General features: G+C 39.8%; 2 protein-coding genes, 1 long non-coding RNA gene and 1 pseudogene across 4 annotated transcripts; 2 read left to right on the forward strand and 2 right to left on the reverse strand.

The window, feature by feature from the left end:
- Nucleotides 1-91918: 91918 nt before the first annotated feature.
- LOC145514435 (transmembrane and coiled-coil domain-containing protein 5B-like) lies at nt 91919-199723 on the reverse strand. The gene is made up of 5 exons (XM_081512226.1): nt 199624-199723; nt 182442-182557; nt 161362-161493; nt 126162-126210; nt 91919-95147 (listed from the first exon to the last, which is right to left on the reverse strand). The coding sequence occupies exons 2-5, from the start codon at nt 182513-182515 to the stop codon at nt 95136-95138; spliced, it is 267 nt and encodes an 88-aa protein (XP_081368352.1). The 5' UTR covers nt 182516-182557; nt 199624-199723; the 3' UTR covers nt 91919-95135.
- On the reverse strand, nt 100423-107363 carry LOC145514449 (uncharacterized). Its single transcript, XR_014060162.1, has 2 exons — nt 107210-107363; nt 100423-104913 (listed from the first exon to the last, which is right to left on the reverse strand). It is a non-coding gene; the product is annotated as an uncharacterized LOC145514449 (long non-coding RNA).
- LOC145514425 (glutaredoxin-1 pseudogene) lies at nt 188433-188853 on the forward strand (annotated as a pseudogene).
- Nucleotides 199724-201688: 1965 nt separating the features above from the next.
- Nucleotides 201689-243470, forward strand: NR4A3 (nuclear receptor subfamily 4 group A member 3). Of its 2 annotated transcripts, XM_081512280.1 has the most exons (9): nt 201692-202245; nt 205489-205662; nt 206744-206815; nt 208538-209520; nt 213122-213251; nt 213711-213883; nt 224305-224504; nt 227136-227314; nt 240205-243470. In XM_081512280.1, the coding sequence occupies exons 3-9, from the start codon at nt 206785-206787 to the stop codon at nt 240450-240452; spliced, it is 1944 nt and encodes a 647-aa protein (XP_081368406.1). In that variant the 5' UTR covers nt 201692-202245; nt 205489-205662; nt 206744-206784; the 3' UTR covers nt 240453-243470. The 2 variants fall into 2 exon arrangements, with proteins under 2 accessions (XP_081368416.1, XP_081368406.1); XM_081512290.1 differs by lacking the exon at nt 206744-206815 and having other exon boundaries at nt 201689-202245.
- The last annotated feature ends 28791 nt before the right edge of the window (nt 243471-272261 follow it).

Here is a 272261-nt window from a genome sequence, read left to right on the forward strand (position 1 = left end):
TCTAGGCCATGCTTGTAGGTAATTTTGACTGGTTCATGAAAAGGAAGAATGATCCTCTGTCTTGGTGAGGTTATAAATACAGAATCTCTTAATTATCAGATGAAAAGGTCATGGTGCTGCTTCCTTGCTGCTATAAAGAACATCTTGCCTTCTAGACCCCACTAAAGAGCCTCAATTATTAGCTCTGCAAGCTAGTGTTCTCACCAAAATCCAAGCAGAAAGGTAAGAGCATGGATCTCTGGGGCAGCACCAGAAATATGCATTTCTAATAAGCCATCCCTAAGTAGTTCCCTAACTTGGTTGATTACCAGAAGCATCTGGGAGCAGTTTCAAAGTGTAGATTCTCAAAACACACCCCAGACCCCCCCGAATGGAATCTCCAACAGTTTGTAAACTGCGACTGAAATCATGGATCATTCTGCTGTTCAGTATTGTTTATATAATGATGAAAGAGAGATTCCAGTTGGTGTAGGTGTCACTTCTCTCTAATTGTTTGTTTCCTTTTACAAGAAAAGGAGAGTTTGGTAACCCACTGAGTTTCCACTCTTGCCTTGGACACCAGGAAACTGAAAACTGACAGCAACTCTTCCTGGTTTAGATTTCTAGGTACAATTGTTTCCCTTTCTATTATTAGGTTCTTGAAGTATTCTTTTCAAATGTAACTTTGAATTAAGTCACATAGAAACAGTCAAAGCATAATTACAAATTAGTGAGATAAAAATAATTCCAATTCAAATTTACCTTAAATTTCAGAAAGTCACCCTCTCTATTCTCTATTCACCTTCTCTATAAATGTGGGTGGATCTTACATTTTACAACTTTGTACCAGTGATGGGGCCCCCATCAACTTACTCATTGGACAAATGACAGAGGATAAAAGGCCCAGTTCAGTTCAGTCGCTCAGTCGTGTCCAACTCTTTGTGACCCCATGAACCGCAGCACGCCAGGCCTCCCTGTCCATCACCAACTCCCGGAGTCCACCCAAACCCGTGTCCATTGAGTTAGTGATGCCATCCAACCATCTCATCCTCTGTCATCCCCTTCTCCTCCTGCCCTCAATCTTTCCCAGCATCAGGGTCTTTTCCAATGAGTCAGCTCTTCGCATCAGGTGGCCAAAGTATTGGAGCTTCAGCTTCAACATCAGTCCTACCAATGAACACCCAGAACTGATCTCCTTTAGGATGGACTGGTAGGATCTCCTTGCAGTCCAAGGGACTCTCAAGAGTCTTCTCCAACACTACAGTTCAAAAGCATCAACTCTTCGGCGCTCAGCTTTCTTTATAGTCCAACTCTCACATCCATACATGACTACTGGAAAAACCATAGCCTTGACTAGATGGACCTTTATTGGCAAAGTAACGTCTCTGCTTTTAAATATGCTATCTAGGTTGGTCAACACTTTCCTTCCAAGGAGTAAGCGTCTTTTAATTTCATGGCTGCTATCACCATCTGGAGTGATTTTGGAGCCCAGAAAAATAAAGTCAGCCACTGTTTCCACTGTTTCCCCATCTATTTGTAATGGATGGCTAAACTTGACAGAGTGGAGGAACCAGGGCCATGTTCAGTTGCTTTATGAACTCACTTGTTCCCTTTCACCCCAATTATTTGCTATAGAGAACAAGCTGTGATGTAGTGACAACAGATGTGAATCTACAGTCAGAGGACTTAGGTTGGACTCTCAACTCTTTAGGGCATTTCACAAGTCATTACCTCTGTGAGTCTAGTTTCCTCATTTATGAAATGGGGGTAACCATCTTGACTTTGCCTGTCTCCTGGGGTTATTGTGAAAGTTCTCTGTAAAATGAAATGTTTTATAAAATGTAAGTTATTTAACAACTAATGGGACTAGCTCAGAAATACTAAATAAAATATACTCAACTGTGATAACTGACTCATCAAACAGAGGTTTCCCATTTCTAGGAAGGAACGGTTGGTTATAAAAAGAAATCTAGTGTATTCTAATGTGCTCCCCAAACAGATGAAAACTTGCAAGAAAACAGTGTACAGCATGAGGTTCCAGTGAGGAGGATAGCCTTTGGCTGTCAGGGGTTCCGGTTTCCATTGACAGATAATGCTTACAACTGATCAGATAAAGCCTGGAGTACTTTTTCAATCCCTGACAGCTCACTGTAGGAGGCCCTCACCACCTATAGCATGTCTGAAGGAAACCAACCAGAGTATAAGAGGCCTGGAAATAATGTCCCATTAAAAATAGTTAAAGGAACTTGGTAAACATAGACTGGAGCGGGTTCACAGGACAGGCCCTGGTCTTCAGATGTATATTGTGACAGACGTGTCATGTAAAAGAGAAGTTCATTTCTTTCAGTGTGGATTCCTCAATGTGTGAAAGCTGCTGGAGACAAGATGTCAATTAGGGGAAGACAAATTTCAGAGTAGAGTACGTTAACAAGTGATATGCTGAGCTTCTGCAACATCAATTGCCAGATATTTCAAAAGCAATTCTTGCCCTTAGTGAGAAGCTGCAATAGATATTCTTTTAAATGTTCTGACCATAAGATGCTACAAGCCAGTCTCTTCATCACTGGCAGACATAAAGTTTCTCATTCTTAGAGACAGACAAATTTTTCTGCTAAAGAACCTAAACTTGACTTAAGTTCATAGACCTTGGGAGTTACCACTGAGAAAGCCTTGACTTTGGGACTTGAAGCCCATTCCATGCCCAAATTGGTGCTCTTCAACATCTCTGTACTTACTGTTTCACTGTGATTGCTACACTTCTCAGATCAAAGCTTCATGCAGCACCATCCCCCAAAGCAGCCTCTCTTGGAACCAAGCCAGAAATCCACTGCTGCCATTTGTGTTTTCATTTAGTAAATAAAGATCAGAAATGGCTGCTGCTTTAATAGATTGAAATAGATTATTTGGTCTGCAAATAAATATCTTGGGGGAATTAGAGAAGATTTGGAGAACAACAGTCAATCTCAATATAATTAAAAATAAGCTCTCACCTGCTACTAATTTCCTTCTTGTTTCTTTGCTAACAGAAATCTTTGTTTGAGCAAAGAGGTAAAAGGCACAGTTAGAAGCTGTTTACATAGTGCAAATGAGAGTGCTAATTGTAGGGAGCCTGCATGTTAATGAGAAAGAGGTTATTTATCAGTGTGAAATTCTGAGTGCAATAAATTGCAGGTGATATTTCAGGAAACATTCATTTTCTAATGATTTCTTTTCACCTCCAACAGTGGTCCCAAATCAAAGTGCAGTATGTTGTAATGAAATAAGAACTGGTCTGAAAGCCAAGAGATCTGGTTGTGGTCTCTCTTGAACTAGGTGCTTTTCCCTCTCGGAGTTTCAGGCTCAATCTCTGTGCAAATTAGACATGTCTAAGTTTCCTTCCAGCTCTGACCATCATGGTATAAGAAGTCTGAGGAGTATACCTACTTCTACTAAGAAATCAGTTTCTCTTTCTTGGGATAACCTTTGTTGTTCTGAAACCAACTTAACAAAAAAACATTCTTGGAAAAGGCCTGGCTTCCTAGCTCCCAGGTTTTCCCCTACTCTGGCTGCTATGGTTCTGGCCCAGCTCTTTTTGAGGAACTCACTGCAGATCTCTGGAAGAAAGCCTTTTGGCAGGACCACAATATCATGTGCCTCCCAGCTGCCCCCAGACCCACCCAGCAGCTCTGAAGATGCTCCAGGCCCCCAATCCCCTGTGACTCATTTATTTGGCACATATTCTTTGAATATCCACTGTATGTTCAAGGCATCATGCTGAACACTAGGAACCCAGCATTGTGCAAGGCAAACACAGGCTATGCCTGCATAGAAATGACTATCTAAAGGGGAAGTCAGATGTCAAACAAATAAGTATCCAAATAACAATAAGTGCCAAGTGACAAAAATAGGGCATGTCATGATGGGGTGGGGATGGGGGGCTCACTTATCCTGGAGGGTCAAGAAAGGCCATCCTGAGTGACATTTTCATTAAGGGCTAAAGTAGAAGAAAGCTGGCCATGGGGGGAGGAGAGTACAAGCTGAGGAAACAATACACGAGATGCTGGGGTAAGGAGGCCAGCACATCCAAAGACTAGAAAGAAGGTCAATGTGTCAGAAGACTCTGAATAAGCAGAGAATGGACAAACAGAGACTGGAGATGTAGGTAGGGCCTGATTAGAATTTTTGGACTCTGACTCAAGACAATTGGAAGCCATCCATAGACTTTAAATGGAGAAGAGATGTGATCAGACAGAAGGGTTCTATCAGTTGTTGAGTCTAAATTCAGGTTTCTGAGGGGCTTAGCAGAACCCCTGTAGCTCTCTTCCATTTCCTGCCACAGCCAGGTATGTGTACCATGCCCCAAGGGAAAAGGGTATCCCAAGTTACCAAAGAAAACAAATGTTTCAAGTGTCCAAGGAAAATGAATCCACAAATAATGCTTTGGTAACCATCCTCACTATGGAAAGAGAGTCCAACATAGACCTTAGGGAAACCCCCACCCTCCCTCCTTCCTGCTCTCTCCCCTCAGGTGTATCAGGTAAACGGGATAGGTAAATAGGAAGGATCCTCCTCCAAGGGAAATAGCAGGACAGGAAGTGATAAGCAGGGAACCGCCAAGATAATAGCACAAAATGAAGTGAAGACAGAGGAAAGGGTGTAGAAAGAAAAGACACCTGCAGGCTCTGGCCACAAACAAATGGAGTTTCAGCTCCTGCTCCCAGAAGCCTCTGTATGAACTCTTGTCAAGCACTGGTGGGCACAAATGCTTGTTAAGTGGGAGGCAGCAGTAGAGATGGGTCATGGGATGCCAGCTCCCTGAGCGCAATGGGGATGCTAGAGGCTGAGGCTGAGGGAGACAGGTTAACAGCCTTCACAGTGTTTCTTAAAGCACTATCCACAGACCATGTTTCTGAATAAAAAGGGTGTGGTGACAAATATAGATCTCCCAGCCCTAGAATCAGTCCTTGTAAGTAGTACAAAGGTAGAGGACAGGACCCGGGCCCTAAGTCAGACTAATGGTTTCAAATCCTGATTCCAAACTTACTAGTGATGTGAACTCAGGCAAATTGCCACATCTGTTTTAGTCTGAGTTTCCTGGCATGTAAACTGAATATTGTAATAGTACCTACTTCATATGGTTGTTGTGAAGAGGAAATGAGATAACTCACACAAAGTATTTAGAATGGGACCTTCCTGTGACACAATGCTGCTGCTGCTGCTGCTGCTGCTGCTGCTAAGTCGCTTCAGTCGTGTCCGACTCTGTGCGACCCCATAGACGGCAGCCCATCAGGCTCCGCTGTCCCTGGGATTCTCCAGGCAAGAATACTGGAGTGGGTTGCCATTTCCTTCTCCAGTGCATGAAAGGGAAAAGTGAAAGTGAAGTCACTCAGTCGTGTCCGACTCTTAGCGACCCCATGGACTGTGGCCTACCAGGCTCCTCCGTCCATGGGATTTTCCAGGCAAGAGTACTGGAGTGGGGTGCCATTGCCTTCTCCGTGTGACACAATGAGACACTGATAATTGTTAACTATTAGTATAACTATGTCAGAATCACTAACAGTGGGACTGGGGAACCTGCATCTTAAGCTTTCCCCTGGCGATTCTTGGGACCACTCATTAATGCTCTATTTTCAGTTAGTAGAGCATCTATATGCCAGCCTCTGAGCTAAGCTTTTTATATATCTTATCTCATTTAGTCCCATGAGGTGGCACTAACAATCCTCCACCTTTCAGATGAGGAAACAGAGGCCTAGAGTGGTTAACTACCTTGCCCAAAACCAGATCCTGAAGTTCTAGATACCATTTAGGGACAGTATATTCTACCAGGTTGGAGACAGAGAAGTCAGTCAGAGGGGACCAGAGCAGGCTGCCACTGCTGAGCTCAGAGTAGCTGTGAGCAGACTCTGTAGCCTCTGTCCAGTCCAATGGGTGGGGAAGAGGGGAGAGTGGATTTAAGGAAGGGCTGAGGCTCACAGGTAGACCTGGCAATGCTGCTTCAGCCCTAGTAATTAAGGGAGCCAAGGAAAAGGGCTCAGCCTGAGTGTTGGCTGTCAGCTCAGCCCTGCCCATCATCCACCGTCAGTCTCTCTCCTTGCTCCATACTGCTCCCATTACATCACAACCCCTTTCCAGCAACTTGAATGCCTGTCTCAAGGCACAGAGTGTGTCAACCCTCATTAAGCCTGACAACCTTATTGAAGATTGGCAGTGTCCTCAAAGCCAAGTGTGGTGCCTGGAATATGGGAAGCAGGAATAATAGAATGAAACATAAGGGGGCAGTGAAAATCCCCAAATCAAAAGATTTTGTCCTTCCAGTGGTCAAAAAGATTGGCAGTCAGGAGTCCAGCATTTCAGTCCCATCTCTGTCATTTTCTTGCTATGCATCCCAAGCACATTGTTTAACATCTCAATATCTGCTTCATTTTCTATAAAATGACTAGTATAATCATTCAAGTGAGAAAATGGATTTGAAAGATACTTGTACACAATAAACTGATGTACCAAGACGACATTTACCCTCGTGTATGGAGACATGACATTGCCCTACTATGATAGTAGAGCACAATGTGTTATATCCTTAAGAGCTGCTGCCTTCCTGGCAGGACTGGCCCTCCTTTCTTGGCATCCCAGGCACTCTCCATGAATGCATGAATGAACAAATGATCCCTTCCCAAAGAGGATCTTTTCACTTAAAAAATTCTAGAGGTAAAAATTTCAAAACAATATCAAGTTTCTCCAGAAACATATGTCAGGCACAGGAGCACTAGTCGCGGTAGATATCTAGCTGGGAACCTGGCCACTGACAAGGCTGTCATATGTTTCTCATGAATCCCTATAAGACTCCTATGGGGCAGGCATGGCCTTGCTCTGACACACTCTTCTCTGCTCCTACCTGCCTCCCTGTGTCATCCACCCCACTCCAAGCCCTTTTGCTTCCTCAGTTCATCCTTCAGATATGATCTGAGCTCAAAGGTCATTTCTTCCAGAAAGTCTTATTGATGAAGGATCTGAAGAAGCAGGATGCCCAGGTTCCTCCTACGACAGCTGAACTGCCTATCAACTCATTGCAAAGGTACTGGTCTCCATTGGAGAAAGAGAGTGACTGAAATGCAATGCTTAAACACCCAGGGCCATGTTTACCAGAGGAGGGATGGTGAGACTGCTGCTGGACTCACTAGAATCAATTACTAGCAAGCCATCAGGTTAGCAGGAATAACAACAAAGGACAGCCACCAGCCAGGGTTAAAACCAGCCCTTCTGTAAGAATAGGAACTGAACCAACAGGGCAGTTTTCTGTGGCAACACATGGGGAAATTTTTGGTGGGGGAAGGGCATGGAAATCAGCTAGCTCACTGTGCAGCCAGAAGAGAAGGTTTCCCTTTCTACTGGAGGGGGAGGATGGTGCATACCACAGATGGGCTCCCCTCACCATGTCCAGGAGCCACAGTGAAGAGTCTCAAAGAAATATCTTTCTCTATAGTTGGCTTCTAAGGGAAATTATAATCAAGGGCATAGCTGAGTATGAAACAAAGAAGAAAGTTATTCCAAACAAGCAGGGACTCAAAACCAATGTTGGTAGCCTAAAAAGTGATGAAGAAAGAAATGAAACTTCCACTAATTCTTACCATGATGGGAAAGTCCCAGTTTTCTAAAAAACAAAAAAGGTAACAATTTATATTCCTCATAACAAATTCAGTGAGTTTCAGGTACCAGAAAGCCAGAAGAATCTTGCTACCATCCCCTCTAACACACACACACACACACACACACACACACACACACACACACACACCCCTCCCAGGAAAACAAGAAGTGCCTCCTGTACCATAACTGATGCAGCAAACTCCTGGACCCTACCTCCAAAAATACAAACCCATCAAGACTCAAATACTCAGTCTTAGCATCTTATGGTAGAAAGGGCTCTGAGGCCAGCCAGGTTTGGATCAGAATCACTTTCAAGTCATGCAATAAAAAAGCAAATTACCTAACCTTTCTGAGCCTCAGTTACTTCATCTGTGAAGTGGGAAAAAAGGCATCTTTCACACAGGGTTGTTATGGGCTTCAAAAGATATGACTAATGTAAAGCACTTGGCATAATGCCTCTCAAATAGTTGTGCCTCAAAGATGTTCTGAGTCCTTCCTCTATTCCTGTAGATTTACTTGAGAGAAAAGAAGTCAGAAGAAATCTGGAGAACGTCCCCATTAGGTAAAGGAAACTAAAAAATGTAGGAAGTCATTTCTTCTTCTAAGTGAAGGTTATGAGTATTGAGTACCTTATTTGATCCATGAAAAGCATGTTAGGGTCACTCCTGGGTCCCCCTACAGCATCTTCATATCATCCCAATCACACAACTAAGGCCACTAGTTGATATATTATGATCACCTACTTACTTGTCTCTATCACCTACTAGATTATAAAGTTTAGAATCTTCTTCATGGATGTTTATCCAGTCCTTTGTGCCAGGTCTGAACATTTTCAAAATTACTGATATCAACATTTTTAAATTAATAAATATTTATTATTATTTAAGAGAACTATGTAGTGTAAGTATCTTACAGTTAAAATCTGGATCAAAACCTGAATCAATAATAAGACTGGAAAACGGAAGGCAGGAATAAAAGGTGAGTTAAGGAGTGAAGTTCCTTGACCCCAGGAGGAAAAAGTCAAAAGATATTGTTTACCTTCTTCTCTAAAACTTAGACAAAACAAGCTAGAAAACACTCTTTAATTACAAAAGTAGCATTGAGTTTAAAATAAATAAATATTTCCCTAACAATGGAGAAGCTAAGAGGAAAGAAATAATATATTATAAATAGAAAATGATGCCCTAAAAGGTAAGAAAAAGTAGAAAAAAGAAAGTTAATGAAACAAAATGATAAAATATATACATATCTGTTTTAGCAAGAACATGTAAATAAATTACAATGCCCTATTCAAAGATCCTCAGATTGGGTCAAACAAAACCTAACTATTTGTTGTTTACCAAATACATCTTAATACAAATCAGCACAAAAGTATAAGGAAAAAGTAAAGGAATATTATGTAACTGCTTAAAAATGATAAATTATAATTGTCTTGAATATTTATATGTGAAATAACACTGTGTTAGCAAATGTAAAGCAAAAATTGTTAGAATACAATGAGAAAAATGACAGAAATGTTATATTCAGAAATGCTAACACATCTCTTTGACAGATAAAATAAATGAAAATACAGGATATAAAGGTGCTGATTTATCTATTTATTAAAATTGATTTAATATACAGTTTTATAAAAGTGAACAATATTGCACAAACAGAAGATATACTTTCTTTTCTAAGACCTATGATCTATTTATAACAATTTATCTAATATTAGGATATAGAGAAAATTTCAAAGTTCTAGAACCAAAGTTTCACAAGCTGTATCTCTGAATATAATTTAACAAAATTATAAATTAATAACAAACATTTCAAGAAGGTACCAGTCCCTTAGAAATTAAAAAATTACCCTACTAAACAACTGTTAAAGAGGAAATATAAATCACAAATGTAGATAATTTTTAGTGAAGATGAGAAAACTATATATAAAAATTTATATGAAATGTCCAAATAGTTCTCAGTGAAAAGAATCCACAGTCTTAAATATTTCAATATGTAACAAGATGGGGAAAAATGAACTAATCTGTGAATTAAACTCTAGAAAAAACAGTATAATAGTATAAAAATAGTATAATTTTATATTTTAAAAATAAAAAGAATGAATAGACATAAAGGAGTCTAACAAAGGTAAAATAATAAAAAGATTGAAGACTCAGTACCCAGAATTGGTAAATAAACCCAAGAGCTGGTCATTGAACTCAGCAGTAATGTAAACAAGCTTCAAACACATAAATTAGAAAGAAACGGAGGATTCTGGGGAGATGAAGTTGACAGTCGCAAGATCATTTTTGTTTATTCCTAGATCTCTATGTAAAAACAGAGAAACTAGACAGCAAACCAAAATCCACAGACAATGTTTACAACAAAACTAGGTGGCAGGTGATGTCATCATATAAAGTTAAAATTTGATCTTCTGTTTGTTTCATGGTGGTAGGTTGAATAATGGTCCCCAAAGATATCTATGTCCTAACCCCTGGAACCTGTTAATGTTACCTTATACTGCAAAAGGGACTTTGCAGATGTGGTTAAGGATACTAAAATAGGGAGATTATCCTGGTTTATCCAAATGGGCTCTACATACAATCACAAATGTCCTTTTAAGAGGAAGGTAGAGAGGAAGACACAGAAAATGAGGTCAATGTGACAAGTGAAGCAAGCTGCTATACTGCTGGCTCTGAAGGGGCCATGAGCCAACTGGCTGCCACTAGCAAGTAGGAAAAGGCAAGGAAATGGGTTTCTCCCCAGAGCCTTGATTTCAGCCCAGTGTAGCTGATTTTCAGATGTATGACCTCTAGAACTGTAACAAAATAAATGCGGGTTGTATTAAGGCATCAAGTTTGTGGTAAGTTGTTACAGCCACAGTAGGAAGCCAATAAATACACTAATGAAATCATCTTTGATAATAAAGCACGTCAGGAGCAATACAGGTGTACCTCAGAGATAATGTGGGCTTGGGTCCAGATCACCACAATAAAGTGAATATGGCAGTAAATCAAGTCCCACAAAATTTTTGGTGCATATAAAAGTTATGTTCACACTATACTGTAGTGTCTTAAGTATTCAATAGCATTATGTCTGAAGAAACAAGTACATACCTAATTTTAAAATACTTCATTGCTAAAAAATGCTAACCACCATCTGAACCTTCAGTGAGTCATAGTAGTAACACCAAAGATAACCGATCACAGTTACATTTATTATTATGGTACCATAATAAATATAATAATAATGAATAAGTTTGAAAGACCATGCCCCCTCAAATTTCACATATTGAAACCTAATAATACCCAATGTGTTGGTATTAGGAGATAGGGCCTTCGAGAGGTAATTAGGTCTATGAGGGCAGAGCTCTCATGAATGGGATTAGTGCCTCATAAAAGAGACTCCAGAGAGCTGCCTTGCCCCTTCTGCCATGCAAAGTTATTGTGAAAATTACATGTCTATGAAGCAGGAAGTGAATTCTCACCAGACACCGAATCTGCTGGCACTTTGATCTTAGGCTTCCCAACCTCCAGAACTGTGAAAAATAAAGTCCTGCTGTTTATAAGCTACCCAGTTTGTGGTATTTTGTTATAGAAGTCTGAATCAGTTATGACCAATTAATATAACTTAAATATCATTTCAACCTTAAAATCAACATAAAACATTAAAAAACTGTCAATGAAATATTTGCATTCTTCTTTTTCCTAAGTCTTTGAAATCCAGTGTGCATTTTTCACTAATAGCACATCTCAGCTTGGACTGACCACACGTTAAGTCCTCAATTGCCACCTGTGGCTAGAGGTTATACCATAACGGACGGCACAGTTCTGACCTGTAGCTTACTTGTATACCCTAGAAAGCTCTAGAAGTCAAATGGATCGAGATTTTTTTTTTTTTTTTAATATGAACAGGCTTCTTTAAAGCATATTGAAAGTCTGGGTTCACAGGAAAATGTGAGCCCTCTCACCAGGGCAAAAACCATCCCCCTTTTCTGGTGGGCTTTCAGGCCATGAAAACCATCCCCCATTACTGGTGGGCTTTCAAGCCATGCCACCAGATTGTGTGAGTTCAGGAGACTGGGCTTATGTGTGGAGAGCTGTGTGATTGTGGCAGTCCTGACTTCAGGGATGACAAGACAGGCTGCACAGAACAAAAAGCAACACCTAATTAGGGTGCAAAATCTCCACACTACTCACTTCGCTAGGGTAAGAGATTGCAAGAGGCCATCACAAAGCAACTCTAATCCAACTCTTATGTATTAAGCCATTGTCAGCTAATGGCATTTGTTGAAATTTCCTCATCAGATCACACATTCAGTTTTATAGAACAGAATATCATTGCATGACAATGTAGAGTTTATAAGTATTTTTCTATCATTATCTTACTATATTTATCTAATATAATTATAGATCATTGCACTAGAGGAAAGGAACAAGAAATATGTAAGCTTTGATAGGAGCACCAGATCATTTTATACTGCCTAATGTGGGCCTCCCAGGTGGTGTAGTGGTAAAGAATATGCCTGCCAATGCAGGAGACATAAGAGACGCAGGTTTGATCCCTGGGTCAGGAAGATTCCCTGGAGGAGGGCATGGAAACCCACTCCAGTATTCTCACCTGGGAAAGTCCCATGGACAGATGAGCCTGATGGGCTACAGTCCATAGGGTTGCAAAGAGTTGGACGCGACTGAGCGACCTAGCACACACACACAAAGTGATCTTAGGCTTCCCTGGTGGCTCAGACAGTAAAGAATCTGCCTGCAATGTTGGAGACCAGGTTCGATCTCTAGGTCGGAAAGATCTCTTGGAGAAGGGAATGGCAACTCACTCCAGTATTCTTGCCTGGAGAATTCCATGGACAGAGGATCCTGGTGGACTACAGTCCATGGGGTCACAAAGAGTGGGACATGACTGAGCGACTAACACTTTCATTTTCAATTCTAATTAAATGACAGAACTACAAACCATCATTAATATAAATCTTTTTCTCACATATTGAGTTTTCCACAGTAGAGGGAAGAAAATATTTCTTAGCTCATTAGCACATGTTAACATAGGATAGTCATTAATAGTTTATTTTTTCCTACCAGTGTTCAAATAACAGCCTATTGGTAGCAAATAGAAGGCTAAAAATAGGTGAAATCTCATTTAAAATAGTGTTAAAGCTAAATTTCTCCTTCACAGAAAGCAGGTATTATTCACAGTCATTTTTATTCTTATTAAGACTGTAGATCTAAAGTATTTACTCTTGTGGAGCAGGTAAAAGTGGAAATCTTTACCTGCATGCTATATTAGTGAGCTAAAAACACCTGTTTTCTCTCTGTCACCATTTCTCCATCTCCTATTATTGGAATGCTTAGACATTTTGACAAGGGTGTTATTTCACTGTGAAGCTTTATAAAAGGGAGGAAGAATCGTTCAAAAATATGATGCAAACATCCAAGGTCATTATGCTCCTTATTTCTCTGCAGTGAACTTATTTTCTTTTTGTATTTTGCTGTGCACACAAAAATTTCAATGCAGAAGAAATTCAAAAGCTTCTATCTCCCTCCAATAAAATCTTTAAAAGTCATATATTTCTCCCAGAGACTTGAATTAAGTAAAACAGAATCAAATGTCCAAAATTCAGTCTAAAACTGTCAATCATGTAAGTCCTTTTTAAAAAAATCCTGTATGGAAAATGTAGCATCTGCATTTTAGGAAGTCTAGTCAGTTCAGGACAGTCACCATCTCTTGAAATAGTTTTCACCATTTTCAAAAATCATCTCACTAATATCTGCACCTTTCCTCTGGGGCTCATGCAGTATACCTGGCTGCATTTGCACTACACACAAATAATTCTTAACAGATGCCTTTGAAAGGTCCTGTTGACTAAGGTCTGAGCAAGGAAGTCCTGAAGGACTGCCTAATGAGACTAGCCCATGAGAACAGATCAACATGGGGGATTCAGGACTAACAAGCTGCAGGAAAACCATCCCAGAAAGGTGAATGCTTATTGTTAAGTGGGAAGCAAAGCAGACTGGTCAAGTACCCCCAAAGTTAAATTTGAGTGGGTTGCCAAAATGGTGCAAATAGAAATACAGAGAGATGAGCAGGTATAGAAACAGAACAAAATGAGATAAGATCAAGAATCAAGTGAGTTAATAATAGCCAGTATGGGAACCAATCTGGTGAGCATTGTGTCTTTCAGGTAAGAAGACTTTATCACCGGGTTGGATAAGAGCCTGTTTTTAGAGCAGCATTTTGCAAACTTCAATGTGTGTAGATTTCCCTGAGAAATTTGTTAAAATGATGTGAGGACAGGTGGAGATTCTGTATTTCTAGCGAACTCCCTGGTAATGTTGGTGCTACTAGGCTAAGGGCCACATTTTGAGTAGCAATCATCAAGGACAGAATTTTGTCATAATTCAATAATGACTGCGGTAGTAACATTTTCCATCTTTGTTCTACATAATCCTATTTTTTAGAAGCCATTTCTTCTAAAAAAAAGTTTTAATCAGTGCTTTCTAGTATTCATACTTGGGTTAAGAACAGGGCAAGACTGGACTTAGACAAGGGCCAGTATCTGAGGGAAAAGAAATACTCTAGGTCCTCAAGGAAACCATGGTCTATAGAGAGAAGGACCTCTTTGAACTCCTTCTTATTTAGAGGGTGACCTAGGGTGCAGGTACTGACATAAAAATAGCCAAAAACAAAGCCTGCATGAATCTTGAAAATGACATATTCAACTCTTTAAAATGGCTTGCCTCTGAGTTTCTGCTTAATAGCAACTCTAAGAAATAAAGCAAGAACAAAAAAAATTCCAGGAGCTAGCCTCACAACAAATCTGTGTAGTAGGTATTGCTGACAACTCCATGTTACAGATGAGGGACAGGGCTTCAGAGAGATTAAGTGATGTGCTACAGGTCATTCTCCTAGTAAGGAACAAATAAGAAATAAACTAGGATCCCAAACCAAGGCTGGTTAGAATATTTTATAATAAAAAGATTTTTAAAAATTAAAAGACTAGTTATAAAACCAAAATGCAATTTAAAATGGTCATTGCCATATCTTCCCAAGCTACTTCCTAAGGTGTTTATGAAGCGCCAATGAAATAATTTGAGATTTGAAAGGGCTTGAAAAATATCTGTAGCGAAACAAGAAAGAAAAACAGAAAGAAAGAAGTTGGCAAACAAAGGTACTTTGTAAACTATAGAGGATGAGTTTAGTTGTTGATGTGATTTATCATTATTAGGTCCCAAGATTGTGGAGCCAAGTCAAGGCTGCAAACATAAATCAATGCTTCTTCCAGTTTTAGGAGATAAAAGAACCTCTTTGAACTCTAAACTTCAACGTCTCTTGGCCTTGGTATCACCCTGTGGTAATTTATATAAATGAAGCCTAATTGTGAGGAAGATTATTTCTCTTTCCCCAAGGAAATACTGATGGAATTCCCTCCCCCGGACATTCCCTCTCTTTCTCTCTCTCTCTCTCTCTCACACACACATACCTCATTAGATATTACTTAACTTCTTATGAAAGCAACAAAAACCAAGATGCAGAGAATAGTGATAAGACCAAAGTCAACAGAAGACTACAGAAGAGTCAACATTTAAATCAACTATTTGACTCTATATCACCTCTTCTTTGAAGGGGAACTGGAAGCAGGATGGATTATACTTTCCTTCAAACACTGTTTTTCATTCATTCATAATTAGACACATGTTTTTCAGAGCCAGACACTGTGTGAGTGTCTGGTGAATGAAACATACTACCCTCATGAAGTGTTTCTTTGTGCCAGGCACCGTCCTAGCCACTTTGAGAATACAAATATGAGTTAGACTCAGTTCCTATCCTCAAAGAGCTACTACCTAATGTGGAAGGCGAACATGTAAACAACTAAATTTCAATCTATGTAGAGATAAGGGATCCTGAAGAATGGATAAAATTTTGAAAGGAAAGAATAAGAGCAAAGGGACAAATTGCAAATGGTTTTTGCATGCCATTTTAATGAGTTGAGAATTGACCTTGTAAGCAACGGAGAACTACTAAAAGTTATTGAGCATGGGAATGCTTAGAAATGCTGCATTCAAGAGAGGGGAGAAGAGATATAAGGGAGGGAGATATAGTGTCCAGATGTAGGATCCTGACATATAGGGCCACACTACTACAGAAAGTGGTAAAGAAACAGGATCTGGATCTGGAAATGTTTGGTTGGGAGGCATGTGGTTGGGAAGAGGACTCAAAGAAGCCTGGGATGTGAGTTTGTTTCTAGAGAAGATAGCAATTCTACCAAAAAGATAGATTTGTGGGGAAAAATAATGGGTTTGATGGGACATAACAATCCTGGTGGAGACTCCTGGAAATACTATAACGGTTGCTGTTCTATTATTCATCTCATTCAATGTTTAAGAGAGCGCACATGCAATTATCTTCTCAAAGTAGAACCAAGCTTCCCATTCATCCTTGAGAGCCCTTAGGACTATTTGGGCCATGGTTTTTGATTTGTGGATATCTCTGCTCTGAGTTGGACTGATTTCCTAGAAACAACAATAAAACCAGAAGATAGTTTTAATTTTCTCACCCCAGCCTCATCTGCCCAAATCCATAGCTCTAAAGCCTACCTTAAAAACTTTAACAAAGGCATTTCCAAGCCTCTTTAGTAAAGGGGCCTTGGGCTTCCATAGCTTGAATTTTGACCAGAATCCTTCACATGATTTAAGCTCAATCCGTCTTCATAGAACTTCGAGGAAGACAGCTGATTCTGGTCCACCTCTTAATGACTAATCAAACCTAACATTATTTTGAGGGAAGGTTTGACCTGCTCTTTGTCAGCATTCAACATATCGGAGCACTTCCTATGTATCAGGTCTGTGCTAGAGACCAGGGCAGATACAAAGAGAATCATGCATGATTCCTGTTTGAGTATCTTGGTTTCTAAAATGAAAATACTGCAGTAAAATAACTACAAGAAGAGGGATAAAACACTCAGAGGCAGATGAGAGAGGTATTAAGGACTGAAAAATTTGAGAAGGAAGAGATTTCTTTCATATGGGGGACAAGGAGGCTCATGAGAGGCTATGAGGATAAAGTAGCACTTACTTAAGTGTGGAAAGTAAAGCTTGTAGACGTTTGGACTTGGAGAGCAGCAAAAATGGTTTCTTCTGAGCCAAAAGACAGGATGCAAGACAGGTTTGGCTGAGGGAGTTTGAGGGAAGGTTAAGCCACTGAAAGGTGATATATTCAGAGGATCTACCCTATAGGGAGGAAATATATTAGTTCTACACTAACTCATGAGCCTTTTTCATCTATAGTCAGTCATACGAACCTGGATTCAGAAGAAAAATACATAGGGATTTTAAATTTAGCTTCAGAGGCAGTTTCTACCAAAAATGGGTGGGGGCTGCTTTAAATGGTGAAGGAGGACAAGAGTAGGAGGTTTGCTCTTATCTCAAGAGTGATACCACGGCAGGGGACATAGCTACACCAAGACAGCGTTTGGATGAAATGTCATGCTTCAGAATAAAGTCTTTCTTGGATGCTAGACTATGTAACAACACACAGGAAGAAGGTCAGTGCACTCGATCAAATAGGGAAACAAGCAAATCTCCTTAAAAAGTGAATGTCAGGAAATGATCATTATCCCCCATTCTTGCCAGACTGAGTAATGTGCCTGTAAGTTTTATCCAAATACCATCCTCAATGAGAAAAAACACAGAACAATAAAATTACTGCAAGGTCTGGGAACCAAATTAAAGACTCACCGGTGGGGGAGGTGGAGGAGTGGAAAGTACCCAAAATAAATGTGCTGGAAAACCCACTTTGCTAATCACGCCAAGAACTAAACCCCACTTGAACTAGTAGGGCTTATGTGTGAACCTTCTTTAATGCCATTCTCAAGAGAGTGCACCTAACAAATACAAGTTTCCCAAGGAGAATCACAATTCTGCAATGGCATTTTTGTTTGTTTAATAAAATGCCTTTTTGCATGTCCTTTATTTGCAGAAGAGACTTCCCTGGTGGCTCAGATGGTAAAGCATCTGCCTATAATGCGGGAGACCTGGGTTCAATCCCTGGATTGGGAAGATCTCCTGGAGAAGGAAATGGCGACCCACTCCAGTATTCTTGCCTGGAAAATCCCATGGTTGGAGGAGCCTGGTAGGCTACAGTCCATGGGTTGCAAAGAGTTGGACACGACTGAGTGACTTCACTATTTGCAGAAGGGGTTTCTTTTTGTTGAGATACTAGATCCTTTCTGCACCTCATGAAACTCTGTAGGTACAAAGGAAGAAGTAAAGCATTTATTTGGGGACAAAATCAAGAATAAAAAGCTAGTATCTTGAATAGGTAAGATTAATGGTGAATATTTTAAAACAGCATAGCTGATTAAGAAATATGGATCAAGGATTCTTTTAAATCACTTTCAGAAAACTAAACATGGTTGTTATAAAAACAGAGGTGCATTTTCATTTAGCATATACACCACTTCTGACAAAGTGATCCTACCTGGAAAATACTGGTGATCCCCACTAAAATCAACACAGCTAAATAGGGGTAATCCAAGTTCTCCCCTCTAATCGCAGCAAGGCAAGTTGAGCCAGCAGGACTTTTCTTTGCCCTGTTTTCCACTAGTTCAATTTCTCTAATGAATAAATATTGTTGAGGCATCAGGTATCTTATTTTGGAGGAAGGCACTGAACAAGGCTATACAAGATGATACAGGTTTGCAAACATTGGCATCTGCCTTTCTGTAAGGAAAAGGAGACAGGAAATAGAGCCTTTTATCACATGAACTGGCTAAAATGAAAAAGAGAAGAGAAACAGAATAAGGGTAATCACCTCCCACAAAGGATCACTGCATATATTTTCATTTGAAAATACTAGAAAATAAAGATGTGATCATCAGCAACTAGCATGAGTTCCACAGGAGTTCTGAAGGCATGTTCAAAATGCTAACACATGCATATCTATCACACACATACACACACATATAACGTGGCAATTTGGCATTTTGAATGCCCATGACAAGTTCATCTTACCCTTTTCCCTAGTAAATGGACCATGTAATCAGCAAAACCATAGACCTCAATCCTAAGATATAATTGTGTGAAGAAGGAGTCTCAGAAAAAAAATAAATGATGTCCTGATAAGGTCAGTTTTCATTCCAATCCCAAAGAAAGCCAATGCCAAAGAATGCTCAAACTACCACACAATTGCACTCATCTCACATGCTAGTAAAGTAATGCTCAAAATTCTCCAAGCCAGGCTTCAGAAATACGTGAACCGTGAACTTCCAGATGTTCAAGCTGGTTTTAGAAAAGGCAGAGGAACCAGAGATCAAATTGCCAACATCCGCTGGATCATCAAAAAAGCAAGAGAGTTCCAGAAAAACATCTATTTCTGCTTTATTGACTATGCCAAGCCTTTGACTGTATGGATCACAATAAACTGTGGAAAATCCTGAAAGAGATGGGAATACCAGACCACTTGACCTGCTTCTTGAGAAACCTATATTCAGGTCAGGAAGCAACAGTTAGAACTGGACATGGAACAACAGACTGGTTCCAAATAGGAAAAGGAGTACGTCAAGGCTGTATATTGTCACCCTGCTTTTTTAACTTATATGCAGAGTACATCATGAGAAACGCTCGGCTGGAAGAAGCACAAGCTGGAATTAAGATTGCCAGGAGAAATATCAATAACCTCAGATATGCAGATGACACCACCCTTATGGCAGAAAGTGAAGAGGAACTAAAAAGCCTCTTGATGAAAGTGAAAGAGGAGAGTGAAAAAGTTGGCTTAAAGCTTAACATTCAGAAAACTAAGATCATGGCATCTGGTCCCATCACTTCATGGGAAATAGATGGGGAAACAGTGGAAACAGTGGCTGACTTTATTTTTCTGGGCTCCAAAATCACTGCAGATGGTGACTGCAGCCATGAAATTAAAAGACGCTTACCCCTTGGAAGGAAAGTTTTGACCAACCTAGACAGCATATTTAAAAGCAAAGACATTACTTTGCCAACAAAGGTCCGTCTAGTCAAGGCTATGGTTTTTCCAGTAGTCATGTATGGATGTGAGAGTTGGACTGTGAAGAAACCTGAGCGCTGAAGAATTGATGCTTTTGAACTGTGGTGTTGGAGAAGACTCTTGAGAGTCCCTTGGATTGCAAGGAGATCCAACCAGTCCATCCTAAAGGAGATCAGTTCTGGGTGTTCCTTGGAAGGACTGATGTTGAAGCTGAAACTCCAATACTTTGGCCACCTCATGGGAAGAGTTGACTCATTGGAAAAGACCCTGATGCTGGGAAGGATTGGGGGCGGGAGGAGAAGGGGACGACAGAGAATGAGATGGTTGGACGGCATCACCAACTCGATGGACATGAGTTTGGGTAAACTCCCGGAGTTGGTGATGGACAGGGAGGCCTGGCGTGCCGCGATTCACGGGGTCGCAAAGAGTCGGACGCGACTGAGAGACTGAACTGAACTGAACTGAACTGATTTCATAAACCTTTCGTTCACAGATAATCTTAACTACCTCTTACTTTTTTGCATCCACACGTGACTCCAATGAATTGTATTAGCAGTGGCGAGCCGCCACTTTCTCTGTTTTCTGAAGCCAACAGGCTTTATTTTTTTTTACCTTTACTCCCCTCTCCTCCTTTTGGACAATTAGACGAGCCATTGTATTTCAAGCTACTCAGAATGATAACCCTTCAGCTCTACAGAAACTATGAAACTGAGTCACATAAAGAAATCTGCTGGCTTTTCTCACTCTAGGAAGTAGAGAGCTGCTAACCACTTCATCAGCAAAGAATGGTGCCATCCCTACTGCCCTTTCCTTAACTGCACTCTGGATGCCAGTCCCACTCCCGTGGTACTATGGGGAAAAAAGTGAAGTTCTCAAAAGTTCCTGAGCATCCACTGAAACATTGCTTATCTTTACCTGATACAGCATTTCTCAACTCTGTAGCAGGTATCCTTTTGATTAAAAGCACTACATCTTCCTTGGTTTATGTAATTACTGGATATTTTTTTTATACTGCAAACCTCAAAAGAGCAAAGTCAGTCTAAGTGGTCTCAGGGGAGAATAAATTTTGCTCAGATACTATGGCTAGGATTTAACCACTTAGCAGCCAGGAAAGAGAAGATGGCAACTGTTTTTGGGCAGAGTCCCCTCTGTGGAACATAATCCTTTTAAGTTCACCAAGAACAAGTCAAAGCAAATCTCACCTACTTTTCTGATACAGAAGAGGACCATAGATATAAAATATTTATATTTCAATCAGCATTATATCATACCAAGTGCCTCATAATTACTTATATATCAGAAGAAGAAATGCAGATTGAAAGATAACAATCATATGGTTGCCCAATGAGTTGTGTTTATAGTGTACCAGGGTCAACCAAGAGAGAACATTCCACTGATGTAAAAGGTTGCCTAACTAGCTTCATCTCCTAATAGCTTTCTCAGACCCTAAAAATGCGGTACCAACCTAGACAGGTGCTTATAGAATCACTATGTAGTCTTTCAAAGTTACTATATTAGTTACACATTTTCTGTGCATTCCTATGAAAATATTTGAGTACTTGACCTGTCATTTTCCCATGAGAACTTCTGCACTGTCTCCCACTGGTTTCTTCTAGGTCCTACCTATGAGAATCTAAGTTGTTCTTACATTTAGCATTTTTATTTTTCTCTACAATATTCAGTTAAATCCCTCGTGGTAGGTAAAACTCCCACCAAAAAAACCCCCACTGTTTCTTCCACGTTTTAATTAAGAGATACTTTGTAATATTAGTTTGAACCACTTTTGAAAATCAAAAGAAATGGTCAAATATCAGCAAATTTCATATAGTTCTACATAGGAAATCAAATCCAAATGTCTTATGCTAAAAATTCCATTGGAAATCATCACAATGGGGGTGGGAGAGTGTAATTTATAGAAGTCTGTGAAGATGATAAAGGCAAGCATTTGAAGAAGTAGATATTACCACTAATATCAGCTCAGAAAAACACGTTAATTGGGTAAAGTTCAATGAGTTTCAAGCACGTTTTTCTCCTTCTCTTTACAACTCTGTTCCTGAAGATGAACATTTATTTTCTTTCTGCTTGATACCATGAAGGTCACTACTTCCAGCAAACTTAAGAAATTTACCATTCTGTATTCTAATGTTGATGATTTTCTCTGTGCTCGATTTTTAAGTCTTCCTATAAACAAGGGAAAACAAAGAAATATTCTCTTCCTTCAACAGCTGGAAATTCCATTTAGAGCAAAATTGAAAATATATAAAAGGGAATTTAATCATTCTGTTTTAAATTCTTAATAAAAAACATTTTATACAAAATTTATCAAGTAAAATCACACATAAAATTATGCATAAAATGTTTTGTATTTTTAAACAAAAGTAACTGTAATCTAGAAAGAGTATTTATCTAGTCCATTTTGTAAAATATAACTGCTTTTCTCAAAGTAAAGTATTTTTGTAATTAAAGATGTATATTTATCTTATGTCTAGATTCAAGGTGGTTTCCCTGATGGCTCAGCAGTAAAGAATCCATTGCCATTGCAGGAGACATAGGAGACTTGGGTTCAATTCCTGGGTGGGGAAGATCCCCCTGGAGGAGGAAATGGCAACCCTCTGCAGTATTCTTGCCTGGAAAATCCAATGGACAGAGGAGCCTGGTGGGCTACAGTCCATGGGGTCACAAAGAGTCGGACACAATGGAGCAACTGAGCACACACACACACTAGATTCGTATTAAAAAAATTTCACCTCACCACTCTGAATTATAGTTCATAATAATCCATCAATGAGCTCTCAAAAGACAGACCTGAAATATTATAGAATGTGCCTTGCCGTTAACTATTTCAAATATAATTTTCCCTCAATTTTTTATTAAAGAAAATATATGGCCAAATGGAATAAAACGTAAGTATCTAAAATGCTAACCTATTTATAATATATGACCAATTAAAAAAATGGGAAAGGGGAACTGAGAATACGTTGCCCAAAAGAAAAATGACTAAAAGGGAGATTTTTATAATTTTTACTGTTTCTGAATTTGATCATTTTTGTTGTTTCTTAACATCAAAAATATGAAAGCATAATTTAATGAATCTGTAGAATATTTAGGAGTGAAGAGATGGGAGGAAGGTAAATGGATATGTACTTTATTCTTAAAGTGTTCTATTTTCGTGGTTTTTAAGGTAGCAAAATATTTTATCACTAGATTATTAATACCAAGAGATTTAAAAAATTTGAAATGTAGGTAACAAAGAGGATTTCTCCAAGCCTGAATTATTTTCTACTGTCTTTTCTCATCTTTAGATCTAAGAATCCATGACTTAAGCAGGGCAGCTTATTGTGAAACAAAAAATGAATGTGAAAATAGTTGAAATTATGAATGTTAACATGCAATGATATATATTTTAGGCAGGTATTATTTCATCTTGCCTAGTTCTGTAAAATTCTTTCATAAAAGTCCCTGACTCTCACCAAAACAGTCAGAACATGATGGAAGAACTCCTTTTTTGAGTTTGTGACTCATATAGTTAAAACTTCACTTGGAGTATCAGAGTTTCAGTTTAAGTTCCTTTTATTTTTCCCTCTGAGGATGTAGAAAGTCATAAGTTATCCAGACATTTCAGGTAGAAGAAACAGACATGGAATAAAATAATCAGCATAAGCTACGGGTAGAGATAGAAATTACCATGCAAATTATTTATCTGCCTGGTTGAATCTGTCTGCACTTAGCAAGCCAATTCTAGGCAAGACACAATGTTAGATAATTCTCAGACTTTAAAAAGGGGGCATTTATCTACTTGTTGTATTTTTGCCTCATTGCACAATGTAAATACAGAAAAATGCTTACAATAAAACTGAAAAATATAAATTGAAAATAAACAAAAGGACAAAGTACAATATAAATAACAGCTATAGACCAGGGCAAAACAAGCTCAGATAGGCAATCTCGATGCCTTCCCACATTATGGACTATAAACTTCACTCTAACCTTCTGGAATGCCACGCCAAAGGGAAGCATTATTCTTATTATTCAAGAAGCTAAAATGTAGCTATGTTTTTTCATCACTTAACTCTAAAATAAATATCTCTACATGAGTTGAGGAATGTGGTGTAATTCCCTTAACTATGGTGCTAGCTACTTTCCAGTTCTTCCTCCACCTCAAATTCACTACCTGCTTTCTCTCTGTTTTGCACAGAAGGACACTATCCCTCCCAGGCTCCTTGCTTGGCCTCAGGTTGGGTTTGGCTGGAGAAGGGAGATCAGGAGAAGAGAGAGAGGTTGCAGATTCCTTCCTTGCTCCTCTCAGCTTTGGCCATGTTTCTGTTAGAGGCTGCATTTCTTCCAGACCATAGCTATGTTGGGTGGCACTTCCCCTAGTTCCAATAACCCTTCAGTCCAAAGTGTTAACAGCTTCCTACTTTGTTAACCTCTGGCCACCTCAACACTTCTTGTTAGTTCTCTTAACTCTACCCATACTTCTCCTTGATGGCTTCCTTTGAAAGAATGGTATGAGTTTCTTACCAGGACCCTGACTGATACAGATGCATTCCTACAGCAATGCATTATTTCCAAAGCTTCCTTCTCAGAAGAAAAGTCAGAGTATGACAATAGCCCTCAATCACATGCCAATGAAAACACCTCTGAAAGAGGTGAATATTATTGTTCAAGTATATAGAAACTAGGCTCCCCTGGTGGCTCAGTGAAAGAATCTGCTTGCAACGCAGTAGACTCAGGAGATACAGGTTCGATCCTTGGGTCAGGAAGATCCCCTGGAGGAGTGCATGGAAACCCACTCCAGCATTCTTGCCTGAAGAATCCCATGGACAGAGAAGCCTGGTGGGCTATAGCCCACAGGGTCACAAAGAGTCGGACACAACTGAGGTGAATGAGTACACACGCATGCATATAGAAACAGTCTAGAACAGTTCCAAGTATCCAATAGAGCTTTCTGAAATGACAAAAATGTTTTTTTATCTGTGTTGCCCAGTATAATAGCTGTTAACTATATATAGCTGTTGAGTTCCTGAAATGTGGACAATAAGGAAGTGAATTTTTTATTTTATTTCATTTTAATTAATTTATACTTAGCTACATGTGGCTAGTGACTACACTACTGTACAGCACAAGTCTACATTAATCCAAGAACAAAACCTAGAGACTATCTGAATTTATGGTACAAAAACAAGTAGAGTTCTCACTGATAAAAGCCTGTAGTCATAGAGGGCTAAGGAAAGTACAATAAAAAAGATGCAAAGTCCAAAAGAGGTAAAGTTCATACCAAATCACTGGTATTAAGAAAATCTTCATGGAGGAGTTTTAATTTAAGAAGAGTCTGGATAATGGAATAAATTTTGTATTAGTTTTCTATGTCTACTAATAAAGCATCACATGTTTAATGGCTTAAAAGCAAATTTATTATCTTACAGTTCTGTAGGTTAGAAGAGTAACATGGGTCTCCCTGGGCTAAAGTCAAGGTGTGAGCATGACTCTATTCCTTTCTGGAGGCTGTAGGGGAAAATCCATTTCCTCGTCTTTCTAGCTTCTAGAGACCACTCTCATGGCACCCTTCATCCATCTTCAAAGCCAGTAATACAGCATCTCTTGTTATATCCCTTTGACCACAACTAGGAAAGGTTATCTGTGATTACATCAGCTCACCCAGCTAATTGAGGATTAATCTTTCCATCTCAAAATCTTTAACTTAATCACACTTGTGAAGTCCATTTTGCCAGTAACGTAAATAGTCACAGGCTCCAGAGATTAGGATATGGACATCACTGGGGGCTCGTCTTTTGCCTACCAAAGATTGCTCACACCAAGATGCTGAAGATGAAAAGAAAAGGATTCCAGGAGGAGGTACAGGCCAAGAGCAAGACAGACCATCAGGAAGTGACAGGATAATCACTACAATCTGTTAACTAGCTCACCCAATTTGCCTGTGTTCTCTATTTCATCTCTAAGATGTATTGTAACACATGCTGACTACTCAGGGCTGGTAGGCTACTCTAGGACACATGCCTACAAGTACTTCTGCCAGTGAACTGCCTGCTTACCAATAGCCAGCTGTGTTTTTTGCCAAATCTATTTAGGCCAGTTATACTGTCACTGTAATACATAATTTAATTAAATACTACATAAATCAATATGAATATGAAAAGGTTTGTTCCCACGCAAATTAAGTCTAATGATTTGGAAGGACTCTTTTTAAGGTACTGAAAACTTCTGCTAACAATTTTGGTGCACAACACTTTGGGAATCACATTCCTCTCACAGGGTATCTGATTTGTCACCTTCTTTCTCCACCTTGGGACATGGTCTGGAGTCCTTAATTTCTACCGTGTCATGTTTAAGGCTCAGACTGCTGGCTCTGTATAGATTTGCTTTCCCTCTCACTTTCCATCATTCCCAAACCCAAATTTTCTCTTCTTTGTTACAGTCTGCTTTCTCTGGAGAAGCAGAGACTTTCAGGAGGATGGAGATCAAGAATAGGGTGCTGCATTTGGTAATTAGGGGATCATTACCGACCTTCATGTGAATGACTGTTTCAGCCATTTGAGTGGACAACTGAATAGTTGTCAGGATTGCCACATCAATGATCTCATGGGCATAAAGACCAGAAGAAGAACACAATGGCACCTATCCCAGTGGTATAAAAATGATGACAAAAGCACTTTCATACTGCTGACACAGTCTTCATCTGATGGTGTAACCAAGACTTTGAGAATGGAGGGCCTCATCTCTTTCATTTATTATTGTGAAGTAGTGTGTTACCAAGTGTACACTTCAAAAAGTCACCCAACTAGACAGGGATGGCAATAAGGTTAGAAAGAAAAGAAATAACTTTGCAGCCCTAGGACTGTATTCAGAAGTGAGAAAGATGCCCCCACAAATCACTTCACCCTCATGCATACAAAGCAGAGTACAGCCTGATTTATTTTCCTGTCCAGGGAACTGGCCAGATTTTTTCTAAAACCCTGGAGGGCAGTCTTTGTGCTCATGTTGCCTATGGACATGGCCTGGGAGACGAGCATCTGACTGTTTTAGAGCAGTTCTAATCCTCTTGGACTGCTTGGGAATAGCAAAAAATGTTTAAGTACATATGAGCACATGCATATCTGAGTATGTGTACATATGCATCTATCTTATATGTGTACATGTATTTATGCATATGGACATATTAGCTGATGTAATGCAATAGATACCTAAAAACATTACATAAAAAAAAATCAAAATGGACTGTTCCCTAGCAAAATAATGCCAAGAGAGTCAGGTAGATAAATGAGTTTTGTTTTTGTTTTTTAAGTCCTGACATTGAACTGCATAATCTTTTCTATTTTCATCCTAAGGTATTTCATAACATTTGTAAAAAAAAAATTGTTTCCTTCTGTTCTTCAGTCTTACAAAGTTCTCATTAACTTTGCTACTGTAGTCCAGAACAATTTAAACCTTTAGCTTTCCAATTCTCAAAGACATCTTCCTACCACCACACTGAAGGAAGTATGACATGGTTCAAAGGGTCCTAAAGAGAGAGCCAAAGGACATGGGTATAAGCCAGAACTCCACCCATTATGAATTTAGGCAGATCTTTCACACTCCTGAGTCTATTTCCTCATCTGTAAAATGGGACTGATAACCCTTGATCTGGGGCCTTCTCTAGTGGCTCAGATGGTAAAAAATCTGCCTGTAATGCAGGAGACCTGGGTTCAATTCCTGGGTCAGGAAGATCCCCTGGAGAAGGGAATGACTACCCACTCCAGTATTCTTGCCTGGAGAATTCCATGAACAGGAGTTTGGCAGACTACAGTTCATGGGGTCACAAAGAGTTGGACATGACGGACTGACTACACACACATGCAACCCTGGACCCATTTTTCATATAGGAGTTTAAAAAGAGCATCTGAGAATGGGCTTTGTAAACTTTGAAGTACTAAATACAGAAATGAATAAGTATTATTACAACTACAATTGTTAAAGTAGGTCTCATGCTTAAGAAGGAGCTCTAGTGATGAGTTCTCTGGTATGTTAAGACAGGAAGGAAATTATAGGATTCCAACACATACCTGTCCTTTGACTTCCTTCATGAAATTCAGGGTGGAAATTTAAAATATTTCCCTCGATTTCCATTAGAATTACATTGGCTTCAAAGGAGGTAAAAGTCAAGATGTAACAAAAAAATTTTATTCTAAATTGTTCTGAAGTGTGGGTTTTCAATCATCATGATTCCTTAAATTAGAATAGATCTGCAAAAATAGATACATGCAAGCATTTTTTCCTAAAATTTTTTCATGTAAGAGTATGCAGCCTGCTATATAATGTCACACATTAAAATAACGTTGGCATGGAATGGGAGTAAAATCCTTTCTCTGGAAATAAGCATATGTTATTAAAATCATATTCCATTTGTAGCCAACTACTAGAAAAGAATCCACATTTCAGTGTTTAAGTTTAGGATCAACTTGGAACACTGTGATTTTGTGCAATAAGCATAGGACTAAGGCAAGATACTTGGGTTCTACTTCCAGATATTCCACTAACTAACCTGGTGACTTCAGTAAAGCATTGACTTCCATATGCCTTAATTCTCTCATGAGTAAAATAGATTAACACTGCATGCCTACTTGCCTGTTTCATAGGGTTCTTATGAGGATCAAACGAAATTATCTATGAAAATGTCCCTGTAAAACTATGAAATGGTGTAGAGAAATAAAGAATTAAGAAAATGAGCTTTATATGAAAGCTCAATACATCCATTAACCACAGTTTATTGTATGTGTAACCCATAGATATGAATTGGTAATTCCTTTTTCCATATGTTAACTTTATAACAAGTTTATGATAACCCTGACCTTAATAAATCAGCTAAAGGAGCTAAATATGCTCTTTATACATCATTCCTCTTTATGGTTCTTGAAGAAATCTTAGGATCCCCATGTCATACAAACTTTGGGTGTTCTGACAAAGCTGTATATAGAACGAGCCACAAAATTATTATGAGGTTAATAACAAGAATATGAACAACACCACTGAATATTTAAAATATCCCATAAACACAATGTATTTATAGAAAAATAATTAAGAAGACAATAACAGACAATACAGAAAATTATGTCCTTCCCTGGCTGCCTTACACTTTGCAGACACTTTCAGAAGACTTTCCTCATGTTGTATTTAGCAGGAGAAATGTATGGTGAATTTCTTGAGCCAAGATATTTTTTCATCTTTGCATATTTCATCACTTAACAAATGTTTATGAATGAATAAAAATAATTAATGAAAAAAAAGAAAATGATGTCCTTGAAAACTCAATGTTTCTATAGAATGCAGCAAAATTGACTTGTAGAGAAAAAAGTCATGATGTTAGTAATCTCTCTTTAAAAGTTAAAGAATATCAGTTAAATATTTTAAAGGATAAAAGACAAAACAAAACCAATCATTCTGCACTGTTGGTAGGAATGCAAATTGGTACAGCCACTATGGAGAACAGTATGGAGGTTCCTTAAAAAACTAAACATAGAGCTACTATATGACCTTGCAATCCCACTCCTGGGCATATATCCAGAGAGAAATACGATCTGAAATTATACATGCACCACAATGTTCAGTGCAGCACTGTTTACAATAGCCAAGACATAGAAGTAACCTAAATGTCCATCAACAAAGGAATGGACAAAGAAGATGTGGTACATATATACAATGGAATATTACTCAGCCATTAAAAAGAATAAAATAACGCCATTTGCAGCAGCATGGATGTTCCTAGAGATTGTCATACTGAGTAAAATAAGTCAGACAGAGAAGGAAAAATATATGACAGCCCTCATATGTAGAATATAAAAAGAAATGATACAACTGAACTATTTACGAAACAGAAGGAGACAGAAAATGAACTTGTTGCCGGGGGGAGCATGGTGGCGGGGGCAGGGAGGGGGAAGGATATTTAGGAAGTTTAGCATAGACATGTAAACACTGATATATTTAGAATAGATAAACAAGGGCCTACTATATAGCACATGGAACTCTACTCAATGATATGTGGCAGCCCAAATGGGAGGGGAGTCTGGGGGCAGAAGGGATACATGTATATGTATAGCTGAGTCCATTTGCTCTTTACCTGAAACTAACACAACATTGATTGCTAATCAGTTATGCATCCTTAGTTGCTAGTTGTTTCTGACTCTGTGATCACATGGACTGCAGCCTACCAGGCTCCTCTATCCATGGTATTCTCCAGGCAAGAATACTGGAGTGGGTAGCCATTCCCTTCTTCAGGGGATCTTCTAGACCCAGGGATTGACCCCCGATCTCCTGCATCACAGGCAGATTTTTTACCATCTGAACTACCAGGGAAGACCCTAATCTACTATACCCCAATACAAAATAAAAAGTTTCAAAAAAAAGACAATCCAAACCAATAAAAAAAGAAAAAACTAATATTAAATAGCCATATTGGAAAATTGAACAGAAATGTAATTGAAAGATAAAACTATTATCTGACTTGCTAAAAAGATAGACCAACAGCAAGAAGTTAATCAAGAGTAAATTGCAAACAAATAAAATTGAGAAAGAAAAGAAAATCAATATACAGAATAAAATGAGTGAATACACAATTGAATGAAAATGAATTCTATGTAATGAATTATTTATTTTTACAAAATATGATAAACAAGAACTGAAAAAAATTGGAGATAATATCAAAGAAAGCAGAGGATTATAACAGTTCATGCATAAATTATCTAAAATGATCACAGAATAGTATCAGTTATTATAAACCACTTTTGAACATAGCAAAAAAGGTAAAACTATCAGTAAACTATGATCTTGGCTATAAAATCTGATAAAGATAACATCAGAAAAACACTATAAGACAATTTCATTTATTAATATACAAGCAAAAATGTTAAACAAATATTAACAGAGAGAATTCAGCTATTTACCAAAAAATAATACACTATGAACAAGTGGGACTTACCAAAGGAATTTAAGGAATACTCAACATAAGATAAATTGCCAAAACAATACATCACATTAATACTACAAATAATAAGAACCAAATTTAAATATATGTTCAAGAGATTTTCAAAAGCATCAGAATTTATTTATTTAAACAGAAAATATAGGAATAGAAAGATATTTCATTATAACTTCACAAAAATGCTATTAAATCCTTACTATGTGAAATGATATTCAATACAAAGAAGGGTCTACTTAAACCCATGAACTAGCTTTCTACATAAAGGAGGAAAAACATTAGATATATTCTCATTAATAACAGAGACAAAGTGCAAATGCCCATTGTCATTGTTTACTAATTAATGCTGTATTTCAGATTCTTACAAATGCAATGACACTTAAGGAAATAATTTTAGATTACAGAGGAAAAAAAGAATATGTTAATATCAGAAGTATCATTGTATACCAGTATTTTAAAATCAGCTATAAAATTTTCAGTTATTTAAAGAGTTTTACAAAATAGTCAGTGATCAATATGTAAATCCATAGTATTCCTCTATACCATTTCCATATCATTAAAAGTAGTCAGAAATAAAAATTAAAAACAATTTATTCATTCCAACAACAAAAATGTAAATTCAAGATGTTTTAAAGGAATGCAAAATTTATGTTAAATTGTGAGTAGGAATTTTGGAAAGGCAATAATAAATATAATAAATATTAGTAAAATGAAAATCCTTCATAGGTTAATCTATAAATTAAAACAACTTGAAAGTGAACTTCAACTATTCCTAATATAACTTGAAAAAATATTTTTAAATTCATTTGCAATGGAATTCCTTTTTAAAATGGAATCAAATTAGCAATCCTTGATGCAGTTACTTCCAGCAGCCCAGTAAAATTACCAAAAAGAGGATAAGTCCAAAATTAAAAGCAACTCTGAAAACTGAGACATGCAGACACACTGGTTGCCAGAATCTGGGAGGAATTTTCATTATCTGTAAGACCTTTGGAACTGGATTGAGAAAAACAACTGGTGGCTTCCTTTTGCTTTATAAAAACAACAATTTTTAAAAGTTCAAACAACATGAAATAAAATGTGAAGACCCTTGTCTCTCATTCACAATCTCTTCCCTGCCTCAGAAAACTAGGATCAGGGCTAACTGGATTGTTGAATATCCATCCTTCTGATATCATGATATTCCTATTTTATGACTTTTCTTTCAATCCTCTCTTCTTTCTACATTCATTCAAAGGAGGTACTGCTAGGAAAGGATTGTTAATAGGGGGAGGGATGCTTCACAGAGAAAACCCAAAACTATCAGGGATTATAGGGTAAATGAAAATTATTCTCATGAAAATCATTATATGGAGGTACAAAAAAGAAAGAGGCTTGGTACAGTACAGTTCATTTGAAACTGTAATGTTCATTTATTCCATTGTTTCAGAACATTAGAAAACTTGAAAGAGAGAACAGAAGATTTCACTTCTGATGAGCAAAGCCACACTACATGAATTCAGAACAAATACTTAGAATTGGGCTCAGAAATGTACGCAACCAATTGTGGATCTATGAAGGGATTTGGCACAGAAAACAGAAGAAGAAGCCATACCATCTTTCTTTGTAAAAATTTCTGTATAGATAACTCTCTCATTTGAAAATGAGTAAATAACACATACACATACATGCATGTGTGCGCACACGTGTGCACACACACACACAAACACGAGGCCTGTAAAAAATAAGGCAGAAGAAGGGAAGAAGTCCATCATCCTAAAAATTAAAAGAAAAAGCAATTTTCTGAAAATAGTCTTCTAAGGAAGCAAAAGACATCACTAGAAATTTTTCTTTATATTTGCTCAGATGCAAAAACTAAGTCTCCACGAAGAAGAATCAGAGAGCAATTAAAACAGGGAGGGGAAACTTAAACCATGATAAAAGAATGAGAAATAAACTTAAATCTCACCAAAACCATTAAGGAAATTAACGTATTTCCCCAAATATTGCCCAGTTCAGTTGAACTTACAGGTACATTTTGCAAACCTTCAAGGAACACATCATCTCTATCTTACACAAGTTTCTCCAAAAAATATAGAAAATGAGATAAAGTAATCCAACTCATTTTCTAAGAGTAATATAATCAAACTTTCAAAACTGGATAAGATTGGAACAAGAAAATTAAAATGTTGGCCCAGTACCTCTACAAACAATGATGCAAACAATTCTAAGTACAATATTAACTAAAAGAATTCAAAAATGTATTTAAAAATTATACATCATGATCATATGAATTTTACCATAGGAATTCAAAGGAAATCTATCATCTTAATTCAAAACACTAAATAAATAAAAGAGAAAAATGATGGAGTATTTAAAAAGCATTTGGAAGAGACTGACTTCCAGAATGATGGAGTAAGGACCTTCGAATATCTGCTCCTCCATAAAAGCAACAAGAAAACCAGGGGGGAAAAGTCAAAATCAACTATTTCATAACTCTGGAGATTAATCAAACACTTGCAACAATCTGAGGATCATTTATTCAAGCAAAATGACTGAATCTTAATACAAACAGTGAGTTGTGTGGTATTTTATCTTATCCTATTCTCATCCTTCTCTCCCATTTACATGTTAGTCTTGAAAACCAACCACCTCACAATCATGACATCTGTGAAAAACAGCAGCTTTGCAGCCACTGGAGAAGGCTGACATGTTTGAAGCTGCCCGAAAGCTCCAACTCCAGAGAATTGCTGCTATTGGACATGCTGGTAGTTTCCCTAATAACCCCCATTTGCAAAGCTCACCTTTATACAATTAGGTTCAGAATGTGCTCAATGAGAACAGACTTTTACCTGAGGCATTTGTCAAAAAATATCAATGGCCACCATTTAAACACTGTGGCTGCCTATAATGTTGATAATGCTGTGCTGTGCTTAGTCACTCAGTAGTGACTAACTCTTTGCGAACCCATGGACTGTAGCCCACCAGGCTCCTCTGTCCATGGGGATTCTCCAGGCAAGAACATTGGAGTGAGTTGCCATGCTCTCCTCCAGAAGCATTCCCAACCCAGGGATCAAAGAAAGAGGTTTTTTTTTTTTTCAATGAGAACGGTTTAAGGGACCTCTGAGACAACACCAAGCATACTAATATTTGCATTTTAAGGATCTCAGAGAAAAGAGAGAAAGAGATAGAAAACTTATTTGAAGAAATAATGGCTGAAAACTTTCCAAACCTGTGGAAGGAAACAGACATTTAGGTAAGAAAGTGCAAAGATTTCCAAACAAGAAGAACCCAAAGACACTCACACTAAGACACATTATAATCAAAATGGCAAAATTAAAGACAAAAAACTTACAGGGAGACCCCATATAATTTTTAGCTTATTTTTCAACAGAAAGTTTATAGGCCAGAAAGGAGTGGCAGGATGTATTTCAAGGACTGAAAGAAAAAAAAATTACAACCTAGAATAATCTATTTGGCAAGGTTATCATTTGGATTTGAAGGAGAAATAGTTTCCCACATAAGCAAAAACTAAGAGTTAATCACACTAAACCAGCCTTACAAAAGATGTTATAGGGTCTTCTTTACACAGAAAAGAAAGGCCACAACAAGAAATAAGAAAATATATGAAAGGAAAAAAAACATACTGGTAAAGCTAAATATATAGTAAAGGCAGTGGATCACCCACTTAAAAGCTAGTAAGAGATTTAAAAGTTAGAAGTGGCATGGTCAACTATAACTACAATAAGCAGTTAAAGGATACACAAAATTAAAGATATAAAATACGACATAAAAAACATAAAATATTGGTGGGGTGGGTAAAATGTAGTCCTTTTAAAACGCTTTCAAAATTTCGTGTCTATCATCTTAAAATCAGTGGCTATGTATATCAACTTCATGGTAAACACAAACCAAAAACCTACAGTGCATACACAAAACATAAAAAGAAAGTAATCCAAGCACTACACTAAAGTAGTTCATCAAACTACAAGGGAAGAAACCAAGAGAAGATATGGGAACAGAGAAGACCTACAAAAATGACCAGAATACAATTAACAAAATGGCAGTATGTACATACCTATTGATAATTACTTTAAATGGAAGTGGACTAAATGCTCCTATCAAAAGACATACCGTACCTGAATGGATTTAAAAAAAAAAACAACAAGACCCATCTATATGTTATGCTACAGGAGACTCCCTGCACGTCTAAAGGCACACATAGACTGAAAGTAAAAGGATGGAAAAAGGTATTCCATGCAAATGGAAAAAAAAGTAAGCCAGAGCAGCAATACTTATATCAGACAAAGTAGACTTTAAAATAAAGATTGTAACGAAAGACAAAGAAGGGAATTATATACCAAACAAAAGGATACAACATTTGTAAATATTTATGCACCTGATATAGTAGGACCTAAGCTGAGCACCGCAGAATTGATGCTTTTGAACTGCGGTGTTGGAGAAGACTCTTGAGAGTCCCTTGGACTGCAAGGAGATCCAGTCAATCCATCCTAAAGGAGATCAATCCTGGGTGTTCATTGGAAGGACTGATGTTGAAGCTGAAACTCCAATACTTTGGCCACCTCATGCGAAGAGCTGACTCATTGGAAAAGACCCTAATGCTGGGTAAGATTGGGGGCAGGAGGAGAAGGGGATGACAGAGGATGAGATGGTTGGATGGCATCACCGACTCGATGGACATGGGTTTGGGTAGACTCCGGGAGTTGGTGATGGACAGAGAGGCCTGGCGTGCTGCAATTCATGGGGTCGCAAAGAGTCGGACACGACTGAGCGACTGAACTGAACTGAACTGAAATATAAAAAGTGAATATTAACAGAAATAAAGGTAGAAATAGATAGCAAGACAATTATAGCAAGGGATCTTATTACCCCATATACATCTATAGATAGATTACAGACAGAAAATTAATAAGGACACATTAGATAAAATGGATGTACCAGATATACATAGAAATTTCCATCCAAAAGCAGCAGAACACACATTCTTGCCAAGTGGAACATTCTCCAGATAGATCACATTTTAGGCCACAAAACAGGTCTCAATAAATTTAAGATTTTTTCCAACCACAATGCTATGAAACTTAGAAATCAACTACAAGAGGAAAACTGAAAAAGTACAAACACATAGAGATAAAACCACATGCTACTAAGCAACTAATGGGTCACTGAATAAATCAAAGAGTAAATTAAAAAATACTTTGAGACAAATGCAAATAGAAATTTCCAAAGTCTATGGGATGTATCTTGATAAAGATACATCTTGATGAAGAGCCTCTTGATGAAGGTGAAAGAGGAGAGTCAAAAAAACTGGCTTAAAACTCAACATTCAGAAAACTAAGATCATGGCATCCAGTCCCATCACTTCATGGCAAATAGATGGGGAAATGATGGAAACAGGGACAGACTTTATTTTCCTGGGCTCCAAAATCACTGTATATGGTGACTGCAATCATGAAATTAAAAGACACTTGCTCCTTGGAAGATAAACTATGACAAACCTAGACAACATGGTGAAGAGCAGAGACATTACTTTGCCTACAAAGGTTTGTCTAATCAAAGCTATGGCTTTTCCAGTATGTATGGAGAGTTGGACCATAAAGATGGCAGGGCACTGAAGAATTGGTGCTTTTGAATTGTGGTGTTGGAGAAGGCTCTTGAGAGTCCCTTGGACTGCAGGAAGATCAAATCAGTCAATCTTAAAGGAAATCAATCCTGAATATTCATTGGGAGGACCTATGCTGAAGCTTAAGCTCCATAACTTTGACCACCTGATGCAAAGAGCTGACTCATTAGAAAAGATCCTGATGCTAGGAAAAGTTGAAGGCAGGAGGAGAAGGGGGACAAGAGAGGATGAGATGGTTGCATGGCATCACTGACTCAGTGGACTTGAGTTTGAGCAAGCTCTGGGAGATGGTGAAGGAAAGGGAAGCCTGGCGTGCTGCAGTCCATGGAATCACAAAGAGTTGGACATGACTATGTGACTGAACAACAAAAAATGGGAGGTATCAAAAGCAGTACTAAGAGGGAAGTATATAGCAATATAAGCCTACTTCAAGAAACAAGAAAGATCTCAATTAAACAATTTAAATACATTTAAAGGAACTAGAAAATGAAGAGCAAGCAAAGCCCAAAGTTAGTAGAAGAAGATAATAAAGATCTTGTGGAAATAAATGAAATGGAGACAAAAAACAAAACTAGAAAAGATCACTGAAATTGAAAGTTGGTTCTTTAAAAAGATAAAATTGACAACCTTTAGCCAGAGCCATCAAGAAAAAAAGAGACCTCAAATAAATAAAATCAGAAATGAAAGAGGAGAAGTTAAAATTGACAGCACAGATATACAAAGGAGCATAAGAAAATATTATGAACAGTTATATGCCAATAAATTAGACAGCAAAGAAGTGGATACATTTCTAGAAACATAATCTTCCAAGACTGAATCACGAAGAAATAAAAATCTTAATAGTCCAACTATTAGTAACAAAATTAACAGTAATTTAAAAACTTCTGAAAAGTGAAAGTGCAGGTCTAGATAGCTTCACAGGTGAATTAAACCAAATATTTAAAGAAGAGTTAATACCTATCCTTCCCAAATTATTTCAAAAAATTGATGAGGAAAGATCATTTCCAAATTTATTTTGCTAAGCCAGTCTTACCCTAATACCAAAACTAGTGAAATACAACACCAAAAAAGAAAACTGCAGGCAAATATCTCTACTAAACATAGATGCAAATATCCTCAACAAAATATCACCACACATAATTCAATAATGCATTAAAAGTATCATACACCATGATCAAGTGGGATTCATTCCAAGGATGTAAAAATGGCTTAACATACACAGTGTGATACACTGACAAAATGAGAGGAAAAAATCATATGACCATTTCAGTAGATGCAGAAAAAGCATTTTACAAAATTTAACATCTTTACAATAAAAACTCTCAACAAAGTTAATATAGAGGGAACATAACTCATCATAATAAAAGCCATATATGACAAATCCACAATTAACATCATAGTCAATGGTGAAAAGATTAATGTTTTCCCTCTAATATCAGGAACAAGACACAGAAGCCCATTCTTACCACTTTTATTCAACACAGTATTGGAAATCCTAGCAACAGCAATTAGGCAAGACAAAATAGGGCATCTAAATTGGAAAGGAAGATCTGAAACTGTTGTTCGCAGATGACAGGAAACTATATATAAAAAACTCCAAAGACTCCACACAGACACTCCCCAAAAAAACCTGTTAGAACTAACAAATGAACTCAGTAAAGTTGTAGAATATAAACATTAATATACAAAATCTAAGAATACTAGAGTAGGTTGCCATTTCCTACTCCAGGGGATTTTCCCAACCCAGGAATACCCATGGCTTAGACAGTAAAGAATCTGTCTGCAATGCAGGAGACCCAGGTTTGATCCCTGAATTAGGAAGATCCCTGGGAGAAGGGAATGGCTACCCATTCCAGTATTCTTGCGGGGAGAATTCTATGGACAGAGGAGTATCGCAGGCTACAGTCCATGGGGTTGCAAAGAGTCACACACGACTGAGCAACTAACATTTGTACGTTCACTTTGACTACTATGCTTTAAGTAAAAAATAGTTAATAGAGACAGAGAAAAACATTTTTAAATCGGAAAGGGGTCAATTCATCAGAAAGACGTAAGAATTATAAATATATATGAACTACATATACTACAGTAAGTGCAGTACATGTAATACTACATATACTATAATAAATACATGAAGCAATAGTTGACAAAATTAAATGAAGAAGGACTTCCCTGGTGGTCCAGTGGCTAAGACTCAATGCTCCCAATGTAGTGGGCCTGGGTTCCATCCCAGTTAGGGAACTAGATCCCACAAGCCACAACTAAGAATTTGCATGCCACAATTAAAAGATCCCGCATGCTGCAATGAAGAGTGAGGATCCTGCATGCTGCAGCACAGTCAAGTAAATAAACATTTTTTTAATTAAAAGAAGAAATAGACAATTCAACAGTATTATTGGAGAACTCTGTACCTCAATTTTAATAATGGATACAACAACTAGACACAAGACCAAAAAGGAAAGAGAAGACTCGAACAACACTATCAACCAACTACAGCAGGATATACATTCTTTTCAAGGGCAAATTAAACTTTATCCAGGATAGACTATATGTGAGGCTACAAAAAAAAATCTCAATAAATGCAAAAAAACTGAAATAATACAAAATATGTTCTCTGATCACAATGAAATGAAACTGATAAATATAACTAAATGGAGAATTCAACAAGGTTGTCAGAAACAAAGTGAAAGAAAGTGTTAGTTGCTCAGTCATGTCTGACTCTTTGTGACTCCACGGACTGTAGCCTGCCAGGCTCCCCTGTCCATGGGTTCGCCAGGCAAGAATACTGGAGTGGGTTGCCATTCCCTTCTCTAGAGGATCTTCCCAACCCAGAAATTAAACTTGGATCTTCTGCATTGCAGGTGGTTTCTTTACTGTGTGAGCCACCTGAGAAGCTTCATAAGGGGTTATAAAAGTCCTCCAAATAGCTTATAAATTTTTAAAGAAAACTAGAAAAAAGGGAGTGATTCCTTCTAACCAGATATTATGACATTCTTCAAATGTAATGGAAATAAAATAGTATGATGCTGGTGAAGGTCAAAAGCATCAATGGAACCAAATGGAGATCAGAAATAAATTCATGTATGTATGGAAACTTGATATAAGATAAAGGTGCATTTCAAAACAAGGAGATAATAGTTATATAGAAAATATTGGAAAGACTGGTTTACTATATCAATAGAAATAATGTTGGACTCCTGCCTTACACTGTATGCAAAGGTCAATTCAAGATGAATTCAAAGACCTTTCTATAAAAGATAAAGCTATAAAGCTAACAGAATATATATGAGAATATCTTTGTAACCTACAGATATGAAATGCTTTCTTAAGTAAGATCCAAAACGTATATACCATAAGGTTAAAAAATATACTGATGGGTTTTACCATGTCAAAGTAAAGGATTTCTTATTTTAGGATAAATCTGAAAAAGAATATGAGCAATACTTACATTCTATTAAGTATTAAAGCAAGACTTATATTCTAAAGGGAAAACTTCTATTCTTATGAAAATATAAGAATACTTATATTCTTTTAAGTATTAAGCAATACTTACATTCTAAAGGAAATCAATCCTGAATATTCATTGGAAGGACTGATGCTGAAGTTGAGGCTCCAATATTTTGGCCAACTGATGCGAAGAGTTGACTCATTGGAAAGGACCCTGATGCTGGGAAAGATCAAAGGCAGGAGGAGAAGGGGATGACAGAGGATGAGATGGTTGGATGGCATCACTGACTCGATGGACATGAGTTTGAACAAACTCTGGGAGTTGGAGATGGACAGGGAAGCCTGATGTGGTACAGTCCATAGGGTCGCAAAGAGTCGGACACGACTGAGCAACTGAACTGAGCTAAACTGAATATTTATATAAAATATTGCTGAGAGAAATTAAGGAAATTTAAATAAATGGAGAGGTATACTTTTCCATAAATTGGAAGACTCAGGATTGTTAAGGATGTCAACTCTTTGTAAACTGATCTGTGGATTTCACCCACTCCCAGTGAAAATTCTAGTGTGCTTTTTTCTAGCTATTGACAAACCAATTCTAAAATTCATGTAAAAATGCAAAGGACTTAGAATAGCCAAAGAATATTTTAAAAAGATAATTTGAGGATTAACATTGTCTAATTTAAAGACCTATTACAAAACACTGCAATCAAAATGGTGTTTATTGATGAAAAGATAAAATAGATCAATGGAACATAATATAAAGTCCAGAAACGGAAAACTAATTTTTTAACAGATGCAAAGGTAATTTACTGGAGAAAAAATAATTTTCAATCAATGGTGCTACAAAAGTTAGTTTATATATTTTTAAAATAATCTTTGATCCATACTTTGCACCATATACAAAAGTTAAATTGTAACTTTTAAATAAATTCAAAATGGATCACAGATGTAAAACCCAAAACTATAGAATTTAGAGAAGAAAAGATAAGAGAAAAATCTTTGTGATACTGAGTTAGGCAAAGATTTCTTATATAGGACAACAAAAGCACAATCTATAAAAGAAAAAAGGATAACTTAGACTTTATCAAAATTTAAAACTTCTGCTTTTGAAAGACTTCATTAAAAGAATGAAAAGGCAAATTACATACTAGCAAAATATACTTGCAAAGCACTTGTATTTAGAACATAAATACAAGTATATAGGAATACAAATACATAAGTATAAGTATACATAGGATATATGAATACAAGTATTTATACAAATATAATATATGATCAAGGACTTAAATCTAAAATATATAAAGAACATTCAAAATTCAATAAGAAAATAACCCAATTAAAATGAACAAAAGATTTGAACAATTAAAAAAATATTTAGAGGGAACATAAGCACAGAAAAGATCCTCAACAGAAAGAATTATTAGATAAATGCAAATAAAACCCACAATGAGACACCATTCCTTACCTATGCTGCTGCTGCTGCTGCTGCTAAGTCGCATCAGTCGTGTCCGACTCTGTGCGACCCCATAGATGGCAGCCCACCAGGCTCCTCCGTCCCTGGGATTCTCCAGGCAAGAAGACTGGAGTGGGTTGCCATGTCCTTCGCCAATGCATGAAAGTGAAAAGTGAAAGTGAAGTCACTCAGTCATGTCCAACTCTTCGCGACCCCTTGGACTGTAACCCACCAGGCTCCTCCGTCCATGGGATTCTGCAGGCAAGAGTACTGGAGTGGGCTGCCAGTGCCTTCTCCTTCCTTACCTATAAGAAAGGTTAAAATTAAATAAAATGACCATATTGAGTGAGTGAGGATGTGGAGGAACTGGAACTCATACATCTCGCTGACTGGAATGTAAACTGGCAAAACCATTTTGGCAGCTTCTCACTCAACACTATGTACTGTGTATGTGTGTGCGAGTGTGTATAAAATCTGTATCTATGCTATATATGTTGAAGCTTATTGATTTTTTTTTTTTTTTTTTTACCACACAGTGTTCCATGATATCTATCCATTCTCTGCAGGATGAAAGTCAAGCTTACCTTCAACTTTTTTTATCTATTCTCTGCAGGAAGAAAGTCAAATGTATCTACAATTGTTTACTACATCCTTGTACATTCCTTTTTATCTTTGTAGGAATTTATCCAGGAGTGGAATTTCTGGGCCATAGTACATATGTATAATAAACACTGTTACACTGTTCTGTAGAATGGCTGATAAAGGTAAATTTCAACCAGTAGTGTCCATGAGTTTCCATTTCCCATTTTTTTGATAATTGCCAAATGGTGATCTTTTAATTACATAATTCTTTTTACATTTATTACTTGACATATAAAGGAGAGCTTTTAAATCTCCACCTGCTCATTTACTTATTCATTTATTTAATCAGTATAGACTCAAGGACTTCTATTTTATTCAAGGGATTATAATCAATCAAAATCATTATTTTGATGCTCTAATTATCCCAGAATGGGAGTCTTTTCAAGCTGGTACATGTGTCCTTTTGATAAATCTCCATCAGTTTTTCAGGAACGCATTTGAGTCAGTTCTAATGAGGTGGATGAACCTAGAGCCCATTATACATAGTGAAGTAAGTCAGAAAGAGAAAGATAAATATCATATACTAATGCATATACATGGAATCTAGAAAGATGGTACCGATGCATTTATTTGCAGGGCAGTAGTGGAGAAACAGACATAGAGAACAGAATTATGGACACAGAGAGAGGGGAAGGGAGGGGAGGGTGAAATGTATGGATAGAGTAACATGGAAATTTATATTACCATATGTAAAATAGATAGCCAATGGGAATTTGCTGTATGACTCAGGGAACTCAAATAGGGTTTCTGTATCAACCTAGAGGGGTGGGATGGGGAGGAAGATGGGAGGGAGGTTAAAGAAGGAGGGGACATATGTATACCTATGGCTAATTCATATTGATGTTTAACAGAAAACAACAAAATTCTGTAAAGCAATTATTCTTCAATTAAAAAATAAATATATTTTTAAAAGTCAAAAAAAAAAAGAATCAGCAGGAAGGGAGTTAAAATGATGATTCCTTGGATGCATGTGTAATGTATGGCTGAGTCCCTTCCCTGTTCACCTGTAACTATAACAACATTGTTAATCAGCTATACCTCAATAAAAAATAAAAAGTTCAGAAGAAAAAAAATTTCCACCAGTTTTTTTAAAGACTTTCTAAAGAGCAGTTTTAGCTTTACAGAAAAATTGCACAGAGAGTTTCCATGTATCTCTCACCTTTCACCCCCCTCCCCCGCCAGTTTCTCCTTTGAGATCAGGTAAGGAAGGTCAGGTAATATTCAGGTATTCTGAATATCCTAATAAACTATGAGGGCATTAAACACATTCTCAGAAATGGAATTTTCCCAATCTTTTGTTGCCAAAATGTTGCTTCATATAGGCTTTACATATAAACACTAAGTCCCGTACTCTAACCTTGGAAGTATCTTCACAACCTAACAACCTTTCATAATTCTTCCTTCTAATCATAAAGGAAAAAAACAGAATGTTTGAAGCCATTTCCCTATCCCCTGAAAATATGCTCTATGCATGTCATCCCTAATTTCTGTATATCACAAAATTAGTTGTTCATAGAGCCACAGATGGAGAAGGCAATGGCATCCCACTCCAGTACTCTTGCCTGGAGAATCCCATGGACGGAGGAGCCTGGTGGGCTGCAGTCCATGGGGTCGCTGAGAGTCGGATACGACTGAGCGACTTCACTTTCACTTTTCCCTTTCATGCACTGGAGAAGGAAATGGCAACCCACTCCAGTATTCTTGCCTGGAGAATCCCAGGGACAGTGGAGCCTGGTGGGCTGCCGTCTATGGGGTCGCACAGAGTCGGACATGACTGAAGTGACTTAGCAGCAGAGCCACAGAGTTAAAGCTATCAGAAATTTTTTACACTCATTATCTTATAGATGGAAGAACTGAGGCCTAGAGAGGTGAAATCACTTCCCTTAAGGTCATAAAGCAAATCAGCAACAGTGCTAACTGAAGTCCGTTGATTTGTAATCATCTTACCAAATATTCCTACGGTGATAAAAATTAATTCTCCCACCCACACATAAGCCTTTCAACCACTGGTTCACTTACAAATTGTTTCAGGATTTTTGTTAAGTATTATTATTGTACCAAACATCAACAGGTTTGGAAACTAAGCTGCAAAATAACAGACCCTACACACACAATTATTTCTACTGATACATGGTTGACCAGTATCCTACCTAATAAAAGGTTTCTTATCTTTTTTGGCTGTGCTGGGTCTTTGCTGCTGTATGGACTTTTCTCTAGTTGTGGAGAGTGAGGGCTACTCTCTAGTTTGCAGTATGCTGGCTTCTCATTAGGGTAGCTTTTCTTGTTGGGGAGTACAGGCTCTAGGGCACTTGGGCTTCAGTAGTTGCAGCGTGTGGACTCAGTAGTTGTGGCTCCTAGCTCTACAGCACAGGCTCAATAGTTGTGGCACACAGGCTTAGTTGCTCCCCAGCAGGTGGGATCTTCCCTGATCAGGAGTCAAACCTGTGTCTCCTGCATTTGCAGGCAGATTCTTTATCACTGAGCCATCAGGGAGCCCAATAGGTTTCTTTAGTTTGTTTTTGTTGTGTGTATATGTGTGCACATTTGCGTGTGATTTTTTCTCCAATTTCTATTAACATCACATTAAAAGGGAAGTTGGAAATGCAAAGGCTTCTATTGTTGAACAGACATGTGACTTTGGCCTAAATGGCATTAAAATCGCTCAGACACTGAACTGAAATGAAAGCAAATGTGCGTGTACCTATCCCATTACGTAGGGAAACCAATGTAGGTTGAGTTGCATGTCACCAAATGCCCCACATGTGACATACAGGGAAAATGACATAATCCAAGTATTCAGCAAAAGCAGCCCACAGTAACAAATGTATCATTTCTGAAGAGGAAGAGAGAACAGATGGCTCAGCAAGCAATTGTAGAACAGCCAGCTTCCCCCTCCGCACCTCCAGAACCAAATTGCCTCCCAGTGCCTCATCCTAGGCCCTACCGAAACTCAGAGGCAAAACACTCCTTTAGCACATTAGCAGCAGCCATGGCAAAAGAAGTCCTAGGTCACAGTGCCCTGGGCTTGGACCCAAGAGACCTATGTTCACAGCCAGATTCTTCTCACCTTCCATGGTACCTTAAACAAGTTATTTAACTTTTTTAAATTGTATTTTCTCATCTCTAATAAGAGGTAGGATGACAACACTATAATGTTAAAGGAGATATTGAAATGAAAGTATATCAAGAACTACCAAGTACTCAACACATGTAAAAGCTCATTAGTTAAAAAATACAGATTAACTGAAACTGATAGTTAGAAGCCAATCTGAAACCTAATAGCATATATTGCATGCAGTGTTCAAAGAGCTCTAGTCCTAGTTGACCACAACCTCAGGGTTCCTTTTCAAGGATGGTCAGTGAATTTTGGTTGTCTCTGTGTTAAAAATCACCATGACTTTATTCTTATTACAAAAGAGAGACAAATCTATTTCATTCATTACTCATTAAAAAACATTTATTGGGCATCCATGCTAAATCATACATGATGAAAAATATGGTAGCTGAGGCTCTTTGGCTGCTCATTTTTTTTAAGATAACTATCTCTTTTTTGTTGCTATTGCTTAAAGAGCAAGCATGGTGGAGGAAAAAAATTAACTACATCAAGAATGCTAGAGACAGACATATCTAGATGATTTGTGTATCAGCCTAAGAATTAATAATGACTTACATTCCTAGTGTTTTTAAAAAATGATTTCACAGATGCAAACTGATTTAATTCTCACAGTAGCTCTATGAAGCAGGAATTATATCCCACTCTTTGGAGCCTGAATGCAAACCTAGTTTCTCTGACTTCAAGTCCAAAACACTCCCCCTATACCATACCACCTTTCACTTAAAGCCAAGGGACCTAAGGGAGGGAAAAGAAAAGTATATCCTTTGTGAGACAAATAAAAATTATTTTCAATCCTCTAGTGGATACTATTGAGGCAGTTCCCCAGAACTCGATCCTCAAGCTTCATAAACGGTAGAGAAAAACAGCTAAAACAAGCTTTAAGAAACCCATTAAAATAAGACTAAGTAATTTCCATAATCCCTTTTGTTACTGTTTAACCCCACACAATACATTTATTTTATTTGTTTATTCACTGACATTCTGCTAACTGCAGAAGAAACTCCCAAAAAGCTGAAACTAGACCAAAATAGTAGAACGCTACTAATTGGCAGATCAATAAAGTACTCCATTCTGTTTGCATAAATAGACATTTTGATGGCAATCCTTTGCTTTGATGGTAACCAAAATAGATTAACTGGATCTTTAATAGATGTATATAATAAGAATTGCAGACAATATGCCCTGAAGATCATCATTCTTGTCTTTGGGCAGATGGTAGAAATGGAGGAAAGGGGAAAAGATGGGAGAAAACTTTCCTAGAGCAGCTGTTGCATGTGGGCACCATGCTGGGAACTTCACATGTTTTAACTCTTTGAGTTTTCATAATAGCCCTCGCTGAAACAGAGTTTGAGATCAGTTAAGACCCAGTTCCATCTCTTTGCTCCACTGCTTCACATTATCTTTGAACGATCTGTAGTGGAAGGGCCAGAGCACATGTGTGTGACAGAGGAGTACCTTGGCTCCTGATAACTCCATAGAGAGGTCAGGATTCCAGAGTCACGATTCAGGAACTGGACATACTGCCAAGGTCACAGGTGGTACACTTAAGGCCCCTTAGCCTGTGCACAGAGTAGAAGAAACTCCTAAAAAGCTGAAACTAGACCAAGGGCTAGTAAGTTACCGCTAGTAACTAGCGATAAGGGCTAAGGATGGAGTCTTAGAAACACAAAGTTGGAGCCAGAAACACAAGATGTGAAAGAATTAGAAAAGCACAAATTCATAGAAGTCAAGTGTTAAAAAAAAGATTGGTTGTCAAAAGCTATGGCAATCAATAAATATAAGACAAGAATGTCAGTAATTTGAGTAGAATTAACCTTTTTAATGATTGCAAAATATGAGGGCATACTTTACAATAGAAAATTAATAAGTACATAAAAGTATAAAGAAGTTGGGTGGGGTGGAAGTGGGGAAATCACCATAATTCCACCTTGATGTGATTAACGTTTTTAACATTTTGGCGTATTTTCTTCTAATCTTCTAGAAACTTTTTATGCAGTTGAAATCATACTGAATATGTAATTTTGTTTGCCATTTATTTAGTTTAATGTTATCATGAACATTTGCCCAAGCCTTTAAAAACTCCTGTATCTGTTTACTCTTGCATTCCACTGAGCCACCAAGACATCAAGGGTAAGGTCAACATTCTATTCTTTTTATATTTCTGTGGAACTCAGCATAGTCGTTTGCAGAAGAGGTATTCAAAAAATATTTATTGAGTGGAATATGAACACCAGTGCCCTTTCATCACCCCTTAATTTACTAATTCTCTGAAGCCCTAAATCTATGGTTAATTTTATGGTACATTGTGTCTATTCTGAGGATGGGTTATAGTATCTGTTTCAAGCATGTTTGCTACCCTTAACTAGACAGTGTGTTTTCTGGAGAAAAAAACGTTCTTCAATTCCTCTCATATACATTGCCTTCCATCTTCACTAACAGAGCTTACTATAGTGTTCCCTCCACAGAAGACAATTTAATATCATTAAATTAAAGATAGATTATAGCTATAAAAAATTCAAAGAAGTAGAATACATTTAATTTTATCAGTGATAACTTTTCAAACCAAGAGAGCTTTGGTTTTTTCCCAAGTTTTGATCTCTATTATCAAATCCTTCTTATGCCTTCTTTCTCCCATTTTATTCCCCTTACAGAAGACTGAAACCACATACAGGGATGTGCATGTATGTGTGAGAAAGTGACAGAGACAGAGATGGAAAGAGAAAGAGAGAGAACTGGAAAATGCTATAGCCAAGAAACTAGGACATGATCTATCTTTCTTTCTTTGTACTCTTGACCAATTGTCAAAACAGGATAATTCAACTTTGGGCTGAATTAAAAGAGGTAAAATATCCAGAACAAGGAAGAAAACATGCTCTACTCTGTGATGTTGAGTAATCCCAGGAATATTGTGTTCAACTAAAAAATAAAAATAAAAAACACTGTAGAAGATTGTTTAAAAGATGAAATGCCCAGAAAGATGATGGGTGTCAAAAACATACGCAATTATTAAGGGAGGCGGTTTTCATATAGGAGACAGATTAGATAATAAAGGGTCTGGTAAGTTATGGAAAGTTCTTAACGTTTCTCTGAAGGAGCTGCAAGTGGGTTTTGAGCAGAAGAGTGACATAACTTGGGATTTTGGAGGATCACTTTGCTAAGAATAGATGATAAAGAGGCAAGAGTGGAAGCAGGAAAACCAAGTAGGAGGCTATTGCAAAAATCCAGAATCTGTGACTCCAAAGGGTAGAACCTTCATGTGTAGAAGTCATAAGGAGGCATATGGTATAGGCTGACTCAGAAGGCAGTGTGTTCTCAGCCATCAAAAGTGTACAAGTAGAAAACCAAGGCAAAGATATTGCAGAGGTTGGCTTTATAACTTAAAAGTCATTTCCAACATTGAGACTCCAAGATCATTGTCTACAAGCTACCCATACCCTCAGACAGCTTAATAGCTCCATAACCATTAACTAGTTTTTATTATAAAACTATTATATAAAACTATTATTATAAAAGCATAATATATTCACTATAGGAAATTAGAAAATAGAGATACAGGTAAGTAAAAGGAAAAGAAATAAAAATACAGTCCTAACATCCAGAAATATTCACAGTTAAGACCGTGGTAGCAGTAAAGACTCCACCTGCCAATGCAGGAGATGCGGGTTCGATCCCAGGGTCAGGAAGATCCCCTGGGGAAGGAAATGGCAACCCACTCCAGTATTGTTGCCTGGGAAATCTCATGGACAGAGAAGTCTGGTGGGCTACAGTCCATGGGATTGCAAAACGGTTGGACATGACTGAGCAATTGCATAACAACAATATATTCTTCCATTATATTTTCTTGACACATATATCTTTAGATAGATAATAAAAAAGCATAGGGTTTTTCTAATTAACAAGATTACTATTTTTATAGTATTTTATAATCTTTTAAGATTCAATGTATGGTGAATATATTCTGTTGTCAATTTATATTTTCTGCCAGGATCAGAAACCCCCTATAGATAGCCCCTACAACAGCCTTGAAATAATGAGTAATGTAAATAAGATAGAAACTGGCAGGATACACATAGTCTTAGGAGATTTAAATAATGAGATCATGTCTTCCTCATGAGTGCCTCCCACCTAGCTCTGAGGGATATTTTGAACCATCTCCCATATAATATTTCACAGTCCTCTGCCAGTTTCAGCACCCTTCTCTAATATCATAACAAGCTACATCCCAAGTTAAAAGATGGGAACGTAATCAGGAGAGAGTGAAGGAACACCTGTCATTCTAATTGAGCCACAGAGGTCTCATTTTACTTTTCCCTTGTTACCTCTGAGCATCTTAGATTATAGCAGTCATTCATTCCAAGAGCACTTAAAAGTTTCCAAATGACTCTGAGCTTTATTCACCACCTTAGCACCAAAAGTAATACCTTGATATCTCCTCAGATACAGCATCCATAGATTCATTCATCATCAGCAAATACTTATTGAGTATCTGCTATGTGTACCAGGCACCGTTCTTGATATTTGGGATAAAGCAGTGAACAAAAGAGGCAAAATCTCTGTGGAGTTTTTATACTTTTTGAAGGAAACAGACAATAAAAAATAATTCAGTATGTCAGCTGGTAAGAGCTGCTACGGCAGGAGAGAAGGCAAGGAAGAAGGACAGGTAGTGACATGAAGGAAGAATAGCATGGTCAAGGAAGTCCTGGACATGAAAGATGGCTTTAAAGCAAAGACTGAAGTAGGAAGAGAATGAACCATAGGATAGTAGGGGAATAGAATTTTAGGCAGTGGCCTTGGGGTGAGGAAGTACTTAGACATATTCTAGGATCAGAATGGAGGCTAGTGTGTGGGGAACAGGGTGAGGATAAAAGTAACAGAAGATGAGATCAGAAAAGATAGCCAGAAGCAGAATCACATGGGTCCTTGAGGATCATGGAACACCTTGAACTTTTCTCTGCAGGAGGTAGTAACCACTGGTGAGTGCTGAGCAGAGAAGAGGGTCATGAAATGACTTGAGTTTTGGGAGCATCATCTTGTTGGCAAGAGATTATAGAAGGCAAGAAAGCAGGGAGACCATGTAGGAGGCTGGAACAATCCAGGCGATAAAGGCTGGGACCAGAGGGTGGCAGGGTGGGTGGGAAGAGGTAGTCAGATTCTGCATAAGTCGCAGCCTCAGCATATGGTGACAGTTGAGAAACAGAGGGACGTCAAGGATGTCACCCCAGTTTCATCCCTGGAAACTGAAAAAATAGAGTTATCGTTCACTTGAAAGATGAGCAGATCACTGTAGAAAGAACAGGTTTGCAGTGGAGGTAATTAGGAATTCCACTTTGGATACCTGAGTTGATTAGACATCGAAATGGAGATGCCAAATAAATGCTGGATATATTAGTCTGAATCTGCGATTGATGTCCAGGTTAGAAATTTGGGATTTACCAGCACATTGATGGTAAGTGGAGCAGTAGACCAGAAAAGACTACAAAGGTAATAAGTGCAGACAGAAAACAAATAGGTCTGAGAATGAACGTGAGGGCACACCAATATTGAGAGGGCAGAGCCCATGTGGCAGAACCAGCAAAGGGGAAAAAGCATCAAAGACTAATATACATGATGTCTTTGTGCTAACTCCAGGAAAGGTGTGAATGAAAATCTCCTAAGAAAAAGTAAATTACCTGTTATCAGCTTAGTGACCCTGAGATACACAAGATGACGCAGGGCTATAACAGTGTCTGACCTCAGACAAGAAAAGAAATATTGTTCAGAAAAGACTTCATTCCCTACTACTTAACAGTGACTTCAGAACAACGCCATTAATTTCAACTAAAGCCACTTCCAACAATATTCAACTATTCTGTAATTTAAGTAATCACAGAGTATTCCATATATGAATATGAAATGATTCATTTATTTATTTAAACAATTTACTATTTCTGGACATTTACATTTTTATATCTCTTGGCTCTTTTAAATAAGACTTCAGTGAACATCTGTAAACACTTCTTTGAAGACAATTATTTTCTTAGAATTCATTTCTCTAAGTATAATTACCAGACTAAAGGTGATGCACATTTTTAAGAGACCTTTAATATATATTTCCAGATTAGCCTCCACACGGATTGTCCCAATTTACATTCTCACTAACAGAGTATAAGTGTCTTACGACTGAGACATAACAAAGCTAGCCTGTGAAGTCAACGATCCTTTTAGTAGAATCTGTATGAACAGCCTTCATCTGATCTTGTTCTTAGCTTCTAACATCTAGACACCCCATTGGTTCCTACTCTGGCTTTAGACCTTGGATTTGGACTTTCAGAGATTCCTTCCCCTTCCAATCCTGGTTAAATGGCTCCAGGGTTCTTTCCAATCCCTGACCCTGCTTACCTGTTGTTACCCAATCCTCATTCCAGACTCGGCACAATCAAATTCCTGTTATCCATCCAGCAAAATCTCAAGGGTTTACCTCATTCAAGCCCAGGAGCACTAAGAAAGAAAACCCACCTATCTAAGACCCCTCCCACTAGGAAGGGAGAGAGGTAGTTGGAGGCCATCTGTCTTGATTTCTCACCTTCCATGGGCCCCTTCCAAAAGCTTGTCCTCCCACTAAAGCCTGCCTTTATTCTGGTCCAAGAAGAACAGATTGATTGTCCCACTCCCATGACCCTGCCCAACCTCAAAGACCTGGGTAAGAATAAGAAGAGAGAGTGGGGCCTCAGTAATTAACCTCACTGGAGACTCGCAATGAGCCTGTGAAGTACGTAATACAATCACATCATGTGTGCTTATGAACTAAGAGAAACTTCCACTTTTAAATGTCTTACTCCTCCTAAAAGAGCAGTGCTTATTGAGATAAATGAAAAGAGGTGGTTGTTTTAAATCAGTATGACTAATGTTAAAAAACAGCTGGTAAGGAATACTAGGTAATCACACACACACAAGCTATCAACTGGGAACATTACAGTGTTATACCTACCATAATTTAGTTCTCCCGCCCCACGTAGTCACTCAGAGTGGCAGCTGTGATCTTGGGCTTTGCACATTAGAGACCATTAGAAGAGCAGCATGATTCATCATCTTCTGCCTGTGTTATTTTAACTTAGTCATTTGGGGGCAGATCTTCTGAGGCACTAACAATAGTCTGAGACTGGATTGATTTTCTTCCTTAAATAACATGTAGATTTTTTTAACTGTTGAAATTTCTGCCATTTCAGATAAAGACACATAAAATCTTAGAAGTGGAAAAGAATATGGACGCGACTTAGAACAATCTCTCATCCTCATCAAACTATCCTCTATAATACTCCTGGCAACTAGACAGTCCTTGATTTCTCCCAGTAATGGGAAGCTCACTACTCATTAGAGAGGACATTTGGGGACTTCCCTGGTGGTCTAGTGGTTAAAGAATCTGCCTGCCAATGAAGGGGACATGAGTTAGATCCCTGGTCTGGGAAGATGCCACATGCCTCAGAGCAACTAAGCTGATGTACCACAACTACTGAGCCCTTGCTCTAGAGCCCATACACCACAATGAAGAGTAGCTCCTGGTTGCTGCAACTAGAGAAAGCCCATGCACAGCAACTAAGACCCAGTAGAGCCAAAAATAAATAAAAATTTTAAAATGTTTAAAAAATTTAAAAAGAGGACATTTTGATTTTTCAAATAGCTCTCATTAAAATATTTTCTTTAATGTGTTTCTATGTGAATCACTGGTTTTTCATATTTCCTTATAGATTAATCCAGAAGGAAATTATGCTCTTATCCACATAATATACCTTCAACAAAAGCAGATTTAATTTTGTTGTCTTTTCATTTCTGGAATAAGCACTTGCGGTTTCTCTAAATTTTTCACTTAGAATCCTCAGTATCCCAGACACTGTCCTTTGATTGAATATCGCTCTTAAAAAACTGGAGTAAAATGGTGTAAAAATTAAACACAAGGCTCCAGGTGCGATCTAGCCAGAACACAGTATGAAAGGGGACAATGCTTCTACAGATGCAACTTTAGGTTTCTTGGAAGCCATGTTACACAATTGGCCCGGGGATCCTTTTAAAATAGTCTACTTTGTTTTTAGGATGTCCCTGGTTCTACAATTCAAGGATTAGTTTTCTAACCCCAACTCACTATTTTATATATTTACAGCTATCTAGTTTTTCTCTTATAGGCTTTGTACAAGTTTTATTCTTTTAGGCCTACATTTCAGGTATTAAGACCATTTATTTATACCCACTGTCTCTCCAGAGGATGAGATGGTTAGATAGCATCACAGACTCGATGGACATGAATTTGAGCAAACTTCAGGAGATAGTAGAGGACAGAGGAGCCTGGTGGGCCACAGTCCATGAGGTCGCAAAAAGTCAGACACGACTTAGCAACTGAACAATAACAACTATCCCTCCTAAATTCTCATTCTCCAAAAATTCAACGGCTCCATCTTGATAACAGTTCTGGGTATACAAGGATAGGGCAGTGGGGTAGAAACATCAATCCTTTAATCAATGGTCTTGGAATTTTATAAGTCAGCTATTGAACCAGAGTCTAGTGATAAAAGCAGAAAACTGCATATCTTGATGGAATTCTCAAGACCCTTCACTCCTCAGTTTCCCCTAAGTATTTTTTTACAGGATAGTGCTGTAGCCTACACAAAGATACTTCACAAGAAGCAGTCCTTGAAACTCACCATTGCATTTCATGTAAAGATGTACTGAGCAGATGGTTTACTACATGACATATGTCCTCTTTATGAGAACCCATAGAAATTTCTCCCTGCTCTCAGTGTTTTTCTTTCTTATAGACACTTTTATTTATGATGCTTTCTCTTTGCTTGGACTGTTAAGAAGCCCACAACAAAATTGTGCAAGCTACCTCTAGAAAAAGTAGAGTAGGAATAACAGGATCACATGGCATATGTTTTATGGACCAACCACACACTCATGATTTCATCTTCTTCTCCCTAACTTTGTTTTTCCTTTACCCTAATTTCCTCATCCCTCTCTTCTCCTTCATCTTCTTCTTCTCTCTCTCCCCTACCTTCTTCATTTTATTAAATTTTATGTGTTGTCAAAGCCACCAAAAAATTTTTTTATAACAAAAATAAAGATGGAACATAGATAATCCAGATAATTTTTATCTAAGTATTTTATCCACAAAGATATCATTATACAAATCAAAATGCACCATGCCTACAACATTAACATGATCCACAGGACTTACAAGGACTTACAGTCATTTTAAAGAAGTGGGAAATGTCCTAGGCCCAGTGAATCCTAGTTAAACACTAGTTCCTAACAATCACTGCTTTCTTTTCTAAATGCTTACAAGTTATACATATAGTTGCATTTTTAGAATTTTTCCAGGGATTGATATCAAGCTGGCTACTCTGTCATTTGGTGAGACTGGGGCAAGAAGATACATATTTTGTTCTTCCTTTAGAAATTTGGAATATTTGCTCATTCCAAGTCTTCTGGAATCCCTCCTATCCTCCAAGTCTTATCAAAAATCACTGATAATAGCTGTGAATTCTTCACTGCCAGTTCTCTCAGTATTCTGGGGCAAGTAAAAAATGCAGTGAACTTTATATTTAAGTCCAAGAAAAATTAGGCATCATTCTTTTGAGAATAATGTTCGAAGTATCTTACAAGCTGTTAGAGCAGTTAAATTATAATAATTAATATTGTGTGCAAATAATTTTACCCCAATTAGAAACTTCAAAAGAAAGGGATAAGGGATATTAGGGAATTAACATTTATTGAGTATTCACAATGTATAGGTATCATGAGGTGATTTACATGTTTTCTTACTTGACATTCATAACAGTTCTATGATTTTAGTTATTATCCATTTTACAGATGAGAAAACTAGGTTTTGGAGACGTTAAGTAGCTGCCCTAAATCACAAAGATAAATTGAAAAACTGGGTCTTGAACCCAAAGTCCATATTTTCCCCCCTGCCGTATCAGACATGTAAAATTAAGAGGAATAACACAAAAATGGTCATCCAGACATAACCTTCATCTGATCGGAAAATGACAGCCAGGAGGTTTGTGCCTTCCTCAGTAATTTTGTTCCTTCAGCAGAAAAGTCAAGCCTGAAGCTAACAAAACCTACATGAAAGAAGAATTCTGTGTCCCTAAGATTAGTAAATGTCAAAGAAAATATCCTCTTACCAGGACACTAAGAGTTGGGGAGGTGATTCATACCAAAGGTTGAAGGGGAAACTCTCTTAACAAGAGTTAAGCCCTCATGCCTAAATATGAGAAAATAAGACAGAAACTGTCCTTAGAGCAGAGTGAAGGATAGAAAAAACAAAAGTTAGATGAGGTAAAGATATTATAGTTAAAGCTTAGTTAAGAAAAAGATACTACTACTAATTAACTCACAAAACAGAAACACTCATACTTCTAGAATAAGCTTATGGTTATGGAAGGAGGATGGGGGAACAGATAGGAAGTTTGGGAAGGACCTGTAAACACTGCTATAATTAAAATGAATAACAAACAACACAATATACAATAACTATATAATGCAGAGAACTCTGTTCAGTGTTCTGTGGCAGCCTGGATGGGAGGGAAATTTGGGGGAGAATGGATACATGTATGTGCATGGCTGAGTCCCTTTGTTGTCCATCTGATACCATCACAACATTGTTTGTTAATCAGCTATAACCTGATACAAAATTTAAAAAAAAATTTTTTTTAAGAAAAAGGTAAATATCCTTAGCTGATTGTATCTCTTTACATTTGGTTTAAATTGCAGTGGAAGCCATAAGAGCAGGATGTATAGAAGAGACTGATGCAGGAGGTTGGGGTAGAGTCCAGATATCTCTCTTTTCTTAATTCTCTCTAGCTAATACTAGTGTCCAAATCCAACTGAGAAGTTTGGGCTATTGATTTTGCACAGAATGCTGCCCCAGCATCTAGGAAAGAAACTAAGCAAAGATGTCTTTTAAAATTGAGAATAGTAAATAATTAGTATGTAGTAGACAATGTAACTTTCCATAGAAGTAATACATCCTAAGAAAATGTTTATAAATGTGTTACTAAAAATAATAGTGTGATTTCCCAAGTCTCTATCAGACAAAGTATTTCCTTAATTCATTCAAGATGACTAGACTATGCTTCTAAGAAGACATGACTAGAATGCAATAGAAGTGAAAATAGTAGTGACATACCCAATCGTATTGTTACTTGCTTTGTACAAGTGACTTTGGAGATGTGAAAAAAGAATGAATTAGATAATAAACGTCAATTTATCAATTTATATTTAGCAGTATACAAGGAAAAGGGTGTTTTCATTATAGATGAGCCACACTGATTTTTTACATAGAACCATACCTACCATGGGTTTCCCTGGTGGCTCAGATGGTAAAGAATCTGCCTGTAATGTGGGAGACCTGGGTTTGATCCCTGGGTCAGGAAGATTCCCTGGAGGAGGGCATGGCAACCCTCTCCAGTATTCTTGCCTGGAGAATCCCTATGGACAGAGGAGCTTGGCAGGCTACAGTACATGGGGTTGCAAAGAGTTACACAACTGAGCAACTAAGCATAACATAGCACATACCTACCACAAAAAGGGCAATGAAGTCAGATAATTCTGCCTAACAGAAATAGCCCTTTAAAGCATACAACTTTCCATTTTATTGTGTCTCATCCTTATGCCAGCTATTCATAATAATGGCTGCAGCCAATCAGACCCTAACCTAGTGAGACTTCAGGAGCCTCATCCTATTGGCTATAGTACCGACGGAACCCTTCTGTAGGTCATTCAGTTCCTAGCCCTAAACCCTAATACCTAACGCCCTGATACCTTTCATCACCATTTTTTTTTTCTTTTTGGAAGCAGCTACCACTACAAAAGCAATAGCCCTTATATTCTGAGTATCTACAAGTTACGAGGCAGGCAGTGGGCTCAGCCAGTTTCATAATTAATCTCAGAGCTCATCACGCGTGCATGCTCAGTCGTATCCAACTCTTTGTGAACCTATGGACTATAGCCCACCAGGCTCCTCTGTCCATGGGATTTTCCAGGCAAGAATACTGGAGTGAGTTGCCATTTCCTCTTCCAGGGATCTTCCCAACCCAGGGATTGAACCCAAGTCTCCTATGTCTCTTGCATTGCAGCAGATTCTTTACCGCTTGAGCCATCAAGGCAATAACAAAACTTCTATCAATACCCTCAAGTTAAAGATGAGGAAATGAGGTCAGAGGGCCAGTATGTAGCAGAACTAGAATTGAAACCCAGATATGTCCAGTTCTAAAGCCCATACTCCTGCAATGTGTCACACTGTCCTTCTAACTACAGAGTATCTTCTTCCTCTCCAATACTCACTCTTTCTCTGATCTATCTTTTCTCAGTGTTAAGCACCCTGAATTTTCTAGTATATCTTTTTAATGACTTAGGGTCATTAAACAGCTTTTACTGTTATGCTACAGTTCCAAGTAGCAGTAAACCCAACTCCAACTGGCTTAAACATTCAAGGAGGTTTGTTTGATTCATGCAATTAGAAAATTCAGAGGTAGGGAAGCAGCAAGTGTGCTTTGCTTAGGACTCCAGCCCCATTTCTCTGACATTCTGTTGGTTGTGTTTTACTTTGTGAGTTGGATTTGCAAGATGGTTACAAGCAATCGTGTCACTGCTCACATCCAGGGAAAAGAAGATGCCACTTCAGAGAACATCAGACAAAATTACTAGGGTTCACTCTGATGACTCCCTTTAAACTAGTCTCAGTGACCAAGGACAATAATATGCTATGATATCTTCGATCTCTTCTTCCTCTCCAGAACAATGCCTGACCAAAACATGTTAGCGAGAGAGATAAGAGTACCCAGCTTGGTTAGTCCAGTGGTTCTCAGCCCTGGCCGCATATCCACCTCGTCTGATGAGCTCTGTATACACCACCAATTCTCAGGCCTCACTCTCGATCAAGTTATAATTTTGTTAAATTCTCCCAGTAATTTGTATGTGTATCAGAAGCACCTGGTTTACATTAATGAAACCCCACTCTTTGAGTTAGGAGTAGAGTCAATCCCACACACACCATTAATTCCTCTAGGGTGAAGCAAAGAGGAGATATGAATGGAGAAGAGGCAGTCTCCATGCCTGCTATAGCATTTACCATGCTGTTGCAGCTGCTTGTTTTAATTATGTCACTTCCCCTCTAGACAATAAACTCCATGGGGACCTAAACTGTGTCAACATTATTCATCACTGGATCCCTAGAACCTTGCAGGTACCTGGCATCTAGTAGTAAATGCCCACTGAAACTTTTTAATGAATGAATGAAACTCAGACTATTGGGCTGGCCTCGCAAATAAGCCCTATTTTCCTTTAAAAGAACCAGGCATCTCCTGAAGATTAACCTCTCAGTGTTCACTAACTTTCTCCAGCATAAAACTCTTAGGGTTCTTCTCTGTCTTCATCATAATTTCCAGCAACTTTGTCATGTGTTAAAGGTTCCCTACAGAGCATCCTTCCTCTTCCTCTGCAATATCATCTCTGAGGATCATCTGTACTTATAAGACCTCATTATTAATGAATTCCTCTCAATGCATCCTCAATACAAGAGGTGCGCTCTTTAATTTTTTTCCTTTTGCCAACATAGGGAATGACTACAAAACGACCTTATTTTCATTTAAAAATTAAACTGATGTTCTGTCCAAAGCCTCTTGAATTGTATGAAAGGTAATAACACTAAAAAAAAATCCTAACAATGGACACTTTTACAGCTCCTATATAGACAAAGTACTGCTCTTAGCAGTTTATATGTTACATATTAATATTATCTCTTATAATTATCCCAATAACTTTAGGAGATGAATATCAGTCCTACTTTCCCAGATGGGAAAATTGAGGCACAGGGAAACTATGTGACTTGCCCAAAGCCATACAACTAGTGAGTGGTAAAGCCAGGACTTAAGCCCAAGTCATTTGATTCCAGAATAAGGGCCTTTAACTGCTACAACTTTAATATTCATCAAGAGAGCAAGCAAGGTGTCAACAAGAGGCTAAACTAGATGACAGCAGTGGAAATGAATAGAAAGGGTCATCTGTGTATTCACAGAGAGATACTGCAAAGCAAAGAAGAGCAGTGAAAACTCAGCAATACCTTGGCTTACAGCAAATAGTGAAAATGAACCCATATTATATTGCCATATGTTAGGGCAAGAGAGAAACCTTGACAGAGTATAGGTATTGAATACCTTAAAAGCTGAGCTTTTAAAAAGAGATTTTTATATGATCTGAAGATTGACAGCAACCAGGGGGTTACCTGGAAAGAGTTTGAATGTGAGGGTGGCTGGGGTCAGAAACATGTGGGAATCTGAGGATTGGGGTCCCAGATCCATTGTCTAATACCTGAGTCAGACTATGACTCAAAATTTAAAATTCAACAACAGAATCAAGGTCTCAGAGGCCCAGCCCATGTGGCATACATCCTCTTGAGAGAGGTCCCTGGATTTTAGAAGTCTAGAAATGTGTATAGAGAAATAAGGCAAAACACAGCAGGTGATGCCAGCTGGAACCATCTCTGTTTTATTCATGCCTCGCTGGCAGGCGGCTGGTTCCCAGGAGGTGGCTGAATCTCACAAGGTTCAGATGTTAGAGGAAACAAATAACTAATTGTGCCGAACCTCAGCTTGGATTAATTCTGGGGTATGGACAAGCGTTTGTGTCTCCAGAGCTTGCAGTGAAGTGGAAAGCATGTATTAGCTAGCTTGGTGATCTGAATTGAACAGAAAAATTGAACCACTGCCAAATCTGTGGGTGACTAGATGTCCTGTGTGAGCCCGGATGTCCTGAGAAATCATGGCCATTGTCATGCAAGACCCACCCTTGCAAGGTAAGGCATGTCCCTCCTTTCCCCTAGCAATGCATTATGCTCTCTCTAAAATGAAATTTGTTTGGTTAAATTCTTGTAGAATCATCTTCTATATTCTTCTACCTAGATGAGTAACAGGTTTGTTCCCTGCTGTGTAAAAGAACACTTCCGTTTTACTTGCTTTAAAATTACCTATTTGATGCATCAAGCCCTGCCCTCCTATTCTAGTTCAGTTCAGAAAGGCCAGAATTAGAACAGTTTCTGAATGCTCCGCATATGCAAGATCTTATGCTCAGAGATGGGCAAGTAAAGGGAAAAGGATTAAAAGACTGGTTCTTGTCTTTAAGCAACTCCCAAATCATTGGGGTTGCAGACACAACTTTTTATAATAGAAACCTGTGACCAGTACAATTAAAATGACATAAGATCTCAAGTGAGGATGCAATTCATTATGTTGTAGGAATGTGGGAACACTTCTTAGTGGAGGCAATTCTCAACCTAACTCAAGGTGGGGTAAGATTTCAACAGGAATTGAAAACGGTAGTTTGAATCCTCTGAGATTCCTTTAGAAATGAGGTGAGATATGAAAACAAAATAAAACATTCAAATTGTTGTATTTGCAGGTGTCTATATGAAGACATCTAAGAGGCAATTAGCAATTCAGGATTTTAAGTACAGACATGAGAGCCACATACCTATGGAGATAAGCAAAGCCACAGACCTACATTTGACATGGCAGGAGTGCAGAGATGGAAGAGAAAACTGAGCATGGAACCTTGAGGAATACCTGAGTCTGAGGCAGAGACCAAAATGGAGCCAGCAACATGGGCTGAGGAGCAGTGGGCTCAAGGGAACAGAAAATTATCAGCATATCAACAGACTAGGGCCTCTGAAACATCCATCATGCAGGATCAAGACTGAGAAGAAGCCATAAGATTTGATATTTAGAAACCATTGTCAACCTTCATAAGAGTAGCTCCAGTAGAGGAGGGAGTGTGGAAGCCTGACTGAAATGCACTAAGAAATAAAAGGGAGATAAGGGAATGTTTGGAGCTCTTCTTTTTCACTAAGTGGGATAAAAGGGAGGTGGCATCTTGAATAGAAAGCTGGAAAAAGAACAGGATTTTGCTAGTAGCAATGCTTAGGCATTATATAAATTACCTGAACCAAGAAATTAGGGTTTATAGTCTCAGAGAGTGCAATACAAATGCATAAGTTATTTATGGACATTATGTATGTCATGGGTTTATGGTTTTAATAGGTGTTATATCAACAGATTTCTGGGCTTCCCAGGTGGCTCAGTGGTAAAAGAATCCTCCTGCCAATACAAGAGATGTGGGTTCGATCCTTGGATTGGGAAGATCCCATGGAAGAGGAAATGGCTACCCACTACAATATTCTTGCTTGGAGAATCTCACGGACAGAGGAGCCTGGAGGGCCACAGTCCATAGGGTCACAAAGAGTCAGACACGACTGAAGTGACTGAGCATGCAGGTAGATAGCAGTTGTTTTCTTTACCTGGCTGTTCTTTTGGTGAACTGAACCTGCTCTAGTAATATAGTTCCAGCAAGGGCTACCAACCTTAATACACACACACATACACACACAAATGCCCATGAATTTTTTGGATCAAGTGATAAGCATGTAACGAACTTGTGATTTTTCAAACAGGACCTAGCAGAGGAGATCGAGTCCCTCTCTAAAAGCAAAGTTGGAACCCGACCATGGAAGCTGCTAGTAGCTGTGTTTCAAGCCTAGAGGAACAAATTAAGAGTGAGAGAATAAATCTGATAAATAATGAGAAGCAAAGACAGTAGATAAAGAGAAAGAAACATGAGATCCCTGCAGATATTCAAGTCCCTGATTCCAGAGGTCCCAAAGGCCCAGCCCTACCCCCGCCCATCTTGCAGTTTTGTGAGACTTCCAATAAATTTCTCTTTTCATTTCAGCTAGATGAGCTCCCATCAAATGAAATTAAGAGTCCTGAATACTATAGAAGTATTGGCAAAGGGTGAAGAAGAATTTTTAGAAGTTGCACTTCTTTTTGAGATTTTCTATGGATGAAAATATTTTCAATATTCTTTTAGTTGACAATTGTATAGCTGGAGTTGGAAGAACATGACAACACAGAATATGACTTGGTAGAAAACTTGAAGGTAATATTAAGCATGTAACACTCACTAGAAGACCCTCAGTAAATGTCTGAGAAGTGGAATAGAGTAGGTTTATGTACCCAGAGTTTGGAGCCAGATGACCTGGATTAAAAACCTGGCTCTACCACTTAACGGCTGTGGTCTTGAGCAAATTTTCCTTTTTATTGCGCTAAAGTACATATAACATAAAAATCTGCCACTTAAGCTATTTTAAAGTATACAATTCAGGGACACTTAATATATTCACAATGTTGCGTAACCATAGACATTATTGAGTTCCAGAATATTTTCATCATCCCAAAAGGAAACCTTATAACCATCATAGTGGTTTCTCTTTCCTCCCTACCTCTAGCAATCACTAATCTGTTTCTGTCTCTATTAATTTGCTTACTCTGGACAGAATCATATAATACATGGTATATTGTATGTGACTTCTTTCACTTAGCATGACATTTTCAAGATTCATTCTTCTTATACATATATCAATCCTTTATTCTTTTTATGGCAGAATAATATTCTGTTGTACACATATTTTCCATTTTGTTTATCCACTCACTATTTGATGAATATTGGGTTGTTTCCAACTTTTGACTGTTATGAATAATGATGCTATGAATATTTGTGTACAAGTTTTTGTTTGAACATCTGCTTTCAAATCTTTGTTTGTGATATGATAACTCTATGTTTAACTTTTTGAAACACCCCCAAATTGTTGTACTTTTTACATTTTATAGCGATTTAAGAATTGTTTCTTTTCCTTGAATACACTTGCCAAAAGTAACAAGTGTATTTATTGTTTCTTTTAAAAGAGATTGTTAATTTATTAAACAATTCAATAATTTTTCCATTTTACAATTCATTAGTGTTATTTTTAAATTTTAACTTTTCTAAAATTTGAATGTATCTTTCAATAGATGTCAAAGACATTTGGCAATGGCCAAGTAGAGGCAATGGCCAACTACAGTTGCAGTTGCTACATACATGTGATCTTAGCCACACATAGAAGCTATATTCATCCAATTTTCACCTTAGATGAGTTATTAATATTTGCATTGATAGCCCAACATGGAGTTACATTTTCATTTTAACTTAAAAATGATTTCTGCATTTTACTTAAAATGTAACCCAAAATATCATGTCATGGAACAGCATTGAAATGAAAATTTTTGTGTATACAGATGATTTTCTGTCTCATACAGAGCAATACAATTAAAGGTAGTAGAAAATGACAGATTTTTCAGGTAGATAATAGAATATAGAAATATAAGAACAGGAATGTGACCAATGCCAGTTGACTTCCTAGCGATGCTGTCATCAAGCTATACGTACTTCAGTTAAGGGGGAATAATTATTAGTTTAACCCAGTAGAAAACGTAAGTGAACCACTTTCAGTATGCTTTCAAATTAAACTGTCAGTTCTGAAGGTGAATTGTGGTTATGTTCAGAAGAATAGGAATAAAAAGCAGTGTGTCACCATAATGTATGCAAAAAAAGATGCAGGAGGGATTTCAGACAGTGTGAAGAAGACTCAAACTAAAAATGTGGTTGTAAGAGTGAAAAATAAGAAAGTAGTATACAATTGTATTAATGATTTTATACTGCACTATATTTATTTACAGATGACACAATTGTATGTTAGAAAATTCTAAGAAGTCTCCCCCAAAACTATTAGAACTAGTAAGTCAATTTACCAAGATCACAGTATACTGAGTCAATATACCCAGACTGATTGTATTTCCATACAATAACAAATGGAAATTATATTTTACAAGAACAAGATAGAAATGTGCAAAACCATATTTCTATATACTAGCAATTGAAACTAAAACTAAAACAATATCTTTTGCAATAGTATAAAAAACATATAATGTTAATAAAACTTGCAAGAACTCTACGTTGAATACTAAAAAATTATACCTAAGAAAAATTAAAGAAGAGCTAACAGTATGAAAAGATAAATCACGTTCATGGTTTGGAAGACTTAAGCTGTCAGTTCAGTTCAGTTCAGTTCAGTCGCTCAGTCGTGTCCGACTCTCTGCGACCCCATGAATTGCAGCACGCCAGGCCTCTCTGTCCATCACCAACTCCCGGAGTCTACCCAAACCCATGTTCATCGAGTCGGTGATGCCATCCAACCATCTCATCCTCTGTCGTCCCCTTCTCCTCCCGTCCCCAATCCTACCCAGCATTAGGGTCTTTTCCAATGAGTCAACCCTTCGCATGAGGTGGCCAAAGTATTGGAGCTTCAGCCTCAACATCAGACCTTCCAATGAACACCCAGGATTGATCTCTTTCAGGATGGATTGATTGGATCTCCTTGCAGTCCAAGGGACTCTCAAGAGTCTTCTCCAACACCACAGTTCAAAAGCATCAATTCTTCGGCGCTCAGCTTTCTTCACCATCCAACTCTCACATCCATACATAACCACTGGAAAAACCATAGCCTTGACTAGACGGACTTTTGTTGGCAAAGTAATGTCTCTGCTTTTAAACATGCTATCTAGGTTGGCCATAACCTTCCTTCCAAGGAGTAAGCGTCTTTTAATTTCATGGCTGCAGTCACCATCAGCAGTGATTCTGGAGCCCAAAAAAGTAAAGTCTGACACTGTTTCCACTATTTCCCCATCTATTTCCCATGGAGTGATGGGACCAGATGCCATAATCTTAGTTTTCTGAACGTTGAGCTTTAAGCCAACTTTTTCACTCTCCTCCTTCACCTTCATCAAGAGGCTCTTTAGTTCTTGGATTAGCATGATATTGAATGGTTTGCCTTGGAAACAAACAGAGATCATTCTGTCATTTTTGAGATTGCATCCAAGTACGGTAATCCAAATCTATGCCCCAACCAGTAACACTGAAGAAGCTGAAGTTGAAAGGTGCTATGAAGACCTACAAGACTTTCTAGAACTAACACCCCTCAAAAGATGTCCTTTTCATTTTAAGGGACTTGAATGCAAAAGTAGGAAGTCAAGAAACACCTGGAGTAACAGGCAAATTTGTCCTTGGAATACAGAATGAAACAGGGCAAAGGCTAATAGAGTTTTGCCAAGAGAATGCACTGGTCATAGCAAACACCCTCTTCCAACAACACAAGAGAAGACTCTACACGTGGACATCACCACATGGTCAACACCGAAATCAGATTGATTATATTCTTTGCAGCCAAAGATGGAGAAGCTCTATACAGTCAGCAAAAACAAGACCAGGAGCAGACTGTGGCTCAGTTGTCAGTTCCCAGGTTATTAAAACAATAACCAGGTTTAATGCAATTACAATAAAAAAACCAGCAGGCGTTTTTATTTTTTAAGAAATCAACAAGCTGATTCTAAAGTTGTATATAGAATTGCAGTAAGCCTGGAATAGTCAAAATCATCTTGAAAAAGTAGAATAAAGTCAAAGAAATTATAAAATCTGATATTGACTTACAATAAAGCTATGGTAATCAAGACTGAGTGTGGCATTTGTGCGTGTGTGCTAAGTTGCTTCAGTCATGTCCAACTCTTTGCAACCCATGGACTGTAGCCCACCAGGCTCCTCTGTCCATGGGATCCTCCAGGAAAGACTACTGGAGTGGTCTTCTCCAGTGGCATTTGTATAAGGATAGACAAAGAGATAAATGAAACAGAAAAGAGAATCCAGAAACAAATCCCCACATATGTAGTCAATTGATTTTCAACAAAGGTGCCAAGGCAAATTGCTGCGGAAAGGAAAATCTTTTCCACAAATGGTGCAAAAACAATTATTAATAGATATGTGTGATTAAAAAAAAATTTGAACTTCAACCCCTATATATGCATATGTGCTCAGTCGTGTCTGACTCTTTGCAACCCCATGGACTGCAGCCCTCCAGGCTCCTCTGTTTATGGGATTTTACAGTCCACACTGGAGTGGACTGCTATTTCCTTCTCAGGGGATCTTCCCAATCCAGAGACTGAACTCACTGTGTCTCCTGCAATGGCAGGTGGATTCTTTACCACTGAGCCACCTGAGAAGCATTTAACTCATATACCAAATATAAAAATTTACATTAAATAGAGAGTACACCTAATGCAAAAGACAAAATAGTAAACCTTCTAGAAGAAAATATAGAAAAATATCTTTACAACTTTGGCATAGACTAGTAAGACACAAAAACCATATAATTAATAAATCGAACTTTATCAAAATTAAAATTTATGCCTATCAAAAGATACCATTAAATAAAAATACAAGCCAGAGATTGGGAGAAAATATTTACAATATTTTGTAAACACCTATATCTGGAAAAAGATTTATATCCAAGATATAGATATATATTTTTTTTAATTACTAATATTAAATATATTTTTAAATATATATATTTAAGCACCTATAAATCAGTAGTAAAAGTAATACATAAAAATTAGAATTAAAGATCTGTGAATAGCCAATAAGCACATGGTTTTTCCAGTAGTCATGTACAGATGTGAGAGTTGGACTATAAAGAAAGCTGAGCACAGAAGAATTGATGCTTTTGAACTGTGGTGTTGGAGAAGACTCCTGAGAGTCCCTTGGACTGCAAGGAGATCCAACCAGTCCATCCTCAAGGAAATCAGTCCTGAATATTCACTGGAAGGACTGATGCTGAAGCTGAAACGCCAATACTTTGGCCACCTGATGCAAAGAACTGACTCATTTGAAAAGACCCTGATGCTGGGTAAGATTGAAGGCAGGAGGAGAAGGGGACGATAGAGGATAAGATGGTTGGATGGCATCACCAACTCAATGGACATGAGTTTGAGTAAACTCAAGGAGTTGGTGATGGACAGGGAAGGCTGGCATGCTGCAGTCCATGGGATCACAGAGTCGCACTTAACAGAGCGACTGAACTGAACTGAATAAGCACGTGGAAAGACATTTAACATCATTAGTCATCAGGGAAAATATGAATTAAAACCACAGTAGAAAACCACATCAAATCCAGAAGAATTAAAGTTTTTTTAAGTAAATAGAAAATGTTGACAAAAATGTGGAGTAGCTGAAATTCTTACTCACTGTTGGTGCAATTTAAAGACTATTTTTAAAGACTTTGTCCATTTTTTAATAAAGTTAAACATATACCACAGGTACATAAGTTGTCAAAATACATCAAATTATATTTAACATCTGCATACTTTATTGCATGGATAATATAACACAATAAAATTTTTTTTAATTTAAACTTGGTCAAATCCTTACAGCCGAAGAGGCCAAAGTTTAAAAAATTGAGAAACTTGTTCTAAGTGATCTGTTGTTTGAAGTTATACTCTTAATTTCCTGTTTGCCACAGCTGTTATTTAGGAGACTGTATTTTTTAGTGGTTCTCAAATGGTTGAATTTTTGTTATTTAAATACAGTTGTTGGGGCTTCCCTGGTGGTCCAGTGGTTAAGAATCCACCTAGTAATGCAAGGGACACCAGTTCAATCCCTGCTCCGGGAGGAGCCCACATGCCTTAGAGCAGCTAAGTCCGTGCACCACAACTACTGAGCCAGAGCTCTGGAACCCTTGAGTCACAGGTACTGAGCACGCCTGCTGCAACTATTGAAGCCCGCTTGCCTAGAGCCACTGCTCCACAACAAAAGAAGCCACTGCAATAAGAAGCTCATGCACTGGAACTTGAGAGTACCCCCTACTCGCTGCATCTAGAGAAAGCCCACACACAGCAACAAAGATCCAGCAGAGCCACAAAATTAAATAGATAAATAGATCTTTTAAAAAAATAAATACAGTTGTTAATTCTTAGTTTTAGTATATTATGGTCACGAATGTAATCTGTATAATTTCTATTATTGATATTTATAAAGATTTTTCTTTTGGAGCAAGTGGATGATGAATTTCCATAAAGGTTTTATTAACAATTTTTTAAAGCCTGCCTGAAATACACAAATAGATCTAAAAGAGAATAGAAAACAGAGAAAATAGAGAATAGGAAACAGAAATGAAAACAGAAAAGATTCTATTTTTTATATTTTTTATATTGTCAATGATTAATTTTTCCTTATATTTTGAATGAATTTTGCACTATGTATCTCAAGGGAATGTTATTTGGTCTGCTTGAAAATATTTTCATCTGGAATTATACCTATTATTAAAATAACACTTTTCATTTTAAACTTGTATCACATTGTTTTATATGTATTTCCTGCAAACAGAATTTAGTTGATTCTGACAGAATGTTTTAAAGGCAATCTGAAAATTCAGATCTTTAATTATGTCATTCTTATCTCAGTAATTTGCAGCTGTAATTGATATATCAGATCCTTATTCTTCCATCTTGTTTTGATGTTTTCTGTTTTCATGTTTCCTTAGTGTTTTCTTTTTGTAAGACTTTTCAGATGGATCATGTTTCTTTTTGTCCTGCTTTTTTATTCTATTGATTGCTTTTTAGTTTTTTAAAGTCTCTATTCTCTAGTTGTCAGTCAAATATAAAATGGTATCTGCTACCTTTCTCTGTACAACTTCTCACAAGCAGCCTGATAGTAAATCTATCAGTTTATAAACTTCTTTACAATTAATTAGAGTCTACATTCACATTATTATCAAATTTGTTTATCTATTATATATCTTTGATAATAAATTTTGACATCTGCCCTCAGTTCTATAGGCAGATTTACAATACTCAGTTTTGAACAATGGTTTTCAAACTTTGTTCCATGGGGTCCTCTGGTTCTGAAGAGGTCCCTCACAGTAACCTGTGATTGGGTCTCTTGGTTCTTCATATCTTTTTAACCAGAGAATGACAAGAATAGATGTTTCATATTTGGAGTTTTCCAGGAAGAAATTTTTATCTCCAGATAAAGAGTTTAGTGACTAAAACACATGTGATAAACACTGATTCAGACATGTCCTTATTTTAATTGGATTCAGACCTAAGGACAGCCCTTTTCCAGCCTAAGTTCTCCATTCTTTGGCTTTTCCTTCAAGTAATTGCTATCAAGGAGAATATATATTTCTGAGTCTCTGCATATCTGAGATGTCCTCTTGATATTTCACTAGCTAACAATGTCTAGGCTGGGTATAAAACTCTAAGTTACAAACTTTGTTTCTCAAAGCTGTATAAAACACTCCATTTTCTTCTAAATTTAAGCTTTCAGAGTGAAAGCCAAAAAATGGCCAGATTTTCGTTATTTCTTCCCTCCCCCCTTTTTTTAAGGTAGTCTGTTTCTTCCACTTATGTTTGTGGAAGTATTTTCTTATCCTTATGAATTAAAATTGTTGCCAGGACATGTCCTTATGTGTGCCTTTGTGCACTGACTGTCTGGAACATAATGATTTTTTTCAATATGGATCTTACTTCTGCTCATGAATTTTTCCTGTTATATCTTTAATTATTGCTTTTTTTCCATTAGTTTATCTTCTTCAAGAATACCAATTATCCATATAATTACTCTCTGTTCTTTAATGTCCTTATATTTTGTATTCTGTGGAGGAAGTCCAATAGTTCCCAGTTTCTAGACACTCCAGTTATTATTTAAGAAACATGTTCTCTCTCTAGGAAGGACTTCTAGGTCTCCTAGATACTCTTTCTTCACTTGCAATAAAGTATTCTTCACACACTCCATGTGGTTTTTTTCTCCCTCTGTATTTATATTTGAACAAGTAGAAATCTATTCATATATCGAGTTTATCAGAGGGAGGCACAGAAACCCACTCCAGTATTCTTGATGGGGAGAATCCCATGGACAGAGGAACCTGGCAGGCTACAGTACATGGGGTTGCAAAGAGTCAAACATGACTGAAGTGGCTGAGCATGCATATGGTGTTTATCGAAAGATAGGAAAGTTGAAATAGCCTTCACTCCACTCTATCAGATGTGCACAGCCTCTAGACAGGTTTCCAGCGTGACTTCCTCTAATGCACCCTTCTTCTAATGTGGTTCCGTCTTGCTCCAGCAACACTGTCTAATTTCCTGGGCCTGTGAACCTACAATGTACATAAAAATCTGCAATTCTTAGCATGAACTGTTACCAGGGTTTGGGGGGTGGTGCTTTGGTTTAATTTTTGGTTTTGTTTTTGGTTGGTTTGTTTCTGATCCAACCTAAACCTAAGGAGCTTTACCTATAAGACATTTTCCCCTGAAAATGCAATATGCCTCCCCCAGTCCTCTGACTCTGGAGAAGGCAATGGCAACCCACTCCAGTACTCTTGCCTGGAGAATCCCATGGACAGAGGAGCCTGGTAGGCTGCAGTCCATGGGGTCGCTAAGAGTCGGACCCGACTGAGCGGCTTCACTTTTACTTTTCACTTTCATGCATTGGAGAAGGAAATGGCAACCCACTCCAGTGTTCTTGCCTGGAGAATCCCAGGGATGGCGGAGCCTGGTGGGCTGCTGTCTATGGGGTCACACAGAGTCGGACACGACTGAAGCGACTTAGCAGCAGCAGCAGCAGTCCTCTGACTCAGCCAAACCTGACCTTATTTTCTTAGAATCCAAGCTGTTTTCTGAGATTTTTAATTTCTCTGGATGTAGAATGATGCAACAATACTCTCAGCCCACACAGGTAAAAGTCTACCTACCCAGTTATCTTAATAATGGACAGACAAGAGGACACAGTGCCTTCCTTCCTCATTTCAAAGGGTTTTTTGTGTCATGTATTAAAGCTGACTAGGTGTGCTATAGAAAGAGATTTAGGTAGTTTTACCTCAGTCTTGATTTATAGTTAGTATAGATTCTTTCACAATTTTGAGATGATTCTGCCCATTGTTTTTATTTTGATATTTAATTTATTATGCTTTTTCTTTATCTTCATAGGCATTTTAGTTAAAAAAAAAAAAGTTGGGAAAGACTTCATCAGGGGCATTAAGCCAGGCTCCATTTTCAGCTGGAACTCCTATAGCTTCTTAATAAATAATTAAAACACGTCTGGGAAGGATATTCAGCAACTAAATCAATGCTAGAGATTATTCACTAAAGATGTGAAATCCGGGTATCTGGATGTAAAAAGAGAGAAAACACTGTTTTTTCAAGAGCAAAATAAAATTCCTAACAACTGACTAAGATCCCTTATAGAAATAATGACAAAGAACAGTATTCCCAAAATAAAAGGCTTATGCTGAGAGCTCAAGTTGCTCTCCTCCCAAGCAGAATTAAGAGTACCGTTCTGCAGATTTGGGACTAATGTCACCACATCGAGCCCTAGCTATAACGCAGGCAATAATATTTTGTAGAAAAGAATGCCATGTGGCAGCCCTGCTAATCTTCTGGATGAGAATAAGTTGGAAGTTGGCAACATGTATTGACATGCCTTGGACTAAAAGAAGTACTTAACATGACACTGCAGTTTTTAGGGCTCTTCAGAGATAAGAGATACACAGTCAAACACAGTGCAAAATATGGGCAACTGTAAAACAGCTGAACACCAAGCACTTCCGTCAAATGAAATTTTAAAAACATGTTCAAACAAAAGCCTAGAGGTAAAAGGGAGCAGTTAGTAGTTGATGGCTCTTTGAGTGGAACGTGGGGGAAATGTTTCTAGATGAGGGTCCAGTAAAGGCTGAATCTTGTCATCATTTTTAAAAAGAATTTAGGTTAAATTCTTCAGTTAAAGAACTTAAAGAAATGTGTAGATGACTCAGTATGGGAGTTGAAACTGCTTCCACAAAGAACAAAATGTTCCCCCATGAGAAATATGAGCTCCCCATGTCTATGCCCTAAATAAAGAATGCTCCATCACTCTTCTGAGGTTAATGTTGATATCCCTAACCTTCCAAGAGTTGAACAGCTCCAAGTTTTTCACCAGCCAAATGAGCAGAATTTAGTAAGAAAAGGGCTTTGCCGTGTTAAAGAAAGGCTAAAACTGCAGCCTTATTGTTGTTCAGTTGCTAAGTCGTGTCTGACTCTTTGCCACCCCATGGACTGCAGCACGCCAGGCTTCCCTGCCCTTCACTATCTAAGGCAAAACTGCAGCCTGCTTAAGCCTGATTTACCAAGCAAGAAGTACCATAAAGCAAGACAGGAACAGGGATGGAACCTGAGCAGCTGAGACCAGGATGAGATCAGAAGGTACACAAAATATCTTTAAAAGCAGAATCTCAGTATTCTGGCAACACATAACAGGGAAGCATCTTGTTTGAACTAGTCTGCCCTGGCCTTTCAATAGGAGGGGCCCTGCTAATCTCAGATAAAATTATTTTAGAACTGAAACAGAATTTAGAGATTATCTAGTCTAGCCCCCTCACTTGAGGACACTTAGGCCCTGGGAGATTAAAAGGCTTGCTGGGCTCATGCAATAAATTAGTCGTAGAAGTGGAATTATAATCCCAAACCTCCTGATGCTCACTGAGATATTCTTTCCACTACAACACCAATCTCCTCATGACTCTTCTTATGGAAATTCTAAGAGAGGTAGTATGATATAGTGGAAAGAGAACTTTATCAACTATAAATTTTGAGTTCCAAGCTTTTCTCTCCTAGTTTGAATAATTGAATCCTAGAAGTCATGACTTCATTTAGTTCAACTTGCCTCCCAAAGAAAGAAACCCCTACATAATATCCTGAACAACTATGTGGGTGACTGGGCTTTTGCAAACCCCTCCAGGAGTGGGTATCTCACTACCTGGGAGGGAGCTGATACTGCTCAATGATCTGTAAGCTTCCAAAGCGTCTATAAAACTTCTATTTTAACCTCCAAGAAGGGGTTTTTATCTCCTCTACATGTTAGCACTGTTCATTTCTGGAGCTATAAACTGAGAATTATAAAGCTGAGACTGAGAAACAAGAAAGAGCTTTGCCATGTTAAAGAAAGGCTAAAACTTCAGCCTTGTTGTTGTTCAGTTCATAATGTAGTCATGGATATGACCCTTAATTACTATTAAATATGAAAAAGGATGCCAACAAGTACCAAGCACATATAAACAATAAATATTAGACACTATTTTCATTAACTATTACATAGTTCTTTCAATATCTTGTGTTCAGACTATATTTCCACTTCCTTCAAGCAGGCAGCATAGAAAATGGCTTATAGATGAGGAGTCAGCAAACTTTCTACAAAGGACCAGACCATAAATATTTCAGGCTTTGAAAGCCATACATCACTGTCACAACTACTCAACTCTACATTTCTAGTATGAAAGCAGCCACAGAGACTATGGGAATAATGGATGTGACTGTGTTCCAATAAAATTTGACTTATAACAACAGAGGGCTGGCTGGGTTTGACAGGCCATAGTTTGCCAATCTCTGCACTAGATCCTTCACTGTCCTCACCATCCTCCTTTAGCTTGTCAATGCCCCTTTTAAAACGTGTCATTGAAAGCTAAACACTCTGCTCTAACAGAGTGCTTTTATGTCAGGGCCAGTAAAAAAATATAAAATAGGGTTACTAAATACCATGAATAGGATACAATAAGTCAGTTGTTGTGGTTCAAGACGGTCACTTTTTTAAATAAGGAAAGTACTTACATTAATTTTAGTTTACAATGTGCTTTCAGAAATACTTTCATTTAATTTTACTCACTGCATCCCATTATTGGCTTATATTAGTTCTGAGGTCAATTAGAAATCTTGAGAATAAGAATGAGGTGCTTTATTAAAGCAAAGAGAATAAGTGAAACTCAACAATCCAAATAGTGCACAACCTCCAGCCCCCTTTTGCTAATTATCCCTCAAAATTCTGAGAGGAGGACTTATATTTTCTAATCCTGAGAAGGATAAGAGATTAAAGGATTACACTCTCAGGAAATATGCCTTTAAAAAAGATACTAACATTTGAGAATCATGAACTAAACAGCGGGGTTCTTTCTGAATGGAGAGTGAAATCCACTTTGGTAATTTTCAAGCTCTGCCCATAAATATGTAATCTTCAATTAGCTTTTTAGTGCCTCATTTTTAAATACAAATGGAGAGCCAAGGATCACCAGGCATTTCAGAAAAATCTCCAGTTAATATTTAGAGACCAATATAAGCATGAAAACAAGGAAAGGAAGGGGGAATTAAAAACAAAAGCTGAAGAACTAGAAATAATACAAGGAATTTTAAAAGAAACCTTACTCCAAAAATCTGTTTAATATTTTCAGAGAGATTTTTTTTTAAAGCTACTAGATTTACTAAACAAGAATAAAATGCCATGAAAAATGAATATTCAAATATTTTAAAATATAATATAGGAAAAAGTATATAGAAAGATGAGAAGATAAAATTGAGAAGGCCATCAAAAGAGCTGAATAAAAAGAAAAAGTGAGAATATCAACAAAGAATATTTAACAAATAACAAACAGGAATTCTACAAATAATTAACAGAGAAGGCATTAACAGAGAAGGGCATAATCTAAGAAATAACATAGGCAAATTTCTTAGAACTGAAGAAAATTAAGATTCCCAGTTGAAATGATCCCTGAGAGCACAAAGCCCCTTGGCAAATTATAGATCAAGTGTTAGAAGTTACTCAGACAACTAATCTTTATTAACCTGGTCTAAGCGCTGATGGTTCCACAGCAAACAAAAAAACAATTTCTGACTTCAGATATTTATGCTAATGGTGACCAGTCCTCTTCACGCATCTCCAAAAGATCCTCTCCACTAAAAGAAACAATTTTCCCATAGTAAAGAGAGTTTGTGCATGCTAAGTTGCTTCAGTCATGTCTGGCTCTTTGTGACCCCATGGACTGTAGCCCGTCAGGCTCCTCTGTCCATGGGACTCTCCAGGCAAGAATACTAGAATGGGTTGCCATGCCCTCCTCCAGGGGATCTTCCCAACCCAAGGATCGAACTCCCATCACTTATGTCTCCTTCATTGGCAGGTGGGTCTTTACCACTAGCACCACCTATTTAGCTCTTAGTAAATCATAAGCCTGGTCCAGATAATCACCCTGACCGCTCATGCCTAACAGACCCACTCCTAGCCCTGAATTACTAATTCACACAGTGTAAGAGACAATCACTGAGGCATGTATTAATAGAAAGTATATTGCTTACCTCGGACCTACCCTGGCTTTCACACTTTCACAGTTTTTCAGAACACAGGAATCATTTGCTAAATAGTGACAAGAATTCTTAGCAAAGAATAGAGGGTCCATCAGAAAAGACAGATTTGTCACTGCCCTTTGATTGGTTTGTAAGTGGCCACTGGATTCCCTAACTCACTAGTTTAATTTAAATCCCAGGCAGCTGAGAACAACTGGGGGTGATCTGACTCCCAGAAAGAAGGAAAGAGCTCTGGAGACCAGAACGTGTTCCAAGATGGGATTTTGACCTAGACAGAATAAGGAATCAGAAATTAGAAAGAAGTGCTCACCATAGGCAAGAATTTTAGATTGGAGAAGACCTAAGAGACTGTCATACAATCCAGGTACCTATACAATGCATGAATGGCCTCTACAGCATTCCAGACAGGTAAGCATGTAGTTCTCCTGGGACTGCCTCACCTTACAATTGAATAGAGCTTCCCTGCATATCCTAAACTGAAATTTCCCTCAAGTAAGTTTAACTTTAGACTTAGGTGGTGCTGTCTGTGTCACTCGGAAATCAATCCTGGTTGCTTCCATCTAAAATGAGATCTGGAAAGGCAGGATGTTACAAATCTGAGATAGTGTAGGGAGTGAATGTAACCCAATGAGTAGAACTCAACTTCATGTATCACATCCACTTTTTTTCCTTCCCTTTGCCTCAGAAGAAGAGGTTCTCTCCTCCCATGAAAAGCTCATCTCTCCATCCATTCTATCCCAGCGGTTCTCAACCTTTAAAGTGACTCAGAATTACCTGGAGAACTTAATAAAATATAGATAGCTGGTTATCACCCCAAAGTTTCTGATTCATATGGTCTGGAGTATGACTCAAGGATTTGCATTTCTGAATTACCAAGTGATGCTGATGCTGCTGGTCCAGGAATCATATATTAAGAATCACTACTCTTGACTGGGGTTAAAAACTTCCTGTTAAGGGCCAGATAGTAAATAGATTAAGCATTGCAGGGCATATGGTCTCTGTTGCAGCTACTCAATTCTGCTGCTGTAGTGTGAAGGCAGCCAAAGACATTATGTGTAGATGAATGGATATGGCTGTGTTCTGTGATGTTGAAGAAGACACTTAAGAGTCCCTTGGACTGTAAGGAGATCCAACTAGTCCATCCTAAAGGAAATCAGTCCTGGGTGTTCATTGGAAGGACTGATGCTGAAGTTGAAACTCCAATACTTTGGCCACCTGATGCGAAGAACTGACTCATTTGAAAAGACCCTGATGCTGGGTAAGATGGTGGGCGGGAGAAGAAGGGGATGACAGAGGATGAGATGGTTGGATGGCATCACTGACTCAATGGACATGAATTTGAGTAAACTCCAGGAGTTGGCAATGGACAGGGAAGCCTGGCGTGCTGCAGTCCATGGGGTCGCAGAGTCAGACACGACTGAGAGACTGAACTGAACTGAACTGTGTTCAAATAAAACTTTACTTACAAAACCAGGCCATGGACCAGCCTGCAGGCTGTCATTTACAACCCCCTGCTCTAGACTCGTGCCCAGAGTTCTACTCTCATCCCTTCATTTTATAGACAAGTTTCTTGAACAGTTCAACACTCATTGTTTCCACTTCATCATTTCCCATTTACTCGGCAATCCTTGTAATCTGGCTTATACCCACTCTGTTCCACTGAAATTGATCTCAGCAAAGTCATCAGTACTGCCATATGAGAGCTTTCAGTCCTTTTCTTATCTGCATTTTTCTCTTACAATGATTGTTGGTTTTATCATCTTTCTTAGAACATCTTCCTCCATCAGCTTCTTTGACAGCACTCCCTTATAGCGCCTGTCATACTTATCTTTCTGCTGCTTCTGAGTTTTCCATTTCTCTGGCCAAGACCAGTTTCGTGGAATCAGAACAATACAGCTGCACAAAACCCAGTATTTAGAAGGGCCCCTGCATGGAGCTTAATGTACTATAGTCACTGTCTCAAATTCTTAAAAATTTTCTCTTTGAATTTCTGTTTTGTAAGTGAAGTCCAATGGAACACGCAATGGGCTTGGAGTCTCAGCTCATGTTCATCCTCCTCCTGCTACCTCCTGAGATGGGTTCTCCATGCCCACTGCCATGCCCCCATGCATGGCTTCCCTCACCCTACACCTCCATTCCATAACTGTTGCCACTCTCTGCCCCTGGAAAGGGCCTGGGCACCATAATGGGAGGATCAGGGTTGGGGACACATTCCATTCTTGTGCCACACCAGCAGCACCATGGCACGTGTGCCAGGTGACCAACAAGAGGCTGTCTCAGCCCATGAACTTCTTGGTACTCCCATCTAGGTACTCAGTGTGTCGTGACTCAGAGGTTTAAAGATCCTTGGGGGTCACACATCTGCCATGAGTTGGGGCAGGAGACCATGACTGGCTCCAATTTCCCCATACCCACCAACCTCTGGCCAGGGTGTGGTGTGGAAATTCCACGCTGACAGAAGGAAAACTTAGCATCCTCTGGGGCCAAGCAAATGAGGATGCATATGGTGGGACAGGGCCTGCACTTGACACACAAGCACTGTCTTGCCAGAATATGCCTTCAGCTGGCTCTAAGGGAAGGAGGAAGAAAGAATCCCCTCTCTTCATCCAATCTTCCTGAGTTTGGGTTGAATTTATCTCTTCTGCCAGCTCAAGGCAATCTCCATAAATGAGCCATGAAATAATATGAAATGTGTTATTTCAGTAATTTCACATTCAAGTGAAATGATATGATATTTGCATTTAAAACTGACACTCCTGAAAGAAGCCAGTCATAAAAGACCACATAGTGTATAATTCCATTTATCCTAAATGTCCAGAATAGACAGGACTACAGAGAAAGAAAGTAGATTAGTTGGTTACCTAGGGCTAGGGGAGGGTGTAGGTGGGACTGTTAATGGGTGTGGGGGATTTCTTTCCAGGATGATGAAAAATGTTCTAAAATTAGATTGTGGTGGTGATTGCATAACTTGGTTCATGTACTAAAACTACTGAACTGCACACTTTAAATGGGTGAATTTATTGTATGTAAATTATATCTCAGTAAAGCTGTTGGAAAAAAACTGGCATTGCACAATATAAAGATGAATGATAAAAATTCACGCTAACTCAAACATTTAAATTTTTTCTTTATTGGAATGACATTGAATGCAAATAAAAACCACCATGATGTCAAGAGAGAGACCGCAGAAGAAAAAAAAAGCTTTGTAGAACTTTTTTTTCTTGTTTTGACCAATGAGTCCTATATTTTCATTTACATTGGCTTTGCCTCTGACCTCTTAAATATTGGTGATTCCCATGGTTTTACCTTGAGCTGTTTTTCCATACAGTCTGATTCAAGATTCAAATTTCAGCTACCATATGCTTCTTCATGCCTCACAAATCTTTATTTCCAGCCCAGACCACTCCATCCACAAATATCCAAAGGCCCACTGGATATCTCCACAGGCACTTAAAATGCAGCATATATACCCATGAAAACATGCTCAGTTTGTTGTGTCCAACTCTTTGAAACCCCATGGACTGTAGCAGGCCAGGTTCCTCTGTCCACAGGATTTTCCAGGCAAGAATACTAGAGTGGGTTGCCATTTCCTTCTCCAGGGGATATTCCCCACCCAGAATTAAACCCATGGCTGTGCAGTGTTTCCTGAATTGCAGGTGGATTCTTTACCGCTGAGCCACCCAGGAAGCCACTTACATACACATGTATCCATAATCTGCTCCTTCTCTGTGTTTCCTATTTGGTGAAGGATATTACCACCCACCAAACTGATCAAACCAGAAACATTAGTGTCCTTTTGATATTTCTCCCCACCTCCTTCCAATTCAATCATTCACTAAATTCTACAAATTCTAAAACTCCAAGTATATTCTAACCTAGACCTTCTTTATAATTTCCTCTGATTCTGGGCTGGTTCATATCCTTATCAAATCTTACCTTGACTATTCAAATGGCTTTCTTATGAGTCTCCTTATCTTTAATTCCAACCACCTGCAGTTCATCTTTCACTCTTTTCAAAATGCAAATCTGATCATGTCATCCCCTCGTTCAAAATAGCTATCTGTGTCACTGTGACCTACATGATAAAATGGAAATTCATCATGATGATCATGGTGTCAGAGACCCATGCATACATATTGTATTTTTTAACTTTCATCATAATCTTTTTATAGTAGAGAAACACTGGGAACAAGGCAAATACCACAAAAAAGCAGTGGTTAGGTAGTTGTGGTACATCACCATGATGAACAAGTTCATTTAAAATGTTAAAATGTTAATTGTAAAAATAATGGTGGTATGTTCACATTCTACTTTATTAATGATACAGTCATTTAAAATCAAATGTAAAAATAGTCATTTCCAGTAGTATGGTGAGCTAAGTATCACAGCTGAGCACTGGTTTAATAAAAAAAAACTGAAAGGTAAAGATTTTTCTATCTTCTTAAATTAATTTATAAGAAAATGATACCCAATCCAAAAACTAAGTGAAAGCAAAAACTCAGAGAAGAAAAGAGAGCACTAAAACTGGCTTTCATCAAGAGACTATTTGCCAAATCAGCTCAATTTGACTTTTAGGTTTTTATAATCTCATGAGGATTGTTCCAGGAAGGAAATCTAGTGAGCAACTCTTTCCATAAAGTTGAGATCTCAAATGGTTATGTCTTCAGGATAAGAATAAACCAGAAATAAACTGACTCCCACCTTCAAAGAACTCATAAAGAAATTTTCTTGTCTGAGACTTTCATTTTGAGGAGAGGCCTTCCCTGATGGCTCAGCTCAGGGGGTAAAGAATCCACCTGCAATGCAGGAGATACAGGAGACACAGGTTCAATCCCTGGGTCAGGAAGATCCCCTGGAGGAGGAAAATGGCAACTCACTCCAGTATTTTTGCCTGAAAATTCCCATGGACAGAGAAGCCTGGCAGGCTACAGTCCAAAACGGTCACAAAGAGTTGCACATGACCAAGCAACTATGTACACACACACACAACAAAATTTAAATCTCCCAAGACCCTGAGAACTGGTAATAACAGCCAGTATTCATTCACATTTGCAACCCACTCCAGCATTCTTGCCTGGAGAATCCCCATGGACAGAGGAGGCTGGCGGGCCACAGTCCATGGGGTCGTAAAGAGTCAGACATGACTGAGCAACTAAACACAGCATAGCAAACTAAATTTACTTGATAGGTTTCAAGGAAATTTTTTTTAAAATCTCAAGTTGAGGATTTAGCTTAAAATGTCCCTGCCATACAAACACCTGTTACTCCCTAGGCACCTGATAAAAATAAATGAAAATCCTGTCTGAGTGAAACCACCTTTATCATAGTCTCAGAGATTACCCAAAGTTCCAAGGGCTTCCCTAGTAGCTCAGTTGGTAAAGAATCTGCCTGCAATGCAGGAGACTCTGGTTCGATTTCTGGATCAGGAAGATCTGCTAGAGAAGGGATAGGCTACCCACTCCAGTATTCTTGGGTTTCCCTGGTGGCTCAGTTGGTAAAGAATCTGCCCAAAATGCGGGAGACCTCAGTTGGGAAGATCTCCTGGAGAAGGGAGTGGCTACCCACTCCAGTATTCTGACCTGGAGAATTCCATGGACTGTATAGTCCATGGGGTCACAAAGAATCAGACATGACTGAGTGACTTTCACTTTTCCAAGGCACAAATGAGAGTCAAAATTCACAAAATACATAACAAAATAAGATTAAACAATAGCCAGCAGAATAGAACTGCAAATATTTGTTTGTTGGAATAAACAAAGACCAAAAGTTAAGAACAATTTAAATATCAATGGAGGGGTTTAATAATAGATTAGAGACAGTGGAAAAGAGAAGCAATGAATTAGAAAATAGATCTGAAGAAACTATTCACAATGTAGGGCAGAGGGAAAGTATGAACTAAAGTTAAAAAATATAGCATGTCAAGCATATATCTATTTGGAATTCTAGAAGAATTCTAAAACCTTTTAAAATTGGAATATTCTTATAACCATTAAAGCAACTGAATCAGAGATGTAAAGTTTCCACATCTAGAGAAAACTCAAGATCCAGATGGCTTCACTAGGAAGTTCTACCAAACGTTCAAGAAAATTATAATTCCAAACTTACGAAAACTCTTCCAGGGAATTAAAAATAAGGGAATACATTGCAATATATTTTCTTATTTTATGAGTATAGCATAGCCTTGATTCTAAAATCTGAGAAGGACCTATGACAAAGGAAAAGCAATGACCAATTTCAATCAAGCACATGGATGCATAATCCTAAACAATATATTAACAATTTAACAATATATGACAATTATCAGGATATAGAAAGGAAAATCTATCAAGTTAAATTTGTGCCAAGAATATAATACTAGTTTAAACTAGAAAATCAATGGAATGCTCCGCACTAATAAAGGAGAAAATACAATTATCTAAAGATGAAGAAAAAGTTTCTTTAATTCAATATCCTTCACAATTTATCCCTTCACTATGCTTCCCAGGTGGCACTAGTGGTAAAGAATCTGCCTGACAATGCAGGAGATGCAAGAGACACAGGTTTGATCCCCGGGTCAGGAAGATCCTCTGGAGAAGGAAATGGCAACCCACTCCAGTATTCTTGTCTGGAAGACTGCATGGGCAGAGAAGCCTGGCGAGCTACAGCCCAGGGGGTTGCAAAGAGTTGGACACAACTGAGCAAAGAGCATTCTGTACTTGACTCACAGTTTAAAAGAAAAACAAACCTCTTGGTAATCTAAAAAGAGAAATGAGCTTCTTTAACTTGATAAAGAATATAAACAATAACAAATATAAGCCTAAAGAAAACATCATAATTAATAGGGAAACTCTGAAAGTTTTTGCTTTGTCATAGGAAATAAGACCCCACTATTCCCAATTTTATAAAGTATTTTACTGGAAATCCAAACCAGGGTACTAAGAGAAGAAAAGAAACAGTGATATAATAACAGGAAAAGAATTGGAACTATCACTTTTGCACATAATAGAATCCAAAATAATTTATAGACAAATGATTGGAATTAAAAAGGAAATTTAAGTATTCTTCTTTATATAGTATCAATTTACAAAAATCAGGTCTCAATTACAGAAGAAACATTATTAGAATATTTTAAGATACTATTTTCAATACTATTAAAAATAAATTAAATAAAAGTTGTACAAATCCTTTATGGAAAAAAATCATCTTAAAAAATTATAAAAGGCTGACAGCTCTGAGCCCCACAATGGGCTCCCCAGTCCCAGGGTTCTACCCCAGGAAGACAAGTCCCCACTACGTTTGGCTTTGAAGGCCAGTGGGTTTTTTGGGGAGACCCAGAGGGTTGAAGGAAATAGAGACTCCATTCTTAAACAGCATACACAAAATCTCACATGCTCTGGGTGCCAGGGCAGAAGCAGTAATTTGAAAGAAGCAATAATTTGAAAAAGACTGATCTTGGAGAGTCTCCCACCAAGGCAAGAGGCAACTGAAGGCAGGAGCTCACTCTGGGGATATAGACACTGGCAACAACCATTCTGTGGAGCTCAGTCTATCACTTGTTGACAAGCACCATTGTGTAATCCTCCTTCTAGTTTATTAGCCTCAAGACTCAGCCCCACCCCCATCCACCAGCCTATAGACAACAGTACTGGTATGCCTCCGGCCAGGAAACTAAATGATCAGGGACACAGCCACACCCACCAGCAGACAGGCTTATATAAGGCACCCCGAGCCCACAGCTTCCCTGGACATAGCCCTGCCCACCAGAAGACCCAGGGCTCACCCCTACATACCAGTGCACAGGCACTAGACCCTGGACACCTAGAGCCCTGCAGCCAGAGACCCTGGGATCCAGCTCTGTCCATCACTGGGCAGGCATCAGCCCCAGAACCCCCTGGGCCCTAGCCTCACCCACCAGCCAGTTTACTGCAGCCTTGGGACTAGCCTCACCCAGCCTGGTGCTGGAGCAGTGAGCGGCAGCTGCGCTGTGATGGAGCGCCAACCGGCCAAGAGGAAATACCCCACGTCCAAGGTCAGAGAAAGCCCAGTAAGAAGGCAGGCGCTAGAGCAGCTGTGAGGAGATACCCCACGTCCAAGGGCAAAGGAGAAGCCCCAGCAAGACTGTAGGAGGGGTGAATTCGCGTTTAGAATCAAACCCCATTCCCACCAGAGATGCTCAGGGGGCTCAAACAAACCTTGTGCGCACCAGGACCCAGGGACCCCACAGAGACTGAGACAGAACTGTGTTTGAGCATCTCCTGTGGAGGTATGGGTCGGCAGTGGTCTGCCGCAGGGACAGGGGCTCTCGGTGCATCAGACTTGGGTATGGCATAAGCCCTCTTGGAGGAGGTCACCATTAACCCCACCACAGAGCTGCCAGAACTTACACAGGACTGGGAAATAGTCTCTTGGAGGGCACAACAGAACTTTGTGCACCAGGACTCAGGAGAAAGGAGCAGTGACCCCACAGGAGACTGTCCCAGACTTGCCTGTGGGTGTCCGGGACTCTCCAGCAGAGGCATGGGTCAGTGGTGGCCTGCTGCAGGGTTGGGGGCACTGAGTGTAGCAGTAAATGCATGGAATCTTTTGAGGGAGGTCACCATTATCTTCATTACCTCCACCATAGTTTGGCCCCAGGTAAATAGCAGAGAGGGAATACAGTTCCACTCATCAACAGAAAATTGGACTAAGGATTTACTGACCATGGCCCGATCAGAACACGACCCAGTTTCCCCCTGAGTCAGTCTCTCCCACCAGGAAGCTTCCATAGGCCTCTTATCATTCTCCATCAGAGAGCAGACACACAGAAAACCACAATCACAGAAAACTAACCGATTTCATCACATGGACCACAGTCTTGTCTAACTCAATGAAACTATGACCCTTGCCCAGTAGGGCCACCCAAGACAGACGGGTCATGGTGGAGAGTTCTGACAAAATGTGGTCAATTGGAGAAGGGAATGGCAAACCACTTCAGTATTCTTGCCTTGAGAACTCCATGAACAGTAAGAAAAGGCAAAAAGATAGGACACTGAAAGATGAACTCCCCAGGTTGGTAGGTGCCCATCATGCTACAGGAGATCAGTGGAGAAATAACTCTAGAAAGATAAAAAGAGATGGAGCCAAAGCAAAAATAATACCCAGTTGTGGATGTGACTGGTGATGGAAGCAAGGTCCTATGCTGTAAAGAGCAATATTACACAGAACTTGGAATGTTAGGTCCACGAATCAAGGCAAATTGGAGGTGGTCAAACAGGAGAAGGCAAGAGTGAACGTCGACATTTTAGGAATCAGTGAATTAAAATGGACTGGAATGGGTGAATTTAACTCAGATGACTATTATACCTACTACTGTGAGCAAGAATGCCTTGGAAGAAGCGAAATAGCCATCATAGTCAACAAAAGAGTATGAAATGCAGTACTTGGATGCAATCTCAAAAATGACAGAATGATCTCTGTTCATTTCCAAGGCAAACCATTCAATATTCAGTTCAGTCGCTCAGTTGTGTCCAACTCTTTGCGACCCCATGAATCGCAGCACACCAGGCCTCCCTGTCCATCACCAACTCCCGGAGTTTACCCAAACCCATGTCCATTGAGTCGGTGATGTCATCCAACCACCTCATCCTCTGTCGTCCCCTTCTCCTCCTACCCTCAATCCTTCCCAGCATTAGGGTCTTCTCCAATGAGTCTTCGCATGAGGTGGCCAAAGTATTGGAGTTTCTGCTTCAACATCACTCCTTCCAATGAACACCCAGGACTGCTCTCCTTTAGGATGGACTGCTTGGATCTCCTTGCAGTCCAAGGAACTCTCGAGAGTCTTCTCCAATACCACAATTCAAAAGCATCAATTCTTCGGTGCTCAGCTTTCTTTATACTCCAACTCTCACATCCATACATGACCACTGGAAAAATGATGGCTTTGACTAGACGCACCTTTGTTGACAAAGTAATGTTTCTGCTTTTCAATATGCTATCTAGGTTGGCCATAACCTTCCTTCCAAGGAGTAAGTATCTTTTAATTTTATGGCTGCAATCATAATCAGCAGTGATTATGGAGCCCCAAAAAATAAAGTCTGACACGGTTTCCACTGTTTCCCCATCTATTTCCCATGAAGTGATGGGACCTGGTGCCATGATCTTCGTTTTCTGAACGCTGAGTTTTAAACAAACTTTTTCACTCTCCTCTTTCACTTTCATGAAGAGGCTCTTTAGTTCTTCTTCACTTTCTGCCATAAGGGTGGTGTCATCTGCATATCTGAGGTTATTGATATTTTTTCCGGCAATCTTGATTCCAGCTTGTGCTTCTTCCAGCCCAGCGTTTCTCATGATGTACTCTGCATAGAAGTTAAATAAGCAGGGTGACAATATACAGCCTTGACGTACTCCTTTTCCTATTTGGAACCAGTCTGTTGTTCCATGTCCAGTTCCAACTGTTGCTTCCTGACCTGCATACAGGTTTCTCAAGAGACAGGTCAGATGGTCTGGTATTCCCATCTCTTGAAGAATTTTCCACAGTTTATTGTGATCCACAAAGTCAAAGGCTTTGACATAGTCAATAAAGAAGAAATAGATGTTTTTCTGGAACTCTCTTGCTTTTTCGATGATCCAGCGGATGTTGGCAATTTGATCTCTGGTTCCTCTGCCTTTTCTAAAACCAGCTTGAACATCTGGAAGTTCACGGTTCACGTATTGCTGAAGCCTGGCTTGGAGAATTTTGAGCATTACTTTACTAGAGTGTGAGATGAGTGCAATTGTGCAGTAGTTTGAGCATTCTTTGGCATTGTCTTTCTTTGGGACTGGAATGAAAACTGACCTTTTCCAGTCCTGTGGCCACTGTTGAGTTTTCCAGATTTGCTGGCATATCGAGTGCAGCAGCACTTTCACAGCATCATCTTTCAGGATTTGAAATAGCTCAACTGGAATTCCATCACCTCCACTAGCTTTGTTTGTAGTGATGCTTTCTAAGGCCCACTTGACTTCACATTCCAGGATGTCTGGCTCTAGGTGAGTGATCACACCATCGTGATTATCTGGGTTGTGAAGATCTTTTTTGTACAATTCTTCTGTGTATTCTTGCCACCTCTGCTTAATATCTTCTGCTTCTGTTAGGTCCAAACCATTTCTGTCCTTTAGCGAGCCCATCTTTGCATGAAATGTTCCCTTGGTATCTCTAATTTTCTTGAAGAGATCTCTAGTCTTTCCCATTCTGTTGTTTTCCTCTATTTATTTGCACTGATCGCTGAAGAAGGCTTTCTTCTCTCTCCTTGCTATTCTTTGGAACACTGCATTCAGATGGGAATATCTTTCCTTTTCTCCTTTGTTTTTTGCTTCTCTTCTCTTCCCAGCTATCTGTAAGGCCTCCTCAGACAGCCATTTTGCTTTTTTGCATTTCTTTTCCATGGGGATGGTCTTGATCCCTGTCTCCTGTACAATATCACGAACCTCTGTCCATAGTTCATCAGGCACTCTGTCTATCAGATCTAGTCCCTTAAATCTATTTCTCACTTCCACTGTATACTCATAAGGGATTTGATTTAGGTCATATCTGAATGGTCTAGTGGTTTTCCCTACTTTCTTGAATTTAAGTCTGAATTTGGCAATAAGGAGTTCATGATCTGAGCCACAGTCTGCTCCTGGTCTTGTTTTTGCTGACTGTATAGAGCTTCTCCATCTTTGGCTGCAAAGAATATAATCAATCTGATTTCAGTGTTGACCATCTGGTGATGTCAATGTGTAGAGTCTTCTCTTGTATTGTTGGAAGAGGATGTTTGCTATGACCAGTGCATTCTCTTGGCCAAACTCAATTAGCCTTTGCCCTGCTTCATTCTTTACTCCAAGGCCAAATTTGCCTGTTACTCCAGGTGTTTCTTGACTTCCTTCTTTTGCATTCCAGTCCTCTATAATGAAAAGGACATCTTTTTTGGTGTTAGTTCTAAAAGGTCTTGTAGGTCTTCATAGAACCGTTCAAGTTCAGCTTCCTCAGCGTTACTGGTCGGGGCATAGACTTGGATTAGCATGATATTGAATGGTTTGCCTTGGAAACAAACAGAGATCATTCTGTCATTTTTGAGATTGCATCCAAGTATGGTAATCCAAATCTATGCCCCAACCAGTAACACTGAAGAAGCTGAAGTTGAAAGGTGCTATGAAGACCTACAAGACTTTCTAGAACTAACACCCCTCAAAAGATGTCCTTTTCATTTTAAGGGACTTGAATGCAAAAGTAGGAAGTCAAGAAACACCTGGAGTAACAGGCAAATTTGTCCTTGGAATACAGAATGAAACAGGGCAAAGGCTAATAGAGTTTTGCCAAGAGAATGCACTGGTCATAGCAAACACCCTCTTCCAACAACACAAGAGAAGACTCTACACGTGGACATCACCACATGGTCAACACCGAAATCAGATTGATTATATTCTTTGCAGCCAAAGATGGAGAAGCTCTATACAGTCAGCAAAAAACAAGACCGGGAGCTGACTGTGGCTCAGATCATGAACTCCTTATTGCCAAATTCAGACTGAAATTGAAGGAAGTAGGGAAAACCACTAAACGATTCAAGTATGACCTAAATCAAATCCCTAACGATTATACAGTGGAAGTGACAAATAGATTTAAGGGACTAGATCTGATAGTGTGCCTGATGAACTATGGACGGAAGTTCATGACATTGTATAGGAGACAGGTATCAAGACCATCCCGAGAGAAAAATGCAAAAAAGCAAAATGGCTGTCTGAGGATGCCTTACAAATAGCCCCCTATTTGAAAAGAAGAAGAGAAGTGAAAAGCAAAGGAGAAAAGGAAATATATACCCATTTGAATGCAGAGTTCCAAAGAATAGCAAGGAGAGATTAGAAATCCTTCCTCAGTGCTCAGTGCAAAGACATAGACGAAAATAATAGAATGAGAAAATTAGAGATCACTTCAACAAAATTAGAGATACCAAGGGAACATTTCATACAAAGATGGGCTCAATAAAGGACAGAAATGGTATGGATCTAACAGAAGTAGAAGATATTAAGAAGAGGTGGCAAGAATACACAGAAAAACTGTACAAAAAAGATCTTCACGGCCCAGATAATCATGATGGTATGATCACTCACCTAGAGCCAGACATCCTGGAATGTGAAGTCAAGTGGGCCTTAGGAAGCATCACTGTGAACAAAGCTAAAGGAGGTGATGGAATTCCAGTTGAGCTATTTCAAATCCTAACAGATGATGCTGTGAAAGTGCTGCACTCAATGTGCCAGCAAATTTGGAAAACTTCAGGACTGGAAAAGGTCAGTTGGCATTTCAATCCCAAAGAAAGGCAATGCTAAAGAATGCTCAAACTACCACACAATTGCACTCACCTTACACGCTAGTAAAGTAATGCTCAAAATTCTCCAAGCCAGGCTTCAGCAATACGTGAACCGTGAACTTCTAGATGTTCAAACTGGATTTAGAAAAGGCAGAGGAACCAGAGATCAAATTGCCAACATCTGCTGGATCATCAAAAAAGCGAGACAGTTCCAGAAAAACATCTATTTCTGCTTTATTGACTATGCCAAAGCCTTTGACTGTGTGGACCACAATAAACTGTGGAAAATTCTGAAAGAGATGGGAATACCAGATCACCTGACCTGCCTCTTGAGAAATCTGTATGCAGGTCAGGAAGCAACAGTTAGAACTGGACATGGAACAACAGACTAGTTCCAAACAGGAAAAGGAGTACGTATATTGTCATCGTGCTTATTTATTATATGCAGAGTACATCATGAAAAACGCTGGGCTGGATGAAGCACAAGCTGGAATGAAGATTGCCAGGAAAAATATCAATAACCTGAGATATGCAGATGATACCAACTTTATGGCAGAAAGTGAAGAAGAAATTTTGTGATGCAAGTGAAAGAGGAGAGTGAAAAAGTTGGCTTAAAGCTCAACATTCAGAAAACAAAGATCATGGCATCCAGTCCCATTACTTCATGGGAAATAGATGGGGAAACAGTGGCTAACTTTATTTTGGGGGGCTCCAAAATCACTGCAGATGGTGACTGCAGCCATGAAATATAAAGACGCTTACGCCTTCAAAGCAAGTTATGACCAACCTAGACAGCACACTAAAAAGCAGAGACATAACTTTGTCAACAAAGGTCCGTCTAGTCAAGGATATGGTTTTTCTAGTAGTCATGTATGGATGTGAGAGTTGGAGTATAAAGAAAGCTGAGCGCCGAAGAATTGATGCTTTTGAATTGTGGTGTGGAGAAGACTCTTGAGAGTCCCTTGGACTGCAAGGAGATCCAACCAGTCCATCCTAAAGGAAATCAGTCCTGAATATTCATTGGAAGGACTGATGTTGAAGCTGAAACTCCAATACTTTGGCCACCTGATGGGAAGAGCTGACTCATTTAAAAAGACCCTGATGCTGGGTAAGATTGAAGGTGGGAGGAGAAGGGTAGGACAGAGGATGAGCTGGTTGGATGGCATCACTGACTCAACGGACATGAGTTTGAGTAAGCTCCGGGAGTTGGTGATGGACAGGGAGGCCTGGCGTGCTGCAGGCCATGGGGCTGCAAAGAGTCAGACACGACTGAGCGACTGAACTGAACTGAGCCTCACCCACCAGTGGGCAGGCACCAGCCCCAAGACATCTGCAGCACTGCAGCCTGCCTGGGCCGAACTCAGCCCAACCACCAGCATGTCAGTACCAGATCTGGAACCCACTGGGCCCCAACCCCACTAGCCAGCAGGCCAACACAAGCTTCAGGACACCCCAGACCCTGCAGCCAGCTGTGTCAGAAACCAGCCCCACCCACCAGAGGTCCAACACCAGCTCTGGGATCCCTGGGTCCTGCAACCAGACACCAGGTCCTGGCTTTGCTCATTTCTGGGATGACACTAGTCCTGGACACCAACCCCACCCACCAGTGAGCCAGCACTAGCCCTGGGACCCTTAGGATTCTACAAACAGCCAGCTCGTGACCCATCCCTGCCAACTAGCAGCCAGCAGCCTCTGCACAAGGCAAGGGCTGGCAACCAACTGGACCAGGGCCAGTCAGACCTGCCAGAATGTCCACAGTAGTCAGCCTGACATAAAAGAAGGACCCACACAGACCACATAGAAGACACGCTAGAGAATGTGGCTCTGGCGACCAAAAGCAAGTGAGCTGCTGGGATGCATAGGACATCTCCTACAGAAGGCCGCTTATCCAAAATCAAGAGACATAACCAGCCTACCAGATACATAAAAATGGATAAACAGAATGAGAAGTTAGTACTTTTTTAACAAATAGTTAGAAAAGATAAAGAACAAACAGAGATGAAGACTACAATAACTGAAAAGAAAAATTCACTAGAAGGAATCAACAGTAGACTAAAGGATACAGGGGAATGGATCAGCAAGCCGGAAGACAAATTAGTGGAAATCACTGAAGTTAAATAGAAAAAAAAATGAACAAAAGGAATGAGGACATTTTAAGAGACCTACAGGACTAATAGTAATATCACGTGTACTAAAATTCACATTATTAGCGCTCCAGGAGGAAAAGAGAGAGAAAGGGGCAAACAATATATGTGAAGACATAATAGCTGAACACTTCTCTAAACCTGGGAAAGGAAAAAGACATCCAAACCACGGAAGCACAGAGAATTCCAAACAGGATCAACTCAGAGAGGACCACACCAAAACAAATTGCCATTAAAATGGCAAAAATTAAAGACAGAGAATATTCAAAGCAGCAAGGGGAAAGCAAGTTACATACAAGGGAATTCCATCAGGCTATCTGCTGACTTTTCAGCAGAAACTCTGCAGGCCAGAAGGGAGTAGCATGATATACTTAAAGTGATGAGAAGGAAATACAACAAAGAACACTATCCAGCAAGGCTCTCATTTACATTTAATATTTTACAGACAAGAAAAAGCTTATAGAGATTAGCACCATCAAAGCATAGCTTTATAAGAAACATTAAAGAGATTTCTCTAAACAAAAAATAAAAGGCCATAAGTAGAAGCATAAAGCTCAACGTTCAGAAAACTAAGATCATGGCATCTGGTCCCATCACTTCATGGGAAATAGATGGGGAAACAGTTGAAACAGTGTCAGACTTTATTTTTTTGGGCTCCAAAATCACTGCTGATGGTGATTGCAGCCATGAAATTAAAGGACGCTTACTACTTGGAAGGAAGGTTATGACCAACCTAGACAGCATATTAAAAAGCAGAGACATTACTTTGCCAACAAAGGTCCGTCTAGTTAAGGCTAGAGTTTTTCCAGTGGTCATGTATGGATGTGAGAGTTGGACGGTGAAGAAAGCTGAGCACCGAAGAATTGATGCTTTTGAACTGTGGTGTTGGAGAAGACTCTTGAGAGTCCCTTGGACTGCAAGGAGATCCAACCAGTCCATCCTAAACGAGATCAGTCCTGGGTGTTCATTGCAAGGACTGATGTTGAAGCAGAAACTCCAATACTTTGGCCACCTTATGCAAAGAGTTGACTCACTGGAAAAGACCCTAATGCTGGGAAGGATTGGGGGCAGGAGGAGAAGGGGATGACAGAGGATGAGGTGGTTGGATGGCATCACCGACTCAATGGACATGGGTTTGGGTAAACTCTGGGAGCTGGTGATGGACAGGGAGGCCTGGCGTGCTGCAATTTATGGGGTCGCAAAGAGTTGGACACGACTGAGCGACTGAACTGAACTGATGCACCTAATATGGGACCACCTAAATATACAAAGCAAATACTAAGAGACATAAAGGGAGAAATTGACAGTAACACAATAGCAATAGAAGAATTTCACACCCCATTCACACTAATGGAGAGATGATCCCGACAGAATATAAGAACTCCTACAAACCAATAAGGAAAAGAAAAATACAAGCAAAAGATTTGAACAAACACTTCACTAGAAGATAAACCGCCAGAAAAGATGTTCTACCTCACTACCAATTTGAAAACTGCATATTTAAACCCAATGAGAAAGTATTTTATACCCATTCAGTCAGTCAGTTCAGTTGCTCAGTTGTGTCCGACTCTTTGTGAAGCCATGGACTGTAGCATGCCAGGCTTCCCTGTCCATCACCAGTAAGGGAACGAAAAAAAAAAATTTTTATACCCACTAGAGTAGCAAAAATCATACTGTTTGATAATATCAAATTTTGACAAGGGTATAAAACAACCAGAATTCTTACACATTGCTAGTGGGAGTGTAATTTGGTTCAAGCACATGGAAAAGCAATTTGGATTTACATATGTATTTGAAGAGGTACACATCCTATGATTCAGCAGATTCATTTTTACATATATACCATAAAGAAAGTCTTGAACAATTGTAATAGAAATTGTATAATTACAATGTTCTTTACATTACCATTTACAATGGGGAAAAATTGGAATAAGCTCAAATGTTTATCATAGACAATAAGTTGAGGTATATTCATACAGTGGAATACTTTATACCATGCAAATGAATACAATATAACACACGATGGCATGGAAAAAATATAGGTGCTTAATATTGGGTGAAAAAAATACACAGAAAATATATTCGTATGAGTCCATTTAAGTACAGATTAAAAATATTCATAAAACTATATGCTATTTAGGGATACAACCAAATATATGATAAAAAGAAAATCAAAGGTACAATTAACACATTTTAGGATGGTGGCCATGTGACCTCCAGGAGGTAATAAACAGGATGAGATAAGAAGAGGCACACAGATACCTTCAAAGATAACGGTAATGTTCTTTATCTTAAACTGAATGATAGGCATATGCTGCTGCTGCTGCTGTTAAGTTGCTTCAGTCGTGTCCAACTCTGTGCGACCCCATAGACGGCAGTCCACCAGGCTCCGCCGTCCCTGAGATTCTCCAGGCAAGAACACTGGAGTGGGTTGCCATTTCCTTCTCCAATGCATGAAAGTGAAAAGTGAAAGTGAAGTCGCTCAGTCGTGTCCGACTCTTTGCGACCCCCTGGACTGCAGCCTACCAGGCTCCTCCGTGCATGGGATTTTCCAGGCAAGAGTACTGGAGTTGGGTGCCATTGCCTTCTCCGGATAGGCATATGAGTGTTCATTATTTCCGGATTCTTTATAGCCTGCATGTAGTTTATAAATTTTTGCATATATTTAACATTGCATAGTTAAAAGAACTGTATGATGTGATAGAATACTGATGTGAAAATGCACATTGAAATTACCATTACAAATTATACTATACAGCAACATGTAAACATGCTTTTGATATATTATTCTAAAATTAGAAGGTTACATATCAAAAACTACACACAAATTACAGTTTTAAATGAATACAAACAAAATATAATCAAAGAGAAAGTAAGACACTTGATTTTTAGTTTAACTTTTTCTCCTTTATTTTTATTTCCATTAATGTGGTCATAATTTTGGTGCCAATAATAAAATGATATAATTAATACAGAAAATGGATATTCTGAACAGGACTTCCATTAAAGCTATTTGGATACCACCATGCTCCTGGTAGCAGCTTATCTCAATTGCAAACAAAGTACCCAAGGAAAAAAATCAGTCTCATGAGAGCTACACTTGTGAACCTTGCTTTATTTAGCAACCAAAATGTGCCTCATCGGCCTTCTTCATCCATGTTACCTTTGACCATATCCTGACAGAAACATGGTACCCAGATAGCTAAGAAAGGACACTGCCAAGAAATCTTTCTTAAGGCCAACTCTACCCCCAGTGACCTCATTTTATAAAAAACATTGATATTAAGTGTACAGAAAAGAAAGATTATGACCAACTTACTTGCCATTAAGGGACTAAGAAGAGGGAATATGATTTCAGGAAATTGCATCGGGTTCAATTCAATTTGCAATCAAAACTGTTTTTACTATCCTATATTTAAGTATTGTGAATAATCCAAGGTCATCAGAAACACTTTAAGTCAATCATACTAAGAAATAATCTAAATGTTTCAGGGATTCATGTCAATGTATGGCAAAACAAATACAATATTGTAAAGTTAAAAAATAGAAAATAAACTAATCAAAAAAATAAATGCTTCGAAAAGAAATATACAGAGGAAACTTGAGGAGCATTAATACTTACTGTTGTACCTGTTCAAATATCTAAAGTTTGTGAAAGAATAGGAAATGAAGTGAAAATTAGTGATGGTGTTTAAATGACTCTAAATCACAACTAAAAGTGTTCACACCATCAAACTTAGAAGAAAGAAATCAATACTGCTATACTGAAGTTAAGAATAAATTAGAGGCATGTAAAAGTCTGGAATAACAATATGCTATAAAAATTACTGATATAAAAATATGCCATTTAACAAATTTGATACTACAGAGGCATAAAATTCTACATAGAGTCTGGAAGCAACCATGTGAACATAAGGAAGTAGCTGGGGTGATGCCAACATGGTTAATTCAGAAAGAAACTCAAATTTATAACTGGTTAGGTTTAATTTCTGTTTTGAAGATAAAATACATTCCAGAATCTATATGTTTCAGAAATTTTTCTACTGATATTTAAAGATTAAAAACTGGACAATATAAAAAATACATTTTCAGGAAATATCTTCCCACTTTCCTCCTCCAAATCTCATGAACAGCTCAGTTCACACACATGCATGCATGTACTCTCACACACATTCATATGCACACCTCCTAAACTATATTTCAATAATTAACAATTCTAGGTCACCAACTATAAGGAAATACATAGATATAAAGCACTGTAATTGTTTAAAAACTAGCTGTATAATTTGGGTATTCAAAGATTTTTTTAAATAAATTGATTTCAGAAAAGTTGGAAAAGAAGCCTAAGTTGATTGACAGTCTGGAGTTTGTGTTTCCACCATCTGATCATAGCCAAAATGCAAATGTGATTAAATTCTGAGAGACAGGGATCTGAAAAGTGTCTGCAGCTTATTAGAATCTTCCCTCTAGGGACCATCCAGCAAGGTCATCAAGGGTGACCTCCCAGCTTGTTGCCTCAAGAGCCCCTTAAAATAGGGAAGGGAAAATAATCTTTACTTTATGCATCAAATCTGACCATTGCTGGAGTTGTTATTGGAAGCAGGGTATTGAGTTCACATCTAAGATCAAACAGGAAAAAAAAAACCTGAAATGGCTTGTTTGCCAAGGGCATACAAGAAGAAAATGGTGGCAGAGGTGCCCCACGGTTTCTGTCTTTGCCCTAAGAAAATTCTGCAATTATCTACATCATTAGGAGCTAAAACATACTTATACACATATATACATCCTGCTATAAGTGCATTTCTTTATGCTAGTAATTATGCAAAGAAAAGCTGCATAAATGTAATCCCATTTTATATAATCATTCAACAAAAACGTTTAAAAAACCTATTTTATGTATCCATTTAACAGCATCATAATTATACGTACCACACATTATTCTAGGTACTTGAAGATAAAGATTGAGAACTGGTCTGTGCTCCCAACAAATTCACAATCTAGACTAAAAGATAGAAAAATTATCATCATACACAATGACAGTGGAGAAATGTACAAAGTATTAAGCAACTAACTCTTCCTTCCTAAGGGAAGTTAAGAGTTTTCTCAGAGGAGGTGACATGGCTTTTGGTCTTGAAAAACAGACATCTATCAAACGAGATTGGTCAAGTCATTCTTGACCAATGTGTGCACGCATGCTCAGTCGTGTCCAACTCTTTGCAACCCCATGGACTGTAGCCTGTTAGGATCCTCCATCCATTGGATTCCCCAGGCAAGAATACAGCAGTGGGTTCCATTTCCTTCTCCAGAGGATCTTCCCCACCCAGGGATCAAACCCATGTCTCTTGCATTGGCAGGCAGATTCTTTACCACTGAGCCAAATGGAAGCCTGCAAACAGTCTTTTAGTTGTTCCAGGATCTGTGCACATTACTGGGAGCTGTGGTCCAAAAGTTTAGAGGCAGATGAGTAAGATCCAACAAAGAAAGACATTGGAGTGGTCATAGGAATTAGAATGGCAATAGGGATTGTGATTCAAAGGAATATTACCAAAAGTTATTTTACAAAGTGATGAATACCTTTATAAATTACCCTCTTGGGAGTTCTGTTTCTACTTAGGATATAAAAAGCTGGGAGGAGCTCAGTCCAACCCTAACAACAATAAAAAGCTGGACAGACTACAAATCATAACTTGTCTTGAACCATCAGAGAGCTGCAGTTGTAAGACAAACAACCTGAATTCTAAAGACAGGGCCTTCCTAGGAGAGCCAAGACAGGAGCACTGTCTCATCTGAGCCAAGACAACAGAAGAGGAGACACTGGGTACCATATAATGAGTAAGAAGAATCCAGCTAAATTTTTTAACTAATTGCAAAAGATCAGGTGTGGGTCAGCTTTTACCTCTCTCAACTCATGGCCACTACACTGCAACCATTCGAAATAATAGGCTCGAGTAGAATCGCAGCAGCTTTTTCCACACCGCCAGGTTCTACATTTCTAGACTCTTTACTCCCTGTTTCTGCTCTCAAATTAGCTAATCTTTGCCCGAGTTCATCTCATTCTTGAAAGATGTTGCTGTAAAGCAGCAAGTAAAAGCCAAAACACAGCAATACTCTGGCTCTTTGTAACCACTTGCCTTGGAGTACTCACATGGGAATCAAATAAGTGATCTTGTGTTCACTAAACACACACAGTGTTCAAGTGGTAAAAGATGCTTACTGTGGACTCATACTCTAATTCATACACCTCTACACACCTAAGAATTTCAATCTATTCCTCTTTCAAAATCACTATCAACACTTAGAAAACAGGACTAGAAACAGAATGGAGCCCCAAAATAGGCCCATACACATACAGTCAAATGGCTTTTGACAAGGTACCTTACCAATTCAGTGGAGAAAGGGAAATCTCTTCTATAACTGGCTTAAAATAACTGGATATCCACACTAAATTGAGATAAAGTGAAAGCAAGCAGGAAGTGAGAAAGAGAATGAATATGAATCTTAACTCTTACCTCACACCATACACAAAAAATCATCATGAGATGGGTTATAGACTTAAATGTAGAGGTAATATAATACAGTTAGGAAAAAAACATAGGAGAAAATCTTTACAATATTGCAGTAGGAAAAAACTTTTCAAGAAGGATATACAAAGAATGAACCATGAAAGAAAAACATTGGTAAATGGTACTACATAAAACTGCTCATCAAAAGACACCATCAAGGGTGTGACTAGACAAGCCACAGACAGGAAAAAATTTTACAATACGTATATCTGAAAATATGTTTTCAATTCAGTTCAGTCGTTCAGTCGTGTCCGACTCTTTGTGACCCCATGAACCTCAGCACGCCAGGCCTCCCTGTCCATCACCAACTCCCGGAGTTTACCCAGACTCATGTCCATTGAGTCGGTGATGCCACCTAACCATCTCATCCTCTGTCATCCCCTTCTCCTCCTGCCTTCAATCTTTCCCAACATCAGGGTTTTTTCAAATGAGTTAGCTCTTCGCATCAGATGGCCAAAATATTGGAGTTTCAGCTTCAACATCAGTCCTACCGATGAACATCAAGACTGATTTCCTTTAGGATGGATTGGTTGGATCTCCTTGCAATCCGAGGGACTCTCAAGAGTCTTCTCCAACACCACAGTTCAAAAGCATCAATTCTTCGGTGCTAGCTTTCTTTATAGTCCAACTCTCATATCTATACATGACTACTGGAAAAACCATAGCCTTGACTAGACAGACTTTTGTTGGCAAAGTAATTTCTCTGCTTTTTAATATGCTGTCTAGGTTGGTCATAACTTTCCTTCCAAGGAGTAAGCCTCTTTTAATTTCATGGCTACAATCACCATCTGCAGTGATTTTGGAGCCCAGAAAAATAAAGTCAGCCACTGTTTCCACTGTTTCCCCATCTATTTGCCATGAAGTGATGGGACCAGATGCCATGATCTTAAATTTTCTGAACATTGAGCTTTAAGCCAACTTTTTCACTCTCCTCTTTCACTTTCATCAAGAGGCTCTTTAGTTCTTCGTCACTTTCTGCCATAAGGGTGGTGTCATCTGCATATCTGAGGTTATTGATATTTCTCCCGGCAATCTTGATTCCAGCTTGTGCTTCCTCCAGCCCAGCGTTTCTCATGATATACTCTGCATAGAAGTTAAATAAGCAGGGTGACAATATACAGCCTTGACGTACCCCTTTTCCTATTTGGAAAATATGTTTAGAACATACAAATAAAACCTGTAAATCAACAATTAAAAGACAAAGAACTCAATTTTTTTAAATGGGCATAAAATTTGAACAGGTAGCTTTCAAAAGAAGATACTCAAATAGCCTATAAACACACGTAAAAATATTCAACATTTTTAGTCATCAGGTTAATGCAAAGTAAAATACAATGAGATACTACCACCACATACACACATACACATAGAGTTGTAATTTAAAAAATTATTAATGCTAGATGTTGAAGAGGATATCGAGAAACCTAAGTTTTCATAAGTTCTGATGGAAGCGTACAATGACTTTGGAAAAGTGTTTAGCAGTTTCTTTAAAAGTTAAAAATACCTTATGACCCAGAAATATTGCTCATAGATATTTTCCCAAGAGAAATGAAAACGTACATTTACATGAAAGTTTATAGAAGAATGTTCATAGCAGTTTTATTCATAGTAGCCCCAAACTGAAAACAATCCAAATGTTCATCAACAGGGAAGGAAGTTTTTTAAAACTGTGGTACTTTCAATGAATGGAACACTACTCAGCAATATAAAGGACTGAACTAGTAACACACACAGCATGAATGAATCTCAAAAATATTATGCTTAGTAAAAGAAACAAAACACAAAGGAGTACATATTTTATGATTCCATTTATGAGATATTCTAGAACAGAAAAAACTAACCTATGGTGACAGAAAGGATGTCAGCAGTTGAGGGGGTGAGTATAAGGACTGACCAGGAAGGGGCATGAGGGGACATTCTGAACTGATAAAAAGATTTTACATCTTGACAGGCAGTTGTCAAAACTAATTGAACTTAAAGATCTGAGCATTTTATTATAAACAAATTATACCTCAGTTTTTTTTTAAAGTTAATAAATGTTGCTATGTTTTATATTTTAGGTGGTACCTCCTTAGATGTAATTTATAAAACTGTAAACTTTTCTAAAGTCCTGGCTCTGCACATTGACTTCTGTCATACATAGAGCTTGATTCTCCCTATATGTCCATGAACCCCCTGCACTTAGGTTGGAGGAGTGGTCACCCCTACCTAGCTGAAATGCTGCCCTGAGGTCTTGGTAGGGGTATGGAGGAAGTAGCATTTCAGAAGAAACTCTGAGAACAGGGTGAGACAAATCCCAGGGACACTGCAAGAAGAAGAAGAGCTTTACCACCCTACTATGGGACAGTTGTCCAGAGCTGACTAACAGGTAAAAAATTCTATGACAAGGTTATCAAGGAGTGATTCTTCACACCCACCCCTTTTTGCATAGAAGCACAGGGGCAGTGAGGATATCTTGCCTTAACTTTTCAACTAACCATAAACTAAACAAATTACCCAATTCATTGATTTGAACTCCATTTTGTCTTTAGAATACTCAACTTTGAATATAACCTTGGCTGGAAGAAGCCACCTGATCTTTGCTGTCACAAAAGATGTTACAAAGAGGAGAACACAATTGACTTTCACTTAAATGTTTTGTCTCGCAAGTACATTAAGTCACTGGTGCCAGGCTCAAGTTGTTTCATACACCAAAATAACCAGTTTGGCCTCATGACTCCCAATAAAAGCTGGCACAGATTAAGCATGCTATCATCCTCCAAAACTGAAGTCCTTGGGGAAATGTGTAAGTGAATGAAAATGTTCAACTGAGGAAGTTGGTAACTTCATTTTTAATGTGCTTATTCAGGGCTGAGACTAGTGTTGTTGGATTTTAGAGACATTTGGAAGAAGAATGGAAGTTTGGTGTTCTTTGGTCACAAGAACACACTGTGACTTAAATATAGAAGCAGATTAACATTGTTTTTTTAGAGGAAAATAAGTGCTTTGATGATTTTAGGTCCTTGGTCTATTTATTTTACAAATGTATGCATGGGTCTTGCAGAATTTGATTCTGGACCACAGTCGTCACTATCAAAAGTTACAACCTGAATGTAGTTTCTCTGCCTGTGATGAGCAGATGCAGAGGTGGGGAGACCCTGACCTTAAGCTTGATTTGTATCTATCCCTTAAACAAGTATCAGATGCTGAATGCAACCACATTATGGGGATAAGAGCATTGTGGTCCACAGAGTAATTTTTTTCCTGGTCTATTGTTACTTAATTCAGAGAAGTATATATGAGGTTGTAATAAGGAAGGATGATGCTTAGTGGTTAAATTTCTGATTTTCTTGTAATCATACCCTTCTATGTCTGTGACCGCTTCTTTGTAGGTTCAGCTTACTTGGTCAGTTCACCTTACCCAGTGGTGATATTCTACACAGTTCAACTCCTGAACCCTCTATTACTTTTCTTCACTATCCGCCCCCCACTTGTAGACCCCTCCATTATCTTAACTACCACCACTTTATTGATAGAATCCAATCTCATGACTGCAATCCTCTTCTCTTTTTTCATTCTGATCCTACTGCTTACTTTTCACTTGGATAACCCATCATGCCCCTAACACTGCATATCAAGTCAGCACAACCCTCCCTTTCTATAATATTCCTTAATCGTTTCACCAGGCTGCAAGACTCCCTTCCCAAAACCTTGACTGCTAATTTATTTTTCTCCTTTCTTCATCTACATTCCTATCAGTGATCAAGTCCTGGTAAATCTTTTTTCATGACATTCTCTCTCTGCTGACATCTCCACTGTCCAGTCCACCAGGATGTCTCTCAGATGACTGCAGTAAGCTGTTACCAGTTTCCCTGTATGTCTACCCACTATCTATTCTCCACATAGCAGCAAGCATATTCATTTCAAAATGCAAACTTGAACGTCACCTCCCGGTTAAAATATTCCAATGTTTTCTTATTGTTCTTGAAATAAAAACAAAGGACTCACTATTATCTGGCCCCTGCCTTTCTTTACAGTCTCATGCCAGCACTCTCTACATTGCTTGCCATAGAATAACTCTACTCATCACATTTCACCATTTTGAATGCATGTTCCCTGCCACCATAGGGCTTTGCATATGTTGTTCGCATTGTCTGGAATGATTTTTCTCCTTTTCCTCACCTCCCTTTGCATAGTTCACTCCTCTTCACCTTCAGTTCAAATTTTTTAAAATTATTTTATTCAGAGAAAACATTTCTGATTTCTAACTGCCCAAAGTAGATCAGACTCCACCCTGTTATACATTCCCATATCATCTTATACTTTTCCTTCATAGTATTATTATAGCCTGTAATTAATCTTTATGTGATTATTTGAGGAATGTCTGTCTCCCTCACTGGTCTATTAAGTCCAGAATGACAACAGTCATGCCTATGAGGCTCACTAAATCACTGGTACACAGCACAGTGCCTTCTACTTACTAAAAGATCAAAGAACATTTGTGGAATTAATGAAAGAAGGTTTTCCTTGTTTGCCCTTTTCTTTGTCTTCCCATTGCCACCACCACTGTTCAGACCCTTCTGACCTCATGTTTAAGTGACCAAAATATTATATGGTCTCCTGTGTGAAACTTCTCCCCTTTCAAATTTAATGTGCACATCCTCAGATCAATCTCTCAAAACAATGCTTTCATTGTGGCTCTTTTCTGGTTAAAAATTACTCAGAGTTTAAAAACTAAAATGGAAAACCCTTATCCTAACCCTCTCACCTCTTCATGATCAATCCCTTTTCATCTCTCCATGTTTCTATATGACTTCCTGACTAAACTCTCCAGCTCAACCCCATTGATGTATACATCGATGGCTGTCCCCATACTGCTGTGCAGGTGGCGCACTGAACAATCCCTGAAATGCCATTGATATCACAGTCTAAGTGAATGATATCCCTGGAGTTAAGCAGGGCATAAATGATGTGGCCAAACACAGCAACCCCATGAACATCTCCTTAAATTTCTACTCTCTTACCTCCCACCTTTGATAAAATGTTTGCTTGGTCTGGAACGCCCTTCTTGGTCTCCACCAATCAAACTCTAACCATCTCCATAGTCCTGTCTCTCTTCTGTACCCAATCACAATGACCTGCATTCCTGAATTCCTATAACACATCTTACCTTGATATATACTATAGCCTATGTATTGGTTTTTAAATTTCTTTAGTGTGGTGTAGAGGAAAGAGCACTGGAACTGGAGTCAGAAGATGTGCCTAGGTCTACTTCAACAACAGCAAGGGCACTTTGGAGAACACAAATGAGTGGTCTCAGGTAAACAGCATAAGGTCCAGAGCCTCAGCTTCCTGTCTGAACAGTGGGAATAGCAGTACCCTGCAAGTTGTTGTGAGTGTGCTTGCAGGGTCTAATCCCACAGGCTTTTGAAAGGGAGAATGATTTGCCTGAAGGCACATGGCAAACAATGAAGTACTATACAAAGTGTTTGCTAACTGCTAACTGTCTTCCAAACAGACTAGAAACTCCTTGCCAGAAAGGGGCTGTGTGTTTAACTTCTGGATGTCCCTCAGGGTAGCTAGCAGTGTCATCCATGTGATAAGTAGTCAATTAACGTTTGCTGTGAAAGAACGAAGTCAGCCTGGCAACTACAGGCAACAGATGATGGTGTCCCACAGCTCTGCTGCACACGGCTGCCATCCAGTCTGCCACTGCCATGCTTAGCCCCTCCTTCCCTGCTACACCCACCCCCCAGGCTGCACATCCCAGCCTCCCACAGCACCAAACTCTTGAGGAAAGACAATGAACCCAGGGGCCGCACTATACAGAGTCAGTGACTCGTGGGTACTTTCCATTTTTTCCACGTTCATGACAAAGAATGGGAGCAACAATAGAAATTCTGCAGTGACACATTAGGCACCAAGGGAGTTAGTACAGAGTTCCTTCAGGAAGTCATTCAGTTCTCGGGGATTGAGAATGGGATATATTCACACCTCGGTCTAATCAACAGAGTTTGCACAAAATCACTTAAGAGTCTGTATCTCCATCAGCAAAGTAGGGTTAAAGATTGAGGATGGAGAGGCCATCTAAATACACAAAAAGATTTTTTTCCCTAGAATCAGAATGGAAAGAGATCTTTGATGTCATTTAGATCAAATTCCAATCAAATAAAATAATGTCTAATATATCTCATGGCCTCTACTGAAACATTTCCACTGACAGGAAACTCGTTGTCTAGGAAGACAGCCCATTGAGAGACCAACTACAATTTCCACTTTATAGCACATTTAATCCAAACCCTGATTTCATAGATTATGAAACTGAAGGCTGTAGCAGAAGAGACTTGACATCATATAGTAACATACAGGCAGAGTTCAAACAGGCTTCTGTCATTCCTCAGCTTATAAGAAATTTAAAATACATCTGGGCCCCACCACATCCCTTTTTATTCCTACTCTTTGCTTCTGGTTCTGTCTCCAGAGCCACAGGGACTCTATCTAATTCCTTTTCCATATGACAGTCTTTCAAATTTTTCAAGAAAGTCTTACTGCAGCTTTTGAATCTTCCTCCAAAAGAGAAGCCACATTCTCTACTCCCGCCCATCTTTTCAATTTTTCTTCACTTGGCATGAGTCTATACCCTTACCACCTTCAGCACTCACTCTCCCACAGGTTGAAGACACTTTTCTAATTAGAGACACCCAGTACTGAATAACGGAGAAGGCAATGGCACCCCACTCCAGTACTCTTGCCTGGAAAATCCCATGGACGGAGGAGCCTGGTAGGCTACAGTCCATGGGGTCGCTAAGAGTCAGACACAACTGAGTGACTTCACTTTCACTTTTCCCTTTCATGCACTGGAGAAGGAAATGGCAACCCACTCCAGTATTCTTGCCTGGAGAATCCCAGGGACGGCGGAGCCTGGTGGGCTGCCGTCTATGGGGTTGCACAGAGTCGGACACGACTGAAGCGACTTAGCAGCAGCAGCAGCAGCAGCAGTACTGAATAAAATCCCAGCAGTAAAAAAATACAGTGGGTCATGAGCTTCCCTTGATCTTGCCACCTCATTTCTACCATTGTTCAGAGAAACAGCTTTACCTTTTTAGCAACCAGATCACGCTGTTGAACAAGTTACAATAGTTATCTATTGAGCATTTAATATATCCCAGGTACTGTTCTAAGTACTTTACATGTGTTTAATTCTTACAACAATCCCAACGATATTATTTAGAACTAATATCACCATCTTCCTCTTCCAGGCAAGGAAAATAAAACACAGGTTTTAAGAAACACATCCTAGATCATGCAGCTGGTAAGCAGCAGAGCCAAACTCTCACCAGGCTGATGGATTCAAAGCCTGCAGGCTTAATGCAACAAATGATTTAATGAAAAATAAACCCCTGAACAAGAAATTGTAAATTCTGTTCTTTACTGTGAAGGGAGCTCTTTCACAACCTGTAAAATGGAGTATTTGGCTTTATTCTGCATCCAATTCTATTAAATTTCAGATTGTTGAGTTTGGGTTTCTCCTTTTTTAAGCCTCCTTTCTGTAATTCAAGATATTCACTAGTTGGGACCTCCCTGGCAGTCCAGTAGTTAAGACTCTGCTCTTCCACTGAAGCAGGTACGGATTCCATTTCTTGTTGGAAAACTAAGATCCCGTATGCCATGCAGTGTGGCCCCCCCAAAAAAGATATTAGCTATTAACAGTTATCCTCAGGCTTTGTCATCTTCAGATTTAACTGTGTATTTGATTTCTAGCTTTTTATTTAAGCTGTTGATAAAAATGATGCCTTAGCAAAGGGCCTCGTGATAAAAAAACTTAATTAGTAGCAAAAAATAATCTCAGGCTTTACCCTGCTTCTTCTTTGTTCTTGCTTAGCCATTAGAAAGCTGTATAATTATAGCTATTTTCTGGCCCATATTTATTCATTTTTGTCAGAAAGATATGATAATGAAATTTAACAAACACTGTATAAAAATTAAGACTGCAGAATTTCCAAAGCATACCTTTCAAAAATGGAAATAAAGCTAGTATGGTCTGATTTGTTCTTCACGGATCCATGTTACCTCTAAATCAGTACAGCTTTTGGTAAATTACTCAAAAATCATCTGCTTATTGATCTGTTTTAGAAATGGTAGCTGAAGTTGTCATCAAGCTTACTGACCTACAATGTCCAATATTTACCTTTTGTCCTTTTGAGGGTTTATTGGAACTAATTACAGCTTTCTCATTCCACATCCATCCTTAGAACCCTAATAAAAGTTTCCAACAGTTCCACCTCAAACACATATGCACATTCTTTTATTGTCGTGAGTGGTTGGTCATCTGAACCTAGGAACTGAAACATTCTCACAGCTTCAGACTCTGACATTCAATTTCCTCCTTGATATTTTCATTTGGACATCTACAAGGCATTTTCAATTTAATATTTCTCCAATGGAGCTTCTAGTCACCCCATTCTAAAACCAGGTTTTCCCACAATCTTCTCCACCTCAATAAATGGCGAGGCCCCTCACCTTCGAGTCATCCCTGATCTCACATGCGAGAATCAATCCATTAGCAAATCTTGTGGGCTCTGCCTTTCAACATTTTCCAGAATCTAACCACTTCTCAGCACCTTCACTGCTACATTCTAGTTCAAGTCAGCTTTGACCCTCTTCCGGACCACTGCATCAGTCTCCTAATTGATGCGTCTATTCCACCCTTGTTCCACGTAGAAGATGCTGTTGGCGTGCTTAGTTGGCCCTGTGGAATCCCTTGAATCTCTTGGTTGGTGAGCCTTTCTCTCGGCTGCTGTGAGTGTATCAGTGAGAATTGCACTTGGGCAGTGGAAGCCACCACACCTAGAAGTACCTGGGATTTACACTGTCCACACCTTTCTTCAGTCTTTACCCAACAACCAGGGTAAAGGTAAAAAGCCCCTCTCCTTTGTCTCAGGTGGGAAAATCATAATGTGACATTTATCCTCCATGACTCCCCGTGAAGCTGCTAATGCATGACCCCAAACCACATTCTTGTCCTTCTCCCCTTCTAGTTTGCTCCCTCACCCCCACCAGTTTCTCTGGAAATCACATACACATTCCCATCTTAGGCTCTGCTTCGAGGGAACTGAGCCTAATGCAGTCCCATTAAGCAGATGCAGTGGTCCTATTAAAATGTTTATGTCATTCCTTTGCTCAAAATCCTCCACTGGCTTCCCATTTTACCAAGGGGAAAAACTCCCAAAGTCTTTACCATAGACTCTACACGATCTTCCCCAGCTAACTTTCTGACTTTACCTCTTTCACTCCCCCCTTATCCATTCCATTCCACTCTTGCTGATTTCCTTGATATTTTTGCAGAGGCTCTGCAATCTCCTATATCAAGGCCATTGTATCTAAGTTTCCTCCACCGAAAAAGCTCTTCCCCCAGATAGCCACTAGGCTTGCTCATGTTTTTCAAGTCTCTGTTCAAATGTCAGGTATTACAGAGGCATTCTCTAACTATCTTACTTTAAAACAGCACACATATCCCCTGTCCTGTCACTCCTCTTGTTATCTGTCTCCTACTATGAGAACGTAAGTTCCCTGATAGTGGAATCAGTGCTTGGTGCATTCATATCCCCAGCACTGAAACAGTGTCTGACATATTTCAGGCAATAAATAAATTTGTTGAATTATTTAAGTAGATGATCTTTTGACTTTCTACACAAAAACTACACAAACATACATATACATCCAACAACTTTCTTTGATTTCAAAGCCCTATTACAGTATGTGTTCTGTTTTTTACACCTTGGAAACCATTACCTGTGATGGTCACAACAGATGCAAAATAAAAGTTGGGTTCTTACAACTTTTTGCTGTAATCTATTAATGTTGTTCCACTAGGGAAAAAATTGGATAATATGTGGAAGTCAAGAAACAATAGAGTTTTGCAATCCAGAAAGCTTGAGAATTGTACTGTTAGCTCAAATGGCTCATAGTCAAGTTGCTAGGCAGTTAACTCCAAAATATGGAGCACAGTTGCTATTAGCAGTGAAAATTAAAGAAATGAAATGTGAAGTTAAGAAAAACTTACGTAGCAAGGATCACTGATATTTAAAACCAAAGAAAGCACAATAATTATTTAATCATATAAAGAGTGGATATATTTCCCTTATAGGAAAGATTCTGTGGTAGGTTCTTGGAATGGACAAAAAGTAACACAGAAGAATTTTGGAGTTTTTAGCACTGTAAGTTATAAGCTGACCATGAAAATGAAATGGGTATTTTCAAATGCAAAAAATTGACCCTGTGGCAAATGGTATGAGAGACACAGGTTGATCTATGAAGGAACACCATACTTCACTTCGCTCAAACCATAACTCTAAACTCAAGGAAAACATTCCTTACCCCATAGCTTAGGATATCTTCCTCCTCTATCTCAATATTCTTAACACTCTCTTCTTTTTACAAAAGATAAATTAATGAAAATGGCATAAGAAGGCGGTCTTCACTGTGCATGTATTAGCTTCAGGGCCGGTGGGGGGGGGAGTACAGCTTGTTCACAGTTAGTGGAGGGAGTGGTTGGTTCCAGGCTTCTTCCTACACCAAGCCCAGAGCCTCCACTCCCTTATTCAGCTTCATGCTCAGCTTCCCAACCCTCTGGGACATGCTGCCTCTACCCTAAGGTCTTCTCACTACCTCTATCCAGTGAGGTGTCCCAGAAATCCTCCCCTCCCACACCCCTCTGGCATAACTGTCTATCCCTTGGTCAGCTCATTCAAACATTTCCCCAATGTGCCCCATGCTCTCTGCACCCAGACATGATGGCTTTCTCTGGTAGCTGAAGGAACCAGGCCCCTTGCTCTGTTTCCTTATTGATCCTGGATGGGGGAACCTCTCTCTCTGACAGAGTCTTCATTCTTCCCAGAAGGTATCATTATTTATTTCCCAAAGGGGACCTCTTTTACTCTTTGACCTTCCTCCAAGAGCTCCTCTACAATCTGCTTCAGAGCCTTTCAAAGAGTAGTCTCAAACCTCCCGAGTCAAGCTCTTGGGTCTGGAACCAGAAATTCTCACTGCATCATGTGTCATTTCTAATGAGCTTCCTAGGAGATTTTGTTACAGGAATAAGTTTAAGAACCACTGCATTCATCCACCACCAGACAGCATCTCTATAAACCTCTCTCCTCCTTTTATAGAAGTCAACCACTCCCCACGGGCAGATCAAGGGTGGAGAAGGTATATGGTCAGGGCCTCTTAGAGGCCATACCACTTTCAATTCCTGAGAATGGCAGTATTTACAAAAATGAACAAATTCCAAAGAGCATTACAAAAATTGCAATATATTCTAAATGCTTACCTTCAAATATATATTATTGTTGTAGTTCAGTCTCTAAGTCGTGTCCAAATCTTTGTGACCCATGGATGGCAGCACATCAGGCTTCCCTGTTCTTCACTATCTCCAGGAGTTTGCTCAAATTCATGTCCATTGAATCAGTGGTGCTATCTAACCATCTCATCCTCTACCACCCTCTTCTCCTTTTGCTTTCAATCTTTCCCAGCATCAGGGTCTTTTCCAATAAGTCAGCTCTTCGCATCAGTTGGCCAAAGTATTGGAGCTTCAGCATCAGCCCTTCAAATGAATATTCAGGGGTGATTTCCTTTAGGATTGACTGGTTCAACCTCCTATTGTTCAAGGGACTCTGAAGAGTCTTCTCCAACACCATGGGTTCGAAAGCATCGGTGTTCAATCTTCTTTCTCTCACATCCAACTCTCACATCCATACGTGACATACATGACTACTGGAAAAACCAAAGCTTTGACTACACAGACCTTTATCAGCAAAGTGATGTCTCTGCTTTTTAATACGCTATCTAGGTTTGTCATATCTTTCAAGGAGCAAGAGTCTTTTAATTTCAAGGCTGCAGTCACTGTCTGCAGTGATTTTGGAGCCTAAAAAGAGAAAATCTTTCACTGCTTCCATTTTTTCCTCTCTATATGCCATGAAGTGATGGGACCAGATGCCATGATCTTAATTTTTTGAATGTTGAGTTTTAAGCCAGCTTTTTCACCCTCCTCTTTAACCCGCATCAAGAGGCTCTTTAGTTCCTCTTCACTATCACTTCAAAAGTGGTAAGAACCTCCTTTCCAGGATGTACATATTCCAAGATTTGTTGTACAGTGAAAGAAACAAAGAAGGAGAAGAGCCACTGTGTAAGTGGAATAAGAAAGCTGGGAGGGTTTAGGGACATTTGCAAGGTAAGTGCTCCCCAAGTGTGCTCTTTCGCTCACCTGTAAGCAAACCCTACAGATGCTACTGACCCAGCCTGGGGAGAGAAAACTGCATCTGCCCAGCCAGATCAGTGTACATGTGTCACTCTCTGTGACTGACACCTCTCTGTTACCTTCATTCTCTTCCCCTCCTCAATCTTGTAGCCAAGTCTTTACTGAAATTTCCAGCCTGGTCTCCACTATGTTACAGGAAATTAAGGCAAGACATGATGCCTGTTTGGCCCAGGGTGACCTTACTGGTGGCCATGGTAACAACTAGTGAGAGATTCTCAAAGAGGAGGCAGATGGCAAGGTCACAGGCCCCCTCACGGCATCCAGTGACACCCTGGGGACCTGGGACTTGGTTTCAGGAAGGGAGATGATAGAGCTCATTCTAGTTGCGTAAATTAAAATTTTCCTCCAAGCTTACCTTGTTCCAATAATGAAAATCTGAACCCTTACAATCAGTAACACTCACTAGAGAAAAGGAGTTTTATAAACGAAAGGGGTATATCCTCTTCCTATGGGCCGCATTCCCATTTCACCCTGAAAAACCAGGTTTCAAACTGACAATACTTAGCAGACACTTAGAGTTGGGGGTGTTCTGTTCATCCTTTTTCTCCCCAAGGAAAAATGAAAATACTTTCCACACCTGAAGCCTTTCTGTTTTACCATCGTACCAAAGTAGAGCAGTAGCTCCTTGGTAACTTGTGCCAGGGTAGGAAAACAGTAAAACCCCCAGGCAAATGCATTCAGCAGCCTGTCTGCCAGGAGAGGGGTCTCCAAACCTCCTCCTTCCTCCTCCAAACAGGCGTTCTGGAGTTACAGTCTACCCATGACTGTGTGGATTTATTTAGCTACAATGTTATCATCTCCACTGAGCCACAAGTAGGAGACAATTCTCTGCTTTTATTTATAACCTGAAGGGATTATTTTTGAGTTAAGGCTTTAAGAATTCAGATCTATCAGGAAAGAACAGCTTGTGTAATGAACTTCCTGTTTTCATCATATTTGGACACCGAGCCTCCTTGTTGCCTGTTATTATTACCCAGTTAATATGAACTGCCTGCAGTTTATTTTTAGCCATGTTGACTCCATTGTAAGGACTGCATAACTGCTTTCAAAATGGGAAAATGTAATTACGGGATCTAACACTAAGTTGGGGATATTCTTAGGTTCTTTCACAAGGCAGTGGCTTAAAAAATGAAAATAGACCATTTTAAATGGCTAAAGAAAAACACAGTTATTTGATCCAAAATAGCCCATTGATCCTTTTACAAACTAAACACGTTCTTCACAGAATAAAGTCCCATTTTTGTTTCAGTGACCTAAACATATGAATTTATTTCCAAGCTCAGAGTAGGGGGAAGAGAGAGAGGAGGGGAATTGGTGGAGAATAGAGGCAGGAAGGGTGAAAGCACACTTATCAAACCAGCAAAATATTAAAACTGTGCTGCAAGTACTAAAACACCTAACAGGGGTTAGGGTTGAGGGCTGGGAAGGTGAGCATCAGTGCAGCCCCGTCATCCGACTGTCGTACCCAGTGCACTCATCGACCAGTGCCACGGGTGTGAAGGGAGTCCGCCCTCACATTTGGTGGCCTTGGGTCAGTCACTCACACAGGCCACTGCCTCAGCGCCCACCTCCTCCATGACTCCAAATATTTGCTCACTCCACTATTCATCGGTTCAACAGAAAGGAATTGAGCACTCAAAATATTCTGAACTCCAGGAATGAAATGGGAAACAAGACATGGTCTTTGCTCTAAATGTGACAAATGTACTGGTAGAGAGAACTTCAGAGGATTCCAGAAGCACAAAAAAGGTGATATCTAACTGAGCCTGGATGAGAGCAGGAAGACTTTCTGGAGGAGGTGATGTCTTGACTTGAGTCCTGAGGTACAAGCTGAGCTTATCCTGAAAAATGACATCCTAAACTGAAGAGGAAGCTGGGACAAAGGCCCAGATGTGAAGGGGATGGCAGCAAGGCCAGGTTGCCTGACTGAAGTGGAGAGTGTAAGGGGACATAAATAGAATGAAAGTCACAGTGTTAGGTGAGGGTCCTGTAAACCATAGTTAAGCCTTTTAACTTTATCCTGAGAGTAATGGGGACAAGTTACAGTAAACTTCTAAGAGTGACAATATTTAACAAATATCATAAATATCAATGTATGAATGGATAAACAAGATGTGATATAAACATACAGTGGAATATTATTCAGCCTTAAAAAGAACACAAATGTTGACACATGCTACAACATGTATGAACCTTGAGGAAATTATGCCAAGTGAAGTTAGCCAGTCATAAAGGACAAATACTGTATGACTTCACTTATATGAGGTTTCTACAATAGTGAAATTTGTAGAGACAGAAAATAGAATGGTAGTTTCCAGGGTCTGGGGTAAGAGGAAAAAGGAGAGTTAGTACTGAACATGGATTTTTTTTTTTTCCAGTTGTTTTTATTTATTTATTTATTTATTTTTTATTTTATTTTATTTTTAAATAAATTTATTTATTTTAGTTGGGGGCTAATTACTTTACAATATTGTAGTAGTTTTTGCCATACATTGACATGAATCAGCCATGGGTTTACATGTGTTCCCCTTCCTGGACCCCCCTCCCACCTCCCTCCCCATCCCATCCCTCTGGGTCATCCCATTGCCCCAGCCCTGAGCATTTGTCTCATGCATCGAACATGGAATGGTGTTCTGTTTCACATATGATAATAATACATGTTTCAATGCTATTCTCCCAGAACGTCCCACCCTCACCTTCTCCCTCAGAGTCCATAAGACTGTTCTACGCATCTGTGTCTCTTATTCTGTCTCGTATATAGGGTTATTGTTACCATCTTTCAAATTCCATATATATGCATTAGTATACTGTATTGGTGTTTTTCTTTCTGGCTTACTTCACTCTGTATAATGGGCTCCAGTTTCATCCATCTCAATAGAACCGATTCAAATGTATTTTTTTTAATGGCTGAGTAATATTCCATTGTGTATATGTACCACAGCTTCCTTATCCATTCGTCTGCTGATGGACATCTAGGTTGCTTCCATGTCCTGGCTATTGTAAACAGTGCTACGATGAACATTGGGGTACACGTGTCTCTTTCAATTCTGGTTTCCTCAGTGTGTGTGCCCAGCAGTGGGATTGCTGGGTCATATGGCAGTTCTATTCCCAGTTTTTTAAGCCAAAGCAATCTTGAGAAAGAAGAATGGAACTGGAGGAATCAACCTGCCTGACTTCAGGCTCTACTACAAAGCCACAGTCATCGAGACAGTATGGTACTTGCACAAAGATAGTAATATAGATCAATGGAACAAAATAGAAAGCCCAGAGATAAACCCAAGCACCTATGGACACCTTATCTTCGACAAAGGAGGCAAGAATATACAATGGAGAAAAGACAATCTCTTTAACAAGTGGTGCTGGGAAAACTGGTTAACCACTTGTAAAAGAATGAAACTAGAACACTTCCTAACACCATACACAAAAATAAACTCAAAACAGATTAAAGATCTAAACGTAAGACCAGAAACTATAAAACTCCTAGAGGAAAACATAGGCAAAACACTCTCCGACATAGATCACAGCAGGATCCTCCATGACCCACCTCCCAGAATATTGGAAATAAAAGCAAAAATAAACAAATGGGACCTAATTAAAATTAAAAGCTTTTGCACAACAAAGGAAACTATAAGCAAGGTGAAAAGACAGCCTTCAGAATGGGAGAAAATAATAGCAAATGAAGCAACAGACAAACAATTAATCTCAAAAATATACAAGCAACTCCTGCAGCTGAATTTCAGAAAAATAAACGACCCAATCAAAAAATGGGCCAAAGAACTGAACATGGATTTAGAACTTCAGTTCAGGATGATGAAAAAAGTTCTGGAGATGGATGGTGCTGATGGCACCACAACGTGAATGTACTTAATGCTGCTGAACTATATACCTAAAAATGGTTAAAATGGTAAATCTTGTGTTATGTATATTTACCAAAATTGTAAAATTTTTAAATAAAAAAAAAAGAAATAAAACTGCAGTGGCTGGATTTAGGTAGGTAGATAAGCAAAAAAGTAGAGGTGGGAGGTTGTTGCAGTAATCCAGTGAGAGATAAAAGCGGCCTGAACTTAAGCTATGTGAATAAAGAGAAGGGAACAAAGTCAAGATTCATTTGGATATTATACTAGGAAAACCTAGGATTGACTAGAAGGGAGCACTTTGAGAAAAGTAGGGGTTAGAATAAAGTCCACATTTCGAGCTGGAGAAATTGTATGGACAGTGATGAAGCCAGTCACTAGGAACAGTGAATGATTTAAGAAAAAAAGAAAAAGGATGCTTAATTTCTCATGGAATAATTTAGAAAGTAGATGAAACAAGGTCATTTCAATAAGGAAAAAGGATATTTCTCTGTCTGGTAGGATGTGAAAGCTATAAATAGAATGTAGCTAAACCTACAACTAAAATGCAAAATTTGAGAAAACAAGATGGCAGAAGAGTAGGTGGACATGAAGTATATCTCTCTCCACGGATACATCAGGATATACCTTTAGACAAAGAAGTGCATGCAGAACACCAGCTGAGAGCAGACAGGAGTACCTGACCAGTGAAAAAGAATATACAGAACCACTCAAAACTTGAAATCAAGCCCTGAGCCTTTGGAGTGGGAGCACTGACTCCACGACCCTAACCCTCGGGAGTATCAAATAGTGAGAACTCACACAAAGGAAACCACTTGAATACAAGATGCAGCATCACCCAACCACCAGTAAGCACCCTGTGCAAATGCCTCATCTGAACAACAAACAAAACAAAAACACAAACCCAGTCATCAGCAGACAGGATTACCACCTCACTCAGCCTTGCCCATCAGGGGGAAAACAAACAAACAAAAACTCAGCACAAATCTCACCCTATATAGAGCTTACACAAACCACTGAACCAATGTTAGGAGGGCAGGAACCAAAAGGAAGAAAGAATTCAACCTTCTTCAAGGAAAGGATTCAACTTTTCTTGAAGCCTGGGAAAAGGAGACCTCAAACACAGTAAGTTAAAAAAAAAAAAATGAAAAGACAGAGAAATACTACACAAATGAAGGAACAAACTAGAAACACAGAAGTCCAAGTAAATGAAGAGGAAATAGGCAAACTACCTGAAAAAGAATTCAGAATAATGATAGTAAAGATGATCAAACACCTTGAAAACAAACTGGAGAATATGCAAGAATCAATTAACAAAGACCTAGAAGAATTAAAGAGTAAACATACAGAGACAAATTACACAATTATCAATGGTGAAAAACTGAAAACATTCCCCCTAAGATCAGGAACAAGACAAGGGTATCCACTTTCCTCACTATTATTCAACATAGTTCTGGAAGTCTTAGCTACAGCAATCAGAGAAGAAAAAGAAATTAAAGGAATCCAGATCAGAAAAGAAGTAAAGCTCTCACTGTTTGCAAATGACATGATATTGTACATAGAAAACCCTAAAGATAGTATCAGAAAATTACTAGAGCTAATCAGTGAATTTAGCAAAGTTGCAGGATACAAAATCAATACACAGAAATCACTTACATTTCTGTATACTAACAAGGAAAAATCAGAAAGAGAAATTAAGGAATCAATCCCATTCACCACTGCAACAAAAAGAATTAAATATCTAGGAATAAACTTCCCTAAAGAGACAAAAGAACTGTACACAGAAAATTATAAGACACTGATGAGAGGAATCAAACATGACATAAAAGGATGGAGAGATATTCCATGTTCCTGGGTAGGAAGAATCAATATTGTGAAAATGACTATACTACCAAACACAATCTACAGATTCAATGCAATCCCTATCAAATTACCAATGGCATTTTTCACAGAACTAGAACAAAAAATTTCACAATTCATATGGAAACACAAAAGACCCTGAACAGTCAAAGCAGTCTTGAGAAAGAAGAATGGAGCTGGAAGAATCATATACTACAAAGCTGCAGTCATCAAGACAGTATGGTACTGGCACAAAAACAGAAATATAGACCAATGGAACAAGATAGAAAGCCCAGAAAAAAACCCATGCACCTATTGGTACCTTATTTTTGACAAAGGAGCCAAGAATATACAATAGGGCAAAGACAGCCTCTTCAATAAATGGTGCTGGGAAAACTGGACAGCTAAATGTAAAAGAATGAAATTAGAACACTTCCTAACACCATACACAAAGATAAACTCAAAATGGATTAAAGGCCTAAATGTAAGACCAGAAACTATAAAACTCTTAGAGGAAAACATAGGCAGAACACTTGATGATAGAAATCAAAGCAAGATCTTCTATGATCCACCTCCTAGAGTAACAGAAATAAAAACAAAAGTAAACAAGGGGGACCTGATTAAACTTAAAAGATTTTTCACAGCAAAGGAAACTATAAGCAAGGTGAAAAGACAACCCTCAGAATGGGAGAAAATAACAGCAAATGAAACAACTGACAAAGGATTAATTTCCAAAATATGCAAGCAGCTCATACAACTCAATACCAGAAAAACAAACAACCCAATCAAAAAGTGGGAAAAAGACCTAAAGAGACATTTCTCCAAAAAAGACATACAGATGGCTAACAAACACATGAAAAGATGCTCACATTGCTGATTATTAGAGAAATGCAAATCAAAACTACAATGAGATGTCACCTCACACCAGTCAGAATGGCCATCATCAAAATGTCTACAAACAACAAGCTGGAGAGGTTGTGAAGAAAAGGGAACGCTCTTGCACTGTTGGTGGGAATGTAAATTGATACAGCCACTATGGAAGACAGTATGGGGATTCCTAGTTTCTTAAACTAGGAATAAAACCACCATATGACCCAGCAATCCCACTCCTAGGCATATATCCTGAGGAAACCAAAATTGAAATCTCATTGTTCATTGCAGCACTATTTACAATAGCTAGAACATGGAAGTAACCTAGACGTCCATCGACAGATGAATGGATAAAGAAGTTGTGGTACATATACACAATGGAATATTATTCAGCCATAAAAAGGAACACATTTGAGTCATTTCTAATGAGGTGGATGAACCTAGAACCTATTATACAGAGCGAAGTGAGTCAGAAAAGGAAAGATAAATATCGTATTCTAATGCATATATACAGAATCTAGAAAAATGGTACTGAAGAATTTACTTACAGGGCAACAGTGGAGAAACAGACATAGAGAATAGACTTATGGACATGTGGAGAGGGGAGGAGAGGGTGAGATGTATGGAAAGAGTAACATGGAAACTTACATTACCATATGTAAAATAGATAGCCAATAGGAATCTGCTATATGGCTCAGGAAACTCAAACAGGGCTCTGTATCAACCTAGAGTGGTGGGATGAGGAGGGAGATGGGAGGGAAGTTCAAAACGGAGGAGATACGTGTATACCTTTGGCTGATTCATGTTGAGGTTTGACGGGAAACAGCAAAATTCTGTAAAGCAATTATCCTTCAATAAAAAATAAATAATTTTAAAAAACAGATGAACAAAAATTGACAGAAATTCGACAACCTAATGATTGACAACAAAGATATTTTAAACTCAATAAAAGTAAAACAGAAACAGAAAAAAAATAAAGTGTAAAAATTTGCTTTGCAAACCCTCAGAAGAAAGCAAACATGATTGTAAGGGATGAGTGAGACTCAAAGTAGAATGAAGAGTGAGGCCAGTCTGGAGGCTGGAGTTGGGGTCCAGGACAGCTGTGGCAAATATTGCTTGATGGTTTCTAAAATGCTTTACGTTCTGCTATGTCATTCGCTTCCAGGGGACCCATCATAATGTCATGCTTCATTCCTCAGTCATCATCTCCCAACTCTCCCCTGAATGTTCCCCCCATGTCAGTCTTCCAAACCCACCCACCATTTTCCTAACATGCTATATATACCCTTAGATGCCTCCATACACACTTCTCACAGGTTCATGCCTCTGTCCTGAACGCCCTTCTCTCTCCTCCTGGACCCAGCAAATTTCTACTTAGTCTTCAAGATTTATTAATTTTGAGTCTGTTAACAAGCACCTTTTGACCTATATTGGATACTGGGTAGGGACATAGATGATAAGACACAGTCTCTGCCATTAAAGGGTCAGGCAGACAGGGTAGACAGTACACAGATAATTTCAATAAACAGGGCACTGCTGTAATCAGAAACAGGTAAAAAGTGCCACAGGAAGACAGCAGAGAGAAATACACTGCCTTGGGTTGGGGGAGGTAGGGGAAGATCACAAAAGAGCTTTGACAATTCAAATGGTATTTGCCCTATGAAGAATTTCCAAGCTTCCCTGACCTCATGGAACTTTGTTTTTTCAATGCATGATATTTAACACAGTGTACCATATTAGATCAGTTCTTCTTACTCACCTGTGAGTTCCTCAACATTGTAGTCCTTCATGGAACCCTTCATTGTTCAGTCTATAGTATGTGTTCAATAATTTTCACCGGATGGATGGATGGATGAATGGCTTGAAAGTGGCTATTAACCCTCTAATTTAACACTTTCTATGGCCAGGAACTCATTGAACCTCTGCTACCAGTTTTCTCTGAAGTCTATGGAAGTAATAGACATGAATTAACAAGATTTTCTCACCGTTGGAAGTACTCTCAGAAAACAGAGGAAGTAACTATCTTGGATGTTCTTTAATTCTTTCAAATCACTAAAATATCATTCAGATATTTTTTACTCTAATACATATTCTGACATTTGACATTTTAGGTAGACTTTATACTCAGCAAAAGGAAATGGCAACCCACTCCAGTATTCTCGTCTGGAAAATCCCATGGACAGAGGAGCTTGTAGGATACAGTCCATGGGGTCACAAAGAGTCGGACACGGCTGAGCGACTTCACTTATACTCAGCAAAATCAGCCATAGACAAAGATGTGATGTAGGCAAATTTTCTTTTCTTCATTTGACAATCTTCTTCCACTCCAGAACCTCAGAATTTCAAGGATGAAACTGGTCCTGTCAATTCAGCCACACTAAGGTGTTAGGCTGGGTATGAACTCCCCTTCCAGGAGTGTTTGCATCTTGGATAAGGATGCCTTGGAAGCAAAATTATTCAACCAACAAGTATTTTTCTGAGTACTTGTTATATATAATATCTTGTGCCAAGTACATCAGGGACTACAGAGAGGATAAAAACATGTCCCAGTCTTCAATAGGTTAACAGTCTAGTTGACAAGAAAGTCACAGACCCATGAAATCTTGAAACCAATACAAGAAAGAAGCCTCCAAGCTCTGGCTCCCTCATTCTTCAATGGCCTCCCACAATTCCCCTCCCATCCTCCATTCCTGCCACATCTGTCTCACTTTCCTCAAACACACACACTTCCCTTTGTGCCTTAGAGTTTTTGCACAAACTGTTCCTTCTGCATGGAAACTCTTCCTGGAGAGACACTGCTCTCTCCTTCTGATCTAGGCTCAGATGCCACCTGGTCACACTATTTAAAATAGCAAATTCCACCCCCACACCCAGTACACCGTATCTCTCTCTTATCCTCTTGACTTTTCATCACAGCCTTAATACCAACTGTTAACATCATATAATTTTTTGTTTATTACTTACTGACTGTCTTCCCCCCCTCTCCATTAGAATACAATTCTGTAAAGGCAGGGAGTTCTGCCTGTTCTGTTTACTGATGTATCCTGGGCACTTTACATGGTCCCTGGAACATATTAGATGCACAGGTTGAAAGAATGAAAGAACAAATGAGCAAATGAATGACTATGTTCCCCACTAGATACACTGGGGTGAGATCTACAAAAGCAATTCTACTCAGTTGCCTACACTTTCCTAATAAGATACCATAGTTTTAATGTGGGCAAAGGTATTGGCTTAATTCAATTATGAACCTTATGTCATAATTTCCTTAAATAGTAGAGCTATAGATACTATAATAAATAGATCTCTTCAAGGCTTAAAAAAAATCTATGAAGAATATTCTCACCTAATTTTGAATTTTAATGAATAGTTTTAATGATGACTAATTAATTTTGATATTTATAGAAAATGAAATGCATTTCTTCTTTTATGAAAAATCTAGCACTTCAGGAACAACAAATTCTTGGAGAAATAAATTCTAATGAGATCATTAAAACTGAAAGTGTTGTACCTACTTACCTAAGCCAAAACAGGCACAGCAACTGAATGGGCACCAAATATTAATAGTACTCTCCTTCTTTTGCCTGACTCTACTGAGTTCCTCACTTGCTCTGATCTGTATGAAATTACGAGAGGAGGGTTACTAGTGACTAAGCAGGAGTTTCCCAGTACCTAAAGGACAAAGAGAAAAACCTGTTTTCTAATATGTGTTACAAACAAAGCTAATGTCCTAAATCCAGAAGGAATTTACCACTTAATTTTTTCAACAATAGATTTTAGATAACATAAGGTACAAAATCCTCAGCATTATTTGCAAAAAAAAAAAAAATGCAAAAGCATGTTCCAATAGACCATTCTTTGTATTTATTTATTTTGTATTAGAGTATAACCGATTAACATTGTTGTGATCGATTCAGGTGAACCAGTGAACAATTCTTATATTGAATCTCATAAGGGCTCATAGTATAACACTAAATTTTTAACTCAATAAGAGCATTCCTGTTGGGAACAGAGGTGATCCAGCCCAGGTATGCTGCTTCCTGATACTACAACAAACCACAGGAACAGAGATTAGAGTCCTTAGATGAGGAATGGAGGGCTCACCTGTTCATCATCTCTCCAACATCATGTCTTAGGTGAGCCCTTGGCAAGTGCACAGATAGAGGTCACTTCAAGACTGAATTTGCTGACAAGTACCTGAAGTGCCAATAGTCTTTGATGTTGATTATCCATACACTTTCAACACCAGATGCGCAGGAAGTGAGGTTGACATTCTGTTGTCAATTTTTTAAGAACATGACTTGTATATTTGCCACCCCATTTCTGCTCGAAGATAAGCTGCAGGGGTTCCTGCAGGTGACAGCAGTATTTCCCTCAAAGTGGAGTGTGAATCCACTCACATACTTAGACACTCTTTTAAAGACCCTGAGTGTTTCACCATATTGCAGACGATTTGGTCCAAGACTTTTCTTAGGACAAGCATAACCAATCAACCATTTCAACTATTAAAAAAAAAAGCAAAAATGAAACACCCTCCTTATGGCTCCCATTGAACTAATACCTGGTGTGCTTGTCAGGAGTTAGCTACAAAAATAAAATGGTTTTTAAAATGCTCCTTTGGACCAGAAGGAGTCGCCTTCTTGGTTAAGGTTATCTGATATTATCAACTTAAATGCTGGAGAGCATCTGTCAAATGCAGAGATTTTTAGCTCTGACAGAGTTGACGCTAAGCTGCTCTTTCTAACAATAATTAGTCAGCAGGTTCAGCTGCTTCTTTTATAGTATTGTTTATTGCAAAACATTACAAAAACATTGACAAAACTCAAAATAAAAGAAAGAAAAATCCACCCAAAATTCTGCCATCCTACAAACCAAACTGTTTACTTTTTTTTTTTCATGCTCCCTTTCAGTCCCTGTCCATATGCAGACAGAATTTTTACAGTTGTAATCATAGCACAGATACAATCTTGCAGTCAGGTTTGTCTCAATTAGAGTTCTTAAAGCGTTTTTCCAGTTCACTCTCTCATCTTCATTTCTACTACTAGGAACACTTCACCCCCACTGTTCTTAGCGACCTCCATGGGATCCTAAGTGTTGAGGAAGGCTGAAAAAGGATAATCCACAGAATCGGGGGAAAGGGTTAAGTTCCCACTTGTAAAGAATGGGGTCTCTAGAGTTAAACTCATGTGGAAAGGATTTCTTTCTTTCCCCCTTTGTTCCCATAGCTGGAAACCTTTATGAAAGTAGCTACATTTCCCCACCATCAAGCATTCTTTTGTTATCTTCATAAAGAGCCCTCACAGGTATTTCCTCTTTACCTAGTTTGTTTTTAAGGCCTGCTCAGTATTTAGGATATAGGCATATTTAGGCATCTTTTCTTCCATCTGCTATAACAATTTATATAACTTGGAATTTTTTAAGTGTGGCTACTACTTCGTGCTGTATCCATGTGAACGTGAAGTGGTGTACTCAGCTGTCAAAATGTTGGATACCTGGATGCACACACACACACACACACACACACACACACACACACACACACACACCCAGGGTTCACCCTTGCTCAGATGAAGCAGAATCTCTGGTGCTGTCTATGGACTGATGTTTGTAACACTGTACATTCAAAATGTCAAAAAGTCTCTTGCTTGATAACAGCTCTGACTGTTACAGTTTGTGGATTTTTATGGGGATGGAAGAGAAAAGAACTGTAAGGATTTGGAGAAGGAATGGAAGAAGCATGTGGCCTGTGGAAGCTTTGTTTAAATGGCCTTTGAGTTAGGCAGACCCAAAACATGAATCACCTGCTCTTATAACCTGGTGAGTGGGTGAAGCCTCCATCCTCGATACACAATCCTGGAACCCTGAGGGGGCAATGGCCACAAAGGTGGGGGGAATGTCTGGTAGAGACAATGCTGAGGCAGTGTGTAGTAAATCTTTTTTTTTTTTTTAATGAGAATACTTTGACCTTGGAAAACTCTCACTTTTATTAATAATTCTATGTTCTATATTGTTTCAACTTTTGTAAGCATGGATTTATGCATTATGGGCTAATTTCCGACTTACTAACAAGGGGCAGTTTTGTCCCCTGGGGGATATTTAGCAATGCCTAGAGTTACTTTTGGTTGTCATAGCTGGGAGAAGAGAGTACCACTGGCATCTAGTGGGTAGAGGCCAGGATGCTGCTAAACATCTTACAGTGGCACAAGACAGCCCCTGCCTCCCAACAATTATCCAGCCCCAAATGTCAACAGTGCTGAGGCTGATCCCCATGCTGCAGCACGCAATGTTAGGCAATGAGCAGCACGTAGGAAATAAACCGGAGAAGCTCATAAAAAAAGACAGATTGGGGGAGGCCTTATAGTTTATGCCAAGGATCTTTTTTTACTTGGATGACAGAGAACCAATGAAAGGAAATTACCTGATCAAATCTGGATTTTAAAATATATTGCTCTGAAGGGTAAATCAGAGGAGCCCATTACTGGAGGCAGAGAAAACCCTTAGGATGCTGTTGAAAAAGCCCAGAGAGGAAAGTGAGAGCCTGGACAAGATAGTGTCAGAGGGATCAAGAGGGAGAACAGAGTCAACCAACACATCTTAAGGATGCAAAAGTCAGCAAATCTTGGGAACTGCATGGATATGGGAAGGGCAGGGAGGACTCCAGGGTAACTCCCAGGTTTCTAGTTATGATTATTGGATGGATGATGGTTAGATACAGAAAGAGATTTATGAAGGAAAAAAATAATATAGCTAGATAAAACTTTCACAAAGTCTCAGTTATTCTCTGGAGAAGATAAAATAAATAACAGAATCTACTCATTCAACAAATATTTTAATAGCAATTATCTGTAGAAAATAATTTATACATAGAGCTGGTTAGCTCCTTATGCAAGCAAGCTATTAGACTGAGACTTAGTCTTTCAATTTAAGAAAAAAATGTATGATGTTATTTTGAGGAAGTATCTAAGAGCCTCAATGGTTCTGCAATTTTGGGAGATGAGGATTTCCCTTTTTAAATCTAGAGTCAACCACACTTAGAGATCATCTTGAGGAAACCATACCTGTGGAGTTAATTGAGGTAAATAAGTTGGCAAGGACTTCAGCCAACTACTCAAGCAAGATCAAAATAATTCTGGCAGCAGAAACTCTCTTCTGGAGCTCTCTTCAGCCTTGAAAGACGGTTTTTTTAGAGTTGATGAAAATAATGGGTTCTGACTATGGAGAATACTGAGGACAACAAAATGCAGAGAGGCAAAGTAGTAATTGAAATGATATGTTTAGTAATCAATCCATGCACATGATTCTGAATTTCTTCATCCTGAATTGATACCAAAGAAGATCAAGTTCCCAAATGTGCTATGTTGGTATCCCTGTGGTCAAGCCCTGAATATTCCAGAATAATTTAAGTTTTGGAAAGGACGAGTCGTTTTCTAAAAGAACTGCAACTTAACGAGTCTTTAGAAAACTCGATCTCAGTTATATTTGAGATGACATCTTGATAATATGGCCTAGAGCTTTTCTTTTCTTTCTGATCTCTCTTATAAAGCAAGAAATAAAAGATCTTGTTCTTGAAGAGTCTGGCAACATAACAGTATCACCACAATTTGTTAATATTATGAATAGTTAGTCATGAAGACTTCCCAAATAAAATATGTGCCATAAATTCTTTGTTATACATTTATTTTTTCGCTTCAGTTTAACTTCATTCCTAAAAATCTCCCTGATTGAGTTACGTTTAGGGACAGTTGCAAGGACATTTTGAAAGTTCAGATTAAGTTTAAGAGAAAAATATTTACTTTCAACCCGTCTAAAATATCCAAGTCAAGGTTGTAGATAAGCCCTGAAGAGCTAATTCTTCAATCATCAATAATGCTGCCTCTGGTTGGAAAAGTAAGTGAAAGTCCATAGATATATCCCACAGCCTGCCATTTACCATTATTGGAACTATGATTATAAATGAGTTTGACCAGATATTTTCCTCTTTGATTCAGACAGTTTATTCTTGGAGAAGTGCCTTAAAAGGAAGAATCAGACAATTGTAGGGTTCTGATGGATGTAGCTCTTTGGACCCACTGCCAATCCTGGCATTCACATCCCCTGAAATTATGTCAGGTAATGAACACTTAGAAAACATAAAGTTCAGAAGGCTGTCAAATTACTGTACAATTTGAAGTACCAGTGTGCACGCTGCAGGAAAAAACATACATATTAAAACCTTGATCAGCCTTGTGAGGACCTGGAGTAGTAAAATTCCATATAGTCTATGAATGTCATTTTTATTCAGTAGATGTCACCCAGGTGCTGACCACCATGAGAAAAGTTTTCACAACAATATATTTCATCTATCCAACAAACCTTTGAAATAGTCATTATAGTGTCTCATTTAGAGTTGAAGAAAGAGACTTAAAGTTCAAAGTCATCTTTCTAATAATTGGTGAAGCCACAATTTAATCCAGGTCTTCTGATAATAAATCTACCTTTTTGCCATTACACCATTCTATCTCTTACAACCCCTAAAAAGCACAGAAGTACAAGTTCATCATTTCTCTTTTCCCTTCCCAATTTAGCTCCTTCTGTTGGAAACTCACCATCTCTCTGTCTCCTTCCCATAAGGCCAATCAACTGTCAATTCTCCTATTTTTGAGGGCTCCTAAATTACCTTCAAAACCCTTGCTATTCAGTGTGGTCATGAACCAGCATCACTGGCACCCACCTAGGATCTTATTGTAAAACACAGCACTCCAGACCTACCTGGACCTACTGAACCTGCATTTTTACAAGATCCCTAGAGAATTCATGTACATGTTGAGGTTTGAATAGCACATCTCTCGTCTAAGTGAGAGGCTCCTCTCCATTTCCTATTACCACCGTTATTCACCAGCCTCTCAGTGCCTCTGATCCAGAGTGTTTACCAATCCCCTAACAACTCTCTTCCCTCTTTTGGTCTCACCCTAACCCCTCACAACCCAATTCCTATTCATAAACCACAAGTACATTGACTTTCCTAAAGAAAAGATTGAGTCACTCTCCCCAGCTCCCAACTCAAAACCTTTCACCCGCTCCTCAGGGCCAGTGAAAAAGAACAATATAAGTACATCCCTTGTGCCACATATTTCATAAGACCTTTAACTAACTTGTTCACTCCTTACATCAATCCCATGAAACTGATATATTATTAGCTCCATTTTAGAGATGAGAAGACTGAGTGAGGTTAAGTAACTTGGCAAAGGTCACGAGGCTGGTAAATGGTAGAACCAGTATTAAGTCTTCAACAAACTCCTTAGCTTGGCCTCAAATGTCCTCCACATTCACGTGAAAAAGGAACAGAATATATACAATATTACTCAGCCATAAAAAGCAATGAATTTGAGTCAGTTATAGTGATGTGTATGGACCTATAGCCTGTTATACAGACTAAAGTAAGAAAGAGAAAAATAAATATCATATATTAATGCATATGTAAGAAATCTAGAAAAATGATACTGATAAACCTATCTGCAAGGAAGGAATGGAGACGCAGACATAGAAAATAGTCCACATAGTCCACATACATAGTCCACATAGACTTGTGGACACAGCTGGGGAAGGAGAGGGTAAGACAAATTGAGAAAGTAGCATCGACATATATACACTACCATATGTAAAACAGATAGTGGGAAGCTGCTGTATAACACAGGGAGCCCAGCTTGGTGCTCTGTGATGACCTAGAGGGGTGTGACGGTGGTAGTGAGGGGAGTGGGAGGGAGGCTCAAAAGGGAGAGGGTGTATGTGTGTGTGTGTGTGTGTGTGTGTGTGTGTGTGTGTGTGTGTGTGTATATATATATATACATACACACACATACATGCACATAGTTATGACTGATTTGAGTTGTTGTACCACAGAAACCAATACAACATTGTAAAACAATTATTCTCCAATTAAAATTTTTTTTTAATTTTTTTAAAAAGGAAGGGAGGGTCTTGGTCCAAGTATCCACTTTTTGCCAGGAACTTGGCTAAGAATTTCCTCTGGATTATACAACTTAAACCTCACAACAACCCTGTAGTAGGGTTTTGATGCTATTATTCCAATTTTCACAGGTCAAACTAGGAAAGAGAAACCTGAACCAAAGTTCAGTTAACTCCAAGCCAATATTATTACCACTATATAGCACTATTGTTCCTTCCACCTAGAAGGTGTTCCCTGCATCTCTGAAGGCCCTAATTTTACTGCCTTTTAAGGCCAGTACAAATTTTAGGCACAAATTTTCCTCTTTTCCTCTACTCTTTCCCTCCTCTGAAATATTAATGCTCTTTACCTCCAAGTGAGCACTATTACTATAATTCTTTTTTCTAATGTGCTTCAGAAAGCAGAGATCTAAAATGTCTTTCCAAAAATGCTTTAAGATTCACTTTTAAATGGGGATAGGGTCTTCCCTTGTGGTCCACTGGTAAAGAATCTGTCTTGCAATGCAGGGAGTGGGGATTCAATTCCTGGTGGGGGGACCAAGACCCCACATGCCCCAGAGCAACTAAGCCTGCAAGAAGTGACACAGCCAAGAAAATAAATCAATCCAATTTTTTAAAAAGAGAGGGGGATACAGTATGCAGATTTTGACCTGAATCCTTTCTGGATAGAGCATCTCCCGCTGGTTTCCAAGGAATACCCTGTAGGACAAAGCGCAAATTATTGATGTCAAAGGAATGTCCAAAAGTCCAAAACAAACTTCACACATAAATTGTTCTTATATTTGATTCTAAAGAGAATTGAAACTAAGTGGAAGTCACATTATACTTACGTTGCTACAAATTCAAAAGTGCCTTGGAGTTTACATATTTTTTGAATTTATATAATTTAACAGCACTAGACTATACATTCCATGAGGGAAGGTACCTCAACTGTTCCGTTCATTGCAGATTTTTCCAGCACCTGTCATAGTGTTATAATATGTGCATAGTAAATACTTGTTTAGCAAATGAATACACCCCCTTCGTTAGGCTGAAGAGGAAATTGGAGGCCAAAGTAGTTGAATGACCTAACCAAAGTCACATAGTAACTCTGAAGCTGTCCCAGCACTGAGAACTTCAGTCTATAACCCCTGGTTTGGTATCATTTCTGCTGATTTCAACATAAGCAAATGCAGATGCTGAGGTGGAGATGAAATGAATGAAAAGCGAAAATAAAATAGAAGCCTGGAGACTATTTTAAAACATCTCATCAGAAGCCAAAAATAAAAATATCTATAAGATTGGGAAGTTAGTGTTTAGTTGCTCAGGTGTGTCCGCCTCTTTGCAACCCCATGGACTGTAGCCCACCAGGCTCCCCTGTCCATGGAATTCTCCAGGTGAGAACATTGGAGTGGGTAGCCATTCCCTTCTCCAGGGGATCTTCCTGATTCAGGGATGGAGCTTGGGTCTTCCTCATTGCAGGCAGATTCTTTACCATCTGAGCTACCTGGAAAGCCCAAAGATTAGGAAGTGAGTATGCCAAAAAAATTTTTTAATTAAAAACTGTTCCAAGAATAAACAAAACTCCCACATTGTCTGATTGATGGCCACAACAACAATTACAGAGGTTTAGGAAAAAAAAAACAGTTTTTAATAGTAGAAAATTAGCCCTTTTAAGGAAAGCAAAGAAGCGCACAAAAGAGAGCAGGTTAGCTATAAACTGAACTAGACCAAATATAATTTGAAAAATACTTTGAAAAGGACTCCAAAGGCAATAAAATACTTTTAATACACATTTTTAAGTGAGCTGAAGACTGTAACAATTTAATGATCAGTGTCTAAAAGAGGTACACTCAGGGGGAAAGATCAGATAGCAATTGAGTAAATGAATCACTCTTCTTGGTCTTTGTGGGGAAAAAAATTGCTAGAGGGGAGATTCGTGCATTATAAATGTATTTTGTTACATACAGATCAGGTCTACTATAGCAAATAGGGAAATTTCTTATTAAAATGCTGCTAAACATCAAGTATCATAATACAGTAGATTGTGTCTAGGTATACATTTCTGACTACTACTGTCAAAAAAATAAAGTAGAACTGGGCTAGAACAAGAAAAAATAAGAGAGGAACTAATGGTCGAGGAGATTATGGAATTAACATAGATGATCAAGGCAGAATTTATGCTCTTGAGATTTGTATTTAACCTAGGAATTACACAATCTCTTTGGGCAATCTATTCCAGTACATGAATGTGGCTACCATTTTACTAAACCCTTAATCATAGCACTGTGCTAATCACTTTATCTCATTATCTCATTTAAACTTCAAAATAATATGAGGATGTTGGTGTTATTATCCCTACAGATAAAGAGACTGAGGTTTAGATAGGTTAAGTAGTTTGTCTTATATAACACAGCAAATAAATGCCTGGATATGAACCAAGGCTGGTCAACTTCTATACCAAGATTTACCACCATGTCACACTGCTTTACTCTTAAACCCATTTTTTCTTTGTTTCCCCCTTTGAATGTAGCTGGATTGGTTTGCCCAGATCTCACCAAGATATAACACATTAAACAGCCAGGTTTCTAAATATGTGCAGGAGGCACCTTGTCATATTTGACTTTGTGTCTCCAAAGCCTAATTATCACTTAGCACAAGGTAAATATTCAGTAGGTGCTTGATAAATTGAAATGAGTTGGATAAATATAATTAATATTGTAGTACCATAGCAAATTTCCGACAAGAAATACAGTTTGATTATGTCTAGGTATTCAAAGCCTATACATTAAAAATTGAGATTTAATGCAACAGTTAGACTTTCCTACATATCAACATGTTGGCTCTGACATAAAGAAATAGCCACTGTAGTGGGTCTGTCAGTGGATCACAGAAAATCAGTGCATTAGGCAGAGTTTCATGATGCAAACAATAAGACTGACACCGGCTACTGGAAAAAAAAAAAGAGAGAGAGAATTCATCAAAAACTACTGGGTACTTCACAGAATCAACACAAAGACTGAAGAACTAAAGTCAAAATACAAGCAAAAATCAGGAAAATACAGGTAACCAGAACCACCGACAAGGTCACATGCCAGGAATAGCCTGGTTAGGCGCTCAGTCATCACCACTGAACTTTGGGTGGCATGGCTGGACTGCCACCACCTACAGCTTAGGGAACTCTGCTAAAACTGCTGACACAACCATCACCAGGCACAACAGCCACCACCACCACCACCACCACCACAAGAAATTTTAAACCGTCCATTTCCTTAGGTAATTCACAACAGATTGAAATTCTTGAGCAGGAGATTATGGCTCAAGTTAGCCAGCTTTTTTTTTCCTGCAAGACAGAAGAAAATAACTGACATTTTTGGCCTCCACATGGGTGGACCCTGCTTCTCCCCAAGTCTACACAAGATTCCACAAACACAGAAAGTGAATCTGAATGCTGGGTGACAAAGAAAAGATATGTATTTACTATAGAACTACAATCTGAGAACCTTCTAGCAAAGGGGGTCTCCAAAATCTAGTAATGACCTCCAGGTTAACTCTGTTTAGGAAATGGAGAGCATTCCCAGGAAAAGGAGCATGATTGTATCAGCACTGAAGCGGGACATCACTGCAGGGGTTGCATTAAGGCAATTTCCTACATCAGAGATTGACAATTATGGTTTCATTCCCTTCAGAGTCCCTGAACTTATGACATGTCTGTGGCCATCACTTCTTACCACACCTGTCCAGACTTGCTGATTACTTCCTGCTAGGCCAGGGTGAAGCCCTTCATAATGACAATGGTGATGGTTACATTTATTAATACTAAGTCCTGGGAGATGTGCTAAGAGTTTTATGTGTACTAAGTCATGTTATTCTCACAATTACTCTATAAAGTAGGTACTATGATTATATTCATTTTACGGATCCAGAAAGTGAGGCAGAGAGGTCACCTAATTTGCCCAAGGACAGTAGGAAAGCAGCCGGGCCAAGGCTGGAATCAGGCAGGCTGGCTATAGAACCTGCCCTCTTCACCACCTCCCTTTGAGAGGATTTCCAGCAAATCTTACTGGATGGCTGACTTATACCATTTATTTCCTTGATCAGATCAGCCACTACAGAGAATTAGCATTTTACACATCCAGCATAGTACTTTTGTGGCAATTCCAACACTTCTACTTGCACACCTCTATCAACCCTTATGGATCAAGCCTATTTATCAGAAAAAAAAAACAAAAACAATGGAAACAATGTTGAAAAGAGAAATCACCACAGAAAGAACAAGCAAACAGGGCTATGGGTCCCTCACCAGCTCTGGCTAACCGTGAGCTTTTGATAGATCTCAATCTGCTGCACTTGAACTATACAGTTAAAAGGACCATACAGTCAGCCAACCACATCTGCGAGTTTTGCACCCTCAGACACAACCATCTTTGGATTACAAATATTCGAAAAAAAATTCCAGAAAGTTCCAAAAGGCAAAATTTGAATTTGCTGCACATCAACAACTATTTACATAGCATTAACTTTGTATTTGCAACTATTTACACAGAATTTATGTGGTATTAGGTAAAAGTAAGTAACCTAAAGATGATTTAAAGTATATGGGAGGATATGCAAAAGTTAAATGCAAATAATAAACCATTTTCTATAAGGGACTTGGGAATCCACAGATTTTGACGTCCATGTGAAGGGGTCTCCTGGAACCAATCCCCCTTGATACTGTGAGACGACTGCATGACCTTAGTGCTCAGTGCTGAATGAACATACACACATTTTGTTCCATTGCACTCTGTCCCCTGGGCGTCCTTGCCCTCAACCTGTTCGTTTCAGGGCCAGGAAATCTTGGGGTCATCCCCCTGCCACATGCTCACAACTTCCAGGCAAACCTCAGCTTCTGAATTAGCTAGATTCTTTTAGAAAATAGCCATTCGCAGTTTAAAGAGCAAAAATTTTCTGCCCATGATTCCTCTCCATTAATATTACATATATCAGGCAGGGCTCAAACAGGAAAACAGAATTACTCTAAGTACTTAAAGAAGAGGGAAGGCAATGCAGTGAATTGGTTATACAAGTGACAGATGAGTCAATTCACCAGAGGACAGTGAAACAACTCAGAGCTTAGCAACAAAGGGAAGACACTACCACTTCTAGAATGAGGGACAAAAAAAAGAGGTGGTGACAGCGGAGCCCAGGGTGGAGGGTCCATAGCAGGCATGTCTGTCGAGAGCTGGAGTCACAGAGAAGCTGCAGCTACTACTGTAAAGACTGCCCATGGCAGAAAGGGAGAGAAACATCCCCTTTTCTCCTTTCCTCTTCCTCTCTAGCCTCCTGTCAGTGTCTCCCATGCCTGACTTTTGTACCCCAGGTGATGGAGGAGCCTTAGAAAGGCGCCTGCGGGATCAGGCCCCATGGGACACAGAGTAGATCAGGGTAAGGACAAGGAATGGGTCTGAGAGCAAATAGATCTTACTTAGAGAGTACATGCCTCATTACCTAAATTACATGTTAGAGAATTATTTAATTTTTAGACTAAGTGAATTCACATGTATTAAAGAAGACATGTGTATTTTAACATAAAAATATTTCTGAGATAATCCTCACTATTTCAAATCAACACTGTTTAGGAGTGGTCCTAAATGAGGTGTGGCTATGTATTTATTGTAATTTATTACATAGTGGTAGTATATTTGTGCTTAAGCTGGTTCTTTAATGAACTATATATAATCCATTAAGTAATATAGCATGACTTCTTATTAACTAATATATTTGATAACATTTCTTTCCACTTTGCTATTTATTTTTTCTAATATCTTACTATGAAAATTTTTAAACATAGAGAAAAGTTGAAAGAACTCTATGGTGAACATATATATATATATAAAAATAATAAATATATATAATTAAATATATAAACATATATTTATATATATAAATATGTATATATACACCCATTGACTAGATTTTACAATTAACATATTGCTGTATTTGCTTTATCACATAGCTATTCAACTATATATCTTTCTACCTGTTCATTATTCCATATTAATTTTTAATGCATTTTGAGATAACTTGCAGTATCAGAATACTTTCTCCTGAAACACTTTTGCATATATGTAATTAACTAGATTTTAATATTTGTTTATAGCTCTTTGAGATAAATTTATATACAGTTAAATTCATAAATACCATGATAGCTGATGAGTTTTACAAATGCATACCTGTATAAACCACTAGAAACCTTCCTCTTGTTCTTTCCCTGTCAATCTCAGCCCATACTTTATCAGAGGCAAACACTGTTCTGATTTTTTCAACATATATTAGTTGTGATTGTTCTAGAATTTTATATAAATGGAAACATAAAATTTTTATTCTTTTGTATACTTCTTTCACTCTGTATAGTTTTTTAGAGTTTGGGGGGTTTGTTATTAGATTGTTTTCATGTTGTGTATAAGAGTAATTTGCCATTTTTAGTGCTGAGTAGTATTCATTGTTTAAATAGACGATAGTACCTTTATCCATTTTCATGTAGATGGACTCCTAGGTTGTTTGAAGTTTTTATTTATTATGAACAATGCTGTACATTATCCTTGTGCATGTGCTTTCGTGATATTTCTCATTTTTCTTGGTTAAATACTTATGAGTGAAATTGCTGGGACACAAAGAAGTGTCTACTTAACTATTTAAAAAATTTCCAGACTATTTTCCAAAGCGATGAAGCCATTTCACACACCAACCTATCAACCATGAACATGTCCTAGTGGCTCTACATCCTCTTCAAATTGAAGACTTTTTAATTTTATTCATTCTAGTGGGTATTAAATGTTACTTCATTGTGGTTTTAAGTTGTACTTTCCTGATGACTAATGATGTTGGCATATTTTCATGTTCTTATTATTGGCCATTTGTATATCTTCCTTTGTGAAATATCTGTTCAAATCTTTTGCTCATTTTTACTAGGTTGTTTTTCTTTTTTATTATTATGATGTCTTTTACAAGATCCAAGTTAAAAGAACCCTTTCAAGTACAAAAAGCAAGATACATGAACTGTGCTGCCTAAATCACATTTTCAGTTGTTATATTAGTACTTAGATTAATTTTTTAAACTTTTAATTTTCCACTAAAAAAATTGAAACCCAATTTTTCACTAAATTCTTTATAAAATAGACAAATTAAAAATGCCTCCTTATGTTGAACCATAGATACAGTATATATGCAGTTGGTATACACAACTGTTGAATTCCTAGGTAAATGTAAAACCCCCTGGTCTACTTAAACATTTCTATAAAACAAAACACACCACTTCCCCATATTCTAAATCAGTGTTTATAATGTTCTGACAATCATTTTTTTCCCCTAGGTTCTCTCAACTTCAGAGTTCAAACCCTAGGTCTTTTCATTTCTTTTCTAGGCAAGAGTATGGTCTTCTGTCTTCTAGAGAACAAGTTTTGACCAGCCTTAGATGTGAATCAGCTCTCCTTACCAATCTTTTAGCTATGCTTAAATCATTTCTCTTGGGATTTCCCCAATGGTCCAGTGGTTAAAGAATCAGCCCTGCAATTCAGGGGACATGGGTTCAATCTCTGGTTGGGGAACTAAGATCCCATGTGCCATGGAGCAGCTAAGCCTGCCAGCTGCAACTACTGAGCCCAGGTGCACTGGAACCCATGTGACACACTGGAAAGTCTATGTGTTGCAGTGAAAGATACCACATGATGCAACGAAGATCCCGATGCAGCCAAATAAATAAATATTTCTTTAAAAAATTGTTTCATGTGTTCTACTTGATTTTCTAATGACACTGTTAACTTGGACCACTCATTGTACACTCAGCAAAAGTGTTATCAATGTAACTCTTCTAATATCTTAAGGATATTAATAAAATAATATTAACAAATTGCACAGAATAGACTATATGGAGGAAGAGATGAGAAAAGTTGTGCCTCTTTAAGTTGCAAGGCAACAGAAATCCAGCTTGAATTAGATTAGGCAAAAGGAGGGATATATTGGTTCAGGTACTACAAGAAGGGCAAGATACAACTGGACCACAAAGACAGAGACTTGAATATAAGCATCTTTGGAACCAGAAGCTTGGGTACCACCATGATTTTCTGTCTCATAATTGCTTTTTCTGCAAGTTTATTTTATTCTTCTAAACTAGCTGCAAGCACATGATGAGAAAAATGGCTGCCAGCAGCTACCATACTTCATCTTGCCTTTACGATGAGAAAAGAACAGCCCACACCTTCACTAGTTCCTAGTTCAAAAACCCAAATGATGAGTTCAGATCATCCATTAGCCATCAACTGTGACCAGGTGCAAGGTCTGTAAGAACACAGCAGCCCACATTCAAATCAATGCTTAGGGTGCAAAAACAAGTATGTCCCAGAAAGAATGGATGATGTTCCCAGAAGAAAAGAAAAACCTGGTCGGCAGACAAAATAACAGAGATTTACTACAATAGTATATCCTGAGCCCCAAAATACTTATTCAGGTGAAGGAAGAGAAAGAGGCTGAAAGGAAGAGAAAGATCAAGGGAAAACTCTTATTGTGGGATCATGAAAGCAAAAGCTTATTTGTATGGAAAGAGTTTTCTTTCCACTGCCTTCTTCTAGAGAACCTCTTTTAGATATGTAATACTAATACCAAAATGTCCCAGCTCTTCATTTCCCATGCCTAACAATACAGGCCAAATCCTACTCCTTCATTCTGGTCTATTCATATGCTTCTTCTCTTTAACTAATATGCCAAAAGGCCATACAAGATTTTGTCTAGTCTAAGAAGCTCAACCTCCCACTTTCTGAAAAAAGTAAATAAAAAGATGGAAGTTAGTCACAACTTTAAGTCACTATTTGCTTATGAAAAAATAACTACCTTATAGATGAGTTGCATTTATTTCTCAACAACACCAACATACCATAAATGATTTGGAGGAAAAATGCAGGAATAGTTGAATCACACAGTAATTATGTAGGTATTTTGGCTAAAACTTAATAATCTATCCCACTCTTAAGTAGTTGGACTAAATTTTAATCCAAAATAAATCTATTCATGTGTTGTATTTCTCCTGTATCATAAACCCTCAATTAATGCTTATTATATAAATAATACAGCACCCATAGGTACAGAAAGAAAGAAAAACTTAACTCTTCCTTTAGGAAGGAGGTCAAGAAGAGCAGCCTGGTTCAAAATTGGGAAAGAAGTATGCCAAGGCTGTATACTGTCATCCTGCTTATTTAACTTCTATGCAGAATACATCATGTGAAATGCCAGGCTGGATGAATCACAAGCTAGAATCAAGATTGCTGGGAGAAATATCGACAACCTCAGATATGCAGACGATACCACTTTAATGGCAGAAAGCAAAGAGGAACTAAAGAGTCTCTTGATGAATGTGAAAGAGGAGAGTGAAAAAGCTGGCTTAAAACTCAACACTGAAAAAACTAAGATCACAGCATTTAGTCCTATCACTTCATGGCAAATAGATGTGGAAAAAGTAGAAACAGTGACAGATTTTATTTTCTAGGGCTCCAGTTGGTGACTGCAGCCATGAAATTAAAAGATGCTTGTTCCTTGGAAGAAAAACTATGACAAACCTAGATAGCTTATTAAAAAGCAGAGACATCACCTTAACAACAAAGGTCTGTATAGTCAAAGCTATGGTTTTCCTAATAGTCATGGATAGCTGTGAGAGTTGGACCATAAAGAAGGCATAAAGAAAGCCAAAGAATTGATGGTTTCAAATTGTGGTGCTGGAATAGACTCCTGAGAGTTCCTTGGACTGCAAGGAGATCAAACCACTCAATCCTAAAGGAAATCAACCCAGAATATTCATTGGAAGGGCTGATGCTGAAGCTGAAGCTCCAATACTTTGGCCACCTGATGTGAAGAGGAGGGTCAGAGGAGAAGGGGGTGACAGAAGATGAGACGGTTGGATGGCATCACTGATTGAATGGACATGAATTTGAACAAACTCCTGGAGATAGCAAAGGACAGGGGATCATGGCATGCTGCAGTCCACGGAGTTGCAAAGAGTCAAGACACAACTTAGCAACTGAACAACAAGAAGAGCATCATGAGTTCACTAAGGGTAAGGGATAAGTAAAGGAACTGTAGATAAGGGAAGGATATGTGCAATCACGGAGGTCTGAACAAGCAGGAAAATGCCAACTAGTTAACTATTAGAAGATGGAGAATACAAATGGGAAAGTGGTGAGAGATGCAGTAAGAAAAGTTGGCAGAGTTTGAATCATAAAGGGCTTCATAGTCTTGTTAACTAATTAGATTTTCATTCTGAAAACACTGGAAGACTCTGAAGACTTTTTAGTTGGCAATGAGTGAGGGAGAAGAAAAATTATCATGTTTGCAGTTTTTCCATTTTATAGTAAAAATGCTGAAAGCATTGAGGAGATAAATTGAAGAGATCTAGGCTAGAAGCTTAGGAGAACCATTATGGGTGAATATTATATCAATTCACGGGATAAATAATGAATGGTCCAAATTGAGACATTTCAAAAGTGTTTCATCAAAAGAAATAATAGCATTTGAAGCTTGGAAATAAGGGAAAGGGCAGAGACTAGTGGTACTATTGAATTTCCAGCTGAAAGAATGTTGGTGCCACAGTTCAAGATCAAGAATATAGAAGAATGTCTCTAACGGGCAATAATGAGCCCAGTTTAGGACATGGCATGTTTCCTGTGGTAAGTTCAGAAGAAGCTGCCCTGGAAGCAAAGTTGTATGCCCATCATATGGGACAGAGGCCTGAGCTAGAGAAAGACATTTGAAACTATGAGCAAAAAGGTAGTCATTCAAGCCATGAAACTGGATGAAATAATCCAGGGGACTGCACAGAATAAAAAAGAGGAGTCCTTAGGATAGAAGACTAGATGGTAGCCAACTTGTTTTTACTTTAGCCCACTACTTAACTGTAAAATACACTTGTTTATAAAAATTAAAAATATAAGAAAAACTGCACATTGGTTGAAAAATTGGCACAGGACATAAGTCAGTTCAGTTCAGTCGCTCAGTCATGTCCAACTCTTTGCAACCAGGTTTCCCTGCCCATCACCAATAAAGAGACAATTTTTTACATGCAAATTATAAATAGCTAAACATTATATATATGTATATATGTATGTGTGTGTCTATATATATATATGCAGAAGATACGGTTGATTCACTTAGAGAGGAGTGATGACATTCCACAGAGCAACCCCCCTCAAAGGACCCTGAGTGGAAACATTCCACTTTCAGCTCAAGTGGGCAGTGAGTATAGGAATAGACAAATGGCATAACCCACACAGATATTCTTCCTGAAGGCCAAGGGCTAACTTGAATACTTCTTGTACTAGTTCTTTGATAGCTCAAGAGTGTCCTGAAGGTCCTTCTGAATAGCCTGCATTTTGCCCAGGTCATGGAAGACATCCATGACGTGAGAGCTGCAGTGAACTGAAGTAGCAGGGCTGCAAGTAACAGCTACTATGGAACTGAATGGCATAGAGAATAACAAACTCTGGTATGAGAATTCTATAGCAGTAAAAAGGGTAGGTCCCAAAACTTTCTGTGGACTGGTATCAATGGCTTCAATGACAGAATTGTTTACATTATACAGTTGTAACATTTGGGTAAGAACATTAAGCCAACCACCCTTATACCTCTCTGACTCAGAAAATCTCTGAAGGGAAAAATGAGTCTCACCCTTGTGCTCTCAAATACACATTTTTCAGAGTTGACCTAGAAATACTACAGGAGGCTTATAAAAACTATCCAAAGATGGGACTTATGTGACAGTAAATCATAGAAGTATATCATGTCCCCCAAGAAAACTGATTTCTCAGTCCCAGCAGTCATCCAAGATGCTGTTCAATGGGTGTTGGAAGATGGCCAAAGAGCACAGATGCCAAATAGCCTTGCAATATATTCAGGCTCTCCAAAATAAGACTGGAAGGATACTATTTACTTACCATTTCCCAAAAAACAAAGTTATAACTGTCCTGGCTGTCAAATTTCATAAAGACTTACACCCTATGTTCAGGAAGATCAATCGTAATGATAATAATAAATACCATTTATTGCCTATCTATCATGTGCCAGGCCCTATGCTAAGAACTGTACGTGTATTAGTTCAATTAAGATTATGGCATCCCATCCCATGGAAAAGGTGGAAACAGTGACAGGTTTTATTTTGGGGGGCTCCAAAATCACTGTGGACAGTGACTGCAGCCACAAAATTAAAAGACACTTGCTCCTTGGAAGGAAAGCTATGACAAACCTAGGCAACATATTTAAAAGAAGAGCCATCACTCTGACAATAAAGGTACATACAGTCAAAGCTATGGTTTTTCCAGTAGTCATATACGGATGTGAAAGTTGGACCATAAAGAAGGCTGAGTGCCGAAGAATTGATGCTTTTGCACTGTGGTGCTGGAGAAGACTCTTGAGAGTCCCTCGGACAGAAAGATCAAACCAGTCAATCCTAAAGGAAATCAACTCTGAATATTCATTGGAAAGACTGATGCTGAAGCTGAAGCTTCAATACTTTGGCCACCTAATGAGAAGAGCTGACTCACTGGAAAAGGCCTGATGCTGGGAAAGATTGAGGGCAGGAGAAGAAGGGGCAACAGAGGATGAGATGGTTGGATGGCATCACCGACTAGATGGACATAAGTTTGAGCAAACTCCAGGAGATAGTGAAGGACAGGGAAGCCTGGTATGCTGCATTCCATGGGGTCACAAAGAGCTGGACACGGCTTAGAGACTGAACAACAACAATTAGTTCATTTAATTCTCACAGCAGACCTATGGTGGATTAAAATGCTTATGGCAACTTCTTCCAGATCACATAGTTAGAAAGTGGTAGAGCCAGAAGTCAAAGCTAGATATTACTAATTCCAGTGCCTATCTGTGGTATTTATTGCTCTATGCTTTATTGCCTCTTCTACTGAGAGTTGTTACAGGTTGTATATATAAGCATGCTAGAGTGACAACCGTCATTCTAGAAAAGGTAAACACCAGTCTTTTTCCCATTAAAGAGAACCAAGATGGCTCCTGCAGGAGGTGTGCAAAGCTGATAAATCTACCACCATAACTGTTGTCATACTCAAAAAGAACTTTAGCTTTGTGTTGAAAAGAAAGAACATCTTTGGTTCTGTGGCAGTAGAAATTCAAGGTTCCAGCTCCACCACGTGCAATCCTGGTGATGAGCACAGAGCATGGGAGTCAGGGTAGCTCTTCTGTCTTCCCATTTAAGAGTTCTTACAAGCACGTTGTAAAGTTGTTCAGAATGCTCAGCACAGAGGTAGCAAATAGGATGGCGCCTGGCCAGGTACCAAGGAAATGTTTATGGCAGAAATGTGAAGTGAACTAAAAGGTATCTGATGCAGATCTGGGGAGAAGTTAAAGTAACTTGGGTTTCCCTGGTGGATCAGTGGTAAAGAATCTGCCTGCAATGCAGGAGACCCATGTTCAATCCCCGAGTCAGGAAGATCCCCTGGAGAAGGGAATGACTACCCACTCCAGTATTCTTGCCTGAAGAATTCCATGGACAGAGGAACCTGGTGGGCTACAGTCCATGGGGTCACAGAAGAGACGGACACGACTGAACAACTAACACTTTCACTTTAATAAAGTAACTTGTGAAAAGTAACCTCCAGGCACTCTTGGCTTACACTTCAGACAGTTTAAGGGAGTCATTCTTTTTAGAATGTGGCCCCAAAAGGATATCCATGGACAGTGTTTAAGTTTTTGAGTCAGATAAGAAGTCTGACCAACCAAACCAAGTCTTCATCCATGGAGCCACCCAATAGTTCATCATAGATGCCAGATTTTTTGGCTAGGAATACCTCTGAAATGCAGGACATCCCTTCCTAAACTTAGACCTAAGAGATAGCAAAGGTCAGAGGCCAGGTGTCTCCTTGTGGGTTATGAGTATGGATCGCCAACAGCTGTGGACACACACACACACACACACACATCAGTAGAGAGAGGTGTATGACTGGCTTTGATTCCACCCCAAGGATAAGTTCTACCAACTGAGAAAAGTATTAGAGGTTTTAGTACCAGTTCAGTGTGAAGGGCTCTTCTGAGGCCTCCTTGGAATTCAACCAAGAAAACAGAGTCATTCCATTCCATCTCCTGGGCAAGAGGCCAGAACGACCACTGACCCCACTTTACACTGAAGCCTATGGACATCACTGATGGCATTCCCATCTGCTGTCACAGCGGGAGAAAGGATAACCAACAATCACAACATGCTCTGAAAACACAAAACATCTAATAAAGCGTCCACCTTTTTCTAAGGTCATTTTTAGTTTCAACAACCAAAAGCAAAAAAAAATGTCTACAGAATTTCTAGCCTGGAATAATAAAAATAATCTGCCTATGGCTGAGGCAATTCTGTCTGTTCTGTCTGTGGCTGTTAAAATTACACGTGGAAATGACACAGAAGAGTTGTGATCCTATTATTAGGCCCCTGATAATGATTACTGAAATTCAATATAAAGTTATTATTTGATCCTGTCCCAAAAGACAAATAAGAATATTACTTCACTACTACCTTTCAGGGAATTTAACCTTTCTTGGGGATCTGCTGAAAAACCTGAGTCCTCAGAAATTCATCCTCATCTTTAAGATGATTTATAAAAACTTAAGGGACTAAGTCCTGAGATCTGGAATAAATTAAATACTTTAAAAAATATTTTAAATAATGTTCTCATTCCATTGCTTAAGATTACTGATTACTCCTGAATGTATCATACTTTCCCAGACTATCTTCCACAACTGTAACCTTCACACTGAAAACTATTTCTTTCATTATAGAATAGGCACTATGACAGTTGAGTTTCTTTTAGATAATAAGTTAATTGGCAGTCATTTTGTACAAATCAAACATTTAAATATTTATATGCAAAATCAGAATCATTTAGAGTTTTGAAAAGATATTTTCACCCAGAACAGACACTACAGTTTAAGGAATATTCCTGAGTCACTTCCTGTGACTCACTGACCAGCTATCATATTTGTTCAACATACATAAGCACTGATCTTTGATCAATTTTATATTTTTTCAAGATTAAGTCAGATTTCAGATTTAACCAATTCTCTAAATTAACCTTATAATCAACTGTCACATTTCTTTTCATGTAGAAAGAAGGGGAGGAGGTTGAAACTCCAACAAATCCATGAGTAAGTTGCTTGGAATTAAATTCTTTATTTGTAAAATAGTGTGGGTGGGGGAAGGAGGAACTCTTTGAAATTCTTTGAGTACTACTACTTGAAATAGTTTTCATTTTCTTGATTCATCTCTCACCTCCTCGTCCTTATTTGTCTCTTTATTATCACTCAAAAATCCTCTCATTCACCTCTTATTAATTCCTTGTTCCAAACCCTTTAGTGGCCTTTCAAAAACTTTCTCTTCCTCTATGTTCCTAAAATCCCCAATCACAAGACTCTATTTATAGCCTGCTAATATTCTGAGAAAATGGAAGATAGCTGAGGTATTTTTCTTGTTAGTTTCCCTCTTTACCCTTACACTTGATCCCAAGCACCCTCTGTCCCCACCACCGCCAGGCCATTTCCTTATGTCCTTGCTCCTTCACTTCTCTTCCTTGAATTTTTTCATCTCTCCTGACCAGTCTTATATCCTGTCTACCAGATAGACCCAGTCTTTAAAGATAAACAAAATTCTTCTCTAGACCTTGCCCTTCCCCCGAAGTTTCCTCTTCTTATCACCTCATCGATACTCAAATTATTAGAAGAGAGGTCTACGTTTGCTTTCTATTTTCCTTCACTAGCCCTTACCCTCAAATGCCTTCTAGGATAACAATGACCTCTTACACATCAAATCCAACTTCATTCTCTAAAGTTTTGGCAGTATTTAACACTGTGAATGACTTTGTCTCCTGAAATCCTTTCTTCCATTGGTTTTCTAACCCTGTACTATCCTGTTTCTCCTAAAAATCTCCTGGCCATGCCTCCCCTGTGTTCTTCCTTCTCCTGTCCTATGATGCCAGGTATTCCTCATGGTTTTTACCTTTGGACTGCCTCTTTACATCCTCTCATCCTATCCTTTGATAATCTAGTTCTTTGGGGCTATTTTGACATCTCTGTCTCCAGTCCAACAGCTCTCTCAGCTGCTCCACACATATTTTCACCTGACAGACAATCTCATTCATAACACTAGGAGCTCCTCAAAGGTACAAACTATGTTTTATTCACTCTTGAACATCAATTCCCCACCTTCGCTATCAGTGCCAGGAACACGGGAGTGGGAGGGAACTCAGTGAAAGTTATTTAAGCTGAAATAAACAGTATTTCCCACTAACTTCTGAAACTGAACAGACATAAAACTAAACGGCTGTCTGGCCCTCCACAACCCCAAACAACCAAACCTAACTTCCCGGTTTCCTTTAATAACATTAACCCACTTCTAACCTCCAAGCCTTAAAAATCTCAGTTCCAACTCTGACATGTTCTTTCTCCCTGCCCCTTATAGCCAATAAATTACCATGTGTTACGATTCTTCCTTCGTTATGTTTTTATACCTGTCTACACATTTAGCTTCTTTCTGTCATACCTTCAATCCAAGGCCTTAATTACCTCCCGCATATCTTACTGTAATAGCTTCCTAACTCAGTTTCTCCATCTCTCTTATATACTCCTTCCAGATTAATCTTCATTTAACACACTCCTAATGGAACTACTCTGGATCTCAAAAATAGTGAATATGTATCCTTGGCCTTGCCCTAGCATCAAAAGCTCTTCATAATAAGGCCTTCAAAATACCTATATGCTTGAAAAGACTAGAGATCTACTCAAGTCATTTCAAGAAAAGAAAACATTTCAAAGAATACTCACTGATCAACTGAGAGTTGTCAGAAAACAAGAAAGCTCTAAAACTGAACCACTCTCTCTATCAGTGTCTCTGCTTCTCTTTTCAGTTTCCCTTCTCTCTATTGCCCTACTTCCTCTGGTTATTCATGGTTTCCATTCCATCATAGGCTCAGCTAGCATACAGCACATCACGACCACTCCCATGCATGCACATGTGCTAAGCTGCTTCAGTCTGCCCGACACTTTGCAACCCTATGGACTGTAGCCCGCAGTGGGTTGTCATGCCCTCCTCCAGGTGATCTTTCTGACCCAGGGATCAAACCTGCATCTCTTATGTCCCCTGCATTGGAAGGTGGGTTCTTTACCACTAGCGCCACCTGGGAAGCCATGACCACTCCTAATACCTTTTAAACCTTGGCAACTCTTTCAACTCTCTGTTCCCACCACTAACTGGTTCAGTCTCTTGATTTCCCAGTTCTAAATCCTAGAGAATCCAAATGACCTAGTCCATCTTTCCAGGTTGGATCACAGGTATGCCATAGAACAACCTATAGACTGTCTACACTTGGATCAGATATCCATCAATTTCAATCAGATATAAACTAGTCACAAGGCAGGCGAACAGGTTCAGAGACAATTTGGCACTCCTAGGAGCTGGGCTTTGGGCAGAGAAGATTCCCTTTATGATACAAATTAAAAAGATAAAACTAGCAGTAAAACTCAGATATAAAAATATAGTGGATATACAAATTGGTTAAAGTACAAACAATTCTTACAAATTTTAGGTAGAAAAATAATCCCTCTGGTATATACTATTGTCTATCAGTTCAGTTCAGTTCAGTCACTCAGTCGTGTCCGACTCTATGCGACCCCATGAACCACAGCACGCCAGGCCTCCCTATCCATCACCAACTGCCAGAGTATACCCAAACCTATGTCCATTGAGTTGGTGATGCTATCCAACCACCTCATCCTCTGTCATCCCCTTCTTCTCCTGCCCTCAATCTTTCCCAGCATCAAGGTCTTTTCAAATGAGTCAGCTCTTTGTATCAGGTGGCCAAAATATTGGAATTTCAGCTTCAACATCAGTCCTTCCAATGAATACCCAGGACTGATCTCCTTTAGGATGGACTGGTTGGATCTCCTTGCAGTCCCTTGGACTCTCAAGAGTCTTCTCCAATACCACACTTCAAAAGGACACTTGTACAGTATAGTAAATCAGGTGAGTCTCCACTGGCAAAGGTCTTAAGGCTCTGCTTCCATCATATCATCTCTAACTAGTACTCAAAATGGAGCTATTACACTCAGACTCCTATCTCTTGCCCCCGCCTCACAACCTCTCTCTACCCTCTACTTCCTTTCCACTTCACATTTCTCCTTTAATCTCTCCCTCTCACTCTCTACTTTCTTTCCTCAAATTGCATTTCTGGGTTTTCCCTCTCTCTCTTAGGTTCCTAGTGGCTCAAACAGTAAAGACCAGAACAACTAGGCTAAACATCTCCTACTCAACACAGTTTTCCTAATTCTTTCATAGCATCATGGGCTAATGAATTGATAGTCAATAAAAAAAAAACTTACTACAAGCCCATTATATGCTAAGCTTTGTGCTAGGGAATTTAGGGCACCTCTCTTCCCTACATGTTTGACAAAAATACCGAAATTCTAAATAAAGACAGGATTAGTACAGCTTCCCAGGCAGCACTAGTGGTAAAGAATCCACCTGCCAATGCAAGAGACTCAGGATTGATCCCTGGGTTTGGAAGACTCCCTGGAGAAGGAAATGGCAACCCACTCCAGAATTTTTGCCTGGATAATTCCATAGACAGAGAAGCCTGGGGGCCTATCATCCTTGGGGATGCAAACAGTCAGACATGACTGAGCGAAGAACACTTTCACTTTCCTATCTCTTTCCTACCACTCTTCCCTCCCCTTCCCCCATTCACATAAAAGAACTAAAGTGAGAAAGGAGTATGCTTCTTGTTCTTCCTATTTCCCTACTTGAAGAACCACAAATTCTACCCTCTAGGTAATAGAAGTCTGGTAACAAAGATATCTAACATTTTTGATGTTAATATCTAAGATATTTTGTTAGATATCAAAATGTCAGCTAATATTTTAAATATAATTCAGACTAAAGTATTTGTAAGTTTATCAAAATTTCATGAGAAATTTTCTCTTTGTATTTGAGTGACAGGCCATTTATTTTGATTTTCAATGGTAAGCTAAATGTATAACTGTGTTTTCTATTTCTATATTTATTACACCCCTTTCAAAATATTTTGTGTAAGGATCATTATGCAACTTTAGTGTCTACTCACATAGTGCTTCCTTCTGCAATCTTTACCAAAATCAACCTCTCTCTCCCAAATAGCAGGTATTTGGTGAACATCCCCTATCCTAGTTCAAGGCTCTGTACTGATCAACATGGGTCTCTGTGCCAAAGAATAAACAATATAATGTTCATTCATCGGGAGTAGCTCTATCCAAATAGCATATGGAGAAAAGTTCAAGTGTACATAGTACATGAACCTTTGAACTCTAAAAAATGTGGTTTAGAATCCCAACAAATCTGGTTTTTGGAATGGACATTCCAATTTCCAATCAGAATGAAGATATTATAAGAAAACCCTGGAAAGAGAGCATGAGATTTGTCTATCTTAGATGAATACCAACTAAGAAATGGAAGAAAATGCCAGAAATCATTGGCTAAAAAGTAGTATGTCAAGCATTTGGATTGCACAAGCAAGTCTTTATAGACAATCTACATTTCAAAAAAGTTTGTTCAAAATTATGCTTAAAACATAATAAATCCCCAAAACACAACCTTAAAAATAGTCCTATAAATTAGGATGGTACCCACAAGCCTAGGACTAAGGCAAAACCTATCAGCGAATATTTGCTGATGCACCAAACTGCTGAACAGACTTAGCATGTAAGTACATAAGAACCAGAACAACTAGGTTAAATGTCTCCCACTAAACACAGTTTTCCTAATTCTTTCTTCACAGCATCATGGGCTAATGAATTCATAATCACTGAAAATACTTACCACAAGCCCACTATATGCTAAGCTTTGTGCGAGGGAATTTAGAGCACCTCTAAGAGAGTTCCAGAAAAACATCTATTTCTGCTTTATTGACTATGTCAAAGCCTTTGACTGTTTGGATCACAATAAACTGTGGAAAATTCTGAAAGAGATGGGAATACCAGACCATCTGACCTGCCTTTTGAGAAACCTGTGTGCAGGTCAGGAAGCAATAGTTAGAACTGGAAATGGAACAACAGACTGGTTCCAAATAGGAAAAGGAGTACGTCAAGGCTGTATAGTGTCACCTTGCTTATTTAACTTATATGCAGAGTACATCATGAGAAAGGCTGGGCTGGAAGAAGCACAAGCTGGAATCAAGATTACCAGGAGAAATATCAATAACCTCAGATATGCAGATGACACCACCCTTATGGCAGAAAGTGAAGAGGAACTAAAAAGCCTCTTGATGAAAGTGAGAGAGGAGAGTAAAAAAGTTGGCTTAAAGCTCAACGTTCAGAAAACTAAGATCATGGCATCCGGTCCCATCACTTCATGGGAAATGGATGTGGAAACAGTGTCAGATTTTATTTTTGGGGGGCTCCAAAATCACTGCAGATGGTGACTGCAGCCATGAAATTTAAAGATGCTTACTCCTTGGAAGGAAAGTTATGACCAACCTAGATAGCATATTAAAAAGCAGAGACATTAATTTGCCAACAAAGATCCGTCTAGTCAAGGCTATGGTTTTTCCAGTAGTCATATATGGATGTGAGAGTTGGACAGGGAAGAAAGCTGAGTGCCAAAGAATTGATGCTTTTGAACTGTGGTGTTGGAGAAGACTCTTGAGAGTACCTAGGACTGCAAGGAGATCCAACCAGTCCATCCTAAAGGAGATCAGTCCTGGGTGTTCACTGGAAGGACTGATGTTGAAGCTGAAACTCCAATACTTTGGCCACCTCACGGGAAGAGCTGACTCATTGGAAAAGACCCTGATGCTGGGAAGGATTGGGGGAAGGAGGAGAAGGGGATGACAGAGGATGAGATGGTTGGACGGCATCACCAACTTGATGGACATGAGTTTGGGTAAACTCTGGGAGTTGGTGATGGACAGGGAGTCCTGGCGTGCTGCGATTCATGGGGTCGCAAAGAGTTGGACACGACTGAGCGACTAAACTGACTGAACTGACTGACTCTGCCCTACGCAATGGACAAAAATATCAAAATTCTAAATAAAGACAGGATTTGTATTGCTTCCCAGGCAGCACTACTGGTAAAGAATCTGCCTGCCAATGCAGGAGACGCAGGTTCAATCCCTGGATCAGGAAGATCCCCTGGAGGACGGCATGGCAATCCATTCTAGTATTCTTGCCTAGGAAATCCCATGGACAAAGGAGCCTGGCAAGCTATAGTACACAGGGTTGCAAAGAGTCAGACATGACTGAATGATTTACAATACAATATTGTCTCAGGCTCCAGTTATCAATAGCTGGAGATGGCATAGCTCTGTTATCAATTCTACTTTTGTTGAAATTTTGACTTTTTGTTCATCATGGATTTTTCACATTAATATTTTTAAATATTGCATTAAAATGTAATTTAATCTTGATTGCTGACTTTTTTGATGCTTTTGAACTGTGGTGTTGGAGAAGACTCTTGAGAATCCCTTGGACTGCAAGGAGATCCAACCAGTCAATCCTAAAGGAGATCAGCCCTGAATATTCATTGGAAAGACTGATGCTGAAGCTGAAACTCCAATACTTTGGCCACCTGATGCAAAGAATGACTCATTGGAAAAGACCCCAATACTGGGAAAGATTGAAGGTGGGAGGAGAAGGGGACGACAGAAGATAAGATGGTTGGATAGCATCACTGACTGAATGGACATGAGTTTGAGTAGGCTCCGGGAGGTGGTGATGGACAGGGAGGCCTGGCGTGCTATGGTCTCTGAGGTCGGAAAGAGTCGGCCACTACTGAGCGATTGGACTGAACTGAACTGAACTGACTTTTTTGGTGCCCCTTTTAATTTTGCACCTTAGACAAGTTCCTCACTATTTTCATCCTAGTTTCGGCCCTATTCAGAGTTTACAACGACACAAATGGTTGGAAAATTTTTTCTGAAAAGGATAGTAAATATTTTAGTCTCTGTGGGCCACTTGTTTCCTGTTGCAACTATTCAATTCTGCACTTCTAGAGCTAAAATACCATGGACAATCGTTCTTAAAAGAATGACTGTGACTGTGTTCCAATAAAATTTTATTTTAAAAAAACAGGCTGCAGATCATATTTATCCCATAGTCTGTCGCTTGCTAACCCCTAATTTATACTAAATCCTCATTCTATTGTCAATGTCAGAGAGTGATTAAGTGGTTTCTAAATAACTAAAGCCTACTCTTTGAGTCAATGGCTCTAATTTAACCAGTTTTGATCAAAACTATTTTAATATGAACTAAATACATCACTGCCTCCCTTTAAAAAAATTGTTTACAAAGAAAAAAATTTTAAAGAAAATTTAAATCACCCACTAAATCATACTATCTAACATTAATCACTTTTACAATTTTGATAAACTGTCTTCAAGTCTTTTATATTTTAATATGTAAACATTTAATTTTTAATAAAGATAAGAGTACTGGGCAGGATATGCCTGATTATGCTATGGTAGCAAATTACTCCCCCAAATACCAGTGGCCTAACTCAACTAAGGCTTATTTCCTACTCATGCTACCTGCCCATCATAGGTCACCAGGGACCTTTGTCTATCAAGGAACCCGGGCTCATCAAGAAACTCAACCATTCTCTATTTCTACTTGGAACATATTAGTTCTTCAGTCACCTTGGAAGAAGAAGCAACAGCTAGAAGCTATTACATCACATCTTCTCTACTTTAGCACAGAAGTGGCACATAACTTTTATCCACAGCCCACAGTCTAGAACAAGTTACATACCTACAGGTAGAAGGATGGAAATATCAAGGACATAAAATAGAATATTTGGTGACCACCACTCTCCTTGTCACATTAAAAAATCACATACTATAGGGGAAGTTCTTGGCTGTCCAGTGGTTGGGACTCATGCTTCCATTGCAGAGGGCACAGGTTCAATCCTTGGTCAGGAAACTAAAATCCCACATGCCTCTTGGTGTGTCAGAAAAAAAATCACACTCTATACATAAGGTTATTCCTCTCTTTGTGATTAAAATTATAAGCATTTTTGCACATCCTTAAATCTCTTCATAAACACATAAATATGACCCTCTGTTATTTAGTCATTACTTTACTATTATCAATATTGCTGTGTGCCTGGCAATTTCCTAAATACTTTATGGGCAATTTTTTCATTCAATTCTCACAACTAGTCTATGAGGAAGATACAATAGTATAACCACTTTATGGTTCTGAAAATGGAGGCCTAATGAGTTTACGTAAATTTTCCAAGGCCACGCAATAAGTAAGTGGTGGATCTGAAACTCACACAGAGAACTGTCAGATGTTCAAGCCCATGCTCTTAACCAATGAGTGTAAACTAAAGAACTGCAGTCCAAGTGTGAAATATAACACTGCTGCACTGGGTTACTGACTAGAAAGTGCATCATCACAGGGGTAGAAAAGGATGCATCAGACCACAGAGAACTGTTGTTACTGGTAACTTGCAGACAATAGAAACAATGACAGATGAAAATTGGAACCCAACAGAAGATTGATCAAATTTTCCAATTCTTTTTGTTTCCCTGTGAAGTATTTCAAAATATGACTGTCTTCTTTGAACTCATTAAGGTCCCTAGATTCTTAGATCATGTTGGAGGCAGGGGAAGCCCTAGAGATATAATGGACTCCTTCTACAATGGAAATTTGATGTATAGGGAGGTTTCAACTGAAAAAAAATTGAAGAGTAAATATAAGAATCTCCTAACAGTTTAACTGTATCTAATCTATCCTTACTTAATATGTGTTCTCTAATTAAAGCAAGAACTGACATGTACAGGCTTCTGTTGTAGATGTAGCATTCTTCATCTATTCATGTCTTGTCATACTAATTCTACAAAGTATAGTACTCACTATGTATTATCCATATCTTAAAATTCTTAACAAACTAAGTAAGTTATATTTTAAAAGCACTAACAATACAGTAAATAAATATCATCATCACAACTATGTATTTAGATGGTGGAGGTTCGTGACATATTACAGGAGACAGGGATCAAGACCATCCCCAAGAAAAAGAAATGCAAAAAAGCAAAATAGCTGTCTGAGGAGGCCTTACAAATAGCCCCCTATTTGTAAAGAAGAAGAGAAGCGAAAAGCAAAGGAGAAAAGGAAAGATATTCCTATTTGAATGCAGAGTTCCAAAGAATAGCAAGGCGAGAAAAGAAAGCCTTCCCCAGTGCAAACAAATAGAGGAAAACAACAGAATGGGAAAGATTAGAGATCTCTTCAAGAAAATTAGAGATACCAAGGGAACATTTCATGCAAAGATAGGCTCAACAAAGGACAGAAATAGTATGGACCTAGAAGAAGCAGAAGATATTAAGCAGAGGTGGTAATAACACATAGAAGAACTATACAAAAAATATCTTCACGACCCAGATAATCACGATGGTCTGATCACTCACCTAGAGCCAGACATCCTGGAATGTGAAGTCAAGTGGGCATTAGGAAGCATCACTACGAACAAAGCTTATGGAGGTGATGGAATTCCAATTGAGCTATTTCAAATCCTCAAAGATGATGCTGTGAAAGTGCTGCACTCAATATGCCAGCAAATTTGGAAACCTCAGCAGTGGCCACAGGACTGGAAAAGGGCAGTTTTCATTCCAATCCCAAAGAAAGGCAATGCCAAAGAATGCTCAAACTACCGCACAATTGCACTCATCTCACACACTAGTAAAGAAATGCTCAAAATTCTCCAAGCCAGGCTTCAGCAATACATGAACTGTGAACTTTCAGGTGTTCAAGATGGATTTAGAAAAGGCAGAGGAACCAGAGATCAAATTGCCAACATCTGCTGGATCATCAAAAAAGCAAGACAGTTCCAGAAAAACATCTATTTCTGTTTTATTGACTATGCCAAAGCCTTTGACTGCATGAGTGACAATAAACTGTGAAAAATTCTGAAAGAGATGGGAATACCAAACCATCTGACCTGCCTCTTAAGAAATGTGTATGCAGGTCAGGGAGCAACAGTTAGAACTGGACATGGAACAACAGACTGGTTCCAAACGGGAAAAGGGGTACGTCAAGGCTGTATATTGTCACCCTGCTTATTTAACTTATATGCAGAGTACATCATGAGAAACGCTGGGCTGGAGGAAGCACAAGCTGGAATCAAGATTGCCAGGAGAAATATCAATAACCTCAGATATGCAGATGACACCACCCTTATGGCAGAAAGTGAAGAAGAACTAAAGAGCCTCTTGATGAAGAACTAATGAGCCTCTTTGGAAAGAGGAGAGTGAAAAAGTTGGCTTAGAGCTCAACATTCAGGAAACAAAAATCATGGCACCAGGTCCCATCACTTCATGGCAAATAGATGGGGAAACAGTGGAAACAGTGGCTGAATTTATTTTGAGGGGCTCCAAAATCACTGCAGATGGTGACTGCAGCCATGAAATTAAAAGATACTTACTCCTTGGAAGGAAAGTTATGAGCAACCTGGACAGTATATCAAAAAGCAGAGACATTACTTTGCCAACAAAGATCCATCTAGTCAAGGCTATAGTTTTTCCAGTAGTCATGTATGGATGTGAGTGTTGGACTATAAAGAAAGCTGAGCGCCAAAGAATTGATGCTTCTGAACTGTGGTGTTGGAGAAGACTCTTGAGAGTCCCTTGGACTGCAAGGAGATCCAACCAGTCCATCCTAAAGGAGATAGCCCTGGGTGTTCATTGGAAGGACTGATGTTCAAGCTGAAACTTCAATACTTTGGCCACCTGATGCAAAGAACTGACTCACTGGCAAAGACCCTGATGCTGGGAAAGATTGAGGGCAGGAGGAGAAGGGGACAACAGAGGATGAGATGGTTAGATGGCATCACCAACTCAATGGACATGAGTCTGGGTAAACTCCGGGAGTTGGTGATGGACAGGGAGGCCTGGCGTGCTGCTGTCCATAGATTTGCAAAGAGTCGGACGCGACTGAGCGACTGAACTGAACTGAACTAAACCCCATACCAAATGGATAAAGGTGATGTGGAACATATATACAATAGAATATTATGCAGCCATAAAAAGAATGAAATAATGCCATTTATAGCAATGTGGATGGACCCAGAGACTGTCATACTGAGTTAAGTAAGCCGGACAGAGAAAGACAAATATCATATGATATCACATGTATGTGGAAACTAAAAAAAAAAAAAAAAAATGGTACAAATGAACTTATTGACAAAAACAGAAATAGAGTCACAGACATTGAAAACAAACTTATGGTTACTAGAGGGGAAAGCAGGACAGGGATAAATTGGGAGACTGGAATTGACATATATATAACAATATAAAATAGATAACTAATAAGGACCTACTGTATACAGAGCACAGGAAACTCTACTCAATACTCTGTAATACCTATATAGGAAAATAATCTTAAAAAGAGTGGCATATTTATATGTATAACTGATTCACTATGATGTACACTTGAAGCTAACACAACATTGTAAATCAACTATTCTCCAATTAAAATTAAAAACACATACATACACATCAAACTTAAGCATGCCTAGTCTGTTCAGGTTGTTATAACAAAAATACCACAGACTGGGTAGATACAACAACAAACATTTATGTCTCACAATTCTGAAGGCTGGAAGTCCAAGATCAAGGTACTAGCAGATTCAGAGTCTGGTGGGGACCTACTTTCTTATTCATAAACAGCTGCCTTGTCCTGTATCCTCATTTGGTGGAAAGAAGGAGAGAAAGCTCTCTGGGGTCCCTTCATAGGGGAATAGAACCCATTCATGAGGGCTCCATTCTCATGATCTATTACTTTCTGAAGGTCCCACCTCATAATGCCATCACATTGGAGGTTAAGATTTTTTCATAAGAATGTTGGGGAGACACAAACATTCAGTCTGTAACACATGCCAAGTTTTGTTTTAGTAGTAAGCCCATTCTCAGATTTATTGTGGAGCAGAAAGACATATGAGAAATTTCAGTGATCAAGTTTTATTTATTTGGAAGTTGTATTTTTGTTCCCTACAGCTACCAAAACAAATTACCACAAATTTGGATGGCTTAGACAAACCTAGACAGCATATTAAAAAGAAAAGACATTATTTTGCCTACAAAGGTCCATATAGTCAAAGCTATGGCTATTCTAGTAGTCATGTATGGATGTGAGAGTTGGACCATAAAGAAGGCTGAGTGCCAAAAAATTGATGCTTTTGAACTGTGGTGCTGGAGAAGACTCTTGAGAGTCTCTTGGACTGCTAGGAGGTCAAACCAGTCAATCCTAAAGGAAATCAATCCTTAATATTCATTGGAAAGACGGATGTTGAAGCTGCAGCTCCAAGACTTTGGCCACGTGATGCAAAGAGCTGACTCACTGGAAAAGACCCTGATATTGCCAAAGACTGAAGGCAGGAGAAGGGGATGACAGAGCATGAGATGGTTGGATGGTATCACTGACTCAATGGACATGAGTTTGAGCAAGCTCCAGGAGATGGTGAAGGACAGGGAAGCCTGGCATTCTGTAGTCCATTGGGTCACAAAGAGTCGGACACAACTGAGCAACTGAACAACAAAAAAACCAGCAGAAACATATTGTCCCACAGTTTTGGAGGTTAGACGTCCAAAATCATGGTGTCAGCAGGGCTATGTGCTCTCCAAAGGTTCTAGGGAAAATTCTTTCCTTGCCTCTTCCTTGTGTCCAGTGGTTGATGGCAATCTTTGTCATTCTATGGCTTGTAGACGCATCACTCCAATCTCTGCCTCCATTGTCACATGCATTCTTCCTGTCTCTGTGTCCAAATTCTCACTTCTCATAAGGACACCAGTCAGTGGACTATAACTCATCTTAATCCAATATGACCTCACCTTAAATTGATTACATCTACAAAGACCCTTTTGGTACAGTTCATGGGGTTCTCAAGGCAAGAATGCTGAAGTGGTTTGCTATTCCCTTCTCCAGTAGACCACATTTTGTCAGAATTCTCCACCAAGACCAGTCCATCTTGGGTGGCCCTACACAGCATGGCTCGTAGTTACATTGAGTTAGATCAAACCAGTCAATCCTAAAGGAAATCAGCCCTAAATATTCATTGGAAGGACTGATGCTGAAGTTGAAGCTCCAAGACTTTGATCACCTGATGCGAAGAGTTGACTCATTAGAAAAGACCCTGATGCTAGGAAAGATTGAAGGCAGGAGGAGAAGGGGACGACAGAGGATGACATCAGTTGGGGACACCAGTTGGATGGCATCACCAACTCAACTGACATGAGTCTGAGTAAGCTCTGGGAGACGGTGCAGAATAGGGAAGCCTGGCGTGCTGCAGTCCATGGGGTCGCAAAGAGTCAGACACAACTGAGGAACTGAACAACAAACAACAACAACGAACAAGACCCTATTTCTAAATAAGGTTACCTTCTCTACCTTACCTTGGACCTAAATAAGGTACCCGGATTTTAACATATCTTTTTGGAGGAACACAAGTCATCCCACAGAAGAAGGCATAAATATGTTTACACATCTTCCTTGGATATATAGACGAAGGCAGCAGAACGAGAAGAATTACTCTCCACCAACCCTGATGAAAGGCTCTTGAGTCTTGATAAATGTTTACCAATAGACCCACATTCAAATACTCTATCATAGGGCTAAATACAGAGTTTCAATTCTTGAGTGGGTTTGGGGGAGCAAAACTGGATACATATACCCTATATATGGGGCTTCCTAGGTGGCACTAGTAAAGAACCCACCTGCCAATGCAGGAGACATAAGAGACTCAGGTTCAAACCCTGGGAGGGAAGACCCCCTGGAGAAGGGCATGGCAACCCATTCCAATATTTCTGCCTCAAGAATCCCATGAACAGAGGAGCCTGGTAGGTTATAGTCCATAGGGTTGCAGAGTCAGACATGACTGAAGCGACTTAGCGCACACACATCCCATATATAACACTGTTAACCAATCAATCAACAAAAGGGCTCCCAGTTCAAACAAACTACCTTAAAAACAAAATTTGGCAACCAACCCATTTGAAAGTTAGGAACTTCTTATAATTTTGACCAATATTCATTTTTATCTCTGTTTTTCTAAGGAAAATACATACTATTTGTAAATACTATTAGAACTTACAATAATTCATGAACTAAATGGTTAGCAACCAATATTAACAGACAATGATGATAATGGTAATTACGATGCTGCTGATTATGATAGCAAGAAATCTAAACAGACATTTATAAGAATGTAGTAGCTTTCTGTTTTTATCATAAGAAATAAAAATTTTAAGTAGATAACTGCATTCAAGTATTATTTCTTACATAACAAGTACAGATAAAGATCTGGAGCTTATGTTAAAAATAAAAAATTAACTAAAGCTCAAAATAAATATATTCAATAGGGAACAATAGTCTTGTAACAATGTAGGGTTTTGCAGAGCACCTTAGAGTGATGAGTCATTGTACTTGATGATCTTAAACTAGTTTACATATAATTAGAGAGGCATGGAAGTTAGGGGGCTGGTATTGTTCTGCATAGAAACCTAGCACCAGACATCTAATAAACATTCAGAGGTTTGTATCACTATTATGTAAGAATTACAACAACTCTAACAGAAAAAAAATCTAGCCAGATTGTAAAATGATTTTTCACTTCCGTTTCTGAGTCATTTAGTGCAAATAGCAAACCAAAAATAAAAGCACAACAGCAGGAAAGGAATCAAGCTAATTTTGTAGTATAAATAGGTAGATACATATATACATACATACAAACATACATGTATACATATATAGATGGTTAGATACATAGATGAGACATATTGTGTCTTCAGTTCAGTCGCTCAGTCGTGTCCGACTCTTTGTGACCCCAAGAACCGCAGCACGCCAGGCCTCCCTGTCCATCATCACCTCCCGGAGTCCACCCAAACCCATGCCCATTGAATCGATGATGCCATCCAACCATCTCATCCTCTGTCGTCCCCTTCTCCTCCTGCCCTCAATCTTTCCCAGCATCAGGGTCTTTTCAAATGAGTCAGCTCTTCATATCAGATGGCCAAAGTATTGGAGTTTCAGCTTCAGCATCAGTCCTTCCAATGAATATTCAGGACTGATTTCCTTTAGGATTGACTGGTTGGATCTCCTTGCAGTCCAAGGGACTCTCAAGAGTCTTCTCCAACACCACAGTTCAGAAGCATCAATTCTTCTGTGCTCAGCTTTCTTTATAGTCCAACTCTCACATCCATACATGACAACTGGAAAAACCACAGCCTTGACTAGACAGACCTTTGTTGGCAAAGTAATGTCTCTGCTTTTTAATATGCTATCTAGGTTGGTCATAACTTTCCTTCCAAGGAGTAAGTGTCTTTTAATTTCATGGCTGCAATCACCATCTGCAGTGATTTTGGAGCCCCTCAAAATAAATTCAGCCACTGTTTCCACTGTTTCCCCATCTATTTGCCATGAAATGATGGGATGGGATGCCATGATCTTAGTTTTCTGAATGTTGAGCATTAAGCCAACTTTTTCACTCTCCTCTTTCACTTTCATCAAGAGGCTCTTTAGTTCTTCTTCACTTTCTGCCATAAGGGTGGTGTCATCTGCATATCTGAGGTTATTGATATTTCTCCCGGCAATCTTGATTCCAGCTTGTGCTTCCTCCAGCCCAGCGTTTTTCACGATGTACTCTGCATATAAGTTAAATAAGCAGGGTGACAATATACAGCCTTGACGTACTCCTTTTCCTATTTGGAACCAGTCTGTTGGACTGTTCCATGCCCAGTTCTAACTGTTGCTTCCTGACCTGCATACAGATTTCTCAAGAGGCAGGTCAGGTGGTCTGGTATTCCAATCTCTTTCAGAATTTTCCACAGTTTATTGTGATCCACACAGTCAAAGGCTTTGGCATAGTCAATAAAGCAATATTGTGTCTTAAGTATGTAATATGTATGTATAATTTTATAAATTTTTGCAACATATTCACAAATATGATATTAGAGGGGTTTTTTTTTGTTTTTTAGTTTTTTATCTGTATTATTGATACTTAAATTTTCTAGAGACCATTTATTTCTTCCCCCACAGGAACAGGACTGCTACTGCCTGAATACAGACAGAATTTTACTTTAAATTATCCATTAGAGGAATCTTTGGGGTTATATGTTATTTCATACATACTACTCTTTTCTTCTAAAAATTAAAATCTTGAACACAATTCATGCCTCCCAAAGTAATGTTTTCTTGTTGCCACTATGCTATGCCTATTTAGCATAACTTTTAATTCGCTCGGTCATGTCCGACTCCTTGAGATTCCATGGACAGTAGCCTGTCAGGCTCTTCTGTTCATGGGATTCTCCAGGCAAGAAATTGTCTAGAATTGTCAAATCCCAAAAAAGACATGATAGTACTAGAGCTCCCCACTCTATGAGCCTGAACCCCCCAGCAAGATCTAACAGTTACTAAATTCAGATGCAGTATCATTGAGGAAGCAGCCCAGAGATCAACATTTCAAGTGAATAATCAATGAATGATTTCAATTAAAGTATTCTAAAAAGACGTGAAGTGGTTTAATATTGAAAATATACACCCTCTAAATGTAGTCCTATATGTAGATAGACATACCATTGTTAAAGTGAAGAAATAAAATTGATTAGTGTTATTAAGCTAGAGGAATCTTTACCAGTCTTTGCCATGTTCAAGCTCACAGTTATGACCACTTGCCTTAGTGTGATGAATGAGGCTGATAATGGAAGAATTATATTCACCACTAGGCATTACATTCATGAGATTGATGTGGTAGCGACTTTTCTCACTTAGAAAATTAAATTTGCTGAATTAACAGCCACCAGCCCATTGGAAGCATAGTGTAGAAGGGCATTACTTATAAGAACAAATATGACATAATAACAACTAATGGCTCTACAAATGGTATAGAAACAGATTTTCTTTTTTAATTCATCTATCCCTGCTAATGAAACTGAAGATGATATGTATTGTTTCTTGTCAACACCACTGGTGCTGTTTTTGCCATATGCAAAAAGACTAATAAATAAATTTGAGTGAACTAGAGTGTCACTTGATAAGAACATCTAAAAACACTAAGATTATACCAATATGGGATAACCATGATCTCCAAAAGAGATGTCTTAGGTAAATACACAACCAGAAGCTCAGTATGCACATTTGCATACTCAAAAGCACAATGAGGCAAAAGTCCCTTTGATATTCTTGAAATCAGTAACAGAATTTACACATAAACAGGGCTTATTATGTATAAGCTTAATATATAATAAAGACCATTAATCAGTCCAGAAAAGAAATAATACACAATAAATAATGGTGTGATAAATTTGTATCTGTATCTCATAAATAAATGTCAGATGGATAACAGGGTTATATGCACAAAATGAACATTATAATGCCCAGAGGAAAATATAATTATAAGTAAAAAATGTACATTGGGAAAAAGTCATGGAAGTCATCTTGAAAATCATGAGAGAGTTTTTAAAGTAATGGATTGTTACATCTTTTTTCTTTTTTAAAAAACTTCAGCATGGTAAAATATAAATAACATAAAATTTACCATTTTAATAATTTTCAAGTGTACAAGTCAGTGGAATTGAGTACATTCACAATGTTATGTAAATATCACCACTGTTTCCAGAACTTTCTCATTATCTCAAATAGAAACTCTACTCATTAAGCAACAACTGCGCTTTTCTTCTCTCATTGCAGTCCCTGGTAACCTCTATATGATACTTTTGGCTCTATGAATTTGCTTATTCTATCTAGTTTACACATGTGAAATTGTATAGTATTTATCTTTTTTGTCTGGCTTATTTCACTGAGCATGTTGTTTTAAGGAGAAGGCAATGGCACCCCACTCCAGTACTCTTGCCTGGAAAATCCCATGGACCGAGGAGCCTGGTAGGCTGTAGTCTATGGGGTCGCTAAGAGTCAGACACAACTGAGTGACTTCACTTTCACTTTTCCCTTTCATGCACTGGAGAAGGAAATGGCAACCCACTCCACTGTTCTTGCCTGGAGAATCCCAGGGATGGGGAGCCTGGTGGGCTGCCGTCTATGGGGTCGCACAGAGTCGGACACGACTGAAGTGACTTAGCAGTAGCAGTAGTTGTTTTAAAGGTTCATCCATGTTAGAGTATGTGTCAGGATTTCATTCATTTTATGGCTGAATACTACTACATATTATGTACATTTCAAATTTTGTTTATTTATTCATCTGTTGATGAGCATTTGGGTTGTTTCCATCTTTTGGCTACTGCGAATAATGCTGCTATACATGAGTGTACAGATAACTATTTGAGTCCCTGGGTTTTTTATTTTTTTAATTAATGTATTTATTTGGCCATGCTGGGTCTTAGATGTGGCACACAGGATCTTCGATCTTTGTTGTAGCATGCAGGATATTTAGTTGTGGCATGCAGGATCTAGTTCCTTGACCAGAGAATTGACCTGGACCTCTGCATTGGGAGCAGGAACTCTGGGAAGTCCTGAGTCCCTGTTGTAACTATTTCTGGTATATACTTGGGAGTGGAATTGCCAGCTCATATGGTAGGTAACTCTATGTTTAACTTTTTGAGGAACCACCAACTATTTTTTCACCATAATGTCTTTCTGTTATCTGTTTAATCTCTGCAATGTCTGATCATGCATGCATGCATGTGTGCACGCTCAGTCATGTCCAACTCCTTGCGATCCCATGGACTGTAGCCTGCCAGGCTTCTCTGTCCATGGGATTTTACTGGCAAAAATACCAGATTCTTTACCACTGAGCCACCTGGGAACATAGGTGTCCGCTTTTTATGTTTCGACACATTGTTTTCAATTTTTTATTGTAGTAAAATATATATATAAACTAAAGTTTATCATCTTAACTACTTTTAAGTATAGAGTTTCAGTGGTATTAGGTAACTGATACTGTTGTACAGCCATTACCATCATCTACCTCCCGAACTCTTTTCATCTTACAACTCTTTAACTGCCCTACAACATTATACAATAACTGCCCATGCCTCCCTCTCCATAGCCCTTGGCAAGAACAATTTTACTTTTTTTTTTTTTTTAAATCTCCCTCACCCTTTAGCTTCTGGTAACCACCACACTATTACATTAGTATAAGTTCAGCTTTTTGTCTTTGTTGTTGGCTTTTTGTTTTTTTGACTCCTCATATAAGTGAGACATGCAAGATTTGTCTTTCCGTGTCTGGCTTATTTCATTTAGCATAGTATCCTCCAGTTTCATCCATGTCATTGTAAATGACAGAATTTCCTACTTTCTTAAGGCTGAATAATATTCCATTGTGCGTGCTCAGTCACTTCAGTCATGTCTGACTCTGCAACCCCAGGGATTGTAGCCTGCCAGGCTCCTCAGTCCATGATATTCTCCAGGCAAGAATACCAGAGTGTGCCACGCCCTTCTCCAGGGGATCTTCTTGATCCAGGTATTGAATCTGCATCTTCTGCATTGCAGGTGAATTCTTTATCGACTGAGCCACCAGGGAAGCCCAATATATATACATATATTATATATATATATATATATATATATATATGGCACATTTTCTTAATCCATTCATCAATCAACAAGCATTTGATTGTTTCCATAACTTTGCTCTTGTGAATAATGCTGCAAAGAACATGAAAGTGCAGATATCTCTTAGAGATACTAATTTCCTTTGGTTATACACCTAAGTAGAATTCTGACACATATCGTAGTTCTATTTTTAATTTTTTGAGGAAATTTTACACTGTTTTCCATAGTGACTGTGCCAATTTATATTCCTACCAACAATGTACAAGGATTACCTTTCTCACAAACCTACAGTTACCAAGGGAGAAGAGGAGAGGGATAAATTGGGAGACTGGGATTGACATATACACACTAGTATATATAAAACAGATAACTAATAAGGATCGATTGTACAGCACCAGGACCTCAATATTCTATAATGATCTATATGGGGAAAAATCTAGAAAGAGTGGATATATGTATAACTGATTCACTTTATTGTTGTTGTTCAGTTGCTCAGTCGTGTCCGACTCTTTGTGACCCCATGGACTGCAGCACGCCAGGCTTCCCTGTCCTTCACCATCTCTTGGGAGCTTGCTCAAACTCAGGTCCATTGAGTTTGTGATGCCATCCAATCATCTCGTCCTCTGTTATCCCCTTTTCCCCCGGCCTTCAGTCTTTCCCAGCATACCAGGGACTTTCCTAATGAGGTGGCTCTTCACATCAAGGTGACCAAAGTATTAGAGCTTCAGCTTCAGGATCAGTCCTTCCAATGAATATTCAGGATTGATTCACTTTGCTGTACAGCAGAAACTAACACAACATTGTAAATCAACTATTTTCCAATAAAAATTTGTTTAAAAAAAGGATTCTTTTCCCCTACATTCTTGTAAACACTTGCTATCTTTTAACTTATCCTAACACATACTTTATTGAGCCCATCTTTGCATGAAATGTTCCCTTTATATCTCTAATTTTCTTGACGAGATCTCTAGTCTTTCCCATTCTATTGTTTTCCTGTATTTCTTTGCATTGATTGCTCAGGAAGGCTTTCTTATCTCTCCTTGCTATTCTTTGCAACTCTGCATTCAAATGGGTATATCTTTCCTTTTCTCCTTTGCTTTTCGCTTCCCTTCTTTTCACAGCTATTTGTAAGGCTTCCTCAGACAGCCATTTTGCTTTTTTGCATTTCTTTTTCTTGGGGATGGTCTTGATTCCTGTATCCTGTACAATGTCACGAATCTCCGTCCATAGTTCATCAGCACTCTGTCTATCAGATCTAGTCCCTTAAATCTATTTGTCACTTCCACTGTATAGTCAAAAGGGATCTGATTTAGGTCATACCTGAATGGTCTAGTGGTTTTCTCCACTTTCTTCAATTTCAGTCTGAATTTGGCAATAAGGAGTTCATGATCCGAGCCACAGCCAGCTCCCAGTCTTGTTTTTGCTGACTGTATAGAGCTTCTCCATCTTTGGCTGCAAAGAATATAATCAATCTGATTTCGGTACTGACCATCTGGTGATGTCCTAGTGTAGAGTCTTCACTTGTGTTGTTGGAAGAGGGTGTTTGCTATGACCAGTGTGTTCTCTTGGCAAAACTCTATTAGCCTTTGCCCTGCTTCATTCTGTACTCAAAGGCCAAATTTGCCTGTTACTCCAGGTGTTTCTTGACTTCCTACTTTTGCATTCCAGTCTGCTATAATGAAAAGGACATGCAAAGATGGGCTCAATAAAGGACAGAAATGGTAGGGACCTAACAGAAGCACAAGATATTAAGCAGAGGTGGCAATAATACACAGAAGAACTATACAAAAAATATCTTCACGACCCAGATAATCACAATGGTGTGATCACTCACCTAGAGCCAGACATCCTGGAATGTGAAGTCAAGTGGGCCTTAGGAAGCATCACTATCAACAAAGCTAGTGGAGGTGATGGACTACCAGTTGAGCTATTTCAGATCCTGAAAGATGATGCTGTGAAAGTGCTGCACTCAATATGCCAGCAAATTTGGAAACCTCAGCAGTGGCCACAGGACTGGAAAAGGGCAGTTTTCATTCCAATCTCAAAGAAAGGCAATGCCAAAGAATGCTCAAACTACCGCACAATTGCACTCATCTCACATGCTAGCAAAGTACTGCTTAAAATTCTCCAAGCCAGTATTTAGCCTTACGTGAACAATGAACTTCCAGTTGTTCAAGCTGGTTTTAGAAAAGGCAGAGAAACCAGAGATCAAATTGCCAACAACTGCTGGATCATCGAAAAAGCAAGAAAGTTTCAGAAAAACATCTATTTCTGCTTTATTGACTATGCCAAAGCCTTTGACTGTGTGGATCACAATAAACTGTGGAAAATTCTGAAAGAGATGGGAATACCAGACCACCTGACCTGTCTCTTGAGAAACCTGTATGCAGGTCAGGAAGCAACAGTTAGAACTGGACATGGAACAACAGACTGGTTCCAAATAGGAAAAGGAGTACCTCAAGGCTGTATATTGTCACCCTGCTTATTTAACTTATATGCAGAGTACATAATGAGAAAAGCTGGGCTGCAGGAAGCACAAGCTGAAATCAAGATTGCCAGGAGAAATATCAATAACCTCAGATATGCAGATGACACCACCCTTATGGCAGAAAGTGAAGAAGAACTAAAGAGCTTCTTGATGAAAGTGAAAGAGGAGAATGAAAAAGTTGGCTTAATGCTCAACATTCAGAAAACTAAGATCATGACATCTGGTCCCATCACTTCATGGCAGATAGATGGGGAAACAGTGGAAACAGTAGTTGACTTTATTTTTCTGGGCTCAAAAATCACTGCAGATGGTGACTGCAGCCATGAAATTAAAAGACACTTACCCCTTGGAAGGAAAGTTATGACCAACCTAGATAGCATATTAAAAAGCAGAGACATTACTTTGCCAACAAAAGTCTGTCTAGTCAAGGCTATGGTTTTTCCAGTAGTCATGTATGGATGTGACAGCTGGACTATAAAGAAAGCTGAGCGCCAAAGAATTGATGCTTTTGAACTGTGGTGTTGGAGAAGACTCTTGAGAGTCCAAGGGACTGTAAGGAGATCCAACCAGTTCATCCTAAAGGAGATCAGTCCTGGGTGTTCACTGGAAGGACTGATGTTGAAGCTGAAATTCCAATACTTTGGCCACCTGATGTGAAGAGCTGACTCATTTGAAAAGACCCTGATGCTGGGAAAGATTGAGGGCAGGAGGAGAAGGGGACGACAGAGGATGAGATGGTTAGATGCCATCACCGACTCAATGAACATGGGTTTGGGTGGACTCCGGGAGTTGGTGATGGATAGGGAGGCCTGGCATGCTGCGGTTCATGCGGTCACAAAGAGTTGAACATGACTGAGTGACTAAACTGAACTTAACTGAACACATACTTATCCTTATTATATTAATACAGCCTAACAGGTGTAAGATGATATCTCATTGTGGTTTTGATTTGTATTGTCCAGATAATTAGTGATATTGAGCATCTTTTCATGTATGTATAGTCCATTTATATGTCTTCTTTGGGAAAGGGCCAAGAAACAGGTTCTTAAGTAAACTGGATTTTGACTATAGGACTTGGACCCTAGAGTGAGTGAAGTCGCTCAGTCGTGTCCGACTCTTTGCGACCCCATGGACTGTAGCCTACCAGGCTCCTCCATCCATGGGATTCTCCAGGCAAGAATACTGGAGTGGGTTGCCATTTCCTTCTCCAGGGGATCTTCCCGACCCAGGGATCGAACCCAGGTCTCCTGCATTGGAGGCAGACGCTTTAACCTCTGAGCCACCAGGGAAGTCCTTGGACCCTAGAAGAGGGCACCTTCTGCTTTTTCCTCACCTACAAAAGATTTTTCCTCATTTCCTACAAAGGATTACCTTTCCCACAAACTTACAGTTACCAAGGGAGAAGGGGAGAGGGATAAATTGGGAGACTGGGACTGACATATATATACTATATATAAAATAGGCTTCCCTGATAGCCCAGTTGGTAAAGAATCCACCTGCAATGCAGGAGACCCTGGTTTGATTCCTGGGTCGGGAAGATCCGCAGGAGAAGGGATAGGCTACCCACTCCCATATTCTTGGGCTTCCCTTATGGCTAAGCTGGTAAAGAATCCGCCTGCAATGCGGGAGGCCTGGGTTCAATCCCTGGGTAGGGAAGAGCCCCAGGAGAAGGGAAAGGCTACCCACTCCAGTATTTTGGCCCGGAGAATTCCATGGACTGTATAGTCCATGGGGTCTCAAAGAGTCAGATGCAACTCGCACTTTCACTTCTACTTTCATTTATAAAATAGATAACTAATAAGGATATATCATATAGCACTGTGATAGAACCATATTCTAATCAGGTTATTTGGTTTTTGCTATTGAATTATAGAGTTCTTTATATATTAGGTTATTAACCCCTTATCAGATATATGGTTTGCAAATATTTTCTTCCATTCCATTGGCTGCTTTTTAATTTTGCTGATTCCATATAACCTAACAGTGCAAACTGACCCCATTGTACCATGCTAAAAGTGTTTGCCTGGCCTACCCTAACCCCATATTGACATTTTCCACAGATCTTCTTTTCAGAGACAGTAAAAGAAGAAGGAAATGAACCTACAGGTGAGGGAAGAGCAGAAGATGGCCTCTTCAGAGTCCAAGGCCTCAGTCAAAATCCGGTTTACTTAAAAACCTGTTTCTTGACGCAGGCCCTATCCCAGCCAAGACAAATCCAAGTCTTGATCTTCCACTTCCTTGGGTCCAGTGTGACTTTATGCAGCACTGGCTCAGTGGCTCTGAGACTTAGGATACGAGACATCTGCTTGGCTCTGTCTGTTCTGCCTGTGGGTGTAAGCAGTGGGGATTACCCCTTTTCCCCTAGAGTCTCTGGGTGTGATTCTTAGCCCTGTCAGTGTTTTACTCAAGTGTGTTCATTCATGCAAATTGAACAGATAAGATCTGTGCATATGTGTGTAAACTATATCTAGAAATTTAAAAACTATAAAACAACAACAATAACCTCAAGTGGGGAGGAATGGGTGGAAGTAAACGGGAAATAGGTGGAGTCAGATAAGCAAAAATGGCAGAAATTGACAAGTATTGAAGCTGGGAGATGGGTACATAAGGGGGATCATTATAGTCTGTTTTTTTAACATATATTTGAAATTTACCACAATAAAAAGTTTTTAAAAATGAAAAGATAAATACAAGTGGAGAAAATACTCATAGCAAAAAAAAAAAAAAAAAATACCTGTAGCAAATATGACTGATGAGTCAGTATATCAAGAGCATCCATAGATTAATAAGAAAAACCCTAAAATTTCAATACACAGATCATAAATGGCATGGATATTTAATTCACAAAAGCAGAAATGCAAAAGACTAACATATAAGGGGTTATATGTTAAACTCCACTTGTGATGAAAAAGTAGAAATTTGAGATGTTTTTTGCCTATCCACTTAGTAATAATTTTTTTAATGCTCAATTCTACTTCACTCCTACCAGAGTTAGTAGAAAGCAAATTAACAGACGAATGAGACTTGATGATATGATCGTAGGGGAAAATATTTAAGGAATTTCTCTGGGAAACAGAAAAACTCCCATAGGGAATTACCTTTTCTCATACCCCAAGCTGGTCTGTTCCAACCCACAGAGCCAGGTCACTCACTTCCATTAAAATGTGTTCTGGACTATATCTTTCTAATCTGTAACTACCAAGCTTTATTGTTGCTGTGTTATGCCTAAACTTTAGTTCTCCATACTCTTTGCCCTTATTCCCTGATGTCATATATCCCCATATTTTACATGAAGTCCCTAACCTCTGCTGTTGATTCTTCTGAACTTGACTCCGTTTCCTACCGACATGATATATATTAAACTTCCTTATATTTAGTAGAATTCCCAATCTCAGCCCCCTCAGCACAAGGTGATATGTTTTTATTCAAATTACAGTGGAATCATATAAAGATAATATGGCATTATCTATACCATAAAGATAATGCAAGTAACTAACTTCGTTATATGCTTCCTACAATCCAGGCAATCTTAAGTGCTTTACATACTTTACATACATAATTCAATTGAGACCTCATAACCTCTTACGTGGGTGGGTAGTAGTATTTTTATTTTGCCTGTGAGGGAGATGTTAACTGACTCACCAGCCTCACAAAGCTGCTGATTCCAGCCAAGTTGATTTGACTCCAACACACACTCTACTGCCTCCCTGGGCCTTTTATTACGTAGAACACATCGTGAAGACCATGATTTGACCTACAGAATAAATCCCTATTATAATAAACAAAGTAAATACAAAGTCCTACTGTATTTGTGGCAGCTAGCCAGGGAAATCAAGCACCTCCTGGGAAACAAGTCACTACTGAAGTAAATAGAGCCTGATATCATTTTTTAGAAACCATTATTTTCTATGACTTTTCTAGTAATATGAACTGACAGATAAAAAAACAAAAACAGACCAAAACCCCCATCATACCATCACATAACACTGAAAGGCACTGACTGACAGGAAAATACAATCCTATATTTACATAAAACCAGGTATTAGTATGCCAGGATATTCAGTGGAACTTTTCCTGTGGCCCAGAACCGACACGCATCTACAGATGAAATCTACAGGCACTGGCTCTCTGTACTGAAAGGGGCAGAAACCTTTCCTCGAAGCTTCCTAATAGACAAACCCACACTACAACTGAGAGCCATCCACCAACCTTCACATTCTTCCCAGCTCCTGTAAGAAGCCTGGGCAAGGGGAGGAGTGATCAGAGTTCCCAGCCTTGAAGAGAGGACAGTACTCAGTGAGAAAACTGTCTTTTCCCTATCCTACAACACTAAGTTTGTCAGAGGGAGGGACATGTGCTGCTGCTGCAAGAGAACTCCAAGCAGAGTGGAGAGTATCTTGCAGAAAGGGAGACGGCTGGCATCTCGCTGTGCCATGAGTAGAGCAGAGGGAAGCCTGGTGAGAGAGTTCTGGGGAGGACTTCGCCTGAAGACGGGTGTGTGTAATTGAACACAGACTTGCACTCACTTCTCACTATAGATTTATAAAGGCAAAGGCTTCCTGGAGTAGTGCTGTAACAGCACACTGAGAAGTGGAGTAGCAATCCTGGGAAGAAAGCAATCCTGGCACCTCCACCCCAGTTTCACGACAGAATGTATGGAAGAAAAGCTCGGTGATGTCCATCGGACCACAGAAAAACTACAGAACAGATGAGAGACAAAGAGACTAAAAGGACTAACCAGGACAAATGACTTGACACTCTACCAGGGAGCCATGGAGTTGGATGGAAATGGCAACCTGCTACAGTATTCTTGAGCTCCAGGGACCAAGGACCCTGGTGGGCTACAGTCCATGGGGTTGCAAAGAATCAAAAACACTGAGTGACTGAGCACACTACCGGAGAGAGGACCAGAAATAGGGTCTACAGGAGGGCTAGCCTCTTTAAGGAAGTTCTCGTTGACAGAGTGGACCAGGCTGGCTTAAACAAGAAACCATCATGTAGAGACCGTTACATCAGCAGAAGTTGCCAGATGCGATAAGACCAAAGGGATCAGAGTGAGCATACACACCTTCCCACAACTGGCAGGTGGTCAAGTATACAGGACTATTGTTACCTCTATCCAAAACCACTTGCCCTAATCCTAGACGGTCCACATGACAGAGAGAAAAAGAGGAGAAACTCCCTTTTTCTTAGAAACTGTCTCTCTCTCTCTCTCTGCCCTTTGCCTTCTCTACCTCTCTCTTTCTCCAATCCCCCTTCCAGCCCACTTTTTGGGTCCCTTAAGCAATGGTTGGGGGAAAGTTTTAAATTGGACATGATACTACGGTTCTAAACTGTACTGAACTAAGCTTATGCATCAAAAATGATCAGAATGTTTTGATACTTACCTAAGGTGCCATGGAAGAGTAAAAAAGATTTCTACAGAGTTTAGTAGAAAGAACTGATGAAAACAGGTAAAGTGCCTAATATATCCCACCTGTATTGAATAGATCATCTTACCTCATGCTGTACTGGAAGAACTGTCAGATCCTTACCATTTGAGAACACAATATGCATGATGACTGAAGGACTCTAGTACCTAACAATAGCTTTTTAATCTTCTTGTTTAAAAACAACAATCACTTAACACAATTTGCCTCCCATGGCATTCTATCAGGGCACCAGAAGTTTAAAAAAATCAAGTCAAATTAAAGACATAAGTCACATTTTTACACATCAGATAAACCTGAGATGGGACCTACAGCCCCCTTCTCTGTGAGTCATTTTAATACTACAGAAAGCTGTGACCCTGTGTTTCCAGGAGGACCAGTCATGCAGCTCTGCTGTGCAGATGAGTCATAAGAAACCTGGCTAACCGTACTTTGACATCCTCAAGCTACCTCCCTGGGAGCTGGCCATTTTATTTCCACTCTCTTCCCACCCCATCCCCCGCACCGTTTCCCAGAAGCCATCTTTATCTGAATTAATGTGACAAGAATAATCAGCCTGTCACCCTATGGAAAGGATAAGACTTTCAAAAATCACTGTAACTACAAAGTGATTCCACTATATGATTCCTACTTTAAAAAGTAAAATAGTTTTTTTTTCCTCCACCAGAAAGTGGTCCAGATTCTCAGCAGTCTCCAGTCTCAGTTTGGTACCATAACTGCCATAAATAAATTTCTTACGCACTAAAACCAGTTTTGCCCTTTTCCCAGGAGGCTTTTGTAAAGCTCAACATAAATTCAGCTATCTCATATGATGCAATTGTGATTTAGAAAAAGCCAAGACCATCATCAATACACAGTTCCATCCTCCCACACCAACAGCCCAATCTAACTGCCGCCAAGTCCCCAAACCCTGAAACTCCCACCCACAAGCTGCCAAACCCTCTGGTTGCCCTATCACTGGCAGATGCTACGATGCTCTGTCAGTAAAAGGTTTGTGAGAAACTGAAAAGTGTACAAAATCAAACAGAATGCAAAGACATTTTTACTGAATTCAGGATTCTGGAATACTTAATGCTTAAGAATTAAGACAGATCTGGGGATCAATACCCTGGGATTCTCTATTTGATCAACTCCAAAATGGCCACTCCCTGCTAACCCCAAAAGGAATAAGAGATGGCAGTTTGCAAAGACTTTGAACATCCCCCATAAGAAGCATCATGTACATACAACTCTAAATACAAATATTTCAATCATGAGGAGACTTGTGTGTGCCAAGGTCACCATTTCTATATTGAAGTAACATGATGAATACTCAGAAGTGAGCAAAGTTATTCTACTAAGGGGGACACCATAATCCACTGTCATTTACATGCACTGCATTGAGCTGTGTCCAGGGACACTGACTTAGTGACACAGCGAGCTGAAATGTCATAACCACAGTTAGGTTACTCCTAGAGAGCTCACTAAGGTCCTTCACCAAATCGTGTAATTTTTATTTGAATCTGGGAAGCAATCCTGAGACTCTCAGCCCCTCATCTTACATAAGGGAAGACTGAGGCCCAGGATATTTGTGTCAAACAACTCAGATAGCAAAATACTAAAATCTAGGCACCATGATTCCTAGCCCTGGGCTCTTTCCACTCCTTTTTTCTGTTACCCAGCCTAATAAAAACCCATTGTTCACAAAACTTTCCCCATCCAACTCTCACCTCTATGCTATGACCCATGTACTCCAAGTCTCCAAAACTGCTTCTGTGACTGCTTGAGTCGAACCTCTCTTTTTCCGATTCTTAACTCAACCCCTCCTAGTACTGTCCTTTCCCTATGACCATGCCCCTAAACCTTGGTCTACTTGTCTTTTCTAATGACTACCTCCTGTCCCAGATTTCACTCCACCAAGCCCCAGGACTCTCTTTTCTAATTCCTAAGCCCCGGGATCCTTCAATCAATTCTTACTCTGAGACTTTGTATCTTGAAAGAGTATATTCGTTTTCTATTGTATTGGTATTCTGTTGTTATATAACAGATTACTGCAAAGTCAACGATTTAAAACAACACAGATCTATTATCGTAGAGTAGTATGGGTCAGACATTCTGATACAGGTCTCACTGGATTGAATTCAAGGTGCATTCTCTTCTGAAGGTTTTGAGAGAGAATTTGTTTACTGGCTTTTTCCATCTTCTAGAAGTCTCCCACATTCACCAACTCATGGATTCCTCCTTCATCTTCAAAGTCAGCAACATAGCACCTCTCTGATCCTGCTTCCATCATCGTATCTCTTTCCCTGACTCCCCTCTCCCTCCCCCCTCCTCCACTTCTAAGGACAACTGTGATTGTACTGGGCCAATCAGAATAGTGTAAGATAACCCTTCTTTTTCAAGGTCAGCTAAATAGTAACCTGAATTCCATCTACAACTTTAATTCCCCTTTGCCACATAACCTAACATATTCATGGGTTCTGGGGACGAGGACATGAACATCTTTGAGGGATCATTAATCTTTCCTGAAGGGAAGCCTTCAGCATCTTCTTCTCATCCCTTGACACCCCTCAGCTGATATAGAGAAAAATGGAGTCTAAACTGACTGAGTCCCCAAATGATTACTGGGGCATGTAGGGTGAGATGTGCCCAGTGGTCATTTGGGGATCCTTTCCTCAGAGACTTGGGAGGGACACTGACTCCCTGGCTACAGCATTGTACTCTACAACGCTCTGTCCTCAGAGCTCCAGAGGGCTGAGCCTAGATGGAGAAGATAAGGACCTGGCATGGAATCCAAAGACCCAGGGAGACCAGCACACACAGTGCTATTACTAAGCATGGCCTTGGTGCTGATCAAACACACCATAAACACACAAGGCACTGAATGTGTGGGTTGAGCCTTCAACTGAAAATTCCTTGGAAATAGACTTTGTGGTCAAATTATGAAAATCACTGCATTGTCAGGTAATCTAAATTTACATTTTACTTTAGGAAATCTGCATTTTGCTTTAGGGAAAAAAAAAACAACTCAGACAATTATGGAAGACATTATATAAGGAAATTAGTCCTACAGAGTCCTATTAACCACCTCATAAAGACTTATTTTTTAATTTTGAAATAATTAAATATTCATAGGATGTTACAAAGATAGAACAGGGAAGTATAGTGTACCCATCACCCAGTTTCCCCTAGTGGTGGTATCTTACATAATTACAGTTTAATATCAAAACCAGGAAACTGACATTTGTGCAACGTGTGTTTATAGTTCTATGTCATGAAATTTACATTTTAAAAACATAACTAGACAAATGGATATGTCTGTGTCCACCACTCAGTCAGAATCCTACAAAATGTCAGCAGCACTGCATGGGACTTAAGGACTCACCTACCAACACGCCTGGGATGGATGACTTCTAAGAATCTACATAACCTCTAAGATAAAGTATGCAGTGAAGCACAGAGAACTTGACAAGGGCCTACATCAGCAAAGTGAAACAACAGGGAACTATCAGTCTGCTAGGCATACCTGCTGAAATGAGAAAATTCTCTTGAAACATTTTCAAATGATTTATACTCAGTGTAAGGGAACTGTCCAACAACTTCAAAGATGCCAGTCATCTCTGAGAAGAAAGACAGGAAAGCTGACTGAAACACCATCCCAAAGTCTTACTTTTCTCCACCCCAGGCAAGAACTCAAGAAAAATCCTCTGAATCAGTCCGACAAAGTATCACAGAATGTTAGACTTACAATGGCCCATAGAAACTTCCTAGTTTGCTCCAATCTTTTAATTTACAGATGAAAAAAAACTGAGACCTAGGATAGGGAGAGGATTGCTAAGTCACACAGCTAATTAGTAGCTGTGTCAAGATTAGCACCTGAGTCCTCTACCTCCCAAACTGGCACATTTTCTAGTATCCACATTATCTATCTTCAAACACATGCTCCTGAAATTTCAACATGATTTTAAGAAAGGGAATAACATGATCAGAAGAGTAATGCTACATGGAATGACTATCAGTGGGGCAGAATTTGATAGGAGGAGATCAGGAAAGAGGCTGTTGGAATATAGCACAGACTTATATATCTTGGTGGCTTCAACTAAACTGAAGGCAATAAAAGTGGAAAGAAGCAAAAGGATTCAAGATATATGTTGAAGTAGTCAGGATCAGCTGAACTCTGTCACCTGGGTCATCAATAACAAATTTCTGACCATGAAACATACCAAGGTGAGTAACCTATTTGCCAGGGGATTCGGGGGTAGGGGGTTATACTTGTACACTTGGCCTCATTGTCACTGCTATTATTAGGACCCAGTAGCAGCTACTTAGGTCAGATGGTCCCACTTGTCTTGGCAAGCAGCACCTACCTAGCTCACACATTTATAGCTTCCCCCATGCACTCAGACAGCTTCCTAACTAGAAAACTGATACACAGACTACACTACAGGATTAGGTTTAATAGGACACTGGATTTGGGGTACCGGCATCCTTGTCTGAGGCAGATGAGCCCTATCTCATCTGCCTGTAAGTACTTCTACTTACAGGCTGAAGTCAGCCCAGATTGAGTGGCACATGAAGAGCTTCCTACCCTCTGTGTCCAGAAAGGCAAAGCAACAGCAATCTTGATCTGGTGTAAACATCAAATGAAACCTGAATCATCCAAACATTCAGCACACAGCTGGTTCAGGAATCTACCCCTGCTACCCAAGATCCTCTGGTTTCCTTCAGGAACTGCAGACCTAACCAGTTCACTGGCAGAGCCTGACCTCTTGACCCTTTCCTGAGACTGGTTTTCTACACCTCTCACCCGTCTCCCACACTCCTCCCAGGCTTGTAACTCAGACACATAGACACCAAGCACAATTATTGACCCAAAGATCTGCTGTTGCTCTCTGTATGTTTCTCTTGGATTGGACACCGGATCACACGCAAGTTGGTTTGTCACATTCCTCCAGGCTTAGATTTGGTCTTCTCCCATTAAAAAAGTTCGCCTTGTTTTTTACTTTATGGTGGTAGAAGGAAAGAGAATGTGCAGCTCTCAAGCAGTGCCCACTGAGATGCAAATCCATGCAACTACTCTGAAGAGAAATTTGGCAAAAATCTGGAAGAGTTAATGATGCACATATCCTGTAATCCTTTTCCTAGGTGCACCCAAGAGAAATGGATAACAGGACCACCAAAAAAATCATGGAAGGTTATTCAGATCCACTTTATTTTACAGCAAAACTGTAAATAACTCAAATGCCTAACACACAAAAATAGATAAATTGTGGGATAGTCATAAAATAGAATACTAATATATACAATATGAGTGAATCTCAAAAATATTATGTTCAGCAAAACAATCTAGACCCAAAAGCTAATATTGGTTATTCCACTTATAAGAAGTTTAAAAAAGAGCAAAACCAAATCTAAACTAGCTCAAAATAGTTATTATCTGTGATGGGACATACAGATGGGGCTATGGACTGAAAAAGCACATGGAGGAGCTCTCTGGGGTGTTAGAAATATTCTTTATTTTGCTCACTGCTGTAATGGCATATAGTTAACTATTGATTTGGGTTTCACAGCGGTAAAATATACATGTAATGGAATGCCTAACCTTAAGCATATAACTTGATGAATCTTGATAAATGTATATCCATGTAACTACCACACCAGTCAAGATATTGAGCATTTCTATCACTCCAGAAAGTTACCATATACCCTCCCAGGTAACTACTGTTCTTATTTCTATCACCATAAATTTTTCTCCTCTATAACTTTATATAATAAAGAGAATAATTCAGTATGTTATTTTGTGTCTGGCTCCTTTCACTCAACATGATCTTTGGGGGGATTTGCTCTTATTGCTGGATGTATCAGTAGTCCATTCTTTTTACTTGCTGAGCAGTATTCTTTTATCTGAATTATACCATAATTTATCCTGGATGGATATTTGGGTTCTTTCCAGCTTGTGACCAGCATAAAGTTGTTGTGAACATTCTTTTGCACGCCCTTTTGTAGCCATACATTTTCATTTCTTCTGGAGAAATACCTAGAAGTGGAATTTCTGGGCCACAGCACAGATACATGATTAATTTTTCAAGAAACTGCCAATTTTTTTCCAAAATGATTGTGATTTTGTACTCTATCAGCAGTTTTCCCACATTCTCACCAACAGTTGTAGTTATCTTTTTAAAGTTAGCCATTATAATGAATATAAAACAGTATCTCACTGTAATTTTAATTAGCATTTTCTCAGAACATTAATGGTAATAAGCAATTTAATGTGCTTATTAGCTGTTTATACACATTCCTTTGTGAACTACCTGCTCAAGTTTTTTGCCCATTTTATATTAGATCACTTGTCTATTGATTTGCAGGAGATATGTTTACTATAAACATTTTCTCCTAGTCTGTGTCTTCCCTCTTCATTTTTTGTGGTAACTTTTAATGAGCAAAAGTTTTGAGTTCCAATGTATCTATTTTTTCCTTTCTGTTTAATGCTATTTATGCTCTCTCCAGGAAATCTTTGTCTAACCCAAGCATGTGTTTTCTTCTAGAAGCTTTATAGTTTTTGAGTTTACATTTGTGTTGATGATCTACTTAAGTATTTGGGGTTTTGGTGTTATCTGATAAAGAATTTTATTCTTAATAGCATTTTCCAATTGCTTGCAACTGATCTATAAAAATATAATTGAATTTTTTCTGTGGTCTTTCTAAATTCATTTTTAAGTATCAGTAGTTGTTTTGCAGATTCTTTAAGATTTTCTATGTACAGAATTATACCCTTTGCAGGCTTTATATCTTATACTTCTCTTTCTTGCCTCATTGCAATGGCTAGCAGCTCCAATGAAGTATTATCAATAAAAAGAAGCAGTAAGGAAGGACATCCATACTTTTTTCTCAATCATGGGGGAAGGTTTTCAATATTTCAGTGTTAAATGTGATGCTGCTACAGGAGTTTTATAGATGCTCTTTATCGAGTTAAAAGAAATTTCAACTTCTGATTTGCTGAATTAAAAATTACTGAATCTTGTGAAATATCCTTTCTGTATTTATTGAAAGGATTATATGGGTTTTCTTCCTTGTTATGTTAAAAGGTGATATACATTAATTTGGGGGTTAAGCAATTTTGTTTCCTGGGACTAAATCCCACTTGACCATGATGCATTAACCTTTTTATACAGTCCTGGATTCAACCTGATGATATTCCTTTAAGGATTTTTATTTCTGTCTTAGTTTCAGCTGCTATAAAAGTATACCATATGCTGGTGACTTTAAGCAACAAACATTTATTTGTCACAGTTCTGAAACCTGTGAAATCCAAGATCAAGACACCAGCAGATTCAGTGTGCGCCCTCTTCCCTCTTCTTCAAGGTTGCAGATTGCTGACCTCTCTATCATATTAAGGGTTAGGACTTCAACATATTAATTTTGGAGGGACACAAACATTGTCTATTGCAGTGTCTATGATCTCAGGAATATTGATCAGCAATTTTCTTCTTTTTAAGTATTTTTCTCAGGTTTTGGTATCTGGGTAATGCTCGCCTCATAAAATGAGTTAGGAAATGTTCCCTTCTTCTCTATTCTCTGATTTGTTTAACATTTATTACTGCTTACTGTTTGATAGTATTCACCAGAGAGACCATCTGGACCTATAGCTTTCTTCACGGGAAGGTTTTTTATCACAAATTCAAATTTTTAAATATAGGGCTATTCAGATTTTCTATTCCATCCTGTATTAGCTTTAGTAAGTTGTGTTTTAAAGGAATTTGAAAACATCTCATTTCTCCAACTTATTGGCATAAAGTTTCCATAATATTTATTAATCTTTTAATGTCAGTATGATCTATTCCTCTTTCATTCCTAATTATGGTAATTTCTGTTTTCTCTCCTTATCAGTGATGGTAAGAGTTCCTCAATTTTATTTTACTTTCAAAGGACAATCTTTTGGCTTTGTTAATTTTCTCTATTAATTGTCTCTTTTTTATTTTTCTATTTCTGTTTTCTGATCTTTATTAACTTCTTTTGGGTTTAATTGGTCTTCTTTTTCTAATTTCTTCTGAAGGTTTGGAAACAGAGCAGGCTGTGAACAAGATTTATGTACGAAGGACACCAAATTCAAGCCTGGGTATCACTTTCTCTTGAAGTCTTGGAGACAACCTCCAGGTGGTAGACAGACAAACACAATACGTGGGCTCTAATAATGACATAAGTTCTTCATCTTTGGACACAGGTTGAGTGTTTTTGCATACTGCAGTACATCATTTGTAATTAGGACCAATCAGAAGTCCTGAAGGCCCAGGTTCACTGCCTTGAACATGTCTGGACAGTCTACTGGTACATCGTCATGGCCCTAAGATTAACATGAGTATGGACTTTCAGGCAAGCATAAAGTCCTAAACTTTAAGCTTCTTTTTCACGTTTCTAAAGGTTTTCCTAGGAACCCAGGGAAATGAGAGTTGCATCAGCAACACTGTCTAATTTGAGTTCTCATAGGTACCAGAATTATGAAGGTTATCTATTCTGGACTGAGGCCCCAGATATCCATAGCTATAATTTTGCAGGTTTTGACACCTTGATAAACAAGTAATGTCAACCAATTTGAACTAATTAAAAATTCTTAAAAGGTTATCAGAGTTGGTGGGAGAAAAGTTATATAAGAGGGTTGCAGTTGAAAGAAAATAATGAGAGAAGATTACTACAATTTCAAATATAACTGATGATGTATGCAAAAGGTTCAAAAACTGGTAATTAAGAGAATTAGATCTGCTGCTCTCTGGGTTGGAAGTCTGTACAAGCCAGTGAATTCCAAGGAGGCTTCAAACCTAAAAAATAAGTTAAAATAATGAACTTGGGCCCTCTGGATATCTTCTACTTTGCTTAGGTTATTTGCTCCTAGCCCTTTCTAACAGTAAGTAATGTGTCTCCTATGATCTATTTATTTCCTTTCCATTGTGAATTTATGAAATTCCAAAGACCCTGGAAAAATAACCAATCCCATGAGATGGACCTGCCTCCATCCAACCTGGAGATCTTCTCCCAAATTTGTGGGGCATCCATTCAGCTCCTTTACCACCAGAGCTATATTCAGGATAACTGAATAAATCTTGAAGTTGTGGGAGCTCCAATGTGGCAGTGGAGGTGAAGATGGGGCCTGCTCGCTAAGAACAATCCACTCTCATAAAACAATTTAAAGGCAATATTCTTGCACATTTTTCTGTAATTGAGTATCATTAAGATACTGAAGATGCAATGCATTTTTCAAAACCTATTTACTGAATGCCTACTACATGCCAGACATTGTGCAAGAGACAGAGGGATACAACAGTGAGCAAAGAAAGAGAGACAAGAAAGCTACAAGACAGTTGTAAGTGGAAAGAGTAGGAATGGAGAAGGTAGAGTGCTGGTGTGCTCCTTTATTACCAAAGACTTTATATATTCTTGGGTCCTTTAATCAGAAAAAAGTAGCTATGCTGGATCCCTCTCTCTTATGGGGGAGAGAGTTTATGTATGTGTGGTGGGTTTTGGAGAAAATGAGGAAGCATAAGGAGAATACCTCAATTTCTGCCCAATGGAAGTGGGAGGATGGAATCACTGATGTTCCAGAAGCTAAGAAAGGAAAAATGTAAATTATTTTCTTTACGCATGTGGTTTGCACAACATCCTCCAACATAAGACTCCCACTTGGGTCCTAAAGTTGGAAAAATATAGGGAGTGTGGAGATGAACAGAGCAACAGGACTTGACATGGTATCCCAGGTGTCAGCACTAGTAGACCAACCCCTAGAGGGAGATATTTGTAAGATATTCTCCAGGTTCATTACTCATGTACATTATAAATGTGGAATTCGTGTCATTAACCTAAATTACAGAGATGCATTTCTCACATAAGTCCCTATATGCAGGCTGGGTAGCAAAGAAGAGTTCTTAAAGTGGGGGTAATGTGAAGAGCTCTTAAGAACTTCCTACCCTAAAAGGTATTTCCCATGTTGACTGAAATTCTTCATTGGTTCCACTGCTTAGAACCCATCTTTAATCATCCCTCTGTAACCACAAAAGCAGTTACAATAAAGATTCTGAAATCAGATTGCCTTGTTCACCCTGGGCTTCACCACTAACTGCTCATATGACTTTGGAGAATGCTTTTTCAATTTATCTTAATTATTTGGCTGTGCCAGGTCTTAGTTATGGCATGTGGGATCTAATTCCCTGATTGGGGATTGAACCCAGGCCCCTACATTAGGAGCACAGAGTCTTAACTACTGGACCATCAGGGAAGTCCCTGAGGTATGGTTTTTAATAACCAAGAATCACATTTATTGAGTATGTAGTCACTTGGCAACTATAGAGCTAAGCACTTTACATGTATTTGCATGCATGCATGCTTAGGCACCATGTCATGTAGCCCCAGGGACTGTAGCCCACCAGGCTCCTCTGTCCACAGGACTTTCCAAGCAAGAATACTGGAGTGGGTTGCCATTTCCTTCTCCTTCAACTCACGTCTCCTGCACTGCTGGCAGTTTCTTTACCACTGAGCCACCTGGGAAGCCCCATGAGGTAGAGGTAGGTATCATTATTATAGTTATCAGATGAAGAAACTGAGGCAAATGTGTAACTTCCAGGTCCAAAACTAGTAAACTGAGGAGCTGAAATTCAAACCTAAGCCATTTTAACTACTATTCTACAGTCGCCTCACTTAAACACTCTAAGCCACTATACCTACCTTAGACAGTTGCAAAGATTAGGTTAAGATAATGCGTGCAGACTTGATGGAGTGCAAAAAGTGTTCAACTCTATTACTATTTCAGATAAATCAATCCTTTAAATAAAAATGGAGCAATGCCTAGCAAATCCCCACACAAAGCCCCATAACAGAGGCATAAAAGATCCATCAGGACTCTATTCCTTCTTGCCTCTCCAGTCTCATCTCCTACCACTTCCCCCATCCACACTTCAGCCTAATCGAGTTACTTCTCAATTCTTCAAAGGTGCAAGACATTTTGTTATCTCCATGACCTACAACATGCTGTTCAACTCAAATCTGTCTGGAACCCCCATCCCTTGCTAGGTTAGATGCTCCCTGTCTGGGCTCCCACAGAATCCTGAACATACTGGTTGCCCTTCTTATGCTGTACTCAAAGTCCTCTGTTTATCTGCCTCCTCCACTACGCTGTAAGCTTGAGGACAGTCTGCTGCAGTATTCTCCCATCCTAGCTCCCAGAACAACATATGCACAGCAGACATTCAATGAATGTATACAGAATGAAAACATTAATGAATTCTAATTAGTGCTCTAATGGAGTTATAACAAGTTATTGGTAGGATGAGTAAAGACTGACTGGGAGGTTCTGCAACAACTTCTCTGAAGAGGCAGCATCTGACTTGGCTATTTATGGGGAGGTAATGCTTGGATCAGTGAATACATACAAGAGGACCTCCCAAGAAGAAAAGGTTTGAGGAAAGGCTCTAGAAGAAAACTTTGGACTATAATAAGTAAACTTCTATGACTAGAACATAGGAAACAGGGAGGATAAGTCACTGTGACAATAAAATTGGGAACTGCAAAGAACCAAGATCATCAAATCTATTTTCAAACAACTTTCCATTAAAAAAAAAAAAAAAGTTACTGCTGCCCAAGTAATGTTATCCGCTCCCAATTCTTCTATTTGCATTTCTTTTCATTCACTCATAACCAACCAATGATGACCACATCAAAAATACAGCAATGTGTACAAGGAAGGATTGTAGCAAAAGGACAGAAATGGGTAAAGTAAAATAGTATGAAAAGTAGGATGAAATTGCTCTAAAATTAAAATACCAAGCAGATAGGAGAGTCTCACCTGTATCAGAGCAGGGCCCATGTCATCAGCAGTTTGACTGTTCTTACATTTAACTTAGTCCTTTTTTAGCTACATAAATTTCCATAACGAACTCACACTAATTTATGATGCAGAGACAGCGATCACTGAAGGCAACTGCTATCATTTTAGAAAGGAAGCCTTTTGACCTACGTACTTTGCACTCCACCCAGTAAGCCACTGGCATTACTAAAGAGTCAGTGAATGATATAGTGTTAAATACAGGCTACATCATGCAAGAACAAAATTTACAACCACTGTACTGATTGTGTCCCCTGCTTTACATGCCAACTCGATATTTAATGCACACTTGTTAGGGGAAAGACACTCTTCTTTGCATTGACAGTGATACCTGGATGAATTTGGTATGATCCAGACCCTTAAAGAATACACAGAAAAGGCGAGCCAAATGTGTACATGATAATGCAATTCAGACTGTGATAAATGTATGAAAAATGTAGCATGAAAGCAAAAAAGATGTACTCATTAATCTTAACAGGAAAAATGGAGGAAGATTTCATGGCAGGGTTAACTGGGACTCCCAGGAAAAGTTTTCATTGTGTTTATTTTAGTTTTACAATTTTTTTAAATTACAAAGGTGATATATGTTCATTATGAAAAAATACAGATAAGCAAAAAACTACAAATCACTACATTTTGGTATATGCCATTTAAATTTTATTTATTTATAAAAATAATAACACATTTTACATTCTTTTCAGTAAGCAGCTTTTCAGGCAACAATGTATTATAACCATCTTTCCATGTTATTTACTATACTTCTACAACTGACTTTTATATTTTAAAAGGAATATATCACAAAAAGAGTACACAACAAAAGCCTTCTCTCTTCTACCCCTCATTACCTTACACTTTTAAATGGAAGCAACCACTTTTACCAGTTTCTTGTGATCATTCCACGAGTAGTCTATGACTATATAAGCATGTGTGTATATATTTCTCTTTTTAAATAAATGGTAGTAGTGCACGCAGTTTTGTACCTTGCTTCTATCCCCCAGGCAGTACACATATCATTACCTTGTTCCTCTTAGTGGCTGCAGAGTGTTCCATTGTACTTATATACAATACGTTATTCATCCAGTACACTCTGATGGACATTCAGAATATTTCCAATCTCTTGCTAGTACAGTAATGCTAGATATATCCTTAAAATGCAAATACGTACACATTTGTGACTATATCTGCAGAAGTGGAGTTTTAAGGTCAAAGGATATGTACATTTTTGGTTTCATAGACATTACCACAGTATTCTCCATTCAGGTGGTCCTAATTCCTAGTCCTGCCAACTACAAATGAGAACATCTACTTATTTCCCTACCTGTGACTGCCCAGCAAGATACTATTTTCCATTCTCCTCCCCTATCACACACACACACACACACACACCTTACAGACAAGTGAGGTCATTTGTCTGGTCAACAGAATAAGGACATGAACAGACATATGTGTCATATTCAGGCCAAAGAAACTGAGAAGATGGTGCGTATTTTCTACCCTTTCTTTGTTTTTCTACCAGCTGGAAACAGAAGATTTCAAGGCTGGAGGGAAAGGGAGAGCCACATGATGCAAGGAACCTGAGTTTCTGAATCACCTGAGAGAACAACTGTCTAGCAACCAGAAACATCCACATTGACTATTGCATGAGGGAGAAATAAATTTCTACTGTATTAAGCTGCTAAAATGTTAGTGTTTGTTATAGTAACTTGCTTTAGGCTAATGAGTACACCAAGATGCCCTTTTTTATATAAAACACTAGATCCACATTTCAGACGGATACATTTGGGAAATGTTGCTTAAGTAGTTCAATGTTAAGTATGGCAATGGTTATTGAGAAAGTATCCTCCATTTCCTGGATTATCTAGAGCTGTTTTTTGTTTCTCTTTTTAAAATCAAGAATGGGTACTGATTATCCAATACTTTTACAATGTCTGTGGAAATGACCTTATGGTTTTCTCCTTTGATTTACCAACGTGATCTATTACGTTACTATTTCCTCATGGTGGATTCATGTCAATGTATGGCAAGACAAATACAATATTGTAAAGTTAAAAAATAGTTAAATAAACTAATTTAAATAAAAAAATAAAAAAAATTTTTTAAAAGCCAAAAAAAAAAAGAAATAGCTTCACATTTCTAAAATAAATCAGGTATGCGTGGTTACAGTATTTTTATGATATTGAATGCAAAACATAAACAGAACAAAATATGATACCGGGAAATTCTTCAAACATGACTTAAATTGAGGAAGTAAAAAGTAGAAGAGACCTTTCTGAAGAACAAATTTGTTATCTGGAAAAGCAAGTGAAAGTTTAACACACTGTCCAGGGAAAAAATAAAAAGAAATGGAATTCCTGAATGAAAAAAAAAAAAAAGAACCAGAGGGCCATTCTGGAAAGCTTAATTGTAAATAAAAGAAGTTCCAGAGGCAGACCAAAGACCATACTGGAGAAAGCAATAATGAAAACACACTACAAGAAAACTACCCTCAGGAGAAGACTAGAGCTGTTAGATCAGCAGCACTCACTGAGCGCCAGTAGGATAAAAGAAAAAAGGTGTCCATTTAGACATATCCTCATGAAATTTCTGAAGTTTAAGAAAGAAAATACAACCTTTCATAAAGAAAGAACAGGTTACTTACAAATGAGTGAGCATGAGGCTGGCAATGGGCACGGATAAGAACGTAGGCTCTGAAGCAAGACTACCTGGGCTCATATCTTGGTGTGACTTGGTCAAGTACTTAACTTCTTTGTGCTTCTGTAAAACAGGGATGATGATAGTTCTTAGCTTCTAAAAGGTTGGCTGGAAACAGTATATACAACAACACATGGGAAGTCTGGCACATCATTTGAGTCACCCAACTTCTACCTGTTAACACTGAAAGCTATATCAGAGTCTGAACTCTGCACACTATTGAGAGGACAAAAGCCTGCCCTCTTCCCAGAGCTTAATGTGTAGCACTAATGACCTGAAGAACTGGCTGGATTACTACTACTACTAAGTCACTTCAGTCGTGTCCGACTCTGTGCGACTCCATAGACGGCAGCCCACCAGGCTCTGCCGTCCCTGGGATTCTCCAGGCAAGAACACTGGAGTGAGTTGCCATTTCCTTCTCCAATGCATGAAAGTGAAAAGTGAAAGTGAAGTCGCTCAGTCGTGTCCAACTCCTAGCGACCCCATGGACTGCAGCCTACCAGGCTCCTCCATCCATGGGATTTTCCAGGCAAGAGTACTGGAGTGGGGTGCCATTGCTGGCTGGATTAGCCCACCAGAATGCCTCCAGTGGTACCTGAGCTCCATGCAAGTGAGACATGAACTGATGGGTAGAAGCAATCTCACTGATTATTCTTTAATGTGAACAAGGCACTGACAACAGTTTTTTGGCCCAGAGTAAAGATTAACAGAGAAGAAAAGGCTATAGGCTCTGTCAAAAGTAAATGGACTCACAATGGAATCTCTTGCAGTCAGTGAAGACTCTCCTATAATCTTACTGTTATTCAGAGATCTCCACAAAGTGAAACAGTATGGGACTTGAGGCTGCCTGATTTGGATGTCATAAAAAGTTATTTCATTCATTCAGCAAATTCTTTGAGCACACTTATGTATCAGGAACAACAGTGGGGATCTAATTGTGAACAAGACACACCAAGTCCCTTTCCTTAAAGAATCTACATACACAGACCTTGATTTATATGACCCAAATGACCCATGTGATGTAAGGAATCTATCCCATTACCAAAGAATATCTCTTACATTCATTCACACACACATATACACACACACACCTTTTAGTCCAATTGAACATGAAACAAAAAAGGTGACTTTAAATATTGTTAATCATGAATAGTCAGATGTTACTTTAATTTAGTTCCTTTTTCATAGTTCTGCAAATGCAACCCTAGTATAATGATTTGGTGGAATTCTTGGGTTAATTAGTTCAATTCTAGTAACTAAGCATTTAGCACCAAACATAAATATTTTAAATGTGCCTCTATATATACTAGCTAAAAATTCCGTAGCCCATTTGCCCACCTTCAGACAAGATTATTTCTTCAATCCAAAAGGAACATATAGAATTAAACGACACACATTGAATGCAGTGGGTTGAACTGGTGGTCCCTGAAAAAGGTACACATCTTAAGTCCCACTCTTGTCATTTAGTCCCTATGTGCTCTTTAGTAAGTAGGTTAGCCTCTCTGAGCCTCCATGACCTTATTTGTAAGACTGGGATAATCAAACCTGTGCTACTATCCCCCAGAGTTCTGATAAGAATCAATGAGATCATACATGTCAAAATATTAAGAATACTATAAAATCCTTTACAAATATGAATTATTATTCTTAAACTTCATCTGGAATTTCAGATGAGGTTTGAAGTCTGGGTTCTTTATTCAGGCCCACTTACTGCAACTCTTTACACAAATCAGTACTGCCTAATTTTAGCAATGCCAACCTTGCTATCAATTTTTAATATTAAATTTTATTTATAGAATTACGCTATTACTAAAGCACAGAGAACCTCTTTAGTGCTAGGATTTAATGAAGACGGTCTAATTACCAATAGCCTTATCAGCCATTGCTCTTCCCTCCAAATATCTTCTACTACTGTCACACTAATTTAGAAAAGAGACCATCTAATTAGTTTATTGCCCCATATACATTAACAAATCAGTTCTAACTGATTTGCCTTCAAAGATATCTGTGAACTCACTTAACATAATCATAATTCTTTCTCTAGCTGACCTTAATTATTCCATACTGAATTCTTCTGGCTAAGAATGAACCATTAATAACTTCTTCCTCCTATTTTCTGGTTTTCCCCAATACGTGGATCCTGATCTACTGCCAGGCCTAGTTCTTCTTTCCTGAAATCAAGTGTATTTATGAAGTATAATCATAAACTAAGAATATTAATTCTACCTATTGTGCACTAAAGTTTCATAACCCTATAATCTCACTTTATCCAGTATGAGTTTATATTTTCTAGAGAATTCTTCCATTTTTATTTCACAAGAAATATCATCAAACATATTCTAAACTATTGAGAAGCTAGTTCTACTGCAAGCTTCAAATTTCTTTCCTTCAGAGCACAAAGTTTGACATTAAAAATAAAGAAATGGCACTCTGATGATGCAGTCTTTATTTTCTTGTGCCATAATCCTTCTTTTCCATATCACAGTTGAATGATATTCAAATTTTCCTCAGATCTAATACAGAATACCATAAACATTTTATTCTTTGAAATTTTGCCTCTTCAGAGTAACTTGAAAGAATTCCTCCCAAAGAGAAGTTCAAAACAGTAAAAATTTGAATGGGCTCTTGAAATTTGTAGATGCAATAATAATCAATTGCAAGTATTATCATTAGTAACACATCCTTAAGATGAGATGTCCTACAAGAATGCATTAGGTGTCCCTACCAAGCCACTGAATTATAGGCAATAAGTTATTTTAATATATTTAAATTCACTACCTTTCTATAAGTGAAAATTAAATCACTTCTGAGATTAAATTAAACACTTGGCTCTCCCAATGACCACTAAATATTTCAAATCAAAAGTTATCCTTAGGAAATCCACAATCATTATTTTGTATAAAAACAGATGAATACTACTCTATACCATTGTCACAGGCTTTATCCACCTACACATGGGTTTACAGAGTTACCTAATATATCATCTCAGGTCAATAAGAAATTTAGTAACAGTGGTGTCCTAATTCTCTAAATGACCTACATAAAAGTACATAAAAACTGTGAATCTCTTCCAACAACAGGAGCCTCTATATTTTTCAGACAACTGATCCCACGTGAGACTGCCAACATACTATTTATGTCTCAATCCACCTGATCAGGAAAACTGGAAGTAATGATTTTCATTAAGAATTTCAACTCTGGATCCCTTGAGGGTACTTCTTAAGAAACTAAAGACATCCTAAGAAGCCGTCCATTCCCAATCACCCATGTTAGCAAACAAATGTAGAACCTGGCTCCTCGCCACTAGAGGGGGGTGTTTCTTCTATTGGTTTCTCTTTCCCTTAATTTGGCTTACCAGAATTTCTGGTTGAACTAGAAATAAGCCTCAAGATCAACATCCTGACTTTTATTTCCCCTTCATATTGTGTGGCCCTTTCTTTTTATTTCAGGCTGTAATCTACCACTAAAATATCAACTTCAACCCCTGATTACTTGTATAATTATGTCTCACATCATATTTCATTGCCTTTTTATGAACAGACTAACAAGCTACACAGAGTTGACTCTAGAGACTTTGACATTAGCGCATCTGAAAATAAAACAGAAAATCCAACCAAGACTGCTTATTCTTTTTCAAGAAAAAATTCTTTTTTCGTTTGCCATGTTCACATTATTTCATTTGAATCCCAATAAAACTACTGGGAAAAAACTAATAACAAATTCTAATAACTAATAACAACTAATAACAAATTCTAAAGAAGATACTCAGTCTCTTTAAGTGACTTGCCCAAGATTTCAGGTAGCAAATAGTGAAGCCATAATGAAGACTCACAAGTCCCAACCCCTAGACATTTCAGGTGTTACTATGCCATGAGTAAAAGGCACTAGATGAGAAAATGGACTGAGGACTGACCTACTCTTACTATCTGCCATACTACTCTAGCGCAAACAGCTATGTGACTACTTCAGTCAGTTCAGTTCAGTCGCTCAGTCGTGTCCGACTCTGCGACCCCATGGACTGCAGCACACCAGGCATCCCTGTCCATTGCCAGCTCCCAGAGTTAACTCAAACTCATGTCCATTGAGTCAGTGATGCCATCCAGCCATCTCATCCTCTGTCGTCCCCTTCTCCTCCTGCCCTCAATCTTTCCCAGAATCAGGGTCTTTTCAAATGAGTCAGCTCTTCACATCAGGTGGCCAAAGTATTGGAGTTTCAGCTTCAACATCAGTTCTTCCAATGAATATTCAGACTCATTTCCTTTAGGATGGACTGGTTGGATCTCCTTGTAGTCCGACTCTCAAGAGTCTTCTCCAACACCACAGTTCAAAAGCAGCAATTCTTCTGTGCTCAGCTTTCTTTATAGTCCAACTCTCACATCCATACATGACTACTGGAAAAACCAAAGCTTTGACTAGACGGACCTTTGTTGGCAAAGTAATGTCTCTGCTTTTTCATATGCTGTCTAGGTTGGTCATAACTTTTATTCCAAGGAGCAAGCGTCTTTTAATTTCATGGCTGCAGTCACCATCTGCAGTGATTTTGGAGCCCCCAAAAATAAAATCTCTCATTGTTTCCACTGTTTCCCCATCTATTTACCATGAAGTGATGGGACCAGATGCCATGATCTTAAGTTAAGTGTGACTACTTAACTCACTACTATTTCTGGCAAAGATTATATACATCTTAGACTAGTCCCTATCTGCCATGAAGTCACAAAGTGAGACAGGAAGGGATGAGAGAGATAAAGGAAGAGAGTTGCTCAGGGGAGAAGGAAGAGAGGAAAATAAATCTATTAAACAATCTTGAGGTCAGGCATAAGATGCAAAGTACTCAAGAATAGGGACTAAAACATATCAAGAAATCAGAGTCAGGAAAAAGAACAAATGAGTGACAAAAAAGCAGTCACATCACCAGACAGTCAAAGGATCCAAAAGGCTCCAGAAGAGATGTCGGGTGCTGGCGGATTCCCTGCTGCTTTCTGTGAAGAACCCTGGTCTAATGCAGAGCCCCTTAAAGAAGACTGAGGCAAGAGCTGGCTGGTTAAAAGCTGCACCCACCTTCTGAAGCCATTAAGAGGGGGAGGACAGAGTTCCAATAAAAGGAAATCTATCAAAATCAAATCAAAACCAGCTGACGTGAATCTGCTTGGGACAAAGTGAGTATACCACTCATAATGCTTTTGGCTGCAAGTGACAAAATCCCAGATCACGCTGGCTTACACAATAAGGAACTGTATTATCTCACAGAACTGGAAGTTCGGAAGTAAGGCAGACCAAGTACAATACAATCAGCAGTTCAGTTAGGTCATCAAGAGCTCAGGTTTCCTCTCTCTGCTCTGCCATCTTCTAGATCAGCTTCCTGCTAAGCTAGTTTCTTTCACTACCCTAAGATGTCTTGTGCAGTTCTACATAACAGCGTAAGAGGAAGAAAAGGCACTATCTCTTTATCTCTTTTTAGGGTCAAGAAACCATTTTCCAGATGCACCCTGACCCTCCTTCAGACTTCCCATCACATCTCACTGAACAAAATAGGTTACAGACCGACTCTAACTCTTCATTAGCAGATGAAATGGGATTAACCATGACTGCTTAGACTAATCATCTAGAGTAGAATGAAAGCTGGATAGTCAATCACCATGACCATACTATGAGCAAGTTCTGATGATGAGTATTAATTATCATGACACCGTTTTCACTCCATAACAAATCTATTAACTTATTGTGTTGCTTCCAAGATCTTAACAAAGCATGTGCTTTGCCCAAAATTTGAATAATTACTCTTTGCTCACATTCCACACCTGCCATCATAAACTTTTTTAATCAGTTTTAAAACATTTTATTTGATTTTCTTGGTCTATCTACTATTAAAAAAAAAACTTCACTCCCGAGCAATATCTGAAATCGAGGTGTCCTCCCGGAGAGGCAGCAGCCTGAAAGCATGGCTCAAGCACTTGTGAACAGCAAGATCCATCCTGGGAAGGTGGTCATGTTCAGCAAGCCCACCTGCCCCTACTGCAGAAGGACACAGGAGTTCCTCAGCCAACTGCCCTTCAAACAGGGCTTTAGGAATTTGCTGATATCGCAGCCAATGGTAACATCAACGAAATTCAAGATTACTTGTGACAGCTCACAGGAGCCAGAACGGTACCCGGGGTCTTCATCGGTAAAGAGTGCATAGGTGGATGCACTGATCTGGTAAATATGCATGAGAGAGGGGAACTGTTGACACGGCTAAAGCAAATTGGAGCTCTGCAATAATTACAGAGCAGACCCAGGCTGATAACCCCCTTGAGGGATGGATGGCATTGCAGATAACAACAGCAGTTCCTGGAGGATGGACCTGGGGCAACTTCACCCAGCTACAGCAACGGTTTACTTAAAATTCTGAAATATGTTAACCTTAATCAAGGGGGAGGGGCATTTTGGGAGGCAAAAACCAGCTTCTTTTGACTCACTATTAAAAATGGACCAACTTGCCCAAAATAACAGGTCTGAGCAGTCTGATGGATGTCTCGGGTTTCATGTGGATTGGCCCTTTGGGTTCCAAAGGGACATGACGATATGCTTAAGATTCACTCACTGATCAAATCTCTTTGGTACATGTTCTTAGCAAGTGTTCTCCTGTGCTGGGACACCGCTACCTCTAACTCCAGTGTTTCTCAACCAAGTATATCTCAGGTCCCCAAGGATGAAGCTAGAGTTTGTTTTCCACTACTGTCTGAAAATTATTTTGTTGAGTTTGACTCCCTAGAATTTGTATTATGAAATCAATAGGTATTTTGAATGTGCTTTTTCAAAAGGTGTCTCCCAGGCCACCATCCCCACCCCACCTCACCCCCTCCTACTTTGACAGTCACTGCTGTGAACCACTGTCTTGAACCTTGACAACTCACAGATCTCATAGGAAGTGTTCAACAGTTCTGTGAGGGGGCTGAGCACCCAATCTGAGAGATGCCATATGAAAAGTTAGACACTGTTGGTCTACACTCTGTGCTACAGGGATCAGAGGTCTAAATCTAGATGCGGTGATCATATGGCAACACTGTTAGGTCAGATGGTGTCCAGAGAATCCTGAACAAGCATGTATTGTTTAGATTACAAACAAAAGAAAATTATAAAAATTTAAATGTTGTGTGGAAAATTTGTATCCCCCTCCCCCCAAAATATGTCTGTGAAAATAGCCAAATTTGGAAAACACTGTTCTAAATGTTCTCTCTCTCCCCTTTTTCCCCCTCACTCTATGAGAACTTAAGAATTCCTCATTATGAAGGATTCTAGAATTGCAAGATTAAGTTAATTTCCTTCTGTAGTCTCTCAAGTATGAATGGTTAATTTCTTCTCTATTAAAGAAGTAACCATGGATCACACAGTGATTTTTGCCCAATTCTTTTCCACGTTCTCAAGACTTTAAGGAATGTCATCAATGCAAAATATACCAATTTCAAGCATTTTTTCACATTCATCCCTCCTTCCATTATAAATAAAGGCACATGCTACTGTCCCTCAAAAAAAAAAAACAAACTTCAATGCAATGTCTTATAGCAAGAATGGTAAAGAGGTTTGTCACAGCAACTCCAATAGGTACATCTACCAAGAATCCCATTTCAAGAAAGATCCAAAGCTGAGTTTGGATCCAATGAGTAACAGTACTGTGACTAATCAGTGATGTCTATCATGTACTAGAGCTTGGGCACAACACACAACATGTATCTGCCAGCCTTGATTTAGAGAAAATCTATTTAAATAATTTCCCTTCAATGATAATGGATTTCTCTGCCTTATTTTTATTTTAGTTGGGACCCCATCTAATTTCTCTTTATAACTTCCATCTAATTTACATACAGACACATAATATACATCAAGCATGAAGCGTGAACACCAAAAATTATTTTGTAGATGATCAGAGTTCCACAGGGACCCTTTTGTAAATACACAGAAAGGATAGACAGAATCGCTTAATTTATAAACTGTCTCACTTAAAGAAAGCAAGGGGGTCACTGGGGCCCAGGCTAGTGATGGACCTCAGCAGGCTTCAAGAACTGAAGGAAAAAGAGAATGGCAATCTATTTTCAATTAAGGTAGACTGGCCCACAGTTGCAGGTCAAAAGGTAGAAAGGAACCAAAGTCTAAACCTGGACAAAGGTGACGAACCAATAGCTGGAGAATGCTTAAATAATGGCAGATTACAAGCAGCATTCAGAGTTTATGTGTATAAAATGCACTTGAAAAGAGAGGAAAAGACAACAGTGGTTATTCTTTGGTAAATTATAATTTATGTCTTTTTTTTTCCTTTTGTCCTTCTACTCCTTATCTACATTTTTCTGAGTGTCCTGTACTGCATGTGCACTGCCATTTTAATGAGAGGAAAAAAGCAATAAAGGAAACATGTTTTTATCTTATCACTCAATGTTTTGGTTGTTCCAATTAACCTCTTACTGACTTTTAGTTAAGATCAAGTTTGTCCAACTATGCTATTGTTGGGCAGCTAGGTTGTTTTAACCTTTTGGTATCACAAGCAATATAGTGCTCCTGTAGTTGAAAATTAATTTGAAATATAAAAGAAAAATTAGAAAAATCTCTAGAAAAGGGACCAAAAGTGTTTAAACAACTATAACATACTAAAAGTATCACTACTCAAAAATTTGTAACTTAGCATATTCACTTTCTACTAAATAATTGTTTTAACCAAATTTTCCAGTTGACTAGTTTGCTTTCAACTAAGTCGTATTTGGACAAAACTGATTTTGGCCAAAATGATTTTAAGATAAATTGGTATTGGACAGGGTATACTACCAGCATTAGGGGGAAGTCTGAAGGCAGAGATAAGAAATAGGCTCCCCAAAAGGTTCATTAATAAAACAGGCAAGTCTGAAACAGAAACATCACCAAGGGCAATGGTTCAAAGTAGAAGGAAATGTCTATCAAGGAGCTACAAAACTAGCCCAAATAACTTAGAAAGTGCTAGTATATATATCAAGTAAATTCAGTTTCAGCTGCCTGCTTGGACACTCTCCCCTAGGGAGAACAACGCTGGATTTTCCTTAGGTTTCCTAGATGAAAAAAACTTTATAATCTGTTCGGGGTTCAAACTGAGGAGGCGTGTTCCCCAAATCATTCATCCACAGTCACTTTCCCAGTAAATGAGGTTCTGGAGCTGACCACTGCATGATGGAGAATCCAAACCACTTCCTGGGCATATTATGGGTCCCTCTCCCAAATTATAGACAGTAATATCCCAAATTGTCAGAAAAAGCAGAGGTGGCAAATGATGTGAATTTGCACAGAAAGAAGCAACCTGAACTGGACTGCCTCAGGAGTAAAATACCCAGGTAGTGGGTTTCAGCTTCTGGAACAGCTGATTAGCATGGCTAGAGCCCTGTCTGGTTTGAACAATCTTCGAAGGAACCTGATTATAGTTAAGATTTCTTTTTAGTCTGTTATTGCTCAATGGAAAATCCCGGAGAGCTTTCTTAGAAGCCTGTATTCATTCAAGTATTAACTGGCTGCCAAGCTGCTGGTGTAGCTGAGGTAAGTAGAGAGGTAGCGGGGTGGAAGGCAAAGACATCTTTGCCATTAAAGAAGGTGTTCTCTAGGAAGGAAAACAGAGAACTGCATTTATATTCAGTCACAGCAAAGCAGGTGTGAAAAAACAAGGCATATGAATCAATCTGTTTCTAGTAAGAAGCAAAACAACGTAGAGAGGGACTAGTCACAAATGGTATTGGGGCAAGTGAGTAGCCACTTGGAAAAAAAATTAATTTGGACCTATCTCTCACACCATACACTAAGAAAAACACATCACAAAACTTATGTGTAAAACAGAAGCCATAAAAGTAGTAGTAGAAAACAATTATAACCTTGTGAAGGGACAGGCTTTTCTAACTAGGACAGAAAATCCAAAAGTCATAGAAGGTAAGACTGACAAATTCAACTACAGCTTAGGAAAAAAATCTACCTGGCAAAAACATCACAAGCAAAGACAAAAGACCAACAACAAACTGGAGGTAAAGGGGATATTGCAATTCACTTTGCAAACCTCCATATTATAAACATCAACCACAAATTGATGTTCAAATGACTCCCCCCAAAAAAGGCAAAGAATATGAGATACTTCAAAGAAAAGGAAACACAAATATATTTTAAACATATGGAAAAATATTCAAACTCACTCATAAAAAGAAATAAAAATTAAAAGTACACTAAGATAATAATTTTCACCTATGAGATTGGAAAAAAATCCAAAAGTTCAAGAACATATTTTGTTGGCAAGAACATGGGTAGCATGGTGCTCTTAGACTCAGGTGGGGGTATAAACTGCCTCTATGAAGGACAAATTGGCAGTACCTATAAAACTACTATGAGATACACTCTTTGACCAGCAATTCCACTTTCAGTAATTTATCCTACAAAAATACTTGCACAACTGTGAAATAATCTATGTAACACTGCAGCACTGTTTCTAATAGCAAAGACTGAAAATTTCCCAAATGTCCATCAATATGGTACTGATCCTATATCCACACAACAACGTGCAAGAGATCTCTAAGACATATTGTTAAAGTGAAATATACCTCATATATTTCTCCACTGTTATGTAAAGAACACCAAAACACCTTGTTTTGTGAAAAGAGGAGAATAATATGCATTAGCTTCCACTGGTATAAAAAAGAAAAGCAGAATAGAATTTATATTTGTATTGACTTGGATATAAATTTTAAAACTCTGAAAGGATAGGAATTGAGTACGTGGTGGACAGAAGTGGAAGGGAAACTTTTATTTCTAAACATATTGTTGACTCATGTGAATGCATCTCCTTTGCCAAAGTTAAATCTTAACATTTAATATAGTAAATGTTTAGAAAATATAGCTTGAGTTCCTAGATAATATTCTACATTTGCACCCCTCCATTTACGGGTTATAGATGGTAGACAAGTGACTGAGGCCTTGAACTTCAAATTCAAAGCACAGTGCATGTTACAGAAGGAAATCTGATATGGAGAAGAGAAGAACTTAACAACAAACAGGTTATATAAACCAAGGCAGAGACACCAAAGAAAAGAGGGAAGGATACCATCAGTGTGAAAGATCGGAGCAAAAGTGTCACATCAAGATAAAGAGATAAGCCAGAGGTTAACTCTTGAGAGGGTTCAGGATCAAAGGTGATATAATTCCATACGATACTTGAATTTGTTAGTTCAAACACAGATGTCACAGAGTACTGTGACTCAGGGGTGCTGCCCTCAGGTGGGCAGCTACAATGGAGGGAAGGGCAGGGTAGACACAGCAGCACAGTGATGAACAGCAGGCCTTCTTTGCTGCTCACATGCTGAACCTGAGTGAAACCCTCTGAGAAAAGTAAATAAGGCCACAAGGCTGGTTACAATAAAGGAAACAGTATTTTGAATAAAGTTTCTTGAAAACTCCTTTCATTCATTCATCAAATGTTTACAGAACACCTACTCTGTGTCAAGAACTTCTCCACGGGCTCAATAAATTCATCTCCCCAAATAAATATGTCCAAAATAATTTAAACAAAATGGCATTTTAAAAGACTTTTGAGATAAACAGAAGCTTAAAAGTTTAAATATGAAAAAGCCACTAGAAGTTAACTGACAACTATAAAGTGCTACAAAACTATGGTAAATAGATTTCAAAATGTACACAGGTTATCCAATTGTTTTTTTAAAAAGTGAAATCAATGACAACATGTGAATTTAAATAAGACAATCATTTTCAGAAACTATAAATAATGAGGAATTTTACTAAACTTAAAATATGGCTTCATATTCTCATCACTACAATTGATAAAACAAGAAAACACAAAAAGGGAACTAATTCAGAACAGATGTCAGGGAAGAATTTTTCCAGTAGTGAACTATAAACATAAGGAGCAAATAATGAAAAATGTATTATGGTAAAAATTAGAATCAGTTACTAATTACATGATCCAAGTAGTAAATCAGATACCTAAATACATAGAAGAGGCATTTAAAATTAATGGACAAACCATGTTTTTACTATTCAAACCTAACTCAGATAATACATAAACCTGCAATGTGTTAAAATTTGGCTATTTCCCAATGCCTATAAAGTCAGCTCTTATTTATCCATAAGGGAGAAGGAAATGGCAACCCACTCCAGTATTCTTGCCTAGAGAATCCCGTGGACAGGGGAACCTGGTGGGCTGCTGTCCGTGGGGTCGCACAGAGTCGGACACGAATGAAGCGACTTAGCATGCGTGCGTGTATTTATCCACAAAAATGTATCCAACTGCAAATCTAACAAGTTTGCAAACAGAATTTATTGAATTCTTCCTGCCTGATTTGCTAGCATTTTTCCAACTTAATACCTACAGTACTTTACTTTTGACCTGCTTTCTCAATATTTCACTTTATCTATTTACACTCTAAAAGGAAATGTAAAGACTTACAAGCCTACCATCACCAGTCCTTCTCTAGGAAAAAGCAAAAAGGACAGTTTCACCTTAGCTGCTACATTTAAGAAGAAATGATTTATGCTTAGCATGCAGTAAGAATCAGAAAGGAACAGGAGGAGCAAAAAACAGTGTCTCTTCCAATGAAAGTTTATTAATTTGTATGAAGTCAATTTGTGATTCATCCATATTCAAATGAATGAACAAAAACAAATTCCAAAGCTAAATATAAAATGACTTTTGGACTATCTAGGTTTCTGCTTGTTTTCACTTTATGGACAAAACAAGGCTATGAAGCTGGCAGTCCATTAACTCTCTCAGGTCACCAAGATCTCACTCAATGGCTACAGTTATTTACCACATAGACCAAAAAAGTTAGGCACGATAGTACTAATACTACTACTACTATTTATATAGTATACAAAAGAGTTCTGAGCCACCTGACTAGAGCAATCAGGTAGTGACAAGAGGCCAAGTCAGAGCTGACACAAACTCAACCTCAGAAACTGAAAGATCCTTAAAGATCACATGGTAAGCCCAACATTATTATTTTACAGATGATGATACTTAGGTCCCCCCAAAAGATTACTTAACTTACCCAAAGCTGGGCAGTTAGTTTCATGGCAGCAAAACCAGTCCCAGGCCTCTGAGAAGCAATCTAGTGCTCTCTGTAAAATACAGCATCCTACTCTTGGAGAATATGCTGAAAGACTGACCTTGTACATGTGAGGCAATCTTTTTTTTTTTTCGGAGTTGGGTGATAGTAAAGGGCTATGTAGTTACATGTGGGGAGACACTTACTTCATCCATCAACCCAAGATAAAATGCAGATCTTATTTCATAGCCCTAAATAATATCCTGAATTTATTTATCAGACATCAGTAATAACTTTTCTCCCCCAAATTACTGTGGGCTTCCAGAGTTTACCAGCAACTGGTGAAAAACATGACTAAGAAATAAACTATCTTTTCAAACAGACTGCAAGTCTGTCCTATTATTTACTAATGGGGTTTCCCTGGTGGCTCAGACAGTAAAGAATCTGCCAGCAAAGGGGGAGACCTGGGTTCAATCTCTGGGTTGGGAAGAGCCCCTGGAGAAGGGAAATGGCTACCCACTCCAGAATTCTCACCTGGAGAATTACATGGACAGAGAAATGTGGCAGGCTACAGTTCATGGGATCACAAACAGTCAGACATGACTGAGCAACTTTTACTCACTCACTGAGAAAAATATTATTTAATGAGATTAAAAAATAATATTAGCACTTATACTATTAAGTAATCATTCCATCTCTGGCTTTTACTCTTTTCTGAAATTTTCCATAAGAGAAAGTCTACGCTGATTTATTATTTACTTTTTCCTTGTTAAATATTAATATTCAAATTCCCATGAGCCTCTTTCTAAAACTTCTAAGAAACCAAAATTCCAAAATCTCTTTGCCTAGCTTACTTCTACATATATGTAGTGTCATACAAATCTACTTACATATATTTTAGAAAAGATAAGAAATTCAGGAATTGTTATGCTTAACTGGCTATACATAGGTGCCATGGTTCTATTTCCTGAACCTTAAGAAATTTTCCCAAAAGAAGTTGATATTAACATTTCCTCGCCTACAGCAGCCCATTCTTCATTGAGAGGAAGCAGCACAAGAGAAAGTACAAATAGAGGGGAAAATGGTAGAAGAGTCAAACCAAAAGTCTGTCAGGAAAAAAAATCACAGTAAATCTTCCTATACAGATATAACATAAGTCAAGCTGCAATTTCCTTGTATCACCATGCAGCTGTCTGGCCTTGTGGTGGGCATATTGACAAGGTATATTCAATTGAAAGTGTTAAAAGTTAAGGTAAAGAAAAGAACTAATGTATGATATCATTTTGTCCATTCATTCCAAGAATATCCTAATCCATATAATTGGTTACTTATAACTGTTCTCTATTCATATTCAAATTTAGATGGGGGAATATTCTATGGGTATTTAATATCTCTGTTAGACTTAGGAGCCACAGGAATTTCAAAGATATATGAGGCATGCTTTTGAAGCCTACAGTTTGACAGGGGAATAAGCAATGTACACAAGAGTACAAAAAGAAAGCAGTGAAATAAGAACTTTATGAAAGGCTAAAGCACAATCAGAATTCATTTCTTGAGCTAGTTTTAGAGGCAACATAAGATTTCAATAAGCAGAGACGAAGAGGAAGAAGAGAACTCCATAAAAAGGAAAACTATGACCAAATGGGGGAGGATAAAAGGATGTCTGAAGCACAGAGAGGATATCAGTTTGACTAAGACAGGAAAATTACGTGGAAATAAAGAAACCAAGGTGTGCAGGCTTTGGGGGTTTATTTTGGAGACAATACCCAGCTGCTGAAGACTTCTGAACCCAAGGATGATATAACAAAGGCCTATATTTCGTATGTTTGGAAGAGACTATTAAACCTATGGTGTTATTTAGCATGAGCTTAAAAAAAAAAAAGTGATATAACAGAAGCCATACTTGAGGAAGAATAATTTGTCAATAATAGAATTGACAGAGAAGGGATAGTATGCAGGCAGGTCAGATAGAATACTACAATTGTCCCACGTTCATAAGCCGAGTAATTTAAGTGGGTAAGTCAATGTTATGCCAAGCTACCACATTTTATATACATACCTTAAATGCAGTATAGAACTTCTATAGTGATTCAGAAAAACATGGACTTACACACAAGTCTCCTAATTTTCCCTCCTATCTTCACCTTAGTAACAAATTCTGGCTTGGAATTTTTATTTCACTTTACCTCACTCAAGTTTTGTATCAATAAGACTCCTTATCATCTTTATATATTAGCAAAACCAACAAGATGTATGTATCAGTGCTTAATCAGAAGAGCACTTAAAGCAATTTTTAAATCTCATTTTGTTAAAGAATTTTCTTTATATCATACACAATAAATTTCCCTCAAATTTCATATTTTATTTTCCAAGAGAAAGAGCACTTTCTTTCTTGCAGACTACAACCACATAATCAAAACAAACAAAAGGTAATTATCCAGTGAATGTGTAATAGTTACTTCATAGAGTTTTTTAACAGATTGGATGCCACAAGTATCATGAAAGCAGAAACTAACTGCTTTCTTTGCTTTGGGTGTAAACTGGGCAACACATGAATGTCCCTCTTCTAGAAAAAGGACCAAACCAGGTTAAGTTTTCAACATTTCACAGATGAAGATAGTCTTGTTCTATTGGATTTCCCAAAAGAAGGGATTTAATTATAAAGTACCGTTTTATTTAATTAAAAAAAGTCATCAAAAAGGTACACTGAAATGGTCAAGATACATAAGCCTTACAGAAAATTATGCCTGATTTTTAGTAAATCAGACTTTTGAAACAGTACGGAATAGATATTTGAAAAAGAGGACTGAAAAGATTCACTTGGTTTGAGGTCATCTGAAGAAGGCATATGATTAGAGCCCTAGGTTTAAGCAGGGGATGTTGTCCCAGTTTGTAAGAAAGCCTCCTCTCTGCTTCCATGACTTTCCATTCGAGTGCAAAAATGTTGCCACTTATCAGTGACCACTGGAACCTCTCCAACAGTCAGTTGAGCTTCCTACCCAGAGGAGCACCAAGACAGCTGATTGGTTCAGAGCAATCAGACAACAGTCCTCAGTCTCAAAACAGTCAAGGAACAAAGATTGGTGACCAGATACTCAGGGAAAAAAAGGATGTAAAAGGCAGGGGGGTGGGGGAGAGGAGAGAACATAATTAACCAACGTAAACGTTCAGAAAGTCACATCCACTCAACATGTCAAAGAGAAAAATGCCTTACCCGGAGATATTCAGCTAGGGATGGAATTTTTTTTTTTAATTTAAGATAAATAAGAATATGTAAACTGTCACGGAGGAAATCCAAGTCATATGAACAAACTTAACTAGCAACTTTTACATATTAACATTTACAAAACGTAGTTTACTCAACAAATTCACTAAAAGATGTCCTATTTCCTAAAAACTGTACCTAATAGTTGTCCTTCTGAGTGATTCCAGTCCTGCACGCGATTTCAAATTGAAGGGGGAATGGGTGGGGTGCAGAATACATGAAATTTTTACAGCATGGAAATAAAAGTATTTTTAAACCTTCCTGGGGTGAAAAGTTAGGCAAGAGGTAATACGTGGAAACTGTCAAGTGCTTCTCTACACACCCACCCACCAGATACCATCGCAGCCGGCTAGGGGAGTCTCCCTCTTTTTGCCTGACAGCTTCACTTTCTTTGAGGTCTGGAGCTGGTGATCACACTGGCCCGTCATGGTATTTTCAGTTAACAAAGCAGTTACTCAACAGGGGAAAAAGCCACAAAGGAGCCGAGCAGCTGCTGCTGCACCCGTGATGCAAGTGCAGGATGAGCCCCGGGCCGCCACCGCCGCCTCGGCTCCTCCGTGACGTCCGGGAGGGGTATCCCCGGCTCTCAGGAAGTGGTGGCCGCGGGCGGCTCCGCCCCCACGCGACTCTGGGCGCTGGTGAGGACGCCGGGTGGCGGGACGGCCGGGCCCGTGACGGACGGGGATCACCGGCCGACAGCCGAACACGCCCCGCGGGCCGCGCGCCCCGGGCCCTCCCTCGAGTCACCCCTCATGGCGGTCTCCGCGCCCTGACTCGCCCTCCGCTCCCGTCACAGCCCGCGCCCCCACTCTCTCCCACAGCTCACGCCCACTCACCCCGACCCCCTGCGCCGAGCCTGGCCCAGCGTCGCCGGTCACCAGACGGGGTCGAGCCGAGTCCAAGATGGCGACTCCACCCCCGCCCCCTCCGCACTCCCCGCGGGGTCAGGGCGCCCCCTCACGCGGCGCGCTCGCGCCCGAGGCCCGGCTAAAAATAGCCAGGCCCGACTATATTTGGTGCGGCCGGATCCCGGCGCGGCCGCGCGCTCCCGGCCCCGCCCCGCCCCGCGCCGCGCCGCGTGCACCCGGCCCCGCCCCGCCCCGCCCCGCCCCGCCCCGCCCGGGCGCTGCGCTGAATGGAGAAGGGGCGGGGGTGACCGAGGGGAACCTACTCCGCTATCTGAGGCGCGCGCCGGCGGCGGGGCCGGGCCAACCGCCGAATTTAGTAACATCGCCTGCGTCAATCACGCGCCTCGTGTGCGTCAGTGCTGCGCGGCTCCAGGTCCTGCTCCCCCCACCACCCTCCAGTCTTTGAATGGATGCAATGTAGCAGCGCCCTCCTTCCTTCCGAGACTGGATTGGAACCTGTGGCAGTGCAGAGACTCTGTTCCTGTCCTCTAGGTCAACTTTCGTAGCACCCTTCCAGGTCTTCTCCACACTACCCTGTCTGAAGTGGAAGTGGAGGCGAAGAAATATACCCAGATCATATATATAACTTTAGTTTTGTTTTCAAGTTTCTTGTGCTAGCTCGAACCTTCGATTCTGAATTGTGTGCTCCGCCCCACTCCCCCCCAGCATACACACAAAGATTGTGACAGGTCAGAAACATAAATGTCACGTCTGATTCAAGCGGACCACATGGGGACCATGTCTGTCTGCATAGTTTCACTCTAATATTTTCTCTTCCTCAAAAATTCAATTTTAAAAGTGGTTGCTTTGATCCAGCTGCAACTTTTGGAGCCTAGGAGACTTCAACTTGGATAAAATTTTGTTTTTGTTTTCAGCAAGAAATTCACACTTAAATTCATCACTTCCAGGAAGAAACTGCTCTCCGTAACAGAATCTCCCAGGCTTTCAGCTCACCATTTCATAACAAACGCGTCTCAGGAGACCAGAACAAATCCCCTAGCGAAGGACTGACTAATAAATCTGTTGATTGATTTCGAAATGTTTAATTTGGGAGGTGGAGAGGAAGCCCATCTACAACCATCAAAAAGTGAAAGTGCGAGCTGAGAGTTCCATTTCTGACGGGAGGGGGTGATTTGCAACAGTCAGACCCGCTCAGCTGTTCAACACGTGTGTGTTTGTTTTACACACTTTAAGTAGTTGCTGCTACAGCGCGCGCGCGGATGGTGGATGTGCACTAAATTGGGTAATAAGGTCCAGTTAGGAAATTCACACCTTAAATGTAAAGAAAGAAAACCTTATCTTCCCAGAGCCATCGGTAACCCTGTGCAAAACACGCACCCAGCAAATGACCGGAGGAGAGGGATTAAGCCTAGGCACCGAGAGCCAGAGAGACGTAAACAGCTTTAGGCTGTTGCTTGGGGAAAGCGCAACTGCACCTCAGGGAGTCTTCGGACTGGTGCCTGACTCCTGCACTGGCTGCCAGGTCACTCAGAGAAGCTGTTTGGCGGAGCCTTCCCTTTCGGAAGAGCTGTCCTCTCTCTTACCCCCTCGCCCTGGCTCCCTGCCCCGGGGCAGCCTCGGAGGCGTGCCAGTAGCACTCCTCCAACTCTACTCCACCCGAGCCTGACAGCTGGGCGGTCCCGCCTGACCTGCGGGCGGGCCGCTGCACCCTCTTACCGACTCGCGACCGGGCGAGCCGCGCGGTTGCAAAGGGGTTGGCAGCACTAGTCCGAAAGGTCCCCGCGCCAGGACTGGCTGCGCCGCACAGTTTCCATTGTGCTGCCCTGCGAATGGCCGGGGAACGCGCGCGCGCGCGCGTGCTCGCACATGCACACACACGCACACACACACACGCACACACACACACCCTCCCTCGCACACGCGGAACCGGCTGGGCCAGAGGAGGGAGGAGGAGGGTGACGTAGCGTCCCATGGCGTCACATTGACGTCTCGCATTCCAGGCACTCTATGGAGAGGGCGCTAGGGCTCCCGTGGCATAAATGACGTGCCGAGAGAGCGAGCGAACGCGCAGCCGGGAGAGCGGAGTCTCCTGCCTCCCGCCCCCCACCCCTCCAGCTCCTGCTCCTCCTCCGCTCCCCACACAGACAAGCTCACACCCGCTCCCTCACTCGCACACACAGACACACGCGCGCACACACGCTCCTCACACACACTCTACTCTCTCCCGCGCGCTCACACCCCTCTCGCCCTGCGCCCTCGCGGGTGCAGCGCAGCGTCGCAGTCGGACTCCCCTCTCGGGCTCACTTTGCAACGCTGACAGCGCCGGCGGTGGCCGTGGAGGTGGGAACAGAAGCGGCATCCTATCCCCTGGTCGCGGCCGGAGACGGGACGCCCGCGGAACCCCTCGGCGGCGCTCTCCCATGAGTCGGGATCGCAGCATCCCCTGCCAGCAGCTCACTGCCTCTGGGAGCCGCTGGACTTGTACACCGCAGCCCTTCCGGGACAGCAACATTGACTCCCCACCCAGGGCAGATTTCGGGGCAGCTTTCTAGAAACTCGCACTAAAGACGGAACCGCCACAGCATTCAAGTACGTATGAGATTCGCTCAGTTAATAGGGGGACTTGTTAAAAAGTTGGCGCGCTGGGAAGCTCAGCTTCTGAAATTGACAACTTTTTGAGTTGGGGTTCCCCCCCCCCCAGCCTCCTCGCTCCGACTTTGCTCGCGGAGTCGCCGGAGGGTTCTGATCTGAAACTTTTCCCTCCCGGTAGCGGGCCTGCGGGGATCTCTGGAGCTTATGGGATTCCTCTCCTTACCCGAAGAGGCGAAAAGCCTCTAACAAAGACGAGGACCGGGATTTGTGCAGTAGCAGCTCCAGCGATGTAATTCAGGGTATTTCGGCTCTAGTTGTCATGGTAATGATGCTCTAGGCGGCGGCGGCGGCGGCAGCGGCAGGGAGTTGCAGCTCCTGTGATGAACGGCAGTAATTTTCCTGCCTTTTAACTAGGATTGGAAATACGGGCTCCGGTGGGTCCAAATTAATCTACCTAATGGTGACTCCGAGATGGTTGACTGGGAGGAAGCTTGGGAGGGAAGAGGACCTGGCCGGAGTTTGCAGCCGGATTCGGAGGATCTCAGGAAAGAGGGCGTAATTGTAGGAATGTAGCTTATTGTATTGAAATGAGCCTGGGGCTCCATCAGGCACGTCTGCCTGGCGTCGCCGACTTGCCCGTGTACACTTTTCCTTTCGTAGGTAATCGGGTGTAATTGCCGACCCCCGCGCCCCAACATGCGTGGGGACGGTGTCCCCCCCTCCTCTGGGCCTTGACTAGGTATGGGTAAGGCATGTTTTAACTGACAGAATTCGCGCTTTTGGAGAAGTTGCTCGGAGTGTTTTACTCTTGATAGAAATGAAAGTTCTCGGTGGTAAGAGGAGAACGGTCAGGCGAGTGCAGCCTGAGGAGACAGACTTCCAAGGGCACCTCTCAAACTTGTTGGAAGCTTGGGGCAATCATGAGGGAAAAAGCATTTGTCCCTTGATTTTAAAGAACGTTCTTGGAGATTGTCCTTTATCTGTTATGCCCACGGACTGTCTAAATGGAAGAGCTGCAAGGAGTTTGGTAATCAGAAATCTCAGGCTATTATCCCAGAGCCCTAGAGTGCCGGGAGAGAGGTACAGAGCGCCGTTCAGTCATTTCATCGCGAATCCAATCCTGAATCTTCTTTTCCCACGACGGAGATATTTTACAGAACTGAGTTGGGGAAAGGAAACGCTGCCCAACGTGGCTTCTGAGCACAGTCAATGAAGTTTGAGTTTATTCTAGTTCTCTTATCTGAACAAGATGCTCATAATGTGACTATCAAAAACCTCTCGGGCCACAGCAGTCTTCATCCCCGCACCCACCCCACCCTACCCCCTTCCCTCGGACCCTGCGCTCGCAGAAACTCTCCCCCGCGGTTTGCCTCCTCTCCCTCGGTCTTTCTGAGAATCTCTGTCTTTCCCTTTCTGTCGATCTCTCCTCCACTCCTCCTGCCCCCGCCCCACCTCCGCCCCCGCTCCCCAGGGTTGGAAACTCCGTGGAGGAGCCCCGGTCACAATGGTGCGTTTCACGGTTTCCTTCACACACTCCACCACGGGGAGGGGAACACGGGGGTGTTCCTTTCGTCTGCCCACGAGAAAGAAAGGGGCTTTGACAGAGGTAGTTATTTCTTCCTAATTTACAACCCCGAGGCTCCGTGTTCCCGGCCGCGGCGGCCGCGAGCGGGAGCGGAGCAACGTGTTTCCAGGCGCGGAGGCTTTGCCTAGGTAACCGGTCGTTTCGGGGCGGGGGGGGGGGGTGCGGAGAGAGTCGAGGGGCACCAGGCTCGGCTGTAGGAGGTGTGGTGTGGCTTGCCCACCCCACCCCCGCGATCGCTGGGCGCGCGAGGGAAGCCTCCCCTTCCTTGGAGAGATGCTTCCCTCACCCACCCTAGCCAGAGGTCGATCCTTGGAGAACGACTCCGCTTGAAAGACCCCAAAGAAAGGCGGGAACGTAGGGACCTGGAGGAGGTGGTGGGAGGTTGCTGGAGATTCCCACTGAAGATGCGGAGGGACGGGAAGCTCACCTTACAGCCGTGGGAAGATCCTGCGCTAGGGCGAGCGCAAGCTTTCTGTAGTATCAGCTGGGGCTGGGAGTGGGGGTGGCAAGGGAATCCCCCACTTCCTGGCCATCAAGGGCTTCCCGGATCTGGGGGCTCCGATCCCCTTTCTCCTTTCAGGCAAACCGCGGGCGCAGGGGCAGCGGGAGACGAAACTTACTCGACACCTGCGGTCCGCGCACGCCCGAGGTTTTGGGATTTTGGCGGGTTTTTTTCGGGTGCCGGTTCCCATTCTTATAGCTGTGAGTGGGTCCGGGCAAAGGGGGCGCTATAGGCCGGAGAGTCGGAAACGACTGACTGAGTGAACTGAACTGAACTGAGGCCATGGGATCCTTTCCCGAGGCCCGCCGAAATGCGCTTCAAGGTACAAAGTTTCGCTAAGGCTTTGCGCAGAGACACTTGACCCAGAGCCGCTCTCGGCGCCCTCCGGAGTGTGCCCACTCCGAGTCGCCGTATGGCCCGGAGCCTCGAAGTCGCTCACTCTCTGGGATACCGCCCGGGGTGCAGGGGGGCCTCCCTCCGCTGGCACCAGCAGCGGCAAACGCCAATCGCCTTGTGCCGTGCTTCCAGCGCCGGCCTATTTCCACTGCTCCCTTTTGTTTGCTTGACCCCTGGACCCCGAAACTCGCCGCTAATAGAAGCGAAGCCCCATTAGCATTTAGAATGAAAAGCGCAGACTTTCTTAATTCCTCGGGGCATTCATGCATTCGTTCCGGACCCTGTGCATTTCCTACGCAACGTGTAAAATTTGTATTTGAGGAGTGGGGGCGGGTGAAGTTGGAAAATATTTTCCGCTCCTGCACACTCACAGGCTCCGATTCCGGCGGAACTCTTTCCTCAAGTGTTCTCCATTCTTCGGTTTTCCTGACATCGCTAGCTCGGAACCAGTTGGGGGGTCAGGCAGATTAACTTCTGGGCAACAACTGGTTGCACGTTTTCTAGCCTCGGTTCGGGAACCACAAAACCGCCGTGAGCGCGGACAACCTTTCCTCGGCTCCCCCACGGCGCTGTGATGCCTTTTGCCCAGGGACTCCGGTCACCTTAAACACTGCTTTCTTAGCCTTTTAATTCTTTGTCATTTCTAGAGCTCCCTACCACCCCCACCCCTGTACGCCCAGTCCAGGCCTCGGTGACCCAGCATAGTCTCACTGTGACCTTTATCCTTTCTCCTGGTACCCGCCCCGCGTCCCCCTAGAGCCTACTGCGGAAGAGCGCAGCCCGGCAAGCCCCATCGCTGAGACTGGACCCTCAGCGGAGCCGGGCAGCACCGCAGCCAGTTCACCCAGCCGGGCGTCCCCGCCTCCTCCACTCTCAGCCTCTGCTGGAGAGACCCCCAGCCCCACCATTCAGCGCGCAAGATATCCTCCAGGTAGGTCTGAAGGCACGACCCCTTATTCTTCCCGGGCTGGGAGATGTGGGTGGGAGAGCCACACACCCACAAGCAGTCTGGTGGACTTGCCCAGCGCCAGGACAGTGAGTAACTGCTGGCCGCGAATTTCACGGCACAGGTGGCTTCTTTGCACGAAGCTCCTCTGGATACCACACACTGTTGCTACCTAGTGGAGCAGCCAGATTAAATTAAGCGTTGCATTTCTCAAAGATATTTTTCCTAAGAATAATGCAAATACACCAATAGATTGGGATCTTTTTATACATTTTAAAGTCTTCATTTTTGCTTTCCTTTTAATGCTAAGGCATTTAAGAGTTATGGGATCATTTCGAAAAATACAAAGCATTTTTATTTGTATAAAACCCAAATCATTTGAGTGCAGACATTTGGATTATTGAAGCTCAGAGGGAAAGCATTTGAACTGAAAACCAAGGAGTAAATTTTAGTTGGGCAAAAGAAAGGATTGCAGGCTTAGCTTGTAGCACCTCTTTTTGCATTTGGTAAAGGACTCCCTTGGTGGCTCAGTGGTTAAGAATACACCTGCCAATGCAGTAGGCACGGTTCGATCCCTGGATTGGGAGGACCCCTTGGAAGAGGAAATGGCAACCCATTCCAGTATTCTTGCCTGGGAAATGCCATGGACAGAGGAGTCTAGTGGGCTACAGTCCACGGGGTCACAAAAGAATCGGACAGGACTTAGCGATTAAACAACAACAAAGGGATACCAGGTGCCTAGCCAAAGAGATGCAAATAAATAGAACTCAGTCCCAGCAAGCTCATCTTCTATCTAGAAACCTCAGAAAGTCACAAAGAACAACAATAGGTAGGGACTGACTGGTGGAGAATGATAGAAAAGAGTCATAGAGAAATCCAAGGGAAGAGAACAAATGAAACATCAGGCAATGTTCTTTCTTTTAAATGACTAGCCTTTCATTTCACCCCAAAAGCTGGACAGCAGGGTAAGTGCTCTTTTAACTTGAAACTAATGGTCATTTGTAGGGCCTTGCTTGGAAAACAGAGGCTTGAACTGGCCTCTCCTCATCACTGCTTCTTCCAACAGGCCCTCGACACCTTTTTTCAAGTCAAGATTTCATCCCATACATGCATGACTCAATCAGATTTGGAAATGTGGGTAAGAGAAAGATGTCAAAGGAAATGTGAAGTATTCGCTTTTCTGTTAGTCACACCTTTTACACCATGGACTCCAAAGAGACGTTAAGCACATGGTTTTCCTTTGGTTCAGAAAAACCAACCACCAGAAACTGCCCAGTTTACTATTTATATTTAGCCATAAAGAAGAGGAAATAATTAGATACATTATCCACTGGATCCAATATGTCTCAGGGCTTTCTCATTAGTTCAACCTCTCTGAACAATAAATAAGTACTCCAGATATCAGTGCTTTGGGGCTGAGGGAAACTAAATCTATTAAGAAAATGTTTTCTTTTCTAGAGGTGCTAACTTTTCTATCATAAGAAAATACGTAGATAACTCACTTATTATAACCAAACTGTAGTTATTAAGCAGCTCTTGATATATTTATTACTTAGATGGGGGAATATATATATATTTACATTTATACATATACATATATAGTGCTGGAGAAGGGAATGGCAACCCACTCCAGTATTCTTGCCTGGAAAACTCCATGAACAGAGGAGCCTGGAGGTCTATAGTCCGTGGGGTCGCAAAGAGTCGGACACGACTGAGGGACTAACACTTGCTTACATATATGTGCTAAGTCGCTTCAGTCATGTCTGACTCTGTGCAACCCTGTGGACTATAGCCTGCCAGGTTCCTCTGTCCATGGGATTCTCTAGGCAAGAGTACTGGAGTGGGTTGTCATGCCCTCCTTCAGGAGATCTTGCTGACCCAGGGATCAAACCCGCATCTCTTATTGTCTCCTGCATTGGCAGTTGAGTTCTTTACCACTACCACTAGTGCCACCTGGGACCATATATATATATATATAGGTGTATATGGCACAGAGCAGGTTTGGTGGGTGTTTTGTTGCAGCTGCCAATCTTTTTCTTCGCAGGTGGCGCAAACTCCCTCGAGCCCATTTCCTGGGCCTACGTTCCCACCTCACCACCTAGCTGGCTGAAATCATCAACAGGGGTCCAGTTTGAGCAGGCTGTCAGTCCTGTTTGGAGGAGTAGGGAGGGGGTGGGAGAAAGCAACCACAAAGTGTGTGGGTAGCCTCAGCTGGCACTCATAAAATGTTAGAATGTCACTTGGCCAGTAAGTCCCAAGTAGGACACCTTTTTTTCTTTCTTTTACTAACACTCAGGTTTACAAATCAGAAAGTTGACTTGGGGATGTGGGAGTAGTGGTCTCTTTCTCCCAAAATAAGCCAACAGGGCATTCACTGGATGTCTTCTTGTCTTCCTAAATTGATAGCTGAGGTCACTCCATTAAATTTCCAGGGCTCAAAATCACTTTTTAAAACACAATTGGGCTTTTGAGAGAAGACATCAAACTTCCCAGTTCTAATGGAGGACAGGGCAAGTGAAGGAAGGTGGACACAGAGGTCCCCAGGAGGCTAGGTTTTGACAGCCTGTGGCCCCATTGGCAGTTCCTGAGGGATTCAGCTTTCTGCCCATGGAGGAAGGGAGGAAAGTGGGGGAGAGGGAGGAAGGGAGGGAGGGAGGGAAGAAGGAGGAAAGAAAGAAAAAAAGGAATGAAAGAAAGAGAGAGCGAGCACTGGAGGAAGGGAAGGAGGAAAGGAAGGAATCTATGCAGCTAGAAAGGTGGAAAGACTGTCACTTCCTAGTTCCCATAGAGAGCAACGAATCCATTGCCACTCATTAGCTAGGAAGACGCTTCTGAGAGATCCTTTTTCCTCTCCCTGCAGATATGCCCTGCGTGCAAGCCCAGTATAGCCCTTCGCCGCCAGGTTCCAGTTATGCAGCACAAACATATGGCTCGGATTACACCACGGAGATCATGAATCCTGACTACGCCAAGCTGACCATGGACCTTGGCAGCACCGAGATCACCGCCACAGCCACCACGTCCCTGCCCAGCTTCAGCACCTTCATGGAGGGCTACTCCAGCAACTACGAACTCAAGCCCTCCTGCCTGTACCAAATGCAGCCGTCGGGGCCACGGCCGCTGATTAAGATGGAGGAGGGTCGCGCGCACGGTTACCACCATCATCACCACGAGCACCACCACCACCACCAGCCGCAGCCGCAGCAGCAGCAGCCATCCATTCCGCCCCCCTCCGGGCCGGAGGACGAGGTGCTACCCAGCACCTCCATGTACTTTAAGCAGTCCCCGCCGTCCACCCCCACCACGCCGGGCTTCCCCTCGCAGGCGGGGGCGATGTGGGACGACGCGATGTCCTCGGCGCCCAGCTGCATCGCGCCCGGCCCGCTGCTCGACCCGCCGATGAAGGCGGTGCCCACGGTGGCCGGCGCGCGCTTCCCGCTCTTCCACTTCAAGCCCTCGCCGCCGCACCCGCCCGCGCCCGGCCCCGCCGGCGGCCACCACCTGGGCTACGACCCGACGGCCGCCGCTGCGCTCAGCCTTCCGCTGGGAGCCGCCGCCGCCGCAGCCGCCGCCGCCGCCGCCGCGGGCAGCCAGGCCGCCGCGCTCGAGGGCCACCCGTACGGGCTGCCGCTGGCCAAGAGGGCCCCCGCGCTGGCCTTCCCGCCTCTCGGCCTCACGGCCTCCCCCACCGCGTCCAGCCTCCTGGGCGAAAGCCCCAGTTTGCCGTCGCCGCCCAGCAGGAGCTCGGCCTCTGGCGAGGGCACGTGCGCCGTGTGCGGGGACAACGCCGCCTGCCAGCACTACGGGGTGCGCACCTGCGAGGGCTGCAAGGGCTTCTTCAAGGTGAGCCGCTCGCCTCCTCCCGGGTCCCCTCCCCTCCACTGCCGGCCTCCTCAGCCACCGGCTGAGAGCATCTAAGCGGGTCCTTCCGGGTCCTAACCGTTAGAGGTGTGATGTTACACTGTGCGTTCCTGTAGCCTTTACTAGCACCTTCACACCCACTTTCTTGGGGCCTTTTAACTTGATGTCCATCACAGGAGGCTGCCCCAGGTGGGCTTGCGGAGACTCTGAACTTCCCGACTTGGCTTTACCGACTGCAATTTTTTCTGGAGAGAGCTTTCAGAAGATTCGCAAAGGGATCTGTGACCTCAAAAATGCACACACCTCTCTATATTCCTCTTCTATCCATCCCGAGTGTCTGAGGGAATAGTCTTGTGTGCCAGGCCTTGGGTATTTGTATCTCATTTAATCCTCCTAGTGAGAGTTAGGACTCGAGATCAGACAGAACTGAGATTGAATTTTGGCCACCCACTAGCTAGTTTTATGAACAGCATCTTGAGGGTTTAAATTAGTTATCCTTGTTTTATAGATGAGGAAATGGAGGCTCAGAGAAGTTACTCAACTGCCCCTGGACACATACTCAGAAAGTGAGATGGAGACAGGATGCCAACTCGTGTTTGCATGACCCCAAAGTGCATGATTTCTTCACAGCTCAGCAGCTGAGGAAGAGACAGGGGGATCTGGGAGATGCAGCTTGGGGCAGCTCCCCTTGCAGAAAAGAGAAGCTGGAGTCTCATCAATCCGCTCCACTTCTGTGCCACACACAAGGCCAGGTGTGGACACTCTTCATTAGCTCATAGACCCAAAGGAGAAGTTTACAGTGGGAGGGGTCTTAAGCCTCCCCCTTATTTTACCCATGAGGATATCGAAGGTTAGAGAGGTGACTTAGTGGCACATGGGGACAGTTCCAGCCAGTTTCCGCTACTCTGGAGTTCAGTGCTGTTTGCACCACTCAAAGAGAAGAGGCCTTGTTCTTTTGCTGCTCTACTTTTGCTCTTGACCCCCAGACACTTAATTCTGCGCCACCCTCCCTATTCCTCAGTGCCTCGGTCATTGCATCAGGTATTTGCAAACCCAAGAATGTTCTCCCAAAATTTTCACTTCCTAACCTCCAGTGCTGGCCAGGGTGGAGAGAGAGGAAAAGCTGGCTGCTGATTGGGTAATGAGGATTTGGGAGGCCGATAGGCTGGATCTTCTAGCATGCTGGAATTAAGAGTCAGAACACCCAGAAAGAAATCCTTGATCTGTCACCTGTCAATTTTACGATGTTGGGTAGGACATTTCCTTCCAGACCTGTTTCCCTATCAGGTGAATACAATTCAGAGAAGAAGTGTTAGTTTTAAATGAGATAAAACATTTATGTAAATACTTTATAATTTTTAAAGGGTCATAAAAGAATAGTACATTGTAAATGAAAACTACAAAGTATTTATGAAAAACGCACATGTGTACATTGGTATACAGACCAACAAGCAACAGTTATTTTTGATCTGGAGATAGGAATCATGTGATTAAATTCTGCAGACAACTGAGAATATGTTTGTGGAAAGGTTTTACAATATATTAAGCACCATACAAGAGGTATGCTAGATTATGATGTCTTAAATGTAGAACCATCAGTTTAGCCGTTTTTTTCTGTCAAGTAACTGCATTTCTTAAGCAGATTTGATTTTTACAGTGTTTCAGTGGAAGTGCTGAAAGGCAGTGAAACAGGCAGCCAGAAGGGGGGAAAGAAAGAAAAACAATTACGAGAAGTATAAATAATCCATAAATATAACCACCCCTGAATAATTGAGAGTTGACCTAAATGCAGGAGTGATAATACATTCCTGGTCTAGAAATGTCAATTGTGTTCCCCAACAAGCATCCTTTTTCTACAGCAATACCTTGAAAACAAATCTATACTTGAAAGGGTGGGGGTAGGATAGGGGAGAACCACCCCACGGATCTGTTAATTAAGGGAGCAGGAGCAGGTTTTACCCAGTGGCTTTCTACCATTAAATTGAATTCTTTAAAAATGTGACATGAAGTGCAGTTAATGATGGGAATTCAGTGATTGAACCATAACGATCTCTCCCTGTCTTTAAACAGTTGTGCAGGCACACACAAATGTTAGGAAGGTTTCAGGTTATTGGGAAAACATATACCTGAAGTAAAATGCCACCAGCACTCAAATTGGTATATCCTTGAGGATGATAACAAGAAGTATAGTTTTCTAAAATTACTTTAAAGAGAGCTTTTAATTACAATGAAAGAGAGCTTCATTCAGGAAATACAGGTTTCCTACCCTTACAGACTGCTGCAAATTTAAATGCTGGAAACATCAGAAGTATGTTGTATTTTGGAATTTCTCATTTTGAACTAAAATCACCTGCTAAAGCAGGAAAAATGTATCTGGCTTTAAATTTTATATAAGCAATTTAGAAACGATCTCTTAAAATGAAATTAAAAGGTGATAGAGTAAAACCTGATACAAGAGGATTGAGAATTGCTGAAAATTAGAAAAGATAAAAAGTAAATCTAGAATTTTAGATACAAAATAGATCACCAATCTCAGATTACCTAGTTTTTTTTCATGTAGCCCAGGCTTACCAAATACATTCACCTTTCTGCTCTATTTGGAGTTGAATAGATTCAGGTAATTTCTGAATGAGTGGTGAATACACATCCATTTGCACAAGTTATTTTTATTTTTTTAAATCAAGCATTCTCTTGTATCTGGAGCATAAAATATCTTTTATTATTTTATATTTCATTTTTAAATTATATGTGATTCTGAAGAACACAGCAGTATTTTATATCCAGACCCAAGTTTAATGTTACATCTTTTACAATATTGCTATTTTGTTCATGCCAATAGTCATTTATGACATAAGCTATTAATGGGAATTTTCATTGAAAATATATGGCCCTTATATTCCTTCCTTTATCTCTTTCTTTTTTGTTTGTTTGTTTTTTCTTGGATGTGATAGTGGTTTTTAGTATCCAGTTTTAAATCTTTACTTACAAAAGTCAGAAATGGACAGTTGACCATTCTTTTAAAAAAAAATACACTGCAAAGGCTGATTAAGTGATTTGTTTTTGCATTAAAACTTTATTTCCTATATAGCTAGAGAAGTCCTCACTTTTGCTTTTTATGACTTCATCTCTATTGGCAGACAAAGCCAGTTTCTGTGATATTTGACTTACAATAGTGATAGGCAACAAAGTATATCCCAGATAATTTTGATTTTATTTAATAAGGTCAGCAATAATCAGGGGAGTGGACCAAGTAGAAAATTGTTCCCAAAGGGATATTAAAAGTGAAGATAATCTAATCCTCTTAGGTATGATATGTTGACCTGGTAGTTTCAGATATGATTTTATCATTCAGACTTGGATGTCTTCTGAGACTTGCTTCAGAACAATCCAAGATGATTTTCATTGTCAGCAGCTAACACTAATAAAATTGTTTTTCCTGCAGGCTAGTGTGTTAGGAAATTAAATTTATCTAATTATACGAATTGCACTGTCGCTTTTCACATTGTAATTAAAATACATCTTGTCAGGTCCTACCTCTTTCCAGAAACTATTAGTTGACTATCTGTGTATTGTGTTTCCTCAGAGAACAGTGCAGAAAAATGCAAAATATGTTTGCCTGGCAAATAAAAACTGCCCCGTAGACAAGAGACGTCGAAACCGATGTCAGTACTGTCGATTTCAGAAGTGTCTCAGTGTCGGAATGGTTAAAGAAGGTATGGGTATAACACTTTTTATCCAACTTGCTTATAAATATTCTCAGATATCCTTGAAAAAAGTTAATATTTACATTGGGATGGTGAATTTTCCTAGTTTCCCTTTCCTTTCAGCATTTTATTTTTATGGTGTATTTACATTTAAAAATAGCAGAGGTCTGCTTATTCTAATTTCTCAAAATCAATACAGCTTGTGTACATACATCTTTCTTCTATTTGAAAAGGAGACTTTTAGGGCTAATTCATTACCAAATGTACGTATGGGGTGGTTGCTATGCTGCCTATTTCAACTCTCATTAAATCATTGTGGGGATATTACTCCAAACGTTTTCCACTTTTAAATGGTGGGTCTCATTAACGATTTACTCAACTGTAAAGTGTTTTGTTTCCTTTCTGTGATTTATGGCTGTTTATGGATATCTTTGGAGACATTTTTTTCTTTTTTTCTCTTGGTATCAGTTGTCCGTACAGACAGTCTGAAAGGGAGGAGAGGTCGGCTACCTTCCAAACCAAAGAGCCCATTACAGCAGGAAGCCTCTCAGCCCTCTCCACCTTCTCCTCCGATCTGTATGATGAATGCCCTTGTCCGAGCTTTAACAGACTCAACGCCCAGAGATCTTGATTATTCCAGAGTAAGTTTTATGATATTCTGCTTTTGAGTGAATGATCAGGGTCTCTATTCATGATACTAGTAATAAGCCTGGATTGAATGACTTGTGTCTGGCACTGTGCTCAACCATTTTCATACCTTTTCTCTATTTTTTCACTTCACTTAGCAATTCCAGTGCATCCATTGCACCAAATAATTTTTGCCTTATTGAATCTCTAAATGCCTTACCAAATGACCCTGACAGTGTTGCACCTGTCATACCCATTGTTGCAGGATTCCTGATGGTTGTGCCAATGAAAATCTGCACAGGTGAATTACAATTTGTACATTTCTTTCATGCTTTAGACAACATGACTACTGTGTTTTTCATATTGTGACCAAACCAGCTGGGTAAGCCTCAAGTTATCCTTAAACAGTTTACCCAGTTGCACTGGCATTGATTGACCTACTGCTTATGCAGAGGGATTAGACCATTGATGGAGAGGAGCAAACTCTGGCCTTGACATCAGGAGGTGTCAGGAGGACTGGGATGGAATGTTGCCTCTGCTGCTTCCTGCCTGGGTCACCTGGCTCCTGCTCTTGGCTTTCTCATCCTTACAGTGGAGATGATTACAATATTTAACCTCAGAGGGATGTTTTGAACATCAGTCACATAGAACAACGGTTGAGAGAACATTTGAAACTGTAAATGACCGCCAGTGTTGTTAAGTCAACCAAAATATATCAACACTTTTATTTCATATGGGATATAGTGAAATATCATCAGTTTGAAACCTGAAAATTCCCAGAAATTTGGATAACATGAATAAGAACGATTTTCTGAGCAAATGTATAAATATTACTGGAAGACAGTTTTAAAAGAGACTTAGAAAAGCAAACTTCTAGTAAGTCAGGGTCTTACCAGAGAAAAAAAGAAAGGAAAAAGATCATAATTATTCAGCCATTTCTACATGCTAGACATTGTGGTACTTTGTCTCATCTAACAACCATTTAAAGAACCATAAACTGTAAGAATAGTTACTCCCACTCTAAGACAAGAAAACTTAGAAAAACAGTTTGCACATAAAGGAGAGATAAACCAGTCAAGGGATCCCCAGTTGGTTGATGTGGCTTGACAGCAATTACCAGATTGCCTTCTCCAGGTCCAAACAGTATCTTGAACTTCTGCTTGAAGGGTTGGCCAAGAGTGTGAGTGTGTCTGCTGTTGCCCTCTTTTTAGGTTGTAGTGTTGACAAAAATGAAAGGGTGATTGGTATACCTGCTGTGATCTTCCTCCCTTCATCCCCTCCCTCCTTTAGGCTGTGAGGCCTCCTTTGCACTCTGGAGCACAAGACTTCCTATGAGAAGCACGGTAGGTCCTTAGCATCAAAGGTTGAGGACTCTTGTTCTGATTACAAGCAGTATCTCTTGACTGAAGTCAAGTCTCAAATAATAGTTTAACTGAATAATGCAGTGGTTAAAGGGCTAAGGCTTTGGAACCGCGCAGGCCTCGAGTAAAATTCCAATACCATCATGTATTAGAATGACCAATACATTCCAAGCTGGGTGACCTTGAGCAACTGATTAAATCTTTTAATATCTCACCTTCCTCATCTGTGTTATAGAATAATAATAATATCTACTTCCCAGGATTGTTTTTATAAAATTTAAATAAGATACTTGTCAGAGCTTTAGTTCAGTACCCTGTATGTTATCTCCTTGACCATACCTTCTTATTTTGTCATTTGTTGAATGCTTTAATGAGTATAAACACTACATATGTCAGGTGCTGTGTAGCAAAACCACTAAGGTAAGTGTGATGATTGCTATTTCATAGAAGAGGAGATAAAAAGTGAGAAAGGCTAAAGAACTGACTTGCCCAAGGTCACATGAGTGACCGAGTGAAGTTGCTCAGTCATGTCCAACTCTTTGCAACCCTATGGACTGTAGCCTACCAGGCTCCTCAGTCCATGGAATTTTCCAGGTAAGAGTACTGGAGTGGGTTGCCATTTCCTTCTCCAAGGTCACATAGCTAATATGTATCTGAGATAGAATTAGAAGCCAATGGGTCCAATTTGCCCTGCAAAGTCTGTGCTCCTAAGACCAAAATTCCCTGCCTCTCTGGTTTCAGTGAGAATGGGTGATGGAAAAGCATTTGGGAATAAAGACTTTTTCATGAACCAACTCGGGCCTTCCCTTATGCAATCCATCTGAATTAATGAAGCTTCTTGGCACTGCCTCCACTGAGGCTACAGCACACAATCTGATGTTGTTCTAGGGCATTGGAAATGACTGTTTATGGCCAGTCCAGAGAATTTTGTCCACAAAGTGATGATGGCGGGGGTGGGGAGGGGCACAAAGCATCCAATTATTGGTCTACATGGCCTAATTAGTTATTCAGTGGCAAACCCTGTCCCATACTTTGAGTTGTCCCAGCTGGGAACTGTCTCCACACTGAAAAATCAATCCACTGTGTTTGCTTGCTTCTGCACCATTCAGTGTGTTAGACTAGAGTCATCATCCTCATCAACAAACATTTATCCAATTTAATTGTTAGCTTTGTCCAAAATAGCAGATTGACCATGCCAGAGTCTGGGTCACGATGATACTACCTTTGGGGCCTGGCTCAATTTTGCAAAGCATATTTATTTTAATTGCATTGTTTTGGAATCAGATCGAACCTCATAGCTTGGATTCTCCTGCTTTTAGATAGCTTTACAAAATTATCAAAAATTGGACCCAAATCAATTAAATTAAAAGTCTTTTTAAAAAAATACAGTGAGTTTTCATCAAAAACTTGGATGAAGGCATAGAAGGCATGCTGATCACATTTGCAGATGACAGAAAGCTGGGAGGGATCGCTAATATGATGGATGTCAGTATCAACATTCAGAGTGATTTCGACAGGTTGGAACAGGATGGATGAAACCATCATGGAGAAAGTTAACAAAAATAAATGTGAAGCTCAGCATTTAGAATTTTTTTAAATGGGAGAGACTTAGCTTGTCAGTGGTTCAAGTTGAGAAGATCTCAGGAGTTTATTCCCTGTGCTCAGTAAGAACCACCAATGTGTTTAGGTGGTGGAAGGAGGGATGCTAAATGAGCTTCGGTCTCTGCAGAAGAAGGATAGGACCAGGGCCAACTTGGTGGTGCCCCATGGGTTCTGTGCCGTCAGTCCACACTTCAAGGATGGAGTTCAGTTCCAAGCTGGGATTTAAGAGGGCAATGGATACACTGTTTCTGAGAACTTGAAAGGGATAATAGTTGGAGGAAATGGAAGTATGTAGACAGAAAGGGAGTAGATTTAGTGGGACTAGGTCACACTTTTGCCATGTTACCAAGAGGACTGTTCTCCCAAGGGCAGATCTAGAGGGTGAAGGAAGTGGCCTTTCCAGCCCATTCTGAGGACAAGAAAGAGTTCTGTTGGCTCCAAGAACTACTATGGAAGTATGAAGAAACTTAAGGAGAACTCTTTACAGGGTTCCTCACAAGGAGAGAGGTTGTTTGGGCTGAGCTCTAAGATTTCATGATTCTAGGGTCTACCTTATTGTCCCTAAATGCAAGTGAATAGATATACATATACATATAAGAATGTGTATTGTTAAGTAACTTGTTACTTCACAAGATTGAATTTGCTTCATTCTCTTAGCGGAGAAGGCAATGGCACCCCACTCCAGTACTCTTGCCTGGAAAATCCCATGGACGGAGGAGCCTGGTAGGCTGTAGTCTATGGGGTCGCTAAGAGTCAGACATGACTGAGCGACTTCACTTTCACTTTTCCTGTTCATGCACTGGAGAAGAAAATGGCAACCCACTCCAGTATTCTTGCCTGGAGAATCCCAGGGATGGCGGAGCCTGGTGGGCTGCCGTCTATGGGGTCGCACAGAGTCGGACACGACTGAAGCGACTTAGCAGCAGCAGCATTCTCTTAGAAAAAGTTAACATAAAATGAATGAAGCAAAATGAATTTATTGACAGTCTACTCTGAGCCAGGTACCATCACATATATTTAGTTTATGTGGTATAATTTATGGTTTCAGTCATTTTTTAAATATCATTCATTGTATTTCAGTTTTCATATTACCTTCTCTTTGAAGTTTTTATTTAAGAATTCAGAGACCTGGAGGTGATCTTGAGGTAATCTAATCCAACACTCATATTTTCAGAGGAGTAAATAAAAGTTTAAAAAGATTAAGTGGCTTGCCTAAAGTCAGTGGCAAAGGGTTAGACCCCAATCTCATCCCTCATGAGTATGTTTCTCACCATATTGCCATTCTATTTAATGGAAATGTACTAGTTTGTTTTTTTTTCAAATAGAAGTCTTTATTAGATTTTTAAAATTACAATAAGAGTAACATAATACTCATGGTTTGCAAAAGGCAAACCATTTAGAAGTGAATCAAGTGAAAAATGAAAGTGTCTTCTTCATTTATTCCTACTTAAACCATACCATGGGGGTAGACATAATTTATTACATTTTAAAGAAGAATATGCACTGTCGGTTTCGAGTCAGACAGTTGAACTTGACCAAAACAATTTATTAAAGATGCTACCTTCCCCCAGTGAATCGGAGAAATGAGAAAACATTTGCCAGACATGTTCATTCTAATCTTCTTGTCCCAGCCTATGTGCCTTTAAGGTAGTAAGTGAGTATTTTCCTGGTTTGTGGAACAGGGAGGTGGAGGACTTGTTCCAAGTCACAGAGGGAAGGGTGTTTTCAAGGCCAGAAAGATTGCTCCTTGCTCTGTGAAGCGTTCCTGGCGCTGAGACCTTCTCTTCTCCTTTGGGCCAAACTTCTCTCCTTCAAAAGTGAGCTCAGATCATTATATATCAGTGCAGTCAAAACATGTCAGATTTGATTTGTTTCGCCTCGAAATGTTGCGGTTCTCTACCCTACAGTTGCTTTTAATTTAGCATTACAAATATATATAGATACCAGACCTCACTTCAGACCCTGTGTAATTACTAATGAGAAAGTGTACTTCGCATCCTCATTTGTTGGTCATTTTAAGTATTTGCCAGCAAACTAGGATGTTTTCTGGTAAGAGTATCACTTAGCACTGTAACAGACTCCAAAAACAAGATACAGTACAGATACAACCAGGCACCAGCAAGTGGTATTTAAATATGTTAACAAGATAGCCTAAGAAACAACGTAGCTGGCACATGTTAGACCTACAAAGTATAAACTACATGAAGATTCTGCAGAGTCCTTTCTTAAAGCTACTTCAAAGACCCTCTCAAATTGCCACTAACCCACTGGATGATTTCAGGCCAGTTCTGCCCCTCTGTGGGCCTCAGTTTTCTCATCTGAATCATGAGGAGATTGGACTAAATACAGTGCCACAATCCCTTCCAGCCTTCTCATTCCCTAACCCTGTGACCATCATACCTGCTACAATTCCCCTATCAGTACAGGTCTCCATTTCCCAAAGTGTGGTACCCAAACTGCCTGTATCAGAAGGAGCCAAGGTGTTTGCTTAAAATGCAGATTCCCGGGGCCACATGCAGGCCTACTGACTCAGAACTGGGGAACGGGGAAGGCAGGCAGGAATCTATATTTTTAAAAAGGCCTCAGATGGTTCTTTGGCACACTAAGGTTTAAGAACCATCACTATAATTAAATAAGAACAATTCAGTTTTACTCCGAATCTCCTATTTCTCAACTTGCCTGGCATTGAGAAGGAATGAGCAATAGACATGAATTTAACAGAAAGTAATTGACTCACTGAACAGTTCTTCCAGAGCAGTGGACACATTACTGAACAAGATGCAGGTGCTGTCTTCATGGAGCTTACAGGCCAATGAGGGAGACAGAAAGTAAACCCATATGTAACTGCAGTGATGCCATTTGGGGAAGAGAGGAGGGTTTGGGGGTTTTGTTTTGTTTTTGTTTTTTTAGAGAAGGGAGGCAATTAGATCAGAAAAGAAGAAATTTGGAGAAAACTATATTAATTACCTGTTTTTAAAGTGTCACTTTTTAAAGTGTAAGAGCCTAAGACTATGTATACATAGTTTGGCTTATAGAATAATAACATCTGAAATATAAGGACCCAGAGAAAAGTAACATTGTAAGGGAAAATAAATGTTCTTAAGACATTTTACATATTTAGCCTTGACTGACGGTGAGATAGAGTGGGTATCAGATTCCGCTCTGCTATGAAAACATCACATTGCTAAATTTTAGGGCTGGTATTCACCAAAGATCTTGCATAATTTATTTTAGGCCTAGGCTGTGGCTGAAATCTGACTTGTACATATATGGTATTACCATTTGAAATGTGTCAACTCATTTAGTTTAAATAATATTTGTTGCTTGCAGTCCTAGATTCTCAATCTAAGTCCTTCAGAGAAATCTTCATTAGACATTAGCTGTCAGTAAATGCAATTCTGTGTCTTTGACTAGTGGTAAAATCTGATTATTGATGGATCAATTATCCATAAAGGCTGGAATACAGTGTTAGCATAAAGAGGAAAAAAGATTCACTTTTAAGGTCTTTCTCTATTTGGCCTATATCTGATTAGAATGATCAATAAACAAGTTATCCCAGATTTTCTTTGGTGAACCCCAAACTGCTTAGCCCAGAGATGGAGCGATATAGGGAAGTACAGAAGCAGAGCTTGGGGTCTGGTTCTTCCAACTCCATGCTCAGCATTCCACGGTGAGGTGTTTATAAACTGCTAGCCCAGGCAGAGGAGACTCTAATATGTTTTGTTCTGTTTCTTTAAATTTTATATTCAATAGAAGGGACACTTGATTTATTTTTCACCCCCAGAAGTTGATGCTGACCCTCCAGTCACCTCCTAGTTACTGGTGGCTCAGACCTAATCCACTTTGGTTCCAGAATTCTGGAACGTGAACTGGAATCACTGCAGGTGAAGCCGAGAGAATCTGGCTGGAGTCTGGCACACAGGGCCTGCTGGCTTTCCTTCTTGCTGGACTCCATCAGAGAAAACTGCATACACAGGCAGCCACTGCATCTCCCTGTGTTCAGGACGCATGAAATGTGAGCCCAGCAGGGGCGGAGGCCTGCAGAGGACCCTGGGTGAAAGCTAAGTGCTCTGGAAGCTTCTGAGCAAATATTGGAAGCAGGGAGATTATTGAGTTGTGAGCCCTGCTTTCAGGGACAACAGTGCAGGAGGGAACTGTTAGGTCCCATTCCTTGACGTTCTTTAGTCTCTTTCTCTCCATTTAACACCCTACTTTGAAACAATAAGGCTGAATTAGTATCTAATTCTAGGCAATATCATCATACCTGATGTGATTAGCAACATTTAGAATCATTGAATGCAAGAGCCATCATGTGGAACATTCACTGGGATAGATGATGGTCTGGGCTGTAAAAGAATAGAAATCATACAGTGTCTGCCATCAAACCCACCCTGGAATTAAACTAGAAATCAATAACAGAAAGACAACTGAATACAAGAGCCAAAGGAGTCTTAGAGATTGGCTAGTCTAGTCACTTCCTACTTCAGAGGCAGAAACAGACCCAGAGAAGTTAAGTGCCTGATCTAGGGCTTCACAGCAAGTCAATGTCAAAGCCTGGAGGAGGGACCCGAGATTTGCTGTCTGATCCAACATTCTTTCCTCAACTCTCAGTTATCTGAGAGTTTCAATTGTAGTGCTATCAGTTTTCTAAACGTGGTGCTGCCTTGAATTTCATGCTGCCTGTGGGGAGCATTTGGAATCAGATTCATGTAAGAGGAGAAAGTTTAAAAATAAAATCTTTTTCCCCCCACTTTCCTCCAGTTAATAGTACATGTGCTGAAAGAAGGTGACGGGGAGTGGCCATGACACCAGATCATGCTGTCATCCTTGAATATCCATGGAAAGGAGAGAGGACTGCTTCCTTCTACCCTACTTTCCTCGCATTCCAACTGGGAACATCCAGGGCTTCATATTAATAGAATCCTGGCCCTCGGCAGATTATTGGGAACAGAGGAGCCAGGACTTTGAACTGGACCTGATATTATGGGGTCCTAGAAAGTCAGGCTGAAAATTAGAAACTTTCTAGTTGAACCTCATCCCTCATTTTATAATATGGGAGCTGAGGGACAGTGGTAATTCTAAATATCAAAATCATTATCGGTATCATTACTGTCTTCATGTGTTAAATATGTTCTATGTGCCGGGCTTTCCGTATATGTTATCACATTTAATCACTACAACAAAATGTTGAGGAAGATGGTACCACCATTGTACAGAGGAGAAAACTGAGGCTCAGAAAAGCTAAGTAATTTACCCTAGATAACTATAGTAGCAGAGCTACATTATTTCACAAATTAGGGGCCTAGGCAAATCTAGGATTGAATTAACTGGGCTCCTTGTCTGATGTTCCTTTTGTTATTTCATGACGCCTTTTGGGAAAACACAGTGGGATGAGGGGAGACCCAATTCAGACAAGGGCCTTATTTCTTCAGACCTGTGTAATTGTACAGTGAGCACCTGTCTGCTCATTGGCTTTTTGTCCTCCATCCAGGTTAGAGCATTGTGGCAAACCTAGGTACTCCCCTGACTGTTCTTTCATTGAACAATATTCAACAATGGTTTGTTATTGTTATTGTTTAGTCACTGGGAGTCAATTCTGTGCCAATCACTGTGTTGACAAAATATGAGACCAAATGAATATATACATGGAGAGGAAAATACTTTTTTTTTAAATGCCACCTTTATTACAGAGTAAATTCTCATATACACATATACTCTAGTCTTCCATTGATCAAAGCAAAATACTTTTAAAAACTACTCTACAGGCCACCAGCTAGTAATATCAGAACTGTTAATAGCCAGAAGGTGTAGGACTGGAAACCACAGAGGCATGTTTAAGTCTTGGCTGTACCACTGTTGGTTATGTAACTTGGGAAAGTCTGTTAGCCTGTCTGAGCCTCTTTGAGTCTCAGTTTCCTCATCTGTAAAATAAGGGTTAAAATCCATGTCCCTGGAAGATCAACTGAGAAAGGAGACACAAAAGCACCATCAGCTGTGTTTCTGTGAAGGCAATGATGCACATTTACATGAAGGTTTTTGTTTATCTCTTAAGTCTCTGTTGCTGGTTGTCCCTGGATTATTACCTTGCTGTAGCAATCTTTCTACCTGAAGCAGGAAAGATTTTCCTCCAATGATTCAAGCAAAACGCTGACGCCACCAGCATAGCTAAAAGCTGGGTAGAGACTTTAATTCTGCCTGTACCTTCCTTCTCCTGGAGCCCTCTAGGTCAGTGTTGTCCAACAGAACATGTTCTACAGCACATGGTGGCTATTGAGCACTTGAAATATGGCTGGTGTGATGGAGGATTTTCACTTATTTAAGTAGCCACAAGTCCTAGTCTGATGGCACCCTACTGCCTGGGCCATGCCAAGGACACATTCCTCCCCCACCCCTTCCTTTTTTGTTTTATCTCTCAGAAATTCATCTACAGTAAGCACTCATCTTCTCGTATTTGTTAATTCCAAGATTCTCGAACTTCACTGTGCATGAGAATTCATCTGGAGATCTTGATAAAACAGTTTCTTGTAGGTCTGGGGCAGAGCTGGAGATTTTTGCTTCTAACACATTCCCAGGTGTTGCTGATGCTGCTGGTCCAAGGACCACAGTTTGAGAACCAGGGGTTAATTAAGCATCTTGTTTGGAGACAGCTATGCCTTAGGGACTCTGTGGATCCTAGAGGCTCACAAAGACAACCCTCTAGGGTAATGACTCTCAACACTGGCAGCCCTCTGGAATCACCTGGGGAGCTTTTAAAAATTCCTGATGACCAGTCCCCATCCCAGACCAGTTAAATTAGAATCTCTGTGGATATGACCCAGACATGAGTGTTTTTTAAAGCTCCCCAGATGATTGCAGTCAGGACTGAAAACCAGTGCACTCATAGAACTTAAGCAAATTTCATTGCCTATTAAGTGGTAACAGAATCCACTCTATTTATGTCACAAGGCTATAGTGGGAATCTGATGAGACTATGAATGCAAAAAGGTTTTATAATCTGTAGGACCCAAGAGTAAGGATTTAGGCGTTGACGATCTTTTTTTTTTTTTTTTTTTTGAGTGCGAACTGTTTTATTAGAAGGTGCTGGAAATTGGGGGGATGAGAAATAAGACTTGTAAGAGAAGCAAGCAATAAAATGTGCAGCATCACATAAAACACCGTGTGGGCGGCTGACACTTGGTCCCAAAGGAAGACTCTAAGAGACAGTGTAGAACCTGCATTGAACTGTAGTTTCCCCACCCAAGGGGTACACAGCTTGGTTATTTACCCACCAACCCACTGACTGATGTTCTCCAGGAAGGATGCTAATTTCTAGCACTTTCTGCTGTCAACCACAGTAAGAGTGGGCTCTGGTGGTCAAAGAAAGCCCTCCTGAAAAGAGAAGGCATTGACAATCTTGGAAGAGCCAATTAGCAAATGATGCTGTCAGCCCTGTTGGACTGAGATAACGCTGCTCTCTGTGGTTTGCATTCTAGTACTGTCCCACTGAGCAGGCTGCTGCAGGCACGGATGCTGAGCATGTACAACAGTTCTACAACCTTCTAACAGCCTCCATTGATGTATCCAGAAGCTGGGCAGAAAAGATTCCCGGATTTACTGATCTCCCCAAAGAAGATCAGACATTACTTATAGAATCAGCCTTTTTGGAGCTGTTTGTTCTCAGACTTTCCATCAGGTAATTACTATTCCCTTATCTTCCTTTAGTCCACTCCTTCCTTTGAAGAAGTTTGAAAACTGCTGGATTTTTAACTAAGTCTGTGGTGAAAAGTTTGCTCAAGAAGGACATATGTAATATGACCAGGCATTAAAAAGACTGAGCAGTGGATCCAACACTGGGCTGGTAGCCAGGTCTCCTGGGTTCTAGTCTCAGTTTTAACAGACTTGTTGTAAGACCCTAAGCAGGTCACTTGCTTCACCAGAAATTTAGTTTCCTTCTTCATAAGATGAGAAGGTTGGATTTGGCAATTGATGGGCTTCCCTGGTAGCTCAGCTGGTAAAGAATCAGCCTGCGCGGCGGAAGACCTGGGTTTGATCCCTGGGTTAGGAAGGTTTCCTCGGGGATGTATAGCAACCCACTCCAGTATTCTTGCCTTGAGAATCTCCAGGGACAGAAGAGCTTAGCAGGCTAGTCTATGGGATCGCAGAGTCGGACACGACTGAGCGACTAAGCATGACACACAGCAAAGCCTCTTGCAGCACCATCATTCTGTGATTCCAGGAAGATTCTCATGGTGCATAAGGTATTTCCTGGGAGCAAGTGTTTTCAACATTGCATTTACCTCCCAGGTAGTGTTACTTTCTGATACACCAGAGGGGGCGCTAAAGAGTTCCCACAGCTTTGCAGCCTCAGGTATTTACTCCAAGAGAATAGCTTCTGGATCAATAGATTTGGTTCACCTTACTGCACTCAGTGACATCAAACACAGAGAGAAACTGATTTTTCGAAAAGCTAGAACCTGGAATCTAAGCTTCTGCCATAAAGTTCACATGTAGCATTTTAAATTCTTTCTTCCTTGCCTCCTTTCAGTTATATATTTATAGGAGATGGTACCAACATTTTACCAATATTATAGGAAAAACCATCACTTTTCCCCCCTCTTTCTCTTCCCTGCTTCCCACTCCCCGGTTTTACACCATGTTACCAAAAACTCTCATTTAAGATGCAAATTCCCACGCCTCATTCCCAGCTGTTTTGGTTTGGATCTACGTTGAAGCAAATCTAGAAATCTGCATTTTTTTTTTAATGTATTTATTAATTTTTTAAAATGAAACAAAGATGAATATTTTTAATGATGAAATGTACAATTCACAAAGAAGATAGACATCATAAACCATTAGACACCTAACAACAAAGGAACAAATATACATAAAGCAAAAATCAGAAGAAATATGAGGGAAAAGAAAAAATATATATAATCATAGTGTGACATATTAACTTAGAAATCTGCATTTTTAAGTCATATTCTAGCAATTCTGATGCCACTGGTCTGAGGTCCAGGTTTTAAACCCTGAGATTGAATCATTCTGTCCTGTGCATGCAAGCCTCTGGGGAGGGATCTGTGGGAGAGACTGAAATGGAGTTACAACCAGACTGCCAGTAATTAGCATAATTACAGCCAATCCTGCATGTGCAGGAACCAAGCTGAATCAGCAATATGACTACTATCTATTAGGCAGGCAGCAAAGGATTAAGTCAGTGATCAGCTCCATGAGGGCAAACACCATGTAGGCCCTATTCATCAGGTTTTCTCCAGTGTCCAGCTAAGGAATGGCACTGGTTTTGTGCTCAAGAAATACTTAGTGAGTGAATGAATGAATGAAGTTATTTCTCTAAAAAACACAGTTAAAAAGACGTTAACATGTTACTGCAATGGGCCAAGAGAAAGAAATATGTGGGAAGAGATTTGAAAATTAAAGGAGAGTTAAGATTAAGTTAAGGTCCACCTAAAATTCAGAATTAGTTACACCTAACACTGGTTGGGCTCCTCTTGTATTCAGGCGCTGTGCATAGACTTTCAAATTCTTTATTTTATTTAATTCCCACAACATTCTTTGGAGGTAGCAATTAGAATTCCTGTTTTATAGATAAGGATAAGGAAACGCAGAAAGATTAAAGGAGTGCCCAAGGCTCCACAGAGAAGTGGTGCTAACTAGAAGTTCCAGGGTGCCTTTCATGAGAAAAGAATGGGATCACTGCAGACATACTATAAACTATTGGGATGGATTGAGAAATAGCCCTCTACAGCCCTGCTGCTAAAAGTGGAGAATGTAGTACAAAACAAGGACTCTTTTTACTTTAGACCATTATTCAGTTTGTGATTGATTTCTGGCGCTTGAGAGGACTTGGTGTTTTTAGAGTCTGCACGATGGAATTGTAGTGTCTAACCTCGGGCCTTATCAGTTTTCGACATTTAAGAAAATGAAAGAGAAGTCCTGGCGAAGGAGCACTGAAGGGAACAGTCTCATGTTCATGGCACAGACAGACAGGGCACTGGGCTTCACTTCCACCATCCATCCCAGGGCAAGCCAGAAACTGCTTCTAACCAAAAGAGAGCAGATGCCCTACTCCGAGCATCTCCAGGGCTGAGGCTTACCAGGGAAGTCAGCAGACCACTAGCAGTGGTTGTTTATCCCAGGGTTGTTCATTGAGGGTGTCTGGGCGGGTTTTGCAGCACCATGCTGGGTTTTGAAGGCTGCCCAAAGCTGTGTGGGTACCGGTGCATTATGATGTTATCCCACTGGACAGATTGAACAGACCTATTTTTGCGTCTCTATCCTCACCCTCCCTGACGACTTTCTCTCGTAGGTCAAACACTGCTGAAGATAAGTTTGTGTTCTGCAATGGACTTGTCCTGCATCGACTTCAGTGCCTTCGTGGATTTGGGGAGTGGCTCGACTCCATTAAAGACTTTTCCTTAAGTTTGCAGAGCCTGAACCTTGATATCCAAGCCTTAGCCTGCCTGTCAGCACTGAGCATGATCACAGGTAAGCACCACCCTGACATGACGTGAAGGGACTGTGTCTCCCCTTCTCTCTTTTCCTGGCTTATGTTTGATTCTGGCTTTGGCTGTCACACACACACAGGAAATTAGGAAAATGATTGCCCCACTTTGCTGAAATCCACTGATTTCCACTTGCTTAGACGCTAAGTCGTGTCTGACTCTTTGTAACCCCATGGACTGTAGCCCACCAGGCTCCTCTGTTAATAGGCTTTCCCAGGCTAGAATACTGGAGTGGATTGCCATGTCTCTCTCCAGGGGATCCTCCCAACCTAGGGATCAAACCCACGCCTCCTGTATTGGCAGGTGGATTCTTTACTACTGAACCACCAGGGAAATCCCTCACTAGGTTTAACCTAGTTTAAAACAGGAGACACACAGCTGCAACTTATTGTCATGAACTTCCAGGAAAGAGGATTCCCAGTGGGTTTGGTTATTGTCAGTAAAGCCAGTTATATGAAAATCTAAATTTCCACAGGGTCGCTGTGGGCAGTTGGATTCACTGCTTCAGGGTTATTTTTACAGGAGCTTTTGAAGTAAGATTACTTTAACCAGACTGGTCCTGTGGGGCAGAGGGGTGGGTCTTTGCTTCTCCCCAGTCCTTGGCTAGTAACCCAATGTAAAGCAAAGAACTACATAACATAAAACACACATTTGTTTATTTACAGCTTTATTTAGCAGCTTTAATTGGCAGAGGACTGAGGAAAATGGGTATTCATATACAGCAAAAATGGTTCAACTCAACCACTTTAAGGGTTTAAACCAGAAGCTTAGAACATATTCAGCTTCTCTGCTATGCCTTTCTCCCTCTAGATGTCTCTTCCTGTCTATCTTTTGGGAGGTAAACGATTCCAAGGCAGAATGACAAAGAAAAACAAAGGCATAGTGGATAAGAAAGGGAACACCATCACCCTGTAGCTGCTTGAGGCCCCAGCTCCCCTCTGCCCCTTCACACTTTCAGAGTTTCCTGTTCAATCTCATCCTTGTTCAAACTGGGGCCTGGTGAGGTAGTGACAGTAGATGGAGGCTCCAGAAGAGGCTAGCGAGAGTGGGTTTCACCTCCCATCCTTTTCATCAGACTCAAGTACAGGCTAGGTCATTGGACTGAGGATTAAGTTTTGGATTCTTGACAAGCTCTTGGCTGTGGAAAACATGTTTTTTAGGCAGGTGATGCGTTTCACAGAGGGCCAAATGCATCCTGGGGCACACATGGGCCCTTCCTTCTGATGCATCAGAAATATGCGTTGTTTACACAAACCTCCTCGGGACATCTCCTGTTAGCTAAAGTGAGATGTGTCTGAGTACATTAAGAGACTAAGCTGGTTCATCATCTAATGGTTTACATGAAGGCCAGGAAGAGTAAAGGTGTGTGCAACGGGAGGAATAGGACACCAGTGTGTTCCCTCAGTATTCCAAGTGGAAATTGATTCCTCCTGGTCTTTGGTCCTGAATGAGAAGTCTGCCTGCCAAAGGCTTCCAAGGAAACCATTGACAAAACAAAAAGAAACAGTCTTCAAAAGTATGGATTTGATTAAGGGGTCTTTCAAATGGCACACATAAGGGAGCACCTGAAGAAAATACACACATTGAAGGCACAAACGTTTCACTCCAGCAGGACTGGAATGAACCTGGTTCAAAGGCTAGCTTTCAACTGAAGCTCTCCAGTTAAGTTTTAAAATCATTCAGCTCTTCCTAGGACAGTTAAACCTTCAAAACTAGAAAGTATGAAATTTAGTTAATTTAGAAAAACAGACACAAAAACCAGAGCCAGCTAACCTTTGCTTTCAGTAAATAAAGCCAACACATTGCACATCTCTATGGAAATGGGTTTTGAGTCTAGTTCATTGACAAGTATTCCCTGATCTAGGCACTCTGCTTCAATTCAGTGGGTTTTCAGGGATGGTAACACATATCCCTGGAAGAGATAGAGCGTGCAAAAGAATCCATGTGATACAAGAGGCTGAGTGTCAAGGTGGGGATGTGAGAGTGGGTACAAGGTGCTGAGACACCCATGGTGGGGGATGGTCATCTCAAAAGAGGTAGTGTAAAAGAATCTAAAAAAGAGTGAATACATGTATACGTATAACAGAATCATCTTACCGTACACTTAAAACTAACACAACATTACAAATCAACTATACTCCATTAAAAAAAAATTTTTTTAAGATGTAAATATATCCGAACCAGAAAAAACAAAGAGGCAGCATGAGCTGGTCTTTGATAAAAACATAGGATGTCTCCAGGCTAAAATGAAAGGAGTGAGAATTTTAGGCATAAATATAAATTTGCTAAAGGCATTGAAAATGTGGCTGTCATACATTTCAGGTCTAAAACCCAGAGTGATGGGAAGTGAGACAGGTGTGATAGGTTAGGGTGAGGCACGGCATGGAGAACCTTTCACACTTGGATGAGAAGGTTGGGGTTTATCTTGAGAGCAGTGGGGATCCACAGAGAGGAGCATCATGGCCAGGCTTGCATTTTAGAAAGGTCTACCCTGACAGCTGGTTTTGAGCACAGATTTTAGCAGGAAAGAGACTAAGAGGGAAAAAGCCAGTCCAGGTATGAAAGTTTGGTTTAAGAGGAGGTCCTGAGGCTGACATCTTTTTTTGTTTTACCCTTTAAGTAGAAATTAATAGACAACAATGAGGTCACAGCATGTGTGTGCAAGGCAATCCCAACCTGGAGAGACTGGCAGTTCAGGGCGGAGAATACAGACTAGGAATTAGAAGGTGGTGCTAGTCCCATCTCTGCCTGCAGTTTGCTGTGTGTGCGGCAGTTACAGATGCTTTGCTGCAGCAGCTGTTTAGTCAGTAAGTTGTGTCCAACTCTTTGTGACCCCATGGACTGTAACCCGCCCGGCTTCTCTTTGCATGGGATTTCCCAGGCAAGAATACTGGAGTGGGTTGCAATTTCCTTCTCCAGGGGATCTTCCCAACCCAGGGATCGAACTTGCGTCTCCTGCATTGCAGGCAGATCCTTTGCTGCTGAGCCACCTATAGCTGCTCAGCCTCTGCCCATTTATGTGGAGACTTGCTCAGGGAGGAAGCAGGTTCGCATGGCAGAAATTGCAAGGATTTTGGAGACCACCACCCCAGGTTTGAATCTGGGATCACGTATTTAATAAGTGCATGCTACTGAGAAATGCATTTCTCTGAACTGTTTCCCCATCTGTAAAATGGGGATAATAATATCTATTCCCTCTGGTGGCAGCAAGGATGACAGATAACTAGCTTTGTGATATAGCCAAACTGGTTTCAGAACAGGTGCCCTCTCCATTTATCCTCCATCCTGCAGGGATGGTGACAGGGACTCCCTCAAATCAGGCACATGCCTGCCCTTTCCACAAACCCTAGCAGTCCAAAATCAAACTCGGTGGCATGAGGAAACAGGTGGTAGCCTTAGAAGGCAGTGTGTTTGGTGAATGTCTCCTAGGAAGCTGGAGAGAGGCTTGAAGAAAGACAATGATATTAAAGAAATTCGGCTGCACTTACCAGGCACTGACAAAGGGCCCAGTCCTTGATGGGATGTTTCCAGATCCTGCTGTCAGTCCCACAGCCTGTGCAGAGCTGGTTGTTATAGGTGCTGTAGTTATAATACACAAGAAAAACAAGGCCTCTTCTCTCATTTCTGGATCTCTCAGAACTCTTTCTGTGATTTGCTGATTGGGAGGGGGATTGAAATGTGTGAGAACTTCAGGAAATGGCAGAAAAGGCAGTGCCTGAGCTCCAGCAGTGCACATTGTCATGGATATTAATTTTCATTTGAACGTGTGCTCCCCTGAAATCTTGACCTCTGAGAAAGCTCCATTGATCATAAAAGGTGATTGTGGAGTATCAGTTGGACTATTGGCAGGAGAAAATTTGTCCCCAAATTGTCTGCTCCAAACCACAGAGAACTCATCAAGAGGAAATGGGGTTTTAGACATTTAACCAGTCTTGCTTCCAGGAAAGTTATTAAGAATCTGTACCACATTGGTAATTTGTACAAACATGACATTTTTTCCTAATTCTTTTTTTTTTTCTTCCTCCATTTCTGTCTCTGTGCCCTGATAAAAAAAACTAGGTGGTGAGGTGGGGCAGGAAATGGTTTTTTTCAGATCACTCTCCTTTTGCACAGTAAAAGGAAGTTCCCCACAGTTGTGGTTGTCACATGTTTTTAGGTCCTCACTTTATCTACCCTAACCACTCCTATATTCCTGGCATAGGAGTAATGGAAACACTTTGCTTCTGATAGAATACCGATGAGGTGATATCTAGTTGCAGTGAATTATGTGTAATAAATAAGAAGCACCCCCAAATCAAAAGTTAGTATGGAATTACCATTTTATAAGTATTGTTCACTAAATAAATATTGAGGCCCTACTATATGTGGGGCATGGTGACAGTCCCTAGGGATGCAAAGATGAACCATGTGTGAATTCTGCTGTCAGAATTCACAGCAGAAAAGTGTATGGTCTACTAGGAAGTCATATGTGTTGATGTAGTGAACTCAGTGTATGGTAGTGAGTGCTCAGGTCCTTAAAAGGGATAGATTCAGGGCAGGTAAGTTCAGATTACTGCTAGCACTTTGGAGTAAAGGAAAATGGAGGTACTGGTCACGCATGGCTTCCCAAGGAGATGGCATCGAGAAATGAGACCATTTAGAGGAAGGACATTCCGCTATGCAGTGGAGGAAACTACATAACAGGGGCATGGCAGTGGAACTCTTCACATTCTGGGGAAAAGCAAGGAGCTGGAGTTGCATTATGTATTTTTTTTATTTTTTCCTTTTCTTAAAGATTTTATTGGAGCATAGTTGATTTACAATGTTGTGTTAGTTTCAGGTGTACAGCAAAGTGAATCAGTTATGCATATACATATATCCACTGTTTTTCAGATTCTCTTCCCATATAGGCCATTATGCTATACAGTAGGTCTTTTAAATCCTATATTTAATCTCAGTAGAAAGAACAGAAAAACTAAAAGAGTGCAAGCTACTACACTTGATGATGCTGTGTCTTAGAATGAGCATGAAAAAGAAGACATGATTCCACTGTGGGCCAAGGACTCCCTGCTTCTGATGGTGAGAGCTGAGAGCGTGTCCTGTACTTTGGGAAAATTTAAAGAATTTTCAGGGAAAAATATTGAATCTATGTAATATTTATCTTATGGCTTATGATTATGACCTAACCGCAGAGTAAAATACATTTCCCATAGAGTAAAAGGGGCTTCCCTGGTAGCTCAGCTGGTAAAGAATCCACCTGCAATGCAAGAGACCTGGATTCAATTTCTGGATCAGGAAGATCCCCTGGAAAAGGAATAGGCTACCCACTCCAGGATTTGTGGGCTTCCCTGGTGGCTCAGATGGTAAAGAATCCACCTGCAATGCAAGATACCTGGGTTCAATTCCTGGGTTGGGAAGATCCCTTGGAGGAGGGCATGGCAACCCACTCCATTATTCTTGCCTGGAGAATCCCCATGGACAGAGGAGCCTGGCAGGCTACAGTCCATGGGGTCGCAAAGAGTCGGACGCAACTGAGTGACTAAGCACAGCACATAGAGTAAAAAGGGAAGTAAGATTGGAAAGGCAGTTTTAGACCAGATAGTAGAGGGAATCTTGAGTGCCCAAATGCCAGTTTGCAAGACACTACATTAAATCAATGTTCCCCATGGCTTTCATTCCCTACTCATGTCTTCCATCAGGTAGAAAAATACTCTTTTCTTTTCTTTCTATTAGTCTTTCTCTTTTGTCTTATGGGAATGTGAACTCTGAGATTGAGGACGGGGCAGAAAGCAGTGAAACAGTGACATGGCACAACCCGGTAGGTGGCTGATCCTGCCACACCCTCCAGCACCTGTCTTCTCAGAGCTCCCCTGTTCACTCAAAATGGTTACCTGGTTACTCTGTTTTTCTGTCACATATAGCCATCAGCTACATTGCAAGGAAAACTAAATGTAAAACTTGGCAGGGCCATATTTTTTTTAAAAAAATTGGTAGTGGAGAAGGGATGTCATGGGATTTGGAGATTGGAGGACTGGATTCAAGTCTTCACCATGCTTACTTCCTAACTGTGCAATTTTGGGCAAGTTCCTTACCCTCTCTGAATCTCAGTTTTCTCCTTTTTCACAGGGATAATGATGTATACGTGTAGGTTTCTTATAAAGATTGAATGACCTAGTGTGTACTTTACAGAAAAAATAATTAGACAAATCTTTATTATTATTACCCTAAATGGCACAAGTTTTACTTCCAAGAAGAGCTGGCAGTTCTAGAATCCATAAGTCACTTCAATCGTGTTTGGCTCTTTGTGACGCTATGGCCTGTAGCCAGCCAGGCTCCTCTGTCCATGGGTTTTTCCAGGCAAGAATACTGTAGTGGGTTGCCATTTCCTACTCCAGGGGATCTTCCCGACCCAGGAATCGAACCCACATCTCTCATGTCTCCTGCATTGGCAGGTGGATTCTTGACCAGTAGCACCACTTTTGAAGCCCCCCAAAATGTTGGTGCTTCCCTACAGTTATTTGTATACATCACATTAAGCAATTTCTTTGTGTCTTTCTTTTCCAGCTAGACTCAGGATTTCTTAAGGGAAGGGAGAGGTTTATTCATCTTTATAATTACTTTAGCATTGAAAAGTGTCTGGCATAAGGTAAATATTGCTTGAATGAATGGGTTAATTGTGAATAGCAGAAAGTGTCCCAAATTAGGAAAATCTGTGTTATTTATTTTTAGTCCACCACTTTGTTATTAGAAGATAGTCAGAATTCCTGAGAACTACCTTATTTTAATTCAGAGTGACTCTATATTTGTTGAACATCTGCTATGTGCCAGGCATAAAATCCCTTATCCTTAAAGAATCTGTGGTCTCGTTGGGGAGACAGACACCTGCTCTAATAAATCAAAGACAGCCTGAAATGCACCATTACAGCCTGAGCACAGGTTGCTGACCGACTTGTGGTTTCCTGATCAGTGTGAGCTCAGCGTCTATGGGACTGCCCGTCAGGAAAGGATGTTATGGCATGAGAAGTAGCAGTGAGATGACTTCCCAGAGAAAGAAGTAGAACTCCGAGCAGGAAGTCCTATTTGTTAGTGGGTGTCTGAGTTACACACACATCTCTCCCCAGGTGCTCTCTTCTCCTTCCCCTTTGGTTGGACCTATATTATTGTTGTAACTGAGTTGGCCTATGCCAAGACCTGCTCAAAGCCAAAAAAAGTTACTTTTCCTTATTGAGGCTGCTAATGGTACCATCGCTCCTTTCCTTACCCCCTGATTCTTGCCATGAGGAAGAGGATTTGGCATTTTTTCTGTGGGCCTAAGAGGCAGAACTGTAAACTGTAGGAAGGCAAAATTTAGCTCAAGATAAGGAAAGCTTCCTAAAAGACAAAACTATTTGAAATTGGAATAAGCAGCCATGGGGAGTGAGTTCTTGCCTTGAGGAGTGAGATTTACAGAGATTGAATGAACGCTAGTTGTATACTGTATCAAACATCTTATGGGGACTGGGATTGACCGTAACAGCTTCTCCAGCTTTCACATGCATGCAAATTACCAGACATCTTGTTAAACTGCAGATAATAACCATACAATAGTGAGAAAGTGAGCAACAGTCCATGGGGTTTATATTTAATGGAAGCGACAGGCACTAGTCACAAAAATAATCTGATTTCAACCTGTTATATTCTTCAAAGGAAAAAAAATAGAGAAAATGCCATAGAAGAACAAGATCTAGATTGGGAGTAAAAAGGGAAGCTTCCTTGAAGAAATATTTGGTCTGCAATCTACAGGTGAATAGATGTTAACTAGGTGAAGAGGCAAGAACAAGAGCACAGGAGCACAAAGCTAAATAGCTTCATTTTTTCACTCAATCTCTCTCTGTTTCCTATCTTCTCCTTCCCTCCCTCCCGTCCCTTCTTCTCCCCACTGCCTGCCTCCCTGCCTTCCTCTCTCTCCTAGCAGAGATGTCTACTGCATGGCTAGCTAGAATGCACAGGAATCCAGCAGTGTCTTTAGACACTAACACGAGGCAGGTTAGGAGTACAATCTGTTGTTGCTCTGCTTTGTTCACTGTTCACTGTTCTAACCCCAGTGGCTATAACACTGCTTGGCACAGAAAGTGAAAGTTGCTCAGTGGTGTCCAACTCTTTGTGACCCCATGGACTGTAGCCTACCAGCCTCCTCTGTCTGTGGGATTCTCCAGGCAAGAATACTGGAGTGGGTTGCCATTCCCTTCTCAAGGGGATTTTCCTGACTCAGGGATCAAACCCAGGTCTGCCACATTGTAGGCAGATTCTTTACTGTCTGAGCCACCAGGGAAGTTGTTGCTCTGCTTTGTATACTATTCTAACCCCAGTGGCTGGCACAGAACAGATACTCAAATATTTGTTGAAAGAAGCAATTAGTCAATTAGCTAATTAGATACACAGAAATTAGGAGGGAGTTACAGGGAGGCTGAGTTCATTTCAGGAAGAGAAAGGACATTCTAACAGTGTTCAAGGCAACCAGGTATAATAGAAATATCTCTGGACTTGGCATGAAAGAAATTAGCCACTTGTTAATTTTGACCGTGGCAAATCATTTAACTCTCTGTGCCTTAACCTTCTTATTCATTGAATAAAGATTATCTTTGTCCTGCCTAGTTCATAGAATTATGGTGAGGGTGCAATAAAATAAGTTTTTAAAATGTACTATAAAGTACTATTAAATATATTTTTATTATCAGGGTGTAAAAGTGAACTCCCAGTTTGGCTGGTGTCAGGCACTCTCTTTGTGGTATCTTGTAGTGGAGACTCTTGTCTTAGAAGAGAGTTTGAACTAAATGACTCAAATTCTTTCCAATTCATGTATTCTGTGGTTATGACACATAAATCCATATGTGTGGGCATGCATGCTCATTCCGATTCTTTGCAGCCCTAAGGACTGGAGCCTGCCAGGCTCCTCTGTCCATGGAATTCTCCAGGCAAGAATACTAGAGTGGGTTGCCATTTCCTCCTCCAAGGGATTTACCGACCTAGGGATCGAACCCGCATCTCTGGCATCTCCTGCTTTGGCAGGCTGATTCTTTACAGAATCTGTATTTTAAAGTGTTGAATATATGAAGCTGAGTTAAAATACATATTGGATAAAAATGATGTAGATCAAAATGCAAGAAATACTGAGAAGCTTGCTTTATTTAATGGTGGACAAAGATCTTAAACTGAAATCCGTATATAGGAAGGAGGAAAATCCAAATGTCTTATTTCCTCTAGATTTATGAACTCTCTGTATATTAGCTCTGCAGCCATGTTTACCATGTTGCAAGAAGAAAGGGAGTTTCCCTTAAACTAAAATGTCAGCAATTGGGGTTTTAAGGAATTTCAGATTATTGGGAAGGTCTCAGACACTTAGTGACTCCCTAGTGATTTGAAAATCTTGCTGACTGCTGGCAGTAGTTTGCCTGGAGACTGAATTTTATCTCAACCCTTTTGAAAGAGTGAAGAAGCCACAAATCCAGTAGCTGTTCAACACAACAAAGAAGGTGCCTCTGGCTTCTAACAGGAGTGTCTCTGAATTCCTCAAGGAATTCCAGGCCCAGGGTTGATCCAGCTGGCAGGAGGTATCGATCTCCACTTGAATTCACTGAATAAATAATGGTTGCCATAGTTATCTAGCAGTCACAACTGGTTGGAGAGCAGGGAAAACTCTGAGGCACCTTCTGTGAGTTTGGCCATGAGAAAGTCTGGTTACAGGGTTCCGTAATCAACCCCCTCCTGAAATCCAGCCCACACATTGCTCAGTTTCTTTCTTCTGATAATGAATATAGGATCCTGAATATAGTGCAAGACATGAGGCACGGAAGGGAAGGGAAAGCTTAAATCAATAGATTGGTATTTTATTCTGGGAAAAGCATCTCTCCCTGCATTATGAACCTAATTTGATATATCTCAGAATTTAATAGAATTTACTATCTGCAGGATGACTGTTTGATCATGTTACAGCAACGAAAAGGTTTCACAAAGGACCAAATCCCAGTTTGTTCTATTTTAACATTATTTGTTATACCAATACCATTAACCTGGATATTTTAAAAGAAAAGAGTGATCTGACAGTCTCATAAATATTTTCACTTTTCTGTTTCCATTCTTCTCTGTGTGTGTTCAGTTGCTCAGTCGTGTCTGACTCTTTGCAACCCCATGGACTGTAGCCCACCAGGCTCCTCTGTCCATAGAATTTTCCAGGCAAGAATACTGGAGTGGGTTGCCACTTCCTACTCCAATCACCCATCTCTAGATATCAGAATAATTTTTGCATAGATGGTAGCACAGCTTAGATACCATTTTGTATTCCATTCTTTATTTAATGTAATAGTATATATTTCGCCATGTTGCTTCACAGCCTTCATGTCCTTTTTGATGTCTACAGAATCTTCCCTTATGAGGACATACTGTTTTTTACTCAACACTTTCCCTATTTTTCTTCACTTTATCCTTTTCTGTTTTTTTTTTAATTGGAGTATAATTGCTTTACAGTGTTGTATTAGTTTCTGCCGTATAATAAAGTGAATCAGGCATATGTATACATATATCCCTTCCCTCTTGGACCTCCCTTCTTCACCCACATCCCATCCCTCTAATTCATCACAGAGCACCGAGCTGAACTCTCCACTCTATACAGTAGCTTCCTACTAGCTATCCATTTTATATATGGTAATGTATTTATGGAGAAGGAAATGGCAACCCGCTCCAGTGTTCTTGCCTGGAGAATCCCAGGGACGGAGGAGCCTGGTGGGGTGCCGTCTATGGGGTCGCACAGAGTCGGACACGACTGAAGCGACTTAGAAGCAGCAGCAATGTATTTATGTCAAACCTAATCTCCCAGTACATCCCACCGTCCCCTTCCCCATCCTCCACATCCACACGCCAGTTCTCTACATCTGCATTTCTATTCCTGCCCTGCAAATAAGTTCATCTATGCAATTTTTCTAGATTCTAGGTGATGCCACCCCAAGTGTCTTCATGCATACAGTCTTATTCTTCTGTTCAACATTTTCTTCAGATAAATTCCCAAGAGTGGGATTACTTGGTCAGAGACTATGAACATTTTATAACTTTTCAAATTTGCTGCCAAGTTTGCAGCCAGATTTTTTGTTCTTGAAGTAGACAATAGGCAGCACTAGTGGTAAAGAATCTGCCTGCCATGCAAGAGACCTGGGTTTGATCGCTCGGTTAGAAAGATCCAGGAAGATCCTCTGGAAAAGGGGATGGCTACCCACTTCAGTGTTCTTGCCTGGAGAATTCCATGGACAGAGGGGCCTGGTGGGCTACAGTCCATGGGGTCACAAAGAGTCAGACACAACTGAATGACTAAGCACAGCACAGCATACTGAGAGAAAGAGGGCTTCCCAGGTGGCGCTAGTGCTAAAGAACCCGCCTGCCAACGCAGGAGATAAGAGATGTGAGTTTGATCCCTGGGTCAGGAAGATCCTCTGTAGTAGGAAATGGCAACCCACTCCAGTATTCTTGCCTGGAGAATTCCATGGACAAAGGAGCCTGGCGAGCTACAGTCCATAGGGTCTCAAAGAGTCAGACACGACTGAAGCGACTTAGCATGCACATCCTGAGAGATGAAAACTTTGACTGAGATAACAGGGGCCAACGTCTTCTTTCAGAAAAGAGGCTCTGAAATCTACACACTGAGGGAGAGCAACTTGATTGGCACTGGATGTCAGGCTCCTTTTTGTTCACAGGAGATGCAACATTGCTCTGGAGCCAGAGAACAGAGGCTGCCTCAGAAGACTGAGGCAAATCCCAGTTCTTAGCAGTTGTGTGACTTTGGTAAAACCATTTAACCATCTATACAAAATAAGAGATCATACTATTTAACATGGGGATAATTTTATATATTATTTTATAAAATATAAGATTACTGGTGTTCATGTCTTGCCACATTATGAAATGCTTGCATCACCTTCTCGGGTCTTCCTCTTCTTCTCGTTGACTTTTCCATCTCCACAGATGAGAAACATGTGCCAGATATAGGTCAACAGGAGTATGGGAGTGGGGAGGGAGGGGACAAAGAAAAGAAAATCTAGATTCTTCTCAATGCTGGTTAGCATGAAAACACAAGAATGCACTTTGTATCGGGGCAGCTTTTGCATTCACAAATGGAAAATTACAGCCCCCACTACCAAGTGAGTCTGTCAGGATGGCAACATTTTTTCATTTACCTGGATGTGTTTCTGTGTCACTCTGAAGAGAGTTGCTTCCTCATGGAGCTTTGTAAGACCTCAGTCAGATAATGTGTGCAAAATAGTAACCACCCTGTTATTCATTCACTGTGGCTCTGTGCTGGGAACTGTGTGCTTCATCTGTGTTATTTGCCTAAGCTGGTCTTCCTAGAAACTCTGAATTGGGTTTGATTATTATCTTCATTTTGTAAGGAAATCATGGCTCAGAAGTTAAGGGACTCTCGGGGACACCGAGTAAGTGATAGGACTGAGATTCAATCCCTAGTGCTGTTTGATACTGTGTGTGTGCATGCTAAGTCACTTCAGTGGTGTCCAACTCGTTGCGACCCCATGGACTATAACCCTCCAGATTCCTCTGTCCATGGGGATTCTCTAGGCAAGAATACTGGAGTGGGTTGCCATGCCCTCCTCCAGGGCATCTTCCCAACCCAGGGACCGAACCTGTGTCTCTTATGTCTCCTGCGTTGGCAGGCGGGTTCTCTACCACTCGCACCACCTGGGAAGCTGCATTTGATACTAAAGGCCATGAACTACCTCTAAGAGGGAGGGCACTATGACTGTAAAATGCCATCCCAACTGGCAGAACAGGACACAGGCCTCCATTAGGGATTCAGGGTTTTTTAAGATGTAACTGCCTCCTAAATTTTCCTATCCTTTTTCTATCCCTCTGCAGAACGACATGGGTTAAAAGAACCAAAGAGAGTGGAGGAGCTATGCAACAAGATCACAAGCAGCTTAAAAGAGCACCAGAGTAAGGGACAGGCTTTGGAGCCCACTGAACCCAAGGTCCTGCGTGCCCTGGTAGAGCTGCGGAAGATCTGCACCCTGGGCCTCCAGCGCATCTTCTACCTGAAGCTGGAAGACTTGGTGTCCCCACCTTCTATCATCGACAAGCTCTTCCTGGACACCCTGCCTTTCTGAGCAGGAGCAGCCTGAGCAGGGAGCTGCCTCATCTGCTAGCAGCCGCTTGCTAAGTAGCAGAGGGAGGGGGTCTGGACACCTACCATTTTCTGTCCTTCCTTAAGAGAGAAAGCAAGCTCCTGTCGAAAGGAAAGACTTTTTTTTTTTTTTTCCTGGCACTTTTCTTTACATCTGAAAGCCAGAAAACTTGCAGAGTATTGTGTTGGGGTTGTGTTTTATATTTAGGTTTTGGGGTTGGGGTGGGAGGGGGGTATAGTTCATGAGGGTTTTCTAAGAAATTGCTAACAAAGCACTTTTGGACAATGCTATCCCAGCAGGAAAAAAAAAAAAGGATAATATAACTTTTAAAACTCTTTTGGGGGAATACAATTATAGTTGGTTTGTATTTAAAAACAAGAACAGCCGAGGGTTGTTCACCAGGGTAGGATGTGGCTTGAGACTGATCCCTTTAGAATACACTTCTTGTATCAAGGGTATGTATGTGGTGCAAACAAAGCAGAAATTTCCTCTTCTTAGTTTATTTCTTCCTTTATTTTAACAAACAGTGAAAGGAGGATTACCTATACATCAGACATAGCAAAACAATAATGGCTGTTCGCTTCCATATACAAGTGCAATTTTTAAAGTGCTGTCTTACTAAGTCTTGTTTATTAACTCTCCTTTATTTTGTATGGAAATAAAAAGGAGGCAGTCATGTTAGCAAATGACACATACTAATTTCCCTAGCAGAGGCTCTGTCCACCTGCCCTGTAGAACCCTTCTGAGGTATGGTCCATCCAAGATTTTAGGCCATTCTTGATGGATCCAGACCCCTGCCCTAACTGTCCAACTGTCCTAAAGAGGGCTCAGATTATAAGACGGATTGCCACACAGCTTCTTTTTTATCATGTTTTGTAAATCCTGCCACAGTTCCCTAAACTTGCTTCAGTTATAGAAACTGACTGGCATTCATTCAGAAGCCCCAGGAGCATCATTCAATAAGTTTCAAGTATTTGAACCCTTGATGAGAACATGCAAATAAGTAGGAATGGATCATACAGGGTAAGCACCAGGGATAATAAGGTTTTTTAAAGTATATATAATTTAATTTTTGTTATTGGTTAATGAGACAATTTTGGAGAACAGGCAAGTCTTATTATAAAAAAAATAGTGTGAATGTAAGTACTAGAAAGAATTAGTGGGCTGCGTTTCAACATTCCGTGTTCGTACTCCCTTTTGTATGTTTATACTGTTAATGCCATATTATTATGAGATAATTTGTTGCATAGTGTCCTTATTTGTATAAACATTTGTATGCACGTTATATTGTAATAGCTTTGCCTGTATTTATTGCAAGACCACCAGCTCCTGGAAGCTGAGTTACAGAGTACTTAAATGGGGTGTTCACGGTGAATTTGGATACACCACTTAGAAATTAAATAAGCAAATATATATATAAATATAGCAGGTTACATATATATTTATAATGTGTCTTTTTATTAACCATTTGTAAAATAAATGTTACTTTCCATGCGGTTATTTTATGGTTCATTTGCAGTGACTTTTAAGGCAGTACTGTTTAGCACTTTGATATTAAAATTTTGCTTATGTTTTGCTAAATTCAAATAATGTTTGAAGATTTTTAGGTCTAAAAGTAACTTTATATTATATATACTCTGTATCAAGTCAAAATATCTTTGGCCATTTTGCTAAGAAACAAACTTTGAATGTCAAACTGATGTCATAGTAGTTTTTGTTAGCTTTAAATCATTTTTGCTTTAGTCTTTTTAAAGGAAACGTAACAAAACTATGCTGTTTATATTGTCATTAAATTATACAATCAAACAAATGCCAAATGATTGCCTAATTGCTGCAAAGGAGAGCCCAGATAGCAAATCATATATGTTTTCTTCAAGTGTCATTCTGATATGTGATCATGTATTATGTTTGTGTGAGCTTTTGTGAGAGATTATTTTTATATTAATATCAAGATGATAGGATCTGGAATGTTAGGATCTTGGAATGTTAGAAGGGGCCTGACTTGTCAGTTAGTCCACCCCTCCCTGAAATTCATAGAGAAGAGAACTGGGGCCCAGCAAAAGGCAGAGTTATGCAAGATCAAACAGCTGGTAACAAAATCAAGACTAGGACCTAATTCTTCTTTCCATGGTCTTTTTACTTAATTTACTGCATCTACAGGAAAACAGGCTTTTAAAAATAACCACTAATACTTACATTTTACCATGAGTAAAGTAGCACTTTTGCAGTAATTGTTTGAGTTCATATGCAGACATAATAGACGTTACTAAATATCAGGAAGCTAACATTTCATACAAGGTAGCTTCAGACCAAATTCAAGTTGAATTTGAATAAATTAGAAAGGTTGTGCATACATATAACCCTTTTGTGCACCGTTAGTCTTAGAATGTTAATCCTTGGTTTTTGTCATGTCTGTAAAGGAGAAGCAAAACAAAAAACCAGACCCTAGAGAAATGCTGTCACTTTTTATTTTTACACCCATTGGATTTAAGGAAAAAACTTTTTAGTCAATATTGATTGGTTGGAAGGAATGAAGAAGGTTTTTAGTTATAGGTCCAGACACTAGTGCTGAAAATAAAGATTATAGCCAGTGTTCTTCTGTCTTCCATAGTTACTACAACTATGAGAGCGCCCCCAAGCCCCCACCAAGTCATCTATCAATTCAGCTCTCTTTTTTTTTTGATCTTAATGTTGACATACAAGTTTATACAGAGTGGATGACCGAACTAGCTCAGAAGAGGACAGCAAAGAATTAAAGCAGGTGATCTCCCCTTGTGGGAGAGCTCTCTCAGTGCTAATATGCCTTCTGTGGGCAGAAATCAGGAATCCACCAGCTGTTAATGGAGAGTGCCTTGCTTCCATTTCAGACGGCAGAGTTTTCCAAAGTTTCTCTGCTCCTCTAACAGCATTGCTCTTTAGTGGGTGTTAACCTTGTGTTTGAAAGAAATGCTCTTGTACATTAACAATGTAAATTTAAATATTAAATTAAATTACATTTTATCACTGGCTACTGGTCTGTTGAATAAGCACGTTTCATTTAATGGTATTTTCTTAATCATTTATATAATGCTATTTGCTGTGAACTCTTAAAGTGAAGAAAGTGAAAGTGTTAGTAACTCAGTCATGTCCGACTCTTTGCAACCCCATGTGAACTCTTAAACATATCTCAAATGGATATTTTAAAGGCTTACTAGTGCTGAAAAATTAGTAGGCATTCTGAATCAGAAATATATTAAACTTCACTGATTGGGAAGAGGGACATTCCAAATTCAATAACTATCTATTGATTACTTCCTGCAAGCAAAGCACAATTGGGTGCTTTGAGGAGATACAAACATGCAGTGTATGAAGCTTTTGCTTTCAACTGTATATAGTCGAGTTAACAATTTGTTGCCTAAAAGTATCATTTAGGCATGTAAAGGATTTCTTTCTGTTTCACATTAATGGGATATCAGTCATTTGTGAACCAGAATTTATAATAATTGGGGTTAGAGTTCTCAAAGATTGCTACTCTGCCTTTTTGCTGAAGCTATTACTACTACATTGCTTAGAAATGCCCCTGTGGGCAATGCAAATACAATTTTTATTCAACACTGGCCCAAATATATGGGCTTCCCAGGTGGCACTAGTGGTAAAGAACCCAACTGCCAGTGCAGGAGACATAAGAGAAGCGGGTTCAGTCCCTGAGTGGGGAAGATCCCCTGGAGGAGGGCATGGCAACCCACTACATATCCTTGCCTGGAGAATCTGATGAACAGAGGAGCCTGGCAGGCTACAGGGTTGCAAAGAGTCAGACATGACTGAAGTGACTTAGCACATCCCAAACATATATTCAAAGTGAGTACAAATTTTTTTAAATTGGCGTATAATTGCTTTACAATGTCGTATTTCTGCTATACAATGAAGTGAATCAGCTATATGTATACATATATCCCTTCTCTCTTGGCTTTCCCTCCCCACCCCCATCCCACCCCTCTAGGTCATCACAGAGCACCAAGCTGAGCTCCCTGCGCTCCCTTTACAGGAGGTTCCCATTAGCTATCTATTTTACACATGGAAGTGTATTTATGTCAAACCTAATATCACAGTTCCAAATATGGGTTTTTTTCATGCCCTGATAGCTCAAAAACAGAAATGTGGGAGTTCTCATGATTTTCTTTATTAGTTCATACATAAAGTATTTTCTGTGACATCTAGGTGCTGTGTGTAGTCTAGGAGCCAAACACTTCTCTCTGCTTCTTGCCAGTACTTTCATTCCTCAACTATAAAATATTTGAAGAAGAGAATGAGAGATATAGTAAAGCACCATCTTGCATATAAATTCAAACATCAATGCCTGGACCAAAGGGATAAAAGAGAAGGGGAGTGGAGAAGCTCTTTCTTTGGGGACTCTAGGGGCAAAAGTCTGGTTTGAGTGGGGAAGGAGGCAAGAATGATCAGTTTTAGATAAGGGGCATATGCCTATGGATGAATTTCCAAAGGTAAAATGCACAAACATAACACAAGAATTGTTTTTTTTGTGCACAATTTTAACTGGCTTTTTTAAAAACGTGGTAAAACACACATAAAACATAACATTTTAACCATTTTTAAATGTACAGTGATGTTAAGACCACATATCGTTGTTTAAACAAGCTCCGGAACTCGTCTTACAGAGCTGAAGCTCTGTTCCCATTAAACAATAACTCTCTATTCCTCCCTCCCACAGTCCTGGTAACCAATATTCTTCTTCCTGTTTCTATGAATTTGACTACCTAGATACCTCATATGAGTGGACTCATACAGTGTTTGTCCTCTTGTGTCTGGCTTATTTTACCTAATATAATGTTCTCAAGATTCAGCATGTTATAGCATGTGTCAGAGTTTCCTTCTTTCTTAAGGCTAAATAACATTCCATAACAAATAATATATCACATCGTGTCACATGTCAATGGACACTTGATTTGCTTCCTCCTTTTGACTATTGTAATACTGGTGTGAACATGCATGTACAAATATTATCTTTTCAACACTTTGCTTTCAATTCTTTTGACTAAATGTTGACTTTGGGGCTTATAAGAAGCATAACGCAAATTAATTTCAACGATAATCTTGATTATATGTGATTTTTTTGCCTTAGGCACTGATTTCAGACTCTCCCCATTTTTTTCTATCAGGTAGCTTCATGACCAAGCTACTTATAAACTTTTGTTCTAAGACTAGGAGAAAAATGGAAAAGAACAAAATCAAAAAATGGAGAATACTAAAATCTGAGAGTATTAAATAGTCCATCATCTTGTCCAAATATTTGAAAAAGCCTGTACTTTGCCCAATTGGTTGAAAATCTCATCATGCTTCAAAGAGGGTGGTTCTTGTACCATCTGTTATCTGACACCCCTCACCATGAACAAAATTCTTCAAAAGATACTTCAGAAAATTATTCAGTGTCATTCTGAACTGCATTGTGACACTAACATAAACAATACTTTTTGTGTGTTCTATTCAGTTAGTTTTGCAAGCACACTGTCATTTCTGTTTTATTTTTTTTTAAAAATCTCAGCCCATATCATGGCTCTAACAGTGAGGCCAGGGATCACTGGCCCCTTACCTGATCACCTGCCATGATGCTGGTCATCCTCCAGGCTGGAGTTCTAAGAGTATTTGATTCGAGGAGAAGAGGAGACTCAACACTTACTAGGCATCTATTATGTGTGCCAGCTATCCTGATAGAAATGCTCATCCATGACATCACTTAATGCTCACTGTTTCTGAGAAAGTGTCATTATCCCCTGTCTGAAAATAGGGAAGGGAGCTAGGAGAGGTTGAGTACCTTGACTGACATCCCATGAGATTTGAGCGCATGTCTGTATGGCTCCAAAACCTCTGGCAGCCTTCCTGGAGCTTAGTCTTTAGACCCCTGCTTCCTCTCTGAGCACAGAGATCATTTACCCTGAGTTCCCGCTCATCAGCAAGTGGTAAGAAACTCTACCCAAGCACCAGAGCTACTAGCCTGTACTCTGTCACAACCTCATTTTCTCTTTCTGTCAAACTTATCACCTGTCCTACTAATTCTTCAGCCTCCTTGACTCAAGTTATCTACCATTTTGTCTCCAGGAACTTTGTCCCTCATTAGCCTTCGACTGCAGAGCCTTGTAATAAGGAAGCTCTGCTCCACTGTTGGAGTTCCTTTCTTGTGCTTTTCCCCTCTAAATACAAATGTTCTCTGTCTTCAGAGGGGACTTCAATCATTCAACGCTTCACAACTCTTTCCTGCCCCCAGCCAACTTCCCAATTTCCAGTTGATTTAAAATTTACACTCAGGCTCTGTCGTCAACAGCCTCAAAGTTGTCCTCCTTCAGATTCTAGAGTCACCTCTCTGTCGCCTTCTGACCATGTTCACTAAACGCACAAAGAGCAGCCTCCTCATCCCCAGAACCTACTTTCTGTGTCCCTGCAGTGGGGTGCTACAGCAAGTAGAGAACCAGGCAGTCCTTGATAATCTTGGAGTTGTTCTCTTCCCAGTAGCCAGGCCTTCATTTTGCACATTGAATATATGTGTTCCTAACACAATTTCCACCTTTTGTTCCTAAAATCTTAATTTCTTCAACCTGATTATTCCACCCTTACCCATTTTTTCCTGCCAGTTTCTAATCAATTGTTCAGAATTATACAAAGGTGTTTTTAAGTATATATTAAAAAAGACATGTAAGTATAATATCTTAACATAGCTGCTTTCATATGTTTCACTGTCCATATATACATATTTAGGGTTTTTTTCTTATTTAAAAAAATAGAGTACATCCTTATATATTTGCATTTTTGCTTCTTACATTTCCAAAAGAGCCTACATGAAACTAAAGTAATATAAAACTGGAAAAGTAAAACTGATTAAAAAAGTAAAATATTTCATATATACAAAAAATAAGACTAATTTAAAAGAAAAAATAATTGTAAAATGATTTGTACATACAAAACAATAATATAACAAACATGTATTAACTTATCACCCAATTCTAGAACTGTTGGAATCTCTATGACTCTCTAATAACATTCCTCACTTCTCCCCAGCAGCCTGAATTTTGGTTTATCATTGCATATATATGTATTCCTAAAGAACTTATTGTTTAGAGTTAGACTTTCAAAACTCTATATTAGTTGTATCATAATGTATACATTCTTTTGCAACTGGTTTTCTCTTTGCTCAAATTGTATTTTTCCATCTGTCAACAGATGGATAGATAAAGAAGATGTGTATATATATATATATATATATATATATATATATATATACACACACACACACAATGGAATATTATTCAGCCATAAAAAAGAAAGAAACAATGTCATTTGCAACAATATATATAGACCTTGAAATTGTCATACTGAGTAAAGGAAGTCAAATAGAGAAAGACAAATATCATATGATATAACTTATATGTGGATTCTAAAAAATGATAAAAATGAACTTATTTACAAAACAGAAACAGACTCAGAGACATAGAAAAAAGGTTTATGGTTGGTTACCAGAGGGGAAAGTGCTGTCTTGCTATACTGTTGGTATTGAGGCTTATGGTTACCAAAGGGGAAAGTGCTGTCTTGCTATACTTTTGGTAGTGAAGAAGAACATGCATTGACCTTCAGAAAGTATTGTGACTTGAATAGTTTAAATCTGAAAGAGCTGTAAGTATAGTGGCACTGTAACTATCATGTTCAGTACAGCAGGAAGCTTGACTTGGCTTATGAAGCCATTTTGGAGGGTAGTTTTGGTAGAATCATCCTGAGTATCTAGCACAATGCCCGGTTCAGCACAAACCCTTAGAAATGCTTACTGACTGAATTCAAGTTAGATATTCACTGATGGAGGTGGGAGATAGAAACTATATCAAATTCCCAAGAGATAGACTATGTCATGATTTTCAAAGTTGATATCTGGAGCAGAAGTGTCTAGTTTCATATTTTTCTGAATTTTAATGCCCAAGAGAGAGAAAGAAAAGCAAAAATTCAACACAACCCTTAGGAAGGTTTGTTTTTTTTTCCTTTCCCTGTAGAAAGCAGCTGTCAGTTTAACTTATCCCAAAATACTGTCAGTGATGAGCATGACTGAAAATGCGTTTTATCTGTAATTAGAGAGATTACATTAAACACTATTATTTGCAGACACACATTGAATTAACCCTAATCGAGGCTAGCAAATAGTAGAGCCTGCCTATTTTTCGCCTCCAAATTTTTAGAAAATTGTGACAGTTGACACACGAGGGACAATGCTGACAAGATTTCTTTCCATCAAATGCCAGACAGTAATTGTAATTGCCTTTAAAAATGTTTAAAGCAGTTTCGTTAGTAAATCAGAAGTTGTCACAAATCATGCTGATAGTTTCTAAACATGGAGGTTGTTGACTGTGCATTCCAATGTGAGTTTAATGAATTGATTTTCTAAGGAATTTAACTTTGCATCTGTTTTCAGGTGTAATTAATTCACTCTGATTAATGTGATTAGCATAGATATCAGTGGATTACACATGATGCCCTCTATTTATTCACTTATTTTTAATCTGCCACACTCTCCATTGGGAAATTATATAAGTGTTTTTTTTTGGGAAACATCTTGCTCATGGCTCTGATCACATTGGATTTCTGCAAAGCAGAATCCTGGTAGGAATTCATTGATTATTCACAGGCTTGGCAGCAATGTACTTTTGTTTGAGGGACCTATTAAAGTTTACACAGTCCCAGGCTTTAAAGAGCTTATAATCCAGAGGGGAAGATGAGACAAACATTCCGATGCAAGTCACTCACAAAGAAGAATGACTGCCCTCAGAGTCTTCCTTTTTTTGAGCATCTCTTCCCTCTTCTCCTTAAGTAATGCTATTACTTGTGTGTGAGCTCCATTGCTCAGTTGTGTTCGACTCTTCACGACCCCATGGACTGTATTGTAGCCTGCCAGGCTCCTCAGGTCCATGGGATTATCCCAGCAAGAATATTGGAGTGGGTTGCCATTTCCTCCTCCAGGGGATCTTCCTGACCCAGGGACCAAACCCACATCTCCTGAGTCTCCTGCATTGGTAAGCAGATTCTTAACCACTGAGCCACCTGGGGAGCATGCTATTACTTAAGGTATGTCAATAGTTCTTCTCTTCTCCAGTGCTTCCCACTATCCTGGGCACTCTTATTTGTGGCTTCAACCACCACTCTCAAATCTATATCTCTACTCTGTCCTTGCAGATGCCTCCAGATATCTTTACCTGGATAACCCATGGGTACTCCAAATTTAACATACGAAACCCAAATCTGCATCCAAATGTTTCCCTCCTGTCTTCCCAATTTCCGTAAATGGCTTCTCCATCCACCCAATCAGCCAAGCTCTACTATTATTGCAAGTCTCTGGACAGAAAAAATTCATTTATTTCCCATCGTTCTCCAAATTTAACATTCATTGGAATCATCTGGAAAGCTAATTAAAGCACAGTTTCCTGAGACTCATGCCCAGAAATTCTAATTCAACGGTCTGGAACGGGATCTATGAATTTGCAATTCTAACAAGCTCACAGGTGACAGCAAGGCTGTTGGGCCAGTGTCCGCAGTTTGAGAACCATTGCCCTAGATAATGAAAAAAACATAGACACATTTCCGTGAGCTGTCAATTCCCCATTCAGTGAGCAATCATTGCCAAAGAATGAAGGCCTAGGAAGTAAATCTCCTCTGGAGGAAGAATCTCTGCATCAACCAGAGACAGGATGAATTAATGAAGTGGCATGGGATTTAATTATTTCTTCATTCATCAGCCATGTTTTGAGTGCCTACTCTGTGCTCGGCACAGTACAAGGCACTGAGCTATACAATGCTGGATAAAAACACGACACAATCCAAGTTTTAACAAGTGAACTCAGGCACTCTCTTGAGACTTAATTTGTAAAATGGGAATCATAATGCCATTGTGTAAGCTGTATGAGAGATATCAAATAGAGAACTTATAGTAAGTGCCCAGTTCAGTGCCTGGAGCATTGATTCTCAATGAGGATAATGAATAATTGGTAACTAATTCTTTTATTGTAATGTGAAAATTAGCCACTCTAAAATGCTATGCAAATACTAGTTGTAATTATTTTTAGCATTGTTTCATAGACTCCACAATGAGTTTACCTAGGTAATTGGCTAGATTTTAACAATATAAGAAAAGACCCCAAACAATTGAAGACATGGTGGAACTTTGAGGGTTGTAGAGCCCAGCGTCTCTTCCATTCTTTAAGACTATTGAAATTTGGGTGTTAATAATATTTTCCAAACATCCTTCCAAAAAGACATTTTTTACATTATCATACTCTTTGATTAACTGTAATTATTCCAGGTAAATTGGAGTTGGTGTGGAAGCCAAGAGAAACAACAAAATCTGATGATTTTTACTAGATTCTAGGATTTCAAGAGTCACATTGTATGAAAGGAGGTGGATGTGGAGATAAAAAGAAAATACCTACTTCTCATCAAAGACTTATTGTTAATGACTAATTTATCATTAAAGACTAAATGTGTGTTTGCATGCTCTGTCATGTCCGGTTCTTTGCTGCTCCACGGACTGTAGCCCACCAGGTTCCTCTGTCCATGGAATTTTCCAGGCAAGAATACTGGAGTGGGTTCCATTTTCTCCTCCCAACCCCAGGATAGAACCCGCCTCTCTTATGTCTCCTGCATTGGCAGGTGGATTCTTTACTGTAAACGCCACCTGGGAAGCCCCGAAAGACTAAATGAGGTAGTTAAATGCTATAAAGGCTTTGAAAATAGAATTGATTTGAATCTATTGATATGGAAAATGGCAAAGATGGCTATATATATATATGTATATATGCATAATTTTGATTATAAAAGAGTACTGGTTTATTAATTATGTGTATATACATAAATGGAGGAGGGCATGGCAACTCACTCCAGTATTCTTGCCTGGAGAATATCATGGACAGAGGAACCTGGCAGGCTACAGTCCATAAGGTCGCAAAGACTTAGACACAGCTGAAGCGACTGAGCAAAAACACACACACACACATATACATAAACAGTGAAGTTCTGGAAAGATATATAACAAATTGTTAACAGTATTTATTTCTCTGTGGAATGATTATGATTACTCTCCAAAGATTAATCTGTATCGTCTAGATTTTTTTTTACTTCTTTTGCTTTTTCTTGCTTTTTTAAAACTGAAGTATAGTTGACTTACAATATCACGTTAGTTTAGATGTACAACATAGTGATTCAATATTTTTATAGATTATAATTTATAATTATAACTCCACACAAAGTTATTATAAAATATTGGCTATATTCTTTGTTCTGTGCATTACATCTGGTGTCTTATTTATTTTTTACCTAGTAGTTTATACTGCTTAGTCCCCTTCCCATATCTTGCCTTTCCCTCCACACCTCTCACTGCTAGTAACCACTAGTTTGTTCTCTATGAGTTGTTATTCTTTCATTTGTTTTAATTTTTAGGCTTCACATACAAGTGAAAACACAGTATTTGCTTTCTCTGTCTAATTTATTTCACTATGGATCATCCATGTTGCTGTAAATGGCAAAATTTCTTTCCTTTTCATGGCTAATATTCCATCATATATACTGTGGTGGTGGTGGTGGCTTAGTTGCTAAGTCGTGTCTGACTCTTGTGAACCTCATGGACTGTAGCCCACCAGGTTCCTCTGTCCATGGAATTTCCCAGGCTAGAATGCTGGAGAGGGTTGCCATTCCCCTCACCAGGGAATCTTCCTGACCCAGGGATCAAAACCCATGTCTCCTACATTGGCAGGCAGATTCTTTACACTGAGCCACCTGGGAAGCCCTATATATACTGTACACATATTCCATTATATATATATATATAGATATATCCATATATATCCATATATATCATATCTTCTTTGTCTGTTCACTGTTGGTGAAAACTTAACTATTGGAAATAAAGCTGCAGGGTGTATATATCATTTTGAATTTACACTTTTGTTTTCTTCAGATACATATCCAGGAATGGAATTGCTGGGTCATATAATAGTTTTAATTTTAGTTTATTGAGGAACTTCTGTACTGTTTTCCATAGTGGCTATGACGATTTATATTCCCACCAACAGTGTACTAGTGTTCATTTTTCTCCACATTCTCACCAACACTTGTTATTTGTTTTGTTTATTTTTTTATATTAGCCATTCTGACATGTGAGGTGGTAGCTTATTGTGATTTTGAATTGCAATCTCTGATAATTAGTGATGTTGAGCATCTTTTCATGTACCTGTTAGCCATCTGTACATCTTCTTTGGAAAAATGCCTGGTCAGGTCAGGTCCTCTGCCCATTTTTTGATCAGTTTTTTTTTTATATTGAACTGTACAAGCTTGTTATACATTTTAGATATTAACCCCTTATCAGACATATCATTTGGGAACATCTTCTCCCTTCAGTATGTTGTTTTTTATTTTGCCAATGGTTTTCTTTGCTGTGCAACAGCTTTTAAGTTTAATTAAGTCCAATTTGTTTAATTTTGCTTTTTTTTCTCTTGCCTGAGGAGACATATCCAAAAAGATATTGCTAAGACTGATGTCAGACTACAGTCTATGTTTTCTTCTAAAGGTTTTATGGTTTCCAGCCTTACATTTGCATCTTTAGTTCATTTTGAATTTATTTTTGTAGATGGTATGAGAAAATATTCTAACTTCTTTCTGCCCCATGTAGTTGCCCAGTTTTCCCAATACCACTTATTGAAGAGACTATTTTCCCCATTGCATAGTCTTGCCTCATTGTTGTGGATTAATTGACCATAGGTACATGGGTTTATTTCTAGGCTTTCTCTTCTGTTCCAAGGATCCATGTGTCTGTTTTTGTGCCAGCGCTATGCTGTTTTGAATGTTAATGTTAGTATGCTTGATGTCCCAGAGGGACTCATTTTTTAAAATTTGCTTTCCTTTTCACTGTTATGATTGGGCGATTTCCACTAGTCTATCCTCAAGATCAGGATTCCCAGCTGGCCCTAGTGGTAAAGAACTCGCCTGCCAATGCAGGAGACATAAGAGATGCGGGTTCGATCCCTGGGTCAGGAAGATCCCCTGGAGGAGGGCATGGCAATCTATTCCGGTGTTCTTGCCTGGAGAATCCCATGGACAGAGGAGCCTGGTGGGCAACAGTCCAAAGGGTTGCAAAGAGTCAGGCACGACTAAAGCAACTTAGCACGCAGGCATCCTCCAGATACTTATGCATTCTTTTGTATCACCTAATCTGCTTTTAATCCCTTCTAGTATGTTTTTCTTTTCAGTTATTATATTCAGCCTCTGGCTGGTTCTTGTTGATATTTTCTAGTACTTTGCTGAATTCCTCACTGTATCCATACTTTTCCCAAGTTCACTTAGTATTCTTATTACTATTGCTTCGAAGTCTTTATCAGTATTTGTCTCTCTTCCGTTAGAGAATTTTTCAAGGACTTTATCTTGTTTGAAATATATGCCTCTGTTTTCTCATTTTGCTCACCTTTCTTTGTTTGTCTCTATGAAATTAGGTGAAACAGTTACGTATCCTGGGCCTGAAGCATGACCTGGGTGTCCCCAGGTGATCTGTGGGTCCCCAGTGGCTTTAGTGGGAGAGCTGGATCTGAAGTGAGAGTGTGGGCCATGTCTCCCCCCAGGTTGCACCAGCAGTCACCACCTCGGTGGAAGGGAGGGCTGGAGTCACTGGGCTAGAGCCAGAGCCAAGTGTCAGTAGGAGTTTCTCCAGGCTCAGTGGCAGTCCCTGCCCTATGGCTCTATCATGGACAGGGCCAAGGCCTGAGGGGCTGCAGCAGCAGCCAAAAGGAAATCTCCACCTTGGTTGGGAGCCTGGTCAGGGCCCAAGGGCTTGGGGCGGCACTTCTGAGCCAGTGGCTCAGACGGTTAAGAATCTGCCTGTAGTGTGAGAAACGTGAGTTCCATCCCTGGGTTAGGAAGATCCCCTGGAAAAGGGAATGGCTACCCACTCCAGTATTCTTCCCTGGAGAATTTCATGGACAGAGGAGCCTGGCGGGCTACAGTCCATGGAGTCACAAAGAGTCGAACACAACTGAGTGACTAACACTTCTGAGCTGGTTCCACTTTGTCCCCCGTGTTTGGGCATGGTTAGAGGCTGGGTTGAGGTCAGAGGGTTTGGAGCCAAGGTGCTTGCAGTCACACTGCTGAGCTGGTTTTGTTCTCCCTGGTGTAAGGGCAGGCCAGCAGTGGCAGTCTCCAGCCTGTGTAGGGGCAGGGCCGGACTGAGCTGGTTCATCTCCCTCCAAGGGCAGGCACACTCACCAGCTGTGGTGGCCTCAGCCTTAACAGAGAGCTGGAAATGCTGGAGCAGGAAGCAGGAAATGCTGGAGCAGAAGCCTTGGGTTGGGTGAGGGACAGGCTTCAGGAGTCTTGGCCGGCCCTCAGAAGGCCAGGCAGGTTTCATTCAATTTGCTGCCTCCACACTGGGACTGGGAGCAAGCAAGTCTGTGCACATGATGTTTAAGAGTGGAGTCTCAGTTTCTTACAGCCCTCAGGCAGCCCCACTGGTTTCTAAACTGGTTCATCTTCCCAGTGTTGAACCCCAGGGTTGGGCTGCCTAATATGCGGCTTCTAACCCCTCACTCCATAGGGAGGATCCCCAAGCCTGTGATACCCCATCCTGTTCTGCATCACCAGATAGGGGTGTGAGTCCCGACTAGATCACTTCTCCTTCCCTCCTACCAGACTCTGTGGCTTCTTTATAGCCTTGGTCGCAGAAGAGTCATTCTGCCAGTTTTCCTGTCATTTTCAGTAATAGTTGCTCTATACATAGTTGTAGTTTTTATGAGTTCATTATGGAAAGGTGAATCCAGGGTCTTCCTACTCCTCCATCTTGATCCTATCTATTGTAGGTTCTAGATTTTATTCAACAACTATATAAGATTGGTGTAATATGCATTTAGAAAAGAGAGAGAGAGAGAGAATGAGGCCACAGGTCCTGCAGCAAGGAACAGGTAAACCTGTGCAAGCCTTATGGCAATGTTTCCAATCTTGGCTGCATATTAGTATCAACTAGGGAATCTTTTAAACATCTAATGGCTTGACTGTCCACAAGACAAATTAAATATAAATCTCTGGGGCTAGAACCTGGGCTTCAGTAATGTTTAAATATCCCCAGGTGTGTTCAATGTGTAGCCAAAATGGAGAACCACCGCCTCAGGAGAACTCCTGTATTTTCTTGCTCTCAGTAGGTCATGGGAGTCCTGGCTTATGAGGGGCTTCCTGGTCCTCACAACAAGGCTAGTCCCCAGGAAAGACATCAGTGTTCATTGGCTCCCAGTATGAACACAGCTGTATTCAGATTTTAAAATACTTTTGAAATGGATCAGGACTAGAAATGAGTTTGGCCACTGGATGAATATAGGGAGAAATAGTTGAAAGGAGATGAGTTAGAATATCTGGGTTCTTGGTGAGGTCAGTCATCCAACAGCTGTGTGATCTTAGGTTACTTTTCTCTGACCCTCAGGTTCCGCATGGCTCTGCCTCTCTGTGATGCTCTTAGGAATAAATGAACTAAAACACATGGAAAGAGCTTTGTGAAATGTAAGGTACTATATAAATATATATGAATACCAGACCATCTGACCTGTCTCTTGAGAAACCTGTATGCAGGTCAGGAAGCAACAGTTAGAACTGGACATGGAACAACAGACTGGTTCCAAATAGGAAAAGGAGTACATCAAGGCTGTATATTGTCACCCTGCTTATTTAACTTATATGCAGAGTACATCATGAGAAACGCTGGGCTGGAAGAAACACAAGCTGGAATCAAGATTGCCAGGAGAAATATCAATAACCTCAGATATGCGGATGACACCACCCTTATGGCAGAGAGTGAAGAAGAACTAAAGAGCCTCTTGATGAAGGTGAAGGAGGAGAGTGAAAAAGTTGGCTTAAAGCTCAACGTTCAGAAAACTAAGATCATGGCATCTGGTCCCATCACTCCATGGGAAATAGATGGGGAAACAGTGTCAGACTTTATTTTTTTGGGCTCCAGAATCACTGCTGATGGTGACTGCAGCCATGAAATTAAAAGACGCTTACTCCTTGGAAGGAAGGTTATGGCCAACCTAGATAGCATATTTAAAAGCAGAGACATTACTTTGCCAACAAAAGTCCGTCTAGTCAAGGCTATGGTTTTTCCAGTGGTCATGTGTGGATGTGAGAGTTGGATGGTGAAGAAAGCTGAGCGCCGAAGAATTGATGCTTTTGAGCTGTGCTGTTGGAGAAGACTCTTGAGAGTCCCTTGGACTGCAAGGAGATCCAATCAATCCATCCTAAAAGAGATCAATCCTGGGTGTTCATTGGAAGGTCTGATGTTGAGGCTGAGGCTCCAATACTTTGGCCAACTCATGCGAAGGGTTGACTCATTGGAAAAGACCCTAATGCTGGGTAGGATTGGGGGTGGGAGGAGAAGGGGACGAAAGAGGATGAGATGGTTGGATGGCATCACCGACTCAATGAACATGGGTTTGGGTAGACTCCGGGAGTTGGTGATGGAGAGGCCTGGCGTGCTGCAATTCATGGGGTCGCAAAGAGTCGGACACGACTGAGCGACTGAACTGAACTGAACTGATATAAATATCATTATTTTTTGTGACTAATAATATGAAGAATGTGCTCAGAGAAAGATAATATCTGAGGAAGACATAAGAAAAGGTTGAATTACCTTCTCATAGGAGACCCAGGCCTCTGGATGGACAGGGAGAACTAAACATTCAATATTGGGCAAATTCATGGACTGAAATGAAAAGCAATGACATGCTAAACATGAAACACTTCTTTCTCAGAAATCCAGAGAAGAGACTGTGAGAAAGATCTTCCATTTGCTTTTCTGATGGCTTCCAGGAATTTATCCCGAAGTGGTGATGTCCCAGAATAAATAGGTTTTCTTCTCATAATTATGCCAAAGGTTCTGAGAATGGGGTGAGTACAAGGCTGAATTCATTACTGAGACTGCTTGCAGTTTAACTTAGGTCCCAAGGAGGTGGTCTCTATGTTATCAAAAAATAATCCTTGCAGACAGCTTTTTGGGCTTCTCTGGTAGCTCAGCTGGTAAAGAATCCTCTTGCACTGCAGGAGACCTCAGTTCGATTCTGGGTTGGGAAGATCCCTGGAAATGGATAGGCTACCCACTCTAGTAATCTCGGGCTTCCCTGGTGGTTCAGAAGTTAAAGAATCTGTCCACAATGCGGGAGACCTGGGCTCAATCCCTGGGTTGGGAAGATCCCCTGGAAGAGGGCATGGCAACCCACTCTGGTATTCTTGCCTGGAGAACCCCCATGGACAGAGGAGCCTGGTGGGCTACAGTCCATGGGATCACAAAGAATCAGACACAACTTAGCGACTAAGCACACACACATAGCTTTTTAAATCAGTGGTTTTCCAGAATCCTTGCATCTGGACAATAGCTTACTTATGTCTCTAGGTTGACTTTTTATTTTCCTCTGAAATTGATTTATTCTTTGAAAATAATAGGCCCTGGAAAGAATTTTACTGCAGTACTGTCTGTGGGAGGAGCTCAGCATTAGATAGGGCCATCTGAGGTATCATTTGACATGGGTCATGGATGGAGAGAGCTGAGAGCCCTTTAAGCACAGAGACGATGACTTTTTCATCTCTTTGTATGCCCTGCATATGCAGGACCCAGAAAAAGTACACAGTGACTCAATTCCCTGGAAGCATCTCTTGTAGACACAGTTCCTATTTATGGTAGGAAATTCATAAATATTTGTGGAAAGAATAAAATTGTCATCAGGTCTAACACACTGACAACATCCACTATTGTGCAAGTGTGTTTCTCCTCTGTTCATCTTAGCCCATTATCAGCTGCAACTTCTCCCATAACATGGAGATCTACTGCCCACATTCTCAGGGTTAATACAGATCTACATTGAAGATTAACCATAGACTTTTGTGGTACATTATAGTTGTATTATTGAGCTGGATCTTTGGAACTTTAGGAAGAATGAATGCTGTAATGCTGCTGCTGCTGCTGCTAAGTCGTGTCATTCGTGTCCAACTCTGTGCGACCCCATAGATGGCAGCCCACCAGGCTCCCCCGTCCCTAGGATTCTCCAGGCAAGAACACTGGAGTGGGTTGCCATTTCCTTCTCCAATGCAGGAAAGTGAAAAGTGAAAGTGAAGTCGCTCAGTCGTGTCCGACTCTTCGTGATCCCGTGGACTGCAGTCTACCAGGCTCCTCCATCCATGGGATTTTCCAGGCAAGAACACTGGAGTGCAGTGCCATTGCCTTCTCCAGAATGGTGTAATAATCCAGGCAAAATACACAGGAAACCTGAGTAGCAGGTTTCTAGCTTGGTTTCTGAGTTGATGATGCTGCTATTCACTGATACATGAAGGAGATATAGTTTCGAGGGGAAATAAAGAGTATTGGGGCTTCCCAGGTGGTGCTAGTGGTAAAGAACCCACCTGCCAATGCACCTGCCAATCATAAGACACAGGTTCGATCCCTGGGTCAGGAAGATCCTCTGGAGAAGGAATGGCTACCCACTCCACTATTCTTTACTGGACAATTCCACGGATAGAGGAGGCTGGTGGGCTGCAGTCCACAGGGTTGCAAAGAGTCAGACACAACTGAACCAACTTAGCACACACACGCGCGCAAGACATATTTAGTTATGGACATGCTGAGAAACAGTGACAAACTTCATTTTGAGGGGCTCCAAGATCACTGCAGATGGTGACTGCAGCCATGAAATTAAAAGATGCTTGCTCCTTGGAAGAAAAGTTATGACCGACCTAGACAGTATATTAAAAAGCAGAGATATTACTTTACCAGCAAAGGTCCATCTAATCAAAGCTTTGGTTTTTCCAGTAGTCATGTATGGATGTGAGAGTTGGACTATAAAGAAAGCCGAGGGCTGAAGAAATGATGCTTTTTTTTTTTTTTAATTTTATAAATTTATTTATTTTAGTTGGGGGCTAATTACTTTACAATATTGTAATAGTTTTTGCCATACATTGACATGAATCAGCCATGGGTTTACATGTGTTCCCCTTCCTGGACCCCCCACCCACCTCCCTCCCCATCCCATCCCTCTGGGTCATCCCATTGCCCCTGCCCTGAGCCCTTGTCTCATGCATCGAACATGGAATGGTGTTCTGTTTCACATACGATAATATACATGTTTCAATGCTATTCTCCCAGAACGTCCCACCCTCACCTTCTCCCTCAGAGTCCATAAAATTGTTCCATGCATCTGTGTCTCTTATTCTGACTCGCATATAGGGTTATCATTACCATCTTTCAAATTGAATTGATGCTTTTGAACTGTGGTGTTGGAGAAGACTCTTGAGAGTTCCTTGGACAGCAAGGAGACCCAACCAGTCCATCCTAAAGGAAATCAGTACTGAATATTCATTGTAAGGACTGATGTTGAAGCTGAAACTCCAATACTTTGGCCACCTGATGCGAAGAACCAACTCCCTGGAAAAGAACCTGATGCTGGAAATGATTGAAGGCGGGAAGAGAAGGGGATGACAGAGGATGAGATGGTGGGATGACATCACTGACTCAATGAACATGAGTTTGAGTAAGCTCCAGGAGTTGGTGATGGACAGGGAAGCCTGGCATACTAAAGTTCATGGGGTCGCAAAGAGTAGGACACAACTGAGCAACTGAACTGAGCTGAACTGAACGCTGAGTTGTAGCTGCCTGTCTATCATCCAGGTGGCAGTATTGAGTAGATCGTTGGATATGCAGGTATGAAACTCAGGAGACACCTGAATATATTCTTGAGCACTATCAACATACAATTGTGACAGAAATCCAGGAGGGGGAAATGAGTTTAGGGAGAAGAACAATGAGAGAAGTTTTAAGAGGAAGAATGTGACAGGCCTGTTGCAGAGGATTGAGAAGAAAGGTGAAAATGGACATGGCTTTAAAGAGGAGAGAATCGTGTGGAAAGGGACCTGAGGTCAAGAGATAGATTTTTAAAGATCAGAAAAACATGTTTAAATGCTAATGGAAAGGATAAGATGGGCCTGCCAAGCACCTCTGTATCAGTTCATCATCACATCTGATCAAAATAACCCTCAGAAAGGGTTGACTTCAGCCTTTCAAATCTAGCACAAATTCCTCTCTTGGCCAACTCTAACTCATACAAAAAAAAAGGAATTCTAGGAAATGAAGTTCTCAGTTTATCCAAATTGACATATCACAATCCAGTATAGTACATCTCTTGTCAACTTGGTGTCTATGCACACTTCTTAAACTATATGTAATTTTCAAATAAAATCATCAAGACCATGCTTCTGTAAAACATTATTGTTCTTCACACAACTGAAAACATGCTAACCATCTCCTAATCAAAAGATACAGAAAGTCCACTTCATCTAGCGTGAAGAGCAAAATTTTGCCATTCATTAGGGACTATACTGAATCTTCAAAAGGCTACTACATAATTCAATCAGGTGAGCTATTTCCAGGTGATGGGAAAATGACTTGTTCTCTGTAAAATGAGTTCCTTGGTCGGAAATAAGGTTCTGTGGGATATTATGATGACGCAGAGGGCGTTCTGCAAGTCCATACAGAGATGGATGTTTTTGGAAGAATCAGTGAGGAGGGGAAAGCAAATCCATACACAAAATAAGGATCTATTCTAGTAAGAACAATGTACTTCACTATCTATGGTGGAACTGGCTCAATATAATCAGTCTGATGGGATTCCCTGGTGGCTCAGACGGTAAAGCGTCTGCCTGCAGTGTGGGAGATCTGGGTTCGATCCCTTGGTCGGGAAGATCTCCTGGAGAAGGGAATGGCAACCCACTCCAGTACTCTTGCCTAGAAAATTCCATGGATGGAGAAGCCTGGTGGGCTATAGTCCATGGGGTCACAAAGAGTCGGACATGACTGAGTGACTTCACTTTCACTTTTCACTTTTCGATCAGTCTGATGCCAGGTGACCTGAAAAATAGTACCGTATCTTTGATTGGTGTTGGTCTTTGGTGTTGGCAGTCAGAGACCCAGTAGTGGAGGTAACCAGATCAGCAACATGGGCAACCTTTGTCCCTGCAGCCAATGGCCCCTTTATTTATGAGTGCCTTGGGCAAGGACAGGAGTGACTGGGGAAAGAGATGGACTGACATCCACAAAACAGATCTTGCTGTTTGGTTAGCATTCATTTGGGACACAAATATCATATTCTGTACTCTTTCAAAGAGGTTTATCCTCATACTTCTCCAGAACTTACTGCCTCCAATTCTCCAGTCATCTTCCTTCCAAGTCCAAACTCTTAGGGATTTGCTCATGAGTTAATGTAGAGAAATACCTTTGTTCATCCCTTCTTCCAGGCAAATTAACCAACCAGGTGTACTGCTTGGAGTTTTGCCCACTGGGAAAATTTCTCAACACTGTCCTCATAGCCACACCTGAGTGGAGCTTGAGTGCTGCAGGCATCCCATTTCAACTTCTGCCAGTACTTTTGGGCGATGATTTAGAATGAGAGGCTGAAGAGGTGTGTGAGCTTAGAGACTCCCTGGAGGGGGAAGAATTTTGAAGAGAAAAGAAAGCTGCTGTCCACAATGGAACAATGGGGAAAGAACAGAGATATTTAACAGATTTTATTAAGGTTTAAAATACACTTTTGTAATATATATAGAACCTCCTCCCCTAGTCCCACAGGATTTTCAGTAAAACACCTATTTCTCATCCGTGCTGGAAGAGGTGGACCTACAGTGGGAATACATCAAAATGCTGAGTGCCATCTCAACAGTAGGCCTGGAGCAAGAGCTGTAGATGCTCCCAGGAAGCCTGCCATACTCCTGTCATATAGGCAAAAACCAATGCAAAGCACTGTTATTAAGTTGCTGTGAGTAGTTTCTACCCTGCAAGAATATACTTTGAGGCAGATTGCCCTTCATTTCAGAAGGCTAAAGCCCTGGACTGGCCCTTTAGTTACCCAAATATAAAACAAGTTTCCCCCTGTTCTTGAGAAGCTCTGTGATGTAATGGGAATACAGATATTTTAGCCTAAAAACTAACTGACTGTGGTATAATATAAATTGTCCTGGCTAGATTTTAGCAGCCAAAATTGTGCATCTACATATTTTGTTGCTTATTCTGGGGGAAATGTTTATTTCCTCTGTAGAAAGTAAAACTGGATGTTCTTCACCTGGAAGTGGGAGAGATGCATGTGCCCTTATGTGAAGAAATAAGAAGCTGTGAGGAAGAGAAGAGGTACATGTAAGTAAGATCTTCACTCACCCTGGAATAGTCTTTAAAAGCTGGGCTTGGTCTGATGCCTGCCAGCTGTTTAGTGTCCTGTACATGGGGCCTGTGGTTAAGAGCATGGGCTCTGGGCTTAGATCGCCTTCATCTGAATCCCTCTCTATCATTTACAGCCTGTCTTGCCTTGAGCAAATTACCTAACTTCTCTGTTACTCACTTTCCTTATTTTAAAATTGGAGGGATGATCGTTGTTACTCTATAAAGTTGTTGGAAGGATTGAAATGAGTATGTAGAGAGTTTAGCATAATGTTTGGCAAATAGTAATATCTCAACACATTTTAGAATAATCAAGGAAATACTGATATTAGGCTATCAATGCTATAATTCTTTTTGAGGGAACCAGTAGGTGAGGCCACACTCCTTCAGGGAGGTTGGGCTTCCTCATTGCTTGATGGCTGGATTCTAAAAGTGAGCTTCAAAAAATGGGCCAAAGAACTAAACAGACATTTCTCCAAAGAAGACATACAGATGGCTAACAAACACATGAAAAGATGCTCAACATCACTCATTATTAGAGAAATGCAAATCAAAACCACAATGAGGTATCATTTCACACCAGTCAGAATGGCTGCTATCCAAAAGTCTACAAGCAATAAATGCTGGAGAGGGTGTGGAGTAAAGGGAACCCTCTTACCCTGTTGGTGGGAATGCAAACTAGTACAGCCACTATGGAGAACAGTGTGGAGATTCCTTAAAAAACTGGGAATAAAACTGCCATATGACCCAGCAATCCCACTGCTGGGCATATACACCGAGGAAACCAGAATTGAAAGAGACGCGTGTACCCCAATGTTCATCGCAGCACTGTTTACAATAGCCAGGACATGGAAGCAACCTAGATGTCCATCAGCAGACGAATGGATAAGGAAGCTGTGGTACATATACACAATGGAATATTACTCAGCCATTAAAAAAAATACATTTGAATCGGTTCTACTGAGATGGATGAAACTGGAGCCCATTATACAGAGTGAAGTAAGCCAGAAAGAAAAACAACAATACAGTATACTAATGCATATATATGGAATTTGAAAGAAGGTAACGATAACCCTATATGTGAGACAGAATAAGAGACACAGATGCATAGAACAATTTTATGGACTCTGAGGGAGAAGGTGAGGGTGGGACGTTCTGGGAGAATAGCATTGAAACATGTATATTATCATATGTGAAACAGAACACCATTCCATGTTCGATGCATGAGACAAGGGCTCAGGGCCGGGGCAATGGGATGACCCAGAGGGATGGGATGGGGAGGGAGGTGGGTGGGGGGTCCAGGAAGGGGAACACATGTAAACCCATGGCTGATTCATGTCAATGTATGGCAAAAGCTATTACAATATTGTAAAGTAATTAGCCCCCAACTAAAATAAATAAATTTATAAAAAAATAAAGTAAAAAATAAAATAAAAATAAAAGTGAGCTTCATAAGACAGCCAGGCAGAAACTTCATACCTTATTATAATTTAACCTTGGAAGTCACATAGTGTCGCTTCTTTCAACCACAAATCCACCTGTTTCTAGGGCAGGGGACATAGATTCCACTTCTCTATGGGAGGATGGTCAAAGTCACATTTAAGTAAGAGCATGTGGAGTGGAAGTTATTCTTTTGGTCATGTTCTGAAAATATAATCTGCCACAGGTGGATGGCACTACCAAACTGCTCTCTTGCCTGGGTTTGGGGAAATTCTTTTAACATCCCTCCACACCTGGGACTCAAAAGCTAAATGAGCAAAGTTCTACTTGGGAGTCCATTAGGGTAGCATTCCTTTAAAAGGTAGAATTGGAAAAGTTGATTGCACGAAATGTTATCAGCTGGAAGGAAAAAATCTCTTTCAACACAGTGAGTAGAAGAATAGGGACAAACAATTATGGAAAAGTAGGAGCAATAGAGGGCTTCCCAGGTGGCACTAGTGATAAAGAACCTGCCTGCAAATGCAGGAGATATAAGAGATACCAGTTCAATCCCTGGGTCAGGAAAATCACCTGGAGGAGGGCATGGCTATCCACTCCAGTATTCTTGCCTGGAGAACCCCATGCACAGAGGAACCTGGTAGGCTACAGTCCATGGGGTTGCAAAGAGTTGGACATGACTGAAGCAACTTAGCATGCATGCAGGAGCAATAGAGCAATAGAAGCAAATCATGCCTGGAGAAGCAATGGAGAACAGTAGCAGCAGGATGAAAAATGGGGAGAAACAGCAGATGGATGAAGGTCATAAAAGGAAAAAATAGTTTCTGTGAAACATGAATAAATCTTGGAAAAATTTAGCCAATCTTTTTTCCTTTACTTTTAAAAATATTCTATTAAGGTTCATTCTCATTTAAAAATTTTTAAGCAATATAAGAAGGTTAAGATGAGAACATACATCACCTACGATCTTACAACTTCAAAATAATAATCATCAAATTAGGTGAACACCATGCCATATCTTGCTCTCTCTTACCTTCCATATACATACATACACATACACAAAGGACAGCTAGCCAACTAGTTAAAGAGAAAGGCAAAAAATAAAATAAAATTTTATAAATTCAGGATCAAATTATACATGTTTTTTAATAAAGGCTTACATTTTATATTATCTTAATAATTTATATCCCCCTAAATTAAGCCTTGTTAAAAATGCAGGGTGTCAAATACTGAGCAGAAACATCTGTAGCTTTTTACATTATGGATTTAGATACAGGCTGCTTTCTTCTTAATTTTCTAGAACAATTTATTTTATTGATTTATTTTTGGCCACACCGGGTCTTTGTTTGCTGTGCGTGGGCTTTCTCTAGTTGCAGTGAGCAGGGGCTACTCTTCACTGCAATACATAGGCTTCTTGTGGTGGCTTCTCCTGTTATGGAGCACAGGCTCTAGGTGTATGGGCTTTCATATTTGCAGTTCGCAGGCTCAGTAGTTGTGGCACACAGGCTTCGTTGCTCCTTAGTATGTGGAATCTTCTTGGACCAGGGATTGAACCTGTGCCCCCTGCATTGGCAGATGGATTCTTATCCATTGTACCTCCAGGGAAATCCTGGACAATTTTTATATTCACTCACCAGCTAGTGAGCTAGATATTTCTTACCAAACACATTGAACTTCTCATGAAACCTTTCTGGAATAAAAGGATGAAAAAAGAACAAAATCTGAGACTCTTCAAAATTTAGCTGACTTTGACTTACAAAGAGTATAAGTTAAGTGCCCCCTCCCATTTTAATTGAGGGGGCATTAACTGAGAGAAATTATTTGTTGATAATGTGATAACACTAAGTATTCTGTCATATTCAGGAGTGACAGCTCAAATGGGGACCATACTTCTAAGAGGCGGTGACATCTCAGAACTACATAGTAATTTACTATCATTGATTCTTATAAATTTGCTTTAACAGGTATACTACTATATTCATTTCTTAAATGATTGTATGACATTAAATTAGGGATTTTTCAATGTCATATCTTTTATTCATTTTGTTAAGCATCCTGTATCCTAATTTGTGTTATCTCTGAATCTAGGTTATACTTCTGGAGTTTGTCAAACTATTTCGGCACCACTACCCAGAACATTTTAGCACCAGGTGGCAGCAAAATCTGAGAGTTGAGATAAAAGTAAACAATTAAGAATTTGCCTCAAACCTCAGGATAGTTAATAAGGTGTAACAAATGCATTACTTCCCCCACTTCCCTAGTTTCTGTTTAGATCTCTCTCTCTCTCATTTTACTGAGTGATTACCCAAAACGTGCACATACCCACCCACTGCCCTCCATACACTCACATGTACTCTTGAAGACACAGAGAAAGCAGCCAGTAACCCCGCCAAGTGGACTATGCTGGAAACTAGCTTCAGAAATTCAAGAACTAGGATAGTCCAGAGCATAGAAAGCCAGCAGAATAAATCAAATTGGAATCTGTTAGGAAAATCCAGGGTCTAAAGGACCAGAGACCAAGCTCAGACATTAATTCCAAAAAACTAGAAGCAGAACCAAAGTCAGGTAGCTGAATAAAACAAAGAGGAGGTGTAAAGCAAGAGCAGGTAAGAAACTTAACAGCAACTCACCTTTAGAGGTCAGCAAGGGCAAGTGCTTGGTTATTTTGAGCTCACCCAAAGAGACAGAAAAGAAACTAGAGTCGTGCTCTCTTCTTAAGCGTATCTAAGTGTTAACGACATCATCTCTACAAAATTCTCCATTCTTTATGGACTGACCAAAGAGCAGGATTCTGGAATCTCTTTTTGGTTTTACCTTGTACTTACTGGATGGTTCACACTGGCTATTTCCAAGCTCAGGTGACTCCTTCATCAGATGAGAGTTAGTGCTAGTCTAGTCTTGCCAGAAGAGGTGGCAGTGATTTGGGATGGCAGCTCTAATTTGCTCTTATTTAAGAAGCACTGCCTTCGTCACTTCAGATTTTATCTGGCTAGGGTCTGGTACTTAAGCTGTCAAACCAGATAGAAATGCATACTTTTTTTTTTTTGAAATGCAAACTTCTTAAACACAAATACAAGATCATTTTAAAGTCCATTCAAACAGATTTTTTTAGTTGGAGAGTAACCCAAAATTGTCAAGCAACTTTCCTTTCAGATGCTTCCTTAATCACGATAAAGTTCCAAATAGCATTTTTCAATAATTGTATTTTGTGGCTTTTTTTTTAATGGGTGTTAGACCTTTTAGGCATCTTTGATCCTTTTTTCCTACTTGTTGAAAAGGATCACAGTTCAGTCCTTGGAACATGCATCAAACTCATCATCATCTGAAGAATCTCTAAAAGGTTTGCAAGGGACTCTATTGTCATCTTTCTTTATTTCTGAAGCTTCCCACACAACTGCATGGCTGTAAAAACGGATTTTCACATCATATGTCTAAAGAAAAACAAATGTCTTTGTTCCATGGTGCATTTCAGAAGATTAACAGGTGTTAACAGATGGGAGGTGTTTGCTCTTAAGAATAAAAGATCTATCATAGTAATTGTCTCTTAAGAAGTAGCCGTGTTCATTTCTGAACTTGCAAACCAAGACGTGGACTGTCTTTATCGAGCAGGTGTTTGTGACAGCTAGCAACAAGAAGGAATCAAAGTACCCCATGGTAGAGAGTTGCTAGGTACTCGGAGAGGCCTCAAAGTGGCAGTACCTCCATGTTCCAGGGTTACATCTTGGAACCTGATTTTACAACACGGTGAGAGTGGATTTCTCTATGTCTCTCTCTCTCTCTCAGACGAAGACTTACTATTAAACTCTGAAATATAAACCAAGAAACTTCCTTATTAACTTATAATTAGGAACTTGGCTCCTCTGATTTCTATCTGTCCCCTATAAACAGATCTACAAAGAAAGTCAGATTATTATCACAAATCTGTTGTACATTAGCATAGATTCAGAGTAAGGGGAATTGGCAGATGATTCAAATGTTTACTAGCATTAACTTTGATAAAGCCCAGTGCACTCATCTCCTCAAGGAATAAGATAGATCAAATCCCTCACTTGTTTCTTTACCTGAATTTGATCAAATAGATTTTCTAGTTCTGATGTTTTATATTCAATTTCAATATGATTTCCATTTTCTTCTGGTGCGAATGGAAGCATAATAGGAAATCAAGAGTCAAGACAAACCACAGTAGTAGAGAACCTTGGCTCAAGATATATGAGGAGCAAGAAAGAGCTCTCGAAACAGTCTGCATGACTTCAACTCTCTAGATAAATTCTGTTGCATAATGTACAAGAAACATAGACACTGTTTATCATCCTCTGAGCCATTTTGAGACATCACAGAAATGAGAAGAGGTGCTTGAACACTAAAAATAAGTGTATGTTCTGACTTTTTGAAAAAGGAAATTATTTGATCCTGCAAAGACAGGAAAAGTAAGTTTAATGCAAACCTCTGGAAAAATTCAAGCAGATTATTGAGTGTAGAAAAGAATGCAAGGGTGACCAGGAAGCAATATGAGTTTACTACAAATGCATCAGCCATTCAACAAGTTCATCACTTACATTCTAGGCTGCATTATTAGTAGATACATTTATTTGTTGGTTTATCAGATTTAAGATAAACCTAAATTTAAATCATAAAATCAACTGGATGGTATTTAATTTTCTTTCTATGTCCCAAGTCAGTTCATGTATCAGCAATTATTTATTCCTCAGAAGTCTGGGTAAAACTCAGCAGTGAGTCCATCCTGACCAAGTTCCCACTCTAGCTCCTGCAGTCACCCTGAAGGCAATGTTTTCATTCTAATAATATTGCCTTCATATGGAACATCTCTAATTCCACTTTCAGAATTTTCTTCTGAAGTTTACTTTCTGTCTTTACAGGTAGAAAGTTATTGCCCTAGGAGAATGGATTTTTAACTTTTCCATAAATAGTCAAGTCTGTGCTGTGCTGTGCTAATTCACTTGGGTTGTCTCTGACTCGTTGCGACCCTGTGGACTGTAGCCCACCAGGCTCCTGTCTATGGGATTCTCCAGGCAAGAATACTGGGTGGGTTGCTGTGCCCTCTTCCAAGGGATCTTCCCCACCCACAGATCAAACCTGTGCGTCTCTGTACTGGCAGGCGGGTTCTTTACCACTAGCGCCATCTGGGAAGCCCTATAGTCAAGTCTACTAGAAACATAAAACATGAACTTTAATTACCTAGCCAATTGAATTAAGTGAGAAAGCCAAGGAAACTGATTTAGTTGGGGGTCTTATAAATTGGCTCTGAAAGTAATCTCTAAACAGGGATTTATTTTTAATGGAGGAGAATATCCCTAATACTTTCAAATTCTTAAAGATTGTCTTGCTTTCAAATATTTAAAAATGTAACTTTAAAATGATAAGGGATATTGAATACAGGAAGACATACAGACTTTTCTATGTCTTCCTTTCTTCTGATCTAGCAATGTAATTCTAGCATTATAAAAATCTTCTAGTAACAGAACAGGTTACATTCCATTTCAAATGCAGTTTTATATGTATGATTTAAAAAAAAAAACAGGATAACAGATTTTATCTCCTAATGCTCTGATAGGCTGTAAATCAGCTGTTTTATTTAAACTTAAATAGAATTTTTTAAACACACAGAAGCAAAGATTTAGGTAGTCTTAAGTTTGTATCTTTTCTTAAAGTCTTTTGAAAACAAAATTCAAATTTTAAATGCAAAAATATTCAGTTACCAGTAGATTCACATTATGTTCAAGTGCTATGTTATACAGGACTTTAACAAAATTTTTAAAAGTTAGGAGATCAGCAGTATAACCAGAGAGTAACGTCTGTAAAGTTATTTTCCCAATCTGCCTCATCCATGCAAATTTCTTCTGGGGACATTTTAAATACTCTTCACAAGAAGTTGATTAAGTAAGAAATTGAAAATAAGGAATGATCTTCAATTATTTTTATCTTACCCTTATTCCAAAAAGGATTAAAGATGATTTACAAAACTATATATAATTCAACAAAATTTTATTTTTTAAATTTATTTTTTATTGAAGTATAGTTGATTTTCAATGTTGTGCCAATTTCTGCTATACAGCAAAGTGACTCAGTTTTATACATTCTTTTTTGATATTCTTTTCCATTGTGGTTTATCCCATGAGACTGGATATAGTCCCCTGTGCTATACAGTAGGACTTTGTTGTTTTTACATTCTAAATTCAACAAAAAAAATGTAAAAGCAAGGAAAGGGTTAAAAAGAAAATGAATGTGGGAAAAGTAAGAAAGGGCTGAAGTGAATATTCACATTCATGATTTGAAGTCCCATTTATTTGCTAAATTTGGATTGGGCTTTTTAAAAGCCATTGCAAAGAAGGAAACAGTTCCATGATTCATAAAGTTTGGGGAGGAACAAGGTCTGTTTAGAGGGGAACGCTAATCTGGATTCTGAATCCTGAGGGTGGAGGAGCTCAAACATCTGCTAACCTGAAATATTTCATGGTGATTGAAAACTGAGTATTTTGTCAGGGGTGCCTGAAAAGCAATTCAGATCACATCACTCCTCTGCTCTAAAAAGTTCAGGAGCTCTCATTGCCAATAAATTCACTATAAATGTCTTCATCTAATATTTGAGCCCAAATATCAAAACCGAATCAAAGTGACCTGTCTGAAGGCAGACAGCATCTCTTTTTCAATATTGTGTTAACCAACACTATCACAGGATTTTGTGACTGAGTAGGTGTCAACAGACTCTCAAAGATGTTATATAGAGGAATTCTCAATCAGCCAAAATAGTTGGCAGAAACCTTTCCAACCTTCATTTGTTTACTTGTAAGACCTTCTGACAGCTCTTCCTGTTGAATGCTGACCAACAGCTTCAAAGTCAATAATAATAACATCTCCATCACCAGTAGCAGCTCTAATAACACTTTGCATCTGTATAGTGCTCTACAGTTAACAAAGTATATATACAAAAATTTTTAAAGTATCCTCACAACCAGCTTGCCTTTTGGTCTGAGTAGGGATCATGGACCTTCCTACAATGCAGAAACTAAGTCTCATAGAAGATAAGTCTTTATTAAGTGGTGGATGCCATTTTCTCCTGATTTCCACAACAGAGTGTGGTCTCTTCCTCTCCCTCAAACCCTCAGTGACATTTGGTTTACACATCTCTTATGACAGTAATCACTCCATATATTTTATATAGTGTCTTACAGTTGGCAAAACAGTTTCTCATGCTGAATACCTGTTTGTTTGTTTGTTTGTTTTTAATTCTCACAACAGCTTCATTTAAAGAAAAAATAATCTTCTTTACCTTGAGTAACCTGCTGGTCTCTGCACACTCTCTAAAAACATAAAAGGTGAAATCAGTAGATTAACACTGCCTGTTATCACCACCACACTTATGTCATCATCTTCCAATGGAAACTAACATTTTTTCAGCTCCCTATTCTCTGCCAGATGCTGGGATAATTTTTTATAGCTAATACAGTTTGCCTTCCATATCCTCAGGCTCTGCAGCCACAGATTCAACCAACCACAGATTGAAAATATTTGAAAAAAATTCCAGAAAATTCCAAAAAACAAAAGTCATATTTGCTGCACACTGGCAACTATGTACATAGCATTTACATTATATTTTAAACTCTTTGCATAGCATTTGCATTTATGCCATTTTATATAAGGAAGTTGAGCATCCTTGGATTTGAGTATCCATGGGGGTCCTGGAATCAGTACCCCTTGGATTCCAAGGGAGGACTGTACAGCTTCAATGGCTATCTTCTTTGTTCACAGACTGTTCAATTTGATTCTCTACCATCTCCCCACCCCCAAACAAAAAACCCAGCCAAAATCTAGAAATAAAATACGTACTGTCCTTCTCTGTGGATACTCTATTAAGGAAAGTAAGGGTGTGGTAATGCTAAGAAGGAACGAACACGCTTTCTGAAAACTCTGCTGCAGAGACTGATTTAGGGACCAATTCTGGGTAGATTTCAGCAGGATGGCATAGCACATTGAGTGGATCAAAGCTGTTCTTACAAGAGAGGCCACTTAAGGAAATTTCCAATGAAGACATCATCAGGTGGGAAAAGACTCCAGCAGAGATACTTTGGTGAGGAAGCTCTTCCTTCCTCATCTTGGTTCAG

Source organism: Giraffa tippelskirchi, chromosome 1, assembly GCF_054371585.1.
Source record: "Giraffa tippelskirchi isolate mGirTip1 chromosome 1, T2T-mGirTip1v1.2.pri, whole genome shotgun sequence".
In the NCBI taxonomy this organism is placed as follows: Eukaryota; Metazoa; Chordata; class Mammalia; order Artiodactyla; family Giraffidae; genus Giraffa; species Giraffa tippelskirchi.

Bases quoted from the DNA above. Each gene is read 5' to 3' on its own strand.
- LOC145514435 (XM_081512226.1), bottom strand. From the start codon at position 182,515: ATGAGCCCAGGTAGTCTTGCTTCAGAGCCTACGTTCTTATCCGTGCCC. The intron at 161,494-182,441 runs GTAAGTAACCTG...TATTCTTTGCAG, and splicing joins AGCCTCATGCTCACTCATTT to CCAAAGATGGAGAAGCTCTA. The intron at 126,211-161,361 runs GTATGACCTAAA...TTTGTCCTACAG, and splicing joins AAAACCACTAGACCATTCAG to GGTATTCCTTGGAAACCAGC.
- NR4A3 (XM_081512280.1), top strand. From the start codon at position 206,785: ATGCATGACTCAATCAGATTTGGAAATGTGG. The intron at 206,816-208,537 runs GTAAGAGAAAGA...CTCTCCCTGCAG, and splicing joins AATCAGATTTGGAAATGTGG to ATATGCCCTGCGTGCAAGCC. The intron at 213,252-213,710 runs GTATGGGTATAA...TCTTGGTATCAG, and splicing joins TGTCGGAATGGTTAAAGAAG to TTGTCCGTACAGACAGTCTG.